This window comes from Acinonyx jubatus, chromosome C1 (genome assembly GCF_027475565.1).
Source record: "Acinonyx jubatus isolate Ajub_Pintada_27869175 chromosome C1, VMU_Ajub_asm_v1.0, whole genome shotgun sequence".
Lineage (NCBI taxonomy): Eukaryota > Metazoa > Chordata > Mammalia > Carnivora > Felidae > Acinonyx > Acinonyx jubatus.
In genome coordinates, this window is record NC_069381.1 from 12,348,249 (window position 1) to 12,627,868 (window position 279,620).

Sequence of the window (279,620 nt, forward strand, 5' to 3'; positions counted from 1 at the left end):
GGTCAGGCGGCCTGTTCTGACCCGGCATCGCTGGTGCCACGGCATCCTGTCGGCTTCGAACCAGCCACCAGCCTGCCCAGATTCAGGCCTGGACCCTGTCCCTCCATGACCAGAGAGCCAGAATTTGTGGACGTGGTTACAAACCATCAAGGCCGGCCCCGAGGGCCATGAAAAGCTGGGACGGAGAACGTGGAGCTCCAATGGGCTTGGGCTGGAGGCTCTGATGAGCCCTGGCCCCCAGCGTCCCATCACCACCTCGTGGCCAAACTCTGGGTGTCTGTGGTCCTGCGAGCTTCCTGTCCTCGTTCTGGAGAACACGCCCCTGGTGGCCAGCAGGGGGCGCCCAATGCCCTTGTCCTCCGTGGGTTAGGAGGGGACGAGGGAGGACAACCCCGATAGCCTCTCTGGACACAGTCGCCCAGCAAGGAGCCCTGGAGGGGGCCCCAGCTGTGTCCACACCACGTCGGTCCTGCCCCGCAGTCTCCGCGACACCCTGTTGATGGCTTTCCGGCTCTCCACCAGCTGTGCCAGCCCTTCAGCACCCCTTCGGGGAGCACCGTGGGCAGAGGGTCCGGCGCTGGTTTTGCGGCCGGCTGGATTGTGAGACCAAGCAAATCCCCCACCTGGACTTGGGGTTTCCCAGACACGAGAGCAAGGGGGCTGGGCCACTGGATCCCCAAGTTTCCAGAACGCCACTGAATTTCTTCTCAGGTGGAAACCCCATCTCCCAAGGCTGGCTGCAAGCTCCTTGAGGGCAGGCTGTGCCTTCCTGACTCCGGGCGAGGCACTTTGCCACGCGGGGCCTCAGTCTCTCACCCGGAAAGTGGGGACGCCGACAGTGTCTGTGTCGGGGCGTCTTTGGGCGTTGCCAAGCACCTGGCACCTTAGTAGGTGGTCAGCCACAGCCGCTTGCTTTGCTGCGGGTGCTCCCTGAGCCTGGGGAGCTTGTCCCCTGGGGTCTCCTGGGGGCTTGGGGAGAGTGTGGGTCGTTGAGGGCAACCCATCACAGCTGCTGGATGCAGTCCCCAGAACAGGCCTCCCGGGACTGTCCTCCTGTGGCTACGACGTGAGGTTTCTGAAAACCCCCCTTGTCGTTACGAGACGCCCCACTCGACTGAGGCCTCTGCCCGAGGCTCCCTGTTTGCTGTGTGGGCGCCATGTTGGATCGTAATTGTGTCCATGTGGGAGGCGCACTGCCATCTGGTCTCGGAAGGAGGAAAATTGGGGTTACACCGCCTTTCCCGTTGTCCTCTCTGCTCCTCACTGCTTGGCCACACAGGAGCTGTGACAACGCCTGCCTTGCCCCCTCACTTCCCTCCCCATGCCCCAGCGGGGACCCCGCCAGGCCAGCCTTACTCACCCTCCTCTCTCCTTCCACCCTGCCTCAGCCTTCTCACTGCCACATCACGGTGGGCGCAGCCCCCAGGAACATGGAGGTGGCCTCAATGACCGGCTGAGATTTGTCTAGAGGGTGGTGGGGGATGGGTAGAATGTCCCGGGGCCCCGACCAAGGAACTTTCTTGGCAATAGAAATCACTTCTCCTTCTTGAACATTCCTTCCTCTCAGGCTTGATCTGTGATCCTGGGGCCTGACTGGAAGTCTTTGGAGAAGCAACATTACCTGTTGAAGGCACAGCTTGCCGCGGCCATTGGGACACACAGGGTTCAGAGGGCAGGGGTGAGGGGAGAGTGGGGGCCTCGGGGAGCAGGACTTCTGTTTCGGTGAATCAGCCTCTAGGCTTTCCAGGATGCCGGCGAGCCTTGCCTTTGGTGCAGCCAGGGTGCCTGATGTCAGGGCCACCACGTTTGGGCATGTGGGCCAGGCGCTGCATGACCCCAGGGGCACCATGCAGACAGGTTACACGTGGGGCGGCCCTTAAATTGTGCGCTGTGGCAGCCGCAGCTGGTGACCTGTCAGTGCTGGTCTGGCCCGTGCAGGGGTTGGCAGCCTCTGTCTTCCAATGACCCGGAGGAAGGAACCTCCAGGCCCCCCTTGCCTTAACTGTCCAGTGTACCTGAGTGCCTGCCTTAGCTTCTCTGGGCTAGGCCTCAATTCCCTGGTCATCTCTTGTAGCAGAGAGGGGCTGGATCCTCCTCCCTGGGTCCAGGCAGCTGACAGATGGCCCCAAGTCCCAGTGCCACCAGCCCCGAACACTGACTAACGCCTCCACCCGGACACGGCTGTTGGCACCCCAGCCTGGGATGGACCTCTGATGGGCTGACATTTGCGCAAATGGGCCCCACACTAGGACAAGACAGAAGCTCCAAATCCCAGCTCTGCCTCTGTGTGGTCACAGGCATGCCTCTCAAATCCTTCTTCTTCTTCTTTTTTAATGTTTATTTATTTTTGAGAGAGAGACAGAGCGTGAGCTGGGGAGGGGCAGAGAGAGGGAGACACAGAATCGTAAGCAGGCTCCAGGCTCCGAGCTGTCAGCACAGAGCCTGACGCGAGGCTCGAAGCCGTGAGATCATGACCTGAGCGAAAGTCAGAGGCTTAACCAACTGAGCCACCCAGGGGCCCCTGTTTTTTATTTTAGAGAGAGAGAGAGAGAGAGCGTGCGTGCCTACGAGTAGGGGAGAAGGGCAGAGGGAGGGGGAACCCTAGGCAGATGCCGTGCTCAGCGCTGAGCCTGATGTGGGACTCGATCCCACGACCCTGGGATCATGCCCTGAGCTGAAATCAAACATCGGACGTTCAACCTACTGAGCCACCCAGGGGCCCCGCTTTTGTTTTCTTAAATTTTTTTACGTTTATTTATTCGTTCAGTAAATGTTAGTGAAAAGAGTACTATGGGCACTGGGTTAGGTCCGGAGGAGGCGGGTGAATCAGGCAGGCAGGTTGCTCCGTTGCTGGAGTTTAGGCACACTTGCGGGCACAGACGAAATCCAAGTAAACACGCGGAGAGATTACACAATTACAAATTGCCTAAATGCTTTGGAGGAAACAAACTCATTTGCTTATTAAAGCTTCAGAGATACAAAGGTAGGTTTCAGCCAAGCCCGTGGAATGTGAGGTTTTTCTAGGATCCCATAATGAAAATAACCGGACACTGGCAAGGGCCTGCGAAGACTGTAATATGTCCATGAGCGCCTCATGGAAATGAGCTCTTTCGCTCTTTACAGAAGTCCTCGTGGCCGAGTGTCATTATCTCCATCTTACAGAGGAGCACACAGAGGTCAGGGGGTCAAGTGACTTGCCCGAGGTCACGTAGCTTGCTAATGAAGCCAGATTTGAGCTTGGGTTTGTTTGATCCCTGCCTGCTGTAATTACAGACCTTGTCCGAGCCTCGTGGCCGGGCTCTTGCTGGGCAGGGAGTTCCTAAAGCCGGTGGCTGGAGGGCTGGGGGTGACCCCCTGGGAATGAGGCCCCCCCATCTGAGCTGGAAGAGGGGGTGGAGGGTGGGGTCCAGGAGACCCGGGGCTGGAGGAGCTAATGCCAAAGCTAAAAGAAGGCGATGGGGTGTGGATGGGGTCCCCACCTCTGTCTCCACGTAGCACCTGAGGGCCAGCATGTCTCATGGCCTTGACTGTTCCCACTTTCAGGGCTGCAGGCAGGGGGCTTAGGAGGTCGGGAGCCCCGCGCTCAGAATCTGGACTTCCTGCCCCAGTACCACAGTCCTAGTTTCCTCGTGGGTGAGAGCCCGGGCTCTAGAAATTAAAAGACCTGGACACAAATTCCAGCTTTCCCACCTTCGAGCGGTGTGACTTTTGGCAAGTTGCTTACTTCTCTGAGCCTCAGTGGCCTCACATTGCAGGCGGGCGTGATCAAATCTGCTTCTCCGATCCTGGAGGATAAATAAGATGATACATTACAGTGTTTCCCCCAGTTCCCGGATATATAGTGAGGGTCGATGAGCATAAAGCCAAACCCTATTCTTCCAGGAACTCGGGGTGTCTGCACCTCCCCCAACTGATGGAAAGAGCCTGCAAAACAAAGTAGGACCCATGAACGTTCTTTCTCTGATTTTCATTTTTTTTTTTAATTTTTTTTAAATGTTTATTTATTTTTGAGACAGAGAGAGACAGAGCATGAGCAGGGGAGGTGCAGAGAGAGGGAGACACAGAATCTGAAGCAGGCTCCAGGCTCCGAGCTGTCAGCACAGAGCCCGACGCGGGGCTCGAACTCACGAACCGCGAGTTCATGACCTGAGCCGAAGTCAGACGCTCAACCGACTGAGCCACCCAGGCGCCCCGAATGTTTTCACAGTTTACCCATGTTGTAGCATGTATTGTCATTTCTTTTTTTTAAATTTAAGAGAGAGCGAGAGCGCAAGGGAGCGAGCTGGGGAGAGGGGCAGAGGGAGAGAGAGGGAGAGAGAATCCCAAGCAGACTCCACGCTCAGCACAGACCCCGATGCGGGGCTTCATCCTCCAACCCCAGGATCATGACCTGGAGGCAAAATCAAGAATCAGATGCGCAACCAGCTGAGCCACCCAGGTGCCCCTGCTGTCGTTCCTTCTTCAGGCCGAGCGCCACGGTATGGTTGTGCCACGTCTTGGTCGGTCCACTCTCCCATCTCTGGGCATGCGGCTGAGGGTGGTCACCCTGCGGCTTTTGAGTTGCAAGCGCTCAGTTCCAGCCACCAGCCGAGTCCCGGTTCCAAACTTCTGAGGCAGAGATGGTGACCGTCCTGTGTGCACACGTTGGCCCTGGGCCACATGGGTATCGACAACATGGCGGCCGCGACCCGCTCTTGGGAGGTGAGGGGGTGATTCTCGGAAAGGAAATGGGAGTCGTTGGCGATTGAGAAGCCTGTCCCTACGTAAGAAACCAAGCTGGGTCATCCCTAGATGGAAATATTTTCATTCCGATGGACCTCTCTGGAATGTGTCGGTTAGGAGACTCAGAAAGATGCTTTTATTGAATTTTACATCTTTATTAAAAATGTTTTTGTGGGGCGCCTGGGTGGCTCCGTCGGTTGAATGTCCGACTTCGGCTCAGGTCACGATCTCATGGTCCGTGAGTTCCAGCCCCGTGTCGGGCTCTGGGCTGACGGCTCGGAGCCCGGAGCCTGCTTCTGATTCTGCGTCTCCCTCTCTCTCTGCCCCTCCCCTGCTCATGCTCTGTCTCTCTCTGTCTCAAAAATAAATAAAAAACGTTAAAAAAATTTAAAAGAATGTTTTCGTATGTGAGTTTCGTGCGTACAACATAGTGATTCGGCTTCTCTGTGCATTGTGCTGTGGCCACCGCGTGTAGCCACCATCTGTCACCATACGACGCTATCACGGTGCCGTTGACTGCGTCCCCTGTGCTGTGGCTTTATTCTTGTGACTTACTCATTCCGTGACTGGAAACCTGTACCTCCTTCTCTCTTTCGCCCAGTTGGCCCGTTTCTCCCCCCACCCCCTTCCCCCGGAAAGATGCTATTTTAATTTCAACATATCTGCGTGCTTTGTGCCTTCTGGCTTACAGGATGGCGGGTGGAAGTGGGGGGCCTCTACGAGTCGGGCCCTGGTTAGGCCGCCATCTTGCCCTGGTGCGGGGGGGCCTGTTTGCTCTGGGGGCCAGTCAGCCAGAGGCTGCCTCAGACCCTCGGGACCCGGGGGTCCCGGTCCAGTCCCGCCTCTGCCCTGGTGCCCTCACTCGTTCTTCTCCAACTTCTGTCTCTTGATGTTACCCAGGCTCAGTTTCTTACTGACAAAATGGCTGCTAACACGCACTGTGCTTTCTTTGGTACGTTGGTGAGGAGGCCACATGAAGCTGATGACCGCAGAGCAGGGATTCTCAACCGGGGGCCACTTGCCCCCCCCCCCCCACCAAAGAGGGACAAGTGGCAATGTCTGGAGTCATTTTTGGTTGACCCAGCTGGGAAGGGTCGGTGCTGCTGACATTAGAGGGCATGGGCCAGGGATGCTGCCACATGGGCTGCAGGGCCCAGGACGCCCCCACCACCAGGGTGGTCTGGTCCAGGGTGTCGGTAGCACCGAGGGGAGACAGGCTGGTCCGGGGCAGCCTGGGAGAATCATTCCTTCTGCGCATCTTTCCTGGGCATCGTTCGGCGCTGCCTGCGGGGAACGGCAGGGGGCTGGTAGGGACACAAGGCGGAAAGGACCCAGTCCTACGGCAGAGGGTCTGGCATATAGTGGACACTTCCATACCGTTTCTACATCAAAGCGTGGCTTCAGCTGGCGGAAAGCCTGGCACGTGGCCGTGGTCATGCCCTACTTGTGGCCGAGCAGACTCCGCTGGCAAAGTGTGATGCGGCCAACAGCCTCTGTTGGCCGACAGGTGCTTCCAGAATGCTGGCGGAAACTCACCCAACAGAGTGTGGCTCAGGCGGCCGGTTATTGAGTGGATGGGGGAGAAACAGGCTACCCTGGCCTCCCAGAGTGACCGGTGGTTTGGGGAGAAAGGAGTGGAGGCGGGTTTATCGAGGTTTTTCTGAACTCGTGGCTTCTGCTCAGCGAGTATTTGCCCCCTCTGCCACCTGGGCTTTGGGGGTGGGTGGGGAAGGGAGGGCAGGAAAGACAAGACTCTAGAGAGCAGGAGAGGAAATTCCAGAGGACTTTATACCCTTCAGAGGATGGGGGCTGGGGGTGGGGGTGGGGGCAGGTTCAGGTTGCCAAAGAGAAACATGGAGGAAGATTCTGGCCTCTCGTGTGCTCCTTCCCTGACCTTGGGGGGCAGCTTTCTCTGGGAGCAGAGAGCCCGGGCCAGGCCTTCTGGGTGGGTGAGGCGGGAGAGACGGTGGCCCTCTGCCGTCGGGCAAAGGGAACGAGACTGCAGCCTGTCCCCTGACCAGGGCTGAGGGAAGGTGCTGGAAGGAAGGTGAGGGCAGCCGTAGTGGACAGCTTTTCTCCTTGCAGGAGCCCCAGAACCAGGAACCCGCCTTCCTGACTCTGGCCAGGGCCTCTTAAAGGAAGAGCTCTCCCCGTCGCTACGTCCACAGGTGGAGGGGCCACGTCTCCACCTGCCTCTTCACTCATACCTTAAGCCCCAAATAATAAAGCCAACGAAGCTCTAACGATGACAAGGGCTTCCTGCCAGCGTCAGTGGTGCTGTTCTGGTGCTTTCCATCTCATTTAATTCTCTCGCACTGCTGTGCACCTCCCAGGTGGCTCTTGGCCGCCAGCCTCCCAGGAGGGAATCCAGTGAGTCAGGCGTATGTTGATTCTCTCCGGTGGTGCAGAACCTTCGGTCCCACCAGAGCTTGCTGAACCCTTTGCGCCCCGGGCTCGCTTGGGTAACTAGTGGAACCAGAGGCTTTGGTTTCCTTCAGCCCCAAACTCAAAATAGCCACAATTTTGTACGCCCTCGGCGTGACCTCGGGCAACTTACTTCTTTCTCAGAAACCTGTTTCCCTCTTTGCAAAATGGGGGGAAACCTTGTTGTGAGGCTCAGATGAAGGGGAGAGTTTTTAGTGGATAAAACACGTGCGAGCCCAAACCCAGGATAGTCTCCATCATCATCATCATCATCAGGGGTCAGCAAACTTTCGCTATGAGACCAGACGGCAAATCTTTTAGGCTTTGTAGCCCCTACAGTCTGTCGGTATTAAATTCTATCGTCTCTTCAAAGCGGCCACGGACAGTAAGCAAATGGGTGTGGCTGTGTTTCAATAAAACTTTATTTACAAACACGGGGGATGGGCCCGATTTGGCCTGAGGGCTGTGGTTTGCTGATGCCCGGATCTAAGGCCTGAGGCTTGACTCCCATTGCCCGGTAGCAAAAAGCGGAACAGGGCCTGGGCCAGGTTTGATGTGAAATGCAAGTGTCCATGTGCAAACAACCATCAGAGTGTTTTGAGGGCAGGGGAGGATCTACCTTTGAGACCCCATCCTGGGTTCTCAGGGGCACATGGTGTGGGCAGAGCGAGTATTTGTGGGTAAATGACTTTCTGGCGACCATTTCGGCTCAGGTCATGATCTCATGGCCATGAGATCGAGCCCCACGTTGGGATCCTCCGTGGGTATGGAGACTGCCTGGGATTCTCTCTCTCTGTCTGCCCCTCCTTCATTCTGGAGCTTGCACTCTCTCTCTGTCGTTCTCCGAAAAAAAAAAAAAAGTGTCCTTATAATCAGAGCCATCATTATTGTCTATCCCCCGGGAGCTGGACTCCAGAGCCCTTTCCCTATGGTCTCATTTAATTTTCACGAGAACCCTGTCATATCGGGACGATTGTTGTTATCCTGGTGGGACAAGGGAGAAACCGAGGCTCTGGGAGATGAGGTCATGCAGCTGGAAAGGGCAGGGATTCAAACTTGAAATTCCAACTTCAAAGCTTGTGCTTTTCCACCTCCTCTGGTTAAAAGACTCCCAGTCTGTGGATGAACCTCGAGCCCTCCCTTGTGCCCATGTCCTATGCTTCTTTCTGGGCCGGGGGGCAGCTGTCAGTGGTTAAACCTTCTGCCTTCACCCCCCCCCTTAGAGGCCCCCACCTTTGTTCACGCTGCTCCTCCCTTTCCCCACCCTGGCTACTTCCTGGTCCTCCCAGGCCGACTGATGACAGATTGCCTGGCCCGGCCCGGCCCGGCCCTGCCCATGGGCCTGACCCAGTCTAGCCCTTCCTTGTCGGCTGCTAGGGGCCGCCTCTTGTGCTCCTGCCTGCCCGCCTGGCAGGTCTGGTTGGTGAATGACTCACATTCCTGGTCCTCTGCACACGAAGCGTGGGGAGCCAGTGCGCCTGACCCCTGGGCTCCTGCCTGCCCCGCCAGCGGCTGTGACGGACAGGACCCTTCCCCGCCGGTGGTGCCTGACCCTGTGCCACCCGCGCCCGTTTCCCCGAGGGCCAGAATTGGACTGCACGGAATCCAGGTCAGCTTTGGGGCTTGTAAACATCTCTGTCCCTCGCCGAGTTGGAGGAGGGTCCTTTGGAGGTCACGGGGTGTGTGTGGGCTTTCTGCCGTCGTTGACACCCTTGGGCACCGGGCCCAGGGACACCCTGCTCCCTCCCAGTCGGTGATGGGGCTTGGGGACGCCTTGTGCCAGGCTCTACAAGGAGGACTCTGCTGGGAGCCTCGGGGGACGTGGCCCTGACCCTGGTGGCCACCTGTGGGGGCAGGTCAGGGCAACGTGGGGGCGAGGAATGCAGAGGGAGCCTGGCAGAGGTGTGGGTGCCTCGGGAACTTTCCCTGATTCCCTTCTCGGGGTCACAGAGTTTGATGGTTGGAGCCTGATATGGCCCTTACGGGACACCTAGGTCAACGGCATCATTTCAGAGCTGGGAAAACGGAGGCTCGGGAGGACAGGGAGTAGTATCTCAAGGTCACGCGGTGACTTAGCGGCAGAGCCGGGCCTGGAAGCCGGATCCGGCTGCCGCCTCCCTGCGGTCACCCTGGGTCCTGGCTGTGAGTCCCCGACAGGTGGCTGTTTAGCCACAGCTTGAATCTCTCCGGTGGCGGTGAGCTCGCTGCTTTTGGAGGCAGCCTCTTGCGTCTGCGTGGCCGGTGGCCGGCGGTGAGGACACAGGGCCTGCGGGGCGCTTACTTCGTGCCCGGCACCTTGCTAACGAAGCAAGCCCCGCGCGTTAGCTCTTTCAGTCCTCCCAACACCCCTGTGAGGCCAGTGGTGTTGTCGCCGTTCTCGTTCACAGCCGAGGAAACGGACCCAGAGAGGTTGAGTAACTTACTTAAGGTTTCGCAGCTTGGAAAAGGGGAGCTGAGATGGGAGGCCAGACAGGTCTGGTTCTGGGGCCTGACGGAGCCCTCCGCCCCCTCCCTTTCTGCTGCCACGAGTCCATGAGGCGTAGCAGGGTGGGGGGCTGGCGGGGCACGGCCAGGCTGGGCTTGTTAGGGGCGTTTAGATGGATCGCGCGTTTCTCTGGCCTCCCCACGTCCGAGGAAAACAAGTGTTACTGCTGAAGCTTTTCTCCCTCCCCCGCTTGGGCTTCGTGGCAGCTCACGCTCTGTCTCACGTGGTGCTCGAGCTGCAGAGTCCAGCACAAATGGTAATGACCTTCCAGAGTGGCCTCCACGATGCTACACCTGCCTTGGTCTGTCCACGAAGGGTCCTTTGCTGGTTAACAAGGGCAGCGCCTCACCCTACGGTGCTCGACCGTTTACAAAGCTGGGCCACGTCTGTTGTCCCCGATGGGTCTCACGCCAGCCTGGGGTGCTGGGCAGGGCAGGAATGAAGATCCCTGTAATTGAGGGACAGAGGCTCAGAGAGGTGAGGTGACCTGCCTGAGGTCACACAGCTAAGAGATAGCAGAGCATTAGGTTCTCTCTCCTGGCTCCTAACAGCGTGTACTGCCATTAAGTGGGCCTCTCCTCTCAGTTTTTCCTCTGGAGGATCCAGAAGTTTCTAAAGGCGAGGCTGCCTCCCCGGCTTTTGGCCAACGAATCCGGGTCTCCTGAGGCTTGGCTGGGGACCGGCCACCAACTCTCCTCTGTCCCTTTGAGGGCTGAGCTCCTCTGGGAGCAATGGCCGCAGACTTTCCCGCTGGGCGTCCTCCGTTAGCGGGACTTTGGGGTCTTCGGGGGGGTGACTGGTCCGGCCCCTTCACATCCCTACCACCTAGACGGTGAGAAGGATCCCTGATATGTTCATCCAGGGCTTCCTCTCAAAAACAGTCTCATGGGTGAGAAGTCCCCAGGCTGATTCCGTTCTGTCCCCTCCTCCTTCTCTTCCTAGTGATCAACAACAACGACAACAACAATAATAATAACAGCGAGGTTGACTACTGGCATTGCCACCATGACTACTGTGCCATTTACCGGGCATTCACCCCGTGCTCAGCTCTAGGTCAGGTGTCCTGACGCCATAGCTCATCTAACCCTCCTGCTGGTCCAGATGTCACAGATGAGAAAGCTGAGGCACCGAGGGGTGAAGTCATTGGCCCAGGGTCACACAGCTGGCCCGTGGCACTGAAACCATCACTCAGAAAGTTGAAAGCTCACATCACCCAAAGTCACCATCCAAAGTCATGTGCTGAGTTCCTGGTGCAGCCAAGAGCGGCGACTGGCTCGGTTGCTTCCGGCTTTTAAGCTCTTCCCTCTCTGCGCCGCTGGGCCGGGCGGGGCGGCCCTGGGACTCGAGAACCCCGTGGGTTCTGGTTGCTCTGCTTCTAAAATACTATGGGACTCTGGACATGCCCCTCACCCTCCTGGGGCCTGGGTCACCCCGTCTGGGTGGAGGGGCTGATAATTTCTTCCCTGTGATCTAACCAGGGGCTGTGAATTACAGTCACGGCTGGGGATGCCTGTAAAACCTCGACACGGTGTGCAGGGAGGGAACCGGCGAGAAGAGAATAATTACCCAAGCAGCGTCTCCGGTCCCCTCTGTGCCTGGGACAGCCCTGACGTTTAATCCCCACAATTACTGGGGATGAAGGAATTGGTGCCGAGCTCCACAGCCAGAGAAAGCTGGGGCTCAGCAGAGGAGCAACTTGCAACTCGCTCAAGGTCACAGGGCTAGGAGGTGGGGAGGCGGGGATTCGAACCCAGCCTGTGTGTGTGTGCAGAAGTGAGCGCCCCCCCTCCCCACCAGCCCTCGTGGGAGACAGCTCCCTGGGGATGGGGGCGGGGGGCTCAGGGTTTCTAGCCCCAGGGCAGCAAGAGAGCTCCCGGTGGGGATACTCATGGGAGCAGGTCCCCAGGAGCTTAGCAGGTGGGTCCGAGGTAGGTGAGATGGTGCTGCTATGAAGTGAATTCCTAGCTTCCCTGTCCAAGCCTCCTCCCACTTTGCCTTCCAGCGGAATGAGAGCGAGCCTCCTCCCCCATCATTGCTTGTCTCAAGGACAGAGGCACCTCTTGTTCCAAGGGGACCAGGAAAATAGGGAGCTCTCCTGGGTCTTGGGACCTGTTCTGTAGGTAACCTTGACCCCTGACCCCACCTGCTGGACCAGCCAGACCCAGCTCAGCCACTGCACAGAGACTTCTGATGCCCCAGCAGAGGGAGGGGAGGCAACAGGGCTGGGGAGCAGCCCTGCCCCCTTCCTCCTTCCCCATCGTACCCTATCCCCTGGTTCTTCGGAGCATTGTAGTGATTAAATCTGACGACCATTCATTCTATCTGATATAAAGGCCTCCAATGTCATGGTTCCAGACAGGCAGAGGGTGAGGAGGGGACCTTGGGCCGGAGCCAGGAGGCTGCCTCTGCTCTCGTTCCATTCTTCATGCCCTGTGTGACCTTAAGCAAAGCCCTTGTCCTCTGAGGGCCTCAGTTATCCCCTCTGTGGATGGAGGGGGTTGGCTCAGATCATTCCTAAGGGCACTTTCAAGCTCTGAAAGTCTCCGAAATGCTCAAAGGGAAAGCCCCAAGGTGCCCTCTGGGCTCTTCGCCAGCCATCCCTCCTCCCACGTGACCACAAGGCCCCGGGAGCACAGGAATGCGGGGAGGCTTGAGTTTGCTTCTGATGCATGGCGGACTGGCAAGGACTGGAGTGACCACCACAAAAACCTGTTGCTGTTCAGTCTGGCCAATTCTGGAATATATCCAGGATGCCCACGTTTGCCCAGCTGCAGGGAGAGCCCTCCACCTTGTTGTTGGGGGGAAGAAGTACGGACTTCAGGGTCTCACTGAGTTCAAAGCTCAGCTCTGTCCCTTCTCGTGTGTGAACTTGTAGGTTCCGTATCTGAAATGGCAGACGATGATACTGAACTTGCTGAAGTGCTGTGCAGGTTATGTGTTATCCCAGGCAGAGTGCTTGACCTGGTGCATAGTAAGTGCTCAGTAAAAAGAAGGGCATGTCCCTGGCCCCAGTGCCATCCCAACCTCCCATTCCCAGCAAACAGATAAGGCTCCAGGATGGCAGGACACCTCGTTGTGCTGCCCAGAACCTTAACGCAGATGAGCAGATGTGTCCAAGTGTGCTAGGGATGATACCATGCTTTAGTGCCTTTTCCTCTTTCTCACAATTTCTCTAAAAATTACAAAACTGGGCCACATGCCTCAGTGGCCGCTCTCTTGAGACTTCTGGGTTCTTTATCCCCGAGTCTTGCTTAGCTCACAGGAAATGGGAAACCCTATGCTCTGGCCGAAGAGTAGCGGGGAGGAGAGGAGCCTGCTTCCCACAGATCTTTCCCTAGAATCCAGCTAGCTGGCTCTAGCCACTGATCAGAATTCACAAAGTATGGGATTTGGTGGGTCAGCATGAGATCTCTCAAATTAACTGCAGGGTAAGACCCCTAAAGCTCAAGGCTCCTGGCAGGTGCTCCAGAACTCTGAGACAGCACCCAGGAAATAGGTTGGGGTCGACTCTGACCAGACACCAGGCTCAGGCACAGCTGTGTCTCTAGGCCCAGTCCTGGAGCCACTGGTCAGGGAGTTTACCACACTGGGTATATTTTGTGGTTGGCCCCAATTCAGAGACCTGTGGTTTGGGACAGAGCACATGAAATTCCCTGCAGAGTGGTGATTTCTGGGAAGAGAGAACAGACTTGATCAGCCTACATGCTGTTGCTTTTATTAAGTTACCTCAAAGCTCATCAGCCACATGGTACTTCTTTATTCCCTCCCCTAAAAATCAGGATACTGTTCCCTGCTTTCCCTGGAATCCTGACCAGGGGAGTTTGCACTTAGCAGAGAATCTGCATCCAGCTTCCTTCTGCTTCGCCGAGTGGGAGAAGTATTGTCCTCTAGTCCCCTTTCGCTTGGTTTTCAATTGTATTCATCCATCCATCCATCATTCATCTGTCCATGTGTCTATCCATCCATCCATCTATCCATCCATCATCCAGTGATCCATCCATCCATCCATCCATCTATCCATCCATCATCCAATGATCTATCCATCCATCCATCCTTCACCTATTCACGTCTCTATCCATTTATTCGTGTGTCCATCCATCCATCCATCCATCATCCAATGATCTATCCATCCATCCATCCTTCATCTATCCATGTCTCTATCCATTTATTCGTGTGTCCATCCATCCATCCATCCATCATCCAATGATCCATCCATCCATCTATCCATCATCCATCCATTCATCATTCAATGATCCATCCATCCATCCATCCTTCATCTATTCATGTGTCTATCCATTTATTCATGTGTCCATCCATCCATCCATCATCCAGTGATCCATTCATCCATCTATCCATCATCCATCCATCCACCATCCAACAATCCATCCATCCATTTGTCTTTCCATCCAGTCTTCCACCCATATATCCATCCATCTACCTATACACTGTTTATTGAGTGTCCACTATGTGCCAGGCACTGTATCCTGGAGGTAACAGCTCTGTGCACAACAGACATGAGGCTGCCCTCAGGCAGATTAGAGGACAGCAGGAGCAACAGAAAATTTAGTAAGAAAAACAGTACTTTGTGCTCCAGACTTATCGCCTCTGTTTATCGGTTTTCTTATGTGTTGCATGGGATGATGGCAGTACCTATTACACGGGATTATGGTGAAGATTTGATGAGACAGTACAGGCAAAGTGTTGGCCCCGTCCCTGGCATGTAGTAAGTGCTCAATGAATTTGAGCTATGATGAGAATGAGGACCATGATCATGATGAAGATGATGATGAAGTTTACGGTCATCTAAATCAGCGCCTGGCACTAACCAAGCAACCATACGTGTCCCTGAGCTGTAGTGGGCAGACAGCCTTTCTCAACAGCAGCAGAAGGTAATAGGGGAATGGTGAGGGCAGGCCCTGTGCCAGCTTCTCAGGATGGGGCATGTGTGCTGGATGTGCCATCTGGAGGCAGGGTCTGAGGGCTTCTTGGGGGAGCCGGAGCCAACATAGCTGCCTGGCTGGTTTAGCCAGTTAGGATTTGGTTGTGAATCTTCTCAGGGTAGAATAAGCTATGACACCAGGAGCTGTAGACTGCCTTCGCAGGGGCTGGGGTAGGCTGTCTGGAAGCTGCCAGAAGTGAAGGAAGGCAGCAGAGGTGGGGACGAGCCTCTGTGCTGGGGGCTCGGGGGAGACGGCTGGAGCTGGAGCTCTGGGGGAGCAGCCAAAAGTGGCTAGGGGGTCCCTGGTCCCTGGGGCTGATTGGGGCGGGGGCATGTCCGTGTCCCTTGCCACCGTGCCTCCAGCTCCTAGAACAGTGCCAGGCATATCTCAGACACTTCTCCGGGGAGTATCTGGGAGTGTTTGTTGAACGGGTGCTGCGGCTCCAATGGGATGGTCTGATGTAACTATCAGGCTGGCTCACCTGGGAGAAACAGTGGTTCTGGAACCAGAGGGAGAAGCGTTCATAGCCTGACCCCACCACCTACCAGCTCTGGGGGACCGTGGATAAGACACTTGCCCTTTCTGAGCCTTGGTTTCCTCATCTGCAAAATAGGAATTGCGGTCGATACTGAGGGCTGTTGTGTAGATGGGAGATGGTGAAGTAAAAAGCGACTCTGCTGTCATCATCCATGTTTCTGGGGTGACACCCAGAGTTTCGAGCCAGGACTGGGGGATTGGGCTGGTGCGGACAGAGTATCTGCTGAACCCCCACATTTGAAGTTTGGGGGAGGGGTGACGGGATAGAGTCAGATAGACCCGGAATCTATTGCTTACTTGCTGTGTGACCTTAGGCAAGCTACTCCCTCCCTGCGCCTCCTCTGTTCCACCTGTCCAAAAGGGGATCTTGAAAGCAGCTGTTCTATAGAGTTCTTGCGAGAGTAAATGGGATTGTGCATGAAGAGCTTGGGGCCTGGCATGTTATACATGTTCAGTAAAGGGGAGCTATCCTCACCAAGGGAAGGGGCCCTGGTCCCCCCTTCTGAGACGCCGGGGCTTCCCTTGGAAGTGACCCACTGCACTGTGTCTCTGCTGATGCGTGGGTGGGTCTCAGAAGGTGCTTGTTTCCAGGAGAAAACCCAGGGAAACCATTTGGCTTAACCTCTTAAGTTCCATGGGGGCGGGGCTTGAGTGATCGTAACTGGGGGCTATTCAGTAGGGGGAAGGAACACGGGCTTCAGATTTAAATCCCAGTAGATGTTAATGAACGCTGGGGCTGGTCCAAAAATCCAGTCTATAAAACTCCTGCCTGCAGCTTCTGGTGCGTTGCTAATGGGAGTTTATGTGAAGGACACAGTGGGATAAGGGCCCATTGTTCTGAGCGGGGACGGTTTTATGACTCTTAGAAAGCGTCTTTCATCTGGGAGACCAGGGAACTGATGGGACCTCCCAGCCCTGGGCGGGGGAACTGGAGGACGCTGGAGGTTTCTGGGGCTGGTGCCAGGCGGCGGCCACGGCCAGGCCCTCTCCCTACAGCCAGGGTAGCTGGCGGGGGCTGCACAGCAGGGCCTCCCTTTCCCCAGGCCCGGGACCTTCCCTCCTGGAGATCCTCTGTCCAGCCCGGCCAGGTCTGCTTGGCAAAAGGCTGGAGGCTCACTGTGTCCCCCGGGGTTCCCTCCCTGCTCCCCCTTCCTCGGCAGCCAGTGCTGTATCTTTTTCATCCTTATGGATGAAGATCCTTCCAGAACAGGCCTTGGGCCCTGCGTTCACTGTCAGCTGACTAGCAGCTTCAGGCCTGGAGGCCTTGCCTGGCACTCGAGCCTTGGGTAAGGGCAGTAACCTGATGCCAGGAAGCTGAGACCTTGTCTCCTTGTCCTTTCTGGCTCCTTGGCCAGGCCCCAGACGGAGAAATCCAACCTCTCCCTGGCTCGGCAGACAGGCCCAAGCTTTCTGTCTGTTTATCCCGGGTAGGGGCTGCAGGAATGGGTGAGGCTGGCGTCCTACCGTAGGCAGGGCCCGTGGGGAGGAGACCTGGGTGCGGTCACACCTGCTGTGGATGCCCCTGGCCGTTCAGCCCAGACTGTGACTCCCCCTCCCCGCTCACCTTTTCTACTTTGGGAGGTACAAGAAGGCCAGAGCAGCATGTCGGGGATCCCTTGCGCCCTAACTGGCCCCAGAATCCCTTCACCTGCGGCGAGACAGCAGCCATGGGCAGCGGGCGCTGCCTGGTTAGCAATCCCTCCGAGGCTTCTGGGCTTTCAAGGAATAAAAAAATCTGTTCGGGCACGTGCACGTGAGGGGGATCTGGAGGAACCCAACAGGCCGCTCCGACGGACATTCCAGGCTAGCACAGAACGTCTTCGTGCCTCAGTTTCCTCCTCCCGAAAACGGGAGGGAAAGTACCTGCTTTGTAAGGTTGCTGGAAGGATCGGTTGGAACGTGGCCGGGTATGTGGCGGCGTGAAGGCTGGCTTGGCGACCACGGTCACTTGACTCGGTCTCTCACCTCCCCGGGTCCAAATTCCTGGGAGAAACGAGCTGATTGGCCAGCTTGCCGTCAGATGTTCACCCTCTCTCCCAATCAGCTGTGCTGGCGAGGAGCGGGCTGCCCCGCCCACGGGCGGGAGGGTGTAGGGAGGCACATCCTGGCATGTCAACCCCAGCCTGCTCAGAGGCTCTATCAGATGGGGAAAGTACTGCCCACAGTGGCTTGGTGCTTTTTTTTCTGCCAACCCCCAGGGGGCGTTCCCAGGGGTGCTTCCAAGTGATCAGGACAAGCTTTCAGAACTGCGGCTGCCTGCCGACGCTTGGAGCCTGTCTGGCTCACGAGTAACTTGGCCCATTTGCAATTTGACATCGTTGTCAGTTTTAAAAATCGGGGGATTTCATAGAGAACTCTGGACTTCTGGCTTCTCTTGGGGGAAAAGAAAGAAAGCGCTGGGGATATCGAGCGTAGACGCACAGCATCTGCTCCAATGGGGGGGGGGGCGTTGCTTTCCAGGCCCTGAGGGACCCCCCAACCTTTCCCCGTGGTGTCCCTAGTCTTGGAACTTGGTCATCGTTGTCCGGGCGCATCCAGCCTGCTTCTTCCACTGTCACCCTCTACCTCGCCACCTCACTCTACAGCCTGGAAATGGGAATTGCGCAAAGAAGAATTGGCTAGCTATTCAACATTTTGGAATATGTGTATGAACCCAGTTTTGTGCCAAATATCCACAACTATGATCTCATTTATTTCTCTAAACAACCGTGAGGTAGGAATCATCACTTCCACCCCTATGACACAGACGGTGAAGAATTACTACACAGACAGCTCGAAGAATTACATGATGTGCTAGAGATTAGCACAGGCCATCTGACTTTAGACACAACTTTATTGTTTTAATTAAATTTTTTTTTTTTTTTTTTTAGAGAGAGAGAGGGGCAGAGGCAGAGAGAGAGAGAGAGAGAGAGAATCCCAAGCAGGCTCCACGCTCCGTGCAGAGCCTGACACGGGTCTCAATTCCATGATCTTGGCATGGTGACCCGAGCTGAAATCAAGAGTCAGATGCTCAACCGACGGAGCCACCCAGGCGCCCCTAGAAACGTCTTTAAACTGACGGCAAAGCTGCGAGTCCACAGCATTTCCCTCTGCGGCATTTCGAGAGGAAACTGTTGACTTGATCCTTTTCTCTGGATGTTTGGTATGTGTTTGCGAGAAACACGGACCCGTTCCTTCGCAATCATAGTACAACCGTCAAAAGCCGGAGACGCATGTGATGCATTCCCACCATCTCAGCCGCCGCCCCTCTGGAGTCTTACCAGATGTCCCAATAGTGGCCTTTGTATGGAAAGGATCAAGTGAGGATCACACGTGGCATTTAGTTGTCCAGTCTCTGGTTTCCTTCAATCTGAAAAAGTTCCCCGGTCTCTCTTTGACTTTTGTGACCTTGGCGTTTTGGAAGACTCTCAGTTCAGGTTTGTGTGATGTTTGCTCAGGATCATGGGAGCTGTGCATCTTTGGTGGGAACATGGTGAGGTATGGCCGGGACCTTCTCTGAGCATCCCATCGGGACCCTTGGGGTGTCCAAATGTCCCCCTGCTGGTCACGTCCCCGGTTTGACCACTTGGGTGGAGAGCTGTCTGTGAAGTTGCTCTCTTCCCCTTTCTGGTTAAGAAGTATTTTGTGGGGTGGTGCTTTGAGACTGTGTAAACAGTCATTTCCTGGCCTTCAATGTACTCATTTGCTTATTTACTTATCAGAATGGACTCTTGGTTTCTTATTGTATTCAATGGGTTATAAATCCAATCATGATTTATTCTGATGCCAGATTGCCCTCAGTTTGATTAGTGGGAGCCTCTGTGAGCTGGTTTCTATGTCCTTTTGCTATGACACAGAGCAATTTTATCACTTCTTGAGCAGTTTATCAGTTTGTGGCCCAGCACTATATTATAGGCTCGAATTGTCCTTCCTCTGGAATCAGCCGTTTCTCCAGGGACCTCTGGATCCCTTGAGTAGAGAAGGGTATTGGGGAACCACGATCCGGCTGCTAAGTGTGCTCACTGCTATTGGGTGTCCCTGTTCCCAGGCCCTCGCGGTGGACAGAGCTAGGAACTCACACCATTGCTTCCGATTCCAGCCCGACACCCCGGGAGATCATTCTACTTTTCTTCCTTTCCGTATCTGTAATTTGCTTCTCCAACAGGGAGAATCCCAAGAGTTCAAGCTGTTGACCACTGCTATACTAGGTTGCCTCTCACTAATAACAGAATATTTATAATAATACAGCACCAAGTAGCATATTGATCTAATGTTGTCAGTGGGAAGTGGGGAAATCTCTGTTAGGCTACATTAACCTGATCCTGCGACCTTCTGTGAAGAGAGAAGAGGGCAACAGGATTATTGTTCCCACCTGACAGGCAGTGAGACAGAGTAAAAGAGGTTGAGGGCTGTTTTCAGGGTGCTACAGAGATCGTGGGGTAGCAGAGCCCTGTGTCGTGTCCTTGTCCCACTGGACATGAGTGTCCACCCCCCCCCCCCCCGCCTTGTGGGTGTTTTGGGTGAACTTTGAGACCACATCCCCAAGACAAGGAAGGAGCTGCTCAGACTGGTCTGTCCCTGACACCCAGGCCCATAAAGTGGTAGCTCAGAGAAGTCAAGTTTCCTTCTTCACCTGAGCTCCCAGGACCCCCTCTGCCTGTGGCTGTGCCCTTGAGCTCAGCTTCCTTCCCCACAAATGCAGGTCTTGGGTCGGGGGGGGGGGGTACATCTGGAAGTCTTGAAGCAGGGGTGGTTGCTCAGAGTATCCCAGCCCCCCTCAAAATGCCTGTCCTACGAAACAGAGACAGGAGTGTTATGGGAAGAGAGTGTCATATCGTCTTCTTTCGTAATCAAAATGCTATCCAGCCTCTCTTAGGTAATAAATAGCCTGGTCACGGTTGGTTTAATGGTATAATAAATTTCAGGGCCTGACTGCTTCCTGCTTGCTCTCCTTTCACACTGCCTGTGTGAGCATGGTATCTGGGCCACAGGGTCCACTTTCCCAGCCACCCACTTCCTTTTTGACCCACTATGTGGTTCGGCCAGCGGAAGGGAGACTGGGCTGGAAGGCAGAGGCAGGAGCCCTGGGTTCCCATCCTGACTTTGCCACCAGCTTGCTAGGCAACATGGGCGAGTCGCTTCGCCTCACTGGCCAGTGGGAAAATGCCACCCCTGTCCTCCCTGCCTCCCTCTTCTCCAGGTCAGCGGTGGAGACCAGGGAGAACAGAACCCTTTTCCCATCCAGATGTACCCTTGATGGTTATGCATCCACAGTAAACCCTGCACTCACCAGCGTGTTCAGTGGGTGGAAAATTCTGGTTAATTGAATGTTCTGGGACATGGAAACATCCCCAGAAATCCTTTGTGTTCCTTTTGTGGTCATTGAAAACCATTCATTCATCTATTTAGCAAATATTTGTCTCGTGCCTGTGCTCTACCGGGCTCTGTCCCAGGTGGCAGGGAGGCGCTGTGAATGAGACAGCGGAGGCCCAGCCCGCAAGGGCTCACAGCCCGGGAGGAGACGTGAGCAAACGCAGGGGGCCCTTGAACACCGCAGGGGCTAGGGGCACCAACCCCTTACGCAGTACAGCTTTTGACTCCCCCAAAATGTAATTGCTGATAGTCTACTGTTGACCACGAAGAAGCCTTTACCAATAACATAAACAGTCAATTAATGTCTTCTGTATATCATACATATTATATAATGTATTCTTATAATAGCATAAGCTCGAGAAAAGACGATATTATTAAGAAAATCATAAGGGAGTGGGGCGCCTGGGTGGCGCAGTCGGTTAAGCATCCGACTTCAGCCAGGTCACGATCTCGCGGTCTGGGAGTTCGAGCCCCGCGTCGGGCTCTGGGCTGATGGCTCAGAGCCTGGAGCCTGTTTCCGATTCTGTGTCTCCCTCTCTCTCTGCCCCTCCCCCGTTCATGCTCTGTCTCTCTCTGTCCCCAAAATAAATAAAAACGTTGAAAAAAAAAAAAAGAAAATCATAAGGAAGAGAAAATACATTTTTATTGAAAAAAATCCACGTAGAAACCTGCCCGATTCAAACCTGTTTTTTTTTTTAATTTTTTAATGTTTATTTATTTTTGAGAGAAAGGGAGAGAGAGAGACAGAGTGCAGACAGGGGAGGGGCAGAGAGAAAGACACACACACAGAATTCAAAGCAGGCTCCAGGCTCTGAGCTGTCAGCACAGAGCCCGACGCGGGGCTCGAACCCACGAACCTTGAGGTCATGACCTGAGCCGAAGTCGGACGCTCAACCGACTGAGCCACCCGGGCGCCCCTAAACCTGTGTTTTTTAAGGGTCAATGTACACCACACAACTCGGTAGGATGGATGGCCTGAGGGGACCATAGGACACCGTGGGAGGCCCGGAGTCCAGTGTGGGGGCCCTGGAGAAGGGATCCTTGACCTTGAGAAGGTGTTCTCTGTTGAGAGCCTCAGGAGGCATTAGCCAACGTGCCTGGGCAGGAGGATGGAGTGGTAATGGCGTTCCAGGCAGAAGGAGCAGTAATGAATGGGCAAAGGCCAATAAGGCGCCTTTGACACTGAATTGTGCTGTGGAGCTTAGAATGTGACCCCGGGGAGGCGAGAGGCGAGGGGTGTGTGTGTGTCGTCGGGATGCAAGATGGTGGAGAGAGCAACAATGTAGGAGGATGTGTGGTCCCTGGGGTAGGGGTGGGGGGGAGAGGAGGGCCCGGCATTACCAGATCTTCAGGTTTGCTGAGAAGCCAACAGTCTGTTTTTTTACTGCAAAATCTCCCGAGTGTTAAATGTTGGTGACCTATGAGCCACCACTGGGGGCCAAACGCAATGGTTCTGTAGACTCCACTGGTTCTATGAGCTGGTGGCTTGTCACCTGGGACCCAGAGGGTCTATGTGATGAATGTTTGAGGGTGTCCACTCAGAATCTGTTATGATCCTCTGATGTTGAGTGCGCCCCTACCCTGTGCTGGGCTCTGGGGGTCTGATAAGGGCCCTGGGGTATGGCCCCTGCCCTCAAGCCTGGATCACAGCATCCATCAAGCTGAAGACAGTGCTAATTAGTATACATGTCCAGAGCTAACAAAACCAGCAAAGGCTCTAACAAGAGGAACCAGCCAAAGCCCAAAGTGCCGTAGAGCTCAGAGGAGGGGTGGTCAGGGAACAGGGGCCACGTGGGGAGGTTTCCCAGGGATTCTGGGACTTCTGATAGTTCTGGGAGGGAAGGTAAACCTTAGTGCAGCCAAAGACGGGGCAGGCATTCCAGACTGGAGGACTCAGGGGGGCTGAGGCCCAGGAAGGAAATAAAATAGCCAAGGAGCGAGGTTGGAGTGGATCTGAAAAGCTATGAATGCAGGTCCAGGAACTTGTACTTGCCTCTGCATATGCCAGCAGGACCCAAGCATCTACATTCTGGCCCAAGGCTTCATGTTATGTCACTCACCGGACATCTGAAGACGTTCTAGCTGCTTTGCTGGTGCAGGGAAGGAAACATTCTTCTGCTGTGTTTCCTCCTGGACTAAGAATTAAATTTACATGAGACAGATTAACAGGAGGAAAACACCCAAAGTTAAAAAAAAAATTTTTTTTTAAGTGGTCTTTCTGCTCAACACGGGGCTCGAACTTCTGGCCCCGACATCAAGGGTCACCAGCCAGGTGCCCCAAACCTTAAAGTTTTCTTACGTGCACACAGAGGCTCAATAATGAAATTGAGACCTAAAAAATGTCTAATGCAGGCACTTTTTACACTTCTCAGGTAAAGAGACAAAACAAAAACAAACAAAGACCGTGGGGAATTGGCAGGACAGAGAAAAGTTAATTTGGTGGTGGGGCGCCTGGGTGGCTCAGTGGGTTAAGCGTCCGACTTTGGCTGAGGTCACGCTCTCACGGTTCATGAGTTCGAGCCCCGCATCGGGCTCTGTGCTGACAGCTCGGAGCCTGGAGCCTGTTTCAGATTCTGTGTCTCCCTCTCTCTCTGCCCCTCCCGTGCTCATGCTCTCTCTCTCTCTCAAAAATAAATACATGTTAAAAAAAATTAAAAAAAAGACCAATGTGCCTAAGTGGGACTCTATGAACGACTCTTAGGACAGGCTCTATGGAGCGTACGTCCTTGTGTGGAGACAGACAATAAACAAGCAAGCAAATCAACGAATAAGATGATTTCAGAGAGCGGGGCCTGAGTGTGGTTTGTCTCACGGCACTGTAGAGGCCTGTCTATTTGTGTCTCCTCCTAGCCTGCAAGAGCCAAGGGGGCAGGGCTGGGGTCTCTCTGGCTCCTCCTTTCATTCCCAGCCCCTAAGGCTGGTGCCTGGCAGAGAGGGAGTAGTTCAGAAAAACATTTTCTCTGGCTGTGTTGCATGAACCAACACAGGCTGACAAAGATGCCCGTATACATACACCTGTGCCCTTTGGAGGCTGCAGAACTCATTATTATCAACCCAGGAGTAATTGCTGATAAGCCGGAGTGTGAGTTGCGTTGCAAATAGAGAGGTTGCAGGGCACTGTTTAATGACAACAGGGATAATCTTAATTAATGACCTGATAACTATAATTAATTGCATCACATCCGGAGGCCCTCTCTGGGATTCTGGGAGGGAGCAACTAGTGTTTGGCAGCTTGGGGGGCTGGAAGGGAGGGGAGGCCGCTTCCTTGCTCGGTGAGCTTTGGCGGGTTGCGGGTCTGAGCCTCAGTGGTCTCGTCGGGAAGGTGGGGCTCCAGGGCTGGCGGCTAGGAGCCAGTTGGGGGGGGGGGATGGTCTCAAATTCCCCCCTCCCCCGCCTCCCATCCCCGCCCCAAGCTGCTGGGGTCACCAGAGCCCAGGGGGCCAGGGCACCGAGGGGCGCCGGCTGGGACTGGGCGGGGACCTACCCCCCCCTCCCCCGCTCCCCAGGGAAGCCCTGGAAAACTCCTGGAAGCAAGAGAGGAGAAGCCAGCGGCCAGCGTGCGCGCGCGACCTTTCGGAGGGAGACCCCGGGGAAGCGGGACGGCGAGGGGCGGCCTCGGGCGGGACCCGGCGAGGCGGGAGCGGCCGCCGCGGGCGGAAGGGGCGCGCGGCGAGGCCCCGCCCCCCGCGGGCCTCGGTTTCCCCACCTGCGCCGCGGGCGGCCCGGGCGGGCGGGGCCGCCCCGCGCCGGGCCCGGCCGCCAGGGGTTAAGCGGTGACTTCAGCCGCGGCGAGCGGGGACCGGGCGGGCGGGGGCGGCGCCGCGTCGCGCCGTGCGCGGCGGCGGGACCAGGCCGCTCGGAGGCGGCGGGCGCACTCCCGGCCGGGCCGCGACCTCGCGGGCGGCGCGCGCGGCGGCGGCGGCGGCGGCGGCGGCTGGGGCGCGGGGCTGGGGCCGCCCGGCCCTGGGCGCCCGCGGCCCCCGGGGCAGCTGACGCGCGGAGCGGCCGCCGGCGCTTTGTGAGCGGCGCGGACAACAAAGGCGCGGCCGGGCGGCCGGAGCCGGTGAGTGCGGCCCGCGGGGCGGGGGTGGTCGGGCGGACGGGGGACCGGGCGGGGGTCGCGGGCCGCGCACTGCGCGAGGCGGGCCGGCCGTGTGGCCCCGAGCGGGCGTCGCCGCGGGGCCGAGTGGGGGGGGGAGGGGGGTCGGTCCCCGCCGCCCGCGATGGCCGGGCCCGTCCCGTCCGCGCGTCCCCGCTGGCCGGCGGGGGTCTCTGGGGGGCCCTGGCGGCTCCGGGGTCCCGGGCGTGGCTGCGAGTGCGTCCCGCTGTGCCTCGGGGTGTGCGAGCCCGGAGCCTGGGCCTTCCCCGTGGCCCTGGTGGGAGTGGGTGTCCCCCGCTCCAGGAGCGGCGTCTTCTCTGTCCGTTCGTCCCGGAGCCTGCGTGGCGCGGCCGTGTCCCTGGGTGTGTGAGAGGCCCCGGAGCCTGGGTCTTGTCTCCGTGTGTGGGTCTCTCCTTGTGTCATTTGAGTGTGTGTGTGTGTGTGTGTGTGTGTGTACGTCTTGCGTGTGACTGTGTGTACTCCCTACCCCCTCCCCCCACCTTCCCAGCCTCTGTGTCCCTTGGGTGTCCCGTCCCTCTGCATGACTCCTGACTGCTCTTTGTGCATCAGTGAGAGAGAGAGAGAGAGAGAGAGAGAGAGAGAGAGCGAGCCTGTGCCTCATTTTCCGGGGGATTCCCAGGGCCTTCAGCTCCTGCTGCCGCTGGGTTCCACTTCTCCCTGTGCTGCCCTTGGGGGGTCCTGGGGTGGCGGGGAGTCAGGGAATGCTCCTGTCACCTCGGTTGCGGGCTGGCCTCTCCCACCCTGGACCCCTGCCCAGAGGCGGAACAGGGGCAGCTTCACAAAGGAGGGAGTGTGTGTGGGAGGAGAGGATGCCCTGGTCGGCCGGAAGGCCATGGCCGAGGGGGAACCTGCTCATGCCTGGACGCTCCTGGAGGCCGGGGAGTGTGGCCAGGGTGCACCCTGCTGAGGGTGAAGGCTAGCCAGGGGTGGTCTCCTAGGGGGAGCCCAGGCCTGATGTGGGAGAGTATGGGGTCAGTTCTTCCTCTCTCTACTAGGGTGCCTGGGAGAGGGGGGGAGTGGTCCTGGGGCGGGGGTCAGGAATCTTCTTTTAGCTTCAGTAGCCTGACGACCCTGTCTCCAGCCACAGCAGGGAGGGGGTGGGGGGTGGGCTGTACTCCTCCACTGGCTCTGGAGCTGAGACATCACCTCAAAGTCCTTGGCCTTCCCGAGGGATTCAGCCGTGGAAAGACATGCCCTGCCTGCCTGGAGCCCCATCTGTTCCCCCACAGATGCTGGGGGCGGGGGGGAGAAGACAGGCTGTGCTCCCTCATTAAAATGTTCAGCCCTTTCCCTGCGGCCCTGCCCGAATGGCCATCAGGTGCAGCCTCCATCCGTCCTTCCGCCCGGCGCGGCCCCCCCACGGTGTCCAGGCCTCAGGCACGTGGTCTAGAAAGGAGGGCACAGTCTGGAGATCTCGGGGCTCCCTGTCACTGTGGGTTGGGGGCTCTCCTCCTTCGTCGAGGTCTCAGGGTGAAGCTCAGAGCCCTCCTCGTGGCTTGTGAGGGCCCCGCTTTGTGCCCCTGTTTGGTGCTCACTCTGCCCCATCACACTTACCCTCCTGACATCCCCTGTCCCCCTCCTTTTCTGCCAGAGAGCCTTCCACTCACTCTTCTCTCTCTTCCTGCTAAGTTGGCCCCCATCCTTCACTTCTTTATTCCTCGTTCAGGAGTCTCTTCTTTGGTCAGCCAGGTTGGCTGAAGAATTCTCATTCATGGGGTGGGGCATGATCTCCGGGTCATGAGTTCAAGCCCTATGTTGGGCGTGGAGCCTGCTTTAAAAATGAAAGAGAGAATTCTGGTCCATGATGCTCTTAGGGCCCTCATTCTGGTGGGGACGGCTTGTTTCTACTCCCCCCGAGGACGACAAGCCTTTGAGAGCAGGGACCATGTCTGTCCTTGATCAGCCAGCCTAGAACGGTACCTGACACACAGTAGGTAGTCTATAAATAGTTGTCACTTGAGTGGGTCCGGTAACGGATGGTTCGGAAGTTCTGCTGTTTCAAGTTTTCACTTTGGAGGAGTCTGGGGAGGAGGGAAAGCCAGTGAACTCCTCAGGGCCTGGGTACCAGGTTAGTGTAAGGGGGACGCCTATTGTTAATTAGATAAACTATAGCTTAATTAACATTTTTGTATCTGGTAAGTGCCAGATAGATGTTGGGCTAGTTCTTCGCCAATGTGATCTCTTAAACCGTGGAAAAGAGCAGAGTGGAAAGAATATAATCTTCTTGGACCAACTTTGAAAAAATAAAGTAGGTGAGGTTACATAAATGTATAATATAAGTGTCTCGTATATAAATATATATGCATATTGCATATAATTGTGATAATAGTGTATTGTTCTTTCGAATCCACTATCTCTTTGTTTCTAGACAGCCCTGATAATTAGGCAGGGAGGACGGGTTCACGCCCATTTTACAGATGAACAGGTGAAGCGTAGCATTTAAGCGACTGCCTAAGGTCACAGTCAGTGAAGGACTCAAGCCTCAGTCTCCTTGACGGCCCAGTCCTCGCTTTCTTCTGTGAGCTTGTCGTTGGTGCCTTTGAATTCTTGTCACCTGGCTTGACAGTGGTGAAGGAGCCACTGTCCTTACCCTCAAGGGGTCTGAAGTCCAGACACAAGAATCAGAGTTATAAACGGGGAGCGGGGTGCGCCCGTGTTCTCTTTCCATCCCGCTGTGCCTCCTGGGCCCCAGCTCAGCTTCTTGGCCTTGCTGCACGGCCTCAAAGCCACCTTCCTTTGGGGTCCTGCTTCCCAGCACACGGGTGTGCTCCAGCACTTCCCTTCCCAGCTCTCTGTTCGGCGATGTCACCCTAGCTTGAAATTGGCCACAGGGAGAAATCAGCGTACTGTGAATCAGAGGTCCCCCCGCCCCAAGAGCTAGTTGTTAGACATTTACCAGCACGCCACGGGGATCTGGCAGTGAACACCTCGGGCTCTGCCCCTCCCTGAGGCTTGCACTCTCGTGTGACACTTCCCTAGCGCTGGCTTAGAGTCCTCATGGATTCAAAGTGAGAGGGGCAGGCACCGGGCTGGGCCCACTGCCGCGTTAGGGGTCATAAGTTGCCCTCACACGAGCTCTCCGGTCCAGAAAGGAGTTGTTCTATCCCAGTGGGTTGAGGGAGGGGGAAATGGGATGAGAAGGTGCAATTAATCGAGGGCCCGCTTTGCCCTTGATTGAATAACCACTCACGGTGGCCCAGGCATTTGGGAGGCAAAGTGGCGGTGGGGCCTGAGGACTGTGGACAAGTCAGACAGCTCGGGGCTGGTGAAGATGTGACATCCAAGACACGGGTGGCTAGAGCTGTCTGGGTCTGGCTTAGACAACGGCGGGAGTGACCCATCCCTAGGGGTTCGGGGACAGCGTGAGAGACAGAGTCAGACTATTGAGCGGACAGGCTGCATGTGGCCCCTGGATAATCTGAGAGCCCCGGGCGGGAAATGGACACGCTCACACTTAACCTGCAGGGGAGTGCAGCAGAATGGGGTGGGGAGAGGAAAAGGGTCCGGATAGAAGGAATAGCAGCTGCAAAGGCTCAGAGGCGTGGGCTGTTGGGGGATCAGGTGTCAGGTGAACCAGAAGTCTGCAGGGCTTGAGGCAGAGCGCGGCAAGTGCCGAGGTCTCAAGGCGGAAGGCTCTGCGTCATCTGGGAACCAGCTCAGATGATGGGCGCTGTGCTGTGTGGGTCACCCCCTCCCCTGCAGAGCTTTAAGGTTTCTGGCACCTTCTTGTCGTCCCCTCACCCTGCTGCTGCTCCAGCCCGGTTATCTGTGTGGCCGGTGGAGTCTTTAGAAAGATTTTCAGGGGCACCTGGGTGGCTCCGTCGGTTGAGCGTCCGACTTCGGCCCAGGTCATGATCTCGCAGTCCGTGAGTTCGAGCCCCGCGTCAGACTCCGTGCTGACAGCCGGGAGCCTGGAGCCTGTTTCAGTTTCTGTGACTCCCTCTCTCTCTGCTCCTCCCTTGCTCGCACTGTGTCTCTCTCAAAGCTAAATAAACATTAAAAAAAAAAAATTAAAAGGAAAAGAAAGATTTTCATTTTAATATCAGGCCAAACAAAACAGAATGGAGAAAGAAGGTGAGCCTGCGGGGCTCTCCCCACCCCTCACTAATACCAGAAAAGCCAAAGATAAAAGTAACTGATATTTAAGTGACCCAGTATTTTTGGTTGCCTTTGCTACACCTACCCTTTAGATAGGCAGCCGGTTGAGAGCTTATGTGTTTAAAGACAAGCCGTGTTTACTTTACGTCGAAACCTGCCCGACACTTTTCTTGCATGTTTGTTCAATTCCCATACTGAGCCTGCAGGTAGGTATTACCATCCCACCTTACAGATGAGGAAACGGAGTCTTAGAGAGGTTGTGCGGCTTTCCCAAGGACGCTGTGTCTAAGTGGCAGCATTCGAGCCAGGGAGGCCCTGAGATCCTTCTCCACTCGATTTCCTCCTCTCTTCTGTTTGCTGCTTCCCTTTGAGGAGGGGAGGGAGAGAACTCACCACGGGTCGGCAACCTCAACACACTCTACTAGTCTTTGTCTGAAGTTACTTGTGTGTTTTCTTAACCCACGTAGCTGGGCTCCTCACTTTGTGGCTTGGGGTCAAGGCTGAGAACAGAACCACATGCCCCGATGGGCCCCCTGGGCCTGGTCTCGGGGAAAGGGCTAATGATAATGGCTTATGTTTATGGAGAGAGCTGGTACCGAAAACTCTCGCATCTACGGAGTGGCAGGATGTGGCTCACCGGAGCTCGTTCGGTCCCCGGCCATCCCGCGAGGTAGCTTGTGTCGTCCTGTCCCTTTTGCTCCCAGTGATGCGGAGGCCCAGGGCCCTGCCTCCCTGAGGGTGAGCACTAGTTAACCTCATTCTGCTTGTCCCGGAGCCCCAGCTCTCCACCCCAGCGTCCGGGCCTGGCCTGGCCGTGCCTTTGATGTCCCCTGGAAGTGGTACCCACACGCTGCGGGAAATAGGGGAGCAGAGCTGACCACTTGGCCGGAAGCGCGGGTTGTGCCCCCCTCTTCGTTAGAGCCTGGTGCTGAGCTCCCGCCGCCAGGGGATTTATCTCCCCACCGACCTTTCTGTCGAGAGGGTGGCCTTGGCCTAGCCCCCTCCCCCCACTTGTTTGCAGGTGCACCCCCGGTCCAGGGCAGGGCGGGTGGTGGGGGTGGCCCCTACCGGTGACTGTGTGTGGGACCCTAGGCGAGGCGACATTTCTGGGTCTGGCCCCCTCCTTCTCCTGGAGAGCCTGGCGCTGGGCAGAACCCCCCTTCCAGCGGCTGCCTGATTGGTATGCGTCCCTGAACTCCGGCCATTAGCACACAAGGCGGGAACCAGCTCCCATTCCTTCCCTGTCTTCATTGTTTGAAGTGGGCAGACTTGGAAGGAGCTTTAAAAATGCGGCCTTTTTATTCAATTTCCCTAGAAAAACAATGGTCTAAATGAAATGGAAGAATGAAAGTCTCTGGATATTGAAGAAAAATAGTCCTGAGCCCAGACATGGCCCAGAACCTTTGAGTTTCTCTTGAAGCACGGGTTTACTTTACTTTAAATTATGCCCATATTGCATGACCATTGAAGAAAACTTGGAAAACACAGAGGGTAGGAAATGAAAATCACCCTTTATTCCATCACCCGAAGACGGCCTCTCTCCACATCGTGGGGCACATGGGGCATTTATCTGGGGACTGGTTTGCTCGTTCGGCGGGCCCCTGTTTCTGAAGGGTCAGGCCAGTGTTGGGCGCGGCAGGGGTGTGTGTGGGGGGGAGTAGACGGATTTGCTGCTCCTGCAGCCCCTCTTTCTATGCCAGACGTTGGGCGACTCGCTGGGTCCCTTTTTATTTCAACTTCCTCATCTGTAAAATGGGGATAACCTGGCAGCTGTGTCACCGGGTGTGGGAAAGTGCAGGCGGGCTGCTGGGGACAGCGCCCGGTCCCTGAGGAGCTTAGCCGTGCTGGTGGCTGTCACACTCGAGACCGGGCGGTAGCTTTGCCCTTGAGGACCTTTCGTGATGGGGAAGAGACGAATCCCAAACACATCAAACAAATTGATGAAGTAACTGCGTGTCATGTGATAAGTCCTGGGAAAGGAACAACCAGATCTGATGTGATGGGGGTGAGTGGGGGGTCAGGTTGGTAGTTGGGGGGGGGGTGGTGTATGTCCCGGGGGTGGTGGTGCAGAGTTTGTTAGCTGGAGGTGGTCCAGGGGGAGCCTCTCTGAAGAGAGACATTTAAACGGAGACCTAAATGACAAGAAAGAGCGCCACACTCCTCCCCCCCCCCCCAAAAAAAACCAAACAAACTGAGGGGAAAGTATTCTAGGCAGGGGTATAGCAAATGCAAAGGCCCTGAGGCCAGAATGATCTTGGCCTGTTTAAGCAGCAGACGGTCTAGAGCCTGCAGCGGGCAAGGGGAAGAGGGCAGTACAGGAAGCGGCTGTGGACAACAAAACAGATCGAGGCGGGCAGTTAGGACGGTTAATCTAGATGCAGCTGGAAGCCCTTGGAAGTTTGTTCAGTTCATTTCACATACATACCTTCATCAGTGAAATACAACCCCAAGATTCCAGCTGTCAATAGCTCTGTTAGGAAATTTACCTTCCCCCAGAAAATTTATTCAAAAATGATTTACTGAGTGCCTGTTACCTGGCGGTACTCGAGTAGGCGCTGTGGGCCGAGGGGCAGTCACAAAGACCCGGAAGGTGAGGCCTCGCCTGCCGGTGGCCCACGGGGCCTGCGTTCCAGCTCTCTGACCCACCGCATCCCATGGGAGCCTTGTAGGCTCCGCTTTGGGCAAGATGCTCTGGCTGCGCAAGGGTGGGGGGGGGGGGACCGGACGCACCGGCCGGGGCGGGCTGGGCCCGGAGAAAGGGTGCGGGTGGTACGCATTTGAATTTTTTTTTTTAACATTTATTTTTGAGACAGAGAGAGACAGAGCATGAATGGGGGGAGGGGCAGAGAGGGAGGGAGACCTAGGTTCCGTAGAAGGCTCCAGGCTCTGAGCTGTCAGCACAGAGCCTGACGCGGGGCTCGAACTCACGGACCGTGAGATCACGACCTGAGCCGAAGTCGGACGCTTCACCGACTGAGGGAACGCATTTGAATTGTGGCAGCGCAGTTGGACAGCTGGATTCGGGTTATCTGTCAGAGAGACAGCGGCTGAAATCGCTGGTGGATGGTTCACAGCGGGTGAGGGAAAGAAGAGGAATCCGACGTGTCCTGGAATCTTCTTAGGAGTATGTGGGCGGTGTCATGAAGCAAGGTGGTGGAGGGAGGGCGGGAAGCACGGATTTTCGAGAATCAAGAGTCCGGTCCAGGTCGCGCTTCTGTGAAGAGGCTGCTCAGAAGTCCTAATGGGGAGCCCCCGGGCTGAGGTTTGGACTGGGGTGCCATTAGCACATCATCGGGGGCAGCTGGGACCTTCTGTAAGAGCAGCTTTGGGGGAGTGATGGGGCTGGGGTCCCAAGTGGCATTGGCAGACGAGACGCCAGCACGTGTGGCTGGCTTTTGAGATGCTCGGTAGGTGAGGGGGGGCTGGGAAAGGCATCTCAGTTGGAGGGAAGAGGGGACCCGGGAGGAGGAGCTCATTGAGTCCCCCAGCGAGGGCGACACAGGTTCCCGCGTTGCCCTCCCGTCACAGAAGGAGAGAGAGAGACGCCTGCCCGCAAGCCCGGGTCCACACCCAGGCCACCCGCGGCTCCCCCTACAACATTCCTGTTCCGCAGAGGAGGCCGCCAAAGCGGATCAGTGAATGTGTTTTCACTGGTCTGTCCTTGGGGTTTCTGACTTCCTGTCCCACGTTTATGGAGCACCTGCCGGGAGCCGGGCACTGGGCTCGTGGGATGAAGTATGGTTCACCCTCTTTCTGGTGGGGGAGGCGGACAGGTCGCCGGTAGATGGGAGAGCGCCCAACCCAGGCGTGGGGGCTCCCAGGGGTTTCCCAGGGCAGAGTCTGAGCCAAGCAGCCAAGAGGCGGTTCAGGGAGGGGAAAAGGCTTCCGGGTGTGTGCCAAGGCTGGGGATGAGCACATAGTAGGGCCTGTCCCGCCAGGGAGGGAGCTCTGGCCGATGCCCCTAAATTGCTCTCTATGTCTCACTAGGCGCTCTCCCTTTATCTTGAGCACTGGAGGGAGCCATTCAAGTGTTTGGAGCGAGGGAGGGACATGACCAGAACGTTTTGTTCTGGGTGGAGACTGCGTTGGAAGGGACAGGAGACACCAGGGAGACCTTTGGAAGAGATTACAGGCTCTCTGATTCCTAGATCATTCTGTGAACCCTGCTGCTGCCTTTTTTTCTTTTCCCAAAGATTTTGTTTGTAAGTAACTTCGCCCTACGTGGGGCTCGAACTCACGACCTCAAGATCGAGTGTCACACGCACGGCCGACTGAGCCAGCCGGGTGCCCCGACCCTGCTGCTTCTTTAGTGCTTCCCAAACTCAGCTCATCTCCCTTTCCTAAAAAGGTTCCTGAGGCTCAGAGAGTTTGAGCAACTTGCCTGCGGTCACCCAGCATAACAGGGCATCCAGGCTGGGGGACTGGTGCCTTGAGGGAAACAATCAGAGCCTCAAGGGTAGAAGCCGGTGGTGAGTAACCCCTGGGAGGAGCCCACTGGAGGCTTTAGTTGAATGTTGTCATCCCCTAGCGTCCCTAGTGCCTCTGGATGTTGCCCTTTTGCAACATCCCCTCACCCCTCACCCGGGGCTCTCTTGCAGAGAATGGGCGGTGCCTGTGGGAGGGAGGAGCTGGGCTCTTGCCGGGAACTGGGAGTTGGCCTTCGGAGCCAGAGCCCCATGGGCTGTATTAGCAGTTTCCTGGGCACTGGCTTCATCCCCAGTGAGTGAGTGGAAAACCCTCTGGGGCTAGGCTAGGTCACGCGTGTCCGGCGAGGGAGGGCGTCCCTGCTGGGGAGGGCCTCTGTATTTCACATGCGCGGGGTAGAGGCCTCATCCTCGGGTGGAGGGGAGGGTCGGGAGAGATGGGGAGCAGAGCCCTGCCCCTTGTGGGCCCTAACACTCTGGGCGGGTAGGTGTCTTGCCTCCCTGGAGTCTTGGTGACCTCATCTGTGAAGCAGGGATAGTATGAAATGGGATTGCAAAGGACTGAAAAAATAACCAGTGTTTGCTGAGGGCCCAGAGGGCGCCAGGCACTATGTATTCATCTTTCTGTTCTTGGTGGCAGTTTTGCGAGGCGTACGTAGTGATTATCTCCATGTTCTAGACGGAGCAGCTGAGGAACAGAGAGGGTAAGCAGTTTGCCCCAAACCACACAGCTAGTGAATGGCAGAACTGGACCCCTGATCCGCCTGACTCTGGAGCCCTCCTTTGCAACCCCTCCGGTCCCCGTCAGACTGTTCAGCCGGACCCTTCCCTGGCACATCACCTGATGGAATCTTGTGGGGACCCCAGCGTTCTGTCCACCCCACTTTGGGGCTCCCGATCTAGTCCAACTCATCCCGTCCCCGACTCTGCTCGGAGCCTTGATGTCCTCTTCTGCAAAATGGGCAGGTTGAGAATCTGGAGTCTCTACCAGTCGTGGTAACCCACGAATCTAAGATCCAGGTTCCTAGGAATCCATGAGTCAGACATTTGCCACTTTCCCTGCTTCCCGGCCTCCGTCGCCTGGGGAGCCAGGGGAGACTAAAGTGAAGAAACAACTGTGAGAGCCCGACGGAGAGCAGCCGATGATAGAGCGTGGGTTGTGCGCCACCGTGCGCCCAGCAGAGAGCCGGGTGTCGTTGGCTGTGCTGTGGATGTGCGGAGTGAGGTGCAGAGAGACTGACGAACTTTCCCGAGGGTCCAGTGACAGTTCCCTGTGTGCGAGATGCTTCCTCTGCCACGTCCCCTCCCACGGAGCTCTCTACAAAACCTTCTCTTTGGGGCCCCAGGTGGGAAAATCCACCCCAAGCGTCCATCCACGCTTGAGAAACGGCCATGAGGGGCCCGTGGGGAAACTTCTGTGAGTCACCATGAAGCCCAGCGAAACGACAGCGGCAGGGAGAGCAAAGACAGGGCTGCGTCCACCACTGGGCAGAGCTCAGCCCCGCCTGGCAGCTCGGCCGGAGAGTGGTCTTGGCTGTTTACAGAGAAGGGGACTTGGGACCAGGGAGAGGAATGGGAAACAGGAGCGAAGGTGGGATGATGGAGTCAGAGACTCGTTTAGAACTGGAAGGCCCTTCTGGGATCACGTAGTCCGGGCTCCTGACTTTATGCACGGAGATGTCTTAGTCTGGAGACAGGCTGTGACTTGCCTCAGGTTGCACAGCCAGTGAGGGCAGACCCCGGAACAGAAGGAGATTCGGGAAGCTGGATCACCAGCCTCAACTCCTGGCTGCTTTTCGTGGGCGTGACTTCCTGCCAGGTCCTGCCCACCCCCTCTCCTTCCCATTGGAATAAACACAGACACTATAGTGATCAACAAAGGGGATCATGTCGCTGAATGCTCAGCGAATGGTTGCTGGAATGGACTCGGGGCTGGCTGTCTTGCTCAAGTCCCACTGCCCCCATCTCTGGGCCCTGTGACTTTGGGCAAGGCACGTTCCTCGTCATCACTGACAACTTGCTTCGTGTGTACCATGATTTAAGCAGATTCTGAAATCGCAGGACTTTTCAGTGCCTTTAACATGTTGAGTATTGTTGATGTCCAGGGGGGAGAGTCCTACTCTGGTTCTTCCGTAGTTTTGGGCCACTGAACACCTCTTTCTTCCGTGAATCCCTATTAGCATATTTCCAGACAATATCAGTGTACCCTTGAATATGCAGACTGAGAAACCCTGATGTTGGTGGTTCCTCAGGACTGTTTTTTTTTTTTTTTTAAGTTTATTTATTTAGAGAGAGAGAGTGCACGAGTGAGCGAGCGGCGGAGGGGCAGAGAGGGAGAGGTGGGGAGAGAGAATCCCCAAGCAGGCTCCACACTGTCAGCGCGAAGCCCAACACAGGGCTCAAACTCGCGAACTGGGGGATCATGACCTGAGCCGAAATCGAGAGTCTGACGCTGAACCGACTGAACTACCCAGGTGCCCCTACTCGGGACCGTTTTAAACATTTAAACTCAAGAAGCTGGCATGTCTTCCTGGCGCAGCGAGACGGGCCGAGATGCCCAGGGCTGGCCGCCCGGGTGCTCGGCTGAAGGTGCTTCCCAGGATGCCTGGCTCACCTGAGAGCAGATGTCAGGGAGGAGCAGAGCCTCCTCCGCTGGCCAGGGCAGCCTGGGACCATGGAGTGAGCCTGGGACCCCGCCACCTGCCTTCTATCCTGGCTCTGGCCCTCACTCTTGTCTGGTCTGGGGCAAGTCGCAGCCCTCTCTGGGCCTCAGTTTCCTCATCTGTAAGATGAGAGGCCTGGCTCGGTGATCTGTTGGTTCCTTTCAAGGCTGATGTGCTGAGGAATGGGCACATTTGGTACCTCTGACCTCTTCCTGTCGTTTGTGGGGTTTCTTGGTGTCACTGAAGTTGTCACCCTCCCCGGAGGCGAGGTGTGTGCGTAGGTGCGCATCAGGTGGTCTCAGTGCCCCGGGGACCCCATGAGCCAGGAATTCTCGTACATCTGTGTATTGTAGGCTCTCCCAGACTAAGAATGCAGATTCTTGGGCCTCACCCCAGGAGGCTCTTAAGGTTGTGGATTGGGGTTGGACCTTAGAATCGACCTTTTTGAAAAAGCCTCCTCACTCAGGGCACCTGGGTGGCTGTCGGTTAAGTGTCTGACTCTTGATCTCGGCTCAGGTCTTGATCTCACGGTTGTGAGTCTGAGCCCCGTGTTGGGCTCCTCGCTGGATGTGAAGCCTACTTAAAAAATAAAAAAAAAACCCTCCTCTCGCAAGTGGTTCTGAAGTCAGTAGCTCAAGGGCCACACTTTGAAAAAGGCTGTTAGACTCTCTTTGAATGAAAACATGCTTCAGAGAATGATCTGCTGGGATTGGTGGTGCCTCTGTCTGGCTCTGTTCAGAGATGCCCTCATCCGTGGTCACAGCCTTCAGTCGCCGGTGACCTCTCTTCCCCATCAGCTAGTGTTCCCCAAGCCTGGCTGCTTACTGGAGTTGCCAGGAAGCCTTTGAACAAAATACGAATTCTTGAGTCTCACCCTTGGAGATTCTACACAAGTGAGATCTCAGCTGAGACCCAGAGATCTCTATGTTTAGAAAGCTCCCTAGGTCTTTTGTTCATTTGTTTGTGATTCATTCAACAAATATCTGTCAAGGCTTGCAGTGGCCTGGCCCAAGGGAGGGCATCGAGGACGTGAATATTAAGCCAGACATGGTCTTGGACGTTATGTTACTTATGCTGCAGCCTGGTGAAGGAGCTAGACTGCGGTGACGTAGGAGTGCTTGGCCAGGATAGGGAAACGTGTCTAGAAAATGGTTGGGTTGGACTAAATACCTGGGGCAAAGCTGGGATCCCTGGGTAGCTGAACTCCGTAAATTCCAGATTGAAGTAGAAGCCCTAAGCCCAGTGGCCTCTGGTCACTACCTATGGACTCCTGTCGTTTGCTCATCACTTACTCATTTTATTTATTTACCCGTCTGCCCATCCATCCTTTCATCTATCCATCCATCCATCCATCCATCCATCCATCCATCCACCAACCCGTTTGTCCATCATTTGTCCACCCATACATCCACTCACCCATCTATCCATCTATCTACCCATCCACCCACTCATCCATCCATCCACTCACCCATCCGCCCACTCACCCATCCATCCACTCACCCATTTATTATCATTCACCCACCCATCCACCCACCCATTCATCCACCATCCACAACCCATCCACCACCCATTTATCCATAATCCACCCATCTATCCATCATCCACTGTCCACTCATTAACTCACCCATTAACCCATCTACCCATTAACCTGCCCATCTACCCCCCCCTCCACCCATCCATTCACTCATTCACTTACCCACCCACCCACCCATCCATCCAACATCTCTTGAATCTCTTACCATATGCTGAATGCTATGCTGGGTACTGGAGGGACACAAATGAAAAGCATTGTTTCTGCCCTCAAGGAACTCACAGTCTGGTGGGGGAGTCAGAAAACAAAGCAAATGGTTCTAGCCCAGCGTTAGGTGTCCAGCTCTCCCAGTGGGCGCCATGGAAGATTTCCCTGAAGTCGGTTTGTGTTAAGGCTCAAAATGAAGGTGAGAGTGTCCCAGGCAGATGAGGTGGGGCATGGCTTCCGGGCCAAGGAAGGGTCTTACCCTTGGGAAGGCAGGTCACTGTGGCTGGGGCAGCTGGGGGGAGCCTCTGCTCCTGGAGCTCAGGCTGTCTTTTGTTTTCCCTTTTTGTTTCCCCATGAGGCTGGGTCCACAGTAGGTGCTCAGCAAACATTGGTCTTTGGTGAATGCGGCGCGCTGAGGAGCTTGTGGCTCTGGGGCTCTGGACAGAGTGCAGGCAGGGGAGTGACACCCTCACGCGGGCTCCCTCTGCTGGGCAGGGGAGAATGGGGAGGGGGGATGGAGGGGCCTCCCCAGCTCCCACCCTTCCTTGGCCTCAGCCTTCAGCTGTCTCCTCGTGCAAGTCAGAGCCGTGGTGCTCCTGAAATCTTGGCGAGCCCATGACTGCTTTCCAACAGTGGGATCTCTGCCGTAGGTCAAGGGCTCTGCTTCTGTTGGGGGTAGTGGTGAGAAGACAGCAAAATGTTGAGGGGGCGGGTGGGGACGTAAGTAGATGCGATGGCAGCTAGGAGCCTTGGCTTTTGGTTTTGATCCCCACTGCTGCCTCTTATTCTCTGTGTGTCCTGTGTCTCCCTGTGGTTCAGTTGTTTCCCAACCTGGTCCTTGGGCCGATTCAGAGAATTGTCCCATGTCAAGCGCTCAGGACAGTGCCTGGCACACTAATGAATGTTAGCTGAAAGGTGGAGCTTTGCAGACAGTTGTGCTGGGTGGCTTGGGTGGCTGCGTATGGATTCTTCTAGGAGCCAGAAGATCTGGTTCGAATCCCACCTCTACCTCCCGACTACCTGCAGAGATCCTGGCCAAGTTGACTCAGGCTCTGAGCTCGGATTTTTCTCATCTGTGAACTAGGGATTGATGCCCCGTGGGGTTTGGCAGGAGCCTGGAGTCCGATGGCCCGTTTCCTGCATGGGGCCTATTGCTGTGGTCAGAAAACCTGGGTCTAAGCAGATAGAAGAGAAGACTCCACCTGATGAGGGTGGTGTGGACAAGTGGCCTCCCCAGCCCACAGGCTCTGGGGGGTCAGTCTTGGCTCTATTGTGCCACCTCTCGGCCGTGGCCTTCCTCTTGGTATGCCCTCCGTGGTTTCCGGGATCCTGTGGAAATGGATCATTCCATGACTGGGGCTCTGGGTGTTCAGAGGAGGGTGACACGGGGCAGCGGGTTGGACGTGGTCCGCAGGGGCGTTGGGGGCAGGGACTGTCTTCCCCCAGCCAGGCTAGATCTGGGTGCCCTGGAGAGGCCAGGGTGGTTTCTTTTCTTTTTTTCTTTTTAATGTTTTATTTCTTTTTGAGAGAGAGAGAGAGGGCGGGGGGAGTGCACGAGCAGGGGAGAGGCAGAGAGAGAGGGAGACAGAGGATTCCAAGTAGGCTCCATGCTGACAGCAGAGAGCCAGATGCGGGGCTTGAACCGACTAACCTCGAACTTTGCGAGCTGAAGTCGGATGCTTAATTGACCAGGCCCCCCCCAGGCACCTTGGAGACGAGGGTTTCTGATCCCTGTCAGGGGCTCAGCACCCCTGCTCTCCCACCTCCCGTTCTAGCTGGATTTGAATTCCCAGGGCCCAGCGACTCGGTCGGTCATGCTGGGGCCCCGGAAGATCTGGGTCTCAAGCAGGTAAATCTAGATCTGAATGTGAACCCGTTTGGGCTGGCTGCCTGGGGGGCTACCAGGGTCTGAGTCCCCCGCCCCAGCTGATGGCTGGGATAAGTGGGCACCCCTGGGGGAAGAAAAGGCACTTGCCCTAAGCGAGGTAGCTGCATTCAGTTGCCATTACCGTCCAGTGGTCGGGGGCTGCCATGTCTGGTTTATAGTGAGGGGGTAACTGAGGCTACTTTACACAGCCAATGGGGTGGGCCTGGTGTGGGAGCTGGGGAGGGGTCTGCCTCAAAGCCCGTGCTTCCCCCCGGCCCCCAGTTTTCCCCTCCTTGCTGCTGTTAGGACCACGCACGCTAGGATGCTGGTGTCTCGTAGGTTTGCTCTTTGGCTTCTCTGAACCCAGGCCTCAGACTCCCCCTTTGCAAAGTGGGGACAGGCTGTTTGGGGTCCCCGGCAGGCAGGACGAAGCCCAGGACAGCCGAGGGCCGTGGTGCTGCGGGCAGGAGCACAGGGCGCTCTCTCCGCTCGCGGCATGCGAAGCTCTCCTGGGGCCTGGGCTGGGGCTTGGGAGTCGTAACCTCACTACCAACCAAATAAGCCTTCTCTTGAAGACGATGCATGAGGCACTGCGGGGACAGCCAGGGCCCAGCCACCGTTTCTGCCCTCCTGGAGTTGTCACACCAGTAAGAGTGAGGACACAGATCGGAGACTTCAGGACCTGGATCAGGATCCTGTGTCTGATTAGCTGTGTGATCTCGGGCAGGGCCTCTGTCAGTGGCTCCCTCGGGAAGATGGGAATTCCAGCTCCTGCTTCCTCGGGCCATCGTGAGGATGAAGCGATACGGTGTTTGCAGAGCCCCTGGCACATAGTAGGTGCTCAGGAAGGTCCTCACGTGCTAGTCGTCTAAGCTGGCAGTGACCAGCAGGTCTTCAGGGTGAGTGGAGGCTGCCTCCCCCACGACACCAGCAGCCGGGAACAGCATGGGTGGTTCTGTGGGCAGCTGGCGACAGGGCAGAACGGGGCATCAGCTCCGCCACGGGGTGGGCAGGATGTGGGGCTGAGCTCGGCTGGGGAGAGAGGGACGCGTTGGCTTTCACGTCCTACCTCCCCTTCCCTGCCCCCAGCCCTGTAGGCAGAGGCAGCCCTAGCGTGGCCTTTGGCTGTTTTCACAGTCAGGGAGAATCCGAACCCCGGGAGGGGAAGTGACGTGCCCAGCGTTGGCGGGAGCTGGTGACAGAGCCGGGCTGACCCTCAGCCCGAGGCCCACCCGATCCTGATGCTGTGTTTTCAGCGGGCTGGGGTAGGTCCCTGGGGGCTGCGGGGCTCCCTGACCTCCCTGGCCTGCCCCGGGGCCAGCTATGAACAGAATATTCTGTGTCCCACGATTCACAAGACTGGCCTTTCCTCTGCCAAGAGACTTTTCGCTTTCCTTTCTTTTACTTTTCCCTAATAAGGTCTCATGTGGCTGTCTCAGCTCTCTTGAGGCCTGGAGAGGCTGTGGCTTTGCCTGGGGAAGGCTGTCCCAGCACAGCTCCAGCCACAGCTGCTGGGCTGCAAAGGCCCAAATGTGGGAAAGTTCAAGGGGAGGCCAGTTAGAGGCTTTGGAGCCGCGCAGACCTGGCTGGCCTGCTCTCCAGCTGTGTGATCTTGAGCAAGTCCTTTTGCTTCTCTGAGCATGTTTCCTTCATTCAATCCAACCAGCATTCGTTCAGGCCTGTTAGATGCCAGGTATGACGCTGGACCTTTCAGGCAGAGCCGTGAACAGACTCTGGGGCTTGAGGCCTCCGGATTGAGTGGGAGACTTGCCTGGGGACCTGGCTCTGTACCTGGAAGCTTGGGGGATCTCCTCAAGTCACATGTGAACTACCACGCAGGGCTCCATTTTTTTGAATGGAAACTACGCCAGGATGGTGAGAGCGGCCTGGCTGGGACTTCAGGTGAATGACTGCCGTGGGATTTCACGCTTCCTAGCCGCCAGGCGGGGAGGCTGCTTCTAGAGACACGGCGTTGATTTTCTATGTCTGCTGCTGACGTGAGCCAGTGTGCCCGGCTGTCAGCCCAGGCTGCCGCGTTCCCATGTGTGCCCCGACCTTTGCAAGGAGGAAATGCAACCCGGGTGGCGTCCGAGGGCGGTCCACCCCCCCCCCCCGCCCCCGACACGTGGCGGGCACCCGAGAGGTGTTGGTTCAACTAACAAGTGGGGCGGTGGCATCGGGAGCACATCCTAGTGGGGGGTGTGGTTGATGTGGGGAGGGAGGGACAGCTGGCACAGGAGGGTGTCCTAGGTAGGAGGAAGGAGCCTTTTTCTGAGCCGCTCTAGAGGGCAGACTGAGCGCAGGTTTTAGACCCTTCCAGGGTGGGGTGAGGGAGGACCCAAACAGGGGAGTGTGATGTGGGACAGTGACTCAGGCTGAGGGTAGGCACAGGTGCTTATGGAATACCCGCTCCGTGCCAGGCACAGGGCTAGGCTCTGTGAGCCCCATCAGGGCAAGACCCGGGTGGGGGGGCTTTTCCTTTTTTGTCCACTGATGTATCCCAAACACCTGGAACAATACTTGGCTCATGGAGGTGCCTTAGAAATACGGGTTGAATGAATGAACGCGTGTATTATTTAGCTGGGTCCCAGCAGTGTCATTAGACCCAGTTTGCAGATGAATAAACTGAGTTGTAGAGAGGTCAAGTCATACAGCTGCTGTAACTGCTCATGTTGGGTTGGGATTTGAAGTCTGGGCTGCCTGATTACTTTTCTTATTTATTTATTTATTTATTTATTTAATTTAAATTACTTATTAATTTCATTTATTTATTTAATTTAAATGTTTATTTTCCGAGAGAGAGAGAGAGAGAGAGAGAGAGAGAGCGTGTGCCTGAGCAGGGGCGGGGCAAAGAGAGAGAACCCCAAGCAGTCTTCACGCTGTCAGTGCAGAGCCCTCCTTGGGGCTGCATCTCATGAATGTGACATCAGGGCTTGAGCTGAAACCGAGAGTCGGAGGCTCAACTGGCCGAGCCACCCATGCGCCCCTGGGCTGCCTGATTGCAGAGCTCGTGCTGAGTCTTTAGAGCAGGGTCCTCAGGAGGGAATTCTTGTGCATTTCACCCTCCCAAAGACCCCTCTTCTGACAGTGTGGAGGGTGGGAAAATACAGAATGCCCGATGGAGGAACAATAGTGGGTTCGTGCCGTCGGTCCCTGTGGGTAACCCCTGCTTGGACCAGTGGGCGCTCTTTTAAGGACCCAGATTAGGAGGGCAGTCGATGCCGCCAGTTCTCGGGGTCCTTCTAGGTGTGGTCTGACGTCACGGGCGTCCTCAGCCACAGTGCAGGGCCGGGGGGCACGTAGCCGTGCCCACACCGGTCGGCACAGGCTGTCCCCGTCCGGGTGTCTTTGTCTGGGCGAATCCCGGCTGTTCACCGGAACATGTCCCTGCCCTCAGCCCCCAGGTGGTTCCAGACCAGAATGCCCAGTGAGACTTAACGCCTTCACATCCAGCTGCTCCAGGGACCCGGGGCTGGCACCCGGAGAGAGGGGGCGCAGGGCAGCTACAGAGCACGGTCTGCCAGTCCCCCAGGACCTCCGGATATGCTGCCCTACAGGAGCCCTCTGCCACCCACTCCCCAGGGTCCTTGTGGCCCCATCTGCTCACCAGGGTGTCTAACCAAGCAGCTCGGGAGGGCCCCCTGCTGGCCGCTGGCTGGCTGTCCCAGCCCCATTGCCAGATGGTCTGGGTTCGAATCCCACCCCTCCCATCTAGTGCGTAACCTTGAGCAGTTTTGTTGCCATTTCGGTGCCTCTGTTTCCTTATCTGTAAACGAGGATGATAATAGTTTCTCTCTCGGAGGGTTGTTGTGAAGATTAAGTAATTACATGAGTAAAGGGCCTGGAATCAGCCTGGGCACTTAGCAACCAATTAGTAAGTGTGAGGTGTTACCACCCTGATGTGGGCACTCCTCCGTGGCGGGGGGGGGCAACCCAAGGAGCCGTTGCCTCTTGTCTGTGCCCGGTGCCGGGGCGCAGTCCTGCTTGTCCTGAGTGAATGAGTGCCTGGGCCTGGTCGTCGGGGAGAGAGAAGCAATGCCCTTGACTCCCATTGGACGCCCCCTTCCTACCTTCTTCCCTCCCTCTCTCTTGCTCTCCTGGGCCCATTGCTGTGTGTCCCGTGCTTGTGCTCATTGTTTAAAGGGCATCAGCTGATGGATAGGGCCCCCCCCACCCCCGTCTAGGTTCAGGCCCCTCTTCAGGAGCTCCCACAGCCCCCCAGCCCTCCCCCACAGAAACACTGTCGGTGTTTATTCGTGGTACCTGTTCCGTTCTCTCCAAGGAGCAGGGACCGATGACTAGATGGGTCCTAGTGTTGAGCCATGCGCTAGGCTAGGCTTGGGGACACATCGGGGGAGTGGGGCATAACCCCTGGCCTCAGAGAGCTCACAGTCTGCTTGTTTATTCCTTAACCTAAGACAGCTGCTCGGGGCCGGAATGGTGCTGAGAGAGGCACGAGGTGTGGCCTGTGCCCCAAGAGGTCACAGTCTGCCCCCTCCCTGCCTCCCGCCTTCTGTGTTCCAGAGGCCGGACCAGGTGCTGGGGACGCACAGAGAAGCACAGCCTGGTGTGGGAGAGCCACAGAGGCGGGTGAACACAGCGAAATGAGATTTCTTTTAGGCTCGTAGCCTGGCATTATCTACCATGGAGACCGGTGGCAACAACTCTGGTCTTTGTGTCCCCGTGAGTAGTGACGGGCACGTTGACAGGCCAGTATCTGTTCTAGATCCTCAGAGGACTCGACCAGATGCCCTGGGACTTCCACCTTAGCACTGTTGACACCTGGGCCGGGTCATTCTCTCGTAGGGGCCGTCCTGGGCCGTCCTTGGGTGTGTTCAGCAGGGTCCCGGCCTCTACCCACTAGATGTCAGTAGCAGCCCCCTCCCCCGCCAAGTTGTGACAGCCAAAATGTCTCCGGACATTGCCAAAACTCCCTGGGTGGGGGGCGGGGGGACAAAACCACCCCCAGTTGGGAGCCATTGCCTTAGATGGATCGGTGCAACTAATTGCCTAATTCAAGGTGGGATGGGAATTTTGAGATCCAATACTGCCTCCCCCACACGTTAAAAGAAAAAAAAAAAAAAGCAAAAGAGGGAAAAAAGAGCCCACAACATCCTGTATTCCTTGGATGCCTAAGCCATCCGGTTTGGCACAAAGCACAAACATCCATTGGGAGGTGGGAAGGCTCTCGGTGGCCCGACAGCTGTGTGCCTTGGCCCAGGCCAGCCGGAGGCAGAGCCCTGGCAGAGGTGACCCGGCCGTTGCCAGGTTTTTGTGTGCCCTGCTCTGTGTGGTCATGATGTAGGGCAGGCCATCGAATGACCCCATGGGGTACACGGGACGGGCGTCGGTCCTGGGAGAGCCAGAGTGGGCGGCTGTCCACTGATCCTTCTCCCTGCCCTCATGGAGCGTACCGTGGTTCGTAGGGATGTACGCATTTGTGCGCCGTAAGTACACGTCTCCCTGCGGGACCACGGCCTTCGGGAGGGCAGGCATCAAGGCTGCCTTGCTCATCGGCAAATCTCCGGAACTTTCCATGGTCCCTGGTATACAGAGTGTGCAGTAAATGTCTGTAGGATGATTCAGGGGTGTGTTTGGATGGCCGGGGGATCCAGAGAGATGAAGCCTGGCTTTTCTGTCTTGATCTGTCTGGTCTCCCGGAGGGAGGGAATAGGCCCCGGAGACCTCAGTTCTCACACAGATGGGATACGCGTAGGTGTGTGAACTCCATCACTCACTTCTTGGTTTGTAGCTGGATCTGGAAGGAGGTGGGGTCCTTGTCCTCTGCCCAACACCCTGGCCGCAGCACAGACCTTGGATGAGCCTGGCCAAAGGCTCGGTCTTGGCAAGGAGTGGCCAGGTGTCTGGGCATGCGTCCTCTGACCAGCAGGGAGCACCTGCTTGGAGTTCCAGCTGCGAGCAGGGAACGGAGCCCCGGACTCCATCCTTCCAGTCTGTAGGTCACTTGAGGATACTCCTTGTGCTGTGTCCAGTGAGAGCCCTGGGCACGCCGGGGGTCACTGTAACTTTGTGGCCTGGAGGGGGGACTTCCGTCCCCGAGTTCAGCAGAGTATATTTGAGATCGAGCAAGCGAATGGGAGCATCCCCATACTCGCAGCTCTTCCCAGAGCCGATTCTCCAGCCTGGGTGCTTTACGGAGAGGGGTCCACATCTGCAGCCAGCTTCCCAGCCCTGCTTCTGCCTGACTGCGCGAATTCAGGGAATCGCAATGTCTCCCTGATGCCACGGGCTGAGCTTTGGTCGTTTCCGTGTTTCGCACCAACTAAGGGAACTTAGCGTTGCTGTCTGGCTTTGGGATCCTCCCCTTTCCTGACTGTGACCCCCTTTCCTGGAACCTTCACTTTGAAAGCGGCACGAGATGGGTGGAGGCTTTGGGGAGCTTGTATAGCCGAGGGTCAGCCTCAGGGTCAGGCAAGCTGCTGACGGTCCCCGGAGCACGGCACTGGGCACCCAGTGGGGGTGTGGCATGGTCAGATACCCTAGGAGAGGCCGTCTCCCCCCCCCCCCCCCCCGTAGCCGCGGGACCTGGGACACCACCAGTCCACGTTGAAGGAGGCACTTAGTTGTTCATTAATTCATTCAACAAACACGTTTTAAAAATCGTTGTATTCATTTATTTTGAGAGAGAAATAGTGCGCAGGGGAGGAACAGAGAGAGAGAGGGTGGGAGAGAGAGGATCCTAAGCAGGCCCCGTGCTTCCGTGCAGAGCCCGACGCGGGGCTTGATCTCACAGAGATCACAACCTGAGCCGAAATCAGGAGTCGGATGCTCGACCGACTGAGCCACCCGGGCACCCAGCAAACGTTTCTTGAGCTCCTATTGTGTTCCAGGCTCTCAGTGAGGCACTCTATGTGCTATTATCTCATTTAATCCTTAAAATAACCTACGGGGTAGGGATTCTTGTGGTTCTCCTCTGGAAGAGGAGCCCAGGGACAGAGCAGTAGAATAAATGTTACTGTCACAGAGGGTAAACCCAGCCAGGTTTGGCCACAGAGGTTACTCTCCTCGGAACAACACCTGGGGTATGATGGTGGCAAAAAGGGGCACCTGAGGACCCCCGGCCACCACCACGGGGCCAGAGACCGCTTTAGAACAGGTGCAGCCCTGAGCGCAGCAGGCTCCCCATTTTCCACGGGCCAAGTGGCCACCACTCTGGGAGCGGGATGGGGGCAGGGGTGAGCTCTCAGCTCTCAGTGCCAAGGGCAGAAGCAGTGAGGGAAGGGAGTTGGGGACTTCTCTGTAGGGCCTGGCTGTGGGCCACATCAGTTACCTGTTCCTGAGAGCCCCATTACTGGGTTGGTGAGCACCAGTTAGGACCTTGTTAAAGTTGGCCATGAAGGAGGACGGGTGATTGGAAGCAGCTCCCTGTGTGGGTCAGTGTCCTGGGTCCGGGGTTCAGGGCAAAACCGTTTTGTGGTTGACATCACCCCTCAGTCTCCCTGCCACTGCCCCCCCCCCCCCTTCCAGCCCAGCCTCTCTGTTCCCCTTCCCCTAGGCCCAGGCAGTGCCTTCTCTGAAATGTGAAGTTAATTGTGAGGGGGTGGGATGGACCCCCTGGCCTGATGAGGGAGAGGCAGCCTGCCCCAGGGGAAAGATCCGGACACACCTCAGTCGAATCCTGGAGCTTCTGGACTTTGGACAAATCTCTCTCCCTCTCTTCAGCCTCAGTTTCCTCGTCTGGAAAATGGGGCCGATCCCACCGACTCGTGGGATGGTCTGCCCCCTTGTGGGGCTGGTAGGAAGACCGGAATTTCTGTCCCGCCCTCCCAGGTGGGAGAACAGAGAGCTGCTGGGAAATGCGCATCTTGCTTGGGGAAGGTGGCACATTGTCACGGGGGTGGGGTGGGGGGAGTGGTTTGGATCTAAGCGCTGGCTGCTTTGAGAGCTCAGCCAGAGCTATCCTGGGCCATGTCACTGAGGCCTCTGGATCCCTTGGGACTCGTGTAGGGCTTGTGTTTCAGGAGGCTTCAGATGCTGCCGGCCAGCTCGCCCTGCCTTGGTTGGGTGGACTGAGTATTTTTAGCTCTGAGTTTGCAAAGGTTTTTTTTTTTTCCCTGCCCAGACTTCTCTTGTGGGACAAAACAGACAGCCCACTCCCTGAGAGAGGCAGAGCTTGGGCCTGAAGGGAAAGGGCTGGAGCCAGAGTGGACTCTAGTGGGCTTTGAAAGGGAGGCCTCCCCCACTGTCCACGGCCCGCCAGCCTATGCCGCAGCGCTGGGCTGTGCCCCTGCAGCCGCGCCGGAAGCTGCCTGCCCCTTCCTTGGAAAGCCGCACGCGTCCCAGGGTCTCCCACCTGCCTGCCGGAGTGGCTGAGGGGAGGGGGGGGGTGGCCCTTGGCGCCCTGGGGTCCTGTCCCCTCTCCTGGTCACATGCCTCTGACTCACCAGAACAAGAACGTGGTCTTTTTGGGAGCGAGTTTTTAAAAATAGTCCAAGTCCTCCCTCCTGCCCTGCCCTACCCCTCTTGTGATCACACCCTGGCGTTGGCCCCAGACCTCTTTCCACACTGGTTTTGGGGAACCGGCTCTTGCACAGCTTGGCAGCGGGTTCGATTGGGAAGCTCTCCTGGGAGGAGCTGTCCCGGCCACGTGCTGACTTCAGAGAGGGAGGCACGGTCCTAGGAGCAGGTGTCCCGTGGGCCTGGGCCCCCGTCTCCCCTCCCCTGATGGTGACGGTGGGCCTGACCCCGGGGCCGGCGTGGGATCCCTTTATTGACTTAGCAGGTGTGTGTTGAGGCGTGCTGGGGGCCAGGCACTGCCCTGGGGCTGTGGATGGAGCAGTGAACAAAACGCTAATCCTCTTGCCTCTGTCGAGTGCACGGTCCAGTAGGAGGAAAGTGATAGAAGCAACTGAAACGTTCAGGTGTCCACAGGTGTCAAATGCTATGAAGGCAGGGCAGCGGCGTGAGGGGGATGTGTGTGTGCTATTTTAAAGAGGATGGATGGGGAGGGCCTCTCTTTGAGCAGAGCCTTGGAGCAGGTGACAGAGCCATCCCTGTGTATGTCTGGGGGAAGAGCGTTCCAGGCAGAGGAAACAGCAAGTGCAAAGGTCCTGAGGTAGGAACGTGCATGAGGCGTCTGAGGAACTGCACGACGGTCCTTGTGACTGGGGTAGAGTAAGCTGTGTGGAGACGGGTAGGAGCTGCAGTTTGGGGCCGGGGGCACACCAGGGAGGGCCTTGTGGGGACCCTGGCTTCCATTCTGAACGAGGTAGGAAAGCACTGGAGGGTTCGAGCAGCGGTGTGCCTGGGTTGCCGTGTCGTGAACAAAGTGCGTGGGGCGGGGGGGTGAAAGTGGAAACAGGAGACCGGTCTGGGGCTGTTTTAATGGTCCAGGTGAGAGGCGGTGACAGTTTGGCCCAGCGTGGCGGCAGAGGAGATGGTGAGAAGTCATCGGGGTCTGGATGCATTTAGAAGGCAGAGCCAACAAGGTTTGCTGAGGGGTTGGGATGTGGCTGTGGGAGAGAGAAGGGGTCAAGGCGAGGCGGAGGCTTGAGCTCCAGCCCCCCCGCAAGCTGGCGCCGCCATCGGGTGAGATGGGCGGCCCAGGAGGAGTCGGGTGGCCGTTGGGAGCTGGGACGGATGTTAACTTCAGGGTGCCCCGCTGTCCGCGAAGCAGGCCGCTGGGGAGAAGGTCAGGCTGGAGGTGTCACTGAAGAAACGGTCTCCCAAACCGAGAAACAGGCGCGGTCGCCCAGGGAGGCATCTTCGAGTCAGGCCCGAGTCATGAGCCTGGCGGTAGCCCAGTGGTCCCGTGGGAGGAAAGGGGGCTGGGAGAGGAGCCCCGGAGAGGGAGGAGAGCAGAGAGAGGGTTGCAAGAAGGGAGAGATGGGCTCCACTGGCTTGGGCACCTCGCAGCAGTGGGGGCAGATACCCCTCCTCCCACCCACGTGGTTCCGCAGAGAAAGGGAGCGGGTCCCGGACAGGGGTTGCAGGTAACGCTTGCACAAGGGGAGCAGGGGAAGCTGGTGGTGGGTGGAGGAGATCAGGGAGGTTTGTTTATTTACTTATTGATTTATTTATTTACTTATTTACTTATTTATTTAGAGAGCAAATGAGCGAGGGAGGCGCAGACAGGGAGCGCGCGGGAGAATTCTAAGCAGGTTCCGCACGGACGGCACAGAGGCCGATGCGGGGCTTGAACTCAACAAACCCGTGAGATCATGACCTGGGCCGAAATCCAGAGTTGGACATTTAATGGACGGAGCCACCCGGGCACCCCTCTTAGTGCCCGTTTGTTTATTTAGAGGGTGAGGGGCAGGGGAGGGGGAATCCCAAGCAGGTCCCTCCCTGTAAGCACAGAGCCCGACGTGGGGTTCAGACCCACAAACTGTGAGATCATGACCTGAGCCGAGATCAAGACTCGGATGCTTAACCGACTGAGCCACCCAGGCGCCCTCGTGTTTTAATTTTTAAGAAGGGCGGTCACGCAGCATCTTTATGGTGGCGGGGCGTGACCCGGGATAGAGGAGCTGAGGTTCTTCTGGCTGTGTCATCTTCTCCCCAGAAGGACCACCTCCCTCCTCACAAACCCTCCCTCCCCCCTCCCTCCCCCAGCCCCCAAGTTCCTCCCCTTCTGGCATCAGCTCAGGGTCCAGGGTCTTGTTGTCTAAGCGGGGTCGACATGAGGAGGGTGCCGGGGTTCCCCCATCGGGAGGCCTGTGGGGCTGTGAGCACCCGGGGGGGGACAGGCCAGGGGAAGGGACACTGCCCTCCTCGCGGAAGGGCGGGAAGCAGGAGGCGCACGGCTGGTCTGGAGCCCTGCTGGAATCCAGCCGTGTGAAACCACCTCCCTGACCGAACCCCGACTTCCCTGCTTGGGGAAGTCAGTGCCCTGCATCCCGAGGGAGGGGGGCGGCATGCTGGGCACCAGAGGGGGGATGCCCGCTGGGTACAGGTCAGGAACCAGGACGCTGCCCTCAACTCCAGCCCCTCGGTCTGGGAGGTCGGGGCTGCCGGTGTGGAGGGGGCCGGAGCCGTGGGCCGGCTCCCATCTGTGGTGTTTGGGGAGCCGGGCGCCGAGTCTCCTGGGGGCTGTCTGTCGTGTGGTAACGAGTCGCACCTTCTGGCGAGTTCCTGGGCGTGCCACGCCATGTTGCAACGTTCGTTACCTTGTTCGTGGCTCATCTTAACCCAAGGTGCCCCCCTCCCCACAGTGCATACGCAGCTAAGCAAGTTCTGGCAAATACTGGAGCCAGGATTGCAATCAGTCTGACCCCAGAACCCCTGCCCCAGGCTCTGATCTGGAATGAAACGTGGGCCCGGAATCCGCTGGGCTTCTGTGGGATCGCTGCCTGGCGGGAAATGCGGGCTCGGCACCCCCCTTCCGTGCTCAGGGAGCCTCCTGCCCTGCAGGTGCAGGTACAGACCTCCTGTGGTTTGTTGCCTGAGGACGGGAACTTGGGCCTCTCCTTTGTTCCTTTGTCCCCAGGCCCCAGCTGCCCCCCCTTCCCTGGCAGGCAGTAGGTGACCAGTGAAATGTTTGTTGAGTGGGGGATGGGCGAACACCATCACTGTCACTGGGAAAGTTGCTGGAGGTGAGCCTGACCGCCCCCCCCCCCCGCCCCCGCTGTCACCAGCGGGCTCACCCCATTTCCCATGGAGGGGCCCTTCCCTGGAAGCCCCAGCTCCCCCAGCCTGTCTGGAGGCCTGGGCTATTTCTGCAGCCCGGACAGTCAATCATTCCCCTACGTCAGCTTTGTCAACTTGGGTGGAGTCAGGCACACCTTCCTTTCCTGGTCCCGCCTTGTGCTCCCCGCTGACGTCAGGCAAAGGCTTTGCCGATCTGAGCCTCAGTTTCCCCTCTCTCAAAGACAGGGGAAGAAGCCTACCTCTCAGGTTTGGTGCTGGCATGGAAATGCCCCGCCTCTAGACTGAGCGACTGAAGCCACGCCGGCACTAACATTACCTGGCGGGGGGGTGGGGGTGGGGTGGTGTTTCCGGGGAAACTGAGGCTCAGAAGGGTGAAGGGGAGGCAAAAAGTCAACGCTACCCCTGTCCCGCCTCCAGACTGTGGGCCGTGGGGCCCCATCACACAGCCCACCCAGGACGTGGCCAAGGGCCTGGACCCTCCAGGGATGAGGACAGGAGATGAGGGCAGGACGGTTCAGCCCATAGTAGGAGGCTTTTCCCCGGGTCCTTCAGCCTGGAGCCTCTTGCCTGGGCTGGATTCCTGCAGACAGAGGAGTTAATGCGCTAGGGGCTGAGAGAGGAGGGGGGGCACCGGGGACCAGCCTCGGGCAGCCCTGTTTATATACACGATCCACTAGCTGCTCCCGGCTGGTTTGGCTCTCATTTCCCAGGCAGCAGCTCCCAGGGATCACCCCCCCCCCCCAACCCCTGCCCCGAGGGGTGCTGAGTGGATGGGCTCTTCTGCCCAGGGGCCTCCTCCTGGGGGCTCCTCCCCACCTGTCCTGCCTGGGGATCATTGACCAGGGACCTGCCTAGGAAGTCCCCGGGGGAGGAAGGCTGGGGGCTGGGGGTGCCTACTCTGGGCAGGGACAGAGCCTCCATTGTATGAGGCTTCAGCCATTGACCAAGCCTCGCTCCTGCCCGCAGCCTGGAGGGAGCTCCTCTCAGAGCCTTCCCCCCCATCCCTCGAGGGAAGCCCATTGAGTGGCCTGGCATCTAGTGGGTGAGAGAGCCGGCCTCCTTGTCCCAATGGCATTTGGAGGCTTGTGAGGGGCAGGGAAGCGCCCCCCCCACCAGTGCCCTCACTTGTTACCGGCCTCCTGCTTCTTGCTGGGGATTTTGCTTAGAACCAGCCTGAGGGGCCTGCCCTGGCTCTCCCCGCTCACAGCCCGGGGACTCCCTGCTCAGGATTGCGTGGCCTGGGACACATCCCTCAGCCTCATCGGCCTCGTCTGTCAGGGGAATGAAATTAACTCATGTGTCCAACGTGCAGCTTGGTGCACAGCCGTGTCAGCTGTCATTTTGTGATCTCAAGAGTGATGAGGGTCACAAAGGACAGGGTCAGGGACGCCTGGGTGGCTCAGTCTGTTAAACGACTGACCTCGGCTCAGGTCATGGTCTCACTGCTCGTGAGTTCGCGCCCCGCGTCGGGCTCTGTGCTGACAGCTCCGAGCCTGGAGCCCGCTTCAGAGTCCGTGTCTCCTTCTCTTTGCCCCTCCCCTGCTCCTCCTCTGTCTCTCTCTGTCTCTCAAAAATAAATACAGATTAAAAAAGAATTTAAGAATAAAAAAGGACGGGGCCAGGAGTCTGGTGGGCAGTCGGTCTGGGCTTCGTTGAGCAGTCTGCAGAGTGGGATGGCTGTCTGTCCTTGGGACGGCTGTCCGTCCCCAGAGAGCAGCAGGGACTCCAGGCAGGGAACTAGCACGCGTTACGAACCCACCAGCATGATCAGGTGCCATTTCGTTTACACCTGCGTCTGAGAGTCAAGGGCAGGAGGCACCAGAGGATTAACCTCCTGAGGTCTGGCGGCCGGAGAGAAGCAGCTTTAGCATCTGAGTCCTTCCTTCCCTTAGGTCTCTTTCCGGGGCTCTGAGTTCTGGACGTGTGCCCCTTGCTATAGCTCCTCCGGCATCTTCTTGGACGAGGCGCCGTGTCTCTCCAGGCTTTCTGGGAGATGATGTCTCCCTCCAGAGCCCCCAGCAGGTGGCTGCTTGCTCTGAGGGCAGAGCTGTGGGCGCCCTGCTTCCCCGCACGCAGTAGCTGCGGGTCCCCCCCACTGCCCAGCTGGCATCCCCGCCTCTCCCTCCCGGCTCCGTTCTTTCCGGACAGGGCCGAGGATACCTGAGGGGTCTGAGGTTCCCCCCTGGGTCATGCCCTTCTTTCCATCCGGCAGGAAGCCCAACACCCACAGCTGCCCCAGGCCCAGGGACACACCGGCCATACGGGTTCCACAGTGGGTAGATCCCAGGCAGATAAAGGTTCTCAGGCTCTCGGGTTCGCAACCCCTGGGCTTAATTCGGTGCAGTTGAGCGGCTGTTGTCTAGCATGTTGTCTAGTGTTCCAGACACTGAGATGACAAGAAGTCACAGTCCACTGAGGGAGACAGTTATAACAGGGTGTGTGTGTGTGTGTGTGTGTGTGTGTCCCAGAATCACTTGTGCCCTTTGAAAATAGACTAGACTTTCCTTGGCTGCATCCCTGAGCTGTCAGAATCATGGACTTGGGACACATGTTTTTTTTTTTTTTTTTTTTTTTTTTTAAGTTTCACAACCAGCCTTGGGAACCGTGTCATGAAATCATTGGGTTTTGAAGGTTAAGTAGGAGTTTGCTTGCTGGCTGTGAGAGGGCGTTCTAGCTGGAGGGTGTAAACAGCCTGAGCAAAAGGCCCAGAAATATAAACCAGGTTGGGAGGGGCAGGGGCCTGACGACCCTTATGAGGGCTGAGCATGGGAGCTGCTGAGGCCCAAGAGAGGTCAATGGAGAAAGGCGAGGGGCGGGTCCCTGAGGGCCTCGATTGGGTCCTGGACTTCATTCTGGAGGCGAAAGGAAAAGCCTGGGGGTATGTGTTGTGGAATTGGTCACTGTGGCAGCCAAGGGTCGGGGGCAGGTCAGCCAAGTGTATGTCTGACAAAAGGCCAAAAGTCACAGAAACCTCTGGAAGGGTGCAGTTGCGTGGAGAAGCCCTGGTCCTGCCCGGCCCAAACTCCTGGCCTTGCTGGCCTGTGCCACACGTTTCTCCTGGCTTCCAGGAGACAGACACAGGTGCCTCCGAGACCAGGTTTGAGATGGCTGGGGGGGCTAGAACCTTTTTCTTGTTTCCCTCCAAGCAAAACTGGGTGGCGGGCCCCCGTCGTGGAGCAAGGCCGCTGGACTCGGCTATGCCAGCATCTGCTGCTTCCCCAGCTTCTGGGACTGACTTCCTGCCTGTCTGGACACCCTGCCCACTCTCCCCTCCCCTGTCCTCTGGCCTCTCTCCCCAGAGGCCAGCCTCCCCTGTCCTCAAACGCCTGGCCCAGCCTGTGCAGCCTCCCTGACTTTGCGGAGCCCCTCCAGGGGTCTTCTCCAGGCCTCCTGTAGGAAAGAGGGATGGGGCCGCTCAGGGATTGGGGGTGGGAGGTGGCTCCGACTGGGGTGAGCCTCACGAGCTAATGAGGGGGAGGCGGGTGCAGGCTGGAGGACGGTCTCCTACCGGGCCTCAGGGCTGGATGGACCTTGAACCCTAGAGGGAAGGAGGAAGTGATAAGCTCTTTGATTAAATGAGACCCGGAAGGTACCTGCTCTGGTGAGCAGGGCGGCTGCTGGTGGAGGAGGGAGGTGCTCATGCTGGCTGCTCTTGGGTGGTCCCCGTCATGGGCTCACCCTGCCGGGGTCCCCCTGCCGCCCAGGAGCTGGGGCTTCCTCCTCGGCCCTTCTCTCTGTCGCACAGCCCCTGGCTAGCCATTCTGCACCCTGTAGTGGGAAACGGCACTGTTGAGGGGGCCTGCCCGCCTGTCCAGTCTTGACAGGTGTTTCCAAAGAGATGACCCCCCCCCTCCCCGCCCCGAAGAGGAAGAAGTCTAGGACCCACCTGCCGAGCTCAGCACAGTGAACGCGACAGGGATAGCAGCGACCGGCGTTTCCAGAGAGCTTGCTCTGTGCGTCTCGTCTCACTGATGCAGGACCCGTACGTGGCAGGTCCTCGTGAGGAAGGCGTCAGCTGCACTGCGGGGAAGCAGCAGAGCCGGGGGACTGGAACTCAGAGCTGACACCGGATCTCACCCTTTTAACCGTGGGCCTTGTGTCTCTGTCCCTGCGGCACAGGCGTGCGGCCGCACAGGGCCCCTTCCCTCCGTGACGCGGTTTCCACATCTGAAAAGCCAGAGCAAGGTCGTGGTCAGTGTCTGTGCTTTCTGGTTCTGGTTCTGACCTGCTAGGATATTTTTTTTGCCTTGATCTTCTTTTTTTTTTTTTTAGAAATGGGAGTGTTTATTTTTGTTTTTCCTTATTTTAACGCTCACCCGAACCGAAAACATCCTAACTACCTGCCTGGGTTTCCTCGTGGGCCTTTTCCTCCGTGCACTTTTGAAGCACAGTCCTCTACTCCGCTGGGCTGCTTGTGGTTCCCCGCCGGCTCTCTTCCACCAGCTGGACTGCCCCTTTTGCCAGAGACTGTCATGGCAAGAAGGTTCTGGAGCCCTTTTCAGAGAGAGAGACTCGTGTCGGGGTCATCACGACATATTTCTTCTGGCTCAGGCTCCCCCCGCCTTGAGAGCTCCCAGACCACGCATAGCTCAAGGAAGACTTTAAAAAAAAAAAAAAAAAGAAGAAGAAGAAAAGGAAATAGCCAAGCCACTCGACTGTTTGCTTAGCAAGTTCATTCCCACAGCCTGGCTCCTTGCTCGTAGGAGCCCGGGAGATAGTCTGGATAGGGGCGGTCTTGCCCACTTTATAGAAGGGCAGCCCGGGACGCCTGGGTGGCTCAGTCGGTTAAGCATCTGACTTCGGCTCAGGTCATGATCTCACGTCACGGTTCGTGAGTTCAAGCCCCACGTCCAGCTCTGTGTTGACAGCTCAGAGCCTGGAGCCTACTTCAGATTCTGTGTCTCCCTCTCCCTCTGCCCCTCCCTCACTCACACTCTGTCTCTGTCTCTCTCAAGAATAAATAAACATAAAAATTAAAAAAAAAAAAAAAAAAAAAAAGAAGGGCAGCCCAAGGCTCTGAGAGGCTTAGGAGGGACCCGAGCCCAGCCTGCAGGTGGATCCAGTTGCCCCAGACTCCCCTAGTGTGAAGTCCTTCTGTGGGCCTCCCCCAGGGGCCCTGACACTCTGGGGGTATAGAATCCAGACACAGGGTCCCGTTTGCTGTCTCCCTTTTTGGTGGTGACAGCTTCAAGGACGGGCATCTTGGTGTCGACTGAGCCTCCCAGGGTTTTGTGGTTGACCTTGTGTATGCTGCTGGGAGTCCCATGGGGCAGGCAGTGGGACCCCATTTTACAGATAAGGATACTGAGGCTCAGCTCACCTGCCAGTGGAGATGAGACTCTGGCCTGGGTCCCCAGCTCCCAAGGTAGAGCTGTGCTCACCACAGCCTGTTATGTGTGTTAATGAGAGCCATCTACCAGTGTCCCCGGGGGACCCTTCCAAGAGCTTTACATGAAGTTACTCTTTCTTTTTTAAAGTTGATTTATTTATTTTGAAAGAGAGAGAGCGAGAGCTCAAGCAGGTAAGCAGGTGAGGGGCAGAGAGAAGGAGAGACAGAATCCCGGGCAGGCTCTATACCATCAACGCAGAGCCCAATGTGGGACTTGAACTCACGAGCCCTGAGATCATGACCTGAGCCGAGATCAAGAGTCGGACACTTAACCCACTGAGCCACCCAGGTGCCCTCGAATTTACTCTTAATTGTCTTTTAATAACCTGGTGAGCTGGCTATTTTTTAGTCCCCATTTTGCAGGTGAGTAAATGAGGCCCTGAGATGGGGGCTAAGGAACTCGTCCAACGTGTCATGGCTACTGAGAGGCAGGACCCAGTCAGGTAGCCTGAACTTCTTCCTAACTGTTGTTCCATGAGGGTCTCTAGTGGTGGCAATGGCTGCTCCTTCACATGCACTCTTCTGAGACAAGGGGCGCATGTGTGCCAACGGCCACAGGCTATGGGTGTGCGTGGGGCCGCGGGTCCGGGTCCTTGCCTGTAGCAGGTGCCCCACCCCCAGATTAGCCTGTAGCAGGTGCCCCCCCAGATTAGTTTATAGCAAGTGCCCCCCAGATTATCATTATCCTGTAGCAGGTGCCCCCCAGATTAGCCTGTAGCAGATGCCCCCCCAGATTATCCTGTAGCAGGTGCCCCCAGATTAGTTTATAGCAAGTGATCCCCCCAGATTATCCTGTAGCTGGTGCCCCCCCAGATTAGCCTGTAGCAGGTGCCCCCCAAATTAGACTATAGCAGGCGCTCCCCCAGATTAGCCTATAGCAGGCACCCCCCCGTCAGATTAACCTATAGCAGACACCCCCCCCCCCCAGATTCCAGGCTCGAAGTCCAGGGAGGGGTTGTGGTTCGAGGAGGGAGAGGACGGCTAGGGGCCAAGGCTCCCATTGAACCCTAGTGTTGTCACCCGTTCCCTTGCCTCTGTGACCTCAGGCAGATCCCCACTTCTCTGTGCCTTGGTTTCCTCATCTGTAAACACAATCATGCAGATGAAGCTTCAGGCTCCATAAATGCTGGTGTCTCCCTCCCTTCCTGGGGAAAGCCTTGGGCTCAGGGAGGAGGGCAGGGTGTGAATCAACCCTGAGGGTGAGGGGAAAGGGAGGACAGTGGGCTTTCTGGCCTGGAGGGAAATGACCCTGGGTTTCTGCGACATCAAAAAATCATATTTAAGCAGCAGTTTGCACGAGAGCCTGGGTTAGAGCCTCCCTTTGTCCTCCTGTGAAACGGGCGTCAGTCTCCCTGCTCCGGAAGGACGGACCTGCATGAGGAAGGTTCTCTGGCTGTTGTTTGATCTCTTGACTCGCAAGGGAGTTTGCAGACATTTGAGGTCCTTTCCCCAAACCCTTTGCTGAAGGTAAAATTTTAGTCCGGACAGTCTTGAGCGCGTGGTTAGAAGGCACAGCTACCCGCTTTGTGGAGAGCAGTTTGCGTTCACTCGAGATGGAAACTGCCGTTCTTCGCGACCTGGCAGGTGCCCTGTGGGTTCACGTCCGTTTCCACAAGCCCCTACATATGGAGGCTGTGTTGTTCATAATGCCCAAACCCCGGGAACACCTCAGTATCCAACGATAGAGATCCCATCAATTATGATCTATCCAAAAAAAAAAAAAAGAAAAAGAAAAAAAAAAGTCCCCAAACTCTGTGGCCATTAAGCAGAGGGAGACTGATGTCTGTACCGTTCTGAAATGGTTACCAAGCTTCTTAAGCTTTTTTATATTTATTTTTACTTATTAAAAAAAATTTTTTTTTTAATGTTTATTTATTTTTGAGAGAGACAGAGAGAGAGGGAGAGAGACAGAGGACGAGCAGGGGAGGGGCAGAGAGAGAGGGAGACACAGAATGGGAAGCAGGCTCCAGGCTCCGAGCCGTCCACACAGAGCCCGACGCGGGGCTTGAACCCACGAACCGTGAGATCATGGCCTGAGCTGAAGTCGGATGCTTAACCGACTGAGCCACCCAGGTGCCCCCAAGCTTCTTAAGCTTTAAAAAAAAGGTGGGTACAGCACAGTGGGTGCGGCGTGCTCCCTCCCGTGTGAAACAAGATGCGTATACAGGACAGGTATAAGCTGGCACACACATGGGACATTTAGAGGGACTCCTAAGGACCTAGTGACAGCGGTCACTTTGGGGGGGGCGGGGTGGCTGGGGGAAGAGAGACTTTTTGCTGTGCAGCCTTTATACTGCTTGGGTTTCGAGAGGCACTAGAGTGTGGTGGCTACTTAATGAGTGTGGACCGGGTTGAGGCGGGGGGGGCGGTCTATGGCCTGGGTTCAAACCCCAGCTCTGGCGCTTAGTACATGTGTGATGCTGGGCAACTTTCTTAACCACTCTGGGCTTTGTTTTCTCATAGTTTGGGTTAACAGATGTTAATATTTGTAAAGTGCTTAGAATAGCATCTGAGACGTAGCAGGCACCATGGGAATGTTTGCTGTTATCAATTAATTGCTATTTACATGTGTCCTATATTTATTTAGGAAGCCAGTTAATGAAAATGAAGGCTTTAGGACTGGAGAGGAAAAAAACAGGCACATAGCCAGTTTGTGGCAGGGGCTGATTGGGTTGGAGGGCTCGTGCTTTCCCTCCAGGACTGATTCTGTCCTCTACAGAAAGGCCTAGAAGGACAGCCCTTAGCTCAGAACCGGGGGAGTGCCGGTGGGGAGTGGGGAGAGCTCTTTCTCTCACCGCGGGACTTCTGCAAGGTTGGCTGCAGGGCCCGGGAAGCCCAGCAGAGCCCCCACTTTGAGGTTGCGCTCCCGGCTCCAAGCATTTGGGATTCTACCCCTGTCTCTGGCCATCTGCCTCTCTGCAGCCTTTTACTTCCCTTACGCCCATGTGCCAAGGCCAGTGGCCCCTCGCCAGCTGGCCAACCCTGTGGGGCAGGACAGGGAGAGACAAAGAAAGAGTGAACGGCCTTCAGTGGGGCTGCAGGCGGGGCTGGTGCGAGGGGCCGGCCTCCAGGGAGCTGTGGTCAGTGGGCAGCGGGAGGAGGAAGTGTCCAGTCACATCCAAGACCGTGCAGGCATGATCCAGCTTCTGGAACACAGGGGCCTGAGTGTGATCCTGGCCTCTGGGGCTGGAGTTTGCTTGCAAGCCAGAAGGGATGAGAGGGGTTGTCTAGCCGGACCCACTGGGCTGCCCCGGGTCTCTGGTCTGGGGTGGCCAGGGTTTTCTGGGAAGATGGGGTTACGGCTCTGCAGCTGCTGGTGTTCTGGGTTAATGATTTATGGTGGGTGGGGGCTGGGCCCTTTCTGGGGCTGTCCTGTGCTCCCGGAGCCGCTGGGGAAGGAGCCGGAGAGCTGGCGGGCTGGAGCACCTGGCCATGAGCCAGTGACCCCTTTCTGTTGACGAAACTTTGCCCTTAAACGCCAGCTAATTAGATTTCTGGCCTTTTTTTTCCCCCACAGGCGAGTGGCTGGGACGGTGCTGGTTTGAGCTGGACCTTGTCTGATGGCTTCCTCCAACCCTCCTCCACAGGCTGCCATAGGTAAGTTACCCCAGGCTTTCCGCCCGACCCCGCTCTGAACGGGCCCCGGGGCTGGCTGAGGGCCACCGGCCCTGGGCGTGAAGCCTGCCCTGCTGGTGGTTGGCTGTGAGCTCTTGGGCAAGTGACTTCACCCCTGTGCCTCAGTTTCCTCGCCTGCAACAGGGAAATCATAATTTCCTTGTCACGCAGAGTAGGCTCCAGACGAGGCTTGAAGTCTTTACCTAAGATGCCCCGGAGACTTTAAACTTTGAAGGCCACAACCCTTAGACGTGACCGCAGCCGTGTCGTGTGCTTGGGGGGGCGGAGGGGAGTGAGGCTTATGCGTTGAGGGCAGCGACCCCAGGTTGGAGGGGAAGGCGTTGGGGCCGCCCGCCTCCATCTGCCAAGGTCCCGAGGTCAGGTCGTCTAGCAGCGGCAGGGTCACCAGAGTTATCGAAAAGAAGAAGAAGAAAAATCCATGCTTATGCTAACAAATTATTTGTTGTTAATCTGAGATTCAGTTCGATGTCCTGTGGTTTATCTGGCAAAGCCTGGCAGTGGGGCCTCGGACACCGTAGGCAGAATCCAGAATCCAGAATCCTGGAGGAGCTGGACACCCTTCTCCCACTGGGCCCAGATTCCTGTCCGTTTATCCTCCTTTGGGGGACGCAGATAGCAGAGAGGTCCCGCCTGAGGGCTTTTTTTCACCAGCCCAGCCCTGCCACTGACACCGTGGGCTTGGCTGAACGACTTGGTGATTCCGTGGCTGTTTCATCAGCCGGAAACATGGGGTTGGTAATGACACCCTCTCCTGTGCTGTTGCAAGGTTTAAATATATGTAAAGCCCGGGTGTGTGGTGATCAATCGCTCAATGAATAGAAGCTATTATCACCATGGGGTGTTGCGGGACAAGGCCAAGTGTGCCGGGCTCTGAACCCCGGGCCGAGACCAAGGAGAGGTCCCTTCCTCCCTGAGCCCTCGTGTTCTTCTCCGAAGGGTGGGGACCAGCACAGTGAACCCACCTTCACGGTGCAGGGTGGCTGCTCAGGCGTCCTGCCTCCCCCGGCCTCGCCGGGGTTGGCTCTCCCCAGGACGGGAGTGCGTCCAGGAACATCAAAGGCATATGTGGCCGGTTCTGGTCCTGCAGCTCTCATTATCCAGGGAGGGGCCTTCTGATTTTTCCTTCTGATAAGGAGCCACGTCTGGTTGCCTTGGGTCTCAGGAGCATGGGGACAGGGCTGTGGGGACCAGGGCATCTTCTGATGCCCGACTGTGGCTTTGATCCCAGGATGCCCCCTGCCCTGCCTCCTGCTGCCGTGGGCATTTTGCACCCTTTCTCCTGCCCGGCCACAATGAAGAACACAACGATTTTGCAATTAAACCGATTCGGTCCCATTCAGCAAACATTTGCCAGGCATTTCCTTGTTCTGGCTGCATCTGAAACTCGGGCCAGTGCCACCTGGTGGAGACAGGCTCTTTGCCACTTGCGGATTCTCTGAGAACTTGCTGTTGTCTTACTAAATGAAACTCAAATCCCCCGAAACACCTCTGCAGTGTCCCGTCGCTGCCCTCCTCCTCGCTCGCGTCTGCGCCCCCACTGGCTCACGGGCCGTTCGTTCCCTGCTCCGGCCGTGGCCGCAGCCTCTGGAGCACCAGCTCGATACGAGCCTGTCGGACCTTCACTCGTCCTGCAAGGCCCTGTGAAGGGGCAGCCCCGGCCAGCCTGAGCCCCCTTCTGCTGTCGCTGGGCACTGGCTCAGTCCCTTGTGTGCTATGGCCATCTCTTGCCATATTTGCCGCCCGCCTCACCTGCAGTGAGCTCCTTGACGTGCGGGGTCCCGTCTTACTGGCCCAGGGGCTGCTGGGAACAGTCCTCGGGATGCAGGCGTGACTGTATTGACGGATGTCCCTGCACACAGCCTGTGGGCCGGTGGCTCAGCGGGCCAGGCCTGTGATTGGGAAGGCCTGCCCATCTCCCCGAGGGCCTGGGGCTGGGCTCTGACTGAATAATAATAATAACAACAACGAAGATAATGGTAAGGATGCAATGACACAGGACAATGAGTGGGACCATTATTATCAGAATAGCTAATGTCAGTGAGCACGTACCTCACACCCGGTGCTTTATATGCATCAGTTCATTCCGCCCTCCCGTCCTCACCCCGCCCCCTCTGCTCGCCTGTGAGGTACTCACTGTCACTGTCCTCCTTATGGGTCAGGAAGCCGCCGCCTGTGGGGATAAAATGACCTGATGCTCAGGCAGCATCTAGGAGAGCTGGGGTTGGAGCCCAGTGGTCTGGCTGTGACACCCTAGTCACCCTGTGACACTGGTCATGCACACAGTATCCCTGCCGCCTCTCAGGCAGATTCAAGTGGGCAGGGGCCAAGGGCACCGAGAGAGAGAGAGAGAGAGAGAGAGAGAGAGAGAGAGAGAGAGAGAGAGTGTGTAAGCCAGGGAGGGGCGGAGAGAGAGGGAGACACAGAATCCGAAACAGGCTCCAGGCTCCTAGCTGTCCGCACAGAGCCCGACGCGGGGCTCGAACCCACGAACCGCGAGATCATGACCTGAGCCGAAGTCGGAGGCTCACCCGACTGAGCCACCCAGGCGCCCTGTGGTGTTTTTAAACTTTTAATACCACGACCCATAGACATGGCAACAGGAGTGTGTGTGTGCACGTATGTGTGTGCGTGTGTGTTCAACAGATGCTTGTTGTGCACCTACTGTGTGCTGGCACTGTACCAGATGCTGGGGATATATGTGACAGTGGACAAAACAGACCAGAATTCCTCATGAGCTCACGTACGTTCTAGTGAGGACCCAGTAAAATAAAAGCGTCAAACCTCGTTGCTGACGAGGGCCGTAGGGCAAAGTAAAGCAGGCGAGTCAAATGGGGAGTCCCAGGGTATCTCTGTGGGCAGTTTCGCTCACAGCAGCCTCACCTGCAGGTGACCTGTAGTAAACACCTGAAGGAGGTGAGAGCAGGAGAAGATGCCTGGGGAAGAACATTCCGGACCCCAGGACTGAAAGTGCAAAGGTCCTGAGGCAGGAGCACATCTGGCACGTTCACGGTGTAGCAAGGAGACCAGTGTGGCTGTGTGGGGCGAGCGAGGGGAGAGCAGTAGAAGGTTCTAGACCACCTGTACGTGTGTGTGTGTGTGTGTGTGTGTGTGTGTGTGTGTGTGTGTGTACCCTGGAACAGAACTATCAAAAGCAATATCGAGAGTAATCCCAAGTGTGACTTTATAAACCTAAAATATTTAAAAATATCTCAAATAAGCATTTCAAAAATGAAACAGAAGGCTGCCCGGGGAATCCCCTAATTGATTTTGTGACTCACCAGTGGGTTGAGAGCCAGAACATGAAAGCTACTAACCTGGCTTCTGACTCAGCCCCGGGATTTCTCGTGTCAGTTCATCATCTCAGGGCCCACCCAGCATCCAAGGGGGCAGCAGGGCTCAGTGGAGCATGTAGGATGGGAACTAAGACAGAACGGGCATTTTCGGGCTCGCCACCAGGGTTTGGTTCCCTGACCTGGGGGAGCGGCTTGTGCCCCTGGCCACACCATGGCCTGGAAGGGTCCATCCTGCTGACTTTGGCCCAAGGGGCCCCCTAAGCTCCCAGGAGGAGAGGTGGGCCCCCGCCTCAGTGGTCTCCGGCTGGGGGTGGGGGAGGGAGGATGAGCTGGCGTGCAGCTGACGAGGGGACTTCTTGGATTTGGTACATTTGCACCTGGAATGTTCTGCTCTGCAAACTCCCAGGTCGTGGGAGGAAGGATTGGAGTTTTCTAGTCCAACAGACTGCTGGAACTGGATATGCCCATCAGTCTGTCTGCTGTTCCATCCAGCTGTCTCTCTGCTCCATGCACCTCGCTGCCTTCTTACTCATCCCTCCCCGCCCCGAGCACCTGCTGGGGCCGAGTCCACAGACCAGGCGATCCTGTCTTCAAGGATCTCAGGCTGGGAGGGGCCGTACCTACAACAGGTGCCCGGGTGCTCCATCTACCCTGTCTGTTCTCAACCTGGGGTGATTTTGATCCCCAGGGGACGTTGGGCAATGTCTGCAGACGTTTCTGGCTGTCACAGCCGGAGGGCAGTACTTGCTTCTAATTGGTGGAGGCCGGGGCTGCGGCCATACATCCTCCTCCAGCTCCCCCACCGCAAGGACCCTGCGACCCCAAAGTCAGTAGCAGTGAGGCTGACAGACCCGGACCTGCTTCTCAGTTCACGTTCTCAGCCTCATGGGGTGTTTTTATTCCCCAGTTTACAGAGGGAGGCGTCAGGGCTCTGAGAGGTGAAGTGGCTTGCTCGGAACCACACAGCACGTCGGGGTCCCAGGCAGGACCGAAGGTCATGCTCTAAATCATACGGTGTGAACTGCATACAGCGGGACTGCTTAGGGTGGCCGGAGGAGGGGTGGTCAGCTTTGCAGACTTTTAACACCAGGCCACACTACCCTTCAGTTTTGGAGCGGGTTTGCAAGAGGCCGGAGGGGAGGGCGAAGTGAAAGCCTGAGGCGCTGTCCAGCCCCAGGTTCTAGGAAGGGAGCCCTTGGAGGAAGACTGAGAACCTCAGCTCGGTGATGTAGGTGGAGAGGTGAGCGCCTGGTCAGCTCTTTGGGAGAGACGATCCGTTCCTTTTCTTGTTTAACAGAAGTTTCTGGGTTTCTACCCCAGGCCAGGCCAGGACTTGTCCCCTTCAAGGGGACGGTAAAAGGGGCTCTCAGGGATCTGAGGTCCGTCTGGGAATACAAACGAGCACAAGTCACATCACTGCAGGTCATACAGGAATGGAGAAAACAGGGCTGAGTCGAGGGGGGCGTGTGGTGGGGCAGGGCTCTGCTTCGGTGGAGCTTTGATGGATGGCAGGGGGCATGGCTCCAAACACTTGCAGGCGGCTGGCCGTGTTTTATGCCGCTGCGGTGTGCAGGCCAAGCGCGTGTGTGCTCACTCACACGTATGAAAAGCACATGGGTACACACATGGAGATACGCACGAAGGTGCGTACCCAGCCGCACGCGAGCAGATGCATTTAAAAGGCCCCCCTTGCTTACAAAATGGGGAAATAGGGAACAAGGGCACAAAGACGTGCGTCCGAGTGTGGATGTGCTTGCGTTCTCCGTGAAGGCTTTCTCCCTCCCCTCTGTCCGCTGCCCACCTGCTTCGAGCCCTCACCGAACCACAGGTCACTTCTGGAGCACAGGAGGGCCGGCTGGCCCCGGGCAGGGGTTTACTCTAGTCTCTGGGAACTGCCCTCGCTCAGACCCCAGCTGCTCACCCGCTGCAGATACCCCCCTTGCCCAAACCCCAGGCCCTGTGGCCGCTGACTCCTCCTCCCTTCCAGGAGATCAGCTGGTTCCTGGAGGCCCTGGCCCCTCCCCTGAGGCGGAGGACGACCCTGGAGAGGCTTTCGAGTTTGACGACAGTGACGATGACGAGGACACCAGCACTGGCCTGGCCGTCCCGGGCATTGCTCCCGAGAAGGACATCGATGCCCCACTGATCCACTGGGACTCCGCCCCCATCGCTGGTAAGGTGTTTTGGGGGAGCCTTGGGGCCTCCCATTTCTGGTCCGCTGGGGCTACAGAGAGCCAGTGGAAGATCCAGGCTCCCAGTGATGCCTCCCAGGCCCCACCACGGTCCCCAGAAGCAGGAAGGGAAAAACCATTGAGAAGAAGTTGCATTCCACCGCTTCCCTTGGGGACTGGACATTCCAGGCATTCCTGCAGCATCTGGTGCACTTTGACACATCATAATGAAAGTGGTTTTGGCCCCGGGGTTGTGCTTTGGACACAGCGGATGCCCAGGGCTGTGTCTCCCGAGCCCCTCTTCCTCAGCAGCTGCTCCCAGGGAATCACACCAACCAGAGAAGGAGGCTCCCAGAAGTCCCGGAGGGTGGCTCTAGGGGTGGGAGTGCCCTGATAAGCCTGATGTTAAATGGCAGCTTCTGGGCTCTCGTATTGTGTCATCTGGGAGAGACTGGGGACCGGACTAGCAGGAACCTCCTGCAGGCTTGGGGACAAGAGGCTCCTTGAGGAGCTGGGGGTGGTGGGGGGGGGGCAGGCCCAGTGCAGGTAGGGCGGCTGGTTCTGGTCAGAGTTGGGATGTGGGCCATGGGGGTGGGAGTGGGGGTGGTGCAGGTAGGACAGGTTGGGGAGCTTAATGACAGCCGGTGCAGTGGCTGGGGGAGGGGAGGCAGGAGCCCAGCAGGCACCCGGGAAAGGGGGCGGGGATGGGCCCAGTCGGTAGAGACCAGCCTCGGGCCTGACGGGCTCTCCTCTGCTCTCTTCCCCCAGACCCAGACCCAGACCCAGACCCAGACCCAGACCCGGTAGCCTCACCACCCCAGACACAGTAAGTGAGCCTTGTTCCTTTGCTTTGGCGGTTGGAGGAAGAGACAGCAGGCAGGAGGTGTGAGAGAGGGTGGTGCTGTGCCCAGGAGGGCTTGGATGGGTCTTTGGCTAAGGAGGGACGCATTCAAGATCCGTCAGCCATCCCCTCTGTGGCCTCCCCAGCCAACTCTGGGGCGGGCTTCACATTTGGGGCTTGGGAGTCTTACAAGCAGCGGGTTCTCAGGGTTTGGCTCACTGCTGCTTGCTGCCTGGCTTCGGGGACCTTAGAGAGCACTCCTCTAAAGGAATTCTGAGTGGTGGATTGAGGGCCTGGGGCCGGGGCTTTAAATCCTGGCCACCCTGGTTGGGGGGAGGGGTATTTGAGTCTCCTTTTGTCTTCCTGGTGCGGGGAGCCAGGGGGACTGAGGCTCAGGCAGGTGTCTCCAGGCTGGCTGTCTCAGAGATGCATTTTGCCGCCTTGGGCCCCCGGGAGCCAAGGCAGCCCTGGATTCAAGTGCAGATGTCCCTGCATTTGCCATCTGGAGTGGGTGGGCCCTGGGAGGGTTTCTGCTGGGCCAGAAGTATGGGCCGGCCTCTCCTCCCTGGCTGGGGATCTGAACTGAATCAGCAGCCCTGCACCCACGCGCGGGGAGTTCTGCTCTCCCAGGGGTTAGAGCCCTCCAGGGTGGGCCAGGAAGGAAGCTGGCCAGAAAGGCAGTCTAGTCGGGGATGCAGACACAGGAGAGCGGCCCAGAGAAGGATGCACAGGGAACTGGGGACACCGATGGGAGGGGGCCCAGGAGGAGAGCTCAGGGAGAGGGGAGGGTCGGGGAAGAGAGTTTACTGGAGGAAGCTACTGGCCGAGGCAGGGGGGTGGGAAGGGGAGCCGGCCATGAGCTAGTGCACCGCTACCCTCAAGGTCTGGTGCTCTTGCTTCCCTCAGACCACCCTCCAGGAGAACCCCGCTGCCCACTCGGGACTGTCCCTGCCCGCCTTCTCTCTGTGGGTCCTGGAGGCCGGATTGGATGTCTGGCCAGTGCTGGCGCCTTGCCGAGGCGGGGACCCAGTGGCCTGAGAGCTGCTGCCATTAATTAGCATGTTGTTTCCATCAGCCCCACTGGGCAGGTAGCTCAGAGAGTGTTTCAGGCACAGGGGCCCAGCCTCGGCCTTGACCCGCCGCCCGCCCCTCTGCAGCACCCTTACCTGTCCTGGGACTCGCCCTGGAGCAGCCCTAGCCCCCTTGAACACCATCTCCTGGTGGCGCCAGGGCGTGAGCTCTCGAAGGTTCAAATCCCCACTCAGCTTTTCTCCAAATGGGTGGTTTTGGGCGCCCGTGAACCTCTCTGAGCCCCACTTTCTCCATCTGTAAGGCGGAAGTAATACCCATCTAGGAGCATCGTGGAATATGAGAGGCTGGTGGAAGGACGCACTAAATATGCACCTTGTGTTTGCTTCTACTCCGCCTCCTGTCTGGGTGTTCCCAGTGATGGGACCCGAGGGACGGAGACTGTGCGCTCAGTGCCTCAGCCTCTTGGGCTGGGCCTGGGTTGCCCGGTGAGTCTTGCCAACACTTGGCTTGAATAAATGTCACTTTTGAGTTCCCTGACTGGGCAAAGCCCTCTGCAGAGCCTCGGTCCTGGCCGGAGTCCTCAGGGGCCTCTCTTCCTGCCCTTAGTTTCCCGGATGGAGAGATTGGGGGGCAGGACTTGTCCAAGGTCATGCGGTGAGACTCCGGCAGCCTCGGACTCCTCGTCCAGTGCTCTCTGTCTGCTCCCAGTGGCACCCTTTCCTTCCGGGTCTCTGTTTACTTCACTTCCAGCTCCTTGCCTGGGGGGTGATTTTCTACTTTGGAGTCCTCTGGGAGAAGAATCCGTTCAGATCACTGTCCTCCTTTCTATCTAAGGGAAAGAGGAAAAAAAGTTTGCTGTCCTTTTTTTTTGTTTGTTTTTAGACTTTCCTAACGGTAGTCTCTCAGCAGAGGCTGCTTTGAAAAAGCAGATGGCCGAGCGGAGGACATTTTCACCATTCTTCCTTGCATTTCCTCCATGGCCCCTGCCTGCGGGTCTGGAAATGGTCCCTCTGCCTACCTGGCCTCGGGAGGCTCCTGACAAGAGTTGGGGTCACCGCCCAGGTCCCGGAGTTGCTGCAGCCTCAGAGCCACCGCACTCCCATCCGGGCCCTCGTCCCCAGCGGGGGAGGGAAGTGGGCCAGTCCTCGTCCCCGCCGGCCAGCTGCCAGGCAGGAGCGAGGTGGGTAAAGTGAGGGCTGGCGTCTGGGGCCTGAATCACCCGGCAGCCTGGGCCCTGAGCCACGCGGAGCTGGCCTCGAGTCCTGCTCTGCGCTTAGCTGTGCGTCATTGTGCAACTGACTTCCTGTCCTGAGCCTCACTTCCCAGGGGTAAGATGGGGATCATAAATCTACTCTCTTACAGGACTTGCACGAGGCGCATGTAACCTTGATCCCGTGCTCAGTCTGGCTGGCATGCGCCGGCCGCCCCGGATGTGTTTGCTGTTGTTATTCTGGGTCCTGGTTGAGATTTGGTTGTCGAGGGAGCTGGCTGGGCTCCGTACCCTGGGAGTCAGACCGACCTGGGTTTGACTGGGCTCTCAGCAACCAGCTACCCCAGCTCTCCCAGTCTGTGCGGGGAGGGGAATCGTACTTGCGGGGTGGGCGGTGGCGAGGCTGGCTGAGGCTGACTGGCAGTCCGGGTACCCTGGCGGGGGCACTGGGTCTGTGTCTGACTTTGAGGCCCGTGGACTTCCTGGTCCCTTCACCGGCTCGGCCAGTGGGGGGCAGCCAGGCGTCTACGGGGTAAACATCGCTGCTGGTGTTTCTGGGTGCACGGTGCCGAGGCCCCTGGGGTGATTTGAGGGTCAGGCCACCCTGCCCAACAAGGAGTGAGAACAACCGGGGTCTCGTCCGTCCTTGCTGCTGGTCAAGAGCCACCTTCGAAGTGCTCGGCGTTGGTGACGCTTCTGCTTGTGGCACGAGACATATCTATTGCTGGAAAACAACCACGATGACAGCGGCAAAGTTAACGGCAGTGATAATGATCGTGTTTACCGTGTACCGGGCACCCTGAGCTAAGTGCCCACTCCCGCTGATGCCTCCCATCTGCAGGAAGTAGACCCTGTCCTTACCTATGGCACAGGTGGGGAAACTGAGGCTCAGGGAAGTTAGGCGGCCAGGGTCACGCGGAGATGGTACGTGTTCGTTCAGCCCGGAGACTAGGACCTTGGGCCTCTCCAACCAGAGGCTGGGCATTGGCCCCAGGCTGTCCTCCAGGGATGCGCTGGGCACTCCAGGTGCAGACCCAGAACCTCAGGCTTTGGGTCATGGTGGGGGTTGTGGCCAGTTACATATGGATGAGCCGATTGTGCGTGTATTTAATTGGGGTGAGGATTTTGCCTGCTAGGGGATTTAACTGTGCCTCTGAGTTCTTAGAGAGCAGTTTGCGAGCGGTCGGCTCTTGGGGGGCCAAGCAGGGTGGCCTCGGCACTGCCTGTACGTGATTCTGGCTGAGGTCCCTTCCTGTAAAGGGGAGCAGAGTACCAGCGGCCCCCTCCCCTCTGGTAGAAGGGTGTGGAGGCATGTCTTCCCGCCTGCACGTTGGCTCCCTTGGGCGCTGGTGGTTTGGATGGGGGTGGGACGCATTGTATTTGCTGTCGGGTCCTCTTGGCTTAGCACACTGCCCGGCCTAGGGGAGTCCTGAAGGCATCGTGTGGAGTGAATGGTGGGCGCGGGTGGACAGAAGGACCAGTGGAGTCTGAAAGGCAACCTTCCGTGTCTCCATGAAGACGAGAATGGGAATTTGGAGCCCGGGCTTCGACTCTGGCACTGACGGAGGCCGGTAGGAGGCAGGCTCTCCGTGGCTGGGTGGTTGGTCCCACTGATGCTGGTGGTGGTGGTGAGCTAACACCGCGAGCTAACATCATCTTGCAACTGATCTCTCCCAGCACCGCAGCCGCGGGAGATGGGATGATTGATCTTGCCCACTTTTTAGATGAGGAATGGAGGCTAGAGTTGAAGCGGCTTAGCTGTCTGTTGTTGGAGCCTGTGGGATTGGCCTTTCCTGGTGGACTTTGAGGCCCATGCACTCAAGCACCCCGAGCTCTTGCCGGGGGAGTCCGGCTGACGAAGCAGCCCGGAGCACCAGTGCCTGCTAGAAACAAGGGCGTGTGGGTCGCTGGCTTCCTGTGTTTTCCCTGGACTCAGGCCCGGGCCTCTTACCTCTGAGGGCACCGGCCCCCTCTGGGGTTGTTTGCTTTTCCTGCCCGGTTTTGCTGCCATCCCAACAGGGCCCCCTGCAGCCTTAGTATTTCCTGCTGGGTCAGGCTTTTGGCTCCTGTCCGGGCTGCAGGGATGCTTACTGGCTCCCTGGACGCACCTGTCCTGCCCCTTCCTGGGTACCCAGACGAGATGGACTGGTCAGAGGCTCTCACCTGGGCCTGGACGCCAGGGGAGCAGTTGGGCAGCTGGATTCCCGGAGGTGCCAGGGAGCCCCGTCCTCCCTGGACACCTCTGGTGCTGGGAGCATCCAGCCAGGCACAGGGAAGCGGCATTTGAACAGAATGGATGGAACCAGGGCACTGGAGGGCCTGGCGGCGGCCTGTGGCTTCTGAGGCTCATGGATGTGGGGAGTACGGGGGTCTTGGGAGGGACGGCTGGACAAAGCTGGGGTGCCCCCAGCCCCGGAGGAGTTTCTCCCTGGCGGAAGTCAGTCACCGGCTTATCACTCAAGGCTTTATAGACTGGCTGCAGCCCTAGTCTGGGGTTGTTTATGCTCCCAGGCTTGCCCTCAAACTCACTGTTTCTACAAATCTGGGGCATTCTCAGCCTCCCGCGTCCTCTTCCGAGGGCTCTGTGTGAAATCTGAGCCCTGGCAGAGGTCACTGCCCCTCAGAGGAAGATGTCCTCGTGACAGGGTTATGGGGACCAGGCCCCTTTTCCATTAGAGACCTCTCTCTGGCTCCTTGCCAGTCCCGAAGTGGAAAAGCTGTATTTTTTTTGTTTTTGTTTTTCCTCCTCCCCACCTCTGGTTACGAGGGGTTTCCACATCTGGAGCCATAGCCTTTGGATCCCGGCACAAAAGTACCCAGCATAAGAGCCACACGGTCTCTCCTGAAGAAAGGTCCCCACGTACCCGCATTCATTGCACTGAGTACCCCTTTCGGGAATCTGGTGAAGCCCATCCCTGGATCCCTGCAGCCACAGGACACTGCCTTCTTCCTCTCTCATCCCTGGTGCCTGGCGTAGAGAAGGTGCAACCCCAGTAGTTTCCGCGTGCACGGACTTTATGTGGTCCGTTTCACGCATCTCCTAGCTGTGGTGGGCAGAATAATGCCCCCCCGCCCCCCCCCCACCCCACGAAGAGTGCCATGTCCTAATCCCCAGTGCCCGTGAGCATGTTACTGTCTATGACAGAGGGACTTGGCAGGTGTAAGTTAAGGATCTGAGAAGGGGCAGGTCCTCCTGGATTATCCAGGTGGGCCCTGTGGAGCCACAAGGGTCCTTATGAGACAGGCAGGAGGGACCCCAGTCAGAGACTGAAAGATGCCATGTTGGGGGCGCCCGTGTGGCTCAGTCGGTTAAGTGTCCAACTTCGGCTCAGGTCATGATCTCATGGCTCATGAGTTCAAGCCCCGCGTCGGGCTTTGTGCTGACGGCTCGGAGCCTGGAGCCTGCTTCGGATTCTGTGTTTCCCTGTCTCTCTGCCCGTCCCCTGCTCATGCTCTGTCTCTCTCTCTCTCTCAAAAATAAATAAACATTAAAAAATTTTTTTAAAGAAAATATGCCATGCTGTTGGCGTGGAACATGGAGGAGGGGCCTCGGGCCAAGGGATACAGACTGTGCTTCCAGAGGCCTGGAGAAGCCGAGGGAATGGATTCCCCCGCCCCCCCCCTTCCCCCCCCCCCCCCCCCCCGGGCCTCCAGGAAGGCACAGTCCTGCTAACACCTTGCTTTTTATCTTTAGTGAGACTCATGTTAGAGGTTTGACTTACAACTGTAAGATAATGCGTCTGTTGTTTTAAGTTGGCCAGGTTTGTGATCATTTGTCCCGCAGCAATAAGGAGACTAACACACCTGGAAAAAGGGAATCATTATGTATCCCATTGTGCAGACCCAGAGGGGTGCACTTCCTGGCCCCGGGGTGGTGCTGGCCCCTGAGCTCCAAACCGGAGGGCAGGGCTCTGTTTGCTTCCCCCCCCACCACCCTACAGCCCTCCCCGCCTGCGCAGGACAGTGCTGGGGTGCAGGTGGCTGGTATTCTGCTGGCTGGCGGGCTGGCTGGGCGCCCCCTGCCCCTCACCCCCATGCCTCCAGCTCGCACGTCTTTGTGGCATGCCTGTGATGTGCCCGGCGCTGCAGTGACCCAGGCCGACAGTCCCTGCCCTCGGGGGGAGGGGGCGCTGACATTCTGTGCCAGGCTGTATTATTTTCACATGCCAGGCTCTGTTTTAAGAGTTTTACCTGCCTTATCTCATTAATCCTCATGACCCCCTCGGAGGCGGGCACTGTTATAATCCCCATCTTACGGATGTGGAACCAGATGCCGAGGGGACATGGCGTCAGCCTAATGTCAGCCCAGAGCTGAGATGAGGCAGAGCCGGGGCTGAGGCCAGTCAGCTTCCAGAACCGGGGTTTAACCTGCCGAGGTCTCCCACCCGGATCCGGTTTGGATCCTGCCCGCCCTACGCATGAGCTCCGTGACCCAGGACCCGTGGGTTGCCTTATCTGCTTAAGCCTCCGCTTCCTGTCTGTAAAGTGGGAAGACAGACTGGCTGCTGGAGCTGTGTGTGTGTGTGTGTGTGTGTGTGTGTGTGTGTGTGTGTGTGGTGGGGGCGGGGATGAAATGAGATGCAGGGATCGGATGCTCAGCCAGGCCAGCAAGCCGGCTCTTTGTCACTGTCCCCACAGGGTGATGGTCTGTCTGGGGCTGACCCCAGGGCATGAGGGACCCGTGCTGGCCAGCGGGCTGCTTAGCATTTCCAGAGATGCGTCTCCTTCCTTTTGCTTTCTTATAATAGGCATACATGTTTACTGTAGAAAAATTAGAATGTACAGAAAATGACAGACTAAAGCGAGCTTTAATTCCACCACCGTGTGTTTCTGTCCAGCTTCTTTGCTACGCAGATATGCAAGTATTCATAATATTTTTTTTTTATAGAACTGTGGTTTTATTGCACATGCTGTTTTGTGGCTCATTCTTTGTCCTAATTGCATATTGTGAGTGTTTTCCTGTGAGAGCATGTATTCTTGTTCAGCACCCCACATGGCTCTTGATAAGTTATTGCTGGGGGGTACAGTGCCTGCCGTGATCTGACCCCCGAGCCCAGGGCCCTCCAGATGTCAGAGGGGTGCGTGCGGCACAGAACGTAAGGGGGGGGCCGTGTCAGCATCCGTGGCTGTGGAGGGTGTCCCCGGGGGCCTTGGCACTCTGTCCCCAGTGAGAGCTGTGCTATGGATAGCAAGTCAGGGGTTCTCTTTCCCCCCAGACTTCCCCCTGGCGTCTTCTCACTTCTCAGGGGGTGGCAGAGGACAGACAGACTGGGTCCCCGATCCCTTCTGTAGGAGAGGGACGGCCCGGCTGTGGCTGCAAAGAGGCACGTGCCTGCAGGTTGGAGGCATTGCTCTGGGACCCACAGCCCAGGACCCTGTAACTGGAGGAGGGACGGAGGGGAACGTGGGGAAGGGAGGTGGCACACTGGCAGGATTTATCAAGCGCCAGCCCCCTGCTAAGTGTTTTAAGTGCTCGCTTTGATTACTCCTTACCTGCCCTTACCTTACCTGCCCTTACCTTACCTACCCTGCCGGGGAGGTATTGTGGCCCCATCTCGCAGATAGGTTGTCTCGTTAATCCTTGCTACAGGAGGCAGAAACCGTTATTCGGCCCATTCCACAGTAGCTGTGGGACATGGCGACTGTCCTGGCCGCCCAGGACACGCTGACAAGCCCATGAGCCCGGTTCCCCACCCTGGCTGCCCAGAGGAAGCAGCGGGCAGTTTAGAAACGCCGATGCCTGGCCTCCTCCGGACCACCAGCTCAGGACTGCTGGGCCGGGGCCCTGGCCGGTACCTGCTGGGGGCTTCCCGGGCAACTGTGAGGGCCACTGCTGTGAGTCATCTGACCAGATGATGTTTAAGGCCCTTCGAGCTTTAATGTGTTATATAAACTGGAAAGTGGCCAGCGCTGAAGAGAAATCTGGTAGCAGGGTTAATCTGGGCTTAATGTTTTTGTCATTCTTTTGTGTCTCTTGGATGTAGGGATGGAGGGGTGATGCCCTGAGTAGGACCGTCCCGGGCAAGCCCTCTTGTCAAGGCCTGATAAGGCAGTCGGTATTCCGGTCCTTTCTATTCCCCAAGGGGGGATTCTTTCCTCCTTTGCGTTTTTCACACTTTGCCCTGGAAAAGGCCCTGGAATGCCCCGTGTGTGCACGTGGGGTGTATGTGTGTGTGCACAGGGCGCAAACCCAGCCTGTGGGAATCCTCGGGCCGTTAGGGTTTGGGTGGTGTTCCACACCGCATAGCCCCTGGGGAAGGGACCCTGTGGAATCAGCTGTGCCTGGAGATTCACTGAGAAACGGGGGGCTAGACCAGCAGCTGCAGGGGTGAGGCCACTGCCATCGTCTGGAGTGGAGCTTTGATCGAAAACAGGCCGGGGAGGGCACCCGTCAGCATCGATCGTGCCCCCTGTGTGCTGGGGCTGACGGCATGGGGCGGCCAGGACAGAGCAGGTCCCTGCTGTCCCGGGGCACTCACTTCCCTCTCATCTCCGGCTTTTCCCTGGATAGCGAGGAGATGGGCACAGAGGCTGCTTGGAGCTGCGTGGTGGCCTAAGTCCGGTGGAGAATGGACACTGGCGTTGGGGGACCAAGGAGGCGTCCTTTCTTCTGTCTCCTGCCCCCTCGTTTCCATCGAGCTCCTTGTTCTCCGCTCCTGTCCGCGAACCGGGCTCCTTCCCCCTGCATTCTGGTGGCAGTGGGCTCACCTCGTGAGACTGGAGTCCTGTTAGCGGCCGGCCTGTTTCTCAGGTGCAAGCTGAGAGGCGTCGAAAGTGCCGGAAGCTCAGATAAGCGTGAGACAGTTGGCCTCTCGTTGACTTTTATGGCTCTTTGGTTATCTTGAAGCCTTGGGGAGGCCCCCAAGGGAGGGTTTGCTCCCACGGAGAATTGTGGCCAGGCAGAAGCTGGGAGAGGCTGTCCTCTGGGTGACTGCAGAGCGGGTACCCTCAGCCTCATTTCCTGCCACGTCCTCCGCTTCCCTTGCCCGGGAGGTACTTTCCCCTGCGAGGCTTCGCAGGCAGATTGCAGCTCAGCCTTGCTGACCAGGTGACTTGGGGGGAGGTTCATTCTGAACCTCAGTTTCCTCATCTATAAAACGGTCGTGATGAGACATACACTTGTGCTCGAGGGGTCTCAAGCGTTCAACACAGCATGGGGTACGGCATAGGCACCAGCCAAGTGCAGGGCAGGGGGTGGGTGATTGTCTCCAGCCCAGCCTAGGAAGACCTGTACACCCAAAGGCACTGGCCTTTTCCCTCCCTTGGGGCTCCCAGTCGCTCTGCTTGCCTGAGCCGGGGAGGCAGCAGGGGTGGGCACGAAGGTGATTTCTCTCTGCTGGAAGATCCCCACTCCCAAGCCCAGGGGCACAGACTAGCTTCTCCGGTAGTGGAGGTGGCTTAGACCTGCACTGTCCTGTACAGTGGCCATTAGCCACGTGTGGCTATTTAGAATGAAATGACGTAGAATGAAATAAAATGAAAACTTAAGTTCGCTGTGTTTCGGTGATGCTTAGCCCGGAGGCTCGTATTTCAGCCACTCCCGGCTTTTAGTATGTCATGTATTATTTCCAGAGCCCTCCTAAAGCTGCCTGACCTCACCCAAAAATACCCACTGCCTTTTGATGTCACCTTCAGAGTTCACCCAGGGCCTCCTCGGGTGTTCTCTGGCTGAATCGCAATGCAGCCTTGGGGCTGGCTGTTAGGATTTCTCTTGGACAGAGACTTGAACTTGCATAGGCCCAGTGCTCTTTCTCTCCTTCCTTTAAACATTTTTTTCAAATGTTTTTATTTATTTTTGAGACAGAGAGAGACAGAGCATGAGCAGGGGAGGGGCAGAGAGAGAGAGGGAGACACAGAATCCGAAGCGGGCTCCGGGCTCCGAGCTGTCAGCATGGAGCCCGACGCGGGGCTCGAACCTGCGGACCATGAGATCGTGACCTGAGCCGAAGTCGGACGCTCCACCGACTGAGCCACCCAGGCGCCCCGCTCTCCTTCCTTTTAAAAAGTCTGCACACTCAAGCCAGGCTCAGTGGCGTTATGACACAGCAAATATGTGATGTAGTTGAATATCTAAATGCCGCTTATCTACTTCCAAGTGGTCTGGTTGAAAGATGATAAAACTTCGTAGGCAGATGGGCTGGGCTGTAGATCCCAGCTCCCGCGGATGCACTGAGCGACTTTGCGAGTGAAATGGAGTCTTTGCGAGTCTGTGTCTCCACGTGCGGAATGAGGATCACAGAGCCTGCCTCGCCTGCGTTCTTGCGAAGTGGAATCGGAAAATACAAAGCAAACCGGGAAGCACGCAACAGGTGCTTTGTAATGGTCACCGCCTGCCGTGGTCAACATATCGAAGCAGAGAGAGTCTGTGGTTGGGCCACTTTTGAGCCAAATCGCCAAGCTGGCGTGGACGGGGGCTGGAACGGGTTTGGTCCCGTCCGAGCACCTGCAAGATGTCTCTGGGTTGAGGAGGTGGAGGGCGCAGGGAAGCCCTCGTCAGGGAAGGGAAGGTGGCTCCCGTCAGCCCAGCACCCCGTCCTGGTCTAGCCCAGCCCTGATCCTCGCTGGCCCATGGAAAGTGCTACCCTGGACTGAAATATGCCATCTTCCTCACCCCGGGGTGACACTGCTGACTTCTGGCCGTAAAACGTGAGCCAAGATTTGCTTCTCCAGGGCTGCCCGTCACCTAGACCTGCACTGTCCTGTACGCGGCCACCAGCCACGGGTGGCTGTTTAAAATTAAATTACTTGCCGTGAAACAGAACTAAAAATGAAGTCCCTTAGTCCCCTTAGCTCCAGTAATGAAGTTCCACTCATCACATTCCAAGCACCCGGCAGCGTGGCTCGCCGGACGGCACAGACAGAACATTAACAGCATCACAGCCGTCCGTGCTCTCGTACCTGAGCCGCAGGTGTAGGAGCCCACGCCGGGGCCAGGCAAGCTGGCTCCATGTCTGGCTCTGCCACTCGGGCAGTGTGACCGTGGCCAGGTTCCCCCGTGGGTCCAGCGCCCACAGGTGAATGCAGGATTCACCTCTTGGCTGCTCCTGGGAGGTGCTCCCTCCCCCTCTTCCTTCTCCTCCCCCCACCCCTTCTGCTGCCTCCTCCCTCCCCTCCTCCTGCACTCTCCTGATGTATGCCTCCCCTCCTCCTCCCAGGGCTCTTGTGCGGGGACATTCCAGTCAATTTTTGGCAACCGTGGCTACTGTCTTGGACCGTTTCAGGTCCCTCTGGATCGGCAGGTGTGGCCTTTAGTTTTTTGAGGCTGGACTTAAAAAATAAATTAAAAAAAAAACCCCAACATTCTTCCTGGAATAGTTTTAGATTTGTAGAAAAGTTGCAAGGGTAGCATACAGAGTTGGGTATACCCAACAGCCCGTTTTCCCTGTGGTTAACATCTTACACGACCATGGAACGTTTCCTTTCCTTTCCTTTCCTTTCCTTTCCTTTCCTTTCCTTTCCTTTCCTTTCCTTTCCTTTCCTTTCCTTTCCTTTCCTTTCCTTTCCTTTTCTTCTTTCCCTTTCCCTTTCCTTTCCTTTCCTTTCCTTTCCTTTCCTTTCCTTTCCTTTCCTTTCCTTTCCTTTCCTTTCCTCTTAACGTTTGTTTATTTTTGAGAGAGAGACACACACAGGGTGTGAGTGGGGGAGGGTCAGAAAAAAGAGGGAGACACAGAATCCGAAGCAGGCTCCAGGCTCGGAGCTCTCAGCACAGAGCCCGACGCGGGGTTCGAACTCATGAACCCTGAGATCATGACCTGAGCCGAAGTCAGATGCTTAACCGACTGAGCCACCCAGCCTCCCCGACCACGGAACATTTCTTGGAAGTGAGAAGGCAGTACGGGCACACGATCATTCACTGAACTCCAGGCTTTATCTGAGTCTCACCAGGTTTTCTTCTCACACCCTTTTCTGTTCTGGGATGCCGTCCAGGCTCCCACGTTGTGCACGTACTTGTTGTATGTTTAGCCTGGTCTGTGACAGTTTCGTAGTCTTTCTTCCCTTGCTTTTCACGATCTTGGGAGTGTTGGGGAGTCATGGCCAGGGGTTTGTAGAATGCCTGGGTTTGTCTGGCGCTCTTCCTGCGATCAGACTGGGGCTACGGGCGTGGGGTTACAGTGCTGCAGAGGACAGACGGCTTCTCGTCACATCCCGTCGGGGTACACGGCGTCACGTGTGATGTCGCGGGAGATGTTCACTCAGCCTCTTGGTTGAGCTGGCATTCGCTGCCTGGCTAGTTTTCCCTCTGAGTGTCTGTGGCCGGGAAGCTGGCCTCCGGGTCCGGCCCATCCTCACGTCGTGGGGGATGAAGTTCTGCGTCCCGTGCGTGGTTTTGTGAAGCTTTCCAAGACCTCGTTTCCCACAGAGGCAGGGGTCCCCCGACCCCAGCCCCCATCTTGCCCAGAGGAGAATGGGCGATGGCCAGCCCACTGAGTCGGCCCCGGAAGAAAGACGGGTGCCCTTGCATCCAGGCACCTGGCCCTCAGCACTGGGGTCTTAGGGTGCTTTCCAAAGATGGGGAAACTGAGAGAGGGAGGGGCTTGTTCAAGGCCAGCCCAGCGGCGGCCTCCCCTGCTCTCCTGACTCACGGCTTTGGGGGCCAGGGGCTCCTGGGCTTCAGCCCCCCCGCCCCTGCACCTCATGCACCCTGCCGTCCTGGTGAGGGGCTACCAGAGGCTTCGAGGAGCCGGCCGTCCCGTCCCTCCCTGCTCAGCGGCACTGTCCCTGTCCCCGCTGGCTCCCTGACCCTGTTTCTTGGCCGCAGGGTGCCACCGGTGGTGAGCAACGGGGATGCTGTGGGTGCTGCTCTCTCCGGGGTCCGGCGCTCCAGCTGGAAGCAGAAGAGCTCCCGCCGGAGTAAGTGCCCCCATCCCCCCCCCAAACCTCATCTTAGCTCAGGAAGGTGGTACCGTGATAACCTTAGAGCCCCTTGCTCAGGCCCAGAGGGCTGACGTGGGCTCCCCCGTGCCACAGGGGCGTCCTCACTGGGTGGGCTGCCGCAGGCTTGGTGGCACCTCTGAGGGGGACCGGCCGCTGCCCATGCCTGGGAGTTGCCCCCGTCTCCTGCCCGATGGCAGCCATGGTCCAGGAGTAGATCGTGTGTTTGACCGCTTATCTGTTCCCTCAAATACCCAGAGGCTCCTACAGCAGGGCGGATGGGCTGGCAGTGGGGTGCCCTGCTGCCCAAGACGAGGTCCCTCCCGGGAGCAGAAGCCACCAGGTAGGCAGGAGGTCACCTTGCAGAGGGCAAGGTGCCAGGAGGGGGAGGCGGGAGTGAGGAGAACCTGAGAGTCCTGCAGGCAGAGAGGCGGGAGCAGAGCTCAGGGAGAGAGCATCCAGGCAGGGTCCACCTGTGCAGGAGCCCCAGTCCCCCCCAGCCCCAGGGTGGAGGGGGGACATCTGGCACCCTGGGAAGCAACGGCCTTGGTGTGATGGAGGGTAGCATCCAAGGGGTGATTGGGGTGAGGTGAGGCTGCATGTCCCCAGCTCCTTCTGGGGCCGTCCAGCCCTGCTTTTCCGAAGGCAACAGGGAACCACGAGAGGGGAGCCGGAGATGCTGTGGGGTGGGGGCAAGGCCATAAGACAGGGTGGGGTGCCTGCAGCCCAGTGGGGAGGCTGATGGCCAGAACTAGGGACCTGAAGAGAGGTGAGCAGGTCTCAGAGCCATGTGGGAAACAGAGTCCGTATGGGGGTGGAGGAGGGGGTCGAGGGTGAGGCTTGACCAGGCTCTGGGGGCCCTGGGGGCCCCGGGACAGCCAGAAGCATTGAAGTTAGGACCGTGCGGATTTCAGAGCCCATCTGGTCCTGTGTCTTCTGCAAAGGGCGATGGGGTGAAGACAGGCTCCCATCAGGGTGGGGACTGGTTTTCCAAACCCTGGCTCTGTGGAGGGAGGCACACCCCTAAAGAGGGCAGAGGTTGGGCACACAGTTTTGAGGGAAGACCTCCTTTTTTTTAATGTTTATTTTTGAGAGACAGAGAGAGACACAGTGAGAGCAGGGGAGGGGCAGAGAGAGAGGGAGACACAGAATCCGAAGCAGGCTCCCGGCTCCGAGCTGCCAGCACAGAGCCCAACCCGAATTCACGAACAGTGAGATCGTGACCTGAGCCGAAGTCAGGGGCTTAACCTTAACCGACTGAGCCGCCCAGGCACCCTGAGGGGAGACCTCCTTAATGTGTCCATCCGGGTAGCTGCTAACAGGGGCAGAGTGCGCGCCTGCCCTGCCCCCTTCCAGCCCAGCAAAATACTAGCAGAGGGATGTGTTTGTTCGCTGAATTCTTCAGCAGTCAGGATCCTGCTGGCTGAGGTTTGGGGGGGCCTCTCCTTCACCCCACTCTCCAAATCCATCTCCCCTCCCCCCATTCCCTGTCCTCAGTAGGGCCGCTTTGCCCGGCCACCTCTGGGTGGGAGGTAGTTCCTTTAGGGTAAGTCCCGTGAGGGCTTCTGGGCCCCTGAAGATGTCCCCCGGGCCCCAGGGCACAGGCGCAGGGTCGGCTTCATGCTCCCTGCAGGTGCCGCGAGCAGCTGCGGCGTCAGCCAGATGGGCAGGCCTGTGGGTGGCAGGGAGGCAAGTGGGGGTCTGCCGTGCTCGCCAGGAGGGTGCCTTGGGGCGGAGGGCGGGGAGAACCAGCGGAAGCGTGTCCTCCGAGAGGAGAGCAGCCGGCAGGGGCTCCCCAGGGCCCAGTCGTAGGGCTGCGGGGCGGCGGGAGGGAGCCGCCGGCTGGCGCAGTCCCGCTGGCAGCCCGGCAGCTGCCTCCGCCCCTAGCGCTCTTGTCCTCTCCCTTCGCTCCCAGTCGACCGATTCACTTTCCCCGCCCTGGAAGAAGATGTGATTTACGACGACGTGCCCTGCGAGAACCTGGATGCCCATCAACCCGGTACGCCTCTTCCGCGCTTCCGTGCCACCTTGGGGGACGGGCCGGGGGGCGGGGCCTGGGGAGGGTCGTCTTCTGTTTGGCTCCCCACCCCACCCGGCCCTGGCTGCTGCCTCCGGCTTTCACCAACCTCCTGTCGTCCTGGGAGAGGATGGTGCCGGCTGGGGGCGTGGCCAGGCCGGGGCTGGGCGGCGGTGTTGGGCTTCGGGGGACAGGGACCCCCGGCTGGCTGCTGGGACCCCCTGGCGGCGAGGCCGGACCTGGCATTTCACCTCCCCAAGCCTCCATTCCTGCCTTGGGAGAACGGGGTGGTATAGTCCGGGCTTCCCAGGGCTGCTGGGCTCCAGAAAGCCTGTGCCTTGCTTGCTCTGGGCCCAGGGAGGCCGGGGCGGGGGTGGGGGGGGGCGGGGACTGTGGCTGTAGAGAGGAAGCAGGGTGGGGTGGGGGTAAGTCTGCCCCAGCTGCCCACCCCCCCAACCGCCCCCCAGCATAGAGTCAGTCACCCAGCAGGAGAGAGCATCACTCAGATCCAGGGAGGAGGAATGGTTAGTAACTTCACGGTCAGAGCCATCTTTGCCCAAACACATCGGGGTAGCGACTCTTCATGTTTGATTTCCTGGAATCTGCTTAGAAACTTTGATTTGGGGTATCGTGGCCTCAGTGTACAGACGAGGAAACTACAGGCAGAGCTGGGATTTGAACCTGGTTATTCTGCCTCCAAGTCCGCTGCTCTGTCCCCTGCCCCGGGAGGATTTGGGTGGCATCTTATGACCGATGACGCACATTTGCTCCCACCGGTCTGTCAATCCCTTGAGGTCAGCAAGGCAGGCCCAGTGGCTCCCGGGGACAGTTGCATCTGAGAGGTTAAGACACCAGCTCCAGATCACACAGCCCGTGTTTGAGGGGCTTCTCGTCTGATAGGGGTGGCCAGCACCATCTTGGGCTGTGCGTAGTCCAATGGGGGAGACACGCGGATAGCACTACAAGGCCCCAGGGCGCCCACAGCCATGCTCCCGACTCCTGTTCCAGGGGCAGGGACAGGTGGGCTGATGGTATGCACATCCCTTTAGCATGTCCCGGAGGTGCTTGGAACATCCCTGCTGCTTGCTCCTTTGAATCCAGGGAGAGGAGGGGGAGGGGCACGCTGTACTGGGAGGCAGTGGGGTCTTGCCGAAGGTCCTGAGTGGCTGCAGTCCATTGTTTAGCCCTGTTGGGCTGTCTTCCCGCCTGAATCAAATCAAGCAACACATTACTTGGCCCCAATCTTCACTGAACAGGGATCACTGATATGCCATCCTGCATTTGACCCCGAGGTGGTTACAAGCAGGCAGCCTGGGAATCAGCTCCTGAGCCTTCAAGTGGGGGACCGTGACACCCATCCAAGGGCCCCCACCCTCACGGCTTCGGGACGGTGAGTCCCAGGAGGCTGTGGCTGGCCCTCAGTGGGGGGTCAGCTCAGGGCTGGCCCTCAGTAGGTGCACTGCACAAACGATGGTGCTGTCGTTACCACGTCTGCCAGGGCCCAGCACTGACCTTCACGGACCGATGTGGGCTCAGTGGGCACGGGAGAGGAGGCTGTCAGCTGAGCAGCAGGCCGCACACGCAGCCCTTGGTTCAAATCCCAGCTCTGCCGCTGATTAGGGCACAGAGCTCCGTGCCTTCGGGCCTTGGCTTCTTCATATGACATCAGAATATCATCCTGACCTCATGGACTGTCATTCTGAAGCTCTGGGGAGTGTCACATCAGAGAGCCGCTTCCTATCTCTGGACCTCAGTTGACGCATCTGTAAATTTGGGACAGTCACAGCTGCATCCTGGGCTTGTGAGTTTGCCGTGAGGTAATTGACACAGAGCACTGAGCCGGTGGTGGTCCGTGCTTTGCACGGGGAAGCCGTTCGTGAAGCCCGAGGCCCCGGGAAGCGGAGGGTGGGAGCCAGGATCCCTGTGAGGCCCCTGAAGGCTGAGGCTTTGGCCCAGGCTCAGGACTCTGGTGGCACTGTCTCCACTGGAGAGAATATTTCTAAATGAGCCCAGGAGGTGGTCAGGTTAGCCGGCCTCATAGAAGGCAGCGTGGTGAGTGGAGGGAGCCTGTCTGAGTCTGCAGCTCCTTCTCTGTGCCCTGTCTGACCTTGGACAAGCCACCTGTCTTCTCCAGGCCCCTGTTTTCTTGTGTTTCTAATGAGGCGGTGATTATTTGTACCCCGCCGACCTTAGGGCTGTGGGAGAATCCAGCAAGAGAGGTGGCTGTCACTGAGGATGTAGGCGGGTGGGAGGCCGGGGCTCATGGAAGCGTGGGGAGATGGGCATTCGAGATGCTGCCTGGGTTCTTCCTCAGAGGGAGCCCCAAGAACTGGGCTCTGCCCCTTTACTCCCCGGTCATCGGGCCTCCGCTGCGGTAATGACAGTCGACCCAGTCTTGTAAAGGTCATAGCCTGGTTACCAGCTGCTCCTGTCCCTGGAGACGTTAGTCACTATTGTCTTTTGCTTAAAAAATAACCTCACGCTCCCTCCTCATCCTGAGACCTGAGCCCCCAGCTAAGCCTCAGTGTGTCTGTTCTTTGGGTGACAGTCTCCCAGACCCCACACTCCCCAGCTTTCCGGTAGAGGCTCTGGGGTCAGTGGGATGATTCCCGGGCCCACGCAGACACCCCCCCCCCCCCAAAGCAAGGATCAGCTGCTCTTTGCTGAGCGCCTGCCATGTGCTAACTCTTTGCTAGAGCTTTTGGTTCATATTTTATTTACTCGACCCTTTCTGGCTTGTTGTTGTCACCGCTTTTGCAGAGAGGTCTCCGATAACCAAAGCTCCCTGTTCTGAGCAGATTTTTTTAAAAAACCCTTCCCAGTGCTGTATTTCTTGTGCATTGACAAAGGCATTTTCATATTGGTGCGCTTTTGGGGGGTCTGGCCTCGGTGAGGCCTGCAGTTTGGTTCTCCCTCAGGTGACAGGCCAGGAGGCGCAGCCCAGAGGGGTGGGAGCCAAGGCCAAGGTCTCGGGATGGGAGAGCTGGGGTTACCTGGACAGCAGCTCTCTCACCTCAGCCTCACAGCTGAGCATCTCACTCCGGATTTGACAGGGACCCTGGGAGTACCCAGGCCCCTGAGGGGACCTGTTTCTCCTGGCCAGTGGACTCTCAGCTCTTTGTCCCCCACTTCTCCAGTGGGGCTCTGGAAGACAAGGGAACACTCCTGGACGCTGGGCCTGGCGCGCCCCCTACTGGGCCATTCTGGACCTGCACGGGAAACTCAGATGTGGGAAACGCCAATTTAATGCTCCCGACAATTTCCATTTTGCGCCCCCCCCCCCCCCGAGGATGCTGGGGCTGGAGCTGAGGGCCCGATTCAGGACTTGGTTCTAGGTCTTGTCTTTCCCACTGAAACATGCCCCGAGGCCCAGGATGAGCACTCAGATCCCAGAAGAGCAATACTGAGGCGCGGGGGGAGGGGGTTAAGGAGCCTGTTGCGTTCCCGACTCGTTTCTTGTGCCTCTCCGGTCTTTCTCGTCTCCTCCTCGCTTACCAGGTGGATGTTGTGTGGTCCTCACCCCTGCTCTGTGGACCGGGAAGTGGGGGCGGAGCCCCACCTGCCTGCCTGGGTCAGAAATCAGGTCTGGTGGCCTTGGTGCCGGGGCCTCTCCTCACCAGCCCTGTTCCCTGGCCTGCAGGGGTGGAGAGGAGCCTGCTCTACGAGGATGTGCATCGGGACGGAGCGCCCAGGGAGCCCGAGGACCTAGGCTGGAGCTCCAGTGAGTTTGAGAGCTACAGTGAGGACTCGGGGGAGGAGGCCAAGCCAGAGGCCGAGCCCGCCAAGCACCGAGTGTCCTTCCAGCCCAAGGTAAGGGGTGGGCACCTCCCACCCCGGCCAGGGCTCCGGGACCCCCTGGGGAGGGGGTGAGGAGGGTGGGAAGGGTTGGCCTCAGACTCGTATCCTGTTAGGGACCCCCCCCCCGCCCCCAGGAATGTACAGTGAGAGGGGCGGTGGCCCGGGTACCCCAAGCATAGGAAGCGACCCCCCGGCATTGCTGTTTGTGCCCCAGTGTGGAGTCCCACGCAGGGCTCAGTCCCCCGACCATGAGATCATGACCTGAGCCGAAATCAAGTCAGACACTCAACCTACTGAGCCCCTCCGAGGTCTTTTGAGATGCCATCTGTGCGTTGGTTTCTGCCTGGAACAGGGTTCATTCTGCTGGCTTCGTGGAAGGAGCCGGAAGCCGAGAGGAGGACGGACTGCTTCCTCCTGAGACAGACTGCTCCTCCCGTTTGTTCTACAGAAGCCAGCAGAAAGCAGATTCTACCCATGCTGAGATTTGGGGTTTAATGGGAACCACTCCTTACAGGCAGGCCCTGCCCGACCAGAGGTGACTGGGTCCCTCTCAGCCTCTTTGTGAAAAGACGCACATGACAGATACCCAAAGGTGGTGCAGGGAGAAGGCAGGGGCCCCAGGACTAGGCTGGGGTTATGGCACCCCATGTCTTTCCTAGTGTATCCTGCCCCTTTCAGAGTTTGAGGATCCCCTCTGGGGGAAGGCTGCCGGCCAGAGCGGCACCCACACCTACGAGTCCTCGAGGAGCCTGGGGGCAGAGCAGGTCTCTCTCGAATGTGGTCTTGTGGCCGGGCCTCCGTGGGCCGGGCCACGGAAAATGGCCTTGGTATCTCACTAGGATAAAGTTAAGCATCTATGATACCTACCCTGTGCCCAGTCGTTTCTCAGAGTGCGGGCAGGGGGAGCTCGAGGCCTGGGCCAGCCCTTGTTCTCAGCCTCTGGCTGTCCCTCCTGATTCCCCTGGGCCACTTTCCCAGGCCCCTGCCACACATTTCTCAGAGGGCAGGAGGTGTGGAGATGCTGAGTTTGGGCTTCCCAGTGCTGGTGCTCAGTCTTATATAAGCATCAGGACCACGAGGGGAGCTGATTGAAATCGCAGATGCCAGGGCCTCACTCCCAGGGACTCCGGCTCATGGTTTGGGGGTGGGGGGTGGGAGCCTGGCAATTTACCTTTTTTTTTTTTCAAGTTTATTTATTTATTATTTTTTTTAATTTTTAAAAAATGTTTACTTTTTGAGAGAGAATGAGAGAGAGAGAGAGAGAGAGAGAGAGACAGAGTGCAAGCAGGGGAGGGGCAGAGAGAGAGAGCGAGACACAGAATCCGAAGCAGGCTCCAGGCTCCGAGCCGTCAGCACAGAGCCCCACGTGGGACTCGAACCCACAAACTGTGAGATCGTGACCTGAGCCGAAGTCTTGCGCTCAGCCGACCGAGCCACCCAGGCGCCCCCTCCCTGGGCTGGCCCTCACCATGGCCGGGCCCCAGGGGAGGAGTCTCTGGCGGCCGACCATTAGCGTTTGTCCCTCAGACCCTCAAGCGAGGGGCTTTGGACCCTTCCTCAGCAGACAAACAGTGTGGCAGAGTTCTTGGAATTTCTAACCGGGAGGACTTTTTGTCTGGCTGCGGGCCACGGCCTGCCTGTTCCCCAGACAGCAGGCGCCCAGGGAGGTGAGGGTTGTGGAGGGACCTTTCCTTTGGCACCTTGCCTGCTGTGCTCTGCCCTCCTGGGCCACTTGGGGCCCACCTGCTTCCGTGCCTGGCACCGCCGTGGCTGAACGTTCTGGGGCCCCCGCTGCTTGGCCGTGTCTTGTGTGTGCTGTGGGGCATGGGGCCACAGAGATCTGGTGGTGTTTTGCCCTGTCCTTGGAGTCTCACGGGGGCCTAGCTTCCTGTTCAGCTGCAAGCTGTCCCTGCTTCAGGTGTCTTAGAAGGCCAGCCCTCAGCGGGTGGATTTTTGCCAAAGAAAGTGACCGAGGGGTCTTCAGAGGGACCCCCTCAGAAGCACCTGACCCAGATGTAAGCAGGGGCCTGATCCCATTATGTTAATAAGTACCTGCTGATGGCCACCCATGGTCCTTGGGATTTTTTTTTTTTTTTCTAACCAGTTGTGGATTGGGCTGCATTGGATTTTTCCTTTTCCTGACTGTGACCTCTTCATAATTAAGGTTACCATGATCCAGCTGGCCAGGGCACTGGGCAGAAATGCCAGCTCTGACCTCTGACCTCAGCCTTGCTCACTCCCCTGCTCAGATCGGACCAGTCTGCAATCGATCTCTGATCCGGGTTCCTCTAATCCTGAGAGAGGCAGAGGGGAAGTGCAAAACCAGGGGCTTTATGATTTTATTGTGTCAATTTACAGGTGAACCAGGGCTCAGGACAAACCCCAGCCTCTCTCCAGTTGTGGGGAGTCTGAGTAACTCTCAGAAGGATCCCTGTCCTGCGATTTCTTTCTTTTTTTTCTTTAAATTTTTGTAAACATTTATTTATTTTTGAGAGACAGAGAGAGACAGAGCACGAGCAGGGAAGGGGCAGAGAGAGAGGGAGACACAGAATCTGAAGCAGGCTCCAGGCTCTGAGCTGTCAGCACAGACCCCGATGCGGGACTCGAACTCACGGACCATGAGATCATGACCTGAGCCGAGTCGGACGCTTAACCGACTGAGCCACCCAGGTGCCCCCTGTCCTGCGATTTCTTTGCATTGACAATAGAGAGCCTCTGCATAGTGTGGTACAGTTTACAAAGTGGTTCCAGTGATTTCCCTGATACCCTAAAGTGGTTGGTGTTATTTGGATTAAGAGTCTCATGTTATTGATCAGAGACCCTAATGCAGAAGTGTAGAGAGGCTAAATGATATGGTTAGGGTCACGCAGCCAGTAAGTGGTATACAACTCAACATCACACAAGATTTGAAAGAACATACATCGTTCTTCTGTCCATGCATCCATGCACCCATCTATTCATCCATCCAAGCATCCTTCCTTCTATCCTCCCTCCTTCCCTCCCTCCCATCCATCCATCCATCCATCCATCCATCCATCCATCCATCCTACCAACTATCTACCCATTCAACAAATATTGAGCACTTATAATCTGAAAGATAGTGTAATAAATACTAGCTTCCATGTTTTGAGCGCTTGCTAAGTCTTGGGGTCTACACGTATTTCCCATTCCATCTTCTCAGTAACTCCGTGAAGTGGTTATCATCCGGGCCGCTTTCCCAGTGAGGAAGGTGTCCCTCCGAGAGGTGAAGACACTATTCCAGCTAGTGAGCGGGGGGTGGCGACTTGAACCCAGGCCCGCCTGCCTCCAGCGCTCCTGCTCGTGGTCCCCTTCCTGGTCTACTCCGGAAGTAGTACCTTCTTGGGGTTCTGAATGCTTCACCGGATGTCAGTGTTGCTCACGCGTTTGAATGTCTGTGTTTGTCTCTCCATCCATCCGTCTTCCCAGGTGGCGTGTAAGCTAGTCAGCCACCCCTCCTTCCATCCAGACGCCCACCTGCCCTCCCTCCGTCCGTCTGTCCGTCCGTCCGTCCGTCCGTCCGTCCCTTGCTCCGTTTGCCCACTCCTTCCTGCGGCGGCGTGCCAGAGTCCGCTCTTCCTAGCTCACGAGAACTAGGAACCAATTGTGCGCTCTTTCCAACTCCGCATTCAGCGACGTCACACTAGTGGCTTGAAATTTGCCACGGTGGCGTAGTGACATCATGGAAAGCCAACAAAGCAGGGGTCTATTTCCTGGAGAAGCGCGTGTTAAATATTTACCGGCACGGCACTGCTTCCATCCGTCCCCTGGTCCCCCCGGGTTTTTATCCATCTTCTTGTCCGTCTGTCCGTCCATTTACCCAGATCTGCAGTCCTCCAGCTAAGTTTATCCATTTGCTCATCCAGCCATTTTTCTGTCTGTCCATCCAACCACTCATCCCTCTGTTTATAGTCCATCTGTCTGTCCAACCAGCTCTCTGTCCATTCACCCATCTTCCTGTGCATTTGCCCACGCACCTGCCCATCCATCCATCTCCCAAACTTGCCAAGGACCTCCTGTGTCACCAGCCCCTCGCTGGCCCCTGGCACATGGGGGGATGCCTGAGACACAGTCCTTGTCCTCTAGGCACTGTTCCCCTTCTCTGAGCGGGGCCGGCTGGTCCCCTGCCCCTGGCCCCCCAGCAGCCAGGACTCCCAGCCCCCGCTGCCTGCGCGTTAGGGTGGGACGCTGCTGGAGCCGATCCCCGGCGGGAGCCATCCCCAGGCCCCACGTCCCACCTCACCTGGTCTCCTTTCTCCTCTGTTGTCCTGTCTGTGTCCTCCCGTCCCGCCTCCTCCTCGCACCTGCTCTCCTTCTGCCTGGCTGCTTGGGGGCTCCAGCTTTCTCCAGACCTGACTAGGCTAAAGGAGAGATACGCCAGGACTAAGAGAGACATCTTGGCTTTAAGAGCCGGGGGGAGAGACGTGCAGGCGCTGAAGCACAAGTACGACTGTAAGGTACTGTCTGTCTGTCCCCCGGCGGCCTGGCAGGGGCCCGCCCCGACGCCGGAGCCTGGCCGCCTCTCGCACCTGTGCCGGGACCGGTGGTGCCGGCACCTGCTCCTTTCCACGTTCTCGCCTCTCTCTCCGAGTGAAACCGTCACTGTGCCAGAATTCCTGGGGGGTGGGCTGGGCTGGGCTGGGGCGGTCTGCAAACTCTGGGGTCCTCAGAATCACCTGGGTGCTTTGGAGAGTGCAGATTCCTGGGCTGCACCCCCAGAGATGCTGATTCTGTAGGTCTGGACCGAGGCCCAGGAATCCGGGAATTTGGTAACTGTGGCGGTGGGTTTGGGTGACACCTGGAGAGATGTGAGCCTTAGTGAGTGATGCTGAACGTTCCTCCCGCCCTGAGCCGTTCAGAGAGATCCAGGATAAGGAAGTCTGTAGGAGAAATCATAACACCTTGGTCTTAGATGAGACCCAGACTTCTGGATAACGATGACACCGACAGCAGGAACTTCTCTTAGTTGAGCACCTACTATGTGCTGTGGAGGCCTGCAGGCCTGGCTCTGAATCCCCGTCCCACCACTTCCTCTCTTTGTGATCCCGGGCAGGTCTCTTGACCTCTCTGAGCCTTGGTTTCCTCACCTGTGAAATGGGGGCATTAACAGTACCAGCCCCCTGATAGATGTAAAGATTAGGTGAGCTCAGATCTATAAGGTGCTCAGTGCTGTGCTTGGTGTGACCTAAGAGCTCAGTGGGTGGTGGCCACTATTACTTACACACCTGACCGTTTTATCCCCAGGGCATCCGGGGAGGCAGCTGTCTTACTGCTGTCATTTAGCATCAGTGAGGCTGCAGAGAAGTAACTGGCTGATGGTCACAGCGCTGGTCAGTGGCAGAGCCGGGATTCAAACCGGGGTCTGCTGTCCATCCTGTGCCACGTCCTGTTTCATCAGAACCCGAGGCCTCCCCGGAGGGGGCGGGGGAGGAGGAGGAGGAGGTGGGGGGGGAGGGGAGGCACTTTATAGTTCCTATACACATGCCTTGGGGGGCCTGTGACCTGAGGGGGGCAGGTTTATCTTCTCAGAAGGCAAAGGCCCAGAGAGGAGAGGGAGCCTTGAAGGGAAGATTCTATGACCACTGTTCTTGCCCTGGCTGTGACCCTGGAATCAGACGCCTGGTCCAGCCTCTGCACCGTGGTTGATGGTGGGGACACCTTCCGGGATGTTCATTTGCTGCTCTTCTTTGCCCAGGAAAACGACAAGAGAAGACCGCTTTGGGAGTTTGTAGGATAGCCGCCTGCCCCAGCTTTCTTCCGGGAAGGAACTGGGCTCAGAGCAGAGGTTTCCAATCTGGGGCTTGTGACCCCTCCCAACCCCCAGAGGAGGACGAGCATCTCTGTGTAGTTTCTGGGGTCGGACATCCGTGCTTCTCCTTAGATTATCACAGGTGTTTCTGACCCCGGAGCCCCACTCCTAGAAGCCAAGAATCACCACTGAAGAATTTTAGCATTTCCATGGGGAGGCCCCAGGGGACTTCCCTTTCCTCCTGCGGGGTGTGTGGGGGGTGGGGCGAGGGGTGTTTCCAGAAGTCAGCATTGTTCCTGAAAAGCCACCACCACCCCATGCCCCAGGCCTCACGCCCAATGGGTTTTTGGCAAGGCCGGCTGCTCAGGGCCCTTCCACTGGGGACCAGGGGGTTTGCTTGGAGGAAGGTGACCTCCTCCTCCAGGGACCAGAGCCCCCCAGGGGAGTGCTCTCCGCCTTCAGCAGAGAGTTTCAGGAAGGAGAGAGTGTTCTAGAACTGCGCTGCCTATTATGATAGTCATGTGGTTCTTTACGTTGAAATCAGTTACAATTAAATATAACCGGGACTTCAGGTCCTTAGTGACAAGAGCCACTTTTCAGGTGGCCCAGGAGTTACTGGTGGCTGGTGGACCCCCTGTGGGCACACCGAGAGTCGGCATTTCCATCACTGAGAAAAGTTCTGTGGGATAGGGCTGACCGTGTGTCGGGGAAGATGCCAGGGCTGGGGCCTGGAGGGGCGGTGCAGGGATAACTTCCGGGACAGTGGCTCTGTTTGCGGGCCCCGGGCTCCCCCAGTGCTCAGCTCGCGGCTTCCCCCTCCTGGGCGCGGGTCCTCTCCCGCCTCACATCCTGCTTTGCCTGCCGCGAGGTGTGGTGGCCGCGGTCCGTCCCCACGCCGGGGAAGCTGTGCTCGGCTCCGTGGCAGCTCCGGCCTTCCCTCCCCTTCCCGGGCCTCGGCGCAGTCAGAAACTTGGCTGCTTTGGGGGGCAAGGGACGGGGGCCTCACTTGGGTTTGGCAGATGGGGTGGGGGTGTGAACTCACTTCCTTCTGCTTGCCCCCAAAGTAACCGCTGCCATTTGCGCGGATCATCTTACTGTCCAGCGTGCTTCCCTGGCCCCCGTTAGTCCTCATAGACCTTGGCACATCTCAGTGAGGAAACTGAGGCTCAGTGAGGCTAAGTGACTTGTCCCGAGAGGCGCGGCTGGGATTTGAACCCAGGCCTGGCGCTCCAGGCCTCGGGTCTTTCCCCTGTGTCATGCCACTGCCTTCATTTGACGCCTACCCGTGCACTTTGTCCCGAAGGGAGACGTCGGGTTAAGACCTCCTTTTGCCAGTAAACAGGGTTCCTCCGGGGTGATCTCCAGGGCACAAATGCCCCTTCTCACCCCTTCCTGGGATGCATTGGGCGGCGTTGCCTGGCTGTCCCCCTTGGCCTCTGCCACCCCGTCCCTGGGAGTGAACGGGCCCTGGGGTCATGATGTGCGCGGCCCCGGCTGGGAGGCCTGCGTGGGGCGGCGTGGCCCTTGGTGGCAGGCGTCCTGGGCTCTCCTTCGGCTTCTCTGATGAGCCCCTCTGCCTTTGCTCAGATGACCCAGCTCATGAAGGCTGCGAAGAGCGGGACCAGGGACGGGCTGGAGAAGACGAGGATGGCCGTCATGCGCAAAGTGTCCTTTCTGCACAGGAAGGACGTCCTCGGTGAGGCGCCGTGGGCCTGGCTGGCGGGAGGGTCAGGACTCGGCTCTGTGACAGCGGGGACGGTGGGCGAAGTCACTCGGGCTCTGGGCTCCTTCGGTGGTCGGAGTCCTCTCTGGCTGGTCCCAGTTAGTTTCTCACCCTCTGGCAGGTATGGTCTACCTCGTTTTGGGGGCCCTGGGGCCTCTCCCTTGGTCTGGGGCCCAGCGGCCCTGCCCTTGGTCTCTGTCCTGGCCGTCTGGGCCCCCCGCCTCTTATGCTGTGCAGCTTACCCGGCCTCATCTTTGGGCGCTCCCACCCTTTCCTTTATCCGTCACCCATCGGCCCGGCAGCCAATACTTACTGAACACCCACTGAGAGCCGCACCCCGTGCCGGGTGCAGGGCCACCAAGAGGAACGAAGCAGCATTTCTTCCAGGAATATAAACAGGAAGTGACGGTCAGAGGCGGACAAGCAGTGGTGGGGAAACGTGGCAGGAGCAGGGAGGAGTGCAGTGCGAATGAGCGGTCAGGGAAGGGCTGGGAGGAGGAGGACGCGGGTCAGTTAGGTAGCAGGGTGGGGGGGGGTGAGTGAGGCAGGGAACAGGAGCGAGCGTGTGGAAAGGCCCAGGAGTGGGGAAGTAGGAGACATTCGAGAAAGGATTGTCGCGATCGTCCACATGTATCGGGGACTTACTGTGCGCGAGGCAGTCTCTTACGGTCTTTGTGGTTCCTTGCTCAATCCTCATCAACACCGGATGGTACGCAGGGCTGTCCTGTGTCCATCTGGAGACGAGCGAACAGGCACAGAGTGGCTCAGTGACTTGCCTGGGGACACACAGGGACAGAAAGGATAAAGCAGAGGCTTCATGTGGCTGGAGTGAGGGTCCAGGAGACCAGTGAGAGACGGGGGCCACACAGGCGTTCAGGCCAGGGAGGCCTTCGAGACTCTGTGCCCTCTTGAAAAGTTACGTGCTTTACCTTCTCTGTGCCTCAGTTTCCTCATCTGTGCAATGGGGCTGCTGCGGCATCTGCCTCAGGGGCCGGGGTGAGAGTGAGCGAGGCAGTGCGTGGAAAGAGCCCGGCACGGCTCCTGGCTCCTGTGTGGCAGGTGTAATTCTCAGTGGGCAGTCACTCAGTGGAGCTGTGTGCTGGTGGATGGCAGCTCTCTGGTCTGGCTTCAGATCCCGGCTCCCCGGCCCCCTGGCTGCAAGACCTTGCGTAGGCTTCTGCCCCTCTCAGAGCGGCAGGTTCCTCATCTGTGAAATAGGCTTATTACTCCAGCACTGCATGAACTTGGCACAACCCTGAACCTTTGGGAGAGCCCCGGCCCCTGACCGGGGAGCGGATGGGCGGAGGGGTCCTCTCAGACTCGGTGGGGTGGCCTGGAGGGTGGACAGGGTGACAGGCCGGTTGGCCGCGAGCGGTCCCTGGTCACCCTCCCCACCCCCAGACTGGCCAGGCTGCCAGCGGGCTCTCCCTCGGCCCTCCCCCGCCCCGCCCGTCAGCCCAGAGCCTTCCCCAAAGTGACCCTCCCACCCGCGTGTTATTAATAGCCACGACAGGGCTCGGATCACTGGCCAAGAATGTTGCCCGGTGGCGCATGGGGGAAGAGGAAGCCGCGGGGCCGGCGGCTGGGGTGGGTGCGGAGTGATGCCCGGGGTACCATGTGGGCCAGGCAGGAGGGCCTTCACCACCCCCACCCCCACACTGTCGTCCGCTGTCCCTCCTCCTCCTCCTCTTCTGTCTCCTGTTCAGGTAAGGGCCCGCCCGGGTGTCCCTGCTCCCTCGGCCCCCTGCTCAGGGGTCGCTGCCCCTTCTTTCTGCTCAGCTTCCCCACGGCCACCCCCACTGGGTGTCAGAGTCCTGAGCAGCTAGGGTCCCATCTCCCTGTGCCTGTGCCTCTCTTGTGGGGGCAGAACCGTCCAAAGCCAGGTCCCTACACTCTGCCTGACCTCTCTCTCTCTCTCTCTCTCTCTCTCTGCCTGATCCTTGGCCTGTCTCCTGCTCTCTGTCCGAGAGCTGCCTCCACTCGGGTCTGCATCGCCCAGTTGAACTTTTTCCCTTTGGGTCTGTCTGCATTAGTTGTGATGAAAACTTGAAAACTCACAGCCAAAGAGCCCCATTCTTCTTGGGGCTTACTTTCTTCCCCCTTTTGGGCATCCAGAAGAAAACTATTTTTAGTGCATAGTGATGGAGACACGGGCGGCCTGGCTTACTCCGGGCCAGGAGTGGGCGGGTCTGAGCAGGGACAGGGACTCTGGCAGAGCTGATCGGGCGAGCTGGAGGCCCCGGACGTGCTGCTCTGTGGCCCCTTGCTCATTCCCATTAATTTATGGACCGACCAATCTAGCAGAGCGCAGGAGTGAGTGCAGCTTGTGGGCTCTGACCCCGTGCGGCCCCAGGACCCTGGCCCAGGGTGGTTCCCAACTCCTGGGGGGCTGAACAGTCTAGGTCATCCTCGCTTGCGTGTGTCACCAGCCCATCTGACTTTGCAGGTGACTCGGAGGAGGAAGACATGGGACTCCTGGAGGTCAGCGTTACGGACATCAAGCCCCCGGCCCCGGAGCTGGGCCCCATGCCAGATGGCCTGAGCCCTCAGCAGGTCTGTGGGTAGGGTGGGGTGCCGGGGGTCTTTGGGGGCAAAAGGGGTGGTTGGGGACCCCGCGGGTCTGGGTCTTGAAGGGGAAGGGGTGAGCGGGGCCTCCTGGCCGAGCCTCAGCTCGTTCTCTCCTCACCTGCTGCGCAGACTTCCAGATTGGGCCCAGCAGGTCCCATGCCGTTGTCCTGGGGTGGGGACGGGGGGGCCGGCATTCAGAGCCTTTTCTTCCCACCCCCAGGGTGACGAGAGCAGCTCCTGCTTAATCATTTCACACGGGAGATGTCGTTTGCAGGGAAGACCACAGTGACAGAAGGGTTGGAAAGCATTGAGCTATTCCAACTTGGGAGACTACAGAGGGGCCAGCCCACCCTCTATCTCTGGGCTTCTCCCAGGCGCCGGGGGTCTTTGGGCCATGCCTCCCCTCCCCTGAAGTGTCACATGGGACCAGGACCCGGGGGCTTTGCTCCGGGCCTCAGGCACAGGCATGTTGCCATGAGGCATGAAACGGGGGGGGGTGGGGGGGTGGGGGGGTGGGGTGGGTGGGGGGAGACCCCTGCCTTCCCCCGTTGTGGGGACACTGAGCGAGTCGCGTTGGGGCAGCAGGTGCGAAAAAGGATTTGCCCCTCTTTTGGCTGGCAGAGGAGATGCTTGGCCTCTTTTGAAAACCGGGGAGAGGAGATGTGGTGGCCACACCTCACGTCTCAGGACGTGAGTCCATCCGCCTGCTTCCTTCTTTTCTGTTACCCGCCTGGACCCCCCTGCACTGAGGTGGTGACCCCCTGCCCACGCGCAGCGAGTCCCTGTCAGAGCCAGGCGCGAGCCCAGGCTTCCGGCTCACAGTCCGGGCTGCTCCTGCTGGCATTGGCCGCGTCTCTCTCCTCCGGAGCCTCTTGTGTTTCCCGGTCAGGCAATATGAGTTACTTTGGGCCAGTGGCTCTCAGCCGAGGTGATTTTACCCTCCAGGGGCATTTGGCCGTGTCTGGTGACGTTTGTGGTTGTCGCAACTGGAGGTCCTCCTGGAATCTAGTGGGCGGGGGCCAGGGATGCTGCTGAATGTCCTACAGTGCACAGGACAGTCCCCGACACACAAGAGTCACCCGGCCCCCAGTGTCTACGTGCTGTGGTCAAGAACTCTGCTCTGGGAACAGCTTGGGCACCTGGGGATCGGTGACCGTGACAGTGCATCTGGCTGTGGGGCGGCCTGAAGGACAGTGGGCCTGGCCCATCCTGCGGCCCTGGGGCTGTGCGGGCCGTAGTCAGGCCTGAGTCCCAGGCGGGGCCGTGGGAATTGCTGACAGAGGTGTGCTAGGTGGGAAGGAGGTGTCCAGAGGGGCAGGGGGAGATGGTAGTGGCTGGATCGATGACCAGGACGGCTGTGGGGGTACAGTGGAATTACCTGGGATGCTCTCACCACCCCCTCCCCCCCGCCCCGCCCATACCCAGGTAGTGCCCTATACCGACTCAGTCGGAATGTCTGGGGAAGCAGCTAGGTGACAGTATTTTAAAGACGCCCATGTGATTCTACTGTGCAACAGGGTTTGCTTATGCACCTGCCCCCTCTGTGCTGCTGGACCCAGGCGAGGGCTCCCAGCCTCTTGCTGGCCAGGCTGCACCTGAGGGGTGTGTTGATGTGGGCCGAGGAGAGAAGGGGCCAGCGAGAGGGGGGCTGGGAGGGACTGGGCTGTTTGGCCTGCGGTGGAGCTCACCCGGTGGGGTGGAGAGTACCCTGAGGGATCCCGTCTGAGGGAGGGGGGTTGGTTAAGGGGTTGGAGCTACGAGGGGTGGGAGCTGAGATCTCTGTTCCGTCCAAGAAAGAATTTTCTCCCCCATTTGTCCCAGGATGTGGGAGGCCACCTGACCCCTTGGAGGAGGGGTGGTGACTCCCTATGCCTGGATGTACGCGAGGAGTGGCCTGGCGGGGGCCTCGAGCCCAGCACCCCACACCCCCCATCTGTAGGCGGGGCTCTGGAGGGCAATGCTGGCCTGCGGGCCCCGGTGGTCCCAGGAGCGGGCTCTGGGAGGGACGAGTCCCTTCCGTCCTGCAGCCCCTCAGCTCTTCTGGCACCAGGACTCCTTATCGGCCACCCGGGGCCTCTGCACACATCGGGTGCTCCCTCTGTGCTATGGTGGGTGCGGCCACTGACTGTGTTTTCTGGCCCGGGCAGGTGGTCCGGAGGCACATCCTGGGCTCCATCGTGCAGAGTGAAGGTAGCTACGTGGAGTCTTTGAAGCGGGTACTCCAGGTACGACTCCGGGGGCCTCTGGGGACACTTTGTAAGGAGGGTTCGTAGGGAGGTTATGGGCAGTTTTAAGGGGAAGGAGCCACAGGCCAGCGCTTTTATGGGGACAGCAAGCGTTCCTGATGCCTGGGAGTTGGCAGGAAGACTGCATTTCTGAACCAGAGTCGTGGGTCTGTGAAGTGAGATGTGCCCTCTAGAGTAGAGGGCGTGTGGACCCTTCTGTGCCTGGAAGGGACCGTGCTTTCCTCACCAGTCCGGGAGCCCCGGGCCAGGGGCCACGTCTCCCATCATCTGGGATCATCCTGGGCCCCCCCTCCCCCGCCCGAGGCTGGAGTGGATGCACCCCCTCGTGCTCTGTCAGTGCTCATGTGACTGGAGTAACCCTGCCGCCCCGGTCTGTCATCTGCACTCCTGAAGGGGTGACTCCTCTGGGGGTGCTGTGACTCCAAGACAGGCCAGCGGGGAAGGGAATTGTTGGGGGTCGTGGGGTGTCGATGACACTGTCCTCTTGCCCCTCCTGAGTTTGGAGCCACACAAGGGCAGCCCGGGCGGCAGGCAGGGAGAGATGACAATATCACCGTGTTCCTGATGGCTGGTGGGGGTGTGGCTCTAGGGCTGGGGGCCAGGGGACTTGCCAGGGGGGCATTGCCGCCACCATTCCATTCGACACGCGGGCTCAGTCACGGGCAGAGCTGCCCAGGGCCGGCCTGGGCCTCGGGGCCTGCCTCCACGGGGCTGTTTGCAGGCAGCCTCTTCCCCCAGTCCAGCGTGACACCTAAGTCACGGGGGTGGGTTGTGGGTGGGCAAAGAGGGGCCAGGAGTGTTACATTCATGGAGACCCTTCCCAAAGGACAGTGAGGAGTGAGGGATAAGTGCCCTCCCACCTCCTGCCTCCGGGAAGGTCCCCACATGGCCTGCTGAGTTCTGATTGGCAGGGCAACCGGGTGGGAGGGGCTGTGGCCTGGCCCTGGGGTGCTCACCCCGCTGCCCGCCCCCCCCTCCCCCCGGCTCCGCAGGATTACCGCAACCCCCTGATGGAGATGGAACCCAAGGTGCTGAGCGCCCGTAAGTGCCAGGTGGTGTTCTTCCGCGTGAAGGAGATCCTACACTGCCACTCCATGTTCCAGATAGCCCTGTCCTCCCGGGTGGCCGAGTGGGACTCCACCGAGAAGATTGGGGACCTCTTCGTGGCTTCAGTAGGTATCCCAGACTCTCTTTCCCCGGCCCCCACCAAGGTGAACACCGCAGCCCTGACCCGGATGTCATCCGGGCCAGCCTCCTGCCTCCACCTGGTCACCTGTCCAAGCCGGCAGGGTCAGGGGGAAGCAGGGCCTGAGTCTGCCTGGCCCAAGCTGGGGTGCACACGACAGCTTCTAGTGGGTCCTTGGAGATGTCTGTGGGCAGGGTGCTGGGGAAGCCAGCTCACTGTTCTGGCCCTGCTGGGGTGGCTGGTCTGAGTACTCATAGGGTGCTCACCGGGCTGGTCTGAGTACCCGCAGGGTGCTCACCATATGAGATGCTTTCGTATCCCATGGCCTTGGCCCCCAGAGGACTCTATGCTACAGGGCAAGGGGCAGGTGCACTGGCTTGCTCTCCAGGAGGCCCGGCTGGGTCCCAGCTCAGTTTTGTAACCTTGGCCAGCTCTAGGGCTCTCTCGGGGCTCAGGCCCCCCGTCTGAGGGGGGACTCTTGGTTTTTCAAACTGCAGTCTGTGAACCCCAAAGAGATTTGTGGGGGGTGGGCGCATCAAGTCAGTGGATCTGTTTTAGATCACTGGGTTCTGCTAAAAGGAAAAAATATATATGGTTTTGCAAACCCCAGCATTCAATAGATCTGATATCCTGGTCAGTGTGGACAAGGACCTGGGGTCAGGAGTGCTGTCCTCGGGGCTGGAGGCCCAGGGCATTTTACTTCCTGGGGTGGTGAGGAAATGCAAAAAGGGGCATTGTGGCTGCCCCCACCTCTGTCCCTTCTCCCCTCGCCTTCCCGGGTCACCCTGCTGGGAGAGGAGGAGGGTCCCTGGTCTCTCCTTAGCACCGCCCCTCCCTCCCTGGACCGTGGGCATCTCTCCACCCCTCGGAGCCTGGGTTCGTCCCCTCAGCAGGGCGACAGGTCTCCTGACCACAGGGCTGGTTGCGAGCCTCCGGGTACCTGGCACCGAGGGCAGGGGTGCCGCCTGCCCTTCCCCTCACGTCACAGTGACCCTCCCTCCCTGCCCCCGTGCCCATCCCAGTTCTCCAAGTCCATGGTGCTAGACGTCTACAGCGACTATGTGAACAACTTCACCAACGCCATGTCCATCATCAAGAAGGCCTGTCTCACCAAGCCTGCCTTCCTCGAGTTCCTCAAGGTGGGCCCCTCTCACGGGTTTCTCAGGAGGGAGAGGGCCCTGCGGCCTAGCTTCGGGTGTCACATCATCGCTGTGGCCTGGATGCCACCCCCCCTTTCCTTTGGGACATCCCCCGTCCTGGGGGGAGAAGATCGGTCCCTCTTGCCCCCCAAGAGGAGGGTGATGATGAGGTGGACAGATCCGTAAGCAGCCTGGGAATCTGGAGGTTTGTCAGGTGGAACAGGAGGCCAGCGGCCTGTCTCGGATGGGCGAGGTGATGGGTGGGTCCGTTGGGGGGGGACCTGGCCCTGTTGGGGCTGTGCTCCTCCGTCGGGCTTGGCTCAGGTGGGGCTTCAGGTTGTGGCTGGGCCCTCGCCGCGGGAGGTCAGCGGACGGCTCCGCCCCTTCTCCAACAGCGTCGGCAGGTATGCAGCCCCGACCGCGTCACGCTCTACGGGCTGATGGTGAAGCCGATCCAGAGGTTCCCGCAGTTCATCCTCCTGCTTCAGGTACCGTGCGGGGTTCGGGCTGCCACGGACCTGCAGGGTGCGGGGGCAGGAGCCCAGGCGACCGGAAGGGAGTGACAGCCTGTGGCCTCCCGGGGCCTGAGGGGTCCCGGCAGTGGGGAGTTGCTCAGTCAGCTGGCTTTGGCCACGTCAGGCTTCCAGAGGGAGCGCTGGTCCCCACGCAGGGCTCCCGGAGCTCGGAACCCCTCCCCTGATCACCCAGGGCCCTTAGTTGGGGTGAGCCGTCACCGCGGGGCTTGGCGGGGGGGGGGGGGGGGTCGCCAGGCCGAGGGCTGCCCCAGCACTTTCTTCTCTGTCCTCAGAGCTTCCAGCTGAAGGAGGGAGCTCTCATCTCAGGACACTGCTGATCAGTGAATTAGGGATTGATCCAGAGATTTTTTTTTTTTTTTTTTCCGTTCATTAGCTATTTCTGGAGTCCTTACTCCATGTTCGATACCATCTGTCCTGGCCGAAAGCTGGGCACCTTCCGATTGGGTCTCTGCAGGAGGTGGGAGGGTGAGGCCTTGACCCCAGGCCAGGGGAGGAGGGTCTGCCGTGCGGTTCTCATTCCGGCTCTCTCGGGGTCCTGGCAGGACATGCTGAAGAACACCCCCAGGGGCCACCCGGACAGGCTGTCCCTGCAGCTCGCCCTCACGGAGCTGGAGACGCTGGCCGAGAAGCTCAACGAGCAGAAGCGGCTGGCCGACCAGGTGGCCGAGATCCAACAGCTGACCAAGAGCGTCAGTGACCGCAGCAGCCTCAACAAGGTGAGTGCCAGGGTCCCCCCTCCCCCCCCACCTGCGCGCCTTTACCTGTTCTGCAGCCTTTATCACCTGTCACTCTGCCTCCTCCCCTCGGCCACCCACTAGATGGCAGTGTTCTCCGAGGGAGGGATTCCTGGCTCCCCTCTGAGCCCCGCAGACCTAACCCCGAGGATTGGGGTCTTGACCGCCTCCTCCCCATTCATTACCATTCATGTTATTTTAGGATAAAAGCCGATTTTGTCCACCAGTGTCATTGCCAGGAAAGACACCAGAAATGAGAGTCTAGCATCGTGCTTGACACAAGTAGGCTCTGGAGTCAAGGGTCTGGGTTTGAATCCAGACTTCGCCAGTGGTGCTCACTGTGTGGCCTCAGGAGAATCACCCAACCTCTCTGAACCTCACTTGCTCCCTCTGAAATGAGGAGAACTCAATGGGGCCTGACCCCAGGGCTGCCGTGAGGCAAACGGAGGCGTCGGCAAAGCAGCAGACCCAGAGTTCTTAATACAAGGTGGCTGTTGTCATTATTAGTGTTTTATTTATTTATTTATTTATTTATTTATTTATTTATTTATATGTTTATTTATTTAATTTGAGAGAGGGGGAGGAGGGGCAGAGAGTGAGAGAGAGAGAGAGAGAGAGAGAGAGAGAGAGAGGGAAAGAAAAAGAATCCCAAACAGGGACATCAGGCTTGATCCTATAACCCTGGAATAGTGACCTGAGCCAAAATCAAGAGTTGGACACTTAATCAATTGAGCCAGCCAGATACTCCTAGTGTTATTATTAAAAAAAAATTTTTTTTAATGTTCATTTATTTTTGAAAGAGAGAGAGAGAGACAGAGTGCGAGCAGGAGAGGGACAGAGAGAGAGGGAGACACAGAATCCGAAGCAGGCTCCAGGCTCCGAGTTGTCAGCACAGAGCCTGACCAGCTCTCGAACCCACGTATCGTGAGATCATGGCCTGAGCCAAAGTGGGACACTCAACCGACTGAGCCACCCAGGCGCTCCGCCCCTGGTGTTATTTTTAAAGAAGAAAGATGAGAAATTCAGGCCATGGTTTGGGACTGTAACTCAGGAACATTCTAGTAAAAACAACAAAACAAAAAATCCCCCAAAACCTTGGAAAACTTTCAAATGAGTCTGTAGAGAACCTTGTTTTCAACATGAAAAGCCAGCACAAAAAACTGGAGTCCCCTAGAGTCACCTGTTGGTGCGCGTGACTTGAGCAGCTCAAAGCCGCACCTAGATCTGGGAGGCCCTGCCTCCTGGGCCCCACCTTCCTTTCTCCCACTGGAGGGCAGAGGTTGGTGGGGATGGCTCAGAGTGGGGTGACCCCCATGTCAGGGGACATAGGCAAGGACAGTGGCTGTTCTTTGGGGCAGAGACATTGTATGAGGTCATCATAGGAGGTGTTCAGATCTTTTGGGGCAAGACTGGGAGCCTCCTGGCTCTGTGGGCCCTGAAAGCAGAAGTAAGGCTAGTGACTAAGGCCAGTGAGATTTCAGCCACATGGGGTGGAACTTTCTGAGAGCACAGGAATTCTTGCCAGATGGCCAACAGCCCTTTCCAGGCGGACTGCCCTTTACAGTATATGATACTAACTTACACTGTCGTCTTTGATCTTCACCATGAGCCTGGAAACCCAGGTAGCCTGTGGGGTTCCTTGCAGTTCTAGGCATCAGAGGTCCCACCTCTTAAGACTCTCCCTCCTCAGGCCAAATTCAGGCCGTACACATGCTTTTAGGCCCACATAGTATTTTCAAGAAGGTGGAATCGGTTGCCATCATTCAAAAATGGAAGGATGTCCCAGAAAGTCCAGACTTGTAGGTCTTGAGGGGCTGGAAGAGCTGGCACATTGGCCCGCCTTCCTGCCAGGAAGGTCACCTGAGTAGTGGCTGCCCCCGCAGTCCCCAGTCTGTCCCCGCCTCCAGGCAGGCCTCCCTAACCTGCCCCACACCAGCTTTCTGTTTCAGGATGTCTCTTGAAAAACAGGCTTCAGGCCAGCCCTGGTACCTGCTCTGCACTTGGGAGGGGTCTTCTCCTGTCCCCTCCTTTGGCCCCCTTGTCTGTAACCAAGGGGTTTCTCTTGCTCGCACACCTGTGCACCTGTCGGGGGGGGGGGGTGCGAGGAGAGCTGGCTGGGCAGGAGGAAATCCCTCTCTTCGGCATCACTGTTCTCTTCAGCTCTGTCCCCGATGGGACCCAGGCAATAAGGGGCCAGGGTCACTGGCTGGAGGTCGGGAAGACCTGTTTGGTGTTGGACAAGGAACAGAAGGCTCTGAGCCTCAGTTTCTCTACCTGTCAAGTGGGGGCATTTTTGAGACGTGTGGGACGTGGTGGCGGTGTGGTGGCCACGCACGCGCCTGCCTCGAGCTAGGCCCCCCCTCCGCCCCCCCCCCGGCCCCACCTTGGACGATCTCAGCCAGTTCTGAGACCAGTCCGGTGATTTTCCTCTTGCCATCCATCCCCTGGGGAAAAGCGGAATTGAAACTGGGCGCGCCCCAAACGGAACCCTGCCGGCTATTTCAAAATGTGCCTGCTCAGGACCCTCCAGAGGGGGGTTTGTGCAACATCCGCTCTTCTTTTCTTTTCATCTGCCTGAGGGGCAGGGGCGTGGTTTCCAGAAGCCCAGGGGACTTTCCTTCCAAGGTTCGGGTCGTGGCGCTCTTGGCAACCTTCTGGGGGGCCTGCTGTCCTCGAGCTTCCAGTCTTGTTTCCATGTGCTGGCAGCAGCTTGATGGAGGAGGTAGTGACACAGGGGAGCCCAGCCTTAGCCGTTACGCGGGGACTCCCGAGGGACCCTTGAGTCCCTTTTGTGTTACCAGCGGTGGGGCCTCCCCACTATCGCACCCAGCGCTGCCCAGGCTGGGGATGGCTTCCTCCTTTGGGGACGGGGATGGCCTCAGGGGCTGCGGAGCCCGTGAAACAGGAAGTGGGAGACTTAGGGCCACGTGCAGTGCCCAACACGCAAAGGGCATTGGTGCGTTCAGGCTTTGGCGTTGATCGGAAAACATGGTTCTGTGGAGAATGACAGGCTGTTCTCTCGGGGGGGGCGGGGAGGCTTTGGGTGATCTGCCCTTTCCCAGCAGGGGTGAGGAGGGAGGGGAGGATGACTCTTGTCATCGGAGTCATGGGTTTTGGGAATGAATTTTGCTGAATACTCTCCTTCTCTCTGGGAAAAAAAAAAAAAAAAATCCTTGTCAGTAAAAAGATGTTTTCCCGGTGGGTCCCTGGGCAGGACGGTGGTCCCGGTGCGGGCAGGGGGTTCTTGGTGCCCAGCCTGAGATTGGCAAAGGCCTGCTGAGGTGCTTGAGGCTCGAAGGTCTCTGGCCTCCTCGGAGGGTCGCCTCATTGGATGACAGATCTGTGCCAACCCCCTCGTGAGGCAAGGCTGGTCCAGGCCGTTCGGTTCAGGGTGCAGGGCTGAGACCTCTTCCAGGCTGGGAGTCTTCCCTGAGGGAGGCCACACCTCCTCACGGGGGGGGGGGGGTAGGGTGCCAGGACCGGTCACCCCCAAGAAGGGGTGCTGGCTGTGGGCAAGGCGGGCGGTCAGAGAACCCAGCGTGTGGTCCCCTGGCCTCCTCCCCGGTGCCCCCTGCCCCGGTCCCCTTCGTGCACAGTGAGGGGACCCTGGCCTCCTCCCCGGTGCCCCCTGCGCCGGTCCCCTTCGTGCACAGTGAGGGGACCCTGGCCTCCTCCCCGGTGCCCCCCGCCCCGGTCCCCTTCTTGCACAGTGAGGGGACCCTGGCCTCCTACCCGGTGTCCCCCACCCCGGTCCCTTTCGTGCACAGCGAGGGGACCCTGGCCCGCTGCTGCGTTGGCGTCCCTGTCGCAGCCGGTGTGTGTTGTGGGTGTTGACTTTGCTCTGTCCCCCTCCCGCAGCTACTGACCTCGGGTCAGCGGCAGCTGCTCCTGTGTGAGACGCTGACAGAGACCGTGTACGGTGACCGTGGGCAGCTGATCAAGTCCAAGGAGCGTAGGGTGTTCCTACTCAATGACATGCTGGTCTGTGCCAACATCAACTTCAAGTAAGTGGGTCTGGGCCGTGGCCACTCTCTAGGGACCCCCTCCTGCTGTGTCCCAGTTCCCGGACTGGCCTCTCTGTGATGGGGTGCCCTCTGGGCTCGGCTTAGGTCTCAGACATTCCAGCTTCCTCTCCCAGCCCTCTCGGCCTGCTCTGTCCCCGGTCCCCGGAGCTGGGGAGCGTATGGAGGGGTCATCTGGGCCAACCCCCGGCCTTTGGGCCAACAGCTGTCCATTTGTACGGACTGGTCTGTTCTGGAACTCTGCTGTTGGTAACTGAACAGCCTCCTGAGTTTCAGCCACGTTGCAATTCAAGAAATCCCCCCCACCCCCTCGCTGCCCAGGGCATTGTCTCCCCTACAGAGCCTGGCTGCCTCGTTCTGAGTCAGAGGTGGTGGAAATGCCCAGAGCGGGGCTTCCAGACTGTGCCGGAAAGAATCAGAGCCTGGACAGGGTGAGGGCGATTGTGCCCCGTGGGTTGCGTTAGACCTCCAGAAATCTCTTATTAGGCTCGCACCGGGAGTTCGCACAAAGACCGAGACATTTGACTTCTCTGGAAAAGTTGAGGCTCCGGCATTCTGGGCCTACACTGCCCGGGCCACTGGGGCCTGGGGCTGGGCCACGTGGCCCCCTTCCTGGGGAGGAGTCCCCACCTGGCCCACTTTACTCACTTGTGTCCCCTGCTTGGCCCTGTACGTGTCAGGGATTGTGACGGAGTGAGCTCCAGCTGTGTGACCCGTCCAGCTGTGACTCTTATCCATTCAAGCAGAGGAGGCTCTTTGCTCTCAGTATTTTATAACACTTTGACCAACATCAGGGCAACACCAGCATGGCAACGATCACTGAGGTCCAGAGGGAAATCGCCTGTACTCCAATGTGAATCCCGGCCCGACTTTCTTATTGCCCGCCCGCTGGAGCGCACGTGGGGTGGGGGACGCCTGAGGGGACTCACGTAGGCTCTGTACCTGGTGCAGGCACGGCCACGGAGCGGATTTGGGGACGGTCCCCATGCTTGGGGCTCACGCGCCCTGGAACGGGAGCAAGTGGGGCTGTCCTGGGACTCCCATCACCCTCCAGCCACCCATCCATCCATCCGTTAATCCATCAGATACTTCCTGGGTCCTTGCTTTATGCCAGTTCACGGGTCTGGAGGAGAGCCGGTACTGGAGGAGAGAGGACTTGGACAGAGAAGCTTCTGTTCTAGATCAGTGTGGGTGGTGCTTACGGCTGCCTCATCCATTCCCTCCCTCCCGCTCTCCCTCACTCACTCAAGCCCTGTGATTTTTAAGGCACCATAGCCGATGAACACCTGCTCTGCCCTCCTGTGGCTCAGGGACTAGCCTGGTGTGAGCTGTGACGGGGATGCTGGTGGCCCACTGTGGCAGGGAGCGTGTGGGGGGGATTTGGCGTGAGTCACATGACCTCTCTGAGCGTCAGTGTCCTTGTCTGGAATAATACAAGCTTCCAGCAGGGCCGCTGTGGCAATCACGGGTGACTAGAGGCTGGTGCCCAGCTCAGGGAGAAGGCCCCCCTGTGATCCCCGATGCCCACACCCGGCCCCGCTGTCTCAGTCCCCTAGAAGTCACTCACTAACGGTAATGACCTTCCCTTCTGTCTTGTGTTTTTCCTCAGGCCTGCCAACCACAGGTAGGGGTTTGGGGGCTCGGGGCCTTGGGGCATGTGATTCTGGATCTGGGCTGGGGCCTGGGCACCCCGGTGCTTTGGCCTCATCGGCGGGTCCCTGCTCTGCCTCGCTTGGTTCTGGCCTGAGGTCTTATGCTTGTCGCGAGATGCCTGGCTGAGCTGGTGTGCCCTGGGCTGGCCCTGGGCCTGGGGTGCCGCGGGCCCTGCAGGGCTTCCTCTGTGTCCTGGCAGGGGCCAGCTGGAGATCAGCAGCCTGGTGCCCCTGGGGCCCAAGTACGTGGTCAAGTGGAACACAGCACTGCCCCAGGTGCAGGTGGTGGAGGTGGGCCAGGATGGCAGCTCCTACGACAAGGACAACGTGCTCATCCAGCACGCTGGCACCAAGAAGGCCTCTGCCGCAGGCCAGGCCCAGAGTGAGTACCCGCCCCGCTACCGCCCAGGCCTGGGGGCCCTGTCTGGGGACCCCAGAACGACGGGCCACTCGGCCAAGAGGCCCTTGCTGGTTTGCACGCTGCATACCCACGACCCACCTGCGCACGTGCGTCCTGCAGGCACGTCCTGCTGCGCGAGGGATGGCTGCTGGTCCCCGCCCCTACCCCCTCCAGCACGTCTGTGCCCATTCGAGCACTCGTGCGCCGTGCCCGGCGGGACTTGTACCACTACCTGGCCACTGCCTGCCTCCTCCGGGACCTCGGCGGCTGTCCCTTCTCTTTGTGCCTCAGTTTGCCACTCCGTGCGGGGAAGGGCCCAGGTGACACTCACTGAGGCCCCTACATCCTCAGGGACAGGCTCGGGGCCCAAGGAGATCGAGAACGCAGAGTGTGGCCGGCAGCCTCCCAGCCCCGCGCCCCCAGCCGTCTCCATGGCCACAGGGCCTTCTCCCGGGCTCTGCCTGCAGAATCTTCTGCCGTTGTATTTTGGCCTAGTCTGCCCTTCTTCCTCTTAGCTCAGATAGCACCTCTGCAGAGAAGCCTTTTCTGATTCCCTTGGATGGGCAGGTCCCCTTGTCCCCTGCTCCCAGGGCCTGTTAATTTTTTTTTTTAAATTTTTTAAAATGTTTATTTGTTTCTGAGAGAGAGAGAGAGAGAGAGAGAGAGAGCGAGTGGGGAGGAACAGAGAGAGATGGAGACAGAGTCCGAAGCGGGCTCCAGGCTCCGAGCTGTCAGCACAGAGCCTGACGCGGGGCTCGAACTCACGAACTGTGAGATGATGACCAGAGCCGACTGAGCCGCCCAGGCGCCCCTCTCGGGGCCCGGTTATATGGTCACCATCACTGGTGACGGTTCTGCTGCAGCCCTCGCCCCAGAGCCTGGTGTGTGATGGGGGGTAAGGGATGTTTGTTGAATGAGTGAAGGGGGCCTCGCTGCAGGGCTGGCAGAGAGGAACTGTGCCTGAGGCACCTTCCACAGGCAGGAGGCTGCTCGGCCCGACTCTGTCCTGCGCCTGACCCCGGAGGTGGCCTCACTGGGCTGCCAGCAATTCTGGAAACTTTGAGGGAGCGATTACATCATGCGCTCTTGCCCTAGGAGGGCTGGGCTGCAGAGTCGCGCCTGCTCCCAGATTTGTGCCTCTTCCCCTGGGTTTTGTGAGCAGGAAGGCTGTTTCGCGGTTCACAGAAGCCCCCGGCGAGGGGCTCATCGGCCCCATTTGTCTTCCTCTGAGGTGCCTTTACCCCAGCTTGACTCCGCCTTACCGCTACCGCTCTGGGGCCCCCCCTTCGGTGACTTGTCCGTGGCCACATTTCTCAAACTAGAGTCATCCACGGCCAGACTCCCTGAAAGAGGGGGTAAAAAAAAAGAATTCTTGCTGAAGCCTCATCGGCCTCGACTGATTTTTTTTTTATTACGTTGCTATTCAAATAGGTGCACATATAAGGCTAGCTCTAATAAGCTCCTTATGCTCGTATGTCCCTTGAACAACCATAAAGCCAAAACGAAATCACAAATGGAATAAAAATGAAGCCTCAAAACAATGAAATTCAAATTAACAGCATGAACGTGATGGATGATGTTGTTTTGCCGGAACCAAATCGCTCACGCCGTGGGCGTGGCCCTCTTTTGGGCCAGGTTCTTTTGGGTTTGTCCACACCTGCACGCACCCCAGGGCACGTGGACGGTGACCCGCACTCCCCACTGGCTCACCCGTCCGGGCCGCTGGTGAGTCTGTTCTTGCCTCTCTTTTGGTGTGAGTGCATTACCTCCCTCCCCTGCACACCTCGCTTCTGCTCCGTCCCTGCCTGTCCACTCACTACCAGAGTCCACAGGAGCCCTGACCCCACGCAGCAAAATGCGGCTTGAAAGTCACGGTATCCGGGTGACTCAGGATGTGCATCTGGTCTTTTTTTTTTTTTTTTTTAATTTTTAAAAAATGTGTTTATTTATTGATTTTGAGAGAGAGTGGGAGAGAGAGAGAGAGCGAGCGAGCAGGCCCCATGCTGTCAGCGCAGAGCCTGATGCGGGGCTCACCCGTGAACCGTGAGATCGTGACCTGCGCCGAAAGCAAGAGCCGGGCGCTTAACCGACTGAGCCACCCAGGCGCCCCGTGGATGTGCATCTGTTTTCTTTTTCTTTTTTTTTTTTTTTTAACGTTTATTTATTTTTGAGACAGAGAGAGACAGAGCATGAACAGGGGAGGGTCAGAGAGAGGCAGACACAGAATCTGAAACAGGCTCCAGGCTCTGAGCCATCAGCCCAGAGCCCGACGCGGGGCTCGAACTCACAGACCGCGAGATCGTGACCTGAGCCGAAGTCGGCTGCTTAACTGACTGAGCCACCCAGGCGCCCCATGGATGTGCATCTGTTTTCTAGATAGTCATCTAAACCCCCAGATAAGCCCTCCCCTGGGATTCCATAAGACCTCAGCTTGAGGAACCATGGCCTAGAGGCTACAGCCCACATTCCCTGTCTCCGCATTCAAGGATTTCCCCACGTGGCCCCAGTACTTACCACGTGTGTGTGATCACCAGAGGTCTGGACACCCTCACCGTCCCCGTGCCCTGATGTCTTTCTCCCTAGTGCCTTCCATCATTGTTCTTAATTGCTGTTAATTGGCTGCTGCCCCTGTCCCCCGTCACTTGGTTCATAAGCTCCACGAGAGCAGGGACCCTATCTGTCTGCTTTGCAGCTACATCACCAACACCTGCAAGAGAATCTGGCACCCAGTAGGTCCCCGGCACATCTTTGAACAACTTGCCCTTTCTGGGTTTCCTCCAGCCACAGTGCCTTTGTACGTGCTGTTCTCCTTTCTGGCTGTGCCCGTCGCATCCCCAGCCCCGTGAAGGTTCCTCACCGCTTGCAGGCACAGTTGGGTCTCAATCTTCTGGCCTCCTGTGACCCTTTGAGTGTGGCCCGGACCCTAGGTGCTAAACCACCTGTGGTGACATCTGTCCCCCTAGTAGACTAGGGGCTCCACCGGGGCAAGAGCCTGGTAATGCTTCCTTCTGTGTCTCTAGCGCCATATCTCCGGGGTGACAGGTCTTCTCCTGTGTGGTGAGTGGACGCTTGGGTCCTTGTTGGCACCTTCTCCACCCCTGAAGTTGAGTTGGGTCTCTTCTCCGTCCAGATAAGGTGTATTTCGGCCCCCCGCGCCTCTTCCAGGAGCTGCAGGATCTGCAGAAGGACCTGGCTGTCGTAGAGCAGATAACCTTCCTCATCAGCACGCTGCACGGCACCTACCAGGTACGCAGCACTGGCCCGGCTTCGTTGGGCTCCGGGCAGCGCCCAGACTCAGCAGGCAAAGTGGGAGAGGGCTCCTGTCTTTGCCCAGGCCCCAGGCATGCTCCTGGCTTCTGAATTCCCACAGGCAGCACGAGTGGCCAAAGCTCCCCGTGGCTCCCTGGAGGTCTGGTGTGCGGCCTCTGGTTTGGGTGGAGGTTCTGATTCGGATTGAGTGGGGGCTGGCTGCGTGGTGACGTTTTTCTTCTCTGCACGATGACTAGTCCATCTAGCAGCCCCTTCCTGGACCTCAGCCCGGGCTGGAGAAGAAGCCGGCTGGGAGGTCGTGTCCCTCTCAAAGGAGGGGTGCCAGGTGGGGTCTGAACCCCGGGCTGGGGGAGCTTACTCGGGGTCTGCAGCGGGGAGCCGGTCACCCGCTATGGCTGAGCGGGTGGCCCCTGTCGAGCTCTCGGACCTCCCGGCTCCTGTCCCTCTGGGCACCCTGAATGCTGCAGGGTCCTGTGTGGCTTTTGGGGAGCCGGCCGGCTGTGTGGTGACCTCACTGGCCTCCTCAACCCTAGAACCTGAACATGACCGTGGCTCAAGACTGGTGCCTGGCCCTGCAGAGGCTAATGCGGGTGAAGGAGGAGGAGATCCACTCGGCCAACAAGTGCCGTCTCAGGCTCCTGCTTCCTGGAAAACCTGACAAGTGAGATGGGGAGTGGACAGCGCTGAAAGGGGGGTGCTCCCGAGAGGCGGCACCTGGAGCCCATCTGCTTATCAGGGCGGTAACGGGTGACGGGTTTGTGCACACCGTGGGCCCTGCCCAGCACAGCATTTGGCGCGGAGTGGGTGCTCCTTGTGGAATGAACGCATGAACGAACGAATGAATGACGGATTCATACTTGGGCCCGTCCTCTGCTAGGAGACTGAGGACTCAGACCCTCTGCTGTCGGTTGGCTCTGTTTGTGCGGTGACCTTGTCACTCACTTCAGACTGTGCAGAGCCCCGGGACTGGGCCCTGGGTCTCCTCTTGGACCGAGGCTGGGTCTCCGGCCTCCCCCCAGATGCCCACACAGGCGCTGGGGTTCCCTAGACCCTCCGCTGATGTTTGTGGAATTGATGACAGATCTAGCAGAGGTGAAGAAAGGTATCTGAGCCCCATTTTGCAGATGAGGGTGGCGAGGCCCAAAGAGCTGTTGGATCGCCCCATGGCCACAGAGTAGGCGGTTGAGCCAGGCTCCGACGGGCTCTGGCTCTGAAGCCTGGGCTGGCACAATGAGGGGCCCACGGCCTGCGTTTGACCTTGAGGATGAAGGGACGGTGGGGGACAGAGGGTTCCAAGCACACTGGCTGCATGGAGAGGGAGCACTGTCGCTCGAGGGAGGGCCACCAGCCCGGGAGCCCAGGAGACGAGGCTCCAGGCTAGGGTCTCAGAGGCAGAGAGGCAGGGCCCTGAGCCGTAATCCCAATCTGCCACGCCCCTGCTGAGTGGCCTCTCGCAGCCCCTTCCTGCCCCCGCACCCCTTTCTCTGTGCGGAGTTGGTGACGCTAGCCTTGCCTGCCTCCCGGGATGGCTCCTGGCGGAGAGCCTGCCCCAGAGGACGCTGAGGGCGCTGCTCCAAGGTGAGGGGACAGTGTTGTGACAACAGCGGCCCCTAGCTGCCCAAGCCTGGGCACAACCTCATTCATTCCCGGCTTCATTCACTCGTGCGTCCATTCCACAAATGTCTGCTGGATACCCACACTGTGCCCGGTCCTGGGAGTCCAAGAGGGCCCTTTCCTGCCTGCACGGGCTCCCGGTCGGACATGCTCGTGTGTCTGACAGGCCCGTGGAGAGCTGACCGGGGAGCCCGGGCAGGGCAGGTGCTGGAGGCTGGGCTGCGGAACGCGGCCTGATCGCTTTGGGGAGGGACCTCCATTCTGGGGCCACGGTGGGTGGAGGGACCCCTCCCCCAGGAGACCTCGGCTTTGCCAGCCGCCAGCCTTTCTGGCCACCCTTCGGTGCTCCGAGCAGAGTCAGTGCCACTGCGAGTGCGCGTGGTCGAGGGAAGAGCTGGGTGCTCGCTGTGGACACTCACTCACGCTCGTCACCCTCTTGCCGCAGATCTGGCCGCCCCATCAGCTTCATGGTGGTCTTCATCACCCCCAACCCCCTGAGCAAGATCTCCTGGGTCAACAGGTTGCACCTGGCCAAGATTGGACTCCGTGAGTAAAGGCCCGGGGAAAGGGCCCAGGAGACAGGAATGCGGAGCCGGGAGGCCTGGGTGTGTGTGCGTGTGTGTGTGAGTGTGTGTGTGTGTGTGCGCGCGCGAGCGCGTGCACGTGGGGACGGGGGGCTTCTGAGTTGGAGGGAGGTCGTGCGGTGGAGAAATACCAGAGCCAGTTCTGAGCGCTGAGGCTTTGCCTCGTAACCCTGGACAAGCCACTGCTCCTCTCTGAGCCTCAGTTTCCCCATCTATCAAGTGATGGCAGTTCACCATATAAATGACCTCGGGGAGGGCGGTTGGAGCGTGGCTGCTGAGGGGGTTTCTTTTGGTGGAGGGGGGGTGACAAAAGTGTTCTAGAAACAGGTAGTGGTGATGGTCGCTCCACTCAGAACGTGCTAGAAACCAGTGACGTCAACGCTAGAGAAGGGCGGTTTCGTGGCCACCCCCTTCTGTGTCAGTAAAGCTGCTACCAAAAGAAAAACGCCACACGGTGCGGGTGAGATTACTGATTCTCAAGCAGGACCTCCTTGTGATCTCTTTCTCCTACTCCCCCTGCGATAATCACGTAGGTAAATACCAGACTTGTGTGGACAGCGTTTCCTCTGGGGCATTTTTCTGTGCATTTTACACACATCTCTTTCATTTCACACTGACGATGACCCTAGGAGGCAAGTCTGTCGTGATCCCCCTTTTACCGGAGAGGGTTCTGAGGCCCAGAGAGGGCCAGTGACTTGCCCGAGCTCACCTAGAAGGAAGGGGCCGAGCTGGGGTTCAGACCCTGGGCCCTCGGCCCCCAGAGCCCAGTCTGGACCGTTGTCTCTCTGCCTTCTCACGTTGGAGAGTTTCTGTCTGCCAAACACATCTGTTAAGTTGTCATTACTTTCTTTGTCCTCGTTTTGAATTGACAAAAGGCCTGGGTCCTTGTCATTCAGCACTGCCATATCCTGTGACGCACTAGCCTTCCTATTTGCTGCCTCCGGCCGGTAGCAGGGACATTTTTGTTGTTGTTGTTTGCTTTTTCATTGTCGGTTGTCGTTTCTAGTGATCTCTTTCCAGGCTTTGAAACATTTCTGGGAAGAGGTTAGGACCTTTGTCACTGGCTTTCATCAATTCAAAAATCTTGAGTGAGTCTTTACTGTGAGTTTAGGCCTGGGGGGAAAGAGCGGTGACGAAAACTGAAAGATCTCTGCTGTCAAGGAAACTATAATTTATGAGGGGCAGACAGATATTACACGAGGGGCAAATCAACAGGGGGAGGCGGTGCTGTTTAGGGGACACAGCTGGGCGGCATGACGGTCACCGAGCCTGGGCGCCAGGGCTGCCGTCAGGGAGGGCCTCTGAGGAGGCGACATCCGAAGCCGAAGCAGTCTAGGCTTCAGAAGAGCAAGTGCAAAGGTCCTGTGGTGACCAGAGCTGATGAGTGATGGGGAGAGAAGCAGGCAGGTGGAAGAACGGGCCGCATTTCCAGAACACCAGGGCCAGGTGCGTGGAACTTAAACTCTGGATGGGACGGGCGCCGTTCCTCATGGCAGTGAGAGCTGGACAGCCCCCTGAACTGGGTTCCGCTTGAGTGGATCACTCTGCCTGCTGGGCCCAGAGGGCATGTGGAGGCGGGAGGGAATGGGGAGGAGATGGTTGCGTTGGGGGAGCCAGTCCCTTCTTGGATCTGTTGCTGATGCGGCACAGGCCTCCGCTGGATGTTTCTGGGTGACCAGGAGGGCTGCGGAGGGAGGAGAGAGGATTTCAAGCAGAGCCAGCCCCGCTGTGGGAACGCTCGCCCCAGGAAGGCTGACGTGACTCCCCTGCAGGCCCGCGGAGCACTTTGGGAGCATTTTGGTCTCGGGCGCGCCTGAGCCGATTTTACACCTGCTCTAAAGGCGGGTCAGTCTCCTGCTGCTTTGCTGAGTGGGGCTTGGGCTTTGGCGTTGGAGGGAGACGGGCTGAACGGGGTGAGCCTCTCCTTTCTCGGCTGCCTGTGACGCTCAGCCGCTTTATCTCTACGCGGTTTCACTGCAGCAAAAGTTTTAATGGAAGGAGAGTCATTTGAAATCTTGTTTGAAAGCCTGGGTTCCCCTGGGGCTTGAATAATTTGTTCCTTTTATTTTACCAGTTTTTTTGTTTTTTTTTTTTATCTGCAGTGCCTGGTTGGGTGGGGTGGGGGATAATACGAGCCTGTTAGTAATAGAATATGTTAAAAACATTTATTCACAAAGGATGTGATTCCTTTAATTCCCCCCCCCCCCCCCCGTCATCCTCTTTTCCTGACTACCACGTTGAGAAAGGAGAGGACTGGAATGGGGGTGCCTGGGATTCAGCGTGGGCGGGGGGGGGGTCAGTTCTGCCCCTTGGGAGGAAAGGCCAGGGTGCCCCGGGGCATCTGGGGACCTGTTTCACATCCCACTGGGGCCCCCACTGTGCCGTGCGCTCTGGGGAAAGGCAGGCTCCCTCCTGGTAACTTGGACTAGAGCTCCCGTGGTCCTGTCCCCTCTGACATTTTGGGATCTTTGGGCCTTGTGAAATGGATCCGGGCTGCCTGGCTTTCATTTCCCAGTTCTGTCCCTTTACCAGCTCTGCGATCCTGGGCCGATGATTGAGCCTTCAGAGGCCTGTCTCCACCAGAAAGGGGGGATAAAGCCAGTGCCCCCACGGGGCTCTTGTGCCTATTCGGGGAGGCCAGCACCTGGCACGTGGAAGAAACTCTGAGGACGGGGGCTGGGGGGGGGACCCGCGTCGCCTAGATGGGGAAGTGACCAGGTTGAGGTCGCATACAATTCAGCACAGAACGGGGGTGGGACACCTTCCCACCCTCTGCCAATTAGTTTCCTACTCATAAAGTCTCCAAAAAAGAGCTGGGACCTCTTTCCCCCAGAGGAGGGAGAGGCGTGGCTGTGGGCTTCTGGTTCCACCTTCCCATGTCCCCTCACCTGAAGCCCTCCAAGTGCTGTATTCCTGGCTTTTCCACCCCACAGACCCCTGGGGCCTCTCCTACCACAGTCCTTATTCTCCCCTTCCCAGAGGACCTGGGCTGGGCAGGCTGCCGGCTGCCCCCAGGTTCTCAGGGACACATCCTCGAAGGCACGGCCTGGGCCCCCACTCCTCGCTGTGTCTGAGTTGGTTAATTTTCCAGCCCTTGTCCTCACGGACAGAACCTATAATTTATGAGGGGCAGACAGATATTACTCGAGGGGCAAATCAACAGGGGGAGACGGTGCTGTTTAGGGGACACAGCTGGGTGGCATGACGGTCACCGAGCCTGGGGGCCAGGGCTGCCGTCAGGGAGGGCCTCTGAGGAGGTGACATCCGAAGCCGAAGCAGTCTAGGCTTCAGAAGAGCAAGTGCAAAGGTCCTGTGGTGACCAGAGCTGATGAGTGATGGGGAGAGAAGCAGGCAGGTGGAAGAACGGGCCACATTTCCAGAACACCAGGGCCAGGTGTGTGGAACTTAAACTCTGGATGGAACGGGTGGCTGTTCCTCGTGGCAGTGAGAGCTGGACAGCATCCTGATCTGGTTTCTACCCGGCCTCTGTTCCACCTGACTGCGAGCCAGTGAAGGATCCTGAGTGTGGCCCAGGCCACGTGCTGAACTCTCATCTCCACTAACCCTCAACCAGTGCAGAGGCGGGCGCCGGGACCTGCCCCAGCCCTCAGGTCTGCCCTCTGGAGGGGTATTAGCCCAGCTGGCCGACCACGGCCATTCACCTGGCCTCTCGGGGCACCAGTGTCTCTCCGTCTCCACGATGGGTATTGGGAAAAGAGGAGTGCCGAGGTCCCACCGGCCCCCCACGTCCGTGACTGTGGCCAGCGGCATCTCCGTGGCACCGGGGGCATGAGAGGGCCTCGAGGGCAGCCTCGGATTTGGAAGGTAGAGAAGGGTGGTCCGGCCTGTCCCCCGGGAATGAGCGCAGGAAGGCTTTGGGGGCAGGTTGGGGTAGAGGAGCAGGGCGGGGCCGGGGGCTCAGCATGGTGGAGTCGGGGTGGCCGCCCTCGAGCATACCCTTAGACTCCTCCCCTCAGGGACGGTGATCTCCGTGAGCTTCATTTCCTGCGGGCCTCGCACATGCCAGGCATCAAATCTTTTCTTCCCAGTGCTCACGATGACACTGAATGGCTGGAGGCATTTCCCCCATCCTCCAGATGAGGCCACAGACTCAGAGAGGTTAAGTGTCTGCTCTGTGTCGCACAGCGAGCTGGAGGCGGCTGGGGGATCTGCCAGGGGCTTCCTGGCAGAGTCGGCCTCCAGCCGCGGGTGGGGTTGTGAGGTGGGGGGAGTGGAAAGGGACGTGGCCTCCAGCCCCGGAGCTCCCCCCCCCGCTGCCCCCTGGGGTGCTCTCGTGTTCGGTGGGTGCCGACAAACAGAGCTGGGCTCTAAATAAGCCCCCACTTAATGTCAGTTGGAACTCGAGGCCTTGCCGATGCTGCCAGTTCTTAATGTCACTTATCCCGAGCGGGCTCTCAATTTTCGACCGCAACAGCCTTCTAATTTGGTCTCAGCCGCTCTGGTTTTGTGACAGGAACAATGGCAGTGGCAGATGGGGAGCAACAACTCCATTTTCTTTTAACGTTCGCGATCGCAGGCAGGGAAGGCACCATCTGGAAGGAGAAGGTCAGATCATTAAAAAAATATATAATAATAAATTGCCGGGACTCGGTGGGCCGTGGGCGTGGGGGGAAGGGTTGATGTTCACAGGCTGGGCTCCCGGAAGGAGCTGGAGCCCCCGGGGGGGGGGGGGGAGGGCGGTCGGTTTGAGTGGCCTGCAGGGCTCTCGTGGGGCCTGGGCGGGGGGCTGCGTGACCCTAAGCTCCCTGAGAGCAGAGCGGACTCGAGTCCCATCTATCTTCGTTTGTCGCCGCCTGGGGGCTTGTCCAGGACGCCGTGTGGTGATGTCCCCTGCCGAGGTGGAGGCGGCTGCCCCGTAGGGCGGGCCGTCTGGGCTGTCACACCCCGTGCTGCAGGCCCAGGCAGGGTGCCCCCGCTGGTCGGTCCCCTGCCTCCTGGGCCCAGCGTTGGGCTTCTCCTCCTGGCCTCCGCTCCCCTCCGGGGTAGGAGGGGGACGCGATCACCGACCACTCCCGGCGGCCCCAAGGACGAAACGAAGCCTCATGCGGGGCAGAGCCTTGTAATCCGTGCCGTGTGGGGCACGTCGGCATTGTTGTGAGGGTGCCTGGGCCATGCCGTAGTTGGCCTTTCCGTGGTGGCCTCGTCTCCTCAGTGACGGGATCCGGCTTCGTTGGACTCTGCCTCCAGGAGCCAGTGGGGCGGAGGGCTGGCGCCTCTGGCGAAGCAGGTTGCGCACGTGGTGATGCCCGACATTTACGGATGTCTTGGACGAGCATCGCTTCCTGCCACCTCGTCCCAGCTGCTCTTGCCGTGACCCACACGGAGACGCCACCTTTCTGTGGTGGCAGTGGCATTTTTAAAAGCCATTTTATTGAGGTATGACCGACATACCTCACACAGAACACAGGCGTAGTCGGGGAGCCCGTGGGCACACATGCGCACAAACACGCACACACTCATGCACGCACACCCACTCACACACACTTATGTAGGCACACACTCAACGCACACACGTGCATGCACACGCGCACGCACACCAACACCTACACCTAACGCAGGTACACACGCATGCACAGACTTGTGCACACACTCATGCACACACACACTCCCACACACACTCATGCACATGCTCGCGCACACACACTCCCGCGCACACACACTCATGCACACACACACTCCTGTACACACTTCCGCACACTCACTTATGTAGGTACACTCACACATGCACACATGCACGCACACCCACACCTACGGAGGTACACACGCATGCACAGACTTGGCACACACTCATGCACACACATGCATGCACACACACACTCCCACACACACTCCCACGCACACACTTATGTAGATACACACGCATGCACACACGCACTTACACCCACACTTATGGAGGTACACACACATGCACACAGACTTGTGCACACACACATGCACACACATGTGCACACACGCATGCACACACATTTATGCACACAGAGGAAAAAAGAGGCAAGTCAGTAAAAGCACCAGAAACTGTGTTAAGGGCCACGACAGACCAGGGGCTGAGATGGCAGGTGATGGAGGGGCAGGGGACAGTGATGGTCACTTAGGGCTGCTCCCAGAAGGTGACAGGAGGCGAGGAGCCAGGCCTGGAGGGCAGAGGACAGCTTTCTAGGTGGAGGGAACATCCTGGGCCTAAGTTGCTGAGGAGAGCCCAGGGCAGTGGAGCCTGTGACCGAGGGAGGAGGCTGGGAGGGAAGGAGTGTCCTCACAGTTCTGGAAGGGTTGGATTTTACTCCAAGTGGATGGGACTCGATGGATGCGGGAATGGCGAGGTCCAGTGGAAGCTCAGTGGGATGGCTCTGGCTGTCTGGGGGGAACGACTGTAGGGGACAGTAGTGAGCACGGGAAGCCCGTCTGGCTGGTGGGCCCTGTGGGGCTGAGCTGACCCTTGCTTGGCTGGTCTAGAGTGGGCCCGGGTTCCAGCTTCCTCCTTGCCACTGAGTGGACTCGTGGGTGGGGATGGCCGCCGTCACAACCCTTCTGCGGAGGACCTCTCCTCCCAGGCCCGAAGCTCAGCCTGCTGGCGTTGCATTCAGTGGCCCCTGTCCCCTGGGGCACCCTGTCCTGTGCCTCTGGCTCTCCCTTTCCAGGGCAGAGCTACCTGCTGGCTGTCCAGGGTCGGTGATACCCATGGGCCTCAGCGGGGGGCTGGTTGCTGGGAGATGGCATTTGTGTCGGACAGACCCAGGTCCCCACCTGGACTCTGCCACCAGGCCATGCACGTGACCTAGCCCGTTACCTAATCCTCAAGGGTCGGTCTCGGCGTCGTTGCCCTTAAAGCGAACATCGTGATCCTGATTGTGCTCGATTGTTGTGAAAGCGAGGCCTGGGAACGTGTCTGTAGCACCGTGCCCCTGCTGTCCCCACGTGGGGTGCAAAGAAGGCTGGGCTCCTGTGCAGGGAGAGTTCCACCTGCTCGCTCACGCCTCCCCCCCCCCGCCGCCCCCGCTTTTCATTCACCCCATCCGTCCGTGCTCGCGGAGCATTCCAGCACGCTGGGTGCCAGGGAGACCGTGGCAAACAAGACAGACCAGGTCTTGCTGCCTCGAGGTCACATTCCAGAGACCTAAGGAGACAGACCATAAACCAGGAAACAGACAAAATGATTTTAGATTGAGGTGAGGCGATGCGGGAGATAAGATGTGGTCTTTAGAACCGGTTTCCGAGAGAGGGGGCCATCGTAGGCAGGGTGGTCAGGGAGGACTTCTTGGAGGTGGTGCCGTGTGAGGGAGCCCTGACCCATGGGGAGGAGACGTGTCAGGGTGTAGTTTGGCAGATGTGAGTGCAGTGGTGTCCGGATGTGAGTCCAGGGTCGGGGCCTCAGTGTCCAGCCAGCCTGGGGACTTGGAGGCAGATGACCACCTGGGACTCAGGGTAGGTCTTGAAGGGAGCAGGAGGGAGTCATCCTCTTGACCGTCATCCTCAGAGTCAGGTGGAGAGCGGCATGGCTGCATCATCTTTCAGCCTGTTTGGGGGGCCATCTCCCACCTCTAGAAGCATGTCCGGAAGCTCTCAGTGAAGGCAGCAGGGCCTGGGGACTGTGCTCAGTGTCACATGCTTTTTGAAACCCTTTCTCGTCTCCAGGACCCAAGCCTTAGGTTCCCCAACTCGCTGTTCGGGACCCACAGCCATGACCATGGAGTGAGGTCACCTTTCCTCTTGGCTGGGCAGGCGTGGGGCTGGGGGTGGCCCCCTGGGCTTTGCGGGGCTCTGACCGGCTTGACCCACCTCCTTCCTCTTGCTGTAGGGGAGGAGAACCAGCCGGGCTGGCTGTGTCCGGACGAGGACAAGAAAAGCAGAGCCCCGTTCTGGTGCCCCATCCTGGCCTGCTGCATTCCTGCCTTCTCCCCCCGGGGCCTCAGCCTGCAGGTGAGTGTGGAATGGATCTCGCCGAGCCCACCACGAAGGTGGCTCCTGGGGGAACCAGAGTTTCCAGGGTGTGCCCACCGCTGGAGAGGGCCCGGCTGCAGTCCCGGCTTCCCCACCTCTCGCTGACGGAGTTGGTCAAGACCTTTTGTTGCTCTAGGAGCCTGCTTTCCCACCAAAGAGGATAGACACCTTCTGTGGGTCAAGTGAATGGAAAAATTCCATGGTTTTGAGCTAACAAATAGCAGTGATCTCATCAGTTGATGGTGCGACTCCAGCTAAGAAGATAGGCCGGAATATGCCCAAGGGACTCTGCCAGACTGTGGGTTGGACCCTTTATGAGGCCGCCAGCCGGGAGCTGGTCTCTGGCTGCAGCCGCCACGCCTACATTTGTCAAGCACCTACTGTATTCCGCCCCCCCCCCCCCCCCGGTTTGCCACCACTCTCTTGTTTTAATATTTGTAAGAACCCCATGCATAGATGTTTCTAGATTAGTTTCATGGGTTAGGAAACTAAGGCACAGATAGGCGGCATGAGTTCTAAAAACACAGCCAGTAGTGATGGGTCCAGGAATTGGAACCTCACGTCGCCTGATTCCAGCCCCTGTGTTCTTAACCACCGGGACGCTTGCTCCACTGGCTTCCGTCCCCGATGTCCTGGCCCCTCCATCTGGAGTGATCCCTGCCTGTCCTCCTCCCTGGGTGAGGGGGTCATGTGAGCTTTGGGGAGCGGGAGCAGGCTTGGGACCTCGGCCCAGATACATAAGCCCCAAGAGACAAGCTCATTGGGGTGTAGACTGGGGCACGAAGCATACATGCCCTTGAGATGTCCGTTCATTCATTCACTCATTCACTCATTCTTTTGTCTGTTCTGTACATAATTTTTGAGCACCTACTGTGTGCCAGGCCCTGTGCTGGACGCTGGGTTTATGGTGGTGACCAAGACATACAAGGGCCCCACCCTCCTGTGGCTTTTAACCTGGAGACAGACAGCGGCACCCCAGCTAACACAGGGAAATGCAGTAGAGTGATGTGTGTCATAGAGAAAATAAGTCAGCTGTGATGGATACAGAGGTGGGGCCCCACGACGAGGGGGCAGGGAGGGTCTCACGGAGGAGGTGGCTTTTAAACTGAGACCTGAACGGCAAGCAGACTGCAGTCCCTTGAGGGCCCAGGGGAAGGATATTCCAAACAGACAGGGCAGCCCAGAGGAACAGTCTGGGCAGCTGCAGCTCGGGGAGCCGGGCAGAGAGGCCGGCGGTGAAGTCTGATGTGGGCACAGTGGGCCAGCCAGCTTCCCCGGCTCGTCGGGTTTGGGTTTTGTTCTCAGGACAGTGAAACCCCAAGGATGGCTCCACACGGGAGTGGCACGATCTGATGTACATTTTGGAAAGGTCGTCTGGTTCCTCTGGCTGTTGTGAACTGTGGCTCCTGAAGGGGGCAAGAGACAGACCGATATGGACCTTGGCGGCCGGGGGTGAGGGGGTTGTCCCGCCAAGCTGTGGCAGGACATGGTACAGGTGGAGGTAGGGCCAGACTAGGGCAAGGGGAGCGAGAACTCACCTGATCCTAATTCTCAAGGTAATACTTACAAAGGCAAATCAGCAAATTGTGACCTTGGCTTGGCTGCATTTATTGGGTGAGTGACAGGCGGGGATTAGGGTGAGGCACAGTCATGCCAGGGCAGAGACCGTTGCTGTCTTTATTTCAGGCTCACTGATTGTTCACCGTGGGTTTTTTGGCATTACTTTTTATTGCCCAAAACTGTGTTATATATAATATTCCCTTCGACGTGGGAGTGTGTCGGCCCCACTCTCCTCCGTCTTGTCCTGGTCCCAGAGGAGGCAGTGGGCAGGGGACACGGGGACACATTTGGGGAGTGTGCCGGCGTAGGGCTGGCTGATCTGATGAGGGTTTAGAGGGCGGCCGGGGGGGCAGGAGGGACGTGACGGGTCTTGGGCTTGTGTACCCGCAAGTGGTGTCGGGAGATGGGGGTGCGTTCCCCGTGCCACAGCCTGATTTAGGGGCGCAGTGAGAGAGACGGGTGAGCTTCCCAGCGCTGCTGGGGGGGCAGCGGCAGTGACAATATGGTGGCAAGCCCTTTGGCGAGGCATCTGTGCCCGGCTCTGTTCGAGGCTCTTCTCCACGGCTAACTCTGGTCCCCCCGGCTGCCCTCAGAGGCAGGGCTTGCCCACGCCCACTGGGGAAGGAGAGTTTTCTTGACTCGTGCCCCATCCTGCTTTTCCTGCCTCTCACGGCCTTGGCTGACGTTTTCCCTGGCGTTGGTCCCCCCACCAAACATTTCTGGCAGGGGGCGGGGGGGAAGGACAGATGCTGTTCATTTCTATAGGGCTTGGGGAAGTCAGCCTTTGTAGGCCTTTATTGATTGATTGATGATTTATTGATTCACGGGGAGGCCCTGCTGAGTCTTGTGAGCTCTTTCCCAGCATGGCGGGCGTTCTCACGTACCTTTCGGGCCAGGCAGGGGTGGGGTAGAAGGGCAGAGTCCATGGAGTGCAGGCTGTTCAGGGTCCACCCTGCCCGTGGCTCATCTGGTCCTAGGACTCCAGAGAATGCTGATCTGGGGTGACTTCCAACCCCCCTTCCCCTTTCCCCAACTGCCAGGGCTCAGGCTATTCATGGGTAGTAAAGTCTGGGACAAGCTGCGGCTCCCAGGGCCCCCCTGAAAGAAACCCCTACCTGTCTGGGAAGCCATCATCCGCCTTATATTCCTTATGTGGAGCCCTCAGGGCCTGGGGGTGTGTAGGCTGGGGAGCATCCTTAGCCCCCTCCAAGCCCCCCACCTGCCACCTCCTGAGGAGCCCCCTGTGGGAGCGAAGAGAACCCCCAGTGAATCTCCGGGGGCGGCGAGCCTGTGGAGCTCCTGAGGGACATACCAGAACCTGCGTGTGCCCATCTGCTGGGTCCCGAGACACCACTCCCGCTCCGCCTGCACCTGCCTCCCACCCCGGACCGGGCAGATGCGCCCCATCAGCTCTGTGCAGGCGGCCAGATGAATTAGGGGCCCGGAGCGCCAGGGCCTTGTCCAACCAGCGTGGCAACAGATGTGAGCCTGTTGGCCGCTGTCTGGGCCTCCTGGCCCGCCGCCTCTCTCCAGGATTCGGGCTCTGCGGCTGGCCTCCTGGGAGCCCAGGACTCAGTCTGCCGTCTGGGAAAACGCTCGCTGGCCCCAGCCCCCTCCCAGCGTGGATGAGGTCCGTGCTATGTCCTGCCAGCTGGATGAGGGCGTGCGTGGGGTTCTCCCCGTCAAAGGAGCGGGGACATGGGGGCTGAAGGAAGGAGCGTTTCTCCTCTCAGTGCTGGTGGGTGGCTGGGGCCCAGGCTGGGCCACACCAAGGCCTTCCTCGAGGGGACGTCATTGGGGCACAGCCATCCCTGGGCCTGAGCTCCAGCCGAGTGATGCTGGGAATGCCACCTTGGCTGGCAGCGTGCTTCATGCCGAGCACTGGCAGGCCTGTCACGGGGCGTGTGTGCAGAGTTCAAGAGATGGAAGCAAAGATCCAAGGACATTTAGGGCCCCACGGGTGTCTGTTCTGGAGGGTTTCCGAAGGCGTCACGGCCGCGGGGGTCACCCCGGCGGCACCCATCCAGGCTGGGGGCCTGTCCCTGGAGGGTTCAGTGCAAAGGTGTCCCCACCGTTAGCTGCAGCCCTACCTGGGGGCAGGGGCTCGGGGAGAGGGGTGGGGGTGCCCCCCTGCACTGAGGTGCTCTAGGACATAGCCCCTCTGCGGCCCGACCTGCAGAGGGTCTGTTCCAGGCGCGCTTAGGCCTCAGCGTGCTGGCCGAGAGCCTCTGTCCTGGCCATCGTTAGCCAGGACTCCCCTGCCTCCCAGTCCTGCCCCAGCCCTCCCCTCCTGGCCTGGGCCTGCCCGTGAGGTAAGGTGATGCACAGGAGGTTGTTGGTAAGCAGCAGCGGCCGCTGCTTTTTTGTCTGCCTCTCCAGTCCCCACGACCATCCTGATGAGATGTCAGGGCCTCCGTGAGCATGACGAACTGGCCTGTGGGGTCACCAGCTGGTAGCGGCTGAGCTGGGACCAGAGCCCAGGCTGGCTGCCTCCATGGCCCGTCTCCTTCCCCAGCCCTGAGCCGCTCTCCGCTGTGCTGCGCGGGGCACCGTGGTTTGGGAGAGCTGGCTTCTTGGCACAGGTGGGACTTCTGGGTCCGGGGCCTTGCCCATCCAACGAGCCGTTTGAGTTTTTGCCATCACTTTGGACCTGGACTCTATTTGGCTGACTTCTGGGCCCCCTGGAGTTGCCATGGAAACGTCTGAGCCTGGGCTGTGGTTGCCCCGTGCCCGTCTGTGAGGACGGGAGCAGCAGTCTGGCAGGGGGATGCTGGGCGGCCTCAGCTGGGTGTGGCCTACCATGAAGCAAAACGACTGGGGAGCAGGGGCCTGAGGGGCCCGGGGCCCCCGGGGCCAGGGCGAGGGAAGCCTCTAGAGCTCCCAGCTGTGCAGAGGTGGGAGCTGGCAACTGCCCAGGCCTCCAGTAGGGCGGCCTGGCCTCTGGGTAGAATTAACCAGAGCCGGAAGGGCATTGGGCAGGGAGCTGGAACTCTGAATTCCAGCCCTGACTCTGCTGCTAACGTGCTATGTGACCTTGAGCCAGTCATGTGCCTCCCATGCCCACCCCCTGTGCTTCAGTGTGCTGACTTCTGAATGAGGGGACTGGATGAGGCGACCTCTTTGGGCTTTCTCACCTTTAACCATGTGACATCTTGTTCGAACATCCCAACAGGGCCCGGGCGGGCCAGGGCCTTCACCACCAGCAGAGGGCAGCACTTGCCCAGCAAAGGTCCCGTGGTGGCCGCGTTGCAGGTGGGGACCCTTGAACTGTCCCCTTCTTGGCCTCCTTCCCCTCCCGCTGGCCCCGGGTTCCAGCAGCGTCCACGACAGGGCCAGGCCATCTCCTCACCCTGCTGCCCTGGCCGGACAGACGGACTGGCCGGGTCTAGCTCGTCCGCAAGGGGTTCTGATGTTGAGTGGGGCGGTACCAGATGTCTAGCACCCCTTCCCTCCTCCACTGTGCTTTTCTGGAAGGATTCAGGAAGACCTAGGAGGGCGGCTGGCGCAGGCCGGGACCTGGCACTCATCTTCTCGTGGCCTAGGGCAATCATGTGTCCTCAGTTCCCCATCTGTGAAATTAGGGCGTGGCAGGCGTCAGTGGTTTCCATCAAATCTTATCTGGACGTTGCTTAGTCTGAGAAATCCGTGGCTGGCCCAGAGCATCATTCGGGCGCCTTCTAGCCAGAAGGTTCTAGAAGAGCGCTGGTCAAACGTGAGTGGATAGGAGCCGCCTGGAGATCCTATGGGGCTTTTCCGGCCCCATCCCCCTCAGGGATTCACATTTGGGGCCTGATGGGGCCTGGGAATCTGCAGGCTTAACAACCCCACAGGTGGTGGTTCAGACAGAGATCCTGCTGCCAGATGTGTGTGCCTTGTGTGTCTTCACAGCTTGGGGCCCTGGTCCACAGTCCTGTCAGCTGTCCCCTGCTGGGTTTCTCGGCCGTGAGCACGTCCCTTCCACAGGGCTACCTCTGGGTAAGTCACTCCTGAACCCAGCCAGGGATTCTGGCCGTAGGACAGAAGCAGGGAGGGTGGCACCGGGAAGGGGGTGCTGGAGGGTGCTGCCTGCCTGCTGGCCCCCGTTAGGTCCATCTTCAGCCAGGAGGGTCTTCCTGGGAACCTCTGTGCTGGGCTGTGTGCTCAGAGTTGGCACATGCGACTTCACCAGGGACGACAGAAAACCAAGTGACGAAGAAGTGAGCGTGGCTGTTGCAAATGGCCATGTGCCACGAAGGAAACGAACAAAGCTGTGCCGAGTACCTGGATGTCAGGGTCTTTTACCCTGGGGGTCAGGAAGCAGGGCTGGATGTTGCTCATCTCTGGCAGAGACCCCCACCCACCTCTTTTCCCCTGGGATTCCTGGCAAAGCCTCTCTCAATTCAAATAGGTCCCCTTACGCTCCTTGTGATGCAGACTGTGCTCTCCCATAGGCTGCCTGGGGTTCCACCTCCCCACCCTTTTGGCCACTTTCCAGTTCCTGCTTATTCCTGTGTCTAGGCACTGAGGCAGGAACACTGGCTCACTCTTGAGAGTCCAACCCAAGTGGCCTCTGAGGGTGATTTGTTTCTCACTGTTTCCCCAGTTTCTGGCATGTGGTATATTCATCCAATCATCCATCCATCCATCCATCCATCCATCCATCCATCTTTCCATCCTTCCTTCCATCCATCCATCCATCCATCCATCCAGCCAGCCAGCCACCCAACCATCCAACCAATCATCCAACCATCCAACCATCCATCCAACCATCCAACCATCCATCCACCCATCCATCCATCCATCCATCCATCCATCCATCCAACTAACCAACCATGCAGCCAACCATCCAGCCATCCAACCATCCAGCCAATCATCCATCCATCCGTCCGTCCATCCATCCATCCAACCAACCATCTAACTATCCAACCAGCCAGCCAGCCATATACTCATCCACCCATCTATCCATCCACTTATCCGTGTAATCATCCATCCATCCACCCACTCATCCATACAGTTATCCATCCATCTGCTCATCTATCTACCCACTTTTCTATCCCTTGCTTCCATCCGTTTATTCATCTGTCCATCCATTCAGCAAGTGTGTATTAAGTGCCTACTGTGCGTGACACAGAAGTAGAATGGTAAATAAGACAGAGAAGAACATTTTGAAGGAGCACATGTATGTTCACTATTTGTTGGTTGAAATCCACCCTAAAGATGGGGAAATAGAGCTGACTTGGTGTTTAGTCTACCTTAGCTCCTTAACTGATTTAGTTTGGACTAACTTGTTGCTATGGCAACCGGGGAAGCATGACCTCCAGTGACAGCAGGACGTGTGGGGGCAGGAGGGGGGTGGAATGCCCCTCCCGATGCCTAACCTCAGTTGAAGTTTGGGGCACGTCGCTGGGTGCGCGGGGGCCCAGCTCTGTCCCCGCTCTGGTGATTGTGCCTGACGGCCTCTCCGGGTCTCTGCCACAGGTCGGGGGCGGGCAGGAAGGTGCAGGGGGCCAGGTAGAGATCTTCTCCTTGAACCGGCCCTCGCCGCGCACGGTCAAGTCCTTCCCGCTGGCAGCCCCTGTGCTCTGCATGGAGTACATTCCCGAGCCGGAGGAGGGGGAGAGCGGAGACGAGGGCCACGTGGCCGCTGAGCCCTCAGCTGCAGTGCATCCGACCATCTGCCTCGGGCTCCAGGATGGCAGGTGAGGGGCCTGGGGCAGAGGCGCGTGTCACGGCCTCATTTCCTTTTTGGCCGTGAAGCCGGCATCATTGCCCCATTTCATGGGGGAAACTGAGGCGCAACAGCCTGGGGTCAGTCCGCTGGAAGGCGTCATGTCTGGATTCCCACTTGGGTCTGTGGGGTCCTGAAAACACTTTTTTTTCTTTTTTAAATTTTTTAAAATGTTTATTTACTTTTGAAAAAGACAGAGAGAGAGAGAGACAGGGTGTGAGTGGGGAGGCGCAGAGAGAGAGGGAGACACAGAATCGGAAGCAGGCTCCGGGCTCCGAGCTGTCAGCACAGAGCCCGATGCAGGGCTAGAACCCACGAACTGCGAGATCACGACCTGAGCCGAAGTCGGTCGCTTAACCAACTGAGCCCCCCAGGTGCCCCCTGAAAACAGTCTTCTCGGCACCTTGATCATGCCGCCTCTCGAGATTCCCACCTAGTTCTCCCTGGCACCAGGGGTGGGGAGCGTGCCGTCCTCCAAAGAACCACCCACGGCCAAGTGCAGGCTCCCAAAGAGTGGGACAACGGCCTGTTGCCATGGCAGGGAGGCCTGGCTGAGCTGGGGAGCCCCCAGACCCCTCTCCGCGGGAGGGCCTGCGGGGCGGTGGGGGGAGGGGGCTCCGTGAGTCACTCAGGCCTCTCCCCACAGCATCCTGGTTTACGGCAGCGTGGACACGGGTACCCAGTGCCTGGCGACCTGCAGGAGCCCAGGCCTGCAGCCTGTGCTCTGCCTGCGGCATAGCCCCTTCCACCTGTTCGCTGGTTTGCAGGATGGGACCGTCGCCGCCTACCCTCGGACCAGTGGTGAGGATGGCGGTGCTGGGGGCAGTGGGGGGCAGCCCCGGGCACTGCCTGCGAGCGGCCGCGGGAGGCAGGCCAAGGAGGCAGCTCAGACACAAATCGGGGAGTCTGGGGGGTAGTTAGAGATTCCACGGGGGTCCCTGCGGGAACAGGACGCTCACTACCGTGCAGGCAGCTCACCCCGTTAGCAGGAGGCTCTGGGAAGAGCAGGGACTCTGGGTCACAAAGACTCTGGGGTCTGGGGTCCCCTCACTGCCCTGTCGATGGCTGTGTCCGCTGGCGATCGGCTTCTCTTTGCACCTGGGTCTCCTCGTCTGTGAAATGGGCATATGTCTGTACCCGCTGTGCACGGGTCCCGGCGGGTTAAACAACCCGGCGAAGGCGAAGCCCAGGGCCTGGCACGGGGAGTGCTTAAATGGAGTCAAGCATTTGAACGCCTATCACGGTATCAAGCCACGGATGGCACAGATGGTGTCCGGAGGGCAAGGCTAACAGGTCTGAGCTGCTGTGCGCCAGGAACGGGAGAAGTGTTTGATTTGTGCGCATCACCTGAATTCTCCCAACAAGCCTCTGGAACTGCAGATCCTGGGAGTCCGGGAGGGGGTGTGGGTTGTGCACAGCCACACAGAAGGCCGTGGCCCCTGTGCCCTTGTGGCTCGTTCGGCTCCCGGTTCCAAGATATGTGCTGGGGGTGGGAGGGCAGCCACCCCCAGCTCAGCAGTCATAGACCTCTCCCCCTCCTCCTCTCCCCTCCCTCCCTCTTCCTCTCTCTCTTCCCCTTCCTCTCCCTTCCCTCCCCTCTCTCCTCCCCTCTCCTCTCTCCTCCCCTCCCCTCCCTCCCTCTTCTCTCTCTCCCCCTCCCTCTCTCCTCCTCCCTCCCCTCCCTCCTGAGAGAGCCTCTAATTGCTGCGTCATCACTGCCTGTTGCAAGGATATAAACGGGTATTTGCACGGAGCTATGTTTTTGCCACTTGGCACTGTGCTGGTATTTTTAATTAGCTTTTGATAAGGCATTTATAGTTTTTAATTAAAGGGGGAAGAGGGAGGGAAAAAAAAAATCCCTCTCCCCGACAGACGTTGCATGTGTGAGAGTGTAAACGTGGACCCTGATTTTTGGAGATCTAAACGGGGGGTTCCAAGGGGACCTGTACCCTGTGGCTCCTGCTGAATCCCGTGAGCCCTGCCCTGCCCTGGCCGCCTGGGTCCCCACTAGGGGCTGCCCTTGGCCCTTTGCCTCCTGGTTCCTGACTTACCAGTTTGGGCATGGGGGTGGGAGGAGGTGGGGGGGGGGTGAGATCGCTGGGGCCACCTTAACGAGACACCACAAACTGTACCACCTCGTGCTCTGGGGGCCAGAAGTCCAAGACCAGTGTGCTGGCAGGGTCGATTCCTTCTGAGGGCCGGGAGGGAAGGGTCTGTTCTAGTTTCCTGTCCCAGCTTCTGGTGCTTCCTTGGCTTCTGGCCACAGGACCTGCCCTCCCATGGCTGCCTCCCCTGTGTCCTATTAGATTAGGGGCCACCTTACTCCAGTATGACCTCATCTTAATCAGTTATATCCGTGACACCCCTACTTCTAAATAAGGTCACATTCTGAAGTCCTGGGGTTTAGGACGTGAACTTACGAATTTGCGGGGGACATAACACCCATAACGGGGGCCTGGGGTCTAACCGTTGGCTTTCAGCCCAGGGTTAGAGCCTGGTGCTTTGTCAGAACCAGAAAGGCCACTGGGGACCACTGGACTCCACACCCTCATTTTCCAGGTGGGAAGGGACTTCCCAAAGTGCCGTGGGTGAGCCCGAGCCCAAGTCCTCTTGCGAGGGCCAGGGCCCTCTCCAGACGTAAGGGGGTTTGGGCTTCCCCGAGCGGAGCTGGAGGCCATCGGGCCGGGAGGAGGGGCTGAGATCCACTAGTCGCTCTCCCAGCTTTGCTGCCTTGCAGACGCTTGTCACCAGCTATTTACTGAGCACCTGCTATGTGCCATAGATATGGCGGCCGGCAAAACAGGTGTGACCCTGCCCTGGAGAATGTATATAGCCTGTAGCGGGAGACAGAATCAGTCAAGTGGACAGGTAGGGAGCTTATGGTTATACATCACGCTGAGGGGCGTTGGGGGGAAACAGGGTGGCACGTGAGGGCCTGACCCCCGGGCATGGGGTGGGCTGGTGGGCAAAGGCCTCTCCGAGGCACGGGATCCTGAAGCTGGGCAGTAACCAGGGGGGCAGTGGCAGGGGGCAGGGTCTGGGAGCAGACGGCTGATAGGGTGGGCCTTGGGTTTGTCTCAGTCGATGGGAAATAGAATGTTGGAAGAGGCTGAGCACTCTGCCCTGTGGCCGGCAGACGGGAGAGGAGGCAGGGAGGCTGGCTGGGAGGCCGTCACACCCGGCTGGCCAAGTGGGCCTGGGCTCACTCTTTCTCTCTGGAGCCCACCCTCTGGGGCTTCGGTTTGGCTTTGGCCAGGGAGGCCTCTGGGAGAGGCCTTGTCTCGCCCGGCCTCTCCCTTCCCCCATTCTTTCTGTGCTATCCTCCAGAGGTGGTCCAGGCAGGAAGGCGGGGGGCGGGCGGAGGGGCTCTCAGGACCTGCCTCATGGTGTAGGGTGGGGGAGGGTCCCCCCCATGACCTTTCACTTCGGCTGCATGTGGCAGGGCCTGGAATCATCATCCTGGCCCATGACCTAGCTGTGGGGCCCCCTCCAGACTCACTGAGGCCTCAGATACCTATACCCCATCCCAGCCCCAGAGCTCCTGGGCCAATCTCTGCAGCCCTGTGCTGGTGGAGCCCCCTCTGGTGCTCCTGGTGGCCTGGAGAGTCTGGGAATTGTGAATAATCCACTTGAGGACACCTAAGTTCATGCTTGGCTCACCCATGGGCCTTTGGGAAGTCCCTTCCCACCTAGAAAAAATGAGGGTTTGGAGCCTTTCTTTTTCTTTTTTTAGTTGTTTTAATGTTGGTTTATTTTTGAGAGAGAGAGAGAGAATGCAAGCAGGGGAGGGGCAGAGAGAGAGAGAGAGACACGGAATCCGAAGAGGCTCCAGGCTCCGAGCTGCCAGCATGGAGCCCGATGTGGGGCTTGAACTCACCAACTCTGAGATCATGACCTGAGCCGAAGCTGGACGCTTAACCGACTGAGCCACCCAGGCGCCCCGGGTGTGGAGCCTTTCTGGTTCAGCTCTGGGCTGAAAGCCAATAGTTAGACCCACATCTTCTAGCATAGGTTGAGTTATAGCCTCCCCAAATTCAGAGGCTCAAGTCCTAGTCCCTGGAACCTGAGACCGTGACCTTGCTGGGAAGTAGGGTTGTTGCAGATGTGATTAGTTAGGATGAGATCACAGTAGAGTAGAGTGGGCTCCTGATCCAGTGCAAGGATGTCTTTATAAAAAGGGGAAATTTGGACACAGACCCTTCGTGGGCTCCGAGCCAGTGCTGGACGGAGTATTCGTGTTTGTAGTCAGGCTTACCGTCCTGCCTGGGTTTGGCTGAGACCGAGACCTGGTAAAACGGGGATTTCCGGCCCGTGATCTGGCTCATTGCAGAAGGGAAGGCCCAGAAATATTAAGGAAGAGGTGCAGAGCCAATGGGGGACTGGCCCAAGTCCTGGGACCTGCGGAAGCAGCGGCTGAGACATGACAGGGTTCCAAGGCCGCCAGGCCACATGGAGTTCCCTCCGTAACGGCAGAGCTGGAGGGGCCTTGGAGTCCAAGGCCAAGAGCAGTGTGGTCACGGCAGTCATTCTGCTGCTCCCCGGGAGCCTCTGCATACCTGCGTGCATTCATTCACTCACTCACTCACTCACTCGTTCATTCATTCATTCGTTCTTCCATTCACTCAACAAGTACGTATTCAGTGCCCATGAGGTACGAGGCCCTGAGCAGGGCACTGGGACCCAGAGATGACTCAGGTGGCTGCTGTCCCTGCCCAGTCCTGTGTTTGAGTGGAGCTACCTCCAGGTACCCTCTGTCACCCCATCTCTGAGCAGGCAGAGGAGGGGTATGGGTATGGGGCTGTCCCTGGTTAGGTGCTGGGGACGAGGGCCAGGGCCACCCCCTCGAGGAGGCAGATGATGGAATGTGTAAGGGGATGGACTGAGGAGTCAGGCTGCCTGGGATGGAGTCCCAGCTGTGAGAGGTTGGGCCTATTGCCTTCCTTCTCTGAGCCGCGGTTTCCCCACCTGTAAAATGGGTGTGAAGGCAGCCGCACACAGAGTGGATGTGAAGTCCCCATGTGATGAGTCAGGTGCCCAGATGGAGCCCGGGAAGTATCAGGACGGGTGCCTGTTAGCTCCTGTCACCATCGTTGTCACTGTCGTTATTGCTGGGCTCAGGCTGCCCTTTGGGCCTTTCTCGGCCCCGAGGACGTTCCCTCTGTGTCCTGCCCCGTGACTCCAGCTGGGTGAGCGTCCCTGAGGGAGACCAGCTGGGGTGGAGGGGCTCCTGCCTCCTGAAGGTGCCTTTGCTGAGACATCTCCCTTCATCTGGCGTGAGAGCCGGTCCTGGGCCCAGACGGATAGGCTGTCACTCGGGGCTGGCGTGTGCATGTGAGTGTGCATGCATGTGCCAGGACGTGTGCGGGCTTACCCAGAGCCGCTTCAGGGCACGGAGGGGACCGGGGTCAGCCCTGCCCCGAGCTCACAGTGACTGCATTTAAAATCCTAAGGTTGTGGCTCGGGAGGGCTGGGAGGAGCCCTTGAGCTCTGGCCTCTTGTGGTGCACTCGGGGAAACTGAGGCTCAGCTCGTTAGAGCCTGTTGGAGCCTGTCCGGTGCCCTTTTTGATAGACAAACATCTTATTAAATTTTGCCACAGTTTATCGTTTTGTCCTGGAGTCAGGCCTTGGGGGGTTTCTGGAGGAGGGGTCAGAGTGATGTGGCCCTCAGGGCTCAGACCCCACCCCCCACCCCAGGCAGCCATGACTGTGCTCTGTGCTAGAAAAGCACAGGGTAGACAGTTCACCAGTGTGCCCACGGGGCAGAGCCCCCACTCCCTTGTTTTCACGTGTGGTCCCAGCATCCCCAGCTGCTCCCCGCCTGCTCACCAACCCCTCCCCCCACCCCCCAAGAGGTCACAGCCCCACCCCAGCCACAGTAGTTCTGCCACACACACGCACTACTCACCTCTGGCCACTGGGGGGCGCCAGAAGCCTTGCAGTTTGTGGTTCTGGTGTCTGGGCCAGGGGGTCAGCATCCCTTGTGGAGGCCAGGCCACCGTGTGGTCACTCACCATCCTAGACCCCAGTCCTGATCCCAGAGCCCGTCGGAAACTCTGGGAAGCCGAGAGGGCGCCAGGGTTGGGGAAGGAGGCCAGGATCAGTGAGCGGAGTTCAAGCCCTGCTTGGCCCGTCACCCTTCGGGTGGCTTTGCACAACCTCTCAGCTGTCTGGGTCTCTGCTGTCACGTCAGTCAGGGGGAGTCCACACCTGCTTCTGCACACTGCTGTTTTGTAGCAAATGACACCCGACAAGAGCTAACGGGCAACTGCAGGCTTTCTGGCCGCGTCGCTTGGGCCAGTTATTTAAATTCTCTGTGTCTGTTTTCTCGGCGTAAAACCGGGATAAGAATAGCGCCTTCCACACCGGCTTGCCAGGAGTTCAGGAAACGACTCACGAGCAGAGCGCCTGGCAGTGCCGACCTAGCAGGTCAAAGCTGTCAGTGTTCCTGACTGGGTGCCACCCCCGTGCTGTGTTCTGCGTGTCTCCTCTGATTCTGCAACGTGCAGGCGCGCCTGTCACGCCCATTTTACAGATGAGGCTCTGAGAGGTGAAGTCCCCTGTCCAAGGTCTTGCAGAAGGTTGGGGGCTGCGGCCAGGGTTCTGGCCCAGCCTACTCCCCGTGTGTTCATGTTCATGGGCTGGAAAGACCCTATCCCCCACCTCCTAGCTGACCCGGGAGTCTGCCAGCTGTCAGTGGGACAGAAGGGCGAGAGGAGACCCCGTTTTACGGGTGGGGGAGGGGTAGAGGAAGAGGGAAAGCTGGGGGTCGGGGGTGGTAGGGCATCTGGTCTGTCCTCCGAGGGCTCCTCCCGATGCACCCAAGCGGTGACTTCCACCGGGTGCCCCGGTGGCCCCCCCAGCCCTGCAGACAGCTGTGCCCCGTCATGCCCCGCCCTGGCCCCCAGCAGCTGGCTCGGAGGGAAGGGCTATGACAGGGACCCGGTGGGGGGACTGTGAGGGCGGCCGGGCACTGGCACGCCAGCAGAGGCCTCTGCCCTCTTCCCAGGCCCCAGCCACTGCCGCCTGTCTCCATAGTGTGCCCCAGATTCCCTCTCAACGCCCCCCACTTCTCACCCGGTATGCTGGCAAGACAGGGTGGCCCCGGGGGTTCTGTGTGGCCTTGAGTGTGACCTCAGAGAAACGCCTGTCTCACACACCCGGGGATATTCCAGGCATGTTCTTGGGTCGGCCGAGCACCCCTGGGGTGGGCAGGGGAGAATCGTGTCCAGAGCCGGGTCAGGTCTCTTGTTCTGTTCCATCTTCAGGGGTGGTGGACTGTGGACTAATTGCCCCTCAGACTTCCTCTTCTGTACCCGGAGGTGGAGGCATCTCTGGAGGAGGAAGGTCATCAGAGCTCTTGGTACAGGTGACAGAGTGTCCTGGAGACAGCAAGGTCTCAGAGATGGCAAGAGTCGGCCAGAAACGTGTAGAAAAAGTCCTCGGAGACCACGTTGGTGGTTGCCCCATTTTACAGATAGGGAAACTGAGGCCCTGGGGGGTGGGAGAGATGGGTCAAGGCACTTCCCACCATGCTGTGCGGCCTTCTTGGCAGGACTGTGCGGATGCTGCCGATGCTGGGAAACCTCCTGGGATTTCCCCTGTGCCGAATTTTCCCCTTTATCTCGAAGTCCTCAAGGCCCGCTGTGCGTGCCCGGTCACTCGTGCCTGTCACCTTGTATGGGGACTGCTGATCAACCGGCCCCTTGGCTTCTCCAGCCAGCAGGGGGGTTCTTTGAGGGCAGGGTCTGCACTCTTCCCAGGGCGCAGCACGTGGCCTGGCACCGAGTTGGCGCTCACCAAGTGTGCGTGGGATGAACAGAAGAGAGAGGGAAAGGGAGAGAGGGAGGCAACGAAAGCGGGAAAGATAAAGGAGGGGAGCAGGAGGGCGAACTGGGGGGTTCAGCCCCCAGAGGGGGTGGGGCACAACGGAGGCAGGTACGAACAGCCCCGACCCTCTGGAGGAGGGAGAAGGGCCACAGAGAGGGTCGAGCAGGTGCTCCCTCTGCGGAGGGTTCCCATCCGTTCCCAAGGGTTGAGGAGTGCCCCTCCCCGCTCCTGACCTGCTTTTTTCTTCTCCCTGCAGGTGGTGTCCCCTGGGACCTGGAGAGCCCTCCCGTGTGCCTGACTGTGGGGCCAGGACCTGTCCGCACCCTGCTGAGCCTGGAGGATGCCGTGTGGGCCAGCTGTGGGCCTCGGGTCACTGTGTTAGATGCCACTAGCTTGCAGACTCAGGTACTGGCCCTACCTGTGGCTCGAGGCCGCCGGCCCGCGGGCCGTCTTGCTGGGCAGAGCCCTGCAGACCCTTCTCATGGTTCCAGCTGTGTCTCAGGGATCAGTGAGGGTTTGCTGAGAAGCAGAGGGGCCCCCAAATCGCTGCCGGGCCCTGCCCTCTGCCCCGGCATCATCCCTGGATGATGGGCTGCCTGGAGGGGAAGGGTCATGACCACTGGGCTGAGCTGTGATCTCCTGCTGCCTGTGGGGCTGGAACTGGGGTCCTTGCCTTGCACTGTACCCAGGGCCTGGCTGTGCTGAGGGGAGGCCAGTGTGGATGCAGCTGTCCTGGGGGCTGGGCTCTTTAAATAGTGTGGACCTGGAGGCTGCTGGGTGCTCCCTGCTCCGTTGCGGGCGGAGCACGGCCTGCGCCTTGGCCCCTGGGATGAGGGCCTCCACGCGGGGCCTCCGTCTGGACTCAGCCTGGGTCCGTGCCTGTCGCCGCCCAACAGCATTGCCCACCCCGTCTCTCCACACCCCGGGGCCCATCCTGGGTGGCAGGCGTGAGACTTGGGTGTGGCTCCCCAGTAGTATTACGGTGACGTTTGCCATCATTTGATTTGTCTGGATTATCAGCGTGGAATGAGGCCTTGATGACCGGGCCCAGAAGAGAGGTCTGGGTTCAGGCTCAGGGTCGGAACAGACCGATGCCCTGGGCGAGCTTCTGTGAGGGGGGACCATTACCGTTTGCTCGCCTGGTCAGTCATCTCTACAGACCGGCTGTAAATTGGCTACTCGACAGGCAGGCGAGAGCACTACGGGAGTCTTGCCGTCATAAGATCACAGGCGATGGGAGCTGGGTTGGGGGGGAGACTGAGGCCCAGGGAGCTGTGGGCGAATAGGACCAGAGGGTTGAGGCTTTGAGTTCTAATTGTCCTTTAGAGGAGAAGGGGGTTGGGGGCTGAAGGTGACTCCTGGGCTCCGCTCTGGGGACAGAGCCTGAGGACCTGTGACCTCACTGGTGCAGCTGGGCCTGGCCAGGGGCAGGGTGGACGCAGGGGGAGGGACACTCCAGGGAGGGGCCAGGGAGGCATGAGCAGGAAGGAGTCTGCTACCTCCCGGTCTGGATTTCTTGTTGTTCTTTTTCCTTTTCCTGGGGAGAAAGCCAGAGCGGGGAGGGGAGCCCTGAGCCATTGTAGCCACAGGCCCCCTTCCCAGCGCCTGATTTGCTCTGGGGGCTTGTCTGCACTTGCTCCAAGGGCCTCTCACCTCCTCCCCCTTCTGAGAGGAAGGAGAGCAGGAAGACTTGGCTCCCCAGGGCCTTCGGGGTCCCCTAAACTCCTGGGTCTCAAGCCCCCAGGCAGGAGGAAGGATGAGGCCCGTCTTGGACCCTTTGGCTCACCTCCTGCAGCCCCTCCCCCAGTGTCCCTGCACTGTCCTCACAGCAGATCCGGGTGCCGCCTCTGCTCTCCCCTGCTCGAACCCTGTGCAGGTTCTGACTCTCGGAGGAGAGTGGTGAGGGGCCCTCGGCCGGCAGCTGAGCACTGGGGCCTGGTTGAGGGCAGCTGGGGAAGGGAGGAGGGGTCCCAGTCTTGCACATGGTGGCCTCCAGACTGATGGGGGAGACACAGCCCCTCCCTTGAGGGCCTCCAGTCTGATGGGGGAAGGCCCAGCCCTGCCCTTGAGGGCCTCCAGTCCGATGGGGGAGACACAACCTTGTTCTCTACATGGAAAAGTGAGCCCAGAGATATGAAGAAGCCAAGAGCAGAGAGAGGATGAGATGAGAAGGTGTAGGCTCTTCGAGTCCCCTGTTGGCCAGAGGACCTGCTCCTCATGCCAACAGGGGAAATGGGGCAGGGGTGGGAGAGAGGAGGCAGCTGAGGACATTGGGAGGCAGGATGTGAACGAAGAGGTGTTTCAGAAGAATTGTCTGAGGAAGGGTCCTGAGGACCCAGAAAGCACAGGCCTGGGGGGGTCAGTGGCTGTTGGTTGCTGGGGAGAAGGTGTGAGCAGTGGGGCCTGAGCAGCACAGCAGAACGTATCTCTTCCCCTCCCCTCTCCACCCCCCTCCCCCGGGCCCTGAGACTTCCTGGAGAGGGAATGGGGGCCATCACCAAAGGCAGTGGCCCCATCTCTGTCCTGGCCACACCCCCCGCCCCACGCGCCGGTTTCTCTGGGCATCCCAAGCCCTTGGAGGTGTGCAGCTGGCCGGCCAGCTGGGTGGCCCTGCTCTGTTCTGCCAAGCTGTGCACCCTTGGACCAGGCACCGAGCCTTCCTGGGCCTCAGTCGCTTCATCCGTAAAGTGAGATGTTAACAGTACTTCTAGAGGGTCGAGTGAGAACATTTATGGAAAACGGTTATTTCACCCCGGGGCCTGGCACACAGCAGGTGTTCAGTGAGCGTGAGTCATCCCCGTAATCAGGTCCCTAACCTAAATCCTCGTTACGGCTTATTTGGAGAATCCAGCTCCCTTTGGGTCGGTGTCGCACGTGTCCGCACCCCGGGCGCGCCATCGTCTTGGGTCACTGGCAGGGGCCTCGCCTCCTGCCGACGGCGGTCCTGGGAGGGTGGGACGGTTGGACGGAGGGCAGGACACGGGTGAGGCCGGGCCCCGGCCATCTCTCACCCGATCTTGCCGCCCACCAGCCGCAGCACAGTCCTACCCAGGCCTGGGAGCCCCGCTCTGGCCCGACCGGCCCTGGGGCCACGTGGCCACCATGCTGCAGCTCAAGGCCGTGATGATTCAAGATTAGTTCTGGATCAGCTGCTCTCAAGAAGGGGATCAATATGGCCTTTCATCTGCTTTGCACGCCACGGGGGGTGTCAGGGGGGCGTCGGGTGCAGGAGGCTGGACGGAAGAAGGGGTGGCGGGTCAGAGGGAGCACGCGCCCCCTCTGCGGCCAGGGAGACTGGAAAGCTGGCGCGCTGTGCCATGCGGTCCCCACAACCCTCCAGCGATGAGGTGATCGCCGTGCATTTTTAATAAAGCTGCACTCCGCTGCTGCTTGGAATAGAGGAAGCCCACCTCAGCGCCGGGGCTCTGGAAGCAAGCTCCGTCCGGCCGCAGCTAGTGAGGCTCTTGTTGGTGCCCAGCACACGGTCAGCCAGGCCTGGGGGAGCAGCCTGGAGACCCGGCTGCCGTCCGGGCTGCCGTGCTCTCGCACAGCGGCCCAGGGCCCGGCGCGCGCCTCTGCCCCAGGCCTGAGAAAACCCTCGATGGGGATTTGAGATACAACTGCTCAGTGCTCCAAGCCAGAAGGCCCCGGAGTGCGTTGGTGGCTGCAGGTGTGGTGAGCGGGGTTCTGGGCCAGATGTGAAGACACAGTGAGTTAACGTCAGCCTCGCGTCGACTCTGAGAGGCTTTGCCTGGTTTTCTCCCACCCCCAGGAAATAATAATAACCGAAACATCTTGAGTACTTGGTGGGGATCAGGTATGGGTTTTAAGTATTTTGCATGAATTAACTTGTTTAACCCTCAAGTCACCCTATGAGATGAGCATTGTTATTGTTCCCACTTCACGGATGAGGAAACAGAGGCACAGAGAGGTTAAGTGACTTGCCCAAGGTCACACAGCTAGAAGGAGGCGGAGTTGGGTTCCGAGCACAGGCATCTGACTTCTGAGTCTGCTCTTGACCTCTGTGTTGGCCGCCTGGGTAGATGGAAGGCTGTCTCCTTTGGGCTGCATTTGTCCCCTGCAGTTTCTGTCCTGTTCCCTCCTGGGAACTGTCATTCGTTCCTATACTTGCTTTCTCCGCCAACTCGTCTCCCAGGCTAAGGATTGCTGCCTGTTCATTTTCATTTCCCCGGTGTCCAGCTTACATAGCAGTGATCTGAGTAAATAGTCATGGTGGACGGACAGGGGGGTGTCCTGATTTCCAGGCCCTCTGTGTGGGGTGCTGCAGGGATCGACAGACATGAGTAGCACCTGCTCTCAGCTCGCAGGGAGCTCAGAGTCCAGTGTGGGGAGCAGACCTGGGGTAGTCAGTATCAACCCAGGGTGGGGAGACCGGGAGGGGGCAGGCCCAGGCCCAGCGGGAACCCAAGGGAGCCACGAGGGGTGCCAGATGCAGCCACAGGAGGGACAGGAGCAGGCGAGGTTCCTGGAGGTCAGGACCCCCGAGCCGGGCCGGGCAGGCGCGTGTCTGTGATGAGGGCAGGAAGGGAGGAGGCGGGGATGATGCTGGAGCAGGGGAGGCACCGTGAGCCGGGCCGCAGTCAGCCCGATGGTGCGCAGACACAGTTCGGAAGGCTCCCCGGGACCAGGCCCCTGAGCTGCGCCCCCGCCCCCTGCAGCCGTCTCCATTCAGGCCCGCTTGCGCCCCGTCAGCCGCCCCTGACCTCACTGAGCCTGTCCCCCGCGGGGCCAGTGTCCATAGTCTGTCTCTCGGCTTGACGCTCGTCCACCAACTGCTTGTTCAGCTCCTTGATCCCAGCGGGACAGCAGCGAGCCCTGTTAAATAATCATGTAGCTCACCAGGGCCTGTGTCAACACCGCGTCCTCCTGTTCATTATCTAGATCGGCACCTTCAAAGTCTAATCCAGTCGTATGGACTTCATTTTAACCGATTGCTGGAGGGGAAGCCGGCTGTGGGATGATTGTTGCATCTTAATTAAAAAAAAACAAAACCAACAAAAAAAACCTTACTGGGGACAGGTTGCCCGGAGAGTGCTGGGACACGGGGCAGGTTGTGTCATGTTTGGGGACCGGGCCTGGCACCTGTCCCGCAGGGCTGTTGAGAGGGTTAATGGGGGCAGCATTGCTCTCGTTAGACCCTGGCTCCCCCATTCCCACCCGTGGAGAAGCCTGTCTGGACCACCTCCCCTCCTCCACGTGCACTGGGTCATACCCCTGTGACCCGCTGCCGTGACACGAGGCCATTCTCCTTCGTAGCACTGGCCACGGCCGCGTGTTGATGTTTTGGGGACAGTTACCAGATTAACCAGACCGAGGCTGAGTGAGGGCAGGAGCACGCCCGGTTGGCTCCCACTGCAGAGCTGGTGCTGAGACCAGGCTGACGCATAGCAGGTGCTCAGCGAAGGGCCGTGAAGGCCTTGGGCCCGCCCCTTCGGGGAATGGGCTCGGAGTGTGGCGGGCCCGCTCAGCGAGGAGGGCAGATTTGGCCAGGGGATGTGCGGAACAGGGGGTGTGATGTTAGCCTGCTTCAGAGCTCAGCACCGAGCCCATGAAAGGTGCTTCCCACCTCACACTGGCTCCCGAACTTCCTGCAGCTGCCACGCCCCCCTGGCACCCAGGCGCTGGCCTCCGATACAGGCACCGATGCTTTTTGTCGCCAAGCATGCCCGAGAAGAAACTTCTCTGGATTCCTGGACACCGACAGCCCCCAGATGTCCCCCTGCCCACCCCCGCATACACCCACCTTCCCCACCCTTAATTTTCACGTTTAGTGCCCAAACTTAGTTTGCATGTATTAGCTGTTGTAAATCTATCATAACAGTGTGATGTGGTATGAATAATGCATCCCTGGGCTGTATTAGTTTTCTGTCTCCCGTCTTATTTATGACACGAAACGGGTGGGAATTTGCAAAAGCGAAGTCTAGGCGCAGGGTTTCCTGGGTAATGGTATGCAAATTAGCATGAGGGTGGAAAGATTCACCCAGTCCTTGGGGTGCTGGGGGCCCCCTGAGCGTGTGGGGCAGGGCTCATGTCACTGCATTGAGTCCTCTCTATTGCACAGTTTTTGTCTTAGTTTTTTAAGTGCGCGCATCATTATTATTGTCGGCCTGTTATTTATTTTTTAAATTAAAAATTGGCTGGTGAAACTTGAGACACTGATTTTCTAAAGACCAGAGACTTCCCAGGAGGCTCAGACAGTAACAAGGATAGCGAGCGTTTTCCAACAGTAGGAAGAATGGAGGTTAGACTTTTAGAAGAACTTCCTTTCAGGGAGCTTGTGAAGGGTAGGGGGTGGGGGTGGGTTTGGGGATCCTGCGGGCCCCCCCCTCCTGGGGGATGTGTCGAGGGGTCAGGCATAGCTCAGGGCTGACCCTGCTCCGGGCATTGGGGGGTTGCGAGGAGGGATCTCCAGGGACGTCCTACGGGCCTGGGGATGGTTGAGGGGCAGGGCTCCAGGCCCCCTCTCCCCTCACCGGGAAGAGCTCAGATCTTTCTTGTATCCCATAGTTGGTCTCCCCCTGTCCTAGAAGATTTAGGTTGGTAAAGGACTTCATGGTTTAAAAACAAGTTGTTTGGCTGAACCCAAGAAGCTGTCGGCTCAGGGAGCAGGTTCTGTGAAGCCATGGAAGAGAGAAGGGAGGTGGTGAGGGGAAGACAGATAGAAGAAGTTATTACGGAGAGAACAGATGGGGGCTGCGGGTGAGGGAGGGGACAGACGATGGCGGCAGGTGGCAGTCCTCTGTCTCTGAGCCCCTGCCCCCCGCCCCCAGCGTCTCTGGCTGTCAGTCTGTCCTCCGGTCTATCTGGCTCTCCCATGTGCCCCCCATGCCCCCTCGGCGGTTACCCTCCGCTCTGAGCCCTGTAGGACAGATATCACTGGACCAGCTGCCCAGCCCCCCAGAACCTGGCAAAGATACACAGAGCTGCGGACGGACCCCTGAATGCCGGGCCCCAGGCTGGGCCTGGATGCAGTGGAGGCTGGGAGCCTAAGCCCAGAACCAGACTCCGGGTGTAATCACAGATTGAGTGAGATCACACAGGAAGGGGTTCAGGCCAGTGCCTCGCACATTCAAATGGTCATCTCAAGCCTGGCAGCCGGCTGGGGGAGGGTGTGCTGGGCTGGAAGCTCCCAGGAGGCCGTCCTGCCGTCTGGGTGAGCTCGCATCGCGGTCCATGTGGGCTGGGGAGCTGAGCTGACTGGCTTCAGCCCTGGGTTCTGCCGCTGAGTGCCTGTAAAATGGGGATAATTACAGAACGGAGCCCAGGACCTGCGGCTCAATGTATGTGAAACGCCAAGTGTCACAGCTGTTGTACGGTGACAGGAAGGGCTTGGTCAGGACTTCTCGGGACACCCGGTGAGGTGACGTGCCTGGATTGGCATCACTCAGGCTCAGTCAGGTGGGGCCCGCAGGGAAGCAAAGCAGAGAAGGCAGAGCAACCGTAGCGGGCACCTGGAACTGTTTCTGAGGCCAGGCTGCTGGAGGATCTTTCCCGAACAAAGCTCCCATCACACCTGATCCAGAACTGCCTCTTTCCCGCCTCTCCCAGCCCTCGGGCGCAGGGCTGGGCACTGACTGGCACTTCGGTCCCTGCACTGGGCCACCCTGCTCTCGTGCACCCGCTCCTTTGGCGCGGGTGCGGTGGTGGGGGTGGGGCCGTGGGGTGGACGCTCATTGAAACTCCCTGGTCCCAGTGGCTGTTCCAAGGCCTTTGCCAGTCGCGACTCCTGGAATCTTTACAGCAGCCCTATGTGGCATTCGCCTTATCACCCCAAAGTCGGGGAGGTAGAGGCAGGAAGTTGGGGAGCTGCCCCTGACAGTCTGGCCCGGAGCCCATGACCTCACTGCCTCTTCTGAGCAGGAAGCGGCTGATGAAAGTGTCACACAGAAGGTGAGCCAGGCACACTGAGCTCAGCCTGGCTATTTCCAGGCAGGTCACGCCCCCTCCGAGCCTCAGTTCCCCTGTCTGCCCAGATGCTCAGTGGTCCTACCCCTTGGAGGGGGTTGCGGGGACTCCGTGAGCTGAGCTGAGCTGCGGTGAGCGGGGCCCAGACGTGCTCGGGTGCTGTGGGTGCTGTAGGTGCGTGTCCTGTGTCTGCCCTGTCTTGCTGGGGCCCCCGCGGTGGCTGGGGCAGAGGCAGACCGCAGGCTCAGCCGGGGCACTGCTTGCACAGGGCAGGGCAGGGCTGGGGCACGTGCTAGGGCCAGGCTCCCTCTGAAGGTGCTGGGTGGCCCCGGGTGGCCCACAGCCCGGCGTCCCCCCTCAGGTGGAGAGGAACCGCCTGCCGCCTCACGTAACCCAAGACAACAGAAGGAAATTAAATAGGAATTAACGAGGGGATTCTCGGTGGCCCACGCTCGGAGGTGCTTTTCATATTGCACTCCCCCCAGAGTAGCCGCTGCACCAGTGGATTTTAGTTTAGTTTTTAGAGGCACGGGCAAAGGTGGTTTGCAGACTAAGCAGTTGACCGTCTTTCTGGAAAAAATGCACCAGGGATGCCAAGTCTTTCACAGTTGATTCCAAAACGGGTTGTTGAAAGTTCGGGACAGGCTGGCAGTCTTGGAGCTGTGCGGGGACCTCCACCTGTCCGTCCCTCCCTTTTCAGTTCCCGGGGTGGCCCTGAGCTGGAAGAGCCCAGCACCAGGTCAGGTCTCTCGTTAGCTAGACACGACCTCACCCCCAGTTTAGAGATGAGTCGGCTGAGCCCCAGGGGTGCTGACCGACTTGCTGGTGAGAGGGGGAAGCGGGTGTCACGTCCTGGGCCCCCCTGAGAAATGCGCCGGAAGGACCCCTCTGCTTCTGGCACGTGATCCCTTGGCCGTGAGCCGGTGGGACTCTGGAGGAGGTGTGTGGAGGCACAAAGGTGTCTGTGCGTGGCCGGGAGACCAGGTGTGGCCTGTGGGGTCCCTCTGGGCTGACCAACCGTCCCAGCTTGCCCAGGACAGGGTGCTGGACTTCTGGTGCTACAGAGGTGCCTCCCCAGGCAGACCGGGGTGGTTGGTCACCCTGAGCTGGAATCCTGGCCACCACCTCCCTCCCCCCCCCCCCCCCCGTTTCCTGTGCCGTGACTTTGTGAGTGTCATTCAGCCTCTCTGTTTTCTCAGCTGTGACGCGTTGATAAGAATAAGACAGATAAAGAAAGGGACGGGAGTCGTCATGGCGATTGCCTTTAAACCACAGACGGTGCCTTGCCCAGAGCAGTGGATCAGAGCGGGACCCCTGCGTCTCCGTTCCCGGCCCGGCCCCAGGCTGGTGGAGTGACCCCACACCATTGATTTCTCGAAGCCTCCGTGTCCTGCCTGTTAGATGGGGACGGCAGGGAGGGGCCCTCATCCCAGGTGGCTGGGGCGTTACGCGGAGGCAGGGTTGGCCAAGGCGCTGGCCAGTGCTCCGTGGGTGATCTCTGGAGGGGCCCATGACTGTGCCTGCCGGGCAGCCCGCCCTGGGGACCAAGCAGGGGGTGGGGAGGAGGGCCCCGCTTATGCCTCCATTCTGCTGGGTCGTTCGGTCAGAGATGTCTGGGGGTGAGTCCCGAGCTTGGAGTCCAGCTGCACCCCTGCCCCTGCCCTGTGGGGTCACCTGTGCTCATGTTCCCCTTTCCGGGTGGTCCCTCTTCTCTCGTAAAGGTCTCTGCAAGGATGCAGTCCTACAGCACGGGAAGGGCCTGGCACACAGTAGGTGCCCACGGGCCGTAGCTGCGCCGGCCTTCTGCCATTTCCTCGGCAGCCCCCGGCCAGCCCCGACCACCCTAGTGCTCCTGCCTGGCCGCGTGGCACCATCTCAGCTCTAATGACTTTGAGTGCTGAGCTGCTCACCCTGGCGATTTATAGAAACCAAGCACAGAAATGGCACCTGGAGGCACATAAATATTGTAGGATGGAGGCTGGGCTGTGTCAGCACTATTTGGAGCAGTGTCAGTCACCTGAAACCCTCTGTGTGCACCCCTGCCGCGGGGCGAGGGGAGGCGGGCCACCGTGGGCCGGTGAGGCCACCTGGTTTCTTCCCAGCTCCCTGACCAGCTCCTCACGGAGGCCTGCCCTGCCCTCCCCGTGGAGCCTTCCGGGACCCCAAACGGCGGCTTCTCCTCCAGGCTCCGTTGACAGGCGTGCGAGGAGAGCCAGTTACCTGGACGGAGATGAGCTAGAAGCCCGGGCTCTGACCCGGGCCCTTCCCTCTGGCTGCCAGCTTTTTTTTTTTTTTTTAAATAAATCCCCCCCTCCCCAAACTTTTTATTTATTTTTAACATTTTTAATGTTTATTTTTTATATTTGAGAGAGAGAGACCAAAACAGAGCATGAGAAGGAAAGGGGCAGACACACACACACACACACACACACACACACACACACACACAGGATATGAAGCAGGCTCCAGGCTCCGAGCTGTCAGCACAGAGCCCGACGCGGGGCTTGAACTCACGAACGGTGAGATCATGCCCTGGGTCGAAGTCGGTGCTTAACCACCTGAGCCACCCAGGCGTCGCCCCCTCCCCCCCCCCCAAACTTTTTACTTTTAAAATTTCAACAGTAAAGTTGAAAAAATAGTACAAAACCACGCAAATATTCTTTAGCTAGTTAACCAACCGTTATCATTTTGCTATAATTCTTTCCCTACTTTATACGTACGCTCCCTTTTTTGGCTAAACCATTTAAAAGTCCGTTGCAGACATCATGAGGCTTAAGCCCTCAAGAGCGAAGGGCGGCGTGGCTCTCCTGCGTAACTTCTACAGCGTTATCGTGCCCGGGAATTTAGCGTCAGCAGAGTGGCATTTCCCAGCTGTGCCCAAGTATCTTTCATAGCTTCTCTCCCGACCCCTCCAGCTGGGATTGAACCTTGCTTTTGTTTTTCAGGCCTCTTTAGTCTCCTTTTAATCTAGAATAATCTCTCTGCCATATTTATTTATTTTTTTGGTCTCCATGATCCTGACTTTTTTGAGAAATCCAAGCCAGGGTCTCATAAAACATTCACACCCAGGAATTGCTTGGTGTTCCCCCAGATGGGCTTGGGGTGTTCGGCCAGATCCTGCTTGGGGAAGCTGTGCACTTCTCGCTGTGTCACACGAGGGGGCAGGACACGCAGGCTGGCCCGTCCTCATCCTCTGTCACTCGGTGAAGGCGGGGACCTTCAGGTGTCCCCATCCTAAAGGGACTGGTTTCCCTGTGTAATTAATTCCTTGGTCACCTGCAGGTGATTCTTCCAGAATGTGTGAACATCCGGTTCCTCAGCAAACTTTCATCCTGAACTTTCATTATTTAAAGAGGGGTTTCCTTACCCGGGCTCAGCCCTCCCCCCTTCCTGTACGACCTCTACATGTTTATAGATTCTTTTTTATGTTGATTTAACTTTCAAAGTTTTTATTTATTTTGAGAGAGAACGTGCACGAGCATAAGCACGGGACGGGCAGAGAGAGAGAGAGAGAGAGAGAGAGAGAGAGAGAGAGAGAGAGAATGCCGAGGCTCTCTGATGTCAGCACAGAGCCCGATGCAGGATTTGATCTCGTGAACCTTGAGATCGTGACCTGAGCTGAGATCAAGAGTCGGATGCCTAACCGACTGAGCCGCTCGCGTGCCCCTAGATTCTTTTTTAAACCCAGTGTACTGTAATCCAAGACCATCATTGTTATTTTTGATACTCAAATTGTCTCCGATGTGGCCACCAGGAGCTGTTTGTGTTGGCTCCTGGGTCCTTTGGGCACCTTCCCCGTCATTCGTTGGGCACTTCCTTGCTTTTCTGCATCGGGACTTTTAAGCTCCCCTGTTATCTCCCCTGCCCTGATCGGCCATTTCTCTGGGGTGCCTAGGCTGGTTCCCTTTTGTGGGGAACGGTGTCTGGAAATCGAGACCTGGTGTGCCCTCCACTGCTGGGGGTCATTGCTCCAGACCCTTTCGGTGCACAGGGCCAGGGTTCATACGGACAGCTCCGATTCAGATCCCAGATGACGGACCTCCACCCCCCAACATCAGTGAGCTTCAGCCACACCACAGTTTCCGGATCGCTCTGCCTGTCCCACCACCCACACCAAGCCTACTGGGTAAAGTTCAGGATTTCTTTGCAGATCTTTTTGTCCTTAAGGACCTGGGGTGTATGGTCAGAGTGCTGAGTTCCCAAGCCACTGGAATGGATTCTTTTCTATGTGGCTGTGACCATGTTCCAAGAAAACTTAATTTCCCCAAACAGGTGGCAGGCTGGTATAGTCTGAGGGCCACTGTTTGCAGACCACTGGTCCAGAATTATCGTCCCAACAGAGCGGTTCCTGGTTCAGGATCAGCAGCTGGCAAATCGCCATGCCTGGACCATGGGGGTCAAGTGGGCAGGAAGCACAGAGTCCCCCAGAGCTCAGAGGCAGGGGCATGGCTGTGCTCATGGCAGCTGGGCAGGGGGCCTTCTTCAAAGACAAGGGGGATAGAGTCCTCTTAGAGAGAAGGTGCCCCCACCCCAACTCCTGGGCTCCAAGACCAGCTAGGGATAGAGGAGGGGTCCAGAGGTGACAAGTGGGATGCCAGCACCGAGCCCAACGGGCAACAAGGGCCGGGCCTCCCTGCCACCTGCCCCCACCCAGGGGTAGTGGGACCCATGCTGCGGGATGCCACCTAGTCCGCCTGTGTGCCCAGGAGGCCCGGCCAGGACTCCCAGGACTTGGCTCCATGGCGGGCTCCTGGAGTGGGGAGGGGTCTCGGGGAGCCCGGAGATCACCGAGGGGTGAGGGGCTGGGCCTCCGTGTCGTTGGTCATACATCTTGCCCTTTCCCCCACCCGCCTGACCGCTGGGCTTGGCGGGTTGGCGCAGGCCTTGTGTAAAGTCGTTCGGGCCTGGGGGCAGACTTGTCACGCCTCTGGAGAAATGAGCCCGGATTTCCACTGCTGACTTCTCTCTTAATTGGATTCTGACAACAGCATGCGGAGCTGAGTGCCTGCAGACTCAGGTATGGCTTTCCACAGCCCTAGGCCTCTCGGTTCCAGTGTAGCCTGGCTTTCTGGGAGGCAGGAAACGCTTCTGGCCCTTTCTTAGGAGCTGGCCACGCTTTCCTGCGCAGCTCGCGTGTGTGTGCGCGCTCGTGTGCAAATGGGTGCGTGCTGTTTTTGGAAAAAAGACTGCAGCCAGAGCCTGTTGGGGGCCCGTCCCACCCTGCTGCCCCGTCCGTCCATCTGTCTGCTCGTTGGCGGTGGGCACTGTGGGCAGTCGGGTCCAGCCTCAGCGGCTTGGCTGTGATGGGGGTCGGTGAGTCCTCAGCTGGCCCTTCCCAGCAAGGCCCCTCGGGAGGTGTCCTGTTGAACCTGGTGTTGTGCCCGGGGCTGGGCCTTCTGGAACATTGTCTGTTCAGGACAGCAGGCTGCTCGGGGTTTCTCTGAAGGAGAAAAGGAGTACTGAAAGCCAGCATTCGGGGGTGAGGGCCAGAGGGATCAAAGATCCTCCTCTCCCCTTGCACGGCGTGGACTGGGCCTGGCTCTGAAGTTTCTACTGCCTCTTCAGCTTCTGCTCTCCGGGTGCCCCTAGTCAGGGGCGAGCTGTGCCATAGAACTGTGCCCCTCGAGGGCAGCCTGGCACATGGGGAAAGGAGGATGATGCTCTGCCTCTCTCCTCCCCTAACCTGGGGCCCTGGAGTTTCCTGTACCCACCCCCCCAACCTGTTAGGCCACCCTCAGCCCTGTGCAGAGCTCAGCCGCCGGGGGCTGGCTCGGAAAAGCAATTTTGTTGGCCTTCTCACAGGCTTGCCCTCCCTGGCTTGGCTCCCCTCCACCATTAGCTTCCTTATCTCAACGGGGAAAACGCGTGAAGGTCTTGGTGATCGGAGCCGGGTGGAGTCGGGGCTGCGGCCAGAGAAACCGAGCAGTGTTAGCGCCACATTCACTGGCGAAGCAAACGTCCTTCGGGGCTAAACCTGACCCTGTCACTTCCCAGCCTAGCCCCTCCCGCACCTAACCGGATGGCGGTGGCCCCAGGGTGATCCGGCGCCTGCCCCCCTCTCCCCTCCATCTAACCACGGGCTGCACCCTGACACACACACTCATTCCTGAGGGGCCTCCCCACTCCCCACCCGGCCCTGCTCCCTAGGACAAAATGCACCTGTTCTGTTTCTAATCGCCAGGAACTTCCCTCCGGCTCCAATCTGTCTGCTCTGCGATTTCTTTTTCCTTTTCTTGAATTCAAACCCAAAGTCAGAGTTAGAGACCCTCAACATAGTAAGTGCCTGACATCCCATAACTGTTTTTATTCCGTAAGTTTCAGGAGCACAGCTTTATAGTTTGGCATTGTGCGCGCTACAAAGTCGCCTTACCCTCCGTCACCATACGGTTGACCTCTCACACATTTTGCCCGTCCCCGACCCCCCTTTCCCTCTGGTAACCGCTCATCTGTTCTCAGCATCTGTGAGTTTGGTTTTGTTTCATTTCATTTGTTTTGGTGTTGGTTTTTCAGATTCCACATATGAGTGAAATTCTGCAGGATGGCTTTCCCTGTCTGACTTATTTCACTTAACATAATACCTTCTAGGTCCATCCATGTTGTCGCAAATGGCATATTTCATTCTTTTGATGGCTGAGTAGCAAATAGTCCATTGTGTAAATACACCACATCTTCTTTATCCATTCATCTCCCGATGGACACTTAAGGCTGTTACCATGTTCTTGGCTATTGTAAATGCAACTTTAGTGAGCATAGTGAGCATAGTATCTTTTTGAATTAGTGTTTTTGTATTCTTTGGATAAATACCCAGAAATAGGTCATATGATATTTTTCAAGGAAGCTCCATCCTGTTTTCTGCGGTGGTGACACCAGTGTGCATTCCCACCAACAGTGCACGAGGGCTCTTTTGTCTGAACATCCTCACCAACACTGTTGTTCCTTGTGTTTTTTGCTGGGGGCCATTCTGATGGGTGTGAGGTGAGGCCTCATTGTGGTTTTGATTTGCGTTTTCCTGATAATTGGTGACCTTGAGAATCTTCTCCATGTGTCTGTTGGCCATCTGTAAGTCTTCTTTGGAGACTTGTCTATTCAGGTCCTCTGCCATCTTTAAATTGGGTTGTTTGGGGCTTTTGTTGTTGAGTTGTATGGGTTCTGTTTATGCAGGTTTACTTCTAGGCTCTCAGTTCTGTCCCATTGACCTGGGTCTGTTTTTGTACCGATGCAAAAACAATACTGTTTTGATTATTATAGCTTTGTAGTATAGTTTGAAATCAGAGAGTATGATACCTCCATGGACATTAAACATTTTTTGAAAGCTTATTTAGACAGAGAGGCAGTGGGGGAGGGACAGAGAGAGAGGGAGAGAGAATTCCAAGCAGGCTCCGTGCTGCCAATGCAGGGCCCGATGTGGGGCTTGAACCCACAAACCATGAGATCATGACCTGAGCTGAAACCAGGAGTCGGATGCTTAACTGACCGAGCCACCCAGGCACCCTGGAATGGACATTTTTATAATATTAATTCTTCCCATCCATGAGCATGGAGTATCTTTCCATTTATTTGTGTCTTCTTCAGTTTATTTAATTAATGTCTTAGAGTTTTCAATGTACGGGTCTTTCCCCTCCTTGGCTAAATTTATCCCTAGGTATTTTATTCTTTTTGGTAACAATTGGAAATGGAGTTGTTATCCTATCCTCTCTTTCTGATGAGCTGTGATTAGTGTACAGAAATGCCACAGATGTCTGTATATTGATTTTTTATTCTTGCAACTTTACTAGATTCATTTATTAGGTGTAATGGGTTTTGGGTGGAGTCTTTAAGGTTTTCTACATACAATATTGTGTCATCTGCAAACAGTGACAGTTTTACTTCTTCCTTTCTGATTTGGATGCCATTTATTTCTTTTCTTGCCTCATCGCTGTGGCTGGGATTTCTAGTACTATGTCGAATAACAGTGGTGAGAGTGGACATCCTTCTCTTGTTCCTGCTCTTAGAGGAAAAGCTTTTAGCTTTTCTCCATTGAGGATGCTATCAGCTGTAGGACTGTCACATATAGGTTGAGGTACATTCCCTTGTACCCACCTTGTTTTGAGAGTTTTTCAACATCATAAATGGATGTTGCATTTTGCCAAATGCTTCTTCTGCATCTATTGAGATGATCATATGATTTTGATCTTTCATTTTGCTAATGTGCTGTATCACATGAATTGATTGGCAGATGTTGAACATCCTTGTATGCCTGGAGTAAATTCTACCTGGTCATGATGTATGGCCCTTTTAATGTACTGTCGGATTCAGCTTGCTAATGTTTTGTTGAGAATTTTTGCATCTACGTTCATCAAGGGCATTGGCCTGTAATTTTCTTTCTTTGTGTGGTGTCCATGTCTGGTGGGGTGATGCTGACCTTGTAAAATATGTTTGGATGCTTTCCTCCCTTTAAGTGTTTGTAGGAATTTGGGAAAGGTAGGTATTAAATCTTCTTTGAATGTTGGTAGAACTCACCAGGGAAGCCTCCTGGTCCTGGACTTTTGTTTGTTGGGAGGTTTTTGATTGCTGTTAAAATCTCCTTTCTAGTGGGGCATCTGGGTGGCTCAGTTGGTGAGGCAACCAACTTCGGCTCACGATGATCTCGCGGTTCGTGGGTTCGAGCCCCACGTCGGGTTCTGTGCTGACAGCTCAGAGCCTGGAGTCTGCTCCCCACCTCTCTCTGCCCCTCCCCTGCTCATGCTCTGTGTGTCTCTTTCTCAAAAATAAATAAACATTAAAAAAATTGAAAAAAAAACCATAGGGGTACATGTGCCCCTATGCATCAGCACTCCTGTATCCCTTGGGTAAATTCCTAGCAGTGCTATTGCTCGCTCATAGGGTAGTTCCATTTTTAATTGTTTGAGGAACCTCCACACTGTTTTCCAGAGTGGCTGCACCAGTGTGCATTCCCACCAACCGTGCAAGAGGGTTCCCCTTTCTCCACATCCTCGCCAGCATCTGTAGTTTCCTGATTTGTTCATTTTAGCCACTCTGACTGGTGTGAGGTGGTATCTCAGTGTGGCTCTGGTTTATATTTCCCTGATGATGAGCGACGTTGAGCATCGTTTCATGTGCCTGTTGGCCATCTGGGTGTCTTCTTTGGAGAAGTGTTCTAGGTATTCTTTAAAATTTCCTCTCTGATTTCTTTTTTGACCTGTTGATTGTTCAGTAGCATAGTTTTTTCGTCTTCCTAACTTGTGGTTTTTCTCATTTTCTTCTTATAATTAATTTGTGGTTTCATACCACTGTGGCTAGAAGAGATGCTTGATAAAATGTCAATTTTCTTGAATCTACTGAGACTTCTTTTGTGCCCAGCATGTGATCTACCCTGGAAAATGTTCCCTGTGCCCTTGCGAAGAAGAATGTGTATTCTGCTGCTTTGGGGCGAAAAGTTCTCTATATACCTGTTAAGTCCATCTGGTCTAATGTGTCATTTAAGGCCGATGTTTCCTTATTGATTTTTTTGTTTGGTTTGGATGATCTGTCCACTGAGGAAAGTGGAGTAGTAAAGTCTCCGACTATTATTGGGTTGCTGTCAATTTCTCCGTTTAGGTCCGTTAAGGTTTGCTTTCTATATTTTGGTGCTCCATGTTGGATGCATATATGTTAATAAAAATTACATCTCCCTCGGGATTGACCTCTTTATCATTTGTGTAGTGCCCCTCTTTGTCGTCTACTACAGGCTTGGTTTGCAACTCTACTTTGTGTAAGTATCGCTACCCCAGCTTTCTTTTCATTCCCCTGTGCACGGAATATCTGTTTCCATCCTTTTGCTCTCAGTCTGTGTGTGTCCTTACTTCAAAGTGAGTCCTTCGTAGGGAGTGTAGAGATGGGTCTTGCTGTGTATCCATTCAGCCGCCCTCTGGCTTTTGATTGGAGCTTTCAGTCCATTTACATTTGAAGTAATTGTTGATAAGTGTATACTTACTGCCATTTTGTTAATTGTGTTCTGGCTGTTTTTGTAGTTCCCGTTCTGTCCCTTTCTTCTTTTGCTCTCTTCCCTTGTGGTTTGATGGTTTTCTCCTGTTATGTTTAGGTTCCTTTCTCATTTTCTTTTGGGTATTTACTATAAGTTTTTCCTTGTGCTTACCTTGAGGTTCATGTAAAATCTCCTATGGCAATATCAGTCTGTTTTAAGTTGATAACAGTGTAATTTTAAACAGATTCTAAAGCTTTACCTTTTTACTCCCCACCCTTGATGTTTTATGTTTGATGACACGTTTTATATTTTTTTGTTTTATGCTTTTCCCCTCAATGAAATTATTGTGATTTTAGTTAATTTTAGTACTTCCATATTTTCATCTTTAAAAAATTTTTTTTTCAAACACTTTTACTTATTTTTGAGAGACAGAGACAGAGCGTGAGCAAGGGAGGGGCTGAGAGAGGGAGACACAGAATCGGAAGCAGGCTCCAGGCTCCGAGCTGTCAGCCCAGAGCCCGACGCGGGGCTCAAACTCACGGACCACGAGATCATGACCTGAGCCGAAGTTGGACGCTTAACCAACTGAGCCACTCAGGCGGCCCTACATTTTTTCATCTTTATGCTTGCTGTAGAAGTGATTGGCTCATTACCTTTGCTGTACATTTACCTAGTCCAGTGAGATTTTTACTTTTGTATGTTTTCTTATTATCGATTAGTGCCATTTCTTTTAAGCTTAAAGGAGTCCCTTTAGCAGTATTTGTAGAACTGGTTTGGTAGTGAAGAACTCCTTTAGCATTTGCTTATCTGAAAAGCTCTTAATGTCTCCTTCAATTCTGAATGGTAACCTTGTTGGGTTAGAGAATTCTTGGTTGGGAGATTCTTCCTTTCAGCACTTTAAATGTGTCAGGCCGCTCGTTTCTGACCTGGAAAGTTTCTGTTGAGAAATCTGCTGATAGCCTTGTGGGGTTTTCCTTATACTTGACAAGTTTTTCCTTTGCTGCTTTCAGGACTCTAACTTTTACCATCTTAATTACAGGGTATCTTGGTGTGGTTCTCTTCGAGTTCATGTGGTTTAGAACTCTCCGGGTTTCTTGGATCCAGATGTCTGATTCCCTCCCCAGGTTAGGGGAGTTTTCAGTCATTATTTCTTTTTTTCTGGCTCTTTCCCTCTCCCTTCGCCTTCTGGGATCCCCATAATGTGAATGTCATTCCACTTGATGTTGTCCCAAAGGTCGCTTCAGGTGTCTTCACTTTACTTAATTCTTTTTTCCTTTTGCTGCTCTGCCTGGGTGTTTTTCATTGCTTTTTTTTCCAGCTTGCTGATTTGTTGTATTTCATCCAGTCTGCTGTTGGACCGCTCTTGTGTATTTTTCAGTTCAGTTATAATTTCCTTTTGGTATTTTCTTTTATTTTTCTCTCTCTGTGTTGAAGTTCTCCCTGTATTCATCCATCCTTCTCCTGAATTTAGGGAGCATCTTTATGACCATCACTTTGAACTCTTTATCAAGTAGATTGCTTATCTCTGTTTCATTTAGTTCTTTCTTTAAGGTTTTGTCTTTTTTTTTTTTTAATTTGGAACATATTCCTCTGTCTCTTCATTTTGCCTTACTCTGTGTTTTTCTGTATGTATTTAGGTAAATCACTGACCTCTCCCAGTCTCAAATGAATGGCCTTATGTAGGGGAGGATGTATGGGACCCAGAAGTGGAAACTTCTTGGTTTCCAGAGCCAGGTGCTCAAGGGCTGTCCCCTCTGTGGGCTGTGTGTGCCCTCCTGTTGTGGTGGGACTGTGGCTGTGACACATTGGTAGGTGGGGCTGGCTCCTGGCCTGGCTGTGGGCATGTCCACGTCTACTGGGGCACATTGGTGGACAAGGTTCTCAGTGGAGTACACCCACTGGCACTAGTAGGTTACAGGGAGAATTCCAAAATGGCGCACACCAGTACCATTCTTAGTGAGATAGACTGAGATGGACAAAAGGGCTCCTACCAGCGTCTCAGTGCATGGGCAGAGCCCCTGCTGTTTTCTGCCACTGTGGCAGACCCTCTAAGGTTTGTAGTAAATGGATCTTCTTTATCAGTGGCGTATGCTTTTTTCAAATTGGCGTTTTCAACTGGTTTCCAGGTTGAGTGAGTGTGTGCAAGCCCCTTAAGAGCAAGTTTCCTGTTCCTTCCGGTTTTCTAGAGTCTCTGAATATAATTCCCATTGATTTTCAAAGCCTGGTGTTTTGGGGGCTCATCTCTCTTGTGCAGGGTCCAAGGGTTGGGGTGCCTGATGTAGAGCTTGAATTCCTCATTCCTCAGGGAAGTTCTCTACCTTTGATATCCCTCTTGATTGTGACTTGCCACGGCTGGGTTTTTTCCTCTGGTGCGTCGGTGTCTCTGCCTCTCATCTGGTCTCGACACCATCCTTTCATATTTTCTTGTGGAGGCTCAGTTCATTCAGTTTCCAGGTTCCTTTCAGAGGGAATTATTCCACGAGTATGTGTAGATAATTGTGTCCGTGGGAGGAGGTGAGGTCAGGATCTTGCTGCTTCACCATTTTGAACCCCGCTCCCTGCTGTTTCTCATCAATTTTTGGACATTATGTGTTGCATCCCCACAGATGCAAAGATTCTGATGCAGAGATGTAAAGGATTAGGATTTGACTCACACGACCCACCTCCCTTTCCCGATTGTTCCGTTTGTTGCCTTTGTAACTCTAGATGATATTCATAAGATGCCACTTCCTCTTGTGTTGCCTTTTGGCCCTGACTTTCCCTTGTGTCACAGGGGCATGCTAGAGCTTGGTCTGTTATCTTATCCCTTTCCTAGTTCCTTGTTCATTGATGTCATGTGGGTAGCTTGAGATGGCCCATGTTGGAAATATTTACACCATGGGAATCGGCAGACAGGGCAAACCAGGATTCCCCACCAGTAAACACTTTCCAGCACACTACTCACTGCTAGGCTTCTGAGGGTCCCTTCTAGCCCTGAGTCTGGTTCAGGCAGAGGCTGGGTTAGTTAGCTTGGCCTCCCGAGGCTCAGCTGGCAGGCCCAGCCCAGCACCAACACCCTTTTCTCTGTGCCGCAGCAAAGCTTCGAGGCGCATCAGGACGAGGCCGTGAGTGTGACGCACATGGTGAAGGCGGGTAGCGGCGTCTGGATGGCCTTCTCCTCTGGTTCCTCCATCCGCCTCTTCCACACTGAGACACTGGAGCATCTGCAGGAGATCAACATCGCCACCAGGACCACCTTCCTCCTGCCGGGTGAGGCTGCTGTTGGGCATCGCGCCCTGCTGTCCTGGGCCTGTGCGGGGAAGATGCTGATATCCGTGCAGCATCTTCCGTGGCCAGGCGGAGGTGCCTTCTGGTCAGCCCATGTTGTTAACCCTCATAGGAGTGTTTGGCCAGCATCAAAAACTGGGCCTTCGAGAGGGGAGACAGCAGGGTCGGGATTCGAACTCAGGGCATCGTTCCAAAACCTCTCTTGCTGTCGTTGCTCTTCCCTCTCACCCCTTGTGGGAAATGAGGCTCCAAATTCAGCAGACTTCCAGATCAGGAAGCTGCTAAAAAGCCATACTGGGTGGGAACCCAGGCCCGTCTACACCTGCCGCCCCTCAGGTTGCCCAGACACCCAGTTCCGCCTCCCATCACGTTCAGAACATGAGGCGAGGGGCAAGAGAGAAGGCCGACAGGGGTCTATTTCTTTAGAGGTTTTTCTAAGAAAGGCAGCTGTCTCTCTTAGTTTGCTGGTTGGGCTTTGGGGGCAGGGGGAGGGCGAAGGGCTTGGACGTCATCCCCTTGGGGCCCTGCTTCCTCCTGCAGAGCTACTGGTGATGCTCAGTGGAGAGGAGTAAGGTTGGAGCTCGCCTAATACCCTGCTCCTCCCGCATCTGCCTCTGTGGAATCGGCTCCAGGCAGCGCCCTTACCGTCTGCTGTCCAAGGTGCTGCCCAGACCCTGCAGGCCGTGCTGGAGGGAACCAGGGCAGACACCTGCTCAGGGCCCGTTCCTACCCCCGGGCTGGCTTTAGAGCTTGGCCCAGCCCCCAGGAGACAAATAGACTGGTCTGGGAGGATGTAGAGGCTCTATCCTGTCCAAACTGGGCTAGGTTTGGCATCTGGGAGAGCCGAGGGGCCCTGGGGCCAGGGACACGGGCCCGGCATGGCAGGTGGGGAGCTAATTGTTACAAGGACTCAGCAGATGGGCTGTGTGGAGGCCAGAAGTGGCTGTGTGCTGAGCTGAGGGACTGATCTCCCCGTCCTGTGAGGCTGGGCCAAGGACAAGCACGTTAGCCAAAACCTAAGGGGCCGCGTGGGGGCCTCTGTTTTACCACAGAGGCCTGGTCCCTGACCCCAGCCAGGGGACCCCAGAGATCACCCCCAGAGATCCTGCTTCCTCCCGGCCAGGCACAACAATGGTCCCTGAGTCTGGCCTGGTGGCGACAGGGGGTGGTGGTTGCTTGCTCCACGTTCAGCAGTGGCAGTAGCCTGCCACAAACCCTGCGGTGAGCTGGGTTCCAAGTGTTTTACATACAGGGTCGCGTTTCACCGTAACCCCATGAAGTGGCTTGTCCGTGGTCACGGGGCAGGCCAGAGGCAGGGCCGGGAGTCTATGGGAGAGTCCCACGGTGTGTAATGGGGAAGACATGGTTTCAGAGGTGGCCAGAGCCCTGGCTCGGCCACTGTGGGGCTTGGGCAGGTCTCTCTGCCTGCTGGTCTGTGGTCCGTCTGTGGGAGTAGACAGAGGGCTTCCTGGCTCCGGATAAATGCCTTCAGGCATGGGAAGACACCTTGCACGGGCTTGGAGCATGGTAGGTGTCTGAGGAGAATAAATAGGGCCATAATACACTTTCCAGGGTGTGCTGTGTGGGCTCTGTGGGACCTGGGTTATGGCTCTTTGCCTGTTCTTCCCTCCTTCCCTCCCTCCTTCATCCCTGATTTCCCTCCCTCCCTTCCTTCCTTCCTTCCTTCCTTCCTTCCTTCCTTCCTTCCTTCCTTCCTTCCTCCCTTTCCTTCCTCCCTCCCCTTCCTTCCCTCCTTCTTCAGTTTCATTGCATTTCACAGTAGTTAGCCATTATACAAGGTAAATCTATTTTACCTATGATAGAAATTTCTCTATATCACAAAAATAGTTCCACATTTATGCTGATAGCTAAATTACTTCAAGTTAGTGGAACAACAAAATAAGTGGGCCTTTTAAATCTCCTCAGCTTCATCTGGGGGCAGAGGAGGGGAGAGAAAGAATCAGCCCGTCAGGCCGTCCGAGGCGGGACTGGCGGGCAGACCCGGATGCAGGTGGACAGCCGCAGCCCCCTCGGGCACAACTGTGACTTTACCACGTGAGCTCAAAATGCATCTGCACACCCACTGGCTCACTTGTTCTCCGCAGTTACCCTTTGAAGAAGGAAGGGCGTTCGCTATCTTATGGTTATGTCAGGGCCAGGTCAACGGAGGCCCGGGAACCTAAATGACCTCCTGGAAGGTCACACACCCAGGAGGCCGGAGCCAGGCCCCTAATTGCAGCGTCTCCGAGACTTACTGGGCAGCGTCCCCATTCCCAGGCCTCAGTTGCCCCATCTGTACACGGAGGGGCCGAGATCTGAGTCGGAGCCTGGCCGTGGGGCACAGGGCGGACCAGAGCTGGAGTCAGGCTGGCTCTGCTGCCGTCCAGCCCCGTGACCTGGGGCGGGTGGGGAACCCCTGGGATCCCCGGTCCCTGCCTCCCAGGGAGGTTGGGCCTTGCCTGAGGCGGTGCAGGGACAGCACCCCATAGTCTCTGGCTGGAGTGAGTCCTGGTCCACGGTGGTGTCATTCAGGGGCATCATCTTTGTTCTCATCTTCGTGGCCATCCCTGCCCCTCGCCGTACCCGCCCTGTGGGCTGCACATCTCCCAGGGTGCCTCCCTGCTCCGCCCCCACTCTCCAGCCCATGTCCTTCCGGCTGCACCTGCTACATCCAGCAGACAGAAGCCACCTCTCACTGGCCAGACCTCCCTGGGGCTGGGCCCTGGGACATGTGGGCGGGGGGGGAGGCTTAGTTTCCCCAGGGGTTAGTGCCCTGGGCCTCCTCTGCCAGGCCTGACCGTTCCTAGTCAGCGACACCGTGGAGCCTGGGGCTGGGGCCAGGACCCCCCCAAACCCCAGAAGAGCCCGGCCGGAGCTGCCCCAGGGAGAGGGCGGCTTCAGACCCGTTTCACACTGTGCCCCTGGCGGAAGAACAACAGAGCAGGACTCGTAAATTCTTTATTAGAAATATTTTTAAAAGGCTTTTAAGTATTTTTTTTCTTCCCCCACACCACCAAATGAAATAATTGCATAATTAGTAATAAATTTGTTCCTCCTCTAAGTGTGGACTTTTTTAAGGGCGTGTTAAAAATTTATCACGCTTCCTTCCCCCGACCCCTTTCTTCCTCTCATGTACCCGGCTGGTATTAATGCATTTTTTGAACCTAAACTCCCCCCCTCCTCCTAACTAGACAGGTCATTAATAAAATGTTCTCCAAGAGCCTGAGCCTTTTAAAGTTGTATATCTCCAGATAGATGGCTTGGGTGAGTCGAACACTGCTGCATTAAGTCTCTGTGATAAAATATTTATCCACCATTAGAATTTTTTTTTTTTTTTTCCTTTCGGACTGTTTGTGAAGTGTCTTGATCTTTTCCTCGAGGCAGACGGGGAGGAGGAAGGGCCCTAGAATGAGGTCTGCAGATGAAGTCATTTCTCAATGCTGGTGGCACTTCTTTGGGTTTCCTGCTGCCCTCCTCTCGTCTGCTGGGTCTCAGCTGTCCAGTGGGGGCCGGGAGGATGCGGGGGCATCGGGGAGCCGTCTCTTGCTGGGCTCACGGCCCCAGGGTTCCCTGGAACAGGAGGTGAGGCAGCGAGATGAAAAATTTGCCACTGCTCGCTCTCTGGGCTTAATTATTTTTGTGGGTTTATGGCTCTGATGGAGCTGATGTTGAGCCACGAGTCTAGGTCCTTTTAATAATCACAGACGTTATCCTAATGGCCTCCTTTTATTGATTGTACACTCTGGGCTAAGAGCTGCGCCCAACTGTGTGTGTGTATTATACAGACACACGTGTATTTCCAATAATCATAAAACTGAGCGAGGCAGGTTTATAATACTCACGGATAGAGAAGGGAAAGAAAATGACTTGTCAGTTCGCACGCCCCATGCGTGACACCCGCACCCGTGTCCTTTTTCGCTATTCTGCTCTCGCTCGTTCATTTGTTCACGAGCCGAGGGCGCTTGAGCCGCAAGCTGGGGAATCAACTCAACTCTGAGTGTGCAGATGAGCTGCTGACCTCACGAGGCTTCCATCTGCGAAAGCAAGCGGCGAGAGAGAGAGAGAGAGAGAGAGAGAGCGAGATGGGGCAATGGAGACCCTGACCAGGGCTGAGCGGGGGCCAGGTGGTGAGGAGGGGCTGGGAGCACCCGCCGCCGGCCGGGAGCCCGTCCTCCTGGTTGGTGTCTGCGCGTTTTGAGCTGACGCGGGCGTGGGCAGGAGCCCCAGCTTTGCACACACCCAGACCCGTTCGTGAAACGGCCCTTGTTGTCCAGAGACGGGCCCGGCTCTTCTTCCCGGGGTGTGCGTTCCCGCGTTGAATCAGCACCGCGAGTGGGACTCCGTTCGCGTCGCGTGGCCAGGCCCACCATGTGCGTCCGCGTATCCGGGAGGCAGCGTGGCCTTCCACCCCAGGCCCGCCCTCCTGTCGGAGTCCCAGGCACTGCCAGGTGCCCGGCTGCTCGAGACCAAACACCTCGGAGTTGCCCTCGACGCCTGTCCGCTCTCTGCCATTCGACTTCGGACCGGATCTCGAACGAGCTGGCTTCTTGTCGTCCTCCAGGCCACCACGGCGTCTCGCCACCACATCTCTGCCTGGCTGGTCTGCTTGCTCCCTCCCTGCCCTCCACCACACTGAGGCCAAAGCGCTCGCTCCTCCAAGCCAGGCCACCCACGCCTCTGCTCAGACCTTCCAGTAGCTTCTAGAATGTAGCTTCAGAACAAACAGTCACCGCTCTTACCCTGGCCTACCCGCTCTCTGCTTGTCTTGAGCTCCACCCCCCCTCCCGATCCCCGAGCTGCGCTGGCTGTAGTCTGCTCCTGTCACCCTCTTATTCTTGCCACAGGGCCTTTGCATGTGCTGTGCCCCAGGCCTTAGCTCAGGGCTCGGGGTGGCTGCCTCCTCCTTGTCCTTCGAAACTCACGTCCCCACGCCTGCTTCCCTATCCTTCCAGAATGTGGGGGTAAGTCAGGAAGCTCAGGAACCTTCCTGCCCACTCTCTCCCTGCCCCATGCTCTCATCTGAATCCTCTGCCTGGTATTTATATGTTCCTGGTTTATGTCTTCACTTCCTCTTTCCGCTCTCTAGACTGTGCTAATACGGTAGCCGCTATGACGATGAAAACCGGATGAAATGAAAAATTCAGTGCCTTAATCCCACCAGCTACATAGCCCGTGTCCACGAGCCACCTGTGGCTAGTGGCTGCCGCATCGAACAGCGTGATCCATAACATTTGCATCATCACAGAAAGTCCTAGAGTGTTTGCTCCTCAAGAGCAGAACTTCGCGTGTGTGGCTCCCACTGTGCCTCCAGCACTGAGTGCAGAGTCCTGCGCGTAGTAGGTGCTTGGGGTGTCCCGGAGTGCCGAGTGAGTGGGTCAGTGATGGTAGAGTCCATTGTGTTAGACGGTGCCGCGTGAACCCCGACACGGTAACCCTGGGGAGCCGCCCCGTTCGGCTCGGAGGCTGTTTGCCGTGCACAGGAAGCTCGTACCCTTACCCGCGTGGAACAGCAGTAATGTGCTCAAGAGCGGAGAGGCAACAGAGGCACAGACTGCAACCAGCAGACCTGAGCCCTGCCCCTGCCCCGCACTCACCAGCTGGGTGACCTCGTTGGGCCTTCCTGTCCTCATCTGGAAAACGGGCATAACATCCGTGTCTCACACGTGTCCCAGGCCGCTGCAAGGCTTACGTCCGACCAGACCGGGTTTCTGTGTGCTTTAGAAACTCCAGAGTGCGGTCCCTGGACCAGCACGCATCAGTGACACCCGGGTACTTGCCAGAAATGCAGTTGGGGGCCTCCTGGCCCTGCTGTTGGTGCTGAGACACGTCCAGGCCGCGAACCGGTGCTCCGAGCGTCATTTCACACACCGCGTGGCGTTGCTGTCGCCATGGCACGTGGCATGAGTTCGAATTTCCTTTTAGGGAAGAGCTGGCCCCTCTCAGGGGGGCAGGAGGAATCGGGCAAGAAGCAAGACGGCCCTTTAGGAAGGCAGGGGGGCGTCGGTGCCGCCTGTCCCTCGTGCCCTTTTCCGGCGACCGTCGTCAACAGGGCAACAGCAGTAGCGTCCGAAGGCGCCTTTGTGTGTGCCGTGTGCCGGGCACTGGGTTAGGTGGTTTCCGCTCAGTCGTTGACTCATTTCATCCTCAGGACGAGGCTGTGCAATATCGTCATTGTCCCCTCTTGCGGGTGAGGGAGCCACGGCGCAGAGGGGTTTAGGGACCGGCCTGGGTCACGTAGCTGGGAAGGGGCAGAGCCCGGGTTTGAGCCCAGCGCCTGGCCTTGGAGACCCCGCTCTGGGCCACTGTGGGGCGTGACTCATGCTGCGCTTCCTGCCTGTAAAGGGCAGAGGGATCCCCGCACTGTCCCTGCCACTGCATTCTTGATGAAACGAAGAGACGGCACCAGGGGGACGGTCAGGCGCTAATCTGGACCGCCATCAGTAACATGCTGGTTCCTGGCACGTCAGGCCAGGGGCTGCTGGGTGCGCTGTGCCTTCACCCAGGGAAGGGCCCGCGTGGGCGGAAGGACAGGCCTGGGCTGGAGACCGAGGGACTGCGGCAGACTGCCGACTCGCCTCGCTTCTGCGTCCACGCCGGCTCCCTTCCCAGGCATCCCATGTGCGCCAACATCCGCGTCGCCCTCAAACCCTGTCTTTGCTCCCCACCTGGCCGCGGAGGGCCCCCATGGGCCAGCTCCGTGGCCAGTGGCTCAACCCCCTTGCCTCCTCAGGCAGTCCCACTTTCCCCGGGTGGAAACAGGCTGGGTAGAGGGGCACTCAGCTGGGGGATCCAGCCAGGTCAGCCTCCCAAGCCCATGTCCCGACCACAGCCCCATCCAGCTTCCTGCCGGTCTCACAGGAGGAGCCGTTTCCTCACCTCGAAGCCCCCAGAACCCACTGCCGTTCCCGGGGGAGGCTGTGCGGCTCACGCTGGCTTCTCTCTCCGCAGGCCAAAAGCACCTGTGTGTCACCAGCCTCCTGATCTGCCAGGGTCTGCTCTGGGTGGGCACCGACCAGGGTGTTATCGTCCTGCTGCCTGTGCCTCGGCTGGAAGGCATCCCCAAGATCACAGGTGAGGCTCTGGGAGCCCGTCTGGGCAGGGCCTGGGACAGTCAGCTGCAGGTGGCCGGGGAGGGCGTGTCTGGTGCTCAGGTGTTTAGGCATCATTCTCCAATGTCCTCTGTCACCACAGGTGGCGCTGTGGCACGGCGGAATTATGTCCTCCCCTCCCCCTGTGGCTTCAGGATTCGTGGGGACCCCTGAATAGTGGCTGGGCCCCTGGAGGGCTGAGGTGGGGAGGGGGAGGGGGGAAGCCCTGAGGGTAGACCAGCCCAGCTGGATCTTGAGCTGCCCTCCCTGCTAAGGAAGAGTCTCTTCCTAAATCCAAGATCTCCTGTTTCCATCACAGAGATCATTTTGCTACCCCCGGTGTCAGTCCTTGGGTTTGCCAGGACGTATCGGGCAGAGACCCTGCCCCCCAGCGCTGACAGTCTGGTGGAGGCAGCTGAGGTCTGGGGTGGCGGGTGCTATGCCGGCAGGTGTTCCGGGCCCGCGGGGCACAGAGACACAGGCGCTCAGCGATCTGTGGGTGGGTCAAGAAGGAGGTGCGGCGGAGGGGCTCGAGCTGGGCTTTAGGGGATGGGGCGGAGCGGCAGGTGGGTGGGGAAGGTTCTCTGGGCGGAGCCAACGGCTCGGAGACGTGTGGCTGGCGCTTTCACACTGATGCTCCCCCCACCCCCCCAAGTGGTTGATAAGGTCGTTGCTGTCCCCTGTCCCGCTCCTCCACAGAAAATAGCCCTAGGGTGTGGGAGAGCCCCTCCCCCGGAGGCTCCAGCATCCACTGCCGTTAGTAAAACCAAAACACCACCCAGAACGTTCTCCAAGAGAGGTCTGGGTGCCCCCTCCAAAGCTGGGCCTCTGAGCCCCTTCTCCCTGCCCCACTCTTGCAGGGAAAGGCATGGTGTCGCTCAACGGTCACTGCGGGCCTGTGGCCTTCCTGGCCGTGGCTACCAGCATCTTGGCCCCCGACATCCTGCGGAGCGACCAGGAGGAGGCCGAAGGGCCGCGGGCGGAGGAGGACAAGCCTGACGGGCAGGCTCACGAGCCCCCACCCGCGAGCCGCGTGGGCCGAGAGCTGACTCGCAAGAAGGGCATCCTCCTTCAGTACCGCCTGCGCTCCACGGCCCACCTCCCGGGCCCGCTGCTGTCCGTGCGGGAGCCCGCGCCCGCCGACGGCTCGGCCCTGGAGCACAGTGAGGAGGACGGCTCCATCTACGAGATGGCCGATGACCCGGATGTCTGGGTGCGCAGCCGGCCCTGCGCCCGGGACGCCCACCGCAAGGAGATCTGCTCAGTGGCCATCATCTCGGGGGGGCAAGGCTACCGCAACTTCGGCAGCGCCTCGGGCGGCAGCGGGAGGCCAGCCCCGTGCGGGGAGACGGACAGCGCCCTCCTCATCTGGCAGGTGCCCTTGACGCTATAGCCCCCACCGGGGGCGCGCAGCCACGGGCGTGGCGACCGACAGTCATGCGGGGTCCTCCCGGGAGCATCGATCGCCTTCCAGGGACCGTGGGGATGGGCCTGGGTCTCTCGGAACTACCTTGGCCGAGCAGAGGAGAACCTCTTCCTTTAAAAAAAAAAAAAAAAAAAAAAGGAAAGAAAGAAAAGAAAGAAAGAAAACAAAGAAAGAAAAGAAAGAAAGAAAGAAAGAAAAAGAAAGAAAGAAGGAAAGAAAAATATTTCAGAGTTTTGGGGGAGGGGTTTGGGTGCGGGGAGAGGATACCTCTGGAGGAAATGGCCTTCTTTTTAAAAGCAAAAAACAAACACAAAACCTCACAACTGCCTGGCAAGCCCAGCACCTCTTGTCCGGGCCGAGCAGGGCTCAGAGATGGCCACGCGCCTCTCCTGGACAGGCGTGTGCGTGTGAGTGTATGAGAGCGTGTGAGCTGGTGTGTGAATATATATAAATACGTATATATGGTGTACATTATGTGTATAAATGAAGTCTGTACATATTGGAGCTCTGGGAGATGCTGGAATAAAAGGCAAGAAGAACGTGAGTGCTTGGACTTTTTGTTTTTTGAGGTGTGACGGAGGCACGAGGGCAGGAGGTAGGGCTGTTCCGGAACCAGGGGGACCCCGCCATGGCACAGGCCCCAGAGTGAGCCATCCGGTGCACTCGCCATTGGCCACGTGTCGCTTTTTATTCGTGTAATTAATTAAAATGAAATGAAATCACAAATCCAGGTCCTGAGTCCCATAGCCACGTTTCTTGGAGAAGCCCCACGGGGTGTGTGCCTCCCGCGCTGGGCACTACAGGTCCAGCTATTTCCATCATCCCGGAAAGTTCTCTTTTGCTCGAGAAGGGGCTCTTGGGAGCTTCTTTCCTGAATAGTTTCTCTTTAAAGTTTATTTATTTATTTTGAGCGAGAGCGAGCGAGCAGGGGGAGGGGCAGAGAGGGGGGGGCAGAGGATCTGACGTGGGTTCCGTGCTGACGGCAGAGAGTCCGACGCGGGGCTCAAACTCCGAACCGCGAGATCGTGACCTGAGCTGAAGTCAGACGCTTAAGCGGCTGAGCCACCCAGGCGCCTCCGAACAGTTTTTGAAGCCAAGGCTGCCGTCCCTGGTATGGAGGCAGGTGGCCTTGGCACCTTGGCACCTGTCACTGCCGACTCGGGAAGGAAGGGAAGTGAAGGGCTTCACCGTGTACGGGATAGGGGTCTGGGGCTATTGCTGTGGGCAAGGGGCGAGGCAGGGAGGGGGCCGAGGGAGGAAGGGGTGAGTTCCAGATGCTGGTGGCAGAGCCCAGGCTGTGGGGTGCGACTGGCGGGCGGGGCTGCCTGGGGCCCCGGCTTCCTTCTCCTGGCTCAGTCTCCATCCTCAGATGTCTGGAGCTGCCTGCAGGCAAGGCAACAAAACCAATCCCCCCCACCCGAAAGGGAGGTGTTTTCTCCGTCTCCCCACCCACCACCTCACTGGCATCTGTCCACCTGTCTGTCCACCCACCACCCGCCCACCTGTGCGTCCTCCCTTTCACACTTCCCGGCCTCGAGGCACCAGGCACCAGGCGGCGGGGAGGAGGGAAGCAGAGATCAGCGGGGGCGGGAGGCGGACCTGTCAACCAGACCCAGCTGTGCAGCTCGATGGCTTTCACGGATGCCCCGGGAAGCCGGGGGACAAGAGCCACCACGGAGAGGCCACGGCAGCCAGGTCCTAACCACCTGGAGGGCTCTCGCCCACTGGAGGAGCCACTCACTCACTCACCCCTTTCCGCAAACCCCTTGAGCTCCTGTTAGATCCTCGGGCACCATGTTAGTTGCTGGGGCCGCGGAGGTGAGCGAGGCCTCAGCCGCCTCCACCCGCAGGCAGTGCGCAGTTGGGTGGGGCGTCCCCAGGAGGGGGAGAGGGGAGCCGTGTGTCCGCAGGAAGCGTGGCCGTGGACGCTGACCATTCAGGACGCCGGACGTTCCGTTCCAGACGAGCCCATCTTCTCTCAGCCTCAGTTTCCCATTTAGTATCCAAGGGAGACTCACCACTGTCCTGCCCCCTGCTGGTGGGAGAGGAAATCAGGTGCACTTACTGAATGCCGTCCGGGTGGGGCTCCCATGGGGGGGGGGCCTTGATCCCATTAGTCAAATGCTGGTTGAGACGTTTCCTAGGACAGCGATCGACCGGTAAGTTGCGGCCGCTTGGGCCGGTGACCAAGCCTGGGGGCTAGGATCTGGCAGACCTGTGTTCCAGTCCCGCCCCATGAAAGGCCTGTCGTGTGTCCTTTAGCCCGTCCCTTCGCCTCCAGGCCTCAGAATCCTCACCTCTAAACCGGGGGCGACGACGCTTCAGGGAATTGCCGAGGACAAGCGGTAACGAGTCCGTGGAAAGCACCCGGGACATCCTCCAACAGCAGCGTTGGCGATTATCCCTTACATCACCGCAGCCTGCCTTGTTCCAAACGATTTGAGGCAGACTGTCTTATTAAGAAGTCCCCCTTCTGTGCAGGAGTGAGCGTCTGGGAGCTCTGCGGGTCTGTTAGATCCTAGCCCTACAGAACGCTCGCTCAGCTGAAGGGGACCCGGGAGATCCTCAGTGACTGACTTAGCTCCACGGCGAAATTATCATATCAGTCAACAGCCCTTCTCTAGAGTCTCTGACAACAGAGCGAGGGTGGGCTGGGGGCGTCTGGCGGCTCCAGAGACGTGGAAACACGTCGAGGACGTGCCTGGCATGGGAGGGAGAGAGGCCCTCGCTTTAAGGGGCTGATCAGAGTAACAATAACCGCAGCATTTTGGGAGCACTCACGTGTCCTCGTGGCCGCTCCGCTGGTGAGGGACTCGAGGCTCAGGAAGTAATTCCCCAAAGGCAGCATCAGGGCCGGACTCCTGCCCCCAGACCACCCTGCCTCCAAGAGTAAAACTGGAGACAGACCAGAGTTCCAACGATGCTTTCCCCGCTCACCAGCTGTGTGATGTCAGGCGAGCACCTTAACCTCTCTGTGCCTCAGAGAGGAGATAGGAACAGTCCAGGCTAGGGGAATTGAATTGTCAGTCATTCCACATTTACGGAAAGCCTACTGTGTGCCAGGACCCGGATCCAGGTAGGCACTTGGGTAGAGTGGGGTGAACTCTACACACGGTCCGGCCCCCATTTTGCTGATGGGCACAGAGGGCACTGACAGTAAGTAAGGACAACACGTCACGTGGTGTTTGTGCTCTGGACAGAGAACACAGACGCCGGGAGGTAGAGAGGCTGCAGAGGGGGCTTGTGATGTCAAAAGCAGGGTTGTCTGGGGAGGCCACACCGAGGAGGTGACATCTGGGCCAAGACCTGAAGGAGCAGCAGACATCAGGCCATAGAACATTCTGGGCAGAGGGCACAGCAAGTGCCAGGGGCCGAGGCAGGAGTGTGGCTGGTGGCTGGGGCGGAGGGAGCGGGCGGCTGCAGGGTGGGGGGATGGTCATTTGTTACCAGGTCAGATCACGGAGGGACTTGGCCTTTTCCTCTGTGACACGGGAGGTCGTGGGAGGCTTTGGAGAAGAAGAGTGACACCATCTGTCATGTGCTTTCAAACGATCACTTTCGGCTGCTAGGTTGAGGCTGATCCGTCGAGGGCAAGGGCAGAAGTGTGGGAGTCCGGAGAGCACACACCGAGGGGGCCGTGGCGGTGACCCAGTGGCCACGGTGGAGGCGCGAGGAGGTGTCAGATCCTGTGTGGTGTGCAGCTGGGTGGGTGGGGACAGAAGGGGCATCAGGGACGCTCGAAAGAGTTGCCAGGAGGTGTGGGAGGGGCGGGCTTTTCCCGGGAAGACTGGGAAGGGGGTTTGGGGCGTTATACTGAGTTGTTGCCGAGCATCTTGGGCAGGCAGGACAGTGACTGGGAGTTTGGAGCTCTAGGGAGAGGTCCGCATGAGAGACAGGGGTGAGCGGGGAGATCTCCAGGGCGCAGAGGAGGGCGGGGAGGTGTGGGGCCTGAGCGCGGGGAAGAGGCCAGGGTTGGAGGCTTGAGAGGTGGACAGGAAGGGCCAGGGAGCCGGGGGAGGCGGAGAACCAGGAAGGCTTGCCGTCCTGGAAGCTGTGTGGAGAGTGTCAGAAGGGAGAGGGAGCCATCTTCTGTGTCCAGTGCCATGGAGAGAAGTGACCTTGCATTTAGGCCCAGAGGGGCCGTCCGGTGACCTTGACAAGAGGAGGGGGGCCGAGCCGTGGGGGACCAGCCAGATGGCAGTGGGTTCAAGATGGAACAGGAGGCAAAGAACCGACTGGTCTGGGCATGAGGGCAGCAGGGGGCCTGGGCGGGGTCTGGGGCCCAGGTGGGCCGCACGCCTTTGTCCCCTGCCCTTGCCCTAGAAGGAGACAGGTGGGGGCCTGTTGTCAGGAGGCAGGTGCACTGGACCCACCCCCCAGCCGGGATCCGCGCAGCCGCTGGTTGAGAATTTCAGGCTGAGGACAGGTCGCTTGCTCCCCCCCGCCCCGCCCCGCCACCTGTGGGTAACCCAGCCTGCCACCCCCTCCTGCCGCCTTTCTGCACCGCGGGACTCTCACCAGAGGGAACGTATGGGAGAAGTGGCTTTTATGATTTTAAATGTTTTCTTCCCCAGCGAAGCCAGGCTTTCGAGGGGATGGTCTTGCTATGGACCCAGAAGTATCAGACTTGGAACTCAAAGCTGGTTGTCCGTTTCAGCTTGTGCCTCCCTGTCTCAGTCAGCCCCGGGTGCAGTAACGAAATACCCCAGACTGGGTGGCCTAAACAATCTGTTTCTCCCGGTTCTGGGTGCCCGAGAGTCCCAAGATCAAGGTGCTGGCTGCTTTGGTGTCTGGTGAGAGCCCTCTTCCAGGCTGGCAGACATCTGCCCTCTTGCTGTGTCCTCACATGATGCAGACAGGAGGCTGTGGTCTGTCTTCCCGTTCTTACAGGGGTGCTGATCCCACCCTGGGGCCCCACCCTCATGACCTCATTACCTCCCAAAGGCCTCACTTCCGAATACCATCACAGCGGGGGTTAGGGCTTCCGCACATGAACTCGGGGGCGGGGCACGAACATTCGGCCCGTAACACGCACGCACACGCACGCTATCTGGCATCGGTTCGGTGGGGTGGGGACCAGGGAGCCATCAGTGCATCGAGATTTATAGAGGATGAATATAAACCCCAGGTTTCTATCACAAACGGATCACCCCACGGCGTCCAGCTTTGCTGGCTCGACGTTCGGCTAGAGTCACTGGGGAGATGAGATTGCCCCTGTCCTGGGACAGGGGTCCCTCTGGAGTCCAGGCTTTGGAAAGAAGCCAGAGGAGACCCCGGCTGTCCCTCCCTGGGGCCAGACCGATGTCCTGGGTACAGGCTTCTTGCCCTAAGAGGGACCAGTCTTCCTGCCACCGACGTGATTTGTGGACCCCTGCCGGGCCCCTAGCCCTGTGGAAGCCCAATACACACACATACACGAGAAGGGACTGTCCCCTTGTTCTGTGGGGGCGACAGCCTCTGAAACCTGCCTCCTGGGGGCCTGATATGTGCTTTCTTTGGATTGCAAAGCATGGGCATGTGTGTTCACGTGGGCGGTGGTCACACAAGGGTGGAATCAGAGTTTCAGCCACACACTGTGGGGACATTAACAGCACTGACCCTACTAGCCTGATGGGGGAGACAGAGCCACTGATGGGGGAGGGAGGTCCTCGTTCTCAGGGCACTCCCAGTCTGACGGAGGACTCAAAGCCTCCTATCACCTAGGTTGATAAGGAAGCTGCTAGTCGGAGGGGGGAGACCCAGCCCCACCCTCAGGGACCTGCCAGTTTGTTGGGAAAGATAGAGTTTCTGCGCAGAAGGAGACCCTCGTCTGACGGGGGAGATACATTTCTGTCCTCGGAAGGTTCTCCGGTCAGATGGTGGAGGCTCCTGGGCCGGAGTGCTCCCAGTCCGAGAGGGGAGACAGGACCCTCAACCGTGAAGACAGCTAATGATGAGACACACAACGGAAACTTTTTTTCAACAATGCCGACCCAATTACAGCGCTGCTGAACCACTTAAACTCCTCATTTGCACATTCCTGGGGAAATGGCAAATAGCAAGAATGTGTAAATTGAGGAAAATTAATATAATTACCCAAGCTATTTCTCGTCTTCCCTTCATATCAACAGAAACCACAAACCTTTCCCGGTGAGCAGCGAGGCCGACAGCTGCCTCCCCCTCCACGGGGAACAGGTTCTTACAGGTGCGCGGGGCACCTGTAAGCCAGGCCCGACAGGTGCGTCAGGGTGTGTGGCGCAGAGGGCGCTCCGGGCCTCAAGTTGGGAGACGCGGCTTTAGGTTTGGCCCTGTCGCTGGTTTGCGTGGGATTCCCGGGTCCCTGCACCTCTGGGCGCTCAAGTCCTGCCCGATACTAGTCCAGGCGTGCCAAACTTTCTTCCGGGTCCAGGCGCCGTGTCCAGTGCCTTGTCCCCTCGCTCACAAAGGATCACCACCAATACTCCCAGAGGGTTTCTTTCCTCAACCCCCCGCTTTACGGATGAGAAGACGGCCGCTCGGGAAGGTGAAGTCACTTGCCAAGGGTCGCACAGCACAGGAGGGGACCCCAGGGCTACAGCCTTAATGCCCACACCCTTGACCCAGCCCTACCCGCCCCCCAACCTTGGTGGTAAATTGGGGCCCATTCCCTGGCCCCACCCCTCCGCTCTGCCGCCTGAGGACCCTGGATGAGAACAGGGGCGCAAGTGCGGATCCGAGCCACGGAATGTTTGCAAACCCTTAGCCTTGGTCTTTCTTTCTAGCACGTGGGGGACTTTAACGGCATTGTGTGCATGGCAGTTTGGAGGATAAAATGAGTTAATTTATGTAGGCTACTCAGAGCAGCTCCTGGCCCATAGGAAGCCCTCATCAACTTGATCATTATCATCACACACAGGAGCCCTGCCGGGTGTCTGTATCCTAGATGCTCCTCCTTAGAGTGGTAAATGCCCGGGCCTGCTGGGCCCCTCCAGTACCTTCTTTAGAGAGGCACAGCTCTGCTCCAGCCAGCTTGAAGAGCACAGCAGTTTGTGCAGAAACTTCTATCAGCTCTGCTGGCTTGGGGGGCCCCAATGCTGGAGCTGCTCATCGAGCTTTTTGGGCAAACAATGGCAAAGAGCGGTAACCACCATACCGATAAGTCGACATCCTGTCGTGGGCTGTTTAATGGGTCCAGAAAAGAGACCGTGTACGTTTGCAGAAAACGGGCCTCAGTCTGAGCGCGCACGGCCTCGGAGTAGATTTCAGCCCGTCCGCAAGCGTCTCCTGCTGGCCACGGCGAGCCAGTTTCCCGCCGGGGCCCGGCGCCTGGGCAGCCAAGGAGGCCACGCGGTCCCTGGCTTCCCGGGGCTGAGCCCCCAGCCTCACGGCCCACGGGCAACAAAGGTTTGAAAAGATGAGGTTCTTGGAGGCCCTTGTCCCAGGGTCACGGGACGTCCCAGGTCAAGGAGCCGATGTGTATACAGTGCCCAGCCCCCGGGGCCTGCTCACTCAGTGTGAGGATGTCAGTGTCGCTGCTTGATCAGCAGCGAGCAGGTGGCTGTATGTGGGCGGGGGCAGCCGGGAGCGCCCTGTTCAGGGCCCACCTGGAGGAAAGGGAGACTCAGGGTCCTCTGCTGCAGGGGGTCACCTGGAGGCCTACACGGAGCACTGGGCTCAGGAGCGGCTGGAGAAAGTCACCTTGCCACGGGTATTGCTGGGCCTGCACGATACCAGCCACTGCCCTGTGGCAATTACCCTCGGTAGCCTGGCGATGTCGCTCCCTCTACCTGGATCAGAGGGAGCTGCGGAAGGTCAGAGAGCTAAGACCTTCAAGCACCCCGCCCCAGCGATTGCCCCTAAAACGAGTGCCCTCCCCTCAGAAGGTCAGGGGGTCAGAAGGTCCAGCTTTACAAACACTGCGAAGCCAGCGTCTGCGGGCAGAGCCAGGCCCGAGGGCTTCTGGTCCTAGAGATTGGGTGCCGGTGGCCCAGGTGTGGCCGGAGACCCCTGAGCTCCATTCCAGAAGGTCTCCTGAGTTCTTTGCAGCCTGAACCTAACTAAGACACGATGGACAGACACGATCTTCTTCCCCTGCTGTTTCAGCTAAATTAGGTGACCGGGTCGTCTTGTGTGGCGAATCCGGGGACATGCATTTGCATGCTGTTTTGCATAACTCAGGGCATCATTTGCATTCATTTGCATGTGTCTCCGGATGTGAGATTCAAGGGGCCCGAACTCAACGCGTGTAAAATGAAATACGTATGTTGAGCCCCACTCCCCCCGAGCCGGCCTGAAGCCCACAGGCTGGGACGAAGGCGCTCAGAGGGCTGGCGGTCTCCCGGAGATGGTTCGACCAGGGAGGGCCTCCCGCCAGCTCTCTCTAGGGACACTCGGGACTGACGTGGGGGAGAGAACTTCGGGCATCTGGGTACAAAGGACGGAGTGTCCACCACCGCCCAGAGCAGCACCTCGAACAGGTACATACAGTGGGCAGTGATGAAAACCCCTCTGCCCTATCATCATTTAGGACCTATTCTGCGCCGGGCACCGTGCTAGACTTTTCGCACAGTTTGGCCCATTTTCTCCTTAGACCCTGGCGAGGTGGGTTGTTATCCCACCCTTCTTAGACATAAGGAAATGGAAGTGTGGAGAGGCGAGGTGACCCCCTCAAGGCCACATGATTGGTCTTTGGAGGTCCGAGACTCAGATACAGGCCAGTTTATTTCCAGAGCCTTCCAGCCCTGGTTAGGCAGAGCGAGGAACCCAGCCTTTGGCAGCTCCAAGAGCATCTCTCTCTCTCTCTCTCTCTCTGCCAGACAGAAGCCCTCTCCTCGTTCTTTCCTGTGTTTCAGTGGACTTTCTCCTGAGGAGGAAGCCATAGGGCACCTGTGCCTCTAGAATGGCTTGGTTTCCATAGCAACAAAGGTACCACAGCCACGTCACAAGCCGTCCCCAGGGACGGAGTGGTGGGGTGTCTCCCTTTGAGGGAAGGAACTTCAGCCCCTGGCATAGACCGAACACCGAGCAGGGTCCCCAGGAGCACTTCCTGAGTTCATTCACAGATGGGATGGGTATCCCCCCTTCGCCACTGTTTGCCCCACCCTCCCGGGGGGAGTGGTTAAAGATGGTGAAGCTTCTAGGGGCGCCTGGGTGGCTCAGTCGGTTGAGCGTCCGACTTCGGCTCAGGTCAGAATCTCAGGGTTCGTGAGTTCGAGCCCCGTGTCGGGCTCTGGGCTGACAGCTCGGAGCCTGGAGCCTGCTTCCGATTCTGTGTCTCCCTCTCTCTCTGCTCCTCCCCCCCTCAAAAAATAAGAACAACAAAAGACGGTGAAGACTCTTTGTCCCTTCCCCCATTGAGAAGCGGAGTTTACGTACCTTCCTCTTGAGTCTCGGTTGGCCTTTATGCTTTAAGGAGGGAATGTGATGAAAGTGACCCTGCCCGTCAGCCTGATGGCATCTGCTTTTGTGCTTCTGGGAGCCCCTGGGTTGCCATGGGAGCGGTCCAGCTGCCCTGATGGAGGGACCACAGGACACACGTGTGGAGACAGGGCCTGAGAGAGAGCCCTGGCCACGGGGGCGCCACGCAGGCCGTGGATCCATCTTGTGACACGCCGCCTGGTCGAGTCCCCAGGTAGGTACAGATCCAGACCCGGTCTTGTCCTACAGGAGAACCACCTGCTCCCAGCGACCCGCAGCATCATGAGAGATCGTGGCAAAGCTTTAAGATGCTAAGTTTGGGGGCGGTTCGTTTCCTGACCACACACCTCCTCCTCTTCCGGTAGTCAAAGCATGCTTTTGGGGATGCTGCCTCACCTGCTCCCGCCGTGGGGCGCAAGGTCACGATCAGACCTTGTCCCTTCACTCACAGGGGTGGGTTGGGACCCAGGTCCGGTCAGTATAATGTCTCCTCCCCACCCTGGGCAACAGTGATTGGGCAGAGAAGGGCGCGTGTCTCTAGAAAGACCAATGGGGACCCTTGCCTGGGCTTTATGTACGGATGCTGGGAGAGAACAGCTCTGTTTCTTCCGGGGTTGCTAACCCGGGAGAACGTAAGCCTGGAAGCTGTCTGTGGCCGCGTTCCACACACCCATCCCTACCCTAGCTCAGTGTGGAACGATCCTAGCCGCGGTGGGAGGGGAGGAGGGGAGGCAGGGACAGAAGAGGTGGGGCGACACCTTTGGGTTCTCGGCGTCTCCGGGCAAGCTCTCCCGCCGGACTTCCCGGTTTCATGAGCCAATGCGTGTTCTCTTCCCTTTAAGCTGGTTTGGGTTGATTTCTGTCTACTGGAACTGATGGGACACACATCAGACTGACTCTATTTCCTTGCTTCATCAAACTTAGAAATAGCAGAGGCTGCTCTGTGCCTCATCTTAGGGGCTCGGTGCTCCTGGGAAAGGCGAGGAAAAATGCACCTGCTCTGTCTGAGGCTGCGTACGTCCCTCCATTCTCTTACTGACCTCCCACAGCTGGCTTTCAGGGGGGTGGTTCCTGGCCATCTTGCAGGGAGACAGCAGGTGAGAGGCGGAGTGGCAGAGCCCCAACCATCCACGAGCCTCTCTCCCTCTCTCTCTCTGTGCGGCAGAGCGAGGCAGAGACCAGGCAGGGAGGAGGCAAGGCGGGGGGGAGGGTGGGGGGAGGCAGGGGAAATCCCATTAATTTTTCCAGTCCTAAATCAATTTAATGGGAGCCTCCGATGACTCTGATTTGATTTTTCATTTTCAGTATTACAATTATCAGCTGATGTTACCAGCAGCTCAGGCTTGAAATGGGCCAGCACAGTAGAAGCTGTCAAAAAGGGAATAGTCCCAGATTACACCAATTACCTAATATTTTGCTAATTAGACGCCCAATGCGTCTCTCTCGTTTACAGCAAGGGAAAAAAAAAATCCTTCACACTGTCATCGTCCTTCTTCTTTGCTGATCAGAGGTTATCATGTAGCCCAGCTTGGGGATTTTGCATCTCGAGGGGAACTTCTGCGTTCAGGATCCCGTGTCCCCGTGATACTTCCTTGCGGAGAGTCCGGGAACCCTGCTGTCCATACTTAGTCCTTCTTGCCGCTCTCGGGAGGGATGGGGTGCAGGTGGTTCCTTGTGCTCAGCCCCCCGTGAGATGGCACTCTGCCAGGAGGCAGAAGGCGTGGGGAGAAATTTCAGGCATCCTCAGACCAAAGAGCAGGCGACTCAGGGGAGGATCTGGGGAATGACTGGGGCTGGAAAAGTGTCCAGAGTCAGAAACTTTCCTTCTCCTTTACTGATGGGGAAAGGGTCTCCAAAGGGGTGTGACTTGGCTAAGGTGCCATAGATAGTTTGGCAGAGCTGTGCCTGAGCCCCAGGTCACATCCTTCCCCGATGTCACAGTCCTTCCACCCGCCACCAACGGCCAGTGTGTGCTCAGTGTTGTTTAAGTCTCCTGTGCAGCCGCCTACACTGGCAAGCAGAGCCGGCTCAGAGGGAACACAGAGGCATCGGATGTATTCGGGCACCGGTCCAGCCCACTTATCTGCAGACTCCTAAGTCTACACAGCTGTCCTTCCTTTGCTTTGGGGCCAGGAAAACGGGGTTTGAATCTTGCACCCACCACTTACCGGCTGTGTGACCTTGACCAAATTCTTCAGCCCTCTGAACCCCAAAGGGAGCAGGAAGTCTAGAATGAGAAGGGGCTCAGGAAAATCAGGGGTTAACAACTTATCCAAAAGAACCATTTTCCCCATGGACACACAAGGACAGGGAGGGGGGCGGCTTCATTATTTTATTTCGGTAATATAAATAACTGCTACGATTTACTGGGGACCCACCATAAACTCCAGGCATGGGCCAAATGCTTTGGACATTTTACCTCATTTAATCAGCGCTAGGAGGCAGGATTGTCATACCCATTTTACAGCTGAGAAAACTGAGGCTCTCAGAGGTCAGGTGATTTGATTCCTGTGGCACGTGGAGAAGGATAACGCCCCACCCCCTCCACAGCCTGGGTCCTTCAGCCTCCAGAGGCTGAACTGCGTGGGCAGGGGTGTGGGGGTGTGTGTGGGAGGGCAGGGGAGGGGCAGCGAGCCCGGGAGGCGCCGCCCCGCAAACCCCTCCACCCCTCCCCAGATCCTGGTTCCTAGAGCTCAGGCCTCAGGGCAGCTGCTCTCAGAAACATGGTCAGCTCTGCTCTGCTGAACTTCATTATCTTTATCAAATTAATTTACACAAGCCAGTGTGGCCACCTAATTAAGACGTTTCCCAGGGCCCTGTGCCGGCTGCTTAATGAGGCAGGAGTGGCTGGACTCAGGTTCACAGTGTCCTGGGTGAGGAGGGGAGGAGGTGTCCGAGTGTGACCTGACCGCTGTGAGGTTCCTGCTCCGCCACAGTCCAGGGCTGTGGGTGACTACCACCGGTCCCGCCGTGCATCCCCCTGCTCCTTGGGAAGGAGGGTGTGCTGTGGCCTGTGGGGCCCAAGTTCCTGGTGGTTAATTTTGTAAGTGACTAAGATAAGACTTTCCTTTGTGCCTGATGATGGGTCAGCCCTGCGGCAGAATGCCCGGGGTTTGGTTAATGAACTTCTTTTCTTTCTGGAAATGAGATTTTTGAGATGGGAGGGGAGGAGGAACCCATTCAGAGGCTGTCACTCTAGGTGAGCGAGGGGCTGTCTGCAGGGGCTCGGGGGCTGACCGAGAGCTGCTGGTCAGGAGGCGGGATGCCTGGGGGGGCAGGGACACATCCTAGATTCTGGTTTGGGCAACTGGACAGAGCGGTCAGCCTGGCCATTCATTCATTCGTTCATTCACTCATTCATCCAACACACACACACACACACACACACACACGCACGCACACACATGCGCAATTCCACACATACACAAATTGCTAACCTATATGCCAGGCCCTGGGTGCCAGGTGACTGGGGATAAAATCATGAACCAAACAGACCAGATCCCCGTTCTCACAGAGCTGACAAGCCAGGGGTTCACTGAACCTTAAAATCAGAGACTCTTCACTGTAATTTCAACTGCCACGAAACGAGGGCTGACTTCGTGCCAGGATCTCATCCAATCCTTGCAGCCGCCCTGAGAGGTGGAGTCCAGGCTTGGCCCCGTTTTACAGATGGTGCCACGGAGGCTTCGGGAGCGCCCAGTTTTGTGACGCCGCCCCTAAGTGGCCGAGGCCAGGATTCGGACCCCTCTCCCTCTCCCTCATCTTACAAATTGTGGTAACTTCCACCAGGCGTGCCTGAACACCCCAGAACACCCTGGGTGCCATGCACAGCCCCTCTGGCGTGTCTTGAATGAGGTGGTGCGGCCCCACTGGGCTCCCTGTACCCCCTTGCCCGGATCCCGTGAGGGATCCCCACGGCTGAGGCTGGGCAGCAGGACGGTGGTCTGCAAAACGCTGCCTGGTCTGCAGTGGAGGGAAGGGGGGGAGGGGAAGACGGCCAGGGCCACCTGCTGCTGGAGCCCCAGCCTTGGGCCGCTTCCACGTCCTCATACAGATACTATGTATGACTGTTTTTTTTTTCTCCCTCTAGAATGTAATCTTCAGGAGGGCAAGGGTCTCATCGAGCACCTTCGAGTGCCGGGTCCCTTGTGTACCTGCACAGAGGGGGAGGAAAAGAGGGGGAAACACCCCCCCCACCCCCCCCCCGGCCCCTTGACCGTGGTACGTTCTAGATGTGGGCCTGCTTGCCCATCTTTGATCATGTCAGAGCAAAGGATTACCAACAAAACAACCGAAGCAATCAATCATCAGTGGGGGCCAGATCGCCCCTTCTTTCCATCCCACCCTCAGTGCGCTCTGAGCCTCCTCCTGCCTGTTCCGGGCAAGCCCCGCCCCAGCTGTGACGTCAGGGTGGCCGCCCCGGGATCCCGGCTTGATTTGCCTTGACATTTTACAACCTTGTTTGCGCAGCTCAAGCCCGTGCATTAAAGACCACATGTTCCACTGAACATTTATAGCTGCAAATGGCTCTCCGCGTGGGGAAGGGAGGCAGCTGGGGGGTCTGGGGGAGCCCTGCCGGCTCTCAGTCTCATTCTCCCTCTCAGAAGTCATGCCTCGGCTAAGTCTTTTTCTGTTTCCTTTTGAAAGTTTCTTTATATATTTTAGGGAGGACAGAGAGAGAGCACCTGTGCGTAGGAGCAGGGGAGGGGCAGAGAGAGGGAGAGAGAGAATCCCAAGCAGGCTCTGTGCTGTCAGCACAGAGCCCGACCCCGGGCTCGAACTCAGGACCCATGAGATCGTGACCTGAGCCGGATCCAGAGTTGGACGCTTCGCCGACTGAGCCACCCCAGGTACCCCTCCCTAAATCGTTTTCTTGACCACGTCACTCAGTTCAGCAGTTACCCATAAGGACCAAGCGGCCTATGTCTGGGCACTGTGCTAAGCGTGGGGGGTAGAGGTAAGCGTGACATCTGCCACTGTGGCTGGCGGAGAGGAGGATTCAGGTGCAGGGCAGGGTGAGGGAGGGCCCGGGGGGGGGGGCGTGCAGCCACGCTGGGGTATGACTTCGAGCAAAATCCCACAGAAAGTGGCCTCAGCCGCATCCCACGGGGGCTCTGGACTACAAGTTAACTTCAGAGTTGGCCCTGCTGGGGACCTGTCTGTCGCTGGCCACGGGCCAGCCTTGGGGTTGGGGACTCCCGGACAGCCCGGCTCCCTGTAGACGTGGGCTAAGGGGCCCCCCACCTCTGCGTAAGACCTGCGGGTGTGGACGTTGGCGGGCGCGAGGAAGCAGTAGGAGGTCCCTGTGGGATTCTGGGAAAATGCCCGACAGGCGTCCCTACGGGTGTTGATGAGTTCACAGGCAGGTGGCGAAAGATCGGTGACCAACACGTCATGGCGAGATCCTCGCGGTGGTCTGGGGGAGCTCGGGACCTCCCGGGTGCCGTGCTGCGTGTGCTGCCTGCCTCGTGACGCCTCGCCAACATTCTCCACGGCAGCTACCCTCATTTTACGGGTGAGGACAGGGAAGTGCGGAGAGGTTAGGTCACTTGCCTGGAGGCAAACAGCTAGTCCGTGCAGAGAGCCGAGGCTTGAACCGCAGAACCTACACCTTTTCGTGTCTTGGATGTTTCCGGGCTTCGAGGGAGCTCCTGTGAGGAGCCCTTAACTCAGCCTGGGCGGAGGGTCAGAGAAATCCTCCGGGGAGAGGGGGTTCTGGGGAGCAACTCCCTGGACCCTGGTTTTCCCGGTTGGTCAGTCAGTCAGTCAACAACTCTTCCGAGATGTGCGAACAGGCCGGGTCCCGCTCTTAACCCAGCGGACACCTGCGCAGAGCGTTTGGAGCCCTGACCCACCTCCCACCCCCCACCCCCCAGGAAAGGGGCATCCCTGACTCTGGATTCTGGGAGGGTGGTGGGGCGAGGGGGGACAGGAGGCCAAGGGGCAGCGAGGATGTCCCTGGGGCGTCGCCTTGAGGACGGGGAGGGACTCACAGGCTTGCTGGGTGGAGGGGAGCCTGAGCCTTTGGCCGCTTTGTTGTTGTTGTTGTTGTTGCTGGGAATCGTCCCCGCAATGGTCCCGTGGGTGTCGCTTTGTCCTCTGCGGTTCCGGATGAGGGAGCCGTTCTGAGAGGTGGACATCCTGCTCAGGAGAGCAGAGGGCACTGGGGTGGATCCATGAAGCCTGAGAGGGGAAGGGGCGTAAAGGCAAATGGCCTTTCGGGACACTGAGTGTCTGCAGGGATGGTCCCCCGTGTCCCCGGTGGTTGTAGGAAGGGGAGTATCTGGCCTCACTCCCCCCCCCACCCCCACCTCTCTGGTGCCTCCATATCTAGGGAAGCTCGCCCTGCCCCCACCACCTTGTCAGACACTCAGGCCTTGTGGGGAGGTGCCCGCGGTCTCCCCTTTGCAGGGGGAGGGCAGAGAGTGGGGTCCCCCAGGAGGGACCAGGGGCGGGGACAGACTGGGTTCAACCTCTCTGAACCTCAGTTTCTCTGACATAGGTGCTTGGCCGCCAGGGCTGTTGTGACGCCTGTTTCCTGGTGTCCCAGTAGGGAACCTCCCCAGTCTCTCATTTCTGGAACTTCCCAGGTCCCCCTCGGTCTCCTCCTAGCCCCTCCCCCACCCCGCATCTTCACAGTGTCTGCCCAAGAGTTAGGGTGAAGGAGCTGCCTCGAAGGGGGGCAGTGAGGTCCCGGGCACAGGGGCCTCACCCTCCTGCCCTGCTTCCCAGGAGCCAGAGACCCGGAGCCCCCGCCCAAGAGGCCTTGAGCCCTCGCTCCCTGTGTCTCGCCTGCCTGAGCCCCCTCCCCGCTAACACTCTTGGCCATTGCCTTCTCCGTTTTTCCCTCGAGCTGCGACAACCACCTAGTACTATATACGTGAGCCACCAAGAGCAGCCTTGATGAATTCCGTGTTACCGTTTGCCTCTACGCCATAGTCCTGTCTGCTCCGGGGCGGCCTTTTGCCACTTTACCCATCGGGGCGTGTCACAGGCCCAAGGGTGCGTCTCACCAACTACAGGTTCAGGAGTCGGACAGATCCAAGTTCAAATGCTGGTTCTGCCACTGCCACCGTGGCCCTGGAGCCTTCGGCCTCCCCATCACCACGACGGGTCTCGGCTTATCATCCGCCCAAAGCGCACCGTGGGCAGGACCTCCTGGTAGGTGTTGTAACCCTTCGACACGGCAGGTCTCATGATTCACTTATGCACCAACAAGGGATTTGGGACACGCGACTTACCCGTCCGTCCACCCTCCGCGGAGCACAGAGGTGGGTCCCAGCCCCTGTTTGCCAGGCCCAAGGAGGCAAAATGCAACAGGTAATCAACACGTGAGTGATGGGTTGGGTTGTCGAACTAAGACGCCGACCAAACTCGGCCTTATCCCCAAGGAGCTCGCGTCAAGCCTGGGAGACAGGTAGGAACAAACATTTCCTTTACGGCAATACCGTTAACAAATAATAATGATGGGCTGGGAACTGTGAAGTGTGTTCATGGACTTTATTTGAATTCTCACAACAACCTGAGAAGGCAGATGTTATCACCCTCAGAGGGGTGAAGCTGCTTGGGTCACACAGCGGAGCTCGGAGGAAGCGGAGCTGTGATTGAAACCTCATGGGTCTGTTCTATGCGTCTGGGTGCCAGCTTCTGTGCCCAAGGCTGTGATCTCCTGAGTGCCCTCTGTGTGCCAACCCAGGCACTGTCCCTGCAGGGAAGCATATCTTCAGTACTGTCGTTTGCATTGCAGGTGACAGAAAACCTGGCTCAAAGGAGCTTAAATGATAAAGAGAACTCACTGGCTTATAGAACTAAAAAGGAGATAATGCCTGCTTCAGGAAAGGGTTGATCCAGCCTCAGTACCCTGGTAGGCATAGGACCAGTGCATGTTCCACTCGGTTCTATGTCCTCGGTGTTGCACCATTCACAGCAGGCCCCTCCCTTCTGCCTCTGGGATGGCCACCAGCGGCTTCCTCCTTCACACCTGTGAGTAAATGAGAGGCCACATCCCCCTACAGCTCAATCCGAATCCCAGAATTTGGCCTGTGGGCACTTGGGTCATGTGCCCACTCCTGCATCAGTCGCTGTGGCCAGGAGGATGAAAGACAGATTGGTCTAAGTCAGTCAAGCCTTCCTGTGACCAAACCATGTGGCCAGGAAATTAGGGCAGTGGGTGGGAGAGGGAAGAGGAGAGAGAATGCCAAGGAAGCAAATGACAAATAAATGCCCACTACTCCTTCCTACAGGACAGATATCATTCTCCCCATTTAATGGATGCAGAAACTGAGGATCAGAGCGGCCAAGCTACAGGAAGGCGCTCTCTGACCGGGGAGGGAGTGTCCCCAGGGTGTCTTACATCAAAAACCCTGTGCACACGCACGTGCTTAACAAGGGTCACGTAACCCTAACACCCTGGCTTTCCCAAAGCGCACCGGAGCACCTCACTCTGCTAATTGAAGAGTGCAAATGGAGACAGCAAGACTCTCGGTTTTGGCCCATCACATTGGCAAAGGTGAGCCAAATGATGCTCCTCGAAGCTGGGGAGTGAGGAGTGAGGCAGGCTGTTTATCCCTGGCTGGCGGAGTCGCGACAGGTACGAGCTTTCTGGAAGAGAGTGCGTCCGTGTTTTGACTTCCAGGAGTTTTCCTTCCAGGGACCCAACCGTACGCGATGGGAGACAGGACCCTTCAACCACGATACGGGAAGTTGTCCCCGGCCTGGTTTCGGGCAGCAGGGGAGACCCGGTAACATCGTAATCTCAAATTTTTATACCTATCTGTCTTTGTTGGTAGACACCTTGCATGCCAATGGCAGCGTGCAAGAAAGGCAACCCTCTCTATTGTTCTAAAACTGAGCTTAATTTCTATTTCAAGTTTCTATTTCCGACCAGGGGCAGAAGCCTAATGTCTATTGGCTCAGGCCTCTTTCCCCCGTTGGCGTGTCCTTGGCCTTGTGTCGTGGTTGGTTCGTGGTCCATTTGGTCACTGCCTGTCCCCTCCCCACCCCACCCCCATGCCTGATCCTACAGGCTCTCCCAGCCCCGTGGCCATGATGCGTGGGGAACATTCTCCCTCGGGGATGAGGGAACCGGTAGACAGTAAGCTCAGGCTTCCTGCCTGGACCCTGCAGCCAGACATCTCTCCTGCTCTCGTTCTGTGTCCATGTGGCAAACCTGGAGTCTCTTTGCCTCCTTGGGAGTGGCAGCCGGTCCTCTCTGTCTCAGGTCCCCATACTTTTATGGAGGATCCAGCGGAATCTAAGCGTCTTCTTGCCTCCCTGACTCTTGTGCTTAGCTCAGAGACTCCTCAGCTGGTCTCGGGTGGGGACCCTCCCGCATTTCCCCCTCCTGCTTGCTTCCACATCGTCGGCCTTATGTCAGAAGCCCAGGCAGTTAGCACAGTCGCCTGGACCAGATGTGGGGTTTGGGCAGGTGCTGGTGCATGACCTGGGGGAACCTTGGTTAGAATCCCAAATGAGGACAGCCAACACGTATCGAGCACTTACTGTGTGCCAGACTCTATTCCCAGGGGCGTCAGCTCCCCCGCACTTGTGACATGTGAGTCCTGCTATAGCCTCAGAGAAGGGGCGAGAAGAGGGCAGCGTCCTCAGTGCTGTGAAGCGGCCCCTGCGCGAAGCTGCTGGAAGGGCTGGGGGTAGGGGCCTTGGAGGGTCTGCAGAGGCCCTACAGAGGTGTTCTGGACTGCCGTCTCTGCCCCGCCTTGTCATCCCCTGTCCCCTCACCGGGCCCAGGGGCACCCAGGGGTGCTCAGCTCTGCCAATGGCCGGGAGTCCAAGACCACAGCTGGGCTTCCATTGTTTTGTGTCTCTTCATGTGCACCTGTTCTGTTCCAGGCTCCATACTGAGTACTTGAGTGTTTTATTTGGTCCTCATAATTCCATGGGGGAGGCATTATAAACCACCCCCCAATTTCACAGGAGAGGAAACCGAGGCTTAGAGAGGTGAAGGCACGTGCCCCAGATCACACAGCTGGGAAGAGTGGGGTCAGGGTTGGCAGCCGGACCTCTTTGCTATTGCCTCCATCCATCGGCTGGCTCACACTCCCTGTCCCTGCAGCTCAGCCTTCTGGGTCCACTTTCCTCCCCGGTCCCCATCCTCCCCGTGGCTGGGCCAGACTGCTCAGTGGCAGGCAGGTGCTAGATGTTTTGAGGGAGAAAGCCATGGGGGAGACACCGGGCTGGAAGGAGGAGACGTGGGTGGACATCAGAAGCTGCCGGGGGGGGGGGGGACACCCTGTCTTAGTCCCAACGCCCTCCCCGTCATGCAGCCCTCAATCCCGTCTCCCTGTCCCCCGCCCTCGCCCCTTAGGCTCCTAGAAGGGGCTTCATGGCTCATCTAGTCTAGGCGTTCAACGGATTCCTTGGAACGAGTGAAGCCCTTTGTTGAAATGACATCCTCCATGGACTCCAGCTCATCGAGCAGATGACAAAAGCGAGTGGTCTGGTGGCAGCTGGGGGTCAGGGTCACGGCTCCCCCTTCTCCCCCCTTCCCCCCCCCTTCAGTAATGCCCGTGATGCCATTCCAGGGAACTTTGGGGTCCCAAGGAATACACTTCGAAAACCCCTAATCTCAACCATACCCTTCTTGAGCAGATGGGGGGAAGGAGGCCCAGGAAGGCACCTGACTTGCTCAAGGTCACCCGGGGAGGCAGAGGCTGAGGCAAGGCCTGGACTGCACGGTGTCCGCGCTGTGTGTCCTCTGCGCCCTCTACGCTGCCGGGGCCCCCGCAGAGCCTCCCCCAGCTGCACTCTGTAAAATGCCCTATGCAAATGCCACGCGTGCCCCTGGTGCTGTGTTTGCTCAAGGCTGCGGAGGCTGGCGCTTCCAAATCCTTATCGCTAAAGCAGGGATCGTCATTCTGGGCCTTCCCCCCACCCAGCTCTCCAGGCTGAGATAAGGGGCATTATCTGTCTCCGAGAACGGAGCTCCAGGAGCAGCGGAGGTAATAAATGGGGTTTGCTGATCAGCACCGTGTTCGGCTGAATCTCCTTGAAGAAAAGACACGGAAATAGCTCAGCGGGCCCCAAATGCCCCAAGACCTGACTTTCCCTTGGAGACGTGAGGACCAGGCGACGTGAGGCCCTGGCAGAAACCTCTGGCCGGGGACGAAACTGGCTCCTGCCCCGACGGGAGGCATCGGGGACCCCAGCCTCTTGTCCTCTGGAAAATCAAGGCTGGGGCCGGCTGCAGGCAGCTGGCGTGTTTGCGTGGCTCAGTGGGTAAGGGCAAGGGTTGGGGAGCAAAGCAGACCTGGCCTTGGATTCCGGCTCTACCGTTTACTTGCCGTGTGGCCTCGGGCTAGCCGCTTCATCCTCGTAGGACTTGGCTTCCCTAACCGGATCAGGGGGGCTGAGAATCGTGCCCGATTAAATGATCAGAATGGTTCAAGAAATAAATAAGTGTAAAATATTCCGCGCGTCACCTGAAACATGGTGAAGGCTGTTGTGACAAATCGATCGCATTAACAACTCTGATTTTTCAGTCTCTCTTGTACCTACGTGTTTTGCAAGGAGACCTTGCAGCTGCCCCAACAGGCAGAGTCTGGACCCCCTCCCTTGTTCCTGGTCTGGCTTTGGGATCCGCTTTGGCCGAATGGGGTCGACACTGCACCTGTCCCAAGTCTAGGTCTCGTGCGTTACTCCCACGCTTCTGCCTTTGTCGCGAGAGCATTCGCCCCTGCCCCCACCCCCCGACTAGGCTGCCCGACGATGGGAGACATACAGAGAGGGGCTGAGCTGCCTGGCTGGCTCACCCCGCAGCCAGCCAACCCCAGACATGGGAGCCCGGCCTAGCCCAGAGCCTCTCGACTGTCCCACAGACTCATGAGCTGAATAAACATTTGTTTTAGGCCACTGAGTTTGGGGGTGGTTTGTTACGCAGCAGCATCGTGGCACTAGGTGTCATTGATGCAGGTATTTGTGTGATATACCGAGAATGTCACAGGTAGCCCTGTGGACCCGCTTGCTGTGCGGCTTTGGGGAAGTCGTATCTTCCGGAACTGTGCATCCCTGTTTGCTAGATGGCAGCAAAGACATCAGGGCTTTTGTGGGGACAATTGTGGCTTAGATGTTGGAGTTAGGTTTAGGTTTAGACTGAGGTTTAAGCCCTAGCTCCCCTCCCCTCCCCTTCTCTCCCTTCTCCTCCCTTCCCCTTCCTTTCCCTCCCTCTTCCCTCCCCTCCCTCCCCTCCCCTCCCCACCCTTCCTCTCCCTTCTCCTTCCCTTCCCTCCCTCTTCCCTTCCCTCCCCTCCCTCCCCTCCCCTCCCCTCCCCTCCCTTCCTCTCCCTTCTCCTTCCCTTCCCTCCCTCTTCCCTTCCCTCCCCTCCCCCTTCCCCTTCCCTCCCCTCCCTCTTCCTTTCCCTCCCCTCCCTCCCCTCCCCCCTTCCCCTTCCCTCCCCTCCCTCTTCCCTTCCCTTCCCTTCCCTTCCCTCTCCTCCCTCTTCCCTTCCCTCCCCTCCCCTCCTCTTCCCTCCCCTCCCTCTTCTCTCCCCTCCCTCCCCTACTCTTTTTCTCTTCCCTCCCCTCCCCTTCCCTCCCCTCCCCTCCCCTCCCCTCCCTCTTCCCTTCCCTCCCCTCCCCTCCTCTTCTCTCCCCTCCCTCTTCTCTCCCCTCCCTCCCCTACTCTTTTTCTCTTCCCTTCCCTCCCCTCCCCTCCCTTTTCTCTTCCCTCCCCTCCCCTCCCCTTCTCTACCCTCCCTCTTCCCTTCCCTCCCCTCCCCTCCTCTTCTCTCCCCTCCCTCTTCTCTCCCCTCCCTCCCCTACTCTTTTTCTCTTCCCTTCCCTCCCCTCCCCTCCCCTTCCTTCCCCTTCCCTCCCCTCCCCTTCCTTCTCTCTTCCCTTCCCTCTCCTCCCCTCCCATCCCCTCCCTTTTCTCCGAGCCCCTCCCTTTGAAAATCTTTGCATTGTTATTCATCACAGGATTCTTCACTACTCTGCTTTCTTAACCCCTGATCTTGAACCTGCACTTGACCTGTCTGTTCCTCAGATTCTTTCCCGGAGACCATCTCAAAAGGGCTTTTGTGAAGATTAGGACTCGCATCAAAGACTGAACTCACGTCGTCGGGGGGCTGGCACACACGAGGGCCCTGCTTCAGTTGTCTGTTGCCACTTTACCAAACACCCCAACTTAGAGGTTAAAGTAATTGTTTGCTGTGTCTCTTGACACTGTGCGTTGATAGGCTGGGTTTTTGGGTTTTTTCCATCTGTTTCTGGTAGGGTGGGGGAGGCAGGGGACGTGTTCCCGGGAGGGGGACTTCTCTGGCTGAAACCCAGAAGGTCCTGGGCGAGCTGAGATGAGCTGGTCAGTGCTGCTGCCCATATCACTCACGCAGCCGCGGCCGGTGGCTGTGGGCTTGACGTCCTACCTGGGGCGCCCGGGATGGCTTCACTCACATAGTTGGCAGTGGGTGCCGGCGGGGGGCTGGGAGCTCAGTTGGGGTTCTCTGCTGGGGTTTCTAGGTTCTTCCCCATGGCCCGGGCTTCCTTTCAGCCTGGGGGTCTCAAGGTAGCCTTCCAAGAGGGCGTGTCCCGAGAGAAAAGCCCCAAAGAGCCAGCACCTATAGAGTTTTGGCTTGCTCATGCTTGTTCACGTCCTGCTGGCCAAAAGGAGTCACGTGGCCTAACCCGGAGTTGGTGCGGGAGGGATAGGAATGAGGCAGGAATAAGCCGAGCCGTGGTGTTGGGGGGGGGGGGGGCGGGGGGCCATGGGTGCACTGGTCTACCACGGGCTCGGAGGTGGTTTGGGTCATTCCTGCAATTCTTACGGATCCGGTGAAAGGCCTGAATTGATGACCTCTGCGGTCCCTCCCTCCAGCTCCCGTGCGCTGTGACCCAGGAGGATGAATGGCTCACCCAGGGCCACACAGGGAGGTGGGGGGCAGAACTGGATAAATCACGGAACTCACATGAGCAGCAGTATTGATAAAGCAATCAGTAACCAAGAAACGACAGAAACATAAAACGTCATACATCTGAGCGTTTGTTAAGAGTTTTTTAAGTGTGGCAGGACCAGCACCGGGGCAAGCCGCTCTGTGCCTGCCTTATCGCAGACAGTGAAGCGTTGGGAAAAGGAGGCAGGGGGTCCTGGGGCAAGGGGAGGGGTGGCCGTCACACAGACGCTAGCCCCCTTCCCACGCTGTGCAGACGCCTTGCTGGGGGGGCTGCGTTTTCATACTGAGGCTCAGAGAGGTCAAGTCACTTGCTCAAGGCCACACAGCTAGGACATGGCAGAGCAGAGATTGGAACCATGACTGGTTGCAAAGCCCAGGGGGTACTTCAGGAGCCAAGCTGCCTCTGGGCTTTATACTGTAGCAGCCTTTCTCGAGGAGGCTGGACCAGGGCGGAAGGCCGGACCAGCCTTCTGCCTCTCCTCCCTCAAATAAAAGGAGGCCACGAGGGACCGCACCCAGTGGGTCTGCAGGTCAGGAATTCCCAGTGAATTGCATTTCTGACCCCAAAGCCCTCCCGACCAGCAGTAGTAGGTAGTTGAGGCACAGAGACCCCTGAGCCCGACGCCCGACTCCTGGTAAACCCCCACCCTGGAAAGCTCACTGCCATCCTGCGTCGAAACTCTGAGATCCTGGCAGCCGGGGAAGGGACAGGGTGACGGATGACCTCTCTGGGCCTCGTTCAGACAGGATTCTCCCCGCAAGGCCCAGTAAAGCGGGTGCAGACATGCCTGCCTCCCCCGCCCCCCTAACCTCCAGCAGCAGCCGAAGATCAAAGAGGAAACGTGAGCAAAACGGGACGATTGGCCGGCGGCACCAGCTGTTGATTTATTCTCGGGAAGGGCCCCGCGTCCCCCTGGAACAGTGACCTCTATTAATGTTCAAAAGCCGCATATCGGGATGCAGCACGCCTCTCCTGTCCCTTTAAAGAACCTGCTGTTCAGTTTCAAAGACCCCGGCCGAGCGTGAATAGTGTCCGGGAGCGCAATTCCTCGAGGAGGAATATTCCATCAAACGCCGCGTGATAAATGGGGGCCGGAGCCACTGTAGACACTCGCTTTGGACGAGCGGCCCGGCGCTGGAGACTTCCCTCGCAGGGATAAAAGGAGATTCATTCCAAACGGAATGGCTGAACGAACAGCCGGCGCCTGGGTGCGTTTCTGCCGCCCCGTTCTTTGCTGCAGCTTTGGCTCCCCCTCCCGGCCAGGGCAGAACCAACGGCAGGTACTGTCGTGGGGCGGGGAGGGGGGGGGGGAGCCTCTGTGTGCCCAGGACCGGCTGGGTGCTTTGCATCCGCTGTCTCATTCCACGTCCACCACTTGCGGCCTGGGGAGAGTTACTGTCCTCCTTCTGCAGAAGCACGGGAAGCCCAGAGGGGTTGGGGGACTTGCCTGAGGTCACACGGCCCAGGAAGCCAGGAGCCAGGAAGCGGGTGCCTTATACTCCCCAGATTGCGAGCACTGGGTGAACTCTTGAAGGTAAGCAGTACCAACCATGGCACTTTACAGTGGGGCAATAGATTCCCCGATGGGGGACGTGACTTGCCCCAGGTCACGGGGCCAGTTCGGCAATGAGTTTTCTAGGAATCAACAGAGAAAGGAAGCGTGGCTCTTGGCCCGTAGTTGGCACATTGTGGATGTAAGTCCATTTCCTTCACTCTCTCCCTTCCCCCCTCCTTCCTCCTTTCTGTAGCCAAAGTCAAGCCGAAGGGAGGGGGGTTTACCTGATGAGAGCAAAAGACTCATGGGGTAGAGGGAGCCTCTGGGTCACACAGCTGCCCTGGGTAGGAGTCGGGTTCTGCCGAGGCTCCCTTTCATATACACAAGTCCTGTGGACAAGGGTCAGCTGTGGAGACAGTGTTGGGGGTCCAGGGTGGTGCTCTGCACTGTGGGTTTCCAGCAGAGGTCACACGGCTTCCCGAGGACTGGGCCCCGGGGCCCCAGAGAACCTGGCGTTCATCAGTGTTGCCCTGGAGCCCACCTTACCTGCTCTCCCTTCTGGGACCCATTCCAGACAGAAGGTCTAGAACGGATTTAAAGTACCCTCAGCGCTTCCTGGCTGTTCACAGGAGAACATGGTGGGGGGTGGTGGTCCCTCTTGTCCCTAAAGGGCGGCTGCTGGTCCCTGCACACACACCCTGTTCCTTCCTGCCGGCCCTTTCTTGTGCTGCTCCCTTTGGAACGTTTCCTTCCCTCCCTGCCTAATGCCTGCCTCCAGGGCTCAGCCTGGCCTTAGCCTGGGTGCGTGCCCCTCCTCTGGGCTCCTGCAGGCCCTGGACTGGCTTCTCTCAGAGCTCTCGTCGCCCAGGCAGTGATTCTCTATTCCCTGTCTCCCAGACCGGACGGTGAGCCTGTGGGGGTGCGTTCACCTCCGTGGCTCCAGAGCCTGGCACACAGCAGGTGCTCTGTAAATACTAATGTAACCCCACTGGGTTTGGGAGGTGCTGTCCCCCAACCTGCACCTGTCCATGGGCATGGGTGTGTGAGTGTGTAAGTGTGCAGGTGTGTGTGTGTGTGTAAGGGGGTTGCATCCCAGCTGCTCCTTTGGGAAAAGGCCCAGGAGTCATAGTTCAGGTCCAATGGTCCCATAGGTTTCTCTCTGGAGCCTCCTGCAGAGAATAGTCCTTGGGGGCCCAGCCGGGGTCAGGGCCGGGTCCCTCTGGCCTCCGTTCATCACACCTCTGAGCTCCCCATCAATCCCACTCCTAATGCGCCCAAGGATTGATATTCTTTCTTGGCCTGGCCAAGGGCCGGATCGATTCCTGTCTTAAAGGCACCAGCCTCCCTTCAGAGCCATCAAATGGGCATTTTGTGGAGGTGGTTATTTAAAAATACAGCACCCTTCATTTTGTTCTTGACTCAGAAATATGGCAGGCTCTCGCCTATTGACCCTGGGCCCAGGGCAGAGCTGCACTTGGTGAGTCCAATGGATTATCTCATTTAATCTCTCCACGACCATCGGAGAGGGGTTATCATGATCCCCTTTTGGGTGAAGGCATGGCAGCTTAGGCTGATGCGGCAGCTCGACCAGGGGGCAGAGCTGGGACTGGGACCCCATTTTTCTGATGGTGGCTGCGTCTGCATAATGGGGACATGACCCAGCTTGGTCACGAGCTCATCTACCCTCCCCACACCCACTAAGGGTCAGGGGACACCCTCAAAGCCCTCTGTGCTGTGCTGCCTGCTTCACGGGGGCCAGTTCGGGTGCTGTGGGTGTCTCCTCCCTGCTCTGCTTCATGCGGCCTCCTGCCCGCCTGATTGCAATTAAGGATAAGAACCACTGAATAAGGCTCAAGTGGCTAATTAATAACCTTATCGCACTCCAGCCAACTCTGGGGCCACGGCACCTCTGGGCCCCGGGCGAGAGAAGCCTTCTTTATCAGGCTGCGTGCAGCCTTCAGATGTTTCCTCCTAGACGAGACGGCACAGTGATCTCACCCGCTGGCCGCTTCCCAGCTCTGTCCCCAGCTGCCACCGCCAGGGCCTGACCACTGTCAGGGATTTCCCCAAAGCCTGGGCCTTCTCTTCACAAACCTCCGGTGAGTTGCTGGTCTGAGATCTCAGGGCTGGATCGGCCGCAGGGGTCATTGGGTGCAGTCCCCTGTCCCCGAGTGCAGGGACTGACCGTGTTGCCTTGGAAGGGATGGCACTCCGTCTGGCCGTGTGTAGGGTGGTGGTTGTGAGATGGGGCAAGGCCCACTGCCAGACTGTGAGCTCCCGCCCGCAGAGACCGGGGCCTGTGGTGGACCTGGTGCGGGACGTGAGTGAAGGGAAAAGCAGGACCGCCCAGGATCCTCTCTGGTGGCTGGTTCCTTTTCCCTCCTGCCGTGGTGGCCGTCACGGTCTGCGGCAGTGAGAGGTGGGGGAGACCCCTTCCACTGTGAAAGGAACCCACTTGGCCCTGATGCTAAAGGGAGAAAAGCAGCCAAACGCTAACACGGGCTCAGGCCCACGCAGGTGGCTCGATGCAGTCCGGAGCGTGGAGTCCAGAGTCAGACGGACCTTGTGGCACCCCGGCTCTGCCACTTAAAGCCCGTGTGTGTGGACCAGGGATTTGACTTCGTTGAGCCCACGTCCTCCCCTGTGAACCGACAGCACAATATACATCATGAGGTGATGGAGAGGAGAGAACTGGGGTCCGTCTGTTGTAAGTGCCCACCATGGGCCCGTGATGTGTGTTTGTGCTCGTTATTTTATTTGATCTTCATGTGAGAATCCTTCGAGAGGTCATCGGGATGGACACCCTGCCCCCACACCACGAAGCCAGTGTTTTGATGGGATCGTCTGATGGGATCTCTACAGGAAGTAGAGAGAAGTATCCTGGACATAAGCGACGGGCGTCGCCAGACCTGATACGGAAGGGGGACTGGAAGCCCATCCCAGGAGGTGCCTGTTCCGATCCTGCTGGCCTCCTGTGGATACTGGATTATTGATACCCCAGAAAGTTAGTGTCCTGGGAATACTGATATTTAAGGATCACCAGAACCCCAGTCTCTGGGGACTGTGATGATCTTAGTCATCTAAGAATACTGTTATTCGGGAAGCGTTGAGACTCCCAGAGTATTAATTCCCTGTATTGTTGGCACCCCAGGAATAGCCCTTTGACACCCCCAGGCTCTCAGCGACCTGGCTTTCCTGGGAGCTCATCCAGGCCTGGCAGGGGTCCCTGTGAGTCACCTCCTCCCTGGAGGGGCTTTGGAGACCGTACTCCCAGGGCACGACCCTGCCACCCAAGCTGCAGCGTCATCACCAGAAATGCTTCCTGGAGCACATAGCCGGGCTCCCCTCTGGAGTTTCAGACTCAGCAGGTCTGGGGCAAGGCCCAAGAATTTACCTTTCTGACAAGTTCCCGGGCAACACTGCTCTCCCCGGTCCACGGATCGCATGCGTGAACACCCCTGTCCCCGAATTTGGGTGCTAGGTCCTGGACCCTGGCTGCCTCTTGGAATCACCTACGGAGATTTCAAACTGCTGCCGAGGTCCGTGGCCCCACTCAGAGAAACTGACTTAACTGATCTGGGAGGCGGCCGGGCATAGAAAAAGTTCTCTATGGGGCTCCAGCATACGGTCGAGAGCTGAGAGCCGCTGATCTCAGCCGAGCATGGGGGGAGGGGTGAGTAAGCAGCAGCCTGCATCCACAGCTGTTCTGAGAGGGGGGAGACAAAGACACATCCGGGGCTTTGGGGGAGAGCCTTGGGCCCCGCTCCCACCGGGGGCTGCCCCAGACTCAGGGCCCAGGCAGCCCCGGGACCTTCTTCCTCTTGGAGCTACCGGGCTGGCTTCTCCTAGATCTGGCACTGCTACGGGGTCTGTTCATTCATCCGCCCACATCCAACAGACATGTATTTGGCACCTACTGTGAGCACTGCTTAGACCCTGGGACATACCGCTGTGGATGGAACAGACCGAGATCCCTGCCTTCGTGAAGCTCGTGTTCCAGTTCACAGCACCGATGTTGCGAAGTGTGGTCCAAAGCCGCCCCGGGGCACCTGAGCGTCTCTTTATTCACGCGCACAACTGGCAAAGTGATGGGACGTAAAGACTGGGCCAGGCCAGGTAGTGGGCTCGGGGCTGGGCACAGGGGCGGTGGGGGAGGCTCCCGGCACTCGCTCTGGGTGGATTCTCCAAAACCTAGCCCAGAGGGGAGGTGAAGCTGTTTCCTGGGTTCCAGCTTCTCTTGGCAGACCTTGGTGCAGCTTCTAGACTGTAGGCACCTCGGGGCCATCCAGTGAATCCCTCTGCCCCCAGCCAAGACGACTACAGGACTTCCCTGGGGCCTGTCCCTGGGTGGTGGGTCTGGGAGCCCCTTCTGTTTCACGCGTGCCCCATTCTGGTCCTTCTTTGGTTTAGTTTCCCTTTTTAATTTACCTCTCTGCCTCTGCTTCTTATTTTTGACCCCTTCCTTCTGCGGGTCTCTATTTCTTCTTTGCTTGCCTGTCTCCATCTCTCCAGGCACAGTTAGACCCCTGACCCCGTTAGGACACTGGGAAACATCTCGCCCTATCAGACCTCTCCTCTCTGGCCACATCCCTTTCCTTGATGAACAGATTCCAAGCCCCAAATTCATCTGTTTCCCTTCCTCTGCCAGTGGATGCAAAACCCCCTCCCTGGCCAGGGCACGCAGACCAGACTGCAGGGTCCTGCCTCTACCCTCTGCCAGGGCCTGACGGGGGCAGGGGCTACTCAAGGGTCAGAGTCTGCATTGAGCCGATTCCCGATCTTGGTGGGGCCAGGAAGCCCAGCCCTCCAGTCTGGTTAGGGCGGTGATGCTGGCTCATTCTCTGCTACATTAATTCACCGAACATTTATGGGCAGCTTATGATGTTTCAGGCACCGAGATAGGAAGATAAATAAACCACAGTCCTTTCTTTAAGGACTCAAGTGAATAACATTCAAAGTGCCATCCATCTACCTCTCTATTCTTTTGTCATTCATTCATCTCTTCATTCACTCATTCCACAACTGCCCACCCACTGTGGCACAGACACCAGGGGAGACAGGAATGAACTTGAGACCATCCTTGCCCTCAGAGTCACCCCCTCGTGGGAAAGACAGACAAGCAAGTGGACAGTTAAGGGGCACTGAGCCCCCACCAGATTCCAGGTCTGGCCAGCCAGACCTCTTCTTGAGCTGATCTGGTGGTGGGCTAGGCGGGCTGGGCTGGGGCAGTCACTGTAGGCCTGGCTCAGGGACCGGGTGGGGCTGCCCTGACACGGCTCTGGGTGGGGGGTGGGGTGGGAAAGGGGATCTGAGGTCTTGATATGCTCCTAAGTCTCCCTGAGTTGGCAAAGGGTTAGGGGCCGCAGCCCAGAGCCTGCTATAAAGTGTGCCCCCTAATACCCTGATGATGTCGTGCATAAGAATGCAAACCGCCTGCCATGGGGAAGGGGAGGAAATCCATTTCCCAGCTAGGAAATTATTGAATATTTAGGACCCGGAGCAGATCGTTTAGAGGGGGAAATGAATTTCTCTGGCTTCCTCTGGCTGAGATAAATCAGCCCAGATGCTCTCATGCTTTCATTTACCCCCGTGGAACGGGTCTGGATGGGTGTTTATGCAGCGTTAAAGTAATCGTTCTTCCAGAAGTGGTGACACTTGCTTCCAGAGCCATCGGCGCTCTCTTAATGCTGGTGTGGTGGACCCCACTGGTCAGCCCCTGCCTCTGCACATCCCCGGGGGCCTGGAGCCTCGGAAGGGAAGGGGCGAGGCCGGCTGTCCACAGCACCACCTTCCCTCCCGGTAGCTGAGGTCTTGCTGGCTTGATGGGGCACTGAGCGAGATCCAAGACTCAGCCAGTAACAACGGGAGACCCAGTCAAATGCCCAGGGTTGAGCCAAGGGTCTGAGCTGTTGAGGCAGGAGGATTTGGGGGGGGGAGGGGAAGGTGCGTGCAAGATTTAGGTTAGACTTTAAGGAAGGACTTACCTTGTCGGAGGGTGATTCTGGTATTGCTCTCCCTAGGTGATTGGTCAGAGCACAGGAGACTCTCATCTATGGGGAAAGAAGGCAGAGGATGAACCCTGAATCCTGAAGGATCCAGTTTTCTGTGAGGCCTGGATTGTCAGCCTATAAATGCGTTAGACGCCCGCTTTGGCACTGGACACTAATTTTTCCTTCACAAAGTTCTGTTTTTCTGGACCAGGGCAGACTTATTTTTGGAAGGGAGCAAACAATAACTATTTTTGTTTCTGCAGGCTATACAATTTCTGTCACAGCTCCTCAACTCTAAGGCCGTAGGGCTAAGGCGGCCTTTGACAATCCGTAAGTGAATGGATGCAGTTGTGTTCCAATAAAACTTTATTTATAAAAATAGGTGGTGGGCCGGATTTGGCCCCCTGCCACAGTTTACCGACTTTTCTTCTAGACCACTCAGTTGTCAAACCGAGGGGTTTCTTGTTCTTGTCTCTTTTTGAAACAGCTCGATTTCATTTTCCTGATTAGGAAAGTAATGTTTACTTAGAGTGAAAATTTATATATAATATATTAGAAGGTGAAAGTCGTTGGTAACCTTCCTCCTTCTCAAAAACAACCACTGTTCACAGTTTAGTGTCTGTATATATTTTTATCCTAATGCTGTATTCTCTTTTTAAAAAAAAATTTTTATCGTTTATTCATTTTTTTGAGAGACAGAGCATGAGTGGGTGAGGGGCAGAGAGAGAGGGAGACACAGAATCCGAAGCGGGCTCCACGCTCCGAGCTGTCAGCACAGAGCCCCAAGCGGGGCTCGAACTCACGGACCGCGAGACCATGACCTGGGCCGAAGTCGGATGCTCAACCGACTGAGCCTCCCAGGCGTCGCCGAATGCTGTATTCTCTTTAAAGGTCATCTCGTGCAGAACATGTTTACTGAGTTTGTCATATTTTGAATCCCAAGTTGACTCGTGCCGAAAAGAAAACTGGAGATGGGCGCTGGCAGATGAACCCAGGGAGACAAGAAATGGACCACGTGGACTTTTCTCTCTGGCAATGTTCCTTCTTGGGCAACTGCGTGCGGTCTTCGGCGATGTGTGCTGTGGGCCAGGCCGAGGGAGGACGAGCCAGTGGGTGGAAGGGACCCGAGGGGGGAGCCAGGCCAGCTCTGTCTGGCCAGTGGGAGGTCTGAGGTCGCTAGGGAGAACTTGGCCCAGCAGTGCAGTGGGGACCCTCACACAGCCCTGATGGTGGTCTTCCTGGCAGTGGGAGAAGGAATCCTGAGCCACACAGGATGCAGATTCTTTGGCTGCTCCAAGGGGTTCTCGCAGATAAGGATACTGGGACCTGGGCTGATCTGCCCGCTTCTGGGGGAGCAGGAACGCCCTTTCCAGAAAAACCTATGGGGAGCCTGGGTGGCACAGTCTAATTAACCATCCAGCTCTTGGGTGGCTCAGTCAGTTACGCGTCTGACCTCGGCTCAGGTCATGATCTCGTGGTCTGTGGGTTCGAGCCCCGCGTCGGGCTCTGTGCTGACCGCTCAGAGCCTGGAGCCTGCTTCGGATTCTGGGTCTCCCTCTCTCTCTGCCCCTTCCCTGCTCATGCTCTGTCTCTGTCTCTGTCTCTCTCTCTCTCTCTCTCAAAATAAATAAATAAACTAAAAAAGAGTGTTCATTAAGAAAAACCCTAAATACCGGGGAAAGAGCTCCTTACCCTCCCCCACCCTTCCCCTTGAGCAAAAATACATCAAAAAGTGGAAAAAAGAGAGCACAAAGAGGGAGAGAGAAGTCCGGTCAAGAAAAGGGCTCCCATGGTCCTCCAAGGCTCCCATGTTCCCTGGGGGGGGGGGTGGTGGTGCAGGGAGCCTGACTCCCCTTGTAGATCCTAATGTCATCTGTGCCCTCAGCCAGGAGCCCAAATCCCCAAACACCGGCTTTCTTCAGCCTCAGTTCCACGGAGGACAAAACGTCCTTTCCCAGCAGTGACAGGATGGAGAAGAGAGGAGGGAACAAAGTGCCACCGGGTGAGCTGAGCATCCCCACATTGGAGTTGGGGGGGCACTGCCCCCGCCAAAGCCAGATTTGTGCCCACTGATCCCTACTACCGCCAACACACTCCTTGGCCCTCACTCACTCCTTCCCAGTCCTCGGCATTCTGGGATCACGCTCAGGTCCAATGCGGGCGCAGGAAGGGACCCGGAGCGCCACGGTTTCCTGTGAGAGGTAGAGCAGCCTCGTGGTGATGAGAACAGGTTTGGGGATCATTCGGGTCTCGGTTCAAGTCCCAGCTTTGTCACTTCCTTCCCCAGAGGCAACTTTGGTCCCATTTGAGCCTCAGTTTTCTCGTCTGTAAAATGGGTGTAGTATTAGCCCTCTAAAGCTCCCATGAGATGATCCTTGTAGAGTGCCTTGTAGAGTGGCTTTTATTCCTTTGATAAAATGTCACTGGGGACATTAACATAATCTTGCACTACATCTCAGGCTGCTAGGTCTGGAGAAAACCGTGACTATGAATGGTCCATTTCCCACCCCTGCCCCTACCCCGTCCTGTAGAATCTTATGATTCTCAGTGAGTAAGTCAGATGTCTTAAGATTCTCAGTGAGTGAGTCAGATGGCAAATGTCTCGGATGAGAAACTGGACCAGGTTGTTCTTAGCTGTAGCTCGACTGCCCAGCGGGAACACGGTGCCCAGGAGGGGCTGTTAAGCAGTTGCAGGAAGAAGGAAGCTATCAAAGACGCCCGAGGAAGGGCTCTCTCCATGGAGAGTGTCAGAGGCAGAAACACTGAGCGGTGGCCTTAAGCCCCCGCCTCCCCTCTGGCCTCTTCTTGCCTTTCTTTCCCCCGCAGCCTGAGAGCAGATGGCCCGTGTTTCCACACCACCATGTGACGCCAAGATTAATTTCAGGTGGCTGGATCCAGTTTGGTCCCTGAGTTTTAAACAACAGCAACAAAAAGGTATAATTAAAAGCCGATAACAGCAACGGAGCAGACGTTAACCTATCACAGTCGATTTTCCGCAGAAGCTGGTGATGGGGAAGCCGGTGCAGTTCTGCGTGGTTCTGGAAGCTGGCTCGGCGGCCCTCCCAGAGCCCGTGCAGTCCCAGCAAGGACGCCGAGGCTGGGCGTCGACCCTGACCCGGACGGATCGGCGGCCCTTGCAGACAGGCCGACCCTTGGCCCGCTTCATCCTGCGGTGCCGAATCTCCAGTTTGCTCTCTGCAGCCTTGCCCTGCGCTCCTTTCTCTATGATCCGCTATAGCCCCGCACTCCCCTCCCCCGTCCTGCAGCGAGGCTTCCCAGCTGCCTGTCCCATCCCTCGGAGAGCACAGGGCCAGCAGTGTGGAGCTGGGTGGGTGCCAGCCCCTCATGGCAGCCGGTGGTCACAGCTGGCTCTTCCTGTGCACCTGCCACGTGCCCACTTTGCCTTTTCCTCGTGATACCGTGGAACAGGTGCGGTTACGCCCTCAGGTTTGTAGACGGAGAAACTGAGGCTTGGAGATGCGAGGCGCCTTTTCCAAGGATTACAGCCGGGAAGGGGTTAACTCGGGTGAGACTGTGTGAAGGACAACCACCGTGTGGCAGTTGGGAACACAAAAACAGGTAAGGCAGAATCCCTGATTTCAAGGAGGCCACAGGCAGGGCAGGCCTTACACCGGGTCGACTGGCTGGCTGATGGGATGAGTGGATGGATGCGTGGATGGATGGACGGACAGACAGACAGACGAATGGCTAGAAAGCCATATTCAGAGACCTAGAGAAAGCCAAGTAGCAGAACGAGGCCACACAATACCCCCTTTGTCCTCGATTTGATGGGTGACCGGTGAACAGGCTTCTCTGGCCCCATCGTTGGCTTGCTGTGTGACCTCGGTGATCCATTTAACCTCTCTGAGCCTGGTGGTGCCAGTCGTGAAAGGAGGGCTTAGATGCCACAGTCTCCAAATTCCCCGTGGGCTCCCGCGTGCCCCGCTTTCCTTGTCTCTCGACCCCACAGTTGTAAGATCCACACTCACGCCAGAGGGCAGAGGTAGCTCGCGGCGGTGGCAGTGGCCGAAATTTTAATTCTGACTTGCTGAAATTCTCCGAGAGCAGCAATTACAAGCTGGCAGCTGAGAGTCAGACACTTTTGTTCATGCCCATAAATATTACTTTTTCCTTAATTAGCAGCCGGCATTTGAAAATCAGGCAATTTTTCAATTTCCCTCGCATAGCCGGGAGGAGCCGAGCTCTGCAGTAAGTCCGAAGGCGTTCAAATCCCAGCGCTGACTTTTCCTAGTTGGAGCCTTTGGAGAAAGTTGCTGAAACCCTGTGTTTCACTGTCCTTATCTACAAAATGGGGACGATAGTAGCACCTACTTCATGGGGTCACAATGAAGTCACCATGTGCAGGGACTTAGAGTAGTGCCAGGAACACCGTGAGGGGTGTGTAAAACCTTGGTTTGCGAGCAAGATTCGCTCCGGAAACACGCTTGCCATCCAAAGCGCGCGTGTATCAAAGAGACTTCCGAGAACCATCGGCTCAGTTGTGATCACGCGATGTTTGGCATCACATACGACTCATGTCGCAAGACGTCGCTCGTTTGTCAAGTGAAAATTTATTGGAAATGTCTGCTCGTCTTGCGGAACATTCGAACAGGTTCCTCGCAATCCAAGGTCTTACGGTGTTGGTTTTCGCGACTGTTATATTTTCCCCCCGCGTCTGTCGGTGCGTTTGGGCTGCCGTAACACAGTACCGCTGATTTTCTCTCCGTCCTGGAGGCCGGAAGTCCGAGATCAAGGTGTCAGGACGGTTGGTTTCTCCTGAGGTCTCCCTCCCGAACTTGCGGACGGCCGCCTTCTCGCTGGGTCGTCACGTGGCCTTTCCTGGGTGCATGCGCACTCCTGGTGTCTCTCCCCCCGCCCTACACGATTAGGGCCCTCTACTTCTGACCTTGCTTAGCCTTACTCACCTCCTTAGAGCCCTGTCTCTCAGCGCAGTCACGGTGGGGTTAGGGCTTTTGCATGTGAATGGAGGTGGGGGGTACAGTTGCACCCCTGGTACCGCGTGCTAGCAATCAGCCTGAGGGTGGCTCCTCCGGGTGGTCTGCCTGGGACAGAGGCGGTGACTGGGACATCAGACTTTCGGCCGTAAAATGAGGCAAACCGGGATGAGCCGGGGGAACCCCAGTCCTGATTACAGCCGCTTCCTTCAGTGACTTTCCCTGCCTCACCCGTGCGTTCTGACCTTGCTTGGAGGGACACCTGGACCCCGAAGGGCTGGTGGCAGGTGGGTAAAGACAATACTGGGAGAGCTTCTTGGCTGAGGGAGGGAGAGAATGTGACACTGGGGACTCTAGCAGAGCCCGGATCCTCCAGGGTTAAGCCTGTCTCGAGAGAGAACATCTACAAACACCGAGGGAGGGAACCAGCAAAAGCATTATCATGATTAATGTTATTTCAAAGACTTAATTTTTCCCCCTCTTTCTGAACTGTTTGCGTGCTGTTGTGCCGAATGCTGTCTCTTGATTCTGAGTGTCCTTCCCCCGGAGTAATTTGGAACAAGGTCAGTGTTCACCAGGCAGGCTTCCTTGCCTTTGATATGCCCGCTGACAGCCCGGCGAGGCTGAGGGGATGTGAGCAGCAGGAGGCAGACTGATGGAGGAGGCCACGCACCAGGCTCGATGGAGGAGGCGACAGGACCAGGCTTCCAGGCTGTGACCTCTCTTCACCCAGGATCGGGTGGAATCTCCAGCCCAAGGGGCAGGAGTGGGAAGCATCCAGGGTGAGGATCAGGACCTTTATTCTGGCTCTGTTCCCATTGGCTGGAAATTTTCCAGCTCTCAGCTTCCTCACCTGCAAAGTGGGGACAAGACCATTTTCCCTTCTGGATGGCTGTGCTTGCTCTTGGAAGTTTGCACACTTCCCAGACTCAGCTGTGCGTGTCCTTCCCCCGGGGCGGGGGTTGTGAAGTTCTAGCAAGTGTGCAGGGGTGAGGCAACCAACACCCAGAGATGGTTCGAGACTGGGGTTGAGGGCTGCTATGTTGAGATAGACAAGAGCCTGGTGGTTGAAAGTCGGGAGATAGATTCAGGTCCCGCTCTGCTAATTAAGCCTTTGAACTTTCTAAATAGATGAGCCCTTAAAGATAATCCAGCCTGACTTCTTCTAACACCTCTAACATTCGGGAAAGCACTTGATGTCAGAGGGAGGAGAAGGTTTGGAGTGAAGGGTATAGATGTTGGAGTTGGAAAGTTTTGCCTCCAAATGTCCCCTCCGTCACTTGCCGTTTGACCTGAGGCAAGTCACTTCATCTGAGTCTCAATTTCTTCCTCGGTAAAATGGGATGTGATAGCCGGTTTCCATCATGGCCTCCAGTCATCCCCATCTCCTGGTGTTTACCCCCTTCATTGGTCTCTCCCCACCTTGTACCGGGCTTGGAGTCTGTGACCAACAGAATATGGCAGAAGGGGTGGTGTCCATTTGTGAGGCTAGGAGACTAGGTTGGAATAGATTCTGCAGTTCCTGTCTTGGGTCCTCTCCTTCTCTTTTTCTCTCTCCCTCTGTCTGATGACTAGCTCTGGGGGAAGCCAGCTGCCATGTCATGGGACTGCTCGGGAAGCCCATGGAGAGGTCCAAATGGTGAGGAACTGAGGCCTCCCAACAGCCACATGGACGAGTTTGGAAGTGGATTCTCCAGCCCCAGTCGGGCCTTATGATGGGACAGCAGCCCTGCCCGACAGCCTGCTGCAACCTCTCGGGAGACCCAGGGCCATCTGGCCAGGCTGTTCCTGGGTTCCTGACCCTCGGAAGTTACATAAGGTAACGAGTGTTTGTCGTTTTAAATTGCTAAGTTTTGGAATAATTTGGTAGCCAGTAGTGGATAAATAACATACAGTGATAATAATGTCTATCTTGTAAGTTTGTTGTGAGGACGAAATTGAGGTAAGCACTCTGTGTAGTACCTGACACATGTTGAAAGCTGAATGAAATGTGACAAAGCAGTGACCGCCTGAGCAATATTATCATTGACAACCCCCCCCCCACCCAGGTCACACAGCAAGGGTGTGACAAGGTTGATGATCCTATGGTTCCCAGCTGCCCAGTTTTAACTATTTGTGCCCCCGACGCCTTACTGACTTTGGTGGGCACTGAAGGCTTTGCCAGAAAGAAAACAGTAGAGTCAGAGGGTGGAGGGGCAGAAAATGTGATGGTGGCAGTGACAGTCACTGGGCTTCTGGAGCCGCCATGGTATGCATGGGGTGGTGCAGGGCTGAGGCACAGGATCAGTGTGTGCACGCATGTTACGTATGCACACGTACACAGGTATGTGTACACATGTGTGCAAATTTGCACACACACGTGCATTCACGCATGGGACACCCCTGTAGGTGTGCATGCACGTGTACAGATATGTGCATTTATGTGCATGGATATGTGTGTACAGGGTGTGTGTGTGTGTGTGTGTGTGTGTGTGTGTGTTAGGTCACCTCTGTAGACCCTTCAGCCCAAGATTGGCTACTTATCTGATTTGCTGCTTATTTCTGGGTTTGCTGTCTGAGGAAGGCTCAGAAACACCATGGCAACAAAGGGATGGTTAATGAGCCGGGAGGGAGGAGGCCGGGAACCTGGGTATCTCTGAGGCCACGAGAAGAGAAGTTCAGGGGGGAGGTCCACTGGGGTTTATTTCCCTGGCCCTGTGGGTCTTCTTTGGTAGAGTGATACCAGAGAGGGTCTGGGCGGGGGACAAGCTCCTGACTCTCCAGCCCCAGTGTTCCAGGAAGCACAGGGCTCCTAGTGCCCAACGGATGGCTCCTGTGGGGTCACCTGCTCCAAGGGCCTGGGCCGTAGATGTTTCTACACAGTTCCTGGGAGGGTATCCATGGCTGCACCAGGTTCTCGCCTGAGGCTGTGACCTGAACCACAGAGACTTTCCAGATACACTCACGGTACGGACCAGAGAAACGGAGGTAACAGAGAGGTTAAGGGACCTGCCTCAGGTCACCAACAGGCTGGGACAGAGTCTGGGCAGGAATCCAGCTCTCCTTGCTGGTCACTCTGGCCCAGAACAGGGGCTGTGGTGGGGCGACCTAGGATGTGTTGGTCCGTAGGGGTCGTGGGCCCCTATGCCTGGGATCTTCTGCGAGGAGAGCTGGCCGACCCCCGCCCCCTGTGTGGACCAGACGGGCAGCCCTTTCACCCCTCGTGTTCCTCACCCTTGCCTTTATCACAGGGAATAACTGGGGCAGGAAATCCTGGGGGAGCACAAAGCCTGCCAAGCTCGAGCCTGGCACCAGTCGGGCACCTGGATGCCAAGCAGGTTGGAATAGAATGGGTAGCAGGGGCCTCAGTGGGGGTGGGGGGTGAACCGCTGGAGCAGCTTGGCAAATGCCTCCCCTGGCTCCTGCTAAGACCTCCTATCTTGCCTGCCCTGTGCCAGCAACACCTGGAAGAGAGTTTTCTGGCAGGTCCTGGGGTGCAGAAGCGGGTTACAGGGGTCTCAGTCATACATTCACTCACAAGCACCTACTAAGGAAGGGGGAAGTGATGTGTTCCCCGAGTGCCCAGTAGAACAAGGCACTGGGTGAACCCCCCTTTGTTGCACCTCCCATCGCTCCTGTAATCTAGAAGCTCCACTTCGCAGGTGAGGGAACTGAGGCTTAGGAAGGGGCAGAGCTGACATTTTTAAAAAAAAATTTTTTTAACATTTATTTATTTTTGAGACAGAGAGAGAGAGAGAGCATGAACAGGGGAGGGTCAGAGAAAGAGGGAGACACAGAATCCGAAGCAGGCTCCAGGCTCTGAGCTGTCAGCACAGAGCCCGACATGGGCCTCGAACCCACAGACTGTGAGATCATGACCTGAGCCGAAGTCGGACGCTTAACCGACTGAGCCACCAAGGCACCCCAAAGAGCTGACATTTGAATCCAGGTCTGTGTGATTCCCAAGCCTGCTTCCCCACCCCCCCCACCTCTGAGCATCTCTCTGAGTGCCCTCTACACCCACTATGTCTAGGGGTCAGTTTGGAAACTGGAGATACAGAGGACTGGCCCTCACACATAGTTCAATGGATGAATTAGCTATTGCTACGATGTCAATGCCGCATAACAAATAGCACTCCCCAAATCTCAGGGGCTTACAGGCAATTACTCTTGCTCAGGGTGGCTGGGCAGCCGGGTGGCTCTACTTCAGGCTGCGGGCGGACCACACGTGTCTCTTGCTCTCCTTGTATTAGTGGCAATGAAGGGTCTGCTTCCCATGGCTGGGCAGAGACACAGGATGTCTCCTGAGGCTTTGTTTTGGAACTGGTGCACTGTCCTGCTGCTGACCTGCCAAAGTGAGCTGCGTGGCCAAGCTCTACCCTGGGGGGAGGCACTATGGGCACCTGACGAAGGCATGGCCGTCTGACTGTCTAACAGGGAGGCAGGAAGAATGGGGTATGATAATCCAATTGTCCGCAGCAGGGAAGACAGACTGGGATGACAACACCGGGGTGCATTTCATCAAATCCAAGAAACCATCAACTGTAAAACACACCAGTAATTTAGGTGTCTCTAAGAAGGCAAAGCAGCTGCCAACTAAAGGGTGACATGATGCTTTCTCAGCTCATCATATTTTTATCTTATTCTTATCGAAAGCTATTTGATCCCCGGATGTGGAAGTGACAACAGCATGGACGGTTTTGACCAGGGTTGCTCTCGCCCCGGCTCTGACCCCTGTGTCAGGACTGGCACCGTCCCAGGAGATGGCGAGATGTCACTGGTTGCACGGCACATTCCGATGTCAGGGGTATTCAAACGCGAAAACGTGTGTTTTGATTCTCAGAACTGGTGGCATCCACTGTTCACTCATGGCGGTGAGCCCTTGCTCTGGGACGGACCCCGTGCTAAACATTCCATGTGGGTAAACCTGCTTGCACCTCAGACAATGAGGGGGAAAGAGTAGCATCCCTGTTTCAAAGACTGAGTGGAGCAAGGCTCAGAGCGACGTGCCGTCTTGCCGAAGACCCGCACTTAGCAAGCGGCAGAGCAGGGATTTGAACCTAGGACAGTCTGACTCCGGAGTGGTTACGAGTGTAGACGCTGAGACAAACTGGGTCTCGGTTTCCTCCTCTGCAAAAAGGGGATGAGAGAAGTAATTACTTCATAGGCTGTTATGAACGTTAGAGTATTGAAAACAGGGTCAGGCACAGAACATTCAAGACAGGCTGGTCACTCTGGGAGTATTATTATTATTATTATTATTATTATTATTTTTGCCTCTCTGAAGCTAACGTCAGCGTAATAAGAACTGCTACTAAACACAAAGCAGAGAGCTATGGGAAAAGTGGAAAAGCAGGCCGGGATAGTAGTCCCCCCTTATCTGGGGTGGGGGGAAGGTCGAGGCACCCAGTGGGTGCCTGAAACTGTGGATGGTACCAAATTATCCCGTACATACATACGATAAGGCTTATAAATTAGGCACAATAAGAGGTTAAGAACAACTAATAATAAATAGAGCAGTCATAGCAATAGACTGTCATAAAAGTTTTGTGAATGTGGTCTGTCTCTCAAAATAGCTGATACGTGCCGTAATCACCCTTCTTGTGGCGACGTGAGATGATAAGATGCCCGCGTAAGGAGTGGAGGGGAATGATGTAGGCGTGTGACATAGCGGCTGCTACCGGCCTCCTGGGAGTGCGTCGGAAAATCACCTGCCACGGGACCGGACCTGACTGTGGGTAACTGGAACCAAAAGTGATGCTGCAGATAAGATGTTGGGGGGGGACCACTGCAGCTTAGTGACTTCGGGGTCTTGTCACGTTGTTTTGATGGGAGGAAAGCAAAGAGCGTGTGATTCGTTTACTCAAACATATTTGTTTACCTACTGTGTGGAAGATGGTACACAGATGTGAAAAAAAAAATGTAATGTTTATTTACTTTTGAGAGAGAGAGAGAGAGGGAGACACAGAATCAGAAGCAGGCTCCAGGCTCTGAGCTGTCAGCACAGAGCCCGGTGCGGGGCTCGAACTTATGGACCACGAGAGCATGACCTGAGCCGAAGTCAGATGCTGAACCGACTGAGGCAACCAGGCACCCCCAACAGTGACTGGATTTGAAACCAAAAATTCAGGGGCTAATTACAAACATTTTTAAAAATGTTTATTTATTTTTGAGAGAGAGGGAGAAAGACAGAACGTGAGTGGGGGAGGGGCAGAGGGGGAGAGAGAGAGAGAGAGAGAGAGAGAGATGGAATTCGAAGCAAGCTCCAGGCTCTGTCAGCACAGAACCCGACACGGGACTCGAACTCATGAGCTGTGAGATCATGACCTGAGCCGAAGTTGGATGCTTAACCGACTGAGCAACCCAGGCACCCCACGGGGGCTGATTTTTAAAAATTGAGGTATAATTTACCTGCCACGAGATGCGCAGACCTTAAGTATTCAGTTTGAAGGGTTTTCACAAATGTTTACACCTGTATTACCACCGTCCCACTCAGCACGGAGAATACGTCTGTCACCCCGGAAAGTCCCAGTGTGCCTCTTTCCAGTAAAACGCCTCCCTCTCCACCCTGCTTTTAAACACTTTTCTGTCCCAGTAAATCAGTTTGCCTGTTGCTGACTTTGGTGCAAATGAGACCTTACAGAAGGCGCTGGCTTTGAGTCTGGCTTCTCTCATCCAACCTAATAGCTCTAAGATTAAGCCACGTATCTTTTTCACTGCTGGGCAATGTTCCATTTTGTGCTGCTTATTATAACGTGATTGCCTGTGCTGCCCCAAGCCATCCTTCTTGCCTGCCGGGTGGAAATGGATCTGGGCCCTTTAAATTTCTTCCCTGCAAGCCGGCTCAGCCTGGTCAGTAGAGGGCGCTGGGGGGCCCATGCAGCCGCACAGGGCCCTGCTTCCTGATTCTGGGTGCTCCCGGGCTTCTGCCTCCCCAGCTCCTGGCTCCTGCAGTGCACGGCCCGCGGCCCCCCCGGCACCGCGTTGGAGGCAGTTTTGGCAGTTTTGACGTGGGGTGTGTCACCAGCGGCGGCTTTTGTGGTATCCTCCAGGGCAGATTTCTGGTGAGTCCCCCGGGGTGGATTTCTAGCAAGTTCCACCAGCATGGCACCAGGCCAAGTGCTTGCCATGTGGTGGGCCACAGCCGTGTCCTGGTCCGCAGAGTCTGGCTGGCAGCCCTGGAGGGGGTGTGTGTGTTTTAGGGGACATTTCCTCAGCTCAGGGGCTTTTCCTTGGGGAGATTTTTCAGCCTCAGGAGGGGACTCTTCCTTGGGGGTCTTATCTCAGCCTGGGGTGTGAGTTTCTCCTTGCGGGGGGGCAGCTATCTCAGCCTTATGGGGGGTCTCTTTTTGGGGGCTCTGTATCAGCCTTAGGGTTCTCCTTGAGGCTCTCTATCATCAGTCCTGGGTGGGGGTGGGGGCTCTTCCTTGGGGGCTTTTCCTCAGCTCTGGGGGGAGCTCAGGTTCTAGCTCAGCCTGGTGGGGGTTTCTTTCTGGGGAGGCTCTGTGTTCAATATCATCCCAGGGTGGGGGCTCCTCTTGGGGCCTCTACATCACCCCAGGGTAGGGGATCCTCCTTGTGGGTTCTCCCTCAGCCTGATGTGGGGGAATCTCTTCTGAGGAAGCTCCTTTTTGGGGCTCTGTCTCAGCCCCTGCATGGGGGGGGGGCATTCTTTCTTGGGAACTCTACCTCAGGCCTTGGGAACTTTATTTCACCTTTGTAGGGTGGGGAAACTCATCCTCCAGGCTCTCACCAAAGCCCTTCAGGGGGTGTTCCTGGGGGGGGGTGGCATTCTTAGGGGCTCCGTCTCTGCCCCAGGTGGGGTCTCTTCCTCGGGGGCTCTGTCTCAGCTCTTTGGGTCATGGCTATTCCTTTAGCTTCTAACCTTACATTAATTATAATTCTCTTTATTCTTTATTAGCCAATGCTCCGTTCATTCGGTCCCCTGTTAGAAGTGAATAATTCTTCATATGGAACTTTCCCTGTTGGAATTACTGTGTGGTTTCTTTTTCCTGATCAGACCCAAACCAGTATAGAATTGGTGTCAGCAGTGATACAGGGGGCGGGGGGAGGGTGGGTCTGCAGAGACAAGATTTCCAGACTGGTTTTCTCATGGGCTTGAACGTGGTGCTGAGCCAGTGGGAACTGGGGTGCTAGTAACCCAGGGCATGAAGTGGCCCTGCAATTAACCAAGCTATCACCCGTGGTTGATTGAGATGAAGTGCCAACGAGGCACGTCCCTTGGGAGCCAGAGTGATGCTGTGCTTCACCGTTAATGGCAGTGGTGACAAGTATAAGGACCGTGGGGGTGTGGGATTGATTCTTTTGAGGGCTCTTGAGCTTACAGAGAGAAGATGAGAAGCTCAGGTCCATTGGCTCAGCTCAAGTCACGGTCTGAGAACTGGAAAGCCTTCATGACAGCCTTTTGAGAAGCTGCTATTATTATTATTATTATTATTATTATTATTATTTTGCAGCTGCAGGGCTGGTATTGCTGAAAATCAAACAAAATTTAATTGTGTCGGTTGCTGAATTACAACCACAATTGAATTCACATCTTGACAGATTGCTCATGTGAAAATTAGGGCATTGACGGGGAAGGAAAGGGGTTCTGAAACATGGAATGGGGACATCTATCTGATGGGCCCAGATGAAACGGACGATCTTAAACCCCAGTGGCTCTGAGCCCCCCTTGTAGGTGGTGGTGGCTTTCCCTCCTGTGTCTGAGGCTATTTCCCCTCTGTTTAAAAACCCTGTGACAAGGTGCCTGGGTGGCTCAGGTGGTTGAGCGTTCAACTGCAGTTCAGGTCATGATCTTACAGTCTGTGAGTTCGAGCCCCGCGTCGGGCTCTGTGCTGACAGCTCGGAGCCTGGAGCCTGCTTTGGATTCTGTGTCTCCCTTTGTCTCTGCCCCTCCTCTGCTCATGCTCCGTCTCTCTCTGTCTCAAAAATAAATAAATAAAACATCAAAAAAATTTAAAAAAAAAGATTCTCTCCTCTCTCTCTCTGCCCTTTCCCTCCTTGGGTGCAGACACAGTCTCTCTCTCTCTCTCTCTCTCTCTCTCTCTCTCTCTGTCTCTCTTTTTCTCAAACAAACAAACACCCTGTAATACCCTTGGTGGGGACAGATACCTTGAGAGGGAATGCCCATTTTCCTCAAGGCTTACAAAGACTGCTTACTGTTGTCACTAGACTCTAACTAGGGCCAGATCTCAGCATCGTGGCAGGGACACACTAGCACACCCAAAGAAATTGCAAGACTTCACTAACACATATCAGCAGAATTCTGGGGAACCCATGTAGGAGTGGATTCCAAGGGTTTTAGACCGAAGAGGGCAGGCAATAACACTGGGTTGGTGAATTGTCACGCATGCACTCACTGGAGATTCTGGGTTTGATTATTAGCATGTGGGCTAGAGGTGGTTGAAACAGCTTACTTGGTTGGTTGGCTGAGATCTGGACCCGACGGTGGCCTACAGTTAATGACGCTGCAGCGTCATGTTCGGAAGAAGGAATCCAAAGGTGTGGGGAGACAGGATTGCTGGACTGGGCACTTTGTGTGTGATCTGCACCCCCTCCAACAATGTTCCACGAGAGGGAGCGGGAGACAGAGGCGTTGACAAATACACGAGTGAGGGGAGCATCCTTGAAACGCTGCGTGGCTTCTCTTTTGTAGGCTGGGTGTGACCTCAGAGGCTGCCTCTGCTGGGATTGGCCCTCTGGTTGCAGCGGGTATAAGGGCATCCTGGAATAGCGGAGACCAAGGGGCAGGACATCACTGCCAAGGACGAGGTGGGCACGTCTACCATAAGGCAGCAGGGAGGTGCAGGCAATCAGAACGCCTTCGCCCACAGGGATCTTTGGTGGTGGCTAGTGGATCACAGTGTCCCCGGGAATGAAATAAATGGCAGCTTGATAGATACATAACATAAAAAGCTCTGGGTCTGGTTAGCCAAAACCTGGCATGCTCCGCCGTGACGGAGAGTCTCTCTGCCTCTCCTCCAGTTTCTATACCTCAGTCAATTCCCGAGCCCAGAAAAATCCCTTGGGAGGCCAGGTCCCTTTGAGGAAGAAGCCTTCTCATTTCTGCAAGCACTTACTGTAAATATTCCTCCAAACCTCCCCCAAAGGGACCTGGGGCCATTTACCAGGGTGGCTGTGTACTGGGGAAAAGGACATACACAGACGGGTCAGGGATCGCTCTGCACTGGTTCTGAATAAACCCTGATTCTTGGGGACCCACGGTGCCACTCTGGCCCAGAGGTCAACGTGGGGGCTTATGGTGGTCAGGTGATAGAAGGTGGCGGCTGACGCACAGGGGTCCAGGTGGCTCGTGGACCCGCCCCAAGATCATTCCTCCAGTTCCTGAACGAATGATTACAACATATAGACAGACTTAGCGACTCACCATTCTCTCCCCTTTCCGTTTTTATCTTATATGCGAGTTTTGGGAAGTTAACTTTACAATTTTGTCTTTAGGTGACAGACTATCCTGGGGAACTGTGACGGGGTTTGAGGAGTAATAAATACAGTCAGTGGTGACTTCTAGGGCTGTTGGTTTCATTTTACGAGAAGTGTTAAGAATGATGGCTGTGTCTCCTTGGGTGGGAATGCAGAGTTGTGTTGTCAGGAGCTCAATGGTGTGAGCAGGGTTCCTATGGAAGCTCAGTAGTCAAGGGGACGGAACATGCTGTGTGTCCATGATTGCCTGTGCTGCCCCGAAGCCATCCTTCTTGCCTGCCGGGTGGAAATGGATCTGGGCCCTTTAAATTTCTTCCCTGCAAGCCGGCTCAGCCTGGTCAGTAGAGGGCGCTGGGGGGCCCATGCAGCCGCACAGGGCCCTGCTTCCTGATTCTGGGTGCTCCCGGGCTTCTGCCTCCCCAGCTCCTGGCTCCTGCAGTGCACGGCCCGCGGCCCCCCCGGCACCGCGTTGGAGGCAGTTTTGGCAGTTTTGACGTGGGGTGTGTCACCAGCGGCGGCTTTTGTGGTATCCTCCAGGGCAGATTTCTGGTGAGTCCCCCGGGGTGGATTTCTAGCAAGTTCCACCAGCATGGCACCAGGCCAAGTGCTTGCCATGTGGTGGGCCACAGCCGTGTCCTGGTCCGCAGAGTCTGGCTGGCAGCCCTGGAGGGTGTGTGTGTGTGTGTGTGTGTGTGTGTGTGTGTATGTGTACTTCCTTGGGGAGTTCTGTCTCAACCTTGTGGCCAGGGGAGGGGCTCCTTTCAGTCTGGGGTAGCGAGTGCCTCCTTGGGGGCTCTATTCAGCCCAGGTTGGGGGGGGGTTGTTTTTTGCTTCTTAGGGGTTCTGTGTCAGCCCTAGAGGGATTCTTCCTGGATACTATTCTCTAGAGTTCTCTCTAATTCTTTCTAGCCAGTCCCTTGTTTGTCTGGTCTTCTAGTATGTTTAGGCAATAATTCTTTATACAGAACTTTCCCCATTCAGATTACTGGGTGGATTCTCCCTCCTGACTGGTTGCAAAGTGACTCACACTGTGTGTTATAAGTCATTGTTTGTCCATCCATTTTCACGTTGGTATTTCCAATTTGGGGCTGTTCTGAATAATTTGCTATGCGTATTCTCAAATGCACCAGCCTTTCTGTGCACATGTTTATATCCCATGGATAAATGCTCATTTTGCCTACAGGGTGCTACGGGGTCACAGGGAGTTTTGTGGGTCTGCTTTTTTAAAAATTTTTAAAAATGTTTATTTATTCTTGAGAGAGCAAGAGGGAGAGAGAATGAGCGGGGGAGGGGCAGAGAGAGAGGGAGACAGAGAATCCGAAGCAGGCTCCAGGCTGAAAGCACAAAGCCCGATGTGGGGCGTGAACCCACGAACCATGAGATCACAACCTGAGCCGAAGTGGGACGCTCAACTGACTGAGCCACCCAGGTGTCCCATGGGTCTGTTTTTTTTTTTGGTTTTTTTTTGTATCAGTGATAAAATTCGACGTGGGTTCTAGAAGGATCTCTTGGCCTTGGGTGAATGGGAGCAAAGGCACCAACTCTTAACTCCCCGGATGCAGGCGGCAGCCCAGCCTGGTGACCTTGCTCATGTGGCTCTGCTCCATCGTCTATTTGTGAATCTGTGAAATGGGAATGTTCTCGTGCCTCCATAGGATTGTTGGCGGGACCGAATGGGATAACGCGCACAGGTGCTTGGCACGGGGCTGGCATGGAGTCGGTACACAGTGGGCAGCAGCCAACATACCGTTGTTATTAGGTGCTTACGCTGGGATGTCCCCGTATCTCCCTGGCACCGACCGTCACGTGTCTAGAGACCAAGAGCTTAGAGGAGTGGGAAAGGGTCTCGGTGCCCTGTCGGGACCCGGGAAAGCTGGGACACGGCTGCCATGGCTGCCCAGTGCCTGGCGCTTTCTGACGCCCTCCTGTGCCTTCCCTCTGAGGAGTGGACCCTCAAGGTGGCCTTGGGTTCTGGGCTCTTTGCCCAGCCCCCTGACAGCTACCTCAGCTGGCATCCTGCCAGGCTGAACCCTGAGCTGCTGCACCCCAGCTAGTCAGACAGCCATGATTAGTCAAATAAAATTTCCATCTGTTGAGGAATTTTCGAGAGTTATTACTGGCTATAAAAGCAATCGTTGGAGAAGGATGGATCTGAGGGGGTAAGTGCCTCTAATTATGTGCAGTAGTGACTTTTAAATAAGGTTGCAGATGTCCTTATCAGAGTGAGCCAGACCCCCATCGCTGTCTGGGCCGGAGGGCGTTGGGCTGGTGGGGGTGGGTCCTTCTCTGTAGAGGGAAGAAGAAGAGGGGCGCCGTGTTTGAATCTTGGGGGTCGTTGTGGCGTTTAGAAAGACCCTGGATGCAGAGGGCTTAGTAAAGGCCCAGCAGGTCTTCATGGATGCACACTGCAGGTGCTTAATGGATGCACGTTTCTGCTTTCCCTGCTTCCCTCCTTCTTCCCCCTGGGGCCTGAGCCAGGCTCCGGGTTGTTGCTGTCACAGACTCTGTGTGGCCGCTCCACGGAAGGTCTGGGCCTCGAGCTTCGCCCTCAAAATGGGACAATGAATTAGCAGGTGTCCATCCCAAAGGAACACTGGGCGGGGAGATTTTGGGGGAATGTGGGCCCAGCATCGTTCTGCTACTAATATATGGCTTTCCTCTAGTGCTTGACTTGTTTTGACCCCTCAGCCCCTGGGGGGGGGGGGTGCGGCGTGGAGGAGACATTGTAGGCAGGAGGGTTTGAGGTGCTGAGGGGCTCATCGGAGGTCACCTGGCTCAGGTGCTCCTGCTTTCTTGGGGGGAAAGAGTTTTAGAAGTCCACCCCCTTCTTTGTCTTGTGATGCTTAACACAAGATTGTACTTTGAGGGCACCTGGGACTCAGGAGGCTTCATGGGGGCCAGTGGAGTGGGTGGTTTTGCTGGAAGGGGCTCAAATGTAACTGAGAACCCCCAGAGAGAGGGGTTCGCAGGGCCCAAACCCTCAAATGCTTGAAGGCACACAGTCCCCTGACTGCTGGGCCAGGGGTCTGTTCATGGACAGGCTGTTCCTCCTTGCCTCCCCTGCCCACCTGTCCATCAAGCACAAACCAGCCCCCCCTGCCCCTTGGGCCCTTTAAAACCACAGGCACATGCCTAGGCCCCCGCGGCCGGCCACACTTTGATTCCTCAGAGTCGGCTGTAGAAAAGCCCACATGTGTGGCCAGGAGCCATCAGAGTTCAGTCCTTCCCGCCATGGCTCTGCTCTGGGCAGGGAACTCTCCTTGGTTTCCTTCTTCTCTGCCGGGCGGTTCCAGTGTGACTGATTAGCGGTGGTTTGCCCTGGGCCCGGGGTCCCCTGGTGTCTGATTCTGGAACCACAGGCCTGGGGCTGAGGTAGGAGGGCGGGGCCGGCAGAGCTGCTGGTTCAGGTTTGCAGCTGAGTTTTATGAGAAGCTGAGGCCTCCGGCCTGGTTGTGCCCACGAGGGAGGTCATCTCCCTGCGCGTCCCCAGCCCCTGGGTCCTCCCTGATGACTTGGTCACTCCATCAGCTGCAGAGGGGACAATCTGGCTTCCGGCCGTGCCTCTGGCTGCGTGACCTGGGCAGGACCCCAACCTTGTGTGGACTCAGTTTCCCTCCCTGTGAGTGGGGATAATAAGATGGGCTTGTCATAGGGTCCGGGCGACAATGAAACGAGCATGTGGCTGTCTCCTCGCTCTTCTCTTCTGGTCAGGCTGGGAGAAGGGCCCGGAGGTGTGAACCTTACTTCAGGCTCCTGTCTCTGGGGCCGAGACCTCTGCAGAGGGGAGGCTTTTGGGGCTGGAGTGAGCCGAGTCTCTGGAACTCGCCCCAGTCCTGTGATGGGGTGGGCACCAGGAAAAGGTGCCTGTGGGCTCCAGGACGGCGGGAATTTTGGTGGTTTCAGCCCTGCCTGGGTTTCATGATGTCTGCAGGTGGGTGGGGAGGGGGTGCTTGGGTGCTGGGGTCGTCAGAAGGACCCCTTGAGCAGGTGGCATCCCTGATTCTCTCACGGTCACATCCGTATGCCCCCACCCCTTGGTTCTCCCATCTCAAACTTGGGGGAAGATTGGGTCCTGTGCGCCCCACCTCCTCCTGGCCAGGGCATTGGGAGCCCCAGGGAGCTCGAGGCGCCCCCTGATGCCGCACTCTGCCCTCCCTTCCCCGTTGCTGGACCCCGGACGGACCCCAGCCTCTCTCCGGCACCCTCAGGACCCCTTGCTTCCGGCCTGGGAGGAGAGTCTGCTGATTTTCCTCCCCAAAGGAGGAGCGCAGCTCCTCTGCGTGAAGTGTTGTGAGGCGCTGGTTACATTTTCCTCTTCCCAGTTCTTCGTTAGCCACAGCCCTTCTCTGTGAGAGGGTTCCCGGGACTTCTGGGCTTGTGCCCGTGCCTGCCTTGGGCACAAGAAGGCTTAGAGCAAAATGATCCTTAATGTCCCTCCCCCCCCCCCAACCGTCGCCCCCCTGCCAAGAATGAGAGGCTGGGAGCCTTGGGGCTGACAAGCTGGAGCGTGTGGAGGGGTGGGGAGGCCCCCCCCCCCCGCCCAGGGAACCCGGGTTTGGGACGGAGCTCCGTGCCTCACCAGCTATGGTCAGTCTGAGCCCTCAGTTTTCTGATTGCTGAGTGGGGATGGTAACCTCAGTGCTGTCACCAGGGTTAAATGAGGCCATGAGTCCTCCACACTCCCTGTCATGGTTCTTGGTGATGTGTCCCAGACCCAGACGACAGTGGGTGGAAACAAAGCCACATGGGCACAGCCGAGAGAGGCTCCGCAGGCCCGCGGCAGGGCTCACGGAAGTCCTGGTGCCTTGATGTGTGCACGAGCCTCTGGCGGGTCCTTCCCCTTGGTGGGCAGCTGTGGGGCAGGCCTTGGGGATGACCCTGTGGTCCTCCTTCCTGAAAGTCCCTCTGTCTTTCAGCGGTTCAGCCTCCTGAGGGTCCCCTGAGGGCCCCTCTGTTCCGGGGCCTGGTCATTTATTCGTGGCTTGTCTGGCCAACCGCTCTGCCATGAGAGAAGTTTGGAGAGACAGGAGGCCTTCCATGGCTGTTCTGAGGACACACCCACTGTCTGTACCTCAGCTTTCAAGGCCCTGTGACCTGCCCACGTCCTACCCTCCCCTGCTGTGGCCTCTGGTCGATGCAGCGGAAGGCCTTGAGCCCTTAAGATTTGCCGGCTCTGGGCTCGGCACCCACGTGCCTTGTTTATCCAGTCCTCACCATGACCTTACGTGATACTATTTCTGTGATGTGTCTTCAGATGACACAAGGACCAGCCTCGTGCGGTGGGGCCGAAGGGGAGGGCTGGCTTCCCAGGCGAGAACTTTCCAGCCGTGGACCAGTGGATGTGCTCAGCGTCCCACTGCTGGGAGTTGGCAAGCAGGCGCTGATGGCCGTCGTTCAGGGAGACGGAGGGGACCCTTCGCAGATGACACTGAGAGGTGTCTCAGGGGCGTCCACCTTTCAGGATCACGGTCCCCTGAGTCTTGAATTCCCCGCTCCTTACTGGAGATGGCGCCAGTGATCCCACTTACAGGAACTGAGGCTCAGAAGCAGGCATTTCTGTGCCCTGATCGCTGGTTCCTCCCCCTTCTTCCACTTATCCCAGGTGGCCGGGTTTTGAGCATGTCAGCCCCGTGTCTTGCTTGGTGGCAGCACAGTGGGCCATTGGTGGCCTTGGGGATGGGGAAGGGGAGCTTTGATCCGGTCAACTATTTTTTCACTTACTCTGCTAAGCACTTATATTCCCCTGAACACCTACTGTGTGCCAGGCCCCGGGGGGGGGGGTGCAGATTTGTGCCCTCGGTGAGCTCACAGTCAAGTGTGATGGATAGGGGGCTCTGCTCGTGGTTCCCAAGCATCCGAGTGAAGTCCTGGCCTTGCTCGGACCAAAGAATTAGCCACCTGGGGTGGGGTCTGGGCATCTGTACTTTGTCACAAGCTCTCCAGGGGATCACGGCTGAGACCCAGATTTAGGAACTGGGGACTCATAACTCTCAGTGGACAGCTGTGCAGCAGCTGGGGGGCTCCAGCCAGAGAGCAGGTGGGAGGGGTGCCATTGGGATCCAGGGTCGGTGGGAGGAGGGGGCCGACTGGGGGTGCTGGACGCTTCCCCATCCGTGAAAAGCAGTAGGTAAAGGGCAGTGAGTCCGGGGCTCTGCAGAGTGCATGGCTGGTGACTTCCTACCGTCCTGGTCCTGGTCCGCAGGGACCGGGATTTTTACCACTTTAGGTCACCGCTGTCTCCCAGTGACTAGGACAGGGGTTGGTGTGAAGGAGGGGCTCACCACTTTTGTGGGAATGAACTTCATAAGGCGGGACAGCCCCTCCTTGCCTTTGGCCCCCACCTCTGCTTGAGCGCTATGGACCAGACCTTGTGCTGGATGCCTTGTGTGCATTAACTCCTCAGATGCTCCCGATGGCCCCGGGATACAGGCACGAGGATCACACCCATTTGGCAGATGAAGAAACTGAGGCCCAGGGAAGTCCCTCTTCATGGCTGCCCCTCCACTTCCAGTTCAGGTTTCGCCTCCTCGGAGGGGTGTGCTCTGAGCCCCGGGCCAGTTACACACCCCCATTATCTTTGCTGCCTTCACAGCTTGTGTAAACGTGCTGTCTCCACTGCCCTGGATGATAAGGTCTGGCTCGTGGTGGACCAGCTGCCCCGACCTGACGCCTGTGCTCTCAGCCACTAGGCTCTCCTGCCCGCGTGGCCTGATGACAGTTGTGAGTTCATTAAGCGACATCGGCATCATTGCCCAGGGCCCTGGGGTGAGGCAGACGTTCCCTGGCTTGCTCTCTCTCCCAGCTCCCAGGGAGGTCGAGCTCAGCCCAGGTTTAGATCAGCCGCAGTTCACACAGCCAGCCCTCCCGCAGAGTAATTACTATAATTTCCCCCGCGTAACCCTCCGCTCTTGGATGGTATTGTGACCGAAATGGGAGAAGCAGGAACACTCCCTGCCCTGGTAATTGCGGCTTCGCAGGCGCTGCTGACATCTCCAAAGGGAGCTGGTGATTCGCGGCGTGTGTCAGAGGCGTCACCTTTGAACCCTGGCTTTTTGACTCTGGCGCCTCTTCAAATGCAATTATGATGAATGAGTGGGATGCATTGATTCACTGTGTCCTCGGGGCTGTGTTCACATCCCTGGTCCAGTCTGGAGCCTCGTGGCAGCCCCGTGAACCGGGGGCAGTGCGTGGCCCTGACTCAGTCGGACAGAGGGTTCTGCGTTCCCCGAAATCGTGCAGTGTGGGAGCGGCAGGGCCTGGCTGGAACCCGGGGCTCCTGGGTTCGCTCGCTGCCTCCCATCCCTTCTGCTCAGACGCCCTGTTAGAGAGGATGTTCTGATGATTCTACCACCTGGGCTCAAGTGCGTTAGAGAAGAGGGATAACGAGCGCAAAAATCATGACCTTGGGCCCTGACGGCTCACCGGGCCGCTCACCTCGCCTTGTAAGCGGGAACGCATTTAACCTCCCACAGCCCATCACGGTTATACTTCCCAATTTGCAGATGCAGGACCTGAAGCCCAGAGAGGGGGTGCTGACCTGAGGGCCAGGGAGCCAGGAGGTGATAGAGCCCAGACTGGAGCCGAAGCAGTCTCCAGCTCCAACCTCCGGTCTCTCCTGCTGTGCAAATGGCAGAAAGTCAGCATTCCTGAACATGTAGTGTTTCCTCCTCTTCTCCTCCTCTTTCTTTTCCTTCTTTTTCTTCTCCTCCTTCTTTTCCTTCTTCACCTCCTCCTTCTCCTTCTCCTCCTCCTCCTTCTCCTTCTTCCTCATCAATCCATTTGCTCATTGGTTCACTTGTGAATTCATTCATTGATTCATTGATTGATTGATTGATTCATTCATTCATCCATCCAGCCTTGTTTGTGGGTCCCTGTTAACGCCAAGCATTGTTCTAGGTATTAGGGATTCAGTCCTGTACAAGCTTCCATTCTACTCCTGAGCTTCCATTCCAGCTGGGGGAGACAAATCACAAAACCAGACAAATGACAAATTTGGGTTGGGAGAGCGATGGAGGAAAATGAGTAGAAAAGAGATGTGGGGTGTTGGGAGGGGGACACTAGCCAGTGTGGTCAGGGATGGGCTAAGCAGAGACTAGAAGGAAGCATGAGAACACCACGCAGAAGAGATTCCAGGCAGAGGGAGCCGTGTGTGCAAAGGCCCTATGGTAGGTCTGTGCCAGGTGTGTTTGAGGACCTGCAAGGAGGGTGGTAGGAAGTGATGTCAGGAAGCTGAGTGGGGAGATGCAGGGCGGGGCAGGGGCTCAAACAGGTGGGGAGGGAAGACGAGCCTGGCTCGCTTGGATTCCGTTGGCCGATACAGGGGGGAGTTCAGTTGTGTTACTGAAGCGGTTGGCAGCTTGGCCTTTCCCTGAAAGCGGGAAAAGTCTCAGCGTGTCTGCCTGTGCCAAAGTCCCTCTGGCAAGTCTGGTTCTGGGAGGCAGGTGCATACGTGTGTGTGAGGTGAGGTTTAGAGAGTCAGGTGGGAGCTCTCTTTGGGGCAAACCACAGGACTAGGCTCTGGCTGATATGAGCAGGAAAGGAAGTGACCACTCAGCTTGCAGAATCGGAGGCTTGGCCGAAGGACTAGTTTGCAAAGACCAGGAACCACAAGCCTTCTGAGACCCCACTGGGATGCGTGGCCCCAGTCAGCTCGGAATGATTCTACAGGCTGGAATTCTAGGTCCGGGGTGGGGGGGAGAGAGAGGGCCTCTAACAGACGGGGCTTTGGCCACGTGACCAGTCCTAGTTTGTGTTCAGGGCCTCATGATCAATAGTCCCGCCGGAGTGCATTTTGGAGGCGCGGTCAGCCCTGGAAGGGCATTTGGGGGTGCCGGTATCCAAAGAAGAGGGGACAGACAGGTGCTTGGCTGCTAACAGAGGCCCAGGGTTCCCGGCAAGGAATCTCAGAGATGGGTGAGCTGTCCTTGCCTTCAGGATGCTAAGGGCGGAGCCCGTCCGGGTGGAATGTTCAAGAAGGGGGCCGGATTCCTCCGAGTGAATGGTGGGGTGGAGTTCAGAGAGGACAGAGGTTCCCGGGTCTGGGGTAGGTTGTGGCAACGCTGGGTCTGGCTGGGTTTTGAGGGCTGGGTGGTCTTGAGAGCGAGGGGGAGGGGTGCTCTGAGTGGGGCTCACTGCTCAGGCAAAGTCAGGGAGGCCTCCTGGCTTTCGTGGGGGTGGGAGCAGCCGCTGAGTCACTGGCAGGGAGTGGGGAGTGCTGCCCAGTCTGGGGAGTTCAGACTTAGGAGGGTGATGGCGTCCGGCTGGGGCGGAAGCCGGGGGGGTGGGGGGGAGGAGTGCTTTGGGGAGCACCTACTATGTACCTACACTCCGCTAAGCGCTTTGTCGTGGCCTTATTTAACCTTTACAGCAGTCCTATTCGATAGCACTGCTATTTACCCCTACTACACAGAGAAAGAGACAGGGGCTCAGAGAGGTTAAGTGACTTGGTCAAGGTCACACAGCCAGCAAGTAGCCGAGAAGGGGTTCGATCCCAGGCTCGGCTAACGGTCTCTCCTTGTCTGGGTTACAGACTCATCAGCTGTGAAGTTGGGCAGCCTGCTGACCTGCTCTGGCCCTTTGCCCCAGTCACGTTTCTTCCTCCGTATTCTTAGGCACCATCGAGCATGGCTGTGGGCGGGCAGGGGTGGCCAGTGCAGGGGCGGGTTGGGGGCGGGTCCGAGGTGACTTTCTCCTTTTTTTCTCCTCCCTCCCTTCCCCCTGCAAAGAGCTGGAACAAAGCTGTCAAAACTGGAGTCAGCAGAAAAAATCTAATTTTCACCTCAGACACGTTTGTAGCTGACAGATACTAACCCAACCTCTAGACTTTCCCTCTAGACGGGTCTGAGCCGAGTCCTGCCCTGGACACTGGGACACCAGCCCTGTCGCGAATTCACTGTCGCATTTTAGACAAGATGCCTCTTCTCTATAGGCCTCAGTGTTTCTACCGGTAACATGGGAGGGACCGGTCCTCAGGGTGGGGTGTTGCAAAGTCAAGTGCCTACGGGGGGGCCCTCCACCGGCCAGGAAAGACAAAGGTGTGAAATGGGCCAGGTGTGGGAGAGCAGAGGTGCTGGGGATGTGTGGTCCGGCGGGCAGCTGCCCTGCCCATTGGGGCAGCTCCTGCTCGGGGCCGACCGGTTATTGCTGGCGTGGGGCAGCGATTGCCGGGTCCTTGGATTATTTTAAGAAAAGTCAGGGAGCTGACTTGCGCTCCAAAATATTTCAAAATTTAAATGTCAGCAGCTTATTTAGAAATCTTGGGGGAAAAAATTTGCGGAGGCCCATAAAAGGAGCTTCACGGGCTGAAGTTGGCCTGTGGGGTCACCAGCTGCCAAAGCCAGGACTGGGTCATTCGGGTTTCCTCCAGCTGGATGAGCTACAGCTACGCTTAACATGCATATAAATAAAAATCAACTATTTGCCTTCTAGAGGTATTGATTTGTATTTATTGATGAGCCTGAGGTTTATCATGGGCATCTAAGCTCAGAAATAATGCTGGGGCAGAGACCTCTTTGAGAAACTTTAATCACAGATTAGGAATCCGTGGGCCTGTCCCTCTCTGTCCCTCTGGGTTACTTCTGCCTCTTATGTCTGTCTTTAATCCTTCCTGGTGCAGACACAGCCTAGCCTGGTTTCTATGGCAACAGAGCATGCTACCTTCTTCCCCTCGTAGATTTGTAGATTTGTATATTCGGAGAGAGAAAAGCGGGGCGGGTGGCCTTGAGATTTCCCTCACCTGGACGGCGGACCCAGGGACTTCTGCTTTGTACCTTTGCAAGATCATGGGCGGGACAGGTTTATTTGAAGCCTGCGGGCAGCCCAAGAGCGAGATTTATTGGCTCTCCGGAATTTTTCGAGACCTCCATTTAGAGCTATTGACTTCATCACGTCGGCTACCATTCCCATTCCCAGTTTGGAGAGTGCCTGTGGATCAATCCCATAGTATCCAGAGATCAATGGGTTTATTGGTCCTTTTTAGGGTGGGCTTGGGAAAGACTTGAAAAAAGCCAGCGGGGTTCGAAGAGGATATGGGGGTCAGAGTGGCCAATGCGCTGAGCAGGGGCTCTGGTCATTCCCACCATGCCCAGGTGAAGCCAAGAGGACCCAGAGACCGGGGAGGGAGGTGGCTGCCCTGGGGCTGGGGTGTGGCATAACTATCAGTCCCAGGCAGTGACCAGGAAGAAGAGGGGAGTGGGTAAGGCACAGACGCTGGAGTCCAACTGCCCGAGTTTGAATCCTGGCCCCACCACTGTGGGGCCTTGGGCAACTTACTGAACATCTCTGAGCTTCTGCGTCTTTGTCTGTAAAACGAAGACCGCCGCGCTAACTTCTTCACGGGTTACTGAAAGGACTGAGAAGGTACGTGTGAAACACATAGAACGTAAGTCAGCAAACTTTTCTGTAAAGGACCAGAGAGGAGACATTTTAGGCTTTGTAGGCCGTATCGTTTGCCAGACTCCTCACGTCTGCTGTAGCCATAGACAATATGTAAATGATGGACGTGGCTGTGTTCCAATAAAACTTTATTCATAGATCCTGGAATTTGAATTTCATATACTTCTCACGTGTCGCGAAGGAGCCTTCTTGTCCTGATTTTTTCCCAACCGTTTAAAAGTGCAAAAACCACCCGTGTTGGGGCGGCCGTACGAAAGCAGGCAGCGAGCCGGATCTGGCCCCCGGGCCGTGGTTTGCTGACTCCTGATGTAGAATACTGCCGATTTCGCGTTCATTAGACGTCAGTCACTGATGTTACCTTTACCTTCGCCATTATTCTTTTCGTCCTAGGAGGGTGGACTGGAGGCAGGAAAATATTTGGCCCAGAAAGAAATGACTTGGGCTAAGGGTGCATATTAACTACACTCGGAGAAGATGGGATCCCAGCGGGGGTATCTTCGGCTGTTTGTGGGCAGAACTGACAGGGAGATGAATTTTTGGCTCTGAGGCCTCTAGTAGCCAGTTGGAACAGACTGACTGCCTTGGGCGCAGTGAGCTCCTGTCACCAGAAGAGCTCCAGCCGGGGCCAGAAGGCCCCGACACGCTGCTGGGGGGAGGCTGGCTCGTGGGAAAAACAGACACTGGCTGTGGGATCTGAGCTGGGTTCCTGCAGCTCTGGCCAAGTGGGGACGGTGTTGGGGAGATGGTTCCTGTTTCCTGGTTTCCCATGGTCCTTCTTCCTAATACTCAAGGCCCCTTGCCGTCTTCTTGCTTCCCGAACAATCCAGTGATGTGTACGGGGCAGCATTGCCCCCGTTGAACCGGTTGGTCCGGGCCGAGAGGCCTGCCCGCTAGGTGGGGAGGCGTGCCTGGACTGTGGTCCTGGATCTGGGTCCTGTCCCGGCTCTGCTGTTTCCTGGGTCGAAAGCTTCTTTAACCTCTCTGAGCCTCTGTTTCCCCATCCGTAAAGTGGACGTACAGGATCTCCCTGACAAAGTATTTGTTACTGTATGGAAAACGCCTAGTGTGGTACCTGGTGGACGGTAGGTTTTCCAACAGTGCTCATTCATGTCCCGTACAGTCCCCGCCTCTGGTCCGGGACTGCTGGGTGGCCTGGGAGGGTCAGGGAGGAGCCTGTCCTCTGGGATGCGGTCTGTCCACCAGCAGTTTGATGTCGGGGAGCCCTCCTCCCCCAGGCCTGGGATGCTGGCATCTTCGGGGAGGGATGGGTGTCGGGGCAGAGTCTGGGCCCACAAGCCAGGGACCTTCTCCACCGAGATACAGACACATCTACACTGGGCGGGGGGGGGGGGGGTCTGTGGTCCTGAGGGTGACCTCCAGACAGCCCAGAAAGCCAGCATGGGTCCTCCTCCTGCACCTGTGCGGCCACGACACGCGGGGGCCTAGGGGAGGGACCGCCGGGGAGTCTAATGGGGAGAACAGGTGTATTCAGCTGAGACGGGCCTGTGCCCACAGGCGGGGGTGGCCCAGGGTCATACCTCCCTCCTCGTCTCTGCTTCGTGTGCTGGGCCCTCTGCACGAGTGACTTCCGTGGGGAATCCCACGAATCCTCACACCCCCCCCATGAGGGGCATGTAACTGCTACCCCATTTTAGGGATGAGCAGACTGAGACTGAGAGCCCAGGTCACCTGTCCGGGGCCACAAAGGAGGAAGTTGGTGAGTCGGGCTTTGCAGCTGGGTCTGACCGCAAGAGCCTCACCCCTCGACCCAACGTCCCCATCCCCCGTCACCTTTCGGCCGGCACTGGAGTTCACGGTGTGCAGTGTAAGCCCTAAACATGAGAGCAGCCAACGCTTTTGGGGTGGTTCCTGTGCCCCAGACCCTGGCCCAGGTCACAGCATAAAACCATACATGCCCTCTTACATTTTTTTAAATCTCATAACCCTCACCACCTCTCTGTGAGCTCTTCCCATTCCACGGATGAGAAAACTGAGGCACAGAGAGGTTACGTGCCTTGCTTGAGGTCACAAAGCTAAACTTGTAGAACTGGGATTGGAACTCAGGAATCGTAACCCCGAAGCAGGTTCTCACCCCGTTCTCTTGCCTTGAAACTCGACTGTAAAGTGCTTAGCCTATCGTCAGACACAGAGCAGATAACACGATAAACATAAACATCCGAGACCAAGGGGCCAGCGTGAGTTTGTTTGGAGACTGGTGGGTCCGGACCCACTCTGGACTTTACATTCCCTTCTGTGCAACGGGGACGCACACAAAAGGGCGGGAATCTAATGAAAAGGCAGCCGAATTCTATCCACATGTAGGGTCAGGAAACACCCACGTACTAAATAAATGTGGTGCTTCGTCTTGAAAACGATCTGAAGTTTTTGCACGTGGGAGTTACACCCACTCTACCTGCCGGCTGCCCGCCCGGTTCCCACACGTGTCACCCTGTGTACAAGAGGAAGAGAGGAGAGGTAAAGAGAGAAAAAGACAGCGTGGACAGAGCGAAAGAAACCACAAAACAGGCTGGGACGGAAATAGGGAGGGGGCGTTAGGTTGCTGCTGACGCGGCAGAAGGAAAAGTGATGGGAAATGGGGTGGAACATCATCAGCGCAGGTGTGGATGGTCGGGGCCGTCGTCCTGGGAGGCGTGTGCGCTCTGTGTGTCCCCGGGCTGCTCCGTTCAGCCGGTGTGGTTTTCTGTTTACCCGGTGTTTCCGGTGGACGGAATGATGCATCAGCCAACGAGACATTCGTGCTCCAATTGTTCCCTGATATCCGGGTCGCATCAGAGCACGTTTGCATTTTCAAAGCCCTCGTGACAGCAGAATTGACTACACTTTGGAAGGTCAGGAGTTAGGAGGAGTGGCCAGGCCTTTCCTAGATAGGGACTTCCTCGTAAGGTTCGCCTCGCCCTGGAAGATGGCCTTGCCCTCTGTAGTGCGGGGCTAGGACGATCTCTGGGCCTCGGGTGAGGCTGACCCTCCGGTAAAGTCTGCCCCTCGCTGACCCCCAGAAGCTGGTCTTTTGGAATCTCAGGGGACCCCCCCTGGGGTCTGTAATAACCCCCATCCCGCCCATGCCTCTGCGGCTCCCTGAACTTTCTCCCGTGTGGCCAGTAAGTCCCAAAGGCTCGGGCGCTGCGGGAGCCGACGGGTCTTTCCGTGGTCAGACCCGGGCGGTCTGATGGGGCCTCCATGTGAGTAATGAGGTCTTATAAGTGGCTCCTCCTTGGAGCAAAGAGGGGGGAAAAAAAAAGAAAAGAAAAAGGATTGCCTGGAATTTATTACTCTAATTACATTTTCCTAATGTGGTTGACCCCCGCTCACAGCAGGGCTCTTATCAAAGCCGCAATCACACTAGCATTATTGGAGTTTTAATAAGAGTCAATTGGTTATTGTCCTTGCTGCGTCGGGCACCGTAGACCTAATCCCCGAAGCCCCTTGGGGAGGCAGGGAGCTTGCTTCCTTTGCCGGAATATTATTTACATTAATAACAAGGATTAGGGACTTGTTTTATGTGTTTAAGGGAAGCGGAGAATGTCTCTGTTCGGGCAGCTTCCGGCCACCAGCTGAGGAAGTCAGGGGAGCGCTGGGCTGGGGGTCAGGGGCTCACCTCTCACCACGCCTTGCTGTGTGAGCTTTGGGAAGGTGCCTCACCTCTCTGGTCCCTCCTGTATGAAATGAGAGGACACGAGGCATGCCGGTGGAACGACGGCCCGGGAAGCACCTTCTTCGCACGTAGCAAGCGTTGAATGCGGGCTGCGTCGGAAATGGCCAAATACAGGTGTGGTGGGAGCTGGGCTCTGCCTCCACTTACGCATTTATTGTGCTTTACGGTCTAGCAGTCTCACATCTGGAATGAGCGTTTCTGCTGTACCAGGTTCTGCCCTCCCTCACGCAGCGTGTTGGGGTGGGGGGCAGTCTCGTCCGGTTGGAGAAGAGATGGGACCGCAGGGGCTCAAAATTTCCGCTCTCCCATCGGCTGTGTGGCTTTGGCACCGTTCTTGACCTCTCTGTGCTGCGTTTTCCCTGTCTGTCCAATGGGGGTGATAAGAGGGCCTCTCTCCTAGGGTTAGGGAGACGATCAAATGAGGGAAACCCGGCACAGCGTGTAGGACCCTGCTTGGCCCGCGCTGCACAGAGGCCGGTTCTCGTCAGGTCAACCGGCTGTCTGAGTTTCTGTTTTCTACTTTATAAAGTGGGGGGCGTGGTGCCGCCTCTACAGGGCCGTTTGGAGGGCGCGGCGGGGTAGTGTCTGTGCATCGTCGTGGCTGTCTTCTGGTGCCCGCGGTGACCCCAGAGGGTCTCTTCATTCCCTTTCGCAGGCAGGGGCTGTTTGGGGCACACGTCTTCAGTCCTGCCTGGCGTTTTGTCACCAGCTCACACGGCAGAGCTGAGGGTAAGGGGCTGGGCCGTCCCATCCACTGCTGTGTCCTCAGGGCCAGACACGGTGCCTGGCACATAGCAGGTGTTCAGTAAATAGCAAACACCCCGGTCTGCATGAAGCTTACAGTCTGTGGCTGGTGATAAGTGTAATGCGGAAAAAGAAAGCAGGGGTTGGGGAACAGGGAGACTGGAGGCTGTGTAGGGAGGTTTCAATTTTAACTCCCCAGGGACCAAGGAAGGCCCACTGCAAAGTGCCATCCAAGTAGAGACCGTAAGGTGGTAAAGGAGCAAGGCTGTCTGGGGGGAAGGGTGTTCCAGGAGAAGTAACAGCAAGTGCAAAGGCCCCGAGGTAGGCACATGCCTGGAGTGTTTGAGGAACAGAAGGGAGCTAGGGATCCCGGAGGGCCGTGAGCGCCCCCTGCTCTGCCATCAGCTGATGGCACCAGACTCCAGGCCGGAGGGAGGCAGCTGGAAGGAGGCCAAGGAATACCTTCTTTGGAATCTTGCTGCCGGTATGCGTGTCCTGTATCCGGCAGCAGGTGTCCCCTCTCAAAACCTACTTGAATGTTCTACCAGGTCAGTCATTGCCTTCTCCTTTGACATGGCCTCTAGCCCTCCTCCTTTACCTGTTTGTATGCAGGAGGCCTGGCCCGAGAGCCTGGGGCTGAGGCGAGAGGCCTAGAGGTTCCTGGGAAATGCCTTCCCCCAGGAGTTCCAGGAGGGCTGCCCTACTGGCTCCTTGGAGAGGACTTGTCAGGTCGGAGCAGAATCAAGTCTGACTCTCAACAAAAGGAGGGCACACTGAGGCCAGATGGGGCAGGGTTTGGCCGAGTTCACCCAGCAAAGGAGAGACCCGGGACTGACCTCAGGCAGGAAGTCTGGGGCCCAAGGGGTCCAGGTGGACGGGGGCAGAAATGGGGGTCTTGGGAGAAGCCTGCCGAGGCTGCCCCTCCCCACCCTACTGATTGGCTCCTGGGGCCTGAGTTCTCTCTGCCTGGCAGTGGAGGAAAGAGAGTTGGCTCTTAGGATGGGAGTGACCCTAAAGTTCATTACCAGCCCTGGACTGGGGAGGTGGGAGGTTCTAGAGGGAAGTCCACACGGAGGTACCAGAGGCCGGGATGTCCAGCCAGGGCTCTGCCATCAGCCTTAAAAGCCCAGGTGGACCCAGGGGTGACACCCAAAAGGAAACCCCTGCAGACCTGGATCGGGAGTGTGCTGTCCCCGGCCAGAGCCACCTGCCACGAATGAGAACTAAATCTGATGGCCGCTTTAGACCTCATCCTGATTCGGCACGAAAGGTACGCTCTCCGTCTTCTGGCCTGCCTCAACTCCGTGTCCCTGTTTGGGTTTGAGAACTTTTGTTTTTGGAACTCCTTGAGGCTTCTCGCTTAAGTCCCTCTTTCCCCTTCCCTCCCGGCACTCACCTGCCGTGGGTGCCCTCAGGCTGGTGGGGTGGACAGACCAGGGCTGATGAACCCAGGGTGGGGAGGGGAGGTCTTAGAGCCAGGAGAGGAGATTCCCAGGGCGGTGGAGGGAAGGGTCTGGTCTACGTGGGAGAGTCAGGGAGGGCTTCCTGGAGGAGGCGTCACTCAAAGAGAAGACTGGAAGAGAAGCAGTTACGTGGGAGTCTAAGGCAGGGTGGAGGGAAGGGCACTGCAGGCAGAAGGGCGCGGAGATATGAGTGCGGCATGCCCGAGAGACTGCAGAGGGTTCTATATGACTGCTGTTAATCTCTGAGGGCTGAGCGGGGGGCGGGGGGGGAGGGGCGTGCCAGAGAGGAGGCTCAGCAGAAAACTCACTGAAGGTCTTGTGGAAACTGATAACCCTAGGGGCGCCTGGGTGGCGCAGTCGGTTAAGCGTCCGACTTCAGCCAGGTCACGATCTCGCGGTCCGTGAGTTCGAGCCCCGCGTCGGGCTCTGGGCTGACGGCTCAGAGCCTGGAGCCTGTTTCCGATTCTGTGTCTCCCTCTCTCTCTGCCCCTCCCCCGTTCATGCTCTGTCTCTCTCTGTCCCAAAACTAAATAAACGTTGAAAAAAAAATTAAAAAAAAAAAGAAACTGATAACCCAACAGCCACCCCTTGAGTATCCACAGGGTGCTGGTCACCTGCCATCTCTTGTCTGCTACTCTAGGAGCAGGTGTCATAGTCTGCACTGTGGAGATGCCCGGGGCGCAAAGGGTGGGTCACTGGCCCAGGTCGCGTAGCCTGTAAATGACAGAACAGGATTGGCACCCCTTAGCTGCTTCTCCCCAGCCAACATTTGAGTCCTGCCCCTAAGGGCCACAGGGAGCCATAGCAAGCTTTAGAGGTGTGGAAAGAAGCTTGTGGTGAGGGCAGCACCCGGATCCTGGGCAGGAGAGGACCCGTCCAGGTAGCCTGCATCCTGCCCCTTCCCTGGGCTCTGGTGAGAGCTGTCCTCTCTGACGGGCACTGCCACGGACCTGGAAGACAGCAAGGATTCTCTGGGTCGATGAGTCAGATTGCTCGGTGCCCAGAGCGGGCAGGCCAGGACTTGTGTGTGGGTCCTGAACTCTGTTTCCTCCTGTTCTGCGCCCGTCTGCTCCCTGCCACTGAGGTGGGGGAGAGGCTCCCTGCAGCGTCCCCAGGAGCCCGGGCAGCTGGGTTCTCCCAGAGCCTGTCTCTCCGGAGCAGACTCGACTTCCCCTCCATGCTACTCTGTCCCCTTCTCCCTGCCATGTGTCCCCCATGGCCTCCTATTCCCTCCCAGGCAGTCAATGCCATCAATCTCACATATGTTCTTCTGCTCAGCTCACTTGCGAGGGTTTTAAATAAGACTGGTTCTAGCACCAATCCCTGGGGTGACCTCTCTTTTTACGCTTTTCCTTCCAGAGGGACCCATTTGTCCCTTTTCTTTGTCTTCTGTTCCTAAGGCGGGAAACTAACCACGCGGAACGAGCCCGTCTCCTAAAAAATGCAAACAACGTGCACGTTGTGCTGGGTCAGAACCTCCAGGAAACGTAAGATACCACGTGCTGCTTCTTGAGGAACCTCTTCGCCTCTCCAGAGTGCTGACGGGTTGTTCACATCGCAGGAACACCACCTTCCCCACCAGCGTCTTCTGCGTGTTCAGCACCCCTTGCTTGGTCGAGTGCCTCTTGAAATTCCTTACCCCAGGGCCCCAGGTGTGCGTCATTCCTGCTCCTCAAGTGTGTCCTGATATTCTTTCGCTCACGCCACCAGATAAATGCGTGCCCAGGGGTGGAAAGCAGCCCAGTGTCGGAGATCCTTGGCCGGCGATAGCGGGTGTGGGGAGGTGGTTTCACCCGGTGCACCTGCTCTGACAAGTGGCCGTTGCTAACCGGAGCGGGGCGCGCGGAGATCCCAGGCTGCGATTGGGCTCGGCAGGAAAGAATCTGATGATCGATTTGCGATGTCTGCCGTGACAGTGAGGGAGCCGAGCGGTGGTGTATGTGCTAGAAGGTTCCTTCTGAGGCTGGGGGACTCTCCTCTTGCCTTTTCCTCACTCATCAAGCTGGCAGAGTGGGTAGTGGTCCCCGGTGGCTGCCTGGGGGGCCGGGTGGGAGACACAGTGGTCCCAGCTGGTCTGGGGAACAGTGTAGAAAGTGCTCTGTCTCGAGACACGTGCTGATCCAAAGGCATGTGCCTCACCATCAACAAGCCAGGGCGTGCTCCCTATGCCAACAGGGGAGCTGAGGCAGCTCTGGGAGATTGGGGTGAGCAGGGAGGGTTTATCCAGGCACCAAGCCTTGAGATTCTTCTAGTTGTGGTGCCGAGGGCTTGCTCTGTCCTTGGTGGGGTCTCACGGGGCGGAGGGGCTGCAGGGCTGCAGCATTTCATGGGTGGCTCCCCGGGATGCCTTTCAGGCTCGTGGGGAGTGGTGGGGGGTAGGGGTGCAGGCCTGGGTCTCACCAGAACCCACAAAAGACCCCGAGTGGAGCTGTTCCCACCGAGACCCTGGATCCTTTCCTTCCTTCCTGCGTGAAAAGTAGAAGTGACACCGGTTGGCTGAAGCTTTCTTGTGTGGAGCTGCTGGTTCAGGGAAGGGCCAGTTTCTGGTGAAACAGAAATCCCCAGGGCCCTGGGATCTTAAGAAGCTGAGGGGGAGAAGAGGGGCGTCTGGGGGGCTCAGTCGGTTGAGCGTCCGACCTCGGTTTGGGTCATGATCTCACGGTTCGTGGGTTCGAGCTCCGTGTCTGACAGTTCAGAGCCTGGAGCCTGCTTCAGATTCTGTGTCTCCCTCTCTATGACCCTCCCCTGTTCATGCTCTGTCTCTCTCTGTCTCAAAAATAAATAAACGTTAAAAAAAATTAAAAAAAAAAAGAAATTGCTTTTTCATGCTAACTCGGATGTAAATTAAAAAAAAATAAACAGGCTCCTGGGTGGCTCAGTTGGTTAAGCGTCTGACTTCGGCTCAGGTCATGATCTCGCGGTTCATGGGTTTGAGCCCTGTGTCGGGCTCTGTGCTGATGGCTCGGAGCCCGGAGCCTGCTTCGGATTCTGTGTCTCCCTCTCTCTCTCTCTGTCCCTCCCCTGCTCGTGCTCTGTCTCTCTCTGTCTCTCAAAAATAAATAAACGTTAAAAAAAAAAAAAAAGAAGAAGAAGAAGAAGAAGCTGAGGGGTAGAAGAAAGAGCAGCACACTCAGGGTCCAGTCTGTATTCTAGTCCCACAGCTGGGCCATGGATTTGCTGTGTGGCCTTAGGCACGTTGCTTCCCCACTCTGGGCCCATGTTTCTTCTTGGTAGAGCAAAGAGGTATGCCCAGAGGTCTAAGGCCTTTTCTGGTCTAGCTGTGGAAATGGGCCGTTCTGGGCACCAGCCTGTGTCTGATGAGCCTCGGGCGGGGTGTGTCTGAGGGTCGAAGGCTAGCAGTGGGCTAGCTGGCGCGCTCCTGCTCCCTTGGGCGGGGACGCGGGGGCTGCCGGAGAGGAAGTGCTGGTGTGGAGATGACAGAGGGACTGCTGACACAGCCTCTTCAGGGTCAGGAGAAGCTGGGCATGTTTCCGGCCCCATCCCCAGCGCCCCCCCTGCCCCCGCCTCCCCACGGCTGGTTTTGCTTGGAGGTGGGATAGACTCACGGAAGAGCCTCCGCGTCCCCGGTGCTCCCTTCTCTGCCTCTCCAACCCCAACACACCCTGAGATTCCAGCCACGCTGAACGCTTTGCAGCTTCCTATTGGATTTCTCTTCGGGCATGTGCACCTGCTGACCCCTCTTGTGTCTCCCTTTCCTTCCTCTGTCCCTCCCCTTCAGCATCAGTGTGGGTGGCTCTCCTCAGAAAGCTGTCTCCGACCTCTGCCCGGTGCCACGCACCTGGCTTGAGTTAGTCCACCCCTCCTCCCCTGCCGTGCACCTGCCGTCCGTCTGTGAATTCGGGAAAGTCCCTTTTACTTTCTTCCCTGGTTTCTCATCATCGGATCCTTGAAAAGAAATAGTACTAATGTTAGTCAGGCTAGGCCGGGCTATGCTGCATTAATGAACACGCCTTGAAGTCTCAGTGGCTTCAAACAAACCAGCCTAGAGCACGAGCTCTATGCTCGTGCAAAATCCGAGATCAGCTGGGGGACTCTCCCGCCTTGCAACTCAGAGCTCTGGGGCGGATCTGTGGCTCCCACATCTCTCCGTGGGCCTCTGTGGTCACTGCTAAAGGGGCAGCCTGTGGAGATGGCCCTGTGCCTTTGAGATGCCTTTGCCCAGGACTGATGTCCTCTGCTCACCCTTCACAGGCCAGAACTGGTCTCTAGGCCCTGCTTGGGGCCGGGAAGTTAGTCTTCCATGAGCTGGGGAGCGGGGCCTGGGTCTGGCCGAGCACCAGGGACTCTCATAGTCCATAAATCAAAAAGGATTAGAACCCCTGGTTTTGAGACTGACTGTGGCCAAGATGTGGCATTAGCCTCTGAATGCCTCCCGCGGAATATTGCAGACGGCAGAACGGAGGTCCAGAGAGGGGTGGGGTCTCCCCTGAGATGGCACCTGCAGTCTGCAGGGGGGCCGGAAGTGGACCCCAGTTCTCCCATTTGTCCGGTTGTCCGGGCACCGTCCTTTCCAACTTCCCGGTTCCGATGCTGTGGATTGGGCTCCCGCAGTCTAATCCGGCTGTGTAATGCAGGCGGGGGTGGGGGCGGCTTCGCCAGGGCTCTTGTGAAATTATTTTAAGACCTTGGAAAGCAAATTAGAATTTCAAACCATCCAGCCCTCTTGAAAGCAGACCGGGGGTGTGTTAGAAGTAATTTAATTTTTACTTTGTTTTATTAATAGGACGTGGGAGGGGAGGGAAGGGTGTGAGATGTGGCGGAAGGTTCTAGCTGCGGAGCCTGGCTTGATGCAATCAGTCTTGCCTCAAGCACATTGGAGAAGAGCAGGGGTGGGGACGCCCTGAGGCTGAAGGGTGAAGAGGTAGCCACCGGGAGGGGTCCAGGGAGCATGTGCAGACCGGGTGACTATTGCTCGTACCAAAGAGGTTCGTTTAAACTGGAGCCTCCGGGCCCTCTGGGATTGGAGGCTGTGTCCATCTCCCAGGGCTGATATTATAAGCGACCATAAACTTGGCTTCGAACAACAGAAGTGTGTTCTCTCACAGTTCTGGAGGCCAGGAGTCTGAGATCTGGATCACTGTGCTGAAATGCATGGCGTGGGCAGGGCTATGCTCCCGCCAAAGGCTCTATGGGAGGATCGTTCCTGGCCGCCTCCAGCTTCTGGTGGCTCCTGGGTGCTCCTTGGCTTGTGGCCACATCCCTTCACCCTCTGTCTCTGTCCCCTGTTCCCATGTGGCTCTGAGTCTTTTCCTTCTCTCAGGATCCCAAGAACTTAGAAGTCATTAGATGAAGGGCTCAACCGAAATCCAGGATGATTTCATCTTGAGATCCTTAAGTAATTACATCTACAAAGACCTTCTTTCCAAGTCAGGTCACGTTCTAAGGTTCTGGGTGGATATGAATTTTTAGGGGACACTTTTCAACCGACTGCAGGGGGCCGTTGGTGGGTGGGCTTCAGGAGGTGCAAATCACCCAGATCCATAATAAAATTCACTGTGTATGTTTCCCTCTAGAAAGACTCATAGCTTGCTTTGATTTGTGCAAAGATAAGGGACAAGATAAAGGACAGAACTCTGGCAGGACACATCTCTGGCAGGTGGGACTGTTAGGACAGAGGACAGGTCACAGGAAACCCAGGCAGAAGGCAGGATCTGGAAAGTGGGTCACCAATGGAGCTGGCTGGAACACACAGGAGGTGGGCAGGGGCTGTGCTGGAGGGCCCAGGACAGTGGGTCGTACCTCTCAGGAGTCACAGGCATCTCTAAAAATATAAAATTTTCCAGGGGTACTAGGGTGCCTCAACCCAGGTAAGCATCCGACCTTGGCTCAGGTCACGGTCCCACGGTTCGTGGGTTCGAGCCCCGTGTCGGGCTCTGTGCTGACAGCTCAGAGCCTGGAGCCTGTTTCGGATTCTGTGTCTCCCTCTGTCTCTGCCCCTCCCCTGCTCATGCTCTGTCTCTCTCTCTCTCTCTCTCTCTCTCTCTCTCTCAAAAATAAATAAACACTTAAAAAAAAAAAAGAATACAACATTTCCCAGATTCTTCCCCAGAAAAATGTCCACTATGAACTCCCACCTCTGGTGTATAACTCCGGGGGCGTGTGCCCACCCCTGGAACCCAGAGACCCCGCTCAGCACCCCCACCAGAGCAGAAGAGTTTCAGTAGAACAGAATGGGAGGAAACAGCCCGAAATGGTGTGGATGGCACAGAGGGCCTGAGTCGGATTCGGCACTTAGGAGGCCGGGGTGTAGCTGCTGTATCTGCTTATGGTTTGAGGATTATAAGAGATAATGCGGGTGAAAGTGCTCCCCGGTTCTAGAAGCTAAAGTACTTACTTCGTCTTTTTTTCTTTTTTTGTTCAGCTGTACAAAGCAGTATCTGTTCATGGTAGGGAAAAATGAGGAAATGCAGATAAGCAAAAGGAGGAAAATCCCTTTAATCTCCTTCCCCAGACAGCCACCGTGACCGCCTTGATCTGTGACCTTCTGAACCCTTTCCTCTGTATTTTATTTGACACCAAAGGGATGATAATACACATAATAGGGAAGCTCACATTGTAACCCAAAATGTTTAATACCTTCTCGTGCGAAGAAACGCCCCTCAAGCATCTGTATGGGCCGCACGGGGGTCTGCTGTCTGGACGTTCCATATAACGTCACCCGTCTTCTGGTTTTGGACACATCGCCCCGTTCCCTTTCCTGCTTTATGAACAACTGCGTTGCGAACATCCCTGTAGCGTCTTTTGGGTCCCTGCTTCTGGAGGGGGAGGTGTGTCGTAAATCCTAAGGCGCAGGCACCCATCTCAGAAACCGTTCTTTGGCATGGGGTGCGAGTTGGGGGGCGCGGGGGCGCCTAGAGTGGAGGGTGAGGCACCAGCTCTCATGCTTTCTGGGATCCTCGTTGGGTCCCCGTGAAGGGGCCCAGCTCTCTGTGAAGGGGTCATTTAAGACATTCACTCCCTGGGGCGCCTGGGTGGCTCAGTTGGTTAAGCGTCCGACTCTGGCTTTCAGCTCAAGTCACGATCTCGTGGCTTGTGGGATCAGGCCCCGTGTCAGGCTCTGTGCTGACATCGCGGATCCTGCTTGGGATTCTCTCTCTCTCCCTTTCTCTGCCCCTCCGCCATGCTCTCTCTTAAATAAATAAACTTGAAAAAAAAAAAAGACATTCTCAGCTTCACGCTGTGCCTAAGACTGAGTTGGCTGGGAGTTGAGGAGAAAGCGTCCTCCTTGGCCCTCTGCAGGCCCTGCAACCATGGCCCTCGGGCATGTCCTAGATGTGAGCTCTTGGTCTCTCGCGAGCCTGAGGGGGACCCAGAAGTGCACAGCGTGTGCTGGGGGTGTCTGTGGTCTCCTGGGGTTTTCAGCATACAAGCGTTCACCCCCATTTTAAGGGAAGCTCTGTTTTCTGGGGGCTGTGTCTCCCAGGCCCTGTTGGCCTGGAATTCTGGAATGACAAAGCTCTTGGCTCGGGCTGATCCAAAGAGATGTTCCGGGCCGTTGGCGGGAGCGTGGGGTTTCCGAGGCGGGCCCGGGCCCCCCTATAGGTCTAAACAGGGGTCTGTCCTCCAGCCTGCCTGCCTCTCACTGTGCACATGGGTCAAGCGCTCAACTGTGTCAGACCCTGTGGTCTTGTGTTTAATGTGGGACGATAGCCCCTCACTTACATGCCTCAGAGGAGCCTTGGAAGGCTGGTGGCACTGACCCCTCCAAGGGAAGAAAAAACACCACCTGTAGGGAAGAATGATTTCTAAAAACCCATTTCCCCAGGAGTTGTCAGTATTCAGAGATCGAACTTTTGCTCTTTGTATCTGCGTTTTTGAGAGCAGTCTAGAATAATAGGAAAGAGATCGGGCTCTCCCCCCACCCCCACCCCGCCAGGCACTCTGCTGAATGCTCTACACCCGTGAACCATTTATATTCCCCGTGAGATGAGCACCGCGCTTCACCCCATTTTATGGATGGGGAAGACTGAGGCCCAGGGAGGCCACACGGTGTATTAAGAACAGTTGGAGTGAGAGGAGACACAGCCTGGGGGTGGCGGCCGGCCGGCGGTGGGCATCAGGCCGCTCGCTGGCTGTGTGACCGCTGAGCTTCTCTGTTCTCTTCACCTGTGAGGTGGGAGTCATCCCCGCCATTTGGAGGGTCTGTCCCTTCCAGCGCAGCACCCGCCCCAGGTGCTCAGTGAGTGCAGCAAACACGTGCGGGGCAGTCTCACCAGAGGGGTTTCGTTCTGCAGGGTGCTGCTGGTGGACGATGACAGGATCTGGATTCACCCCTTCTGTTCCAGGGGGTGGTGAAGGCACCCATCTGATAGGTTGTTGCCAGGGTTGTTGAGAGTTCAAATGTCCATCTCCTCACCCCCCCTTCTGGTCCCTCGGGGTCTTAGCTATCAGTCCCCGACCGTGACGCACAATGACCCCAAACACTTGTTTTTCCAGAGCATGAGTGGTGGAGGGGCGGAGAGAGGGAGACACAGAATCCGAAGCAGGCTCCGGGCTCTGAGATATCAGCACAGAGCCCAACACGGGGCTCGAACCCATGAACCGTGAGATCATGACCTGAGCTGAAGTCGGACACTTAACCGACGGAGCCACTTGGGTGCCCCATTTGTTTATTCATTTGTTTTTGAGAGAGAAAGAGAGAGCGAGCATGAGTGTGAGCAGGGGAGGGGCACAGAGAGAGAGAGAGAGAGAGAGAGAGAGGGAGAGAAATCCCAAGCAGACTGCTTGCTGTTAGCACAGAGCCCGACACGGGGCTCGATCTCACAAACTGTGAGATCACCACCTGAGCCAAAACCAAGGGTCGGTTGCTTAACTGATGGGCACCCCCAGGCGTCCCCCCAGACACTTCTTAGCTGGTTTGTATCTGCTATACAGTCGTGTCTTACAGTTCCTGGTAGGTTTTCCTCGATTCAACCTTTTATTTCTGAATTTGATGAGTGTGTTAGTTTTCTCTTGCTGCATAACCACTCGACGACAGACGCAGAGGCAGAAAATAGCGCACATTTACCGTCTCGTGTGTTCTGTGGGCCAGGGGCCCAGGCGCGGTTGAGCCGTGCCCTCTGCTCAGGATCTGCTAGGGCTGCAGTCAAATGTCTCCTCTGGGCTGTGTGCTCCATGGGAAGCTCGATCGGGGAAGAATCTCCTCCAGACTCATTCAGGCTGTCGGCAGAATTGGTTTCCTTGTGGTTAAATGACCGAGGGCGTACGCCCCCTTCTGGCTGGTGGCTGGTACTGCCCTGGGGTCCTGGCCGTCATCAGCCTCGTGGTGCTCTCCATCGGAGACCCCGTGGATGCCTCGTTCAAGGCCCCCAGGAGAGCCCCTCCCTTCAGCCTGAGAAGGCAGAATGAAACGGCATCCTAGGAGTCCCTTTGCGATGTTCCGTTGGTTGGAAGCAAGCCCCACCCCCACGCAAGGGGAGGGGAACACACAATGATGTGGACCATCGGGGGTCACCTTCAGGCATGTCTGCCACCCTGAGCTTAATAAGCTTATTTAAATTATATAAAATAAGAGTAATTAGCCCAAAGCACTTCGCTCCGAGTGAAGAATGTATAATCCGTTTTGGCTATCAGATCTCTGTTTTGCTTTGTAGTTCTGGGCTGTGTTCTGGAGAGTTCAGGGCGCCAGATAAATAAGGCATTTAGCCGCTTATTTGGAAATCTGTTTGTTTTTTCGTGCCTGAATTATGCGACGTATGAGGAAGAGTGGAGAAAATCGGGGATGAAAGTGAGCGGGAGGACGAGAGCGATCGAGGGGCGCGGGGAACGCGTACGTCCGTTCCCTCTGCACACGCGTGTCGATGCCTTTTTACAGACAGTTTTATACACATGCGTAACTGTTATACGTTTTAGCGTGATTTTTCTTCAGTCTGTTTATCCTCTAACCCTCCCACCCCGAGACCATCTTGTATAGATATTCTCATATTTTCCCATGTTCTTAGAGTCACGCCCAGACATATAGTAATGGTTTCCGATTCCTGGACCCTCTCTCATTCAGCCACGCCCTGTAGAAACCCTTCTCCACGGAGAGCTGCAGTTCCCGCACATTCTTTTTAACGACCGTGTAATATTCCAGCGTGTAGATATACTGTCATTGGACTGGTTGGTTCCCGGGTTGATTGTCATTTGTATTCTGTTTGTTACCATAATAATTAGCATGATGGTAAAGCTCCGTGCACGCATACATCCCTAGGTGCGTCCTTAGATCTTTCTCTGGGGTATAATTCCAGGAGTCGAATCGTGCAACAGGCCACGAGGTTTGTGTGCTTTTAATTATAATAGCCGTTGCAGCCTGATTGCCGCAGAGGTTTAACACTTCACGTTTACCCTGGAGATTTGAGAGTTCTCCTTTCCCTGGATCCCGCCAGCAAGAGTCGTTATTGGCCTTGTTAGTTTTGACCAAGTCAAGAGGCATAAAGTGAAAGCTCATCACTGCTTTTAATTTGCATTTCCCCGACCAGCAGTGGGTCTGAGTGGCTTTTTATCTGTTTGGCTATTTGGACGCTCTCGCCTGTGAATTGCCTCTGCGGATCCTTTGCTCGTTTGTGTGCGGGGTCGTTTGTCCCCTTCTCGTGGACCTGTTGGCATTCCGTGTTGTGTAGGTATTAACCCTCTCCTGGCCTCTGCAGAGTGCTTCTCTCGCCTGAGATGCTCAGTTGTTTGTTACCTGTGTTTATGGTACCTTTTGCCACGCGAGGTTCTGAATCGATACGTGGTTAGAAACACCCACATTGTCTTCCGTGGTTTCTGGGTCTCCAGAGTTGGTTCAGAAGGCTTCCTCACCCAGGGGCACCTGGGTGGCTCAGTCAGTTAAGTGTCCGACTTCGGCTCAGGTCATGATCTCACGGTTTATGAGTTCGAGCCCCGCGTCGGGCTCTGTGCTGACAGCTCAGAGCCTGGAGCCCGCTTCGGATTCTGTGTGTCTCTCTCTCTCCCCCTCCCCTGCTTGTGCTCTGTCTGTCTCTCTCTCTCTCAAAAATAAATAAAAAGCATTAAAAAACAAAAAGAAGGCTTCCTCACTCACACAAAGTTTGCTTTACTTTTATGACAATTCAGTCGAACAGACATTTGTCCTGCATATCATCTGGGCCAGGCCCTGGGCCAAGCCCTCGCGATGTGGCGTAAATAGTCTCACGCTCAAGGAGCTCAGTGTCACATAGGTATTTGCAACCAGCGTGACAGAGCAGGCGGCCACGGTCAGGGGGGCTTCTCCCTCAGCTCAGAGCCTCCCGGTCAGGATATAGGGTGCAGGACCGTCAAGGCCTAAGGCCCTCAGCACAGACAGGAGGGGCCCGGGGTGGCCCATGTCCCCAGGAAGGTGGCCGCCAGCTGTGGGCAGCCTCATCCATTGAGCTCCTACGAGCATCATTTTCTCTATGTTCCATGTTGTGGGGCTGCCTTAGCTGACGCTTCGGGGATGATGGCTGAATTAGCCGGGTGAGGACCAGGGTGTTGAGGGGGAAGGAACAGCAGGAGGGTTGTCCTCCGGAGGGGTCCCCGCCTGGGCCACAGGAATGGCTGCAGGGGGTCGGGGAGGTGTGCTGGGGAAGGACCCGGAGTCGATGCGCCCCGTGAGCGGGTGTGGTGGAGGAGAGCGCGGGGCCTTCCCCCCCTTCCTGGTGCATCTGTGGCGGGAGGGGACGGCCGGTGCATCCGCCAGCTACTTCCTGGTGTGCCACGGGCCACCTCTGTGCTGTGGTCACCAGAGTGGGCTACGTGGATCCCACGTGCAGAGAGCCACAGAACACGGGAGACAGAATCAGAACTCGATTCCCGCTTATATCCTCACTTCCTCCTCTCGAGGAGTGTTTTGAGGTATGTTGAATGATGTACATCAAGTCAGGAAGGAGTGCGCGTTTATCATTGTCAACAAATGCTTATTGGGTCCTTCACCCAATCAGAAGTTGGGAGACCGTCGATCCTAGGCGACGGGCTACTTCCGCCGCCCCAGCCACCCCTAAGAGTGAGGGGACCCATGTCACAGAAGAGGGGGACCCTCCCGGGGGTGGGGCAGACCAGGGAGAGTGGGTGCCCAGACGGGAGTAACTTCTCCCACGCTTCTAGAAGGGCCGGCCCCTTCTCACTTGTCCCCTGCGTGGCACGGCCCCCTTCCAATCCCACTCACGTTTTGTTTTAGCCTTTTTGGTTCCTTTAGAGAGGATCTTATAATTTGTAGTTACTTCATCTGTTTGACTTACCGCCTGTCTCCCCACTGGCCTGCATGCTCCGTGAGAGCGGGCACCAGGTGTCCCCGTCTTTGGGGTAACCCAGCATCTAGCACAGTGCTTGGCACAGAGCTGGTGCTCGTACACAGCCACGGCATAACGAACGGATGTGTTTGTTAGCACGTACGAAGTGTTTTCCGTGCCCCGCGGCAGGAGACCTCATGTCGCAGCTGAGACACTTGGATTCAGAGAGGGCAAGTTAGTTGTTGACAGTCACACAGCTGTTTGGGCCCGAGACGGGGAGGAAGAGAGCCAACAGTTTCTGAGTGCCCACTAAATAAAGGACCGGTCTCCCTACACCTCGATACCCCCTTACCGGCTACAAAAAGTAAACTGAGATTCAGCCGTGGGACGTGACTTGCCTGAGGCCGCTCAGCCACAAAGTAGAAGCGCTGGGACTTGAACCCACGTCCGTTTGGGTCCTGAGCACTTTTTCTTTCCACCCTTCGATAGCAATTCCTCTGTTCTGGGTCAACTCAGGGGCCTGGTGGGGGAGGGGGGGCACGTATGGGCACACGCTATATGGCGGGGTCCCCGGCAGACCCCCCCGTGGGCAGTGGCGGGGAGGTGGCTGGGTCGGGCCTCCCGACGGTGGGCGCTGGTCCACGGGCACCAGGCCTCAACGCCCGGCTGATTTGCCTGCCTGACGAGGCGAGTGATGTTTTATGCATGGCGCCTAATTTGGCCCCGGCAGTCTCTGGCTATATTTAACACCATTAATCATTATTGTTGGCTCCCAGGGGGACGGATCCCTGATTAGTGTCAGAAACACATCACACGAGGAAGAGAGAAGGGGGGAGAAAAAAGAGCTCCCTCTACGCTGATCCCAACTAACTGGAGAGCCGAGACGCGTGTTCGCGGCACCTTCCTCTCCGCCATCTGCCGAGTGCGTGACTCCGGCTTCCTCGGCTTGGATCCCGCACCTCCGGCGCTGGGCTGCAGCCAGGGCCCCCTCGGCGCCCCGGCACCCCCTCTCCTTTGCATCAGAGCAGCGTGTAGCTCAGCCAAGCCGGGACCCCGCCCTCAGTCTGAGTGCGAGAAAGGGCCACCCAAGCACTTATTAGGCTCCTACTGTAAGTGGATGTCCCTGCCCGGTGGCCTCACCCACCTTATCCCCATCTTCCCTGATGGGAAGGGTTTTCAACCGTCCTTGATGGAGAGGGAGCTGAGGCTCAGAGGTAGGTTTCACAGGCCTGGGGCCAGTTGGATCCAACCGGTGGGGAAGAGCCTGCATTTAAGAAAACTCCTCGAGTGTTGTGCGACCGCGTGGCTTTGCCTTCAGATATCCTGGGAGGGTTTTCTGTTGCACTGGGCACAGCAAAGAGCCCAGTCTTTCTCAGAATTGAATGTAAACCTACGTGGAGACCCGGGGTCTGTGTCCAACGTTTATTCTCTGCCCCCTTTGGGCTCAGGTGAATGGTGGGAAGCTCCTTCTTACGCATCCCTTCCCTTGCTTGCCCTGCCCCCACCTTTAGGCTCGCATCGGGGACAGTGGCTCCTGTCTCTTCCCAGAGTCCATGGGCCTCTCGGCTGAGCAGTGTCTGCCTTCCTGCTCATGGAGGCGGCCTCCCCGGGGCTTGACTCTGGGGTTTTGCCAAGACCTTCTCCAGTAGCAGTAAAGACGGGAGACCCAAGAAACAAGAAGGTGAGGACAGAGGACAAAGGACCCCGTCCTGCCACCACTAGTCACCCAGTTCTCTGGCAGACTCAAGGTCAAGGAGAGCCAAACAGAGGTCAGCGGGGTGGGGGAGGAGGTGGACCCAAGGGACAGGTCCCCCGGGAGGACTCCGTGTCTTCTGCTGTGGGAATGTTCAAGTCCAGCAGCTTCCCTGGCGAGGGGCTGACCTTGTGGGGTCCCTGTTGGGGGAGGGGTTTGCAGGGGCCGACGGGGGCTCTCTGACCCTGTGGACGTGGAGCTGACGCATGTGACCACCTGCTATGTGCACAGGCCCTGTGCCAAGGGCTCTGCCCACGGAGACTGCTGGCTGTGGAGTGTTAGCGCCTCGTGGGTAAAAATGGGAAACAATTTTGACATTTCCACTTCCTGCCCTTAATAGGGTTTCTTCAAATTCTCCTTTCCTGGATCTTAATGTCTTTGACAATGTTCACTATGTTCTGGGCCCTGGCAATTATTAGAGCATCATCCGATCTGTATTAGGACCTCCGATGTCATGTCCTATCGAAAGTCCCCGAGCTTCCCCAGGATCCTCGGGAGAGGTGGAAGGAAGGCCACCTCTCCGTGGCCAACACCCTGCTCTCTGTAAGGCTGCCCTGTGCACAGCACGTGTGGGGAGAGTTGGCATTTAAGACCGGTTCTGCTTCCTCCTGGTAAATCCTGGCAGGGGACGGGAGGGGGTAGTCCGACCTCAATTCTGGGCCATACCTTGTCAGCTCTTTCCAGAAACTGAGAGTACTTAGCTCTCCTTATCTTTCATTTGGCTTCAGGGGTAATTCCAAGGCACCAGGAAAAGTCCCACCCATACTGGTTACCTGCAGATTTCTCTTGTCGTAACAACCACTCTGTTTGGTTTATGGGGTTATTCCCACCACAGGTGAGGAAACAGAAGCTCAGAGAGGTGCAGTCACTTGTCCAAGGCTGCTCAGCGATAGGCAGTGGATGAGAATTAAACCCAGGTCTGGCTCACCTTAAGGCCCTCGCATGAAAGCCTGGGGTCCAAGTTCCTGAATCTTAGCTTGGTCATTTCCTAGCTGTGTGGCCTTGGGCAGGGTTACTCACTTAACTTCCTTTGCCTTAGTTTCCTCATCTGTAAAACATGGATGACAATTAACGCCCAGGGTTGTTGGAAGGATTAAGTACGTTATAACTTAAGACGCTTTATTACATTTGCCACAAGGACTGTTGCTGGCGTCATCCATTGACTTCTTCTACGTCCCACAGGCGAAGTGCCTTTCAGGCCTCAAAGTCTGGGAAACAGATATTGAGCAACCAGCAGTCACCATGAGTTGTGTTTCCCCCTTTGCTTTGGCTGCTAGGAAGCTCAGTCAAATTGCTGCAGGTATATAAACCTTCCCGGTCTCATTTTTTCTACTTTTCCCTTTGCTGTAATGTTTTTTATGTCACTGTGTCTTACTGCCTACCCTATGAAGTTACATAACATTCTCCTGGTTGTCGCAGACTGACGTTGCCATCACAGGGGAAGTTGAGGGCAGTGTAGAGATCCTAGAAAGCTGCTCTTCCAGATGGTGCCTAGTCCTTCCTCCTCAGAGAAAAGGGTGTTTGAAAACTGAACCACTCTCATGGGAAGGAGTGGGTGAGCAATACTAGAAAATCCCTTTAATCCTTTGAATGCTGAGGTGGTAGGACAATGCGCTGATAAGGTCTGCAAAAGGAGGATTATCTCATAGGTCCCCATATCAGCTTAAGGTTGATGCAGAAAAGCCAAAAAAGAGGCCTAAGCAAAGTGTAGAGGTGGGGTCCATCCTGGCCTGGCACGGGGCCCACAGTGTGGGGACTCAGTCCTCCTCTTTATTTCTGCTATGCCATAGCTTCTACTCCCCAAGCCCCTCCTGCTCCCAGATGGTTACTGGAACTTGCCAACATGTCTGCATTTCAGCCAGCAGAAGGAAGGGAGGAAGGACGAAGAAGGGCATTGCTTTCTCCCATTAAAGATACTTCTAGAAACTGCAGATAGAACCCCCCCCCCCCATCTTTCTCCCCACTGACCCGTTTTACAGCCACGCCTAGCCTCCAGGGAGGGTTCATCCCTGCAAACCTGGCTTTCTCCGAGCCCCTTTCCTTCACTATAAACACACCAACCACCTTGTAGGGCTCTTAAGAGGATTAAATAAGAACATAGTAAAATATAACAGGTGTTGTGCAAATGTAAATTTCCTTCTATTTTTAGTTCTCCCTTCCCTCCATTACTTGGGAGGAAGACAGAAGCTTTAGCTACAACTGGAAAGATTTAGGAGCAATAAAAAAAGAGAAAATATTGCAACACACACACACACACACACACACACACACACCCCCGGAGCGCTGGGGTAACAGATTCCCTTTGGCTGCAATCAGTGAGGCTGTAAAACAGAAACTAAGAAGCAGGGCCCGGGTCCCATGTTGATCACTAGCGGTTAGATATGTGTAGACATGGGGTGGGGACCCAATGAGCTTGGAAGGACGGCATCTGCCCTTCGGTTCCTGAACATGGCCGTGATTGCCTTCCCTATAGGCGCTCAGAGCTTGCACAGGCCTGTCTCTCTCTTCTCCCCCTCAAGGCAAGCATGGGCAGTTTCAAGGCTGCACACCAAGCAAACTGGCACGGGGTGCAGCATTGGGGAGTCTCTCATTCCCTTGACGCCCGCTTTCTGCCAGGGCTGAGCCCCCAGGAGCCCCTCTGGGGCCTTTAAAAGCTGAGCTAGTGAGTGCAAGAGACCAGCAGGCAGCTGGCTCTGCTCGGGGCAGAAGCTGCCGGGCATGTTGCTTTCCGGGGGTATCTCACCGGGGCAGGGATGTTGAAGCTGTTTGCACAGGGCCGGGCATACAGTGGGGGCCCAGGAAGCAGTAACCCTTATTACCAGCAGACGGGAGGTGTGAGAGGGGGCAGAGGGGGTCCAAGAAGCCGAGGACTTGGCACCACGGAGATGAGGTGGGACCTGGAATAATGGGGAGACCTGGAAAGTTACCAGGTCTGAATGGGGAGAGGACAGAGGTGGGCGGGTAGAGGGGAATTCTCCTCTCTCCATAAAGGCTTTTGTGTAGCCAAATCCTGGGGGGGGGGGGGGTGCAGGGATTCACAGTCCAGCTCCTCCCCCACCACGACTTTGCTTTAGGGGCACCTGAGTTCTCTCTCCCGATCTCAAAGAATTAGCTAATTAGGCTGGTTCTGCCTAGAAGGCAGAGGTCGTATTGGCTTGTAATTCTGTGAAGTGTGCAGGGGAACTAAGCCGACTTAATCGGCCATGGCTCTGCCTTCTGTCTCGTCCTGAATGACACAGACCGGGTGCTGGTACCGCAGGGTGTAGCATGCGACTTCCCTTCCTCCCCCACCCCCATGCCACCTCCGGGGAGGGCACGGTGCCCACGGAGCTCACGGTCAGGCGGGGGAGCCGCGCAGCGCACGCACAGTGGGGACCGGCAGCCCGGGCGGGGTCTACGAGGGCAGGGGGACCCTCTGATGCCGCGAGGCAGGACTGGGTGGCCTCTGGAGCGGGGAGGGAGCGCTGGCTCTCAGGGGAACACTAACCGCTTACCTGGCGGGTGCTGAGCCCCGGGAAGGACATTAAGCCAGCAAAAGAGGGAAAGAGAGAGAGAAAAAGAGAGAGAAAGACTTGGACGGAGATTGAGATTTGAAAGGCCCACAGAGTTTACTAGGAGCTCTGATTTCAAGATTTGTTAGTCTGAGTCGTGCCCTAATTTCTACCAGGAATGATTGAATCTGGTATAATTGCCTCGCGCTCATTCCTCACACGCTTTTCACGTGCCCAAACTAGGTTAACGTTGAAAAAAAATCTTCTATTTTTGTCCCCCAGGTAAGGCAAGTTCACGTCATTCTATCATTTGTCTGGTCAAGGCCCTTCTCTGGTTTCACTTTCTACAGATCTTTCATTTCCAGCCTGGCCGCTATACCCGCCCCAGGGGAACGCTCGTGCCTCTGGTCTGTCCTGATGCGTGTGCAGCCATATAAAACATGTAGGCTTTCGTGTTAACTTATGTCACCGGTGTTGTGCTCCTGATGAGCTCGTTTCATTTGTTAACCGGTTCGACTCAGTGGCTGTTTCAAAGTTCCGTCTGCTGCTGGAAAGTCCAGGGACCAGCAAGCTATCCGTGGATGCACCCGGGACTCTGGTCTGTCCTTAAGGGGCACCCATGTTGGTGACATCTCCATCCAGGTCCTGCTCCGCAAACAAGCCTTCAGGGAATGTCCTTGTAAAGCCCAGTCACAGGCCTGGTGGGGTTGTTTCTCTGGGGGTGTAGACCAAAGAGTGGGAATGCCTAGTCACTGGGTTGCCCTGGATGACCTTCCAGAAGGTCCTCCTGGGCTCTCTTCCACCAGTAGGGCTTGGAGGTTTCTTTCCCGCCCTCCCTTACCAACCCCCCTGCATCCTCCCTGCACCTGTTGGTGATTTTTAGTTCATCTGGTACATATAGAACATCTCATTGTTTTACCAGGGGTGTTGCTGAGCGAGGTGTGGGTGAACACCTCTGTCTGCACGCCGGCTGTCTGGATTGCCTGTCCCCGAGCTGGCTAGTCGTATGCTTTCCCCTTTGCCCCATGCGTTGGTCCTTTTTCTTGTGTTGGTTTGTGAGAGTTCCTTACTTATCACTTTTAGACATCACTGGGTTCTTCTCTCATTGTGATACGTGTCTGTTAAACGCATCTGTGCTTTCACAGAATAGAAATCGATCACTTTTATGTTGTTACATCTCTCCCGGTTTTTGTTTTTGGCCTTAGAAATTGTGTGTGTTTAAAAAGCCCTTCCTTCTACGCCAAGCCAAAAAGATTCTCCTATGATTTCTTGTCTTAGCTTTATAGTTTTAGTTAAAAAAATTTTTTTTTAATATTTATTATTTGAGAGGGAGAGAGAGAGACAGAGAGCAAGCAGGGGAGGGGCAGAGAGAGAGGGAGACACAGAATCGGAAGCAGGCTCCAAGATCTGAACTGCCGGCAAAGAGCCCGACGCGGGACTCGAACCCACAGACCACGACATCATGACCTGAACTGAAGTCGGCCGCTCAACCGACTGAGCCACCCAGGCGCCCCATGGTTTTATTTTTTAAATTAAGGACTTTGATCCATGTGGATCCTGTCCTGTGTTCTCTGTACTGTAGTTTGTGCCATAAATCAGTCCCATGCCCCACCCCCCACCGCCTGCATTTTAGGCTTTCTCCTCCAGTTTAGGGACCACCGTTATCAGGACTCAACTTGGCTCACGAGGGAGGCTCCTGTTTCTGAGTTCTCTCTGCTGTTCTGCCATCCATCTGTTTTCATACGAGTATTACAGCTGTTTTTATTACCACTCCCCTGGGATAGCTCTTCATTCCTCAGAGTCCAGAGACTTCGTTCTTCTCTTCCAAGATTCAGCAACTTTCTTCTTCCAGATTATCTTGAACAGGGGCACGTGGGTGGCTCAGTCGGTTAAGCATCCCACTCTTGATTTCAGCTCAGGTCATGATCTCACGGTTTGTGAGTTTGAGCCCCGCATCAGGCTCTGCACGGAACCTGCTTGAGATTGTCTCTCTCCCTCTCTCTCTGCCCCTTCCCCGCTTGCTCTCTCTCTAAATAAATAAATAAACTTTAAAACAGAATAACTTGGTCAAATTCTGTAAAACACTGGCTGTAATTTTTATTGAAGTTGCATTAAAGTTTCTGGATTAATTTGGGGAGTTAACGTATTAATGACGCTCACATGACATTTATATCTTTTTTTTTTTTTTTGTCATTTGATACCTTAAGACTTTTCCTTATACAAGTCCTGAGCATTTGGGTCAGTTCTAAACTAGGTTATATCTTTTAATTGATAACATGAGCGGCATGTCTCATTGGTTATTACCAGTGCAGAAGAATGCAGTTCATTTTTAAGTTCATTGTTTTGAACATGTTTCAGTCCTGTTGGGCTTTTGTTCTATCAGTGCTGACATTCTTATCTTAAATGTGAACAGTGATAGTTTTCTCTCTCTTCTTCCAATTATTTTATGTTTTATTTCTTCTTGTCCTAGTGCGTGGGCCAGCACCTCCAGTGCCATATTGAAAGTGTAGTAGCAGTCAGAGCAGGCTTCTTGTCTTATGCCAAGTTTTTTTTTTCAATGTTTTTTATTTATTTTTGGGACAGAGAGAGACAGAGCATGAACGGGGGAGGGGCAGAGAGAGAGGGAGACACAGAATCGGAAACAGGCTCCAGGCTCTGAGCCATCAGCCCAGAGCCTGACGCGGGGCTCAAACTCACGGACCGCGAGATCGTGACCTGGCTGAAGTCGGACGCTTAACTGACTGCGCCACCCAGGCGCCCCTTATTCCAAGTTTTAAAAGGAACAGGGCTAAGATTCTCAGCTAAAGATGGCGTTCGCTGTAGGTTTTATGATGTAGCATCGATCCAGTTAAGGAAGTTCTCTTCAATTCCTTGTTGAGTTTGTAAACATAGATGTCAAATTTGACCAGAGGTGTTTGCCAATCTCTTGTTATAATTCTCGCACTTGTGTGCTAAACCCTACCGTGTCTAGAAGTAATTATAGGGGCGCCTGGATGAGTGATGAAGTCACACATAATTCATACATTACCTATTTGTTCCAGAGAACTTACTTCCATGGCCTCCAATTCAGTAAAATAACTAGATTTTATTGTAATCAAGGCTTTCACACGATTTGTGTTCTCTTGATAGCAGCGAGATATAACATAAAAAACCAAAACATTACGTACAAAGTATACAGAATTAGACTTTTATGAACTATAAATTAAATGTAAACAAATAAAAAGAATTTCTTTAGCTTTTAGAAGTTTTTGATCTGAAATTCAAAATCAGCTGCGCACATTATGTGGCAAAGTGTACATCAATAAAATTTTTAAATTCAAAATTATCTGAAGCTTGAATGTATCTGCCCTTTACAAACATAGCTCTAGCAGGGGCGCCTGGGTGGCTCAGTCGGTGGAGCGTCCGACTTCGGCTCAGGTCGTGGTCTCACGGTTCGTGGGTTCGAGCCCCGCGTTGGGCTCCGTGCTGACGGCTCGGAGCCTGGAGCCTGCTCTTAATTCTGTGTCTCCCTCTCTCTCTGACCCTCCCCTGCGCACACACACACACACACACACTGTCTCTCTCTCAAAAACAAATGAAATTTATTTAAAAAATTTAAAAAATATATATAGTTCTGGCCCTCAATGTCCATCCAGTTGCCAATGTAAATAGTATCATGCTTTGACCCTTAGTACATTGAGATCCAGGCACATTGGGATGTTTAAGAGTCCTAGAAATTGGTCAGTGTTTCGAGTGTCCCTGAGCTGCCACATGAGGTGGCTGTGAATGGTGCTGTGGTCCGGCTAATTCATGAGTGCCTCTACTCCCACAGATGGGAGCCTGAAGGAAGGGAGGGAACGGTCCTTCGTTCCGTGGGCATCTATTGCATGGGGGCGGGGCTGGGAGGAGGTTTGGGATGTTGGTTAATTTGTGTTTCCTCTTAGCAAAGTGCTTCTGCTGCTCAGTGCCTGTCACCCCTCAAAGCTGGGTCCTTCTTGTCCCCGGCCTTTGCGCTCGGGTGGCCTCTCGTTTCTGTGATGTCGAACAGGAGCTTCTGCATGCACTTCTCTGGGGCCTGGATGGTGTTAGTCATCAGGGTGGAGGTTGGGTCGTGTGGCCGAGTGACTGAGGATGCACACATGCACGCGGGTAGGTGTGCGTGTGACTGAGTGCATGCATAAGCGTGTGTATGTGTGTGCACAAGCGTGCCCGTATGCATGTGTTGTGTTGTGTGTGCATGTCTGCATGTGCACACATACTGGGGGTGGAGCCCAGGGTCCAGGGCAGGATCCAGGGGAGTTAGGCAGCTAATGAGGAATGGAGGGGTCGTTGGCATTGGAACCCAGGCTGTCCGACCTGATCTGACCCGTGCTGCCTCTCTACCAAGTTGCTTTAACTTGACGCTTGCCCTGGTTAGCTGATCCTTTTGAAAAAGTTTTTTAGGGGCGCCTGGGTGGCTCAGCCCTTTGAACGTCTGACTTCAGCTCAGGTCATGATCTCACGGTCCGTGAGTTCGAGCCCCGTGTCGGGCTCTGTGCTGACAGCTCAGAGCCTGGAGCCTGCTCCAGATTCTGTGTCTCCCTCTGTCTCTGCCCCTCCCCTGCTCATGCTCTGTATCTCTCTGTCTCAAAAATAAATAAAAACATTAAAAAATTTAAAAAAATAAAAAAAAATTTTAATGTTATTTTTAAAATTTTTTTACTTTTGAGAGAAAGAGAGAGAGGGAGACACAGAATCCAAACCAGGCTCCAGGCTCTCAGCTGTCAGCACAGAGCCTGGTGCGGGGCTCAAACTCATGCACTGTGAGATCATGACCCCAGCCAAAGTCGGATGCTTAACCGACTGAGCCACCCAGGCACTCCCAGTTAGCTGATATTAAAGTTGGAGTTACATTCACTTACGTTCATGAGTGGAATGGGCTTATGATTTTCTATGCTTATCATATCCTTACTCGGTTGTGAAATTCACCTTATACCAACTTCATAAAATGAGTTCGGTGCTTTTTCCCTATTTTCTATAACCAAGGGATAATCCATTCGGTAGAGCTGACCTCTGTGCTCACCTTTACACTTACGTGGGGCCACGGCCCTCTGGGGGGGCTTATCTTTAATTACCATTTCAATTTATTTAATGGTTTAATCTGCTCAACTTTTTTCTTTCTTCTTTTACCGATGTTGGCGTTTTATATTTTTCTGGAAATTTCTGTTGGTTTTCAAATTCGTGACCTGCCCAGGACAGTGTGGGGCACAGGTGGGGTTTCCTGGCTTCCCCTGTGAGTGCTGCCACGGTCTTGTCCTCTGGGCTGCGGTTTCTCTGCAGGGGCCCGGCCACTCCCGGCTCCTGGTGGCTTCTCCTGGATTTCGGCATGGAGGTCAGTCTCCTGGGGTTCCCGGCAGGGGCCTGGGCTGGCTTGGGAGCCATGACTCAGCAGCCAGCATTCATTCTTGAACTTGTCAGGACTGTGTACGGTTAATGTGTCATGTGGGGCCTCCAGGTGGCTGTAAGCGGAGGGGAGAGAGTCCCTGCGGGAAGGGCTCTTCAGAAGGTTAGTGATGTCTGTTGGCCGTTGTGTGCTGAGGGAGTGAGCAGGCGACAGCACGTGTTGTGTGGCTGTTCCTGATTTCAGCTATTTGGTCCCGCTGAAGGCCCCTGTGGTTGTAGAGGTAGTTCAAGGCAAGGATTTTAAAGCCCGTGAGATTTGTGTTCAAATTCCAATTTTGTCAAATTCCAGCGGTATGCCATTGGGAAGTTTTTCCGTCTTCTTACTTATAGGTTGGAAAATTGCATATAATACTGACCTCAAAGGGTATGTGTAAGGCCTAGGTGAAATCATACACCCAGCATAGGAATTGTGTGTCAGTTAGGAATCCCACCGACCCAAATTGGCTCAAACAAAACAAGGACATTGATTGGCTCAGAGAACTGAAAACCCCAGAAGGAGCCTGGCTTCAGGAACGGTTTGATCCAGAAGTGTATGACGTTGCCCCCTGGCCCCATTTCTCTGGGACGTTCTTGGCTCTGCCCTTCTCCCCAGGCCCACTTTATCCTCAGGCGGTCACGTAAAGGACCGTGGGTGTCTCGGATCTCACACGTGCATGCAAAGCAGCAGAAAATGGTTCGTGGGAGCGGCCCTCTGCGATGAGAGAAAAAAGTTCTTTCCCAGAAGCCCTGAGTTAGTGTCTCCTCATCATTGGCTTACATCGGGTCACTTGTCCTTCCCTAAACCAGTCACTGTGGTCAGGGGGTTGGGACACAGCCCTGGGCTGAGGGTTAAGTACAGGGTGGGGCCAAAGCCAGGTGCAAGGGCTGTTGACCGGATGGGGTGAGGCCGCGGTGGCTGCCCCTGTTGATTGTGGCCACCTCCTAGCTGGCCTTCTTGCTTCCGTCTGTGCCCGCCCCCCATCCTTAGTCTAGCGCCAGTGGGGTTCTCCTAACATGGGGGGTGGGGAGCACAACCCCTCTCATCCTGCTCAGAAACCTTCAGGGGCAACATCTTCCTTTATGGTTTCCTGCCCAGGCCCTACATGCTCTGTACTCCGTGCTCCCCACTGCTGTCCTCCTCCCCACTGGAAACCACCCCACACGCCCGGGTCTCTCCCTTCCAGCCACTCTGTGTCCCCTCCCACCTCGGGGCCTTTACCCCTCTCCTCCTCAGATACCGGCATGCTTTGTGTCCCCATGTCCTCAGGTCTTGGTCAAGTGGCTCCTCCTTGGAGAGGCTTTTTCTGATCAGCCTGTTTAAAATAGGAATTTCTTCCCGTATACCTACCCCCTGTCCCTTGCTTTATTTTTCCTTGTAGCCGATATTTTATAAAACAAATCTGTTTCCTGCCTCCCTCTGGCACATACGCACACACCGAGGGCAGCTCCATGGCCTTCTTTTCTTGTCTGCTGCTCCATTGCAGGGCCCCGCACAGTGCCTGGTATACAGTAGGCGCTCGATAATTTGTCAGAGGTTGTAGCTCTAACCCCGCCCTCTCCTGCTACCAGCCCAGTGAGCGCTCCGCTCTCACGTGCCGGCCTTGTCCGAGGACCAGGGCAGGAGGCCCCAGGGACGAGAGGTCACCTGCCCCAATGATCTGTGACACGTGGCCCGGACATCGGTGTGTCTGCTCTGATCCTGGGGGGCGGCTGGGCACCTGGGGAAAGGCGTTGCTTCCCCCCACCTTCTCACCGTAGGCTGCCAGGATCTTATTAGCCCTGTTTACACGGCCAGGATGTCGAGCGATTAATTTTTAATGGCTTGGTTTATTGCATGTTTGAATGGTTTATTGAGTAATTCCCACATTTAAGTGATTAATTCCCCAGAGTTCAGAACGACTGGTTAGTTTTACATTAATCAGGGTTTCTGAATGCCAAGAGACAATCAATCAATCCTCCCTGCCAGGGAGAGTAATGTTAGAATACCTCAAGGTACAATGGAGTTAAGAAAAGGAGTAATTAAAACCCTGTCTTCTCCTCATGCAAATTTGATGTCTCTCTCTGTCTCTGTCTCTCTCCATTCTGCCTCCCCTGTCCCAGCCTCAGTGAAGGGACTCCCTGAACCCAGCTACTCCTTGGAAGGATCCGCTCCACCCTGCCCTTGGACTTCCTCTAAAGAGGTTCAGCCCATCTGCCTCCGGGAGGCAGGGTCTGCTCAGCTCCCTGCCCTTGGAAGGGGGAGTCTGGAGCCATTGACGGTCCCCGGCTTCTGTCCCCCAGCTTGGTTTCTGATCTGCAGAGAAGCTGAGAGCCATGTCTGGCCTCATGATGAAATGTCTGGTTTCACCTGGTTGCCCGGCAGGTGGCTCTCCCCACGGGAGGCAAGGGCAGGGTGCTTGGAGTGGGTGCTCTGCCTCTGGGCCCTACCATGGGTCCCCTGTGGCCTGGTCAGCCACAAACAGGAAAGAAACGTGAGCTGCTTTTGCGTCTGTATGAGTTCCTTATGGCTCCTATGACAAATGACCACAAACTTCATGTTTAATACAAGACAGATTTATTAACTTACGGTTCTGGATGCCCGAAGCATGAAGTGAGTCTCAGGGGCTGAAATCAAGCTGTTGGCAGGGCTGTGTTCCTCGTGGAGGCCCTAAGGAAGGACCCATCTCCTTGCCTTTCCCAGCGTCTAGAGGCCGCCTGCACTCCCGGGCTCGTGGTCCCGTGCTCCCCAGCAGTGTTGCTGCCTCTCCAGATCTTTCTCTGACTCTGACCTTCTTCCTCTCTCCTCCACATTTAAAGGACCCTTGGGCTTGGCTGGATAATCCGGGGTACGTGCCCAGATCAGATGATGAGCAGCCCAAATCCCACCTGTAACCTTAATGCCCCTTCGCCACATAAGCTGACATGTCTGCAGGTTGGGGGAGCGGGACAGGGACGTCTTTGGGCTGTGCCGACCACAGGGAGCATCGGGAGGCTGAGAGCAGCGTGGCTGTCTGGTTCGAGGCATGAACTCTGCAGCCAGAGACTCTGGGATCATGCCCTAGTTCAGTGCTCAACGGCTGTGGGAACTTGGTAGGTTTTCTACCTGTGCCTCCGTTTCCTTAGATAAACACCCGAGGACAATGCTGGTGGCCAGCCCACAGGGTGGCTGTGCTCACGAGATGGGGAGTGAAGCACCCACATGGCACAGGGATCTTGGGACATATGCTCAGGGTGAGCGGCAGTCAAGTGCCAGTATCCGAACGCGGGGGTGTAAAGCCGGGGTGATGCTGCCCACGTCACCTGGTTCCTCAGGAGCCAGTGACAGTGGGGATGAAGATGCCGAGTTCCTTGCAAAATGTTTCCAACCAAACGCAGTAATGGGCATGGGCCCCAGAGGGAGCCTTGATGGACAAACCCTGGAGGGCTCTCGTGCACACATAGCGTGCAAACCCCGCGGGAGCGGAGACCCCCAGGTAGACAGGTAGCAGTAAGAGGCTCCATCAACTAATGGGAGCTAACGTGTGATGGTTCTGTGCCGTGCCCTTGAGGCGATATCGCTCATCCTTGGAGCGTCCGTGAAAGGTAGTTTTGTTCTCATCTGAAAACGAAGGCTTAGTGAACTGGTTAACCTGAGGCCACATGGTTAGTCAGGGCGGCGCTTACCTTGGGCTCTGGAAACCGCAGGCATGGATTTGAATCCCGAGCGCCCTGTGGACTGGGTGTCTTGGAGCCGATGCCTTCCTTCACGTCTGTCAACTATAATGACTGTATCTATACACTGGAGACGGGTCAATGCCCTTGTCATTGGCTTCTTGTGCAGGTTAAATGAGATCATATGGGGGAAGTGCCTTGCCTGGTGCCTGGCACATAGTAAGCCCCAGCAGGTGTTCTGGGTTGTGGTAGTCCATGGAGGAGGGAGCTCCCTGGTGAAAGTTGTCTGATGCTAGAAGCTTTCTGGAGTAAAGCCTTGGTTTTGGGTCTTCAAGGCTGGAGACGTTTCAGGGAAGGGAATTTCAGACAGAGAAGAGGTGTGAAATGGGTAAACTTCTCAAGAAGCAGATACCACCCTGTGGCTCTCGCCCCAGGTGCACGGATGGGGAGGAGAGCGAGAGGTGAGGCCAGCCAGGGGGCTAGAGACTGGTGCCTTCCAGCAGAGTTCACACCCTCTCTTGTCGGCAGTGGGAGCTGGTGGAGGGTTTTGACCAGGGAAGTTACCAGAGGCTAATGGAGGAAACCAAGGTTTTAGGGATACGGAAGCGGAGTCCGCATGGAACATCATGTTGCCAGCATGCCAATGTGTTTTAAAAACTGTAATCATTCGGGGCACCTGGATGGCTCAGTCGGTTGAGCGTCCCACTTCGGCTCAGGTCATGATCTCATGGTTCACGAGTTCGAGCCCCACATCAGGCTCGCTGCTCTCAGCCTGTCAGCACAGAGCCCACTTCAGATCCTCTGTCCTCCTCTCTCTCTGTGCCTCCCCCGCTTGCACGCTTCCATAAATAAATAAATATTAAAAAAGAACGGTATTCATTCAACACAAGTTGATTTAACAAAAACATGCCAGCCATTTGGTGGGACCATGGAAGCAAAAGACAACAACTTGTCCGCCTTAGAGCCTGGACTCTGGTGGCACTTGGAAGATAGACAACAGGCCAAAAGACATACAACGTGTGTACTTGGATACGGGCTGCAGGACTCGTAAAGGCCACTGCTGTGGTGACGGCTGGGAGCAGAGCGAGTGGACAAGGGAGGGCTTCTCTGACGGGGCAACCCTTGAGCTCAGACTTGCCTGACGAGAAGCACCTGTTCCCAGAAGAGCTGACACAGGTGTTTCAGACGGAAGGGAAAGGGAATCCAAGGCTCTTGGGGAGGACAGCGTAGGCTATGGCCCGGGGACAGAAGGACCAGAAAAAGGCTGGAGGCCTGTGCTCTGTGGGAGAGGGTAGAATATAGTATTGGAAAAGCAGGCAAAAGCTTCATAATACAGAGTCCAGAATTAACTGCCGTTTGTTCTGATTTGGTTCAACTTTTTTCTCCACTGGATTATTCCCATCAGCACAAAACCTTAACATATTATTTGTCATCTATTTAAAAAAAAAAGCCCTCCAAGCCTCCTGGGGCCCCATATCCCTCCATATCTATTGTTGTATTTCTTTGCTTGCTTTCATGGCAGAACTCATCAAAATCGTCTATACTTGCCGTCTCTGATTTCTGTTCTCCCAGCCTTTCTTTTCCCGAAAGCTTTTAATTTTAAGAAGCGTTCATATTTCGAGAAGGTGCGAGAACAGTTCAATGCACTCTCAAAAACCCTTCACCTATATGCACTAGCCATTATCTTCTGACCACATTTGCTTTGAGGCTGCTTCTATATGCACACGCTGTTTTTTTTTTTTTTTCCTCCCATCTACTTGAAAGTAAATTGCATGACATTTTACCTTAAATACTTCTTCATGTATCTCTTTAAAATCAAGGATATGCTCCTTCGAAACCACCATATAGTGATTGAATGCAGGAAATTTAACATTGAAGATACAACCCATATTCAAATATCACCACCAATAATAGTTCCCTAAGTGTTCTTTTTAAAAATTCACTTAAAAGATTTGCATGCGGTTAAGATTTATCCTTTCTGATGGGTGCTTCTAAATTTTGACAGATGCATGCAGACATGTAACCAAGATATAATCCAATTCTACCGCCCCCACCACCAAATTCCTCCGGGCTCCTATGTAGTCAACCCTTTCTACCAGCCCCGCACTCTGGGCGATCACTGGTCAGTTTTCGGTGTTTACGGTTTCTGCCTTTTTGCAGAATGTCCTAGAAATTCAAACTTACGGATTTCTCCATACTATTGTACATATCCATAGTTTCTCCTTTTTACCACTGACTGGTTCACCAGTTGGATGGACCTATCATTTATTATTCATTGCTCAGTTGGAGAACATTTATGTTGTTTCCAGGTTTGGGTAATTTACACTGGTGTAAAGGCTTTTGTGTGAACATAAAATTTGGTTTCTCTTAAGAATAGGGTTGCTGGAGTGGCGCCTGGGTGGCTCAGTCGGTTAAGCATCCGATTCGGGCTCAGGTCATGATCTCGAGGTCTGTGAGTTCGAGCCCCAGGTCAGGCTCTGTGCTGACAGCTCAGAGCCTGGAGCCTGCTTCGGATTCTGTGTCTCCCTCTCTGCCTCTCCCCCGCTCACACTCTGTCTCTCTCTTGCTCTCTCTCAAAATAATAAATAAACACTTAAAAAAACTAAAAAAAAAAAAAAAAAGAATAGGGTTGCTGGGTTGACTGGTAGATGGGTGTTTAACTGTCCAAAACTTCCAAGCTATTTTCCTGATTGAATCTTTTTATGGTCCCACCAGCAGTGTATGAGAATTTCAGTTCTTCAAATCCTTGCCAGTAGTTGGGATTGTTCTTTTTCAAAAAAAATTTAGCCTTTCTAGAATGTATATAGTAGCATCATTGTGGTTTTACTTTGCATTTCCCTAATGATTTACGATGTTTGGCATCTTTTTGTGTGCTTCTATATCATCCATACGGCTTCTGTGATGAAGTGTCCAAATGTTTGCCCCTTTTTAAAACGTTCATTTTTTTAAATTACTGATTTTTGATAGTTCTTTATATATTCTGGATATAAGTCCTACATCAGAAGTGTGATTTGCAGGTATTGTCCACCAGTCCTGTGGCTAATGTTTTTCATTCCCATAGTCGTGTCTTTTAAAGAGCGGAGCTTTTAAATCTTGATAAATCTAAAATCTTTCCTTTTATGGGTTGCACTGGTGGTGTGGTATCTAAGGGCATCGAGATGTTGCTAGATAAGGTCATGAGATTTTCTCTTACGGTTTCTTTTACAAGCCTTATAGTTTGGGGTTTTATAATTGCAGTTTGCATGACCTATTTCAAGTTAGTTTTTTTGTGTTAGAGATGAGGAATGGGTGAGGTTATTTTTTTTTTTCCCTAGAGAGAGGTTTAATTTGTTTCCAGCATTGTTTGTTGGAAAGACCATCTTTTGTCCCTGCAATGTCCTACCTGTCACCTTTGTTCGAATCACTGGCTGTATGTTGGAGTCTGGACTACGCGGTATCTCCCTCTATTTATTTATGTTTTCTTGGGTTTCTTCCATCAGTGTTTGTAGTTTTCGGCATATTTCATGACACATTTTGTTAGATTTATGCCAAAGTCTTTTACGGTTTTTGATGATATTATGAATGGCACTGTTTTTAAAATTGTGATTTCTAGCTGTTCATTGCTAGTACATAAAATAGAATGATTTTTAAAACATGGAACTTGAGTGATGTGATTTGGCTAAGCTCATTTATTAGTTGTGGGATTTTTTTTTGTAGGTTCTCTGGGATTTCCTACATAGATAATTATGTCTTCTGGGGTGCCTGGGTAGCTCAGTCAGTTGAGCATCCAACTTCAGCTCAGGGTCTCAGGGTCCATGAGTTCGAGCCCTGTGTCAGGCTCTGTGCTGACGGCTCGGAGCCTGGAGCCTGCTTCGGATTCTGGGTCTCCCTCTCTCTCTGCCCTTCTCCCGCTCACGCTCTGACTCTCTCTCTCAAAAATAAGTAAGCATTAAAAAAATTAAAAAAAACCCTGATAATTATGTCTTTGGTAAATAGGAGAGTTTTCTTTCTTCCTTTGCAATTTCTATGCCTTTTCTTTCTTTTTCTTGCCTTATTGACCTGGGTAGGACTTCTGGTTCATTGTTGATTAGGAGCAGTGAGAGGTGATGTCCTTACTGTTCCTGATCTTAGGGGGGAAAGTTCCAGGCTTTCACCATTATCTGTCGGTTCTTTGTAGATGCCCCTTATCAGGTTAAGGAAATTCGCTTCTAGTCCTTGCTGTTGAAACTTTTTGTTGTGAATGCACATTGGATTTTAGCCAATGAAATAGTCAAGTGGTCTTTCTTCTTTATCTGTTACTAGGTCGAATTCTGTTGACTTTAAAATATTGAGCCAGCCTTCCATTTCTGAGATACACCCCATTTAGCTGAGGTGGCTTATCCTCTTTGTATATTGCTGGGTTTGCTAACATTTCACTGAGAATGCTTTTGTATCTACGTTCACGAGGGACTTGGGTTGGTAGTTGTTGGGTTTTCTTGTAATATTTTTGATTTGGGTGTCCAATCAAAACAAGTTGGGATGCGTTCCCTCCTCCTCTGCTTCCTGGAAGAGACTGTGCACAACTGGCTTTGCTTCTTCCTGCAGGGTTCAGTAAAATTTACCGGTGAAGCCAGTGGGACTGTCATCTTCTTTGTTGGAAGGTTTTTAAACTAAAAATTCATCTCTTTCATTGTCATGGGGCTATTCAGCTTATATAGTACTTTTTGAGTGAAACCTGGCAGCTTCTATCTTTGAAGGAATTTGTTCATTTCACCTACGTTGTCAAATTGATAGGCAGAAAGCTGTTCATAATATTTTCTTTTCATGTCTGAGTTTGAAGGAATGTCCCCTCATTCCTGATATCAACCCTCTGTGTCTTTCTGCCCCTCCCCCCACCCTTGGTCTGACTAGCGGTTTATTAATTTATTGATCTTTTCAAAGGATCAGCTTTTGGTTTTCTTGAGTTTTCTCTCTTGGTTTCCTGTTTTCAACTTCCGTGATCTTACTCATCACTTCCACCCTCTGCTTGCTTTGGGGTGAAGGCATGCTTTCTTTTCTGGTTTCCTGAGGTGGAAGGCTAGATTATTGACTCGAAAGCTTTCTTCTTTTTCTAATATGAATACTGAATGTTATAAATTCCCTCTGAGCACTACTTTACCTGCATCCCACCCATTTTGATAGGTTATATTTTTATTTTCATTCATTTCAAAATAGTTTCTATTTCTTTTTTCTTTGGCCTGTGAGTTCTCTAGACTCGTACTGTTTAATTTCCAGTTGTTTGAGGATTTTCCGATATCATTCTGCTTTTGACTTCTAGCTTAATTCCTCTAGGATAAGAGAATGTGATTTCTGTGATTTCAATTCTACATCTGTGAACGTTTGTTTTGTGGCTCATAAGGTGGCTTATCTGGTGAGTGTCCCACGTGCTTTTGAAAAGAATGTGCGTTCTGCTTTTGTTTAATGGAATGCTTTATAAACGTCAGTTGGAAAATGAGCAAAGATGTGAAAATCCTCAACAGCCAGCTTGGCTTGTGTACTTTTTCTCTCAGTTACTGGGAAAGGGATCGAAGCCTCCAGGTTGAATGGTGGATTTTTCTATTTCTCTTTATGCATCTTTTAGTCTTTGCTTAAAGAGTTTGAGTACCTGTTCGATGCACATATGTTTAGGGTTATGATGACATTTTGGTGAGCTAACCTTTTACCACTATGCAACATCTGTCTTTGTTCCCGGTGATAGTCTATGTTCGGAAGCCAACTTGGTCTGATACTAGGGTAGCTGTTGCCTCTTTCATTTGATTCGTTCTTACGTGGTTTTATCTCTTTCTATCCTTGTACTTGGAACTAATCTTTATCATTGTATTGAAAGTGGATTTCTTGGAGAGAGTCTACAGTTACGTCTTTTTGTTGTTGTTATTCCAAACTGAAAGTCTCTGTCTTGTAATTGGCATGGCTCGGGACATTTTATTTTAGTGTAATTGTTGATACGGTTGGATATAGGGCTACTGCTTTTGTCTCCCCACCCTGCTCTGTGCTTCCATTTCTCTGTTCTGTCTTCCCTGCCATGTTTTAGATTATGTGAATGTTTTTTAGTATTCTATTTTACTTTATCTATTGGATTTTGGGGCTTATCTCTTTGTATTATTATTATTATTATTATTATTATTATTATTATTATTTTGCTTGTCCTTGGGATTGCCACATATATGCCTAGCCTTCAACGTTCTAATTAGAGTCAATATTTAACACTTCACATAGCGTGTAAAACTTGCAACCACAAAGGTCCCTTCCCCCACCTCATAGGGGTTACACGTATGACATCTGCCGACACTGGAAACCCCAGCACACGTTGTTACAATTTTTGGCTTTCAATGGCCCTACCGATTTTTAAGAGGAAGACAGTATTGTCCAACTACTTACCAAATCTGCTGTCCTTCCTTCACTCTGGGGGTTCCAGATTCTGGCATCGTTTTCCTTCAACCTGAAGAGCTTTCATTAACATTTCTTAAAGAATTGTTCCTGGGGGTGAATGTTCTTTGTTTTCCTTCAACTAAGAATGTCTTATTTTGTCTTCATTCCTGAAGGATACTCTTGGTGGGTATAGAATTCTGGGTTGACGTTTCTTTCTGATGAGAAGTCTGCAGTCAGCCTAATTGTCACTCCCCCATCTATATAATGCGTTTCCTTTTTCTCTAGAGGCTTTCAGCATTGAGCAAGAGAAAACCTTGTTTTCAGCGGTTGACTACACTGTTGTCTACACGTGTTTTATTTATTTATTTAAAAAATTTTTTTAACGTTTATTTATTTTTGAGAAAGAGAGACAGAGAGACAGAGTGCAAACAGGGGAGGAGGAGAGAGAGAGGAAGACACAGTATCTGAAGCAGGCTGCAGGCTCTGAGCTGTCAGCACAGAGCCTGATGCGGGGCTCGAACTCATGAATGGTGAGATCATGACCTGAGCCAAAGTCGGATGCTCAACTAACTGAGCCACCCAGGCACCCCTACACATGTTTTACTTTTTAACGGATTCTCTTCAGGATGTGCCGAGCTTCCTGAGTTGGCAGATTTATGTCATTCACCAAATTTGGGAAATTTTTAGCCATTATTACTTCAAATATTTTTTATTAAAAAAATTGTTTTAATGTTCATTTATTTTTGAAAGAGAGAGAGAAGGAGACAGAATCTGAACTGTCTCCTGACAGGCTCTGAACTGTCAGGACAGAGCCCAACATGGGGCTCGAACTCATGAACTGTGAGATCATGACCTGAGCTGAAGTCAGACGCTTAACTGACGGAGCCACCCAGGTGCCCGGCTTCAAATATTTTTTTACTGTGGGACTTCAGTGACATGAATATTAGACTTTTTTATATAGTCCCATGGGTCTCTGAGGCTTTTTTTTTTAATTATTTCTTTCCTGTTTTTCAGTTTGGAAAATTTCTATTGATACCATTTTTATTTATTTTTTGAGAGAGAGAGAGCGCATGCCAGTGGGGAGGGGCAGAGAGAGGGCGGGGGAGAGAGGGAATCCCAAGCAGGCTTTGTGTTGTCAGCACAGAGCCTGATACAGGCCTTGAACTCACGAATCCTGAGATCATGACCTGAGCTGAAATCAAGAGTCGGTTTGTTGCTTAACTGACTGAGCCACCCAGGTGCCCCCTCTATTGCTATCTTAATTTCTCTTATTCATTGCTCTGATGCCTTTATTCTACTGCTACACAGATTTTTTTTTTCTTTTTGACAAACTCCAGCTATTATGCATACCTCTTGCTTCTTTTTATAGTATCTACTTCTCGCTGAAAACACGTGTCTGTCCATTCACTTCCAGCCTGTCTACCTTGACGTCCATTGTAGCAGCTGCTCAGATGTCTTCAGGAATATTCCAGCATCCGGGTCAGCTCAGGGTTGGCATGGGCATGTTTTCCCTGAAGGAGCGGTCAGTTACATTTTCCCGATTCTTTGCGTGTTGAGTAATTTTGGTTTCTGTGTGGGGTGTCCTGAATGTCATGCCGTGAAACCCTGTGTTCTGTGAAACTCCCCTGGAGCTCGGCTTGCTTTCTTGGTTCTGTTTTAGTGGCCCACAGACATCCAGCGCCCAGGTGGGCTCAGACCATCCTGGGGACAGTGGTTCCAATGTCGGGTCGGCTCGTAGGGCCTTCCCTCTGCTGCTTTGGGTCAATCCCTCACAAGCACAGGCAAGCCTGGGCTCTGAGCCAGTTCTTAACGCAGAACGAGGGGATCCCTCCTCTGCTGTCTTCTTTCCACATTCTCTGACTTACAGAGGCCCCCTTTCCTGATCTTCTGGCCAGAAAGACAGGTTTTCTCTTGGTCTTGGTCTTACTTGTCAGTGACCCACTCCTGAAGCCCTGCTGGGAACCTTTTCAGAGAACAGGGAAATAGAACGGCCGAGAACCTCACCTCCAAGTTTCCATTCTTCTTTCATCTGCTGCTTTGGCTTTTCTTTCGCTTTTTGCATCTTGTCCGATGTTGTGAGTTACATTCAGTGGCAGGCGGGGCTGTGCTGGGCTTCCTCCATCCCGACCGGTAACGGAAGCCTGCGAAAATCTTTATGGTAATTTTTTTCTGGGACCCAGGATCAGAAAATGTACATCGTGTGGGGGACTCTGTCCTGTAAGTTTGAACGCCTAACATTTCTTTTCTTGCGGACTCTGCTGATGTTGTTGCCACCCCAGAGCCAGTTTTGTAGATCCCGTCTCCCACCCCTCAGGCTTTCCTCCATTGGTGACGTTCCAATGAGATGCTTTTGCCAAGGCTACCGGTGGCTTCCGTGTGGCTTAAATTCCACAGATTTTTCCTTGGTCTTCATCTAGTTTCTCTCTTCTCGAGATACTTTCTCTGCTTGGCCTCTGAGACGCCCCGCCAACCCCTCGGCCATTCCTTCTTATCCTCTTTGCTGGTTGCTTCTCAACGCCCAGCTCCCAGACCTTAAATTACCCGCAGGCGTCGGGCTTGATCTACCTCGAGGCTCTTCGTGAGTTCACCCATCCCCAAAACTGGCAATTTCATCCACTCAGTAAGTTCCAATTATATCTCCAGCTCAGACATCTGCAGACTCTGCCGCCAGACATCGTCACACGTGCCCAGCAGGCATCACAAACTGTTTGCACATCCAACATAAACTTCCCGACTCCCTCCCTGCCCCAGACCCGCTCCTCCTACTGTCGTCTCCATCTCAGTGAGTGGGTACTTCGTTCTTCCGGTTTTACAGGCCCCAGATCTTGATGTCTTCCTTTATCCTTCTCCCAGTCCCACACTCCACCGTAACGGCCTTTCCTAAACCTATCCAGGGGCCGACCACTTCCCACCCTCGTCACTGCTTCCATTGTGCAGGCTACCTACCATCACCTGTCACCACCTTTCCACCCCCTGCTTCTATCTCTGCGGTCCCTTGTTCATATCAGCCCAAAGGATGTATGGACATCTTAAGTCAGATCATGTCCTTCCTGTATTCATCCCCCTCCAGTGGTTTCCCACGTCTCTAAACAAACAAAGGCCCGCAAGGCCCACCCAAGACCTTCAGCACCCTTCCCTCTGCCCGCTACATCCCCACCATCCTGGCATCCCGGCTGTTCCTAGAACACATCCAGCAGTTTCTTCCTCAGGGCCCTTGCACCTGCTGTTCCTTCGGCTTAGATGCTTTTCCAGGTAATCACATGCCTTATTCTCTCACTTCAGTCCTCTGCTCAAATGTCACCTGATGGAGAGGCCTTTTCTGGCTGCCCCACTGAGAACAACACCACACCTCTGTGTTCCTTGTTCTCCGTGTCCCTCTTACCAGATTTTACTTTTTTTAAAGAAATTTTTACATTTGTTTATTTTAGAGAGACAGAGCACAAATTGGGGGAGGGGCAGAGAGAGAGGGAAACACGGAATCTGAAGCAGGCTCCAGGCTCTGAGCTGCCAGCACAGAGCCCGACGCGGGGCTCGAACTCACAAACAGTGAGATCATGACCTGAGCCGAAGTTGGACGCTTAACCGACTGAGCCACTCAGGCACCCCTACTTTGCTTCATTGTACTAATCGCCTCCCCCAACTCCCCTGCCCCCGGCATGATATATCTGGTCTGGTGCTGACTGACAGTCTTTCTCAGTGGGGTGGAAGGACCAGGAGGGCAGGAGCCACTCAGTCTATGAGAGTTCTTGGTATACATAGAGGGTGCTCAGTAGGAGCTTGTGGAGTAAATGACTGTAAAAATGCTTTTGAGTATGTAGGTTTCATGTCTGTCTACTTCCTTTCTGTGTTCTAGTCCAGGAGAGGAATGGCCCACTGCCTCCCCCGCCTTCTGCTCCCAGGCCAGGTCACTTGGGCCACCGGCCTGGAGTCCCCTCCCCCCCCCCCCCCCGCCCCGCCAGCCTCCTGACGCACAACCACAGTGGGGTCGCGTGATTCCGAACGCCCAGGCCAGGGAAGCGTTCGCCGGTTACCCTGCTCTTGTGATGCGGGGAACCCGGGGGCAGAGCTCTTTTCCCGGAATGCCATCCGGGCCTGCTGCTCTCCATCACCGGGTGATGCAGTGTGAGGAATCCGTCACTCAGCCTGGCAGCATGCCAGGGAGGAGGCCGACACCTTGGCCCCATCTCTCTTCTCCTTTTTGCCCCATCTGATGTCAGAGCGATTTCAAAGCGGTGAAGCCTAGTCACTGCCCCGAGGTTGGCGGTGCGGGGGAGCCGCTGGCCGGGGCCAGGCGGTGGCTGCCGTGCTCCCTAGTCGCGGGCCACCCAGAACGGAAGCAGAGCATATAGCTGGTGGAATACCAGCCCCAGAAATAACCTTCGGGCCCAACTGCCTTCCTGGAAGTCTGTCTTACAGGAAACACCCACGCACATTCGAGACACTGCGTCTGCGGTCTGTGCAACAATTCATATTCTGCAAGGTGATTTCACGTGCTTTCATTTGTCCTCACGCCCACTGGGTTTTCCCTTAACATTTGTTTTAAAAGTTTATTTTGAGAGAGAGAGAGAGAGCACGAGCAGGGGAGGAGCGGAGAAAGGGGGAGACAGAGAATCCCAAGCAGGCTCCACACCGTCAGCTCCGAGCCCGACGTGGGGCTTGAACGCACGAACTGGGAGATCATGACCTGAGCCGAAACCAAGAGCCGGACGCTGAACCGACTGAGCCACCCAGGCGCCCCTAACATTTTTTACTTAGAGTAACAGTCACCCCTTTCAGCGTATAGTTGCATGAGTTGCCCAACACATCCAGTGATACTCACCCTCAACCCGGATATTGCACGGTTCCGTCATCACCCCAAATCCTGCCAGGACCCCTCTTGGGCAACCGCCCCCCCCCTTCACTCCACCTCCAGCTGCTGGCAGCCACGGATCTGTTTTCTGTCCTTATAATTTGCCTTACCCAGAATTGTCACGGGATTCGAATCACACAGTCGTTGCCTTTTGAGTCTGGCTTCCTTCCCTCCGTGCACTTGAGATTTCTTCTGTGTGATTATGCGTACCAGTCATTCGGTGCTGAGTATTAGTCCGCTGGATGGAGATTCGTTTATCCATTCCCCAACCACGGGATCTTTAGGCAGCCGCTGGGGTTTTGGTCGTTATGAATAGAGCAACTATTCACGTGAGCATCAGGTGAACATATGTTTTCATTTCCTTGGGAGAAAACCTAGGAGTGGGAATCCTAGGGATGGCGGGGGTGTATTTCGCTTTAGAGGAGAAGCTGCCAGACTGTTTTCTAAATTGTGTTTCCTCCAGCAGTGCTCGAGGGCACTGGTCCTCCACCTCCTCACCAGCGCCGGGTCTGGTCAGCCTCTAACCTTGGCCGTTCTCTTAGCCACACGGTGCTGCTTTTAATTTTCATGTTTCTGGTGATTCATGATGCCCAGCGCCTTTTCATATGGCTCCTTGCCATCTGTGTATCTTCTTTTGTGACATGTTGAGATCTTTTGGCCCCTTGAAAACTTGGATTGTTTTTCTTACGCCGAATTTTGTGAGTTCTTTGTATGTTCTTGGATGCAAGCAACTTATCAGACGTACGATTTGCAAATCCTTTCTCCCAGTCCGTGGCTTGTCTTTTTGTACCCTTCATGGTGTCTTTCTTTCTTTTTTTTTTTTTCCACGGTGTCTTTCAAAGTGCAAATTTCTTAAATTTTGACAAAGGCCAGTGTATCAGTTCATTCTTCTAAGGGCCAGGCTAATGATGTTCCATCTAAGAAAATTTTGCTGTACCTGAGGTCACAGTGATTTTCGCCTCTGTTTCTTTGGATAGTTTTATTATGGCTTTAGGTTTTCCATATAGATCTATGACCCATTTTGAGTTAGTTTTTTATAAGGTGTGAGGTATGGATTAAGGTTCATTTTTGTTGGCATGTGGACATCCAATCGTTCCCTACTGTTTCTTTTAAAGACTGTTCCTCCTCCCTTTCGTTGTCTCCTTCTTTGCGAAGATCTGTGTCTGGACTCCTCATTCTGTCTCAGGCACCTCTGTCACTAGCCTTTCACCAATGCCGCATCGTGTTGGCTGCTGGAGTTTTGCAGTAAGTCTGGAAATCACATAGTGACTCCACCTACCTCTCCAGCATGGCGTTTATTATTCCCCCCACTTTACGGGTGTTGGAACTGTCCATGATCATGCTTAGCCAACCTGCTGACAGCCTGGCCTCCCTTATGTAGTAACTCAGCTGCCTGGCTCCTACTCAAAACCCACATCTTGTGCCTAGCCTGATGCTCAGAGTGTGACCTTTGGGATCTGCTCTGGGTACAGGTGTCAGCCCTGCTTCTTGGTGGTGTGGCCCTGGGAAAGTAATTTTAAGCCCTCCGTGCCTCACTATCCCCACCTGTAGAATGGGTGCAACCGTGCTACCTGCCTTACAGGTGGGTATGAACATGGAATGGTTGCCAGCTCAAGCCATTGGAAGCCTGCTGCTGTTTGATCATTTTTGGCAGGCACGAATGGCAGTTTCACATCGTTCAACCTCACAGGCAAAGTCCCTCCTAGAGCTAGACAGAGGGCGTGTACCCCAGAAAGGCAGCTTTGCCGGTGGCCATTGTCACTGTCGTCACCCCTGCTCACGATGCTGTCGCTAGTACGCTGTTATCCCGGATGGCGGTGGCCCCTGAGGCTGATGTCCCTGAGTCCTTGAATCAGGCAGCCAGCCACCACTGAGAGCTTCTGGGGGCAAAGCTTCTCACCAAGGCTTCCAAGAATAACACGGCCCAACCTCTACTCCTGTGGAGCGAAAGCGTGCCCCTGGTGTAACAGAGTGTGCAAAGTACAATGGGAGAAGTGGGTAGGAAGGAGGGCGCAGCAGGACTTCCCAGGTGGGGCCTTGTAGGATGATTAGGAGTTTGGGGCTGGAGGAACATTGCAGGCACAGCCTGTGTAAAGGCTTGGAAGGGGAGGCCAGCAGGCTCTAGGGGAGCCTGAGGTTTGATTCTGGGGCGGAGCGTGGGAAGCAGCCCACCGTGGCCTGGAACGGGTTCACAAGTAACTTCCCTCCCTGTCTTTTCCTTCCACAGTCAAGTCCCGACGATCCCTGCCTTCGCCATGGCCGCGAGAACCATTATCATCGACCACGGGTCTGGCTTTCTGAAGGCTGGCTTGTCTGGGTGGAACGAGCCCCAGATGGTCTTCCCGAGCATCGTGAACTACATCCCATGCAGGGAGAACCCCGGCCCCAGCTATGCCCGAAGGCGCGTGAGTCTGGGCATCGACATTTGCCACCCTGATACCTTCAGCTACCCCATCCAGCGTGGCCGCGTCCTCAACTGGGAAGGCGTGGAGCACATCTGGTCATTTGTCCTGGAGAAACACAGGCGGGAGCATGAGGACTCCCCCGTGATGGTCACAGAGTGCCCTCTGAGGGAGCCCGCGGACCGACAGAAGACCCTGGAGGTAAGGCCTGGCACTTTGTGTTTGGACATGAGGAGGGTCGGGAGCTCCGTTTTCTAAAGAATCTGCCCCATCGCTGTCTCCTGAATACCTACTGTGTGTCTGGCACCTGTTTTAGGCAAGATGGGGTTCACAGAGTTTCCTCCAACAGACGGGAACATGGCAGTTGAAATAGTCTATGAAGATGGGGAGACGCTGGGTACTTTGCTCATGGATTCCGAAATGTTCAGAGATCATGTTCCATCCTTGGGGAAGACTTGACCTTGAATAAGTTACCCACTAAGAATTCCGGAGAGTGATCACTGCTAGAAACAAAATGAAATGGGGTGATAGCTGGCTGGTGGGGAGATGGTGATTAGGGAGGGTTTCTCTGAGAAGGTGATTTCAGTCACCAGGGAGGATGGGAAGAGGGAGGCAGGAAGGTGAAGTCACAGGGGTTGTGTCTTGTAGGCCCGAGCCTGTGGGTGGGGAGGGCTTTGATTTTACCCTAAGTCAAGTCTTGGCAAACTACAGCCAGTGGGCCAAAGTGGCCCACCATCTGTTGTTATAAATAAAGTTTTATTGGAACATAGCCATGTTCACCCATTTACATATCGTCCTTGGCTACTTTCATACCACAGAGCTGAGTAGTTGTGGCAGAGACTGTATATATAGCATGAAAAGGCTAAAAGACCTACTTATTGTAGGTTTGCTAGATAAAATGCACGTCTGAGCTGAATTTCAGATAAGCAACAGATAATACTTTAGTATAAGCGTGTCCCAAGTAATGCATGGGACATACGTACACGAAAACATTGTTGTTTGTCTGAGAGTCATATTTAATTGGGCAGCCCGTATTTTTGTTTGCTAAATTTGGCAACCCCGGCTGTCTAGCTTTTATAGGAAATGCTTGCCAACCCCCGCTCTAAATAGATCGGAAGCTCCTGGAGAGTTCTAAGTGGGATTCATATTTGATTTCCCATTTGAAAAAGAGGGCCTTGGCTTCCATTTGGGAAATGGATGGTGGCGGGACAGTATTCTGAGTCCGGGGATGGGGCAGCCCCCTCCCCCTGAGCGGGGGAGATGGGCCCGCTGGGGCAGGAAGTGGTGGCTGTGTGGCCAAAGGCCACGGGAGCCCCCACTGGTGCCACCTTTCTGTGTGTGTGGGGTCAGAAACATGGGGCTGCAGTCAGAACTGGGCAATTAGGGAGGCGGTGGGAGGGAGGCTCTGTAAAGATCTAGGGGGTGATGGGTGGGGGAGAAAATCAGCCTAGGGATTTTGCCAAACCCTAAATGTCAGAATCCCAGTTTTGCCTCCATGTGTGAAAAAAAAAAAAAAAAAAAGGCTTCACTTACCAGGAGGTGAGTGGATTTATCTCCCTCCCTGCTTCCCTCCTTCCTTCCTTCCCTCGCTTCCTTCTTTTCTTCCTTCCTCCCTCCCTTCCCCCTCCCTGTCCTTCCCCCCCTCCCCTTCCTTCCCCCCCTCCCCTTCCTTCCCCCCCTTTTCTGGAGGCAGTGGTGGATATCCTGCACTTGCTTCTTGCCTGATTTCTTCTTCCCTCTTCTAAAGAGATGGTCCAGGCAGCGGATCTGCCCTTGGCCAGCCCCCCTGGGTCCACGGCTGCTCACAGAGCCAAGCATCTCAGCACCGTTTCTGACACGCAGCTGACCCCCCTTCCCACCCCTCCACCCAAACAGGTCTCCTGAATGTGGTCGTCAAACTCCCCAGGGTAAATCTGACTCCGAATCCCTGTAGAGCCTCCCTGGTTTCCACAGCATGAGCTCCCGGGAGGGCCCTGTGCCCCACCTCCTCTGGGCACCGCCCCCCCCGCCCCCCCCGCAGCCGCCTGCCTCCATCCCTTGGGAACACAGGTCTGCACCGGCTTCCATTCTGAGAGCTGGGCACGTGGCTCAGTCTTGGGGAAGACAGAGCTGGATCGGGACCTTTTGTTCGGGGGCGGGGGGGAATAACCCAGCGTCTCTCCTCCCTTCTTGCAGATTATGTTTGAGTTACTGGATGTGCCGTCCGTACTCCTGGCCGACCAGCTGGAGATGTCCCTGTACGCCTCGGGCCTCCTGACCGGCGTGGTGGTCGATTCCGGCTACGGCCTGACCCGCGTGCAGCCCTTCCATCTGGGCCGCCCCTTACAGCCCGGCGGCAAGACGCTGGAGTTCGCGGGCCAGGATCTGGCGGCCTATCTCTTCAAGAGCCTCTTTAAGGAGGATTGCAATCGCCACAACCTGTTTCAGCTGGAAACGGTGGCCACCACGCAGATGAGCAAGTGCTATGTGCCTCAGAACCTGGGGGAGGCGCTCGACTTCCGCCAGAGCCTGCCGAGCGGCTCGGACGACAGCAACGCCTACCAGCTCCCCGACGGCACCCGCGTGGAGCTGACCCCCATGCAGCGGCTGGCCCCCGAGATGTTCTTCAGCCCCCAGGTGTTCGACCTGCAAGGGCCCGGCATCTCCCAGGCCGTGGTGGATGCCATCCTGGCCTGCGAGGCCTCCATGCACCCGCTGCTCACCTCCCACGTGATGGCCTGCGGGGGCAACACCCTGTACCCCGGCTTCACCAAGCGCCTGTACAAGGAGCTGATGGCAGATCATTTCTCCTCCTCCAAGGCCACCATGTGGGTGGGTTCCAACAGAAACTTCAGCGTCTGGCTGGGAGCGTCCGTGGTGGCCCATCTGTCTACCTACAGGTCCGAGTGGATGACCAAGGAGGAGTATGAGGAGAGTCTCAGGCTGTGACCTGTGGGCCCCTGGGTCCCGCCCCGCCCCTGGGTTAGAGGGGATTAATTTCAGTGATGGGGGCCTGGGCAGGGGTGGGGTCAGCTGGTTTTGGAATTCCGAGTTCATGAGGGTTTTTTGTTTTGTTTTTTTTAGGTACTAGGGTTTTATCTTGTTTCAAGAGTGAGATCCAGCCCATAGGAGGACGGGGGTCGACCCTGGAAGCCTTCCGGAGGCAGTGTCTCCAGGGGGTGGTCTGTCATTTGGAGGGGAGTGATCACTTACCGTCTCCCTCGTAGCCACTTAATTTTTCGCTGGCATCTCCCTTGGGCTGTCCTGCTCTCAGTTCAGTAGGTTTTAACTGGGGTGAGCGAGATGGGACCTTGTGCTGGGGTCCCAGATGGGGTGGGATGGGAGAGGTGAAGTTTCTAGTCTTACTCATTCTTTCTGGCCAGGGAGAAATTGCTACAGGTGAGCCAAAGGGCCCTCCCTCCATGGCCAGGGTTTTGTTTTATATGCAAATAAACTTCTTTGGAACCAGAGCTGGCTTCTGTCATGCGTGCCGGCAGGATGGACGGTCTCTGGGGAAGACGCGGGGAGCGGGAGTCCATGAGGACCCAGGTGGGGCCAAGGCAGCCTCTAGGGACCCGCCAGGTGGCATGTCAGGGGCCTGGAGCCTCTCATTGTTTCTCTGCCACGTTCCCTCCCTTATCCCAGATGTCCCGAAATTCTGTTAAAGTTTGAGTTTCTACTCATGTAATATTTATTTCATACACGTTAGAGGACCTACTATGTGCTAGGCACTGGGGACCACGGAGGGATAGATGCCGGGTTTTCTGGCTTCGAGGAGATTGCGATCTACCGGGGGGACGGAGGCAGTAATTGAGGAACTCTGTTTGAGGTGACGGAGACTGAAATAATCAAATGTAACAAGGTCATGTGATCTGGGGGGAGGAGGATGCCTACTTTCCATGGGGCAGACTGAGAGAGACTGCTGGGGACCGTGGGAGACCGCCCCTCCTTCCTCGGCCGTGTGGTTACACTTCCCAGCACCCCACCCCCACCCTGCAGTTAGGTAGGGTCATGTGACCATGTCACAGGCTCTGGCCAGTTCAGTGTGTGTCTGACCCTTAAAATCGCTCCATCAGCCTGCAGGATGCAGAGGATCCAATGGGGGAAGGGGGCCGAATGACTAGATGGAACATAGACCCCCCTCCCCAAGCCCCACCCAACCCTGCTACACTGCCCTGGGACCTGAGGAAAAATCGACCACCTTCAGCCACTAAGATTTGGGGGTTGTTTTGTTACAGCAGCTGTTCTGCTCACCCTGACTCATAGAACTTACTATTTATGTATCAAATACTTTTTTCTCGGGGCACCTGGGTGGCTCAGTCGGTTAAGCGTCCAACTCTTGACTTCGGCTCAGGTCATGATCTCATGGTTCACGGGTTTGAGCCCCGCATCGGGCTGCACGCTGACAGTGCAGAGCCTGCTTGGGATTCTCTCTCCCTCTCTCTCTGCCCCTCCCCTACTTGCATGCGCGCGCACGCGCACTCTCTCTCAAAATAAATTTGAACATATCTTTTTCTGCTAAGTGGCAAGCGTGGTGTTCAAATCCAGCCTGGGTTCTCAACCACTGTGTCATATGGCTCCTTGTGAACAGGGCTCTTGGTCCCCTAGTGTGAATAGAGTCACAAGTGCAGTGGGTCGGGGATTAGAGCTCAAGGAATCTCGAGGCTTCAGGGACAGGAGGAGGAATTTGAAGGCCAGAGTCCAACTCACCTTGTGTTGACACATGAACCATATTGTCTCAGACACAGCTTTGTCCCCAACCCTGAGACGTCAGTGCTCCCCAGGAGGAAAAGTGGGGCCTTTAGTAGAACAGCTCAGAACCAGCCCGGCCGAGGCCCCGGGGACTTGGGATCTGATTAGAATTACAGGCTGGCTCTGTCATTAGCTAAGCTACCTTGGGCAAGTTGCTTAACCTCTCTGAGGCTGCCAGGTGTAAAATAGGGAATAGTACTTCCTCCCCTCAGAGATTTGGGGTGGAGGATGAGCTAAAATGAAGGGAGAGAAGTCTCTTGGAAAACTAGAAAGTGCTATTGAATTAAAGGTGACTTGGCATTTTATAATTTGATATTCTCTTCCCATTCATTGGGACTGTGAACAACAATAGTAGCCACTGTGCCTTAGAAATGAAGTCGCATTCAATCCCCACGTGCACACTGTGAGGTGAGTGACATCTGTCCCCATTTACACGTAGGTAAACTGAAGCTTAGTGATGTGATGCTCTTGCTCAAGTTGACCCTCAAGCTCAGGCCAATATGGGATTGTCAGAGTTAGGAATGGATTCAGCATTTCGAGAACACTGAGACTAAAAGTGGCTGAAACGCAGTGGGATGGATTTGTCTCTATTGACTGCAAATAGGCAGTCCTGGGGAACAGTGGTATATCCTCAAGGATGCTGTCTCTCGATTGTTCCACTTTTAGTGATTTGCCTCATGGTCACAAAATGACTGCAGCAGCTCCAGGCATCACATCTATATTCCCCGTGGGAAAAAGGAAGGATGAAAGGAGTGTGCCATCTGAGTCCGTCTCTTTATATTCTTCTGTTTATGACCCACACCATCTGTCCCTTGGCAGAGGAGGGATTTGAACCTAGGTCCATCCGTACTAAAGCCCATGTGGCTACTCACAGTGCCAGACTGCCATCCCAGTTTTCTGGACCCTGTCAGACCTTATTGGCCTGAGAAATGAAAATGTGTGTTTTTTTTCAGGCTCGAGTGAAAGCTGCTTTGGGGTGGCAACCAAGTGTTGACATAGTAAGTGGTAATCTTTGTGCTCCAAACTGGCTTATTTGTGGGCTTCTGAGCTTTAAAAGGCAGAAGCGGAGGGGGGAGACTCAGAAACGAGTATGAGGGAGACGAGGAAGCTGGAGAAGAGATGGGCAAGGGTTATTTTTTTTTTTTTTCCTCCTTATTTAGCTCTGGGCAACTGTCATCAGGACTTTTTCTCATTTTATTCTGAATGTAACATTTAACCTTTCTGTTCAAGCATCAAATCTGGCTGCCTGGTATATAATTACGAACTTTTCTTCGCTTTCTCTCCCCCCTCCCCCACCCCGAAAGCTTTTAAAACTCCCTCGCTGGGTACCATCTTTCTCCTCCGACTCTCCAATTAAATTAAAAATAGCAGCTCCGTGGGGCTGTGCAGGGCCATCAACCTCACGCACAACTGCTGGCATGCCAGGCCTGGCGGGGCGGCAAGTGGTGCCCAGAAGATGCCTGCCGGCTCCGGCATGGCCTGGCAGCTGCTCAGAGCTGGGGGAAGCTTATCCTCCACGAGGGGTCTGGGGCTGCCTGCCAGGGGCAACCAGGTGCAGGGGGGTGGGAGGCAGGGTCTCGGCAGCTGGGGAAGGGGGGGGGGCTGGGCGTGGCTGGTGGAGGGGGCCACCGGAAGGGCCCCAAGGGGGGCTATTCCCAGCCGTGAGGGTTCTGTCCTGCCAGTTTCTGCTTCCAAAGCTGGGGCTTGGCACCCTTGTGTTAGGGTGTGGGTGGGGCGTGGAAGGCCAAGTTCCCCGAGATAACCCCGCTAGGAGCTCTAGGGTTTGCTGATGTGGAGAATAAAGTGAACACTGGTGTCCTCCTGGCTGTAGAAGAGACCTTGATTGCCTCTCCCACCTCTACGTCCCCTTTAGAGAAACAGATGGCGAAATGGACAAGGGCTCAGACTCTGAAGCCAGACTGTCTGGACCGGCATCCTTGCCGTGCTTTCTGGCTCTGTTGCCTTGGGGGAGGTTAGTTGGCCTCCTGTGCCTCAGCTTTCTCATCTGTAAAATGGACCTAGTGGAGATGCCTACCTCAGGTGGTTTTGGTGATTATCGTATGGGTTTGATGAGTTAACATAATAAGACACTGAGCAGGTCCCAGACACATAAGGGTTAGCTATTATTATCATAATTTTTATTATAGATGTTATTAGTTCTATATACACCAGCCTCTGTTAACCAAGTCCTTAAGCAAAAACCTGGCTCTTCTGTTTATTTCCTCATTTTTTAAATGTTTATTTATTTTTGAGAGAGAGCGAGAGGCTGAGTGTGAGCAGGGGAGGGCAAAGAGAGAGAGGGAGACACAGAATCCCCAGCAGGCTCCAGGCTCTGAGCTGTCAGCACAGAACCCGACGCGGGGCTCGAACCCACAGACCGCGAGATCATGACCTGAGTCCAAGTCGGCCACTTAACCGACTGAGCCACCCAGGCGCCCCTCTTCTGTTTATTTTTACTTCCTCACAGGCAGGTAGGTGCTGGTGACACAAAATGGATAAAACATCGTAAGGTGCTAGCTTACTTTCTAGGGGGAAGTGTTGCAGGGTAATTTCTTGTCTGATTCATGGAGCAGAGTCCCATTCTGTACACAGAAATATCATAGGGATGGGGAGCGACTGATGGCTACAGGGAGAGGTGGTCAGCCAGAGGATCTTCCGTAGGAAGTGATTCCTGAGATAACTCTGGCCTGAGGAGCAGGACTTAGCATGCGCTGCTCCTTTTGTTTGGAATACTTGTCCCTGCTACCAGCCCCGTGGCTGTCTTTGACAACCTGGTATGGGGGATTAAACCGACGGGGCGCTTAGAATGGCTGGGGAATGAAAGCGGTGGGGAGGGGGACAAAAGAAGACGGAGATAGGGAGGGCCAGCTCTTGAAGGACATGGAGTATTGCATGAAGGAGTGAAGACTTGGGAATTGCAAGCAGAATCATGACGTCGCTTGAAGAAATGGAGCTCTGGGCATAGCTTGGACAATGGTCTAGAGAGAGACCAGACAAGAACGATGACACAAATCAGGAAAGCGTGCATTCAGACTCTAGGCAAAATGTTCCGCGTCATCCGGGACCCTGCTCTGCTCTGATGCCTTAGACGGGGGGTTTGGTATTGGTGGTACTTGGAGTTGCACTGGGTTTGAGGGACCAGCAGATCTTTGGTCCTGTCATCCGGTAGCTGTCTGGTAGTTGTCAGTTTTAGGGCATCTGAGCCTGGGGCCCGGAGTGTGGGACACGGGAAGAGCAGTCTCCAAGGTGAGAGGGGAGATGTATTCGTACGCAGGGCAAGAGAATGCCCTGCCCCAGCTGGGAGTCTGGGCTTGGCTCCTGTGTTCTCCTTTCAGCAATGCAAATGCTGGACAGCTCCTGGGCTTTTCACTTCCCACAATCCCGGAGCCAATCCCTGCTGAGCAAGGAGGAAGCCCGGCCTGGGAGACTGGAGAGAGCTCAGGTTTGGGAATCAGACACTTGGGCTTGAATCTCTGTTTCCTACTGCACGCTGTGTTGCCTGGGGCAAAGAACTGCCCCTCTCTGGTTCTATTGCCTCATCTGTAAAGAGATGATGATTATAGTGCCCTAGCTCACAGGGCTGATATGGGGGCTTAAAGTCATTTATCCATTCAGTGACTATTTATTAGACACCTACCCTGGGCTGAACCCTTTTCTTAAGATCTGCGAAACGGGAGAATGTTTATAAAGTGGTTTAGCACAGTGCCTGGCACGTAGTAGGTGCTCAGCAAAGGTTAAGTTTCTCCCCAGTCACTGGTCTGCCAACAAAAAGCCGGGATTAAAGACTCCGGGGGCAGTCAACCACACAGAGGCATCACAAAGAACGCCCTGAAGCTCCAGCAAGCTGCTAACAGAGATTCCTCTTCATCCTGTCCTTTTGATGAACTTTTCCACTAAGATGTTAGGATCTCGATATACAACCACTCTCAGGGATCTTTGGCTTCTTAAAGAGGCCCTAAAAGCAGAGTGTGAAAGGTGGGTGCAACTCTTTCCTTTAATTAAGGCAGAGTTCGCTGGACTCGCCCAAATTCAGGCCGCTTCTCCTGACCCTCGACTATTGCCTCCCCCAGGGGGGCGGGGAGGGCAGGGAATGACGCTTCACCTACGAAGGGCAAAGCTGAGAAGGTCGAAGACACGGATTCATTTCGACGAGACTTACTGAACCCTGGCTGGGGGCTTGGTGCTGCTCAGGATAGACCTGACTCCTACGGCCCAGGATTCCATGAGGGGTGGACATCACCCGGTGAGGTAGGGAGCAGGTGAGAGCCACCTCCTCTGTGACCCTGCACTGAGGGGGTCTCCGCCTTCACCCAGCCCTCCAGGGCCAGCAAACCAGGCTCCTGGAGGGGGCGAGGGAGCCCAAGGCACTGTTCCCGCAGGAGGCATTCAGCCGGGGGAGGGGGAGGGAGTTGGCCGTAATCCGTGTTTAATTTCTCCAGGGCCTCCATTATAAATTCCATAACTCTACCAGTCAAAACATGACTAATTCCTGGGACTGCAGCCCCCACCTGGGAGTCTAAAGCCCTGTGCTGTTTCTGCTGCCTTTTATCACCGCTAATAAAGGCTTGGCAGTCGGAATTTAGCTGCTGTGGGTGGTTTTCGTATGTGTGTGGGTTCGCCCCTCCCCCCACAGGGCCGGCATAGAATAAGTGCTAGCTTGCTGGGCATTCCCAGCCCGAAAAGCTGTGGGTCTGGGGGGGCGGGGAGGTTTGCAGAGAAGGGGCCACAGTATTCAGGGTTAATTGGGCCTTTGATGATTCTGACAAGGGCAGGACTGCTGTGTGATTTGTGGAGAAAAGAATGAGTTCATTGAAAGTAAATAGAGCAAAATTGTAGGTGTGATGTCGAACCTGTTGAAAGAAATACTCAGCGCCCTTCCCCCACCCGGCCTGCCTAACGGTTGTGGGGAGAGTGCCATACGGGCAGTGAACCTAGGTGCGACCCCACTTCACCCTTGTTAGCTGTGCACCCCCAGGCAGGTTACTTAGCCATTCTGAGCGTCAGTTTCCTCATTTGTAAGATGGCTCTGACCAGCCACCAACGCTGTCTGTACCGCAGGGTTTTTGTGAGTGTGCACTCAGCAAAGTTCTCGACCCACCCTGGAGGCCATCCAGTGTTGGGGGGCGGGGGGGTGGGGGGAATCCCCTATGGTCGTGTCATCTTATCTAACACTTTAGTCATTACATATTCATTAAAAAGGTTCCCTCGGGCCTTGCTAAGGTATTAGTTTGTTGTCTTTGCAATAAGCAAACAGCTCGGCTCTCAGCTCTCTAGATGGTGCCCATCTCCAACTGCCTGGCCTTGGAGTTGAGGTGGTTTCTCTGCAGGTGGGAAATAGTGGACCATGGAGCCTTTGCTGCAGGAAGCAGTGGGGGTGGGGAGTGTGTGAATGGAGCTGGTGGGTGTTGAGGGCTGGCCCTGCCTGGGAAGAGAAGGGGCCCAGGTCCGTGAGACCATCAGAGGGGTCTGGGTGGTGAGCCTCGGGAGCGGCTGCCCCATGACCCAGAGCTAGTCAGCGAGGCTTTGCCTGTAAAGGCTGAAGGAGCAGTTCTAGAGACCAGAGTTTTAGCCCTGGGTCTGTCACTTTATAGCTGTGCGAGCTTAGGCCAATGACTTAGTGTCTCTGAGCTTCCAACGCTCATCTGCAAAATGGGTACCATAATAGGACGAACCTCATGGTCGATGGAGAGGGTTATGTGAGCTACTGTAAGCAAAGTGCTCAGCACAGTGCCTGGCACTTAGTCAAATCGGGGGTCATTGGCACCAACAGCCACTGTCGTTGCTCTGAGGTTATTGGCCTTGCTGGTGGCTGTGGGTTTGCTGCTGTGTAGCAGCGTCTTGCCACATGTAGGTGGACCCCTCGGGAGGACTCCAGTCCCCCAGGAGTTACACAGCACGTCTCAGACCGGCACAGGGGGCTGGCTTCTCCTCCAAGCTGCTCCTCTCCTGGTTGCCACTGCCCTGAGATACTTAA

At 56.3% G+C, this 279,620-nt stretch overlaps 2 protein-coding genes and 2 long non-coding RNA genes across 14 annotated transcripts; 2 read left to right on the top strand and 2 right to left on the bottom strand.

The window, feature by feature from the left end:
- Positions 1–8,564: 8,564 nt before the first annotated feature.
- On the top strand, positions 8,565–165,535 carry ARHGEF10L (Rho guanine nucleotide exchange factor 10 like). Of its 11 annotated transcripts, none has more exons than XM_027060268.2 (29): positions 8,565–8,755; positions 59,887–59,966; positions 65,286–65,471; positions 66,238–66,295; positions 79,312–79,403; positions 81,340–81,423; positions 85,082–85,251; positions 89,598–89,714; positions 92,594–92,702; positions 95,176–95,282; positions 97,445–97,522; positions 98,536–98,715; positions 99,752–99,868; positions 100,264–100,356; positions 100,947–101,120; positions 104,997–105,142; positions 106,770–106,784; positions 107,013–107,194; positions 110,343–110,458; positions 111,016–111,143; positions 112,542–112,642; positions 120,494–120,615; positions 126,085–126,171; positions 127,654–127,874; positions 128,550–128,704; positions 135,988–136,136; positions 156,675–156,849; positions 163,816–163,938; positions 164,816–165,535. In XM_027060268.2, the coding sequence occupies exons 2-29, from the start codon at positions 59,930–59,932 to the stop codon at positions 165,346–165,348; spliced, it is 3,855 nt and encodes a 1,284-aa protein (XP_026916069.1). In that variant the 5' UTR covers positions 8,565–8,755; positions 59,887–59,929; the 3' UTR covers positions 165,349–165,535. The 11 variants fall into 11 exon arrangements, with proteins under 11 accessions (XP_026916069.1, XP_053063828.1, XP_053063835.1 ...); XM_053207853.1 differs by lacking the exon at positions 8,565–8,755 and adding an exon at positions 24,382–24,523; XM_053207860.1 differs by lacking the exon at positions 8,565–8,755 and adding an exon at positions 24,382–24,523 and having other exon boundaries at positions 66,244–66,295.
- LOC113599518 (uncharacterized) lies at positions 90,524–93,690 on the bottom strand. Its single transcript, XR_008292418.1, has 3 exons — positions 93,659–93,690; positions 93,375–93,505; positions 90,524–92,747 (listed from the first exon to the last, which is right to left on the bottom strand). It is a non-coding gene; the product is annotated as an uncharacterized LOC113599518 (long non-coding RNA).
- On the bottom strand, positions 159,871–161,364 carry LOC128312733 (uncharacterized). Its single transcript, XR_008292421.1, has 2 exons — positions 160,710–161,364; positions 159,871–160,437 (listed from the first exon to the last, which is right to left on the bottom strand). It is a non-coding gene; the product is annotated as an uncharacterized LOC128312733 (long non-coding RNA).
- A 46,310-nt stretch (positions 165,536–211,845) lies between the features above and the next one.
- On the top strand, positions 211,846–272,364 carry ACTL8 (actin like 8). Its single transcript, XM_027058183.2, has 3 exons — positions 211,846–212,094; positions 268,746–269,116; positions 271,091–272,364. The coding sequence occupies exons 2-3, from the start codon at positions 268,769–268,771 to the stop codon at positions 271,841–271,843; spliced, it is 1,101 nt and encodes a 366-aa protein (XP_026913984.1). The 5' UTR covers positions 211,846–212,094; positions 268,746–268,768; the 3' UTR covers positions 271,844–272,364.
- The last annotated feature ends 7,256 nt before the right edge of the window (positions 272,365–279,620 follow it).

Coding starts and splice junctions, on each gene's coding strand:
- ARHGEF10L (XM_027060268.2), top strand. CDS start 59,930: ATGGCTTCCTCCAACCCTCCTCCACAGGCTGCCATAG. Junction 92,703..95,175: donor GCACAGGAAGGACGTCCTCG/GTGAGGCGCCGT, acceptor CTGACTTTGCAG/GTGACTCGGAGGAGGAAGAC. Junction 156,850..163,815: donor GACCACCTTCCTCCTGCCGG/GTGAGGCTGCTG, acceptor CTCTCTCCGCAG/GCCAAAAGCACCTGTGTGTC.
- ACTL8 (XM_027058183.2), top strand. CDS start 268,769: ATGGCCGCGAGAACCATTATCATCGACCACGGGTCTGGCTTTCTGAAG. Junction 269,117..271,090: donor ACCGACAGAAGACCCTGGAG/GTAAGGCCTGGC, acceptor CCCTTCTTGCAG/ATTATGTTTGAGTTACTGGA.